This window comes from Gorilla gorilla, chromosome 14, assembly GCF_029281585.2.
Source record: "Gorilla gorilla gorilla isolate KB3781 chromosome 14, NHGRI_mGorGor1-v2.1_pri, whole genome shotgun sequence".
NCBI lineage: Eukaryota > Metazoa > Chordata > Mammalia > Primates > Hominidae > Gorilla > Gorilla gorilla.
Window position 1 is genome coordinate 36,336,052 of NC_073238.2, and position 288,358 is coordinate 36,624,409.

Genomic DNA, 288,358 nt, shown 5'->3' on the forward strand with positions numbered 1-288,358 from the left:
TATTTTAAGGCACGTTTCTTAATTTCCAAACAAATGCACTATACCTAGTTATCTTTTCTGTTACTGATTTTTACCCTAATTTCATTGTGGTCAGAGAAAATGGTCTGGATAATACCAACCCTCTGAAAGTTATTGAGATTTGCTTTTTGGCCCAGTGTGTGGTCAGAATTGGAAAGAACCCATGAGTGCCTGAGAAGAGAATGTATTCTCTTCTTGTTGGATCATGCTTGTTAATTGTGATGCCCAAGTCTATATACACTTACTGGTGGTTTTGTTTTTGTTTTTTGATTGCTTGATCTATTACTTTCTGGAGAGAAATGTGTTAAAATTTCTGTATATGATGGTAGATTTGTTTTATTCTTTTTATATTGGTTAATTTTATGCTTAGTATATTTTGATGTTGTTTTAAGATTCATGCAAGGTTGATGCTATTATATATTTCTGATGACTTATTTTTCATTGTATGTGACTCTTTATCTCTAGTAATGCTTTTACCTTAAAGTCTGATAGAGCTGAAGTTTGAAAAAAAAAATCCCATCTGGTAATCTTTATCTTTTTTTTTTTTGAAATGGAGTCTCGCTGTGTCACCCAGGCTGGAGTGCAGTGGTGTGATCTCAGCTCACTGCAACCCCTGCCTCCCAGGTTCAAGCAATTCTCTTGTCTCAGCCTCCTGAGTAGCTGGGATTACAGGCGCCTGCCACCACACCCAGCTAATTTTTGTATTTTTAGTAGAGACTGGGTTTCACCATGTTGGTTAGGCTGGTCTCGAATCCCTGAGTTCGTGATCCACACCCCTTAGCCTCCCAAAGTGCTGGGATTACAGGCGTGAGCCACCGTGCCCGGCCATCTTTATCTTTTAACTGAGTAGTTCTTCTATTTGTATTTTGTAACTACCGATATGTTGGGGTTTAAATTACCATCTTATGTTTTTTATTAGTCTTGACTTTTGCACTTAATTTTCCTTTTATCGTTGTCTTCTTTGGATGGATTGGGCATTTTGTTCCATTTCATTTCTCCCTTTACTCAACAAGAAACTATATCTTCAATTTGTATTGCATAATATCTTAAAGAGTTAATGTTACTCAGTAGTTTTGTCCTCCTCATGAATAGTAAAAGAATCATAGAAAATAACCTCAAACACCCTCTGAGATTATATGCTTTGAGGCTAAGAAAGGCCAAAGAAGGGAAGAAAGGAAGGAAAGAAGAAAGAAAGAGGAAAGAAAGAAGGAAAGAGGAAAGAAAGAAAAATAATCTTTTTTTAAAGCACAAAGCTTTTAAGCTTTACTTACCACTTTCTTTGCTCAACACTTTTTTTTTTCCATCTGGGATTACTTTTATTCTGCCCTTAAAATTTCCTTCAGTGAGTACCCATTGATAGCAAACTCTCACATTTTGTTTTTCTGAAAATACTTTGCCCCATTCTTAAAAGATATTTTTACTGAGTATGCAGTTCTATGTTGACAATCATATTCTTTTTTTTTTTTTTTTTTCAGAGATGGAGTTTCACTCTTATGCCCAGGCTGGAGTGAGTGGTGCGATCTCGGCTCACTGCAACCTCTCCGGCTCACTGCAACCTCTGTCCCCCAGGTTCAAGCGATTCTCCTGCTTCAGCCTCCCAAGTAATTGGGATTACAGGTGGCCGCCACCACGCCTGGCTAATTTTTGTATTTTTACTAGAGACAGAGTTTTGCCATGTTGGCCAGGCTGGTGTCGAACTCCTGACCTGAAGTCGTCCACCCACCTCGGCCTCCCAAAGTGCTAGGATTACAGGCATGAGCCACTGTGCCTGGCCGACAAATTCTTTGAGCACTTTTGATACGTAAGGAAAGTGCTGTGAGGGAAAGAGCCTGGTCCCTTTAAATGATATGGGGTGGGGGGAAGGGAAGTGCTGGGTAGAGTAGGGCGTGGTCCCTAGCTAGGGCTCTACCCCCACGGACCTAGGTGAGGACAGGCAATTCAGGCATTTCCTGCATTTCCCAAGACCGCCCTGGCTTGCCACGCCCCTATAATGTGCCTTTAAAAGCCCAAGACCGTCGCTAGGCACAGACGGAAGTGACTGGATGTAGAGAGGAGTGTATCCGCGAAGGAACGCACGAGTGGCCTGACCTGCAGAAGAACGCTAGCTACGCACTAGGCATGCTGGCAGGTCAGCTGAGAGCTGACCCCAGTGCAACGTGGAGGAGTTTGGTTGGGGCAGTCGGAGGAGCTCCTGGGCCGCCAAGCGGCCAGACTTCGGGGGAAAGCCATCTCTCTTCTGGCGCCTTTATCGGCTGAGAACTACTTGTACTCAAAACCTTGCACTCATTCTCTAAGCCCACGTGGGTAAGATTCACCCACACTGCGGAGGGCGTCGGAGCTCCACAGCCTGCCCGTCTGTATGCTCCCGTAGAGGTTTGAGCAGCGGGGCACTGGAGAAGCAAGTCACACCCCCATTGCACGCCATGGGAGTAGGACAAGGTAACTTTTCCTGTTTCACTTTGACAATACGATTCACACCCCTTTTTCCTCTTCTTTCTATAGTTACTGCTGAAAGGTCAAGATAGGGTTGTTCTATTGTAAATGATCTCTCTCTTTTTTCTGACTGCTTTTAGAAATGTTCATTTAATCATTGATATTTGGTGGTTTTCCTGTGTGTTTAGCCATTTATTTTCTAGGATTCTTGGGCTCCTTGATCATAAGAATTAGGGTCCTTTAATAGTTTTGGTTGGAAAATTCTCAGCTATTGTTTTTTCATATTTGCTTTCTCTTATTTTCGCCTTATGAATTCCAAATAGATAGATGTTGGAACCTCTCATACCGTCTGTCATGTGTCTTAAACTCTTTTTACCATATTTATGTTTTGGTATCTGTGCTTATGTTAAAATGTATCCACAGGATTTTAATGTGTAGAGGTGACAGAGTGAGGACATGGAGCAGTCAGTGCCACTGGGAAGAAAAGTTTATTACTCAGTTTCCTAGAAGTGAGAGGCATTGCTTGCTATGCAGAAACACATGGGGCAGCCCCAGAGCTGGTCAGGAGGCAGGGTAGGAGTGAAAGAGAAGCACAGGCCATAGCCTTTTTTTGGAGTTTCTGTGGGAAAGTCAAGGCAGGGCAGAGTAAACTTGGCTAGTTTGAGTAATTCTGGCAGGATTTAGGGCATAGCGGCTGTCTGTAATTGTCTGGTCATTGGCCACATTGATTTTGGGCAGGGAAAATATTGGCTTGGATTGTGAGAGTTAAAGGAGAAAGCTGGGGGTATGAAGTTGGGATTGGTTGGTTTGTAGATAAAAGATATGTTCACAGGTGACTTGTTTATTATCTCTAGTAATTAGCCCTGGAAGCTGCAGTCTCTCCCAAGCTGGCAGGCTCCCACTCTAAGATGCCAAAACATCATAAAATAAAAAAAACGAAATACTGTGCTCTCTTCTAGAAATTGTTTCATCTCTATTTTCTAGTTCACTAATTTTGTCTTCAGTGGAATCAAAGCCTCTATTAAATCCATTTATTGAGTTTCTAATTTTAATTAGATTATTTCCACAAGTTCTTTTTGTCTAATGAAAATTTTTTGCTTTTTGCTCATTTTTCCATTTCTTATTTTATTGAGAATCTTAAATATGACTTATATTTGTTTGTGTGTGGTAATTCTAATGATTAAAGCCACTGTGGATCTGATTCTGCTATCTGTTATTTCTGTTGGCACTTGCTCATACTTCCCTTGTTTTTCTTAAGTATTTTGTGATGTTTCACTGAGTTCATATTACTTGAAATTTAACTGGAAATTACTTGAAAATGAGATGACTGTATATTTTTCCAAAGAAAATTTGCATTTACTTTTGCTAGGTTTGTGGACACTACTGACCTAGAATTACCATCTACATTTTTAAATTTGAGGTCTTTTAACTCATTCAGTTAGGGCAACAAACTTGCATTATACTTAGCTTGTGATTACAAATTGTCAGGGAAAATACTTTTTTCTCTCCATTCGGTGCCATTTTGCTACAGATATTTTTTAGTATTCCTTAAGAGGGGTGCTGGGGGTGTGTGCAACATTTATGGTTGATTTATAATCTGGGAATTTAACTGTTTAGAGTTCTGTTTTTATATAGGTGGTCTTGGATTAGATTCCACCTCTGTTGTGCCCTTGTAATTTTTCTTCTGGCCCCTAAACCCATAATGAAATTGTGTTTTGTAGTTGCATTAAGTTTAATTCAGCTGTCGGGACTCATACTTCTCTGTATCTCTTCTATTGCTTCAAATTTTTTGGGCTTTCTTAAGCAGGCTTACATTTTTCCATCTCCAAATCAATTAAACGTTATATACTTTAAAATTATTTTATGCAGCATTTTTCTTTATGTTCAGTGGGAGATCCTATCAAAAATGGAAATTTCTCATTTTTCTATATTTACTTTTCCAATATGTGTTTTGGAATGTCATTTAATCTTATTTTTTCAGTTAACTAAGTCATTTCTGCTGTGTCTAATCTACTGTATCAGACTTTCTTTGAATTTTTAATTTTAATGATTATATATTTAATTTTTAGAAGTTACTTTTGATTAATTTTCAAACCTCTGAGATTTATTTTATTGTATTTTAATCTTTATGTTTAAATTTTTTCTTTAATATTTAAAAATATACTCTTCTTTCAGCCTCTATCTGAATCTTCTGGTATCTGAAGTTTTGGGAGTCTAATCACATTCTTAGATGTCTGCTGATTACAGCAAATTATTTTTATACACCTTTGCTATTTCTGATTTCGAACTTATGTACAGAGGGAATGTGCCTGGATGCCTTCTGAAAGATTTTTTTTTTTCCATTTGCTTCTGCCAAATCATTCAAGAATGTCACTGAATCACAATTTATGTTAATTTCTTGGTCTGGAATTTCTTACTATGCAACTGTTATAAATTCCAACCTCAAAGTCAAATGAAGTGTGAGCCCATCATACAAATTCTCAAAGGCCACTGTTTTTTTCCTGTACCAAGAGATGAGCATTCTTGTTTTCTTTTTCTGATCATGCATGCATTTTTCTAGTCTGTCTTTTTGTTCCCTCCCTGAGAATTCTCCTTTATGAAGCATTTTCAGTTTCAATGTCTTGCCTCCCTTAGGTTCAAGAACTCTTCTGTACCCATGTGGGCATTAAATCTTCAGCCCCAACCTCCTTTATTAGCAAGAATGATAGCCCAACCATATCTGCTGCTGTGTCTATCAGCTCACGTGTCTATCTGTTTCTAGTGTGTACTTATTATTTGTTGCCTAAACATTTATCATGTTTTGTGATCTCACTATATATTTTAAAAGAATGTTGATTTTATCTAGCATTTCTGGGTGTTTTATAATGAAGACGTTTTGGGTTAGCTATCCATGTTACAAGCTATGGAAAGGCTTTGCTTACTATTTTAGTATAGAGTGCTTTCTGATTTTTGTGCCATCATTTGGTGGGGACCATACTAATCTTTATCCTTTCAGTTTTTGTGTTAATGCTAAGGAACTGGATTGTCCTTGTGAAATCTTGAATATTTCATAGAAATGCCTTTCTGTTATGGAAAACAACTGAGTAACAGTCTCTGAAAGTCCTTTGCTCACGACTGGCTGGTGTTGCTTTGTATTGTAGTTGGAATTTTTCAGAGACAGAATGAGGAGCTTCAGGAGTATAATAATGACCAAATGGAACTTCTGTGTAATATTGTGTTGATTTGAAACATGTATATTTCCATGTTTGGTGATTCTTAAGAAAACATGCCTTGGTTGTAAGGATATAATGGATAGGGATATTTCTGAATTTGATTTTATATCATTCAATATTTTCTGGTTTTAAATCCTATTTTTCAGATATGGTCAAAACCCATTCATTCATTACTCAGAATGAGTTTGCCCACTATAGAGATAATACAGGTTCTAGGAAACAGGCTTTTTCTACCCATGTAATGTAATATAATGTTCTTTGCTTCAACACTTATGAAAGTACCAAAAATTACTGTGAATGTTTTTTGTTTTTCTGTTTTTCTTTTTTTTTCTTTTGGGGGGACAGGATGGGGTTGGTGGGTGCTTGTGGAGTGAATTCTTGTCTTATCTCACTGACTCTCCTGACTGACTCTATCCTGAAGCTCTGCTTTCTTACCAAATCCTTGACATTGCAATGGCCATGTGACCTTTGGTGTCGACAGTATGATAAAGCATCAAGATTCTCTTGAGACACTTTGGAGGATGTCATGCTACATTGTACAGATAAGGTAGGAGAAGGAAGCAGAAAAAGAAATGACAGCGTTACTGGGAACAAGGGGAAAGAAGAGAGTCAGTTATCTGGTGTGTTTCTAAATAGGCGTGTGCCTCTTATATATATATATATTATCAGCTTAACTTCAAGTACTAGACTTACTTATTGAATGACTGATTATTGGAGGAATCAGTGAAGATCAAGAATGATAATTCCATCAAAAGCAGGAGCTTGAGTGAAATGGCTGCAATAGAGACTTTGGAGGGAGGACACAGACCAGTAGGACTCCAGTAGAAGATTAGAATATGTAGAATAAGGTGAGATCATGGAGCCCTTGAATACCAGGCAGGTGAATGTAAACTTTATTCAGGAACCAATGGGGACCAATGAGTGGAGGAAGATGGGCTGAAATTAGAGGTTTACATGACATAGGTAAGAGATCCTGATTCTGGGAAACTTGATAGGGAGATAAATGTGTGGGGTGATTTAGAATGAACAAGGGGACATCAGTAAAAAGGAGAAAAAAACAGGTATTTGCATTTTTAAGGGAGAATAAAAATACTAACAGTATGGTTAAGAAAAAGAATGAGCACAGTTACTCACAATTTGGAATTGGATGTAAGGGGATTAACTCTTGGGAAAAAAAAAAAACACCACTGGCCTTAGATGTTCGAAAACAAATTCTCAAATTAGCTTGCTCTTGTTCAAGGCATGATGATACTTGGGGAGTCACCCTGCTTCTTGCTTTGTGGAGGTCAGTCAAGAGCTAAGCAGAAAGCCCTCCTGATTATTTAAAAAAAATCAGTAGGCAGAGGCAGAGAAGCCAGGGAGGCCAGGATGTGGCAGAGGAGCCCAAGGCAGGTGTCATGGTGGGGAGCTTGGAAGCAGCCAGGGGTCCTGGTAGGAGCTGGCAGAGGTTTGTGTCCTAGTAATTTTGTTACAAAAAGGTGAAACTCAGCTTTGGTAACCAGCTTGTGATAAAGGAATTGCGTTTCATGTTACTGTAAGTCTTTTAATAGTACAAATGACCCTTGAGCAATGTGTGTTTAAACTTTGCAGGTCACTTACTTACACATGTATTTTCATCTACCTCTGCCACCCCTGAGAGAGCAAGGCCTACCCCTCCTCCTCCTCCCTGTCAGCCCACTCAACACAAAGATCACAAGGATGAAGATCTTCAGGATGATCCATTTCCACTCAATGAATAGAAAATATATTTTCTCTTCCTCATGATTTTCTTAACATTTTCTTTGCTCTAGCTTACTTTATTGTAAGAATACAACATATAATACATAAAACATGGAAAATATGTCTCCATCCACGGTTTATGTTGCTAGTAAGGCTTCCGTTCAACAGTAGGCTGTGAGTAATTACATTTTTGGAATCAAAAGTTATACGTGGATATTCAACTGTGTTGTGGGGTTGGTGCCTCTGTCTCCCAGGATGTTGAAGGACTGACGGTATACTAAAACATTAAGATAAAACAGCTCTCCCTTCTTCTCTCCTCACTCACACCTGCACTGGTGTTGCTGCCGCTTCTATGTGTGCTTTCTTCGCACTGTCTCTGATCTCCAAGCCAAGCCCCAGTCATCTGACCAGCCTCTCCAAGCCCCAGGCCTACTCAGCTTCAGTCTGCTTCTGCATCCTCCTCCCTCCCACTGTATTCGTTGTTACTGATTCCTCTGCACAGCTCTTCTGTCTCTATTTTCTTCTCCCACACCCAAAATAAAGGGCTACCAAAGACCTGCCTCATACATTTCATGCCCGTCCCTGAACTTTCTTCTTTAGGGTTTTCCTTCTCCCCTTGGCTTCAGATGTATGACCATGAAGGCTAATCTCAAATTTGGGTGTATATGTATTCTTGACCTCTTAGTGAAGTTCCAGCGCCACCTCATTACAACTAGAAGGTGTTCCAGTTTGGCCATCTTAGCTGTTTTAGATTCATACTCGGCACATCGTATTTTCAGTCTATGCCTTCCAGAGAAACAGAACCAATACTATCAACGTATCTATCTATGAGAGAGAGAGAGAGAGAGAGAGAGAGAGAGAGAGAGAGAGAGACAGGGACAGAGAGAAGGGGAGAGGATATTTATTTTAAAGAACTGGCTCATGTGATCACGGGGGGCTGCAAGTCTGAAATCCATAGGGCAGTTCAGCAGGCTGGAAGCTCCAATAAGAGCTGATGATGCAATCTTGAACCTGAAATCTGCGGGGTTACAGGCAGGCTCTCCACTCAGGCATGATTTCTAGGTTGTAATTTTGTGGAAGAACTCTTTCTTGCCCTGGAAACCTCAGTCTTTACTCTTAAGATCTTCAATTGAGTAGATGAAGCCCACTCACATTATGAAGGGTCATCTGCTTTTCTCAAAGTTGACTTTAAGTACATTTATGGTATTTTTGTTTGTTTTTAAGAGGGTCTTGCTCTGTCACCCAGGCTGGAGTTCAGTGGCCTGATGACAGCTCACTGCAGCCTTGACCTCCTGAGCTCAAGTGATCCTCCCACCTCTTTCTCCTCAGTAGCTGGGATTACAGGAGTGAGTCACTGCTCCTGGCAATAGTATTTTGTAAATGTTAATCACATCTAAGAAATACCTTCACAGCAATATCTAACCTAGTGCTTGACCGAACAGTTGGGCAGTGTAGCCTAGCCAGGTTGACACACAAAATTAGCCATCACATTCTGTGTTCAGACTTGCTTTTAATGGTATCAACCGCAAATTCCAGAGATATTGTTGAGTTCTTCTACTCCCTGTCTTTGAAGTCAGCTAAGCCTGGGGATTGAGTCTCAGTTCCGCCATCACTATCTATTTGATCTTAGGTGACTTGTCTGATCTTGTCAAGATTTAGTTTTCTGCCACGCATGGTGGTTCGTGCCTGTAATCCCAGTACTTTGGGAGGCCAAGGCGGGTGGATCACTTGAGCCCAGGAGTTCGAGACCATCCTGGACAACACGCAAAACCCTGTCTCTACAAAAAATACAAAAATTAGCTGGGTATGGTGGTGCCTGCATGTAGTTACAGCTGTTCAGGAAGCTGAGGTGAGAGGATTACTTAAGTCCAGGAATTCAAGGCTACAGTGAGCTGTGATTGTGCCATTGCACTCCAGCCTGGGTGACAGAGTGAGATCCTGTCTCAAAAAAAAAAGACTGAGTTTTCTTATAGGTAGGATGAGAAAAAGAGCAGTACCTGTGCATCTCACAGACTTGAAATGGGGGGAGGCATACACATTCGTGAGCTCTAGAAGCTTGGCTCATGGCATGTTCTCCCTTGAGAATGGCGGCCGGGTCACCTTACTTAGCCATCACACCTGCATTACAGCATGGCCTCACCATGTCCATTTGGCAGATGAGGAATTGAAAGGTTAGAGTTTGCCAGTAGTAATAGAGATTGCAAACACCAGAGCTGGAATTTGAGGTGAAAGTGTTCTGAAACCAAAGCCAGACATCCTTTTCACTGCACCAAACTGGGGGTGCTCCCAAGTGCTGGAGAAGCTGAGTAGGGTGCACCTGAGGTGTGGATGCACCTGTCTGCTCTCATCCACGCACCATCCCCACCAAGCCTGGAGCACATGGTGTATGTTTCCCTGGGTTGGGGGCCACTTAAAATCTAGCTCACCAAACTTCTCACCTCACTCAAATTGCCCCTCCCTTAATGCTTAGAAGAAACAGACAAATCACACAAAACATGATGGATAACATAAGTTTCTTTTATTAACAATTGAGGTAGACAGCCTTCCCAAACATCTGCCTTTGTTTTACTGTAAAATACAATTTTATTTGTACTGTATGAGTCTCAAGCAGCCCATGAAGACTCGCTTGCATTATGTTTGTTTTACTTTAGGAAAAATTAAGTCAGGAGAGAAATCCAGTATATAGTTTTAAAACTTGAATCCAATAAAGATGGAAAGAATGCCTTTCCTGGAAAACCGAGCTTTACTCTCATGTCTCCTACACTGTAAACTTCTCATATCCAGAGAGGAGTCCCACGTTGTCTGTTTGTCTTTAGTGCTGCACTTCTCTGTGGTTTTGCGATTTTTCTCTGGAAGTGTCTTGTTTTCCTCACTGCAGTGTGACCTTCCTGAAGGCAAAGGCTGGGACCCTTTCACCTTTGAAATTTCCATACTTAGGCAGGTGGTAGACACTCAGAAAATATTGAAAGAATATAAGGAAAAAGCAAGGCCAAGAAGGAGGGCATAAGGAAAAAAGACTGCCACAGGGGGCAGAAAATGGAAGCAAACCAACCCACTTACCCGGTTCCTAAGCATTAATGCTAATTGAGTTTTACTACATTTTCTTCAACCCTGTTGTGCCCATCAAATGGAGACACTCAATCACTAAGTCATATTCTTCCTGAAGGGTCACTTCTCTTTCCAGTAAGATATGAGCATGGCATGTTTAGGAGAGAGAGTGCCTTGACTTGCTTATTAATTGCAGCTTCTCTCCGGCTCATGGAGCTGGTTTGTGGCCTGTCAAGCATGAAGAAATGGAGCTTGAAAGTTTGCCAGCAGACAACTTAGCTTTCTAAATAAAAGCTGAGGCCCTCAGAGCACTGAGGCCCATGAGTCTATTCACAGTGTGGAGAGGGAAAGCTCTGCTATTTCCATATGCGTAATATGAAAACAAGCTATATGACATTATTAACCTTTGCTTGCTTAGTAGTAAAAAGTACCTTGACTACAAGGATCCACCCTCCTCATCTATTGATCTAATCTAGAAGCATTGGCTATAGTGATAGCTATATCCATGGATGGGTATCATGTTAATTGCTTTACTTCATTGAATCATTGGGAGAGTCCTGCAATATAGGTGGTATTGTCATCTCCTTTTTAGTCATGAGGAGTCTTGAGACCGAGAGCACTTTCCTAACTTGCCCAGGACCTTACCTCATGGGGGAAGATCCAGAACTAGTATCCTTGGTGGTCTGGCTCCGAAGAACATGTCTGACCACCGAGCCACATACCCTATTTCTTTGTAAGGAGGAAGTATTTCAAACAAGAACACGCGGATTTCCCTAGAGACAGGAAAAAAGTCATGAAAATGATCTTCGGAGCTGGAGGTCATTATGCTTAGCAAACTAATGCAGGAACAGAAAACCGAATACCGCATATGCTCACTTAAAGTGGGAGCCAAATGATGAGAACACATAGATGTATAGAGGCGAACAGCAGACACTGGGGTCTACCTGGGGGTGGAGGCTGGGAGGAGGGAGAGGAGCAGAAAAAATAACTATTGGATAGTAGGCTTAGTTAGTACCTAGGTGACAAAATCTGTACAACAAACCCCTGTGGCACAGTTGACCTATATAACAAATGTGCACATGTACCCTTGAACCTAAAATAAAAGCTTAAAATAAAAATGAAATGATCTTTGTGTATTTAGAGGACAATATGCATTTATTTGAGGAGAGCTTTTATATATATTTTTGTTAGCTTTTAAAAACTGAGCATGAACTTGGTATCACCATCAGCCACTGAGATAGACCGAGGCCTACTTACAGCGAGGGCATGGGTCTGAAGCGGTTGCCCTCTGAACTGTGGCTCTCCTGCTGGTGTTCTGGTGAGAGCTTCTTCTGGGTTCTCTCGAGGGAGGTTCCTCGTGTAGGTTATCCCTTGTGGTGACCGTTCCTAGAGTGTATCACTTGTTCTTCCACTTGTTGGGCCAGGTTTTAACTAACTGCTTTCACCTCTTTGTCAAAAGCTTCTGTCGCACACTCCAGAATCACAGATCTCAGGACGATGTGTCTGGTGCTTTCCTTCCCTGAAATTCAATAAAGAAATAAAGATTTCAAGAAACAATGTTTTTAGATATCTCAACCATTTCTCAGTGGGTGTGACTAATTCAGTTCAACTAGCATTTGTCGAGTGTCCATTCTATCAATAATCACAGCGTCTGTATTTTTGTTCAAGCTTTCCTCATTTTAAAGCACTTTTGTAAACAGTATAGGCAAGGCTGTGTGTTGTGAAGATCAGGGATGAGAGGATGTGGCATGAAAGGGCCACCACAGGAAAGGGCTGGTTACCTCTTCTGGCTTGGAGGCTTTGTCAGGGGTGTCCTCAGAGCCTGCGGTCATTTGATGGGCTGCTTGAGGAAGATGTACTCTGCATTGGCTCAAAGGAGTAGAAGCACCAGATTTTGCAACATTGAGAAGATCTTTCTTACAACTGTTGTGTCCAGCAACAGAACGGGCTGCATATGACACTGGCAGCGCCCCAGCTAAGAAGCTGGCTAGGCTGAGTAACCAGTGTGACCGGGGAGAGGATACCAGCAGGATTCACTGTCCTCTCATTTAGCTAGGATCATGTGATCCGGGGCCAGATGACCTGAATTATCTTGGCTGCACCACTGGCTCGTAGTGTGAACTTGGGAACTCATAGTCTCTCCCTCATTTGGCTGCTGAAAGGACTAAGTGGGTTAAGGCGAAGTGCTTAGAACAGTTTTTAGTAAGTCAACAATAAATGTTAGTAGTTATTTTTGTTTCGTTTTTGTTTTTTTGTTTTGTTTTTGAGACGTAGTCTCACCTGCAGCTGGGCTGGAATGCAGTGGCACGATCTCGGCTCACTGCAACCTCCACCTCCCGGGTTCAAGCAATACTCCTGCCTCAGCCTCCTGAGTAGTTGGGACTATAGGCAAGTGCCACCACGCCCAGCTAGTTTTTGTATGTTTAGTAGAGGCTTGGTTTCACCATGTTGGCCAGGATGGTCTCGATCTCTTGATCTCGTGGTCCACCCGCCTCGACCTCCCAAAGTGCTGGGATTACAGGCGTGAGCCACCACACCCGGCTCAAATGTTAGTAGTTATAAAGGACATCTTCCAACTCCATTTGTGTTTGATTATAATGTAATATGCTACAGTGGCTAGTCGTGAATAATCATTACAGAACATTGAAGAAATATCAGTTATTAATGAAAACTTTTAAATTATCATATATTAGAGGTAATACGGTGGGAAGAGTAGGAGATGCAAACAAGCAGAGGACACACTTCCTGGGTTCTGGGGTTCCCAGTCCTGCTGGGAAAACATGATGCATAAGATGATAACTTATAATTGCAAACAGTGCATGATAGAATGCTTCATGAGTGGTCTGGCAGTCAGTTGAGAGAGGAGATCACCAAAGCAGGCCTTGAGTTAAACACCCAGGTTTCTGTCAAATAGTGGTATGTAACATACAACCCAATGTCTCATTGGCTGAAAACAACAAGCATTGATTGCTCACAGTTGGGCCTGTGGGTCAGTGACAACTCAGCTGGGCAAGGCTGCACTCGCTGCAGGCTCCTGCTGTTGGTTCAGGGCTTCTCTGCGTGGGTCTTGTCTTGAAACTCGGGCTGAGGAAGCAGCCCTTAGACGAGGTGAGTTCTCATGGTAGGGGTGGGTGTGGGGTAGGATCATTGGCAACAGGGGATCCTCCTATGGCTCTTGCTTGGAACTGGCCCAGCCATCACTTTCCATTGTCCAAAAACGGCCACATGGCCAAGTTCAACATCAGCAGAGCAGGGATGCCTATTCTGGGGTGAAAGTGAAGCATGGCAGAGGTGAGAGAGAAGGGAAAATTGTGAGGAAATAGTGTACAGCCTACCACAGATAGCTTTCAAACGTGCACATTAACATTCAGTAGATGCCTTGAAGGAAAGAATCACAGTGTTATTCCGCACACGATGGGTATGCATTAGTCAGGCATGGTGGCTCACCCTTGTAATCTCAGCTCTTTAGGAGGCTGAGGCTGGAGGCTCACTTGAGGCCAGGAATTTGAGACCAGCCTGGGCAACATAGCAAGACGCCATTTCTACAAAATTTGAAAAATTATCTGGGTATGGTGGCACGTGCCTGTAGTCCTAGCTACTTGGAAGACTGAGGCAGGAGGATCGCTTGAACCCAGCAGTTCAAAGCTGCAGCGAGCTATGATTGCATCACTGCCCTTCAGCTTGGGCGGCAGAATGAGGTGTCTCTAAAGATAGCTAGCTAGCTAGCTAGCTAGATAGGTTCGGGTGATTTTCATATGATATTCTAAGTGAAAACCCAAATCATAGGCAATTCAGCCACAGCAAAATACCCAACAAGTTTGTAACCACAGGCCACCTGGCCCACCTGGAGATGGACTAAGATGCTGAGGAGGACGGCCCCTCCCGCCAGGGTGCTCACACTCTGATGAGGAGACAAACAGAAGGGCTGTAATTAGGTCAGAGCTGAGGTCTCTACCTCTCTTTCAATACATTGGAAATAGGCTGTTGCCAAATGTGGCTCTGAAGGCCTGTGGTAAATTGGGAAATCCTGAATGCACTGTAATTTTCCAGGGGCTCTCTGTGTTGACCTTATGATAACACCCCCAGGAGAGGTCGGATAATACTTTGCCTTGTAGCAAACGGATTTTCTTACTGAAGTCTCTCTCTGCACTTTGGTCGCTGGAGGACATTCTCCTCATACCCATACCTCTGAAATGAAAGGTGCTGGGAACACATCCTTGTCTTCCAATTGATGGGTCTATGGCACATCCACATGCAACAGGCCGCAGAAGCTGGTGCCAGAGCCGTGGTTGGGAGAATTGCCTCGCCGGCTTCATCTCCAGTCTGGAAAGAGGAGGATGGGTGCCTTTGGGGGTGCACTAAAGTGTATAAACATCACAGTATCTATAGAGTATCTGTCATTTGACAAGTGTTCTGTTTGTGCCTTTGCATGCATCATATATGGATGCCCACCATGTCCTCTGGGTGAGGAACTACTCCCCTGTACGAGGTCTAGTGAAACTGGCTATCTAGGTCAGTCTACGACCAGAGGTTGGGCTTCTTCTACTTTTTCTTCCTTTTATTTAAATCAGACTGACCTTTTTAAGAGTCTGAGAGAGTAGAATGACAGATCCCAGGAACTGGGAAGGGTAGTGGGAGGGGGAGGGGGGTGGTTAATGGGTACAAAAATACAGTTAGGTAGAATAAAGAAGATCTAGTGTTTGGTAGCACAGCAGGGTACCAGCAGTCAGCAATAATTTATCATACATTTATAACTAACTAAAAGAGTATAATTGGATCGTTTGTAACACAAAGAAAGGATAAATGCTTGAGGTGATGATAACTCATTTACCCTGATGTGGTTATTATGCATTGCATGCCTGTATCAAAATATTCCGTGTACCCCGTAAATAAAGACCCTGCTATGTACCCATAAAATTTTTAAAAAGGAAACTGAGGTAAACTTTTGACCCCCTCTCCTGAACAATGTGTAAATGGACAAACACACACAAATTGCAGACAATGTCAAAGAGTTCACTGATCTTTTAAAAACAAGATGTAGATAGAGTTGTGTTCTGACTTAAGAGCTGAAGGGTGGAATTAACTTAAAACCCCTCCAACAGCTTTTTGGAAGAAAAGGTGAGGTGCTGTGAGAACAGAGTCACCTCTTTCTTTGAAAACAGTTGTGTGACTGACATAATTCACACACGCACACACACATATGCATAGACACATGCACATGCGTGCACACAGGCATAAACACACATACACAGACATACACATGCACACACATGTATGAGCACCATGCACACTCCAAACCCACATTTATTGGACTGGCTGATTCTTAGAGTGGTTCTCACTGATCATGAGATGCCCAGCCCAGCATAACCTTCTTTTTATTGGAAGCGACAGACCACAAAGGCAGGGTTGTAGAAATTCTTATGAGGACATCTTATTTGAGAAGGTCCCAGTTCTTTCTCACTGATGCTAAGTCAGACGTGTGAAGAAAACCCTCTTCAGGCATTTTGGCCAGATTCAAATAGGTCAGAGGCCCAGAAAGAGTAATTAACTTGCAGAAACTTTTTCTCAACTGAGGGGACCACATAACCTATTATTCCTTAATAAGGCCGTTTCCTCAGTGAATCATGGGAGCTTGGACAGGCTGAGGAAAAACCAAAAGGACATTTTCACTAAAGCGTCATATGATCTTTCCTAATGTCTCTACTACCCCAGAAATTGTGTCATCCTCTTAAAAGGGACCAAGTTAAGGCTCGATGTGCCTTTTATGCACAGTGAATATTGTTTGGCTTCAATCTTGATGAACTAGCTGTGCAAAATATATTTTGTTTCCTTGTTTTGAGTCATGTTTGATGTGGTTCCCTATCATAATTTGTATGATGATGAACAAATCACTGTGATAAAGATGGAAAATACTCCCACCTGGTAAAAATTCAGTAGAGACAAATGAGGTGAATCAAACATCCTCAAAGACTCCCCCAGGTGCTCTGGAAAGAGACTTTTGACATTTGTGTCATTGGTCATTCATGTCAAAGGGGGAATAGAAGCATTATGAAAGAGGAGAACCAGGAAGAATGTCAGGAATGCTGCGCTGTGCTTGGAAGGGAGACAGAGGAATCAGTGGATCGATCCCTTCATCCAACAGTCTGCTCATGTTCACAGAGTCCCTGCTCTAGCCAGTTGCTAGGCTGGTTCTAGGGACAGAGGGGCAGATAATAGTGATGTGGAGCTTTCTGTCCTGCATGGGGTCACGTTAAACATATGGCGAATGGGTCTTCCTTTGCTTTCCCAAAGTGCGTTCACAGTATGCCCCTGCACATGGACCAAGTTGGGTTGAATACATATTACTTCCTCAGGAAATAGCTCCCTGAGGAGGTTATTTGTATTCATGATCTGGAGAAAGAATTGAAATTGCTCAGGCAAAAACAGGGTGGTGGACAAGAGGGTGGAAGGATTTCTAGGCAAAGGAAACAGCATCTATGCATCTACAATGGCCCTGAGACTGGACAAAAAAAAAAAAGAAAAAAAACATGGCAGAGGTGGCAAGAGGCCAATAGGTTGGATCACAGTGATTGAAGAGAAGATGAGCAGTAGGGCTGGGGCCAGAGAGGCACAGACCCTTGTGGCCCTGGAAAGGATTTTGAAGCTGGATTGGACACAGAAGGGTTTTAGCATGGGAATTCCATAATAAGATGGTCGTATTAAAAAGATCATGGAAAAATTATTGTGGACAGGATGAGAGAGTTTGCAGGAAGACAAACCAGAGCCCCAAATGCTCATGTTTTAGCCAGAGATGCCATTGCCTTAGATGACTGTGTTGACCATGGGGGTGGAGAGAAATGGGCGCATGCAAGGGATATTTAAGAAGCAGAATTGATAGGACTTGGCCATTGATTGGATGCAGGGATGAGAGCTTTTGTTGGATGGCAGAAGTCTGTGTCTTTGGGGAGACAAAGGGGAGATGAAAGGCCAACCGTGTTGTAGTAGTAGCCACAACGGACATCTATTATTTTCTATGTCTTCCGTATAGTGTTTAGTTGTTTATGTGCAATAATTTATAAAACCATTCTGTAGTTCATTACTTCTAAGAAAACCTCCTAGTCTAGGTCAGTGTCATTTATGTCTGTTCTACTTCTAAAGAAGAGGAAGAAGTGACTTTTTCAAGGCCGATGTGTAAGTGTCCACTGCATAGAAGCCCTGGACTGCTGCCATGGATACAAACCCAGGACAGATAGGGCTGCACCATTGCTTTTAGGAAGTCTGTCCTTCAGTAGGAAAGATAGAACCCACAGACCTGCACACAGTGAGGGACCACTTAAATGCAACACAATGCCAGTGAGAATAAGCTTTGCAGACTTAGTGCCTACGTGCAAGGAGGAGGCATAGGCTTCCCTGTGAGAAGTGAAGAGTGAGAAAGACTTTCTGGAGGGGTGGGATATGAGCTTGTCCCCCATCAGATAAACTTTTAATTTCACAATAGTTTTAGGCTTACAGAAAGGTTGTAAAGATAGTGCAGAGTTCCCATATGCCACAGAAGTCCCTTACAGTTAACCATTTGCATTACTGGGGTACATTTGTCACCAAGTCATTTTTATCAACTCAAGTCCCTTCTTTATTGGACTGCATTAGTTTTGCCATAATGTCCTTTTTCCATTCCAGAATCCCATCCAGGAGACCACGTTAACATTTAGTCATCACGTCGCTTTAGGCTCCTCTGGGCTGTGATAGTTTCTCAAACTCTCCCTGCTTTTTTTTTTTTTTTTTTCCGGCATAGTCTTGCTCTGTCGCCCAGGCTGGAGTGCAGTGGCATGATCTTGGCTCACTGCAAGCTCCGCCTCCTGGATTCACACCATTCTCCTGTCTCAGCCTCCCAAGTAGCTGGGACTACAGGTGCCCGCCACCACACCTGGCTAATTTTTTGTATTTTTTAGTAGAGACGGTGTTTCCCTGTGTTAGCCAGGATGGTCTCGATCTCCTGACCTTGTGATCCGCCCACCTCAGCCTCCCAAAGTGCTAGGATTACAGGCACTCCCCCTGCTTTTGATGGCCTTGACAGTTTCGAAGAGTGCTGGTTATGTGCATTGCAGAATGTCTCTCAGTTTGGATTTGTCTGAGGTTTTTCTCGTGATAGAACTGGTATGATGGGGTTTTGGAAGACCACAGAGTTGAAATGCCCCTCTCAGCACATATCAAGGGTCCGTACTATCAACATGTTTTATCATTGTTGATACTGACCTTGATCACCTGGTTGAGGTAGTTTGTCAGGTTTCTCCACTGTTAAGTAACTCTAATTTCCCCGTTTTCTTTTCTGTATTCTTTAGAAGGAGTCACTCTGCCCAGCTCATACTTAAGGGATCGGGTGTGATGCTCCACCTCCCTGAGGACAGACTGTTTACATAAATTATTTGGAATTTTTCTGCACGGAAGATTCTGCTTTTCTCTCATTTATTTATTTGTTAATTCGGTCATTTATTTATATCAGTATGGGCTCGTGGATATATATGCTATACTTTTAGTTATGTTTCAATGCTACATTATTTATTTGGTTGCTCAAATTTTTCCAGCTTTGGACCTGGGAGCCCACTCAGTGGACTCCTGCTCCCTGTGACATACGCACTCATCACTGTGTGTGTTTCTGGGCACTTCCTTACTTACAGGTACTAAGAGATGCTCCAGGCCCTTCTTGCATATTTCCTGTTCCAGCCTTAGAATCAGCCATATTTCCAAGGAGCTGCAGTTTCTTTTATTAGAGAATGGTGTGAGGAACCAAGATCTGGGCATTGAATGTGTAAGCTGGGTTTTAAAGGACAGTGGACAATAGAAAGGAACCAGGAATGGCATTTGGAGTAGAAAGCTTGGCATAAGCAAGTATCCTGAGAATGAAGAAAATGAATTCTATGTGGGGAAGAGCATATAACTAGATGGAAGCATTTACACTGGTGAAATAAATCTTTCAGGCTTTAGGTCCAGACTGAAGTGTAATATTATCCCATCCCCCAACCCATTTATTCATCACCTTTCTTCACAATAGCTTCACCTTTTACCCATTAGCTAATGCAAAAGTCCTGGGAGCTATTCTTTACTTCACTCTCCCTTTCCACTCATATGCAATCAGTGAAAAATATTTCTTGATTCTGCCTCCCAATAATTTTTAAACCTGTCTTTCACTGTCCAGAGCCACATCTCCTGGCCAGGTACCTTCAATGGTGGGTAAACCAGTTCCAACATCCCTGGCAGCGTCTCCTCCCTGCAGCAGCCTTGCCACATCTGGTGGTATTCTCTACCATGATCAAGGCCATTGGGCTTCGCATTGAGTTTAAGGTGAAGCCTTCTGAGGCCGATGGGCTGGGTGTGATCTTTTCCTCACCAACCTGTCTACCTGACTCTCTGTCTTTGTAACCTGAGATCCCACAGCAAGATCTTCCATCACTCCTCAATCAAGCATTGCAGTGGGGCCGTAGGAGGATGTGGTCTTTGTCCAGATGCTTTTGCCTTATCTGGCCTGGCTACCTGGTATGATTAACTTCTTTCCATTTTTGTTTTGCTGTCACTGCCTTGGGAAGACTTGTTTGCTCCATGGTCAAGTATGATCCTCGATACAGATTCTCATACCATACTAGGAGAAAATGGGCCCATATTTTCAATTTGTTCATTCTATTTAAAATTTATTCAGTAAATACTTGCTCAGCATTTAACTGTATACTAAGAGGGTGTTCAAGGCGCTAGGCATAGAGCAGTGAAATGACAGAGTAAGAATCTCCTCCTCTTGGAGCTTATAGTCCGATGAGGAAGGCAGAAAACGGGTTGAGCATTCATCTGAAAATCCAAAATCTCAAAGGCTCCAAAATCAAGCTTTTTGAGTGCCAGTGTCGCAGGTGGAAAACTCCGCACGGAATTACTTAACACAAACTTTGTTTTACACACAAAATATTAAACATATTTTAATATGAAGATATATATGAAACAAATGAACTTTGTGTTTAGACTTAAGTTCCTTTCCCAAAATGTCTCATTTATGTGTATGCAAATATTCCTAAATCTGAAATTGCAAGCACTTCTGGTCCGAGGCAGTTTGGATAAGGGATACGCAACATGTAGCAAATACATAAATATGATATTTAGTATATCTGGAGCTGATAAGTACTGTGGAGGAAAAAGGCAGGGGAGGCCAACAGGTGTGAATGGAGTTGGGGGAGTCTTCCATTTTCGTGGGTTGATCAGAGAAAGCTTCATTCAGAAGGTCGATGCATAGGCAGAGACTTGAAGGAGGGGAAGGAAGAACCCATGCAGGTAGGAGGGGAAGAGCATTCCAGGCAGAGGCCTGAGGGAGAGGTCATGCCTGATGAGCTCCAGAACAGCCAAGAAATTTGAGTTTGATATGCCTGTGAAACGCAGAGGTGTAGATATCCAGTAGGCAATTTATGCATGACCTTGAGTTTAGGGTTGGAAACTTCAGGCTGGAAATTGGGAGTTGTCACCTACAGATGGCATCTGAAGAAAGGAGACTAGAGGAAGTCTCAGGAGGCTAAATGTTCAGTGGCTGAGCTCTGGGACACCTGAGTTCTTTAGACTCGGGAGATGATAGTGGACCAGCAAAGGGACTGAAGAATAACTCGGAGGAAAACCAGGTAGGTCTGGTGTCCTGGAAACCACAGGAAGAATGAGGAAGTGACCCACTACTATTAATTAGTACCATCATGTACATAGTATTTACAATGTGCCCATCACTCTTCTGAGTCTTGTATGTATATTAACTCGTTACATCCTCATAATCCCTATGAGGTATTTTGTTTTATTATCTCTGCTTTGCAAATGGGAAGTCAGGCCCAGAGGTAAATAAACTTGTCCATTCACATAGCTCACAAGCACTGGAGCTGGGGTTTGAATCTGAACCATCTAGTCTCAGGGTTATTGGTCTTCAGCACCACATCATGCGTGCCCAGACACTGCAGGTGCAGGTGGAAAAGCTCAGCGCTGAGACGAAGCACTGTGGATATCTTCGGTGAGCTTAAAAGAGAAGCTTGGAGTGAGTCCTGGAGGAGATAGAATGATTAGGGGCAGTCAATGAGGCACGGGAGGAGAGATGGTGAAGATAGCAGCCAGAGACAACTCTCATGAATAGCTTGGCTGTGAAGGGGAGTGAGAAACATTAGGAAGACTACAGGGAGATGTGCAATCAAAGAGGAATTTTAGGAAGAATGTTAGAAATTATGGTATGTTTGTAGATGGGTGGGACTGAAAGGGTAAAAAGGAAAAGAATAATGACCTAGGAGGAGAGAATGTGAACCCTGCATTTGTAACTGAAAAATTATTTGCTGAGCTGCTTCATGTCAGTGATCTCTGCCAAAGTATAAACTGCTAGGGTTGGGGGATTTTAGATTTCCAGGTGCTGCTGTGGCTCCATGTGCCCCATGTCCTTGCCTGGTGAATGGGGGAAGGAATCATGCCACTGATGGAGGTCAAAGCAGGGCTCCTGGTGCCCTGAACCTCCATACCTTCCTGCCCCACCGCTGCCTGCAGACCCAGCTTTCTGCTCGCAGCCTGGGCATGCCTTCTGCCTGTATCCTCCCATGAAGGCCAACTCCAAACCCACCAGGCATTGCTGAGGAGTAAGTGGGAGGGAGAAGTCACATGGCACACGATGCCGTGAAACTGCCCCAGAGCCCTTGGAAGTCTCCCCGGACAGCCACTTCACGCCTTTCCCTGCTTCCCAAACCTCAGTCCTGCCAGCTGCCCGGGCTCCACCTCTATGCCACTGCTCCACAGGTTCCTTGGCTCTATTCTCACTGCCCTTTGTTTCCCAGCCTTGGGTCAGGGACAGACCTCCATCCATGTCATGGGAAGACTCCCTAAGGCCCAGAACTTCTCCATCTCAGAGGGATGAATGGTGGTCAGCAGAGATGCTTTCAGGAGTGAGGGATCAGAGGCTCTGGGAAATGCCTCACCATTTCACAGAAGCCCTTTTCCTTCTGCCAACCCCCCTGGGGCATTTATAAAATTCCAGAGTGAGATTGAGAAGCTGAACTAACTCACCTGCAGGGCTGGGTCTCCCCCACCAGGCAGCCACAATAGCCTGCAAGGCATCTGCTGAGTGTGGGAGAAATGCTGCTTTTCAACGTAGGTGTGAGGGCAGAACTCATGCGTGTTTGTCAAAAAGGCCTCCCACAGTTTTTGAGGCATCACACATACTCACACTCCCCCATGGAGGCATGCTCTCCTCTCTCACACACGCACATGCACGCAGGGACTCACACATATCACTCATCATGCCTCTCTCCCCTCCCCACACCGAGCTACCCTGCCGGCAGCACAGAGTGAACAGTGCCGTGCACCCGTCTGGGCCTGACCTGCCTACATTGTTAGCCTAAAATACTTGTGAGTATATATACAGCATGGTAAGGAACTAATTTTTGAAGCCAGTGTGGGGGCTCCAGGGCACTCCGCCATTTCCTCTTGTCCCTAAAGCTGTTAAACTAAATTATAGGGCTGGGAGAATGAGAGGCCAGCTGTGCTTCAGCTGCAGGCCCCAGTTGTTGTGACAAAGTGAAAAGTGTGGGTACCAACAGATCATTAACTGTGCAGCCAAAAATAGGCTGATGATTGGATCTCACGCTCTGCTCTGTGGAGATTGTGGACCCAACTCTGGCAGGTGCTGGTTCTAGCCCAGGATGGCACTGACTCTCACAGCCAAAGGGGCATTGACAATTGCACCTAACACACCACCTCACGTTCTTCTTAGTTCATTACATAAGGGCAAGTTTTATTTTTTTATAAACTGTTCTTAAAATTGACAGGGGTTTTTGTCTCTGTTTTGGTTTTGTTTTTAAAATTTCCCCACAATTTCCTGTTGCCTTGCCTCTTTGGCTGAGTTCGACTTTCCTGTTGACTATAATTACTGCGAGTCTGGTGAAGAGTTGAAAAATCTAAGTTGACATTAAAGGTGCATTACACTTGAATAAACCCAGAGACAGAATATCACACGTTGGTTTGGAGTTGCCCCTGTGTTTTGTCTAGATTAACAAATTTAGACGGCTTTTGATTTGCATAGCATTAATAACTGCTGGGGCAATCTCTGGAACTTGTAAACACTGCTTATAAATAGTCGCTAAAGTGTGAGGTTGAATAAACATTACCTCGATGGTTTGTGAAGAACTGGCCAGCATGAAACCAAATTGTGCTTTGAAATAAGACCTTTCTCATTGGGAAGGAGTGGAGAGAAAACAGGACTGGGACACTAAACAGTAGCTACTTCAGTTTCTTGACTGCTTAGCAATCCACAAGTGACCACAAACGGTTGACATCATCTGTGGTGCCTCAGTTTCTCTCTCATTATTTCTAAAGTGGCAATCATAGTCTAGAAGACTGATGTTTTATGCAGTCACTTATTCGTTCCATGTTGGAAGAAGAACTGAGAATATTTTTTTGGCTGCAGCCTTGTCACATGAACGTACAAATTTTGACGTTGAAGAATCCATAGACACCTTCCAGTTCTGCGTCATTTTACACAGGGGGCATCCCAGGCCCAGGGAGCTGCATGGAGCTGGTTAGGCTCTGCTGCAGACCAAGCAGAGGCATCATTTCTCAAGGCTTCTGTCATCTGTGGCTATCAGCTTTGCTGTCATGACTCACATTTGCAACCTGGCCTATTTTCCGGGCAAATGTGGACTGGCCTGGACTTGGCAGAGGCTCCTAGAGGAGATGTTTGCAAATGAAGATGCATAAAAAGTTTAAAGCTTAATGGAAATTCAAAATTTAAACTTACTTAGGAGAAAGGGTTTTAATCATACAACTTAGAATATTCTTCTTTCCACACTTTCTGAGATGTTGCTAAGTAAAGGAAAGCTAATAGCCAGAGAAGATGTAGGGAAGTGTTCCTGACCAGGCACTGGGGGCCCTGTCTTGTTCCTAACTAACTGTACTGGTCATGATAATGTTTGCTGAGCATTTACTATGTGCCAGGATTTTAGGTAATGTGGTAAACCATACAGTATCTCATTTAGACCTCACAAGGAATCTTTGAGGTAAGTGCTGTTATTGTCACTATTTTATATTTTTAAAAAGTTCAAAGGAGGCTAACATTCGCCCAAGGCCACATGACTGGTAGTGCAACCAGGATTTTAACCCTGAGATTCTGGCAACCCATGCTGCCTGTGCTTATCTCTGTTTTGATTCTGTCACTGAGATGCCGGGGCTTTCAAGGTACCGTGCAGATGCTTGGGCTGCCCAGCACTGGTGATTTCTTGTTGGGGAACACTCCGATGATTAACTGAATGTCTTCGCTTCTTGTTCGTGTGAAGCACACATGTGTTTGGGCACCGCGTGTGGAGGCTGTGGAAGCCTCCCAGATGAGGGCATGTGGCACTCAGGGTTTGCCCACTTACCATTTGAGCCATCGGCAGGCACGAAGGTGGGAAGTTGGGCCTCAGTGAAACGCCCTGGCTGGAAATGCCTGGTCTGCTAAGCGGGGAATACTCTGGGTTGAAGCACGTGTTTTGATGACGTGTTTCACTGGTTGCATTATCATTTAAATAATGACCAGCCTCAGGGCTTATTTCTCAACAGAATTCTAGTTTTCAGTTCTGTAACGATGGGCAGATTTTCCATGACACGACTAAAGTCCAGCGCCAGTGCCACTTCTCCCATGATGCTTCCCGTTCTCTCTTGTGTCCACCGAGGCCCCGTGGCTTTTCCTTGAAACTTCCCCGTGGCCGTCATCGCGTGCCTCATCTTGTGTCACAGTTATCTGCGCAGCAGAGAAAAAGGAGCACAGACTTCACAGACAGACAGATTGGGCTCAACATGCACCTGGGCCTTGAGGAGGTTAGTGTGTCTCCTGGAGCTAACTTACTATTTTGTTATTTTCATTTCATAGATAATGGAAGTGAAATATTCCTTGGAAGGTTGGTATGAAGAATTAACTATAAAGTAGATTAGGCCATAGTGTGACGTCCAACGTGGAGGAGGATTCCACTAGTGGTAGCTAGTATTATTGTACTTATTAATGAGTATATTCAGGCATATCAATTAGATTTACTTGACAGGTTGCATACTTGAGAGTAGAGACCACTTGTCTAACATTATGTTATCTTCATCAGTCCTACATATTTTAGGAACTTGAAAAATGTCTCTAAAATTAAAAAATGAATACACCTATATGGGTATACATATGGGTGTATACATATATTTTTAAAAGTTCGTATATGTGTATACATACAAATATCCATGTGTGTAAATTTAAAAATGTGTGTATATGTCTGTATATATATATATGTGTGTCTATATATATAAAATATGCACTAGTGCTAGAACCAAATACATATGCGTGTGTATAGATTTGATACATTGCTCTGTGGAATTTAAATTTCACCTGCTCTTTTTATCATTTCCTAATCTCCCACCAGTTAATTATTTGAGGACTAATATTACTTTAGGTTTTGTGGTTTTGTTGGGGGTGGCAGATGATCTTTATGTAAATTAAGAGAAAACCAGGGCTGTGGTTGGAGTCCGGCACACTCCCGTGGTGCCAGCGTTGTAGCCCGAGTGTAAGCATGCCTCCACTCACACCAATGTACCTCGACATCGGTTATTTATGACTCACTCCCCAGCCACTTATTTGTTCCTATGTCACAGAATCTGCCTGTGCAGGGAGGCTCGCATGCTGACCACGAGCAGACGGAACAATCCTCGTTTGTTCATGGAGAAACAAGGTGGGCAATTGACCTGACCACGTGCCCCCTGGGGAAGGAGCCAGGGTGAGGGTGGGGGTGGAAGGCCTGGACCAGGAAATGTCTGACACCTTCCCACTTCAGGACACTTGGGCATGCACCTAATTTTTTTTGTTGTGCCTTTTGTTCTGGCGAGGCTTTAGCTGTAGGGGAGATTATATAGACAGCGCTAGTACCAAACATTTATTTAAAGTGAAATAGCACCAGCTGCCATTTCTATGTCAGTGAAATAGATTCTTTGGAGGCCCTTCCCCTCCTGGTCTGACAAGGCAGACAAAGATAACAGCCTGCCAGGACTCCATCCCCTGTGCAAGGCGTCACTATTAAATCCCAGGAATGTGCTTCCAACTCCTCCTCTCTCTGCTGCTTGCCTTTGTTTTTTGAAATGAGCAGGATCTTGGGTGGGCAAGGGAACTTACTGGGGGATCGCTTAGCACTCCCTTTCTCAAAGCCCTGGGATATTTTAATTCTTAGCCTTGGTGCCCAGCACTTAAAGCACATGAAAAGTAAAGCTTTAGATTGAAGTTGAAAGAAAATACCAGAAATGGCATTTGGAAGCCATGAAATATGGCACTCGACAGATGAGACAGGCAATACTACAGTATTAGCTGTAGATTTCATGAGCAAATTTCAGGGTTGCATGGGCCATTAAAAGCAAAACAAAAACCATAATTGCTCCTAATCTCTATTCATTCTGCATGTGCAAATCCTGTTCAAAGGGAGATTTTGAGGAGGAAGATCAAGAGAAAAATAAGCATGAATCTTTGGACAGTGTCAGATGTGATCCTCCTTTGAAGACTTGTGAAGAATAGGGCTGGGTCCTGAGGTGTGAGCGCTCCTGAGCGGCTCATGCGAGGTGACAGTGCTTTAAAAGATCTGGCTTCCTGGCATTGCCCTTGTCAGCCTCATCTACATCCACAATCCCCTTTTGTGTAGGTGAAATACTTTTGCTGGGTTTTGGCTCAGAAGCTGAGCAAGATGATCTTGCCTACAGATGTGCTTTCACTTAACTTTCCTTAAAAAAAACAACCAACTCTGCTTAAATTACAGCAAAATTAGTTGTGCACCTAAGGGGTTACAGGTTGGGAGTGGAAACAAGAGGGAAGAGAATGGCCAATTTAATCTGGTTGTAGACCCAGGAAAAGTATCCTCCTAATAATTTATAATTCTTGTCCTCTCTTCCCCTGAGAATAAAGGTTCTTACCAGTTCTCAGTTGCCTTACTCATGCTAATACTATTTTTAAAATAGTAGACAATTGTATGCAGTAATCTTGATCTTTAATCAAGCTAGATAATAAAAAGCAGTAGTTAAGTGGCAATATATTGAGGCTAAAAAAAAAACAGTAGCTGTAGTGTAGACTAGAATGTGAAGTATTCCTACTATTGATATACTCAGACTTTGTGATCCCATTTAAGAATATTTTGAATAATCTATGGCGATTGAACCTTTTTTTAGTATTACATATGCCTTGAACAAGGTCTGGTATGTTATAATTTGCACCAGCATTAGTTTAGGCAAACACTATGCAACAAAATGATAATAATTCATTAAAACCGTATTTGTTTCCACATTCACAGAAAATTAACTTGAGTTACTGTATTGATGGGGTGAGTGGGATGCTTGAGAAAGTCCTCCTCACCTCCATTTTTTCTTTCTCCTTCTCTGCCTCCACGTACCATACATTTTTTTCCAAACAAAGCTCATTCATTTTCAGTGACTTAATTTTTCTTAATTTATATTACTGAAAGAGGAACAAGTGCACAGTTTCGTTACACGGATATATATCGCGTAGTTGTGAAGTCTGGGTTTTTAGTGTAGCCATCACCCTAATAGTGTACATTGTACCCATTAAGTAATTTTTCTTTCCTCACCCGCTCCCACTCTTCCAAGTTTCCAATGTCTATTATTCCACCCTCTACTTTCATGGGTACACATTGTTTAGCTCCCACGTATAGGTGCGAACATGTGGTATTTGACTTTCTGAGTTGTTTCACTGAAGATAATGGCGTCCAGTTCGATCCATGTTGTAGTAAAAGACACGATTTCATTCCTTTTCATGACCAAATAGTATTCAATTGTGTATATGTGTAACATTTTCTTTATTCAGTCTTCCATTGATGGATACTTAGGTTGATTCCATATCTTTGCTATTGTGAATAGCGCTGTGATAAACATATGAGAGCGAGTATTTTCTTCTTCTTCTTTTTTTTTTTTTCAGAGACAGAGTCTTGCTCTGTTGCCCAGACTGGAGTGCAGTGTCACAATCATAGCTCACTCATAGTAACCTCAAACTACTGGACTCAAGTGATCTTCCTGCCTCAGCTTCCCGAGTAGCTAGAATTACAGGAGCGTGCCACCAAGCCCAACTAATTTTTATTTTTATTTTTGTAGAGACGAGGTCTTGCTTGAGTTCCTTTCTTTCAGTAGGTTTAAATCAATTGTTTTGATTTAAAACAACAACAGATTGGACCTTAATGTTTGGTCTCAAAGTAAATGAAAGGTTTGAATGAAGAATATTTCCATGTGTCTTTCTGTCCTTAAAATCAAAAGTTGTGAACAGGCTGGGTGAGGTGGCTCATGTCTGTAGTCCCACCTCTTTGGAAGGCCAAGGCAGGCAGATCACTTGAGCCCAGGAGTTCGAGACCAGCCTGGGCAACAAAACAAAACTGCATCTCTACAACAACGAAAAAATTAACCAGGCATGGTGGCATGTGCCTGTAGTCCCAGTTACTTGTGAGGCTGAGACTGGAGGATCGTTGAGCCCAAGAGGCAGAGGTTGCAGTGAACTGTGATTGTGCCACCGTACAACAGTGCCAGCCTGGGCAACAGAGTGAGACCCTGTCTTTAAAAAAAAACAAAAACAAAAACAAAAAAACAAATAAAAAGTTATAAACAAAGAGGAGGAACCTTTTCTGGTCTGATTGCTGTTGAAAGGAAACAGCTTTCTTTTAATTTGACTGAGGATCAGGTAGGCATGAGCCTGTTTGCATGGGTGCTCAGATTCAGTGTGAAGCCTTAGTGAGTGTCTTTCTCTTTCTGATGGGTAAGTTCGAGGCAGACACTTCACTCCTGGCTTCTATCCTAACCTCCAGCTCCAAACCCTTTGCATCTTACCCTCTGTAATGGATAGGCCAGCCAGGGATTCTGACTTCTGTACATTCTGCCACTTTGATCAGCTAAACTTTGAAGGGTGATTTCTTCAAAAGATGTTGAAAGCTGCCTTAAGTTGAGTGACTTCATAGCAAAGACTAAGCTGCTATTTCTTACCAAATTTTGTCTTCAAGGAGCATATGCAACTCTTCAAAACTTTTCCTTATTCAAATTGTCACACCAAACCAGAAGATCACCCCATTACAAAAACAGAGCCCATTGCAATTACCATCTCCTTTATAAAATGAAAAATTATGCTCAGACTATTTCTCCATGAGAAATTACAATTCCTGTGCAACAGATTGTGACTTAAGCCATTACATTGGTTCTTTATGAAGTCTGGGCAGAAAGGAATTGGAACCCCTTAGAAACCCCATCAAGAGTAGCTCAGGTCTTCCATATCCTTTTTTTTAGCTCTGGAATAACCTGGCTTTTTCTTGGTGATTTTGTGATAAGTAATGGGAATATTTGCAAAATATGTTGTGATAAACAACAAAAGCTTGACTTTGCTGTAAATAATTGCTTAAAGAAATACGAGTTTAGGTAGAACTAATTTAAGATAAAATAAGTAATAAGAAAACATAGGCAAATATTTATGTAATCCCTTTATGGGAAAAGACTTTCTAAAATAATAAGCAAAGAAAGGAGCCACAAAGGAGAAAACTAGCAGATTTGCTTGCATAATAAGACTTTAAAAATCTTTATATATCTTTATGCATTTAAAACTACATCGATAAAGTCAAAACAATAAAAAAAGGAAAAGGATTTTCACCAAACCTAATGGTGTGGGGTTACTCTCAATGAAAGATGAAGAATTCGTGCAAATCAGTAATTGAGTGCACAGTCAGTAAGACTATACAAATAATGAGAGGAAATTGAAATGTCTGATAAACAACAACAACAAAAATTCAGCTGTGTTGTTAGTAATCCCAAAAGTTTAAAACTTTAAAAAACTCACCTAATATCAAAGAATTGTATGAAATGCTAATTACTGGCAAGAATTTAGTAATTGGGCATTTCTATATATTGCTAGTAGAATAAACCGATATGCCCTATTAGAAAAATAATTTAGCAGGCCAGGTGCGGTGGCTCACGCCTGTAATCCCAGCACTTTGGGAGGCCAGGGTGGGTGGATCATGAGATCAAGAGATCCGGGCCATCTTGGCCAACATGGTGAAACCCCATCTCTACTAAAAATACAAAAATTAGCTCGGTGTGGTGGCACATGCCTGTAGTCCCAGCTACTCAGGAGGCTGAGGCAGGAGAATCACTTGAACCCAGGAGGCGGAGACTGTAGTGCGCCCAGATTGTGCCACTGCACTCCAGCCTGGAGACAGAGACTCTGTCTTGAAAAAAAAAAAACAAACAAATAATTTAGCATTATGCATTAGAACCTTACCAAACAGTTTCAAGCATTAAGTCATTCATTGCAATGTTTTTTTTTTTTGCCTGCAGAAAACTAGAAATAATCAATTGATCAAGAAAATTTATAATTATGTAGTTATCAAAGGATACTCACTGACAATTTTAGCAATAAAAGAAAATACTCATGTTAATTTTAAAAAGAATACAAAATTATATATCCAGTATGCCTAGATGTGTAAAATTCTATTTTATTACAAAATTGCACAGAGATATACCAAAATATGATGACTATTTCTGGATTTTATTCTTTATACTTCTTACAATTCCACTATTGTGAAGTACTTAAAGTACTATTTCTAGTAGTTTCCATTAGCGTTCCCAAGCTATTTTTACATGTCAGTCTCAATTGTCTCATTTTCATCATGGGAATTAGTGTGTGGTATATAAAATTAGTCTATATATTATTACTACATATAGTTTATAAACTATAATGCACCTATACTATGTAATATAAACATTTTATTTTAAAGTGTTAATATATTTGTACTTGTTAACTTGCATTTTGTTAGTATATGCATAAGTTGATATAAGCTGCATAATAGCAGCAAATACATACTACATAATTTCAGCATATATCAATATGTATTTCAGTTATATAAAATTTATTTCTGCCTACAAAAAAGGATTAATTATATTTGAACTTAATTCAGGGTGGTCTTAATGGCTGCTGCATTCTCCTCCATTCATAGTGACACACCACAGCAAGTACAAGTCCTTAAACTAATGTCAAACTCACGGATTTCCGAGCCCCACTTGAGGGCTCTCATACTTCAGACAGCATGTGCCACCACAAATCTCCACTGCAGTGGGGCCTTTGGACAGGGAGGGCCCTGGCGTCCTGTGTAATGGAGTATGACTTTTATAAGGTGTTAAGAGTTGCTGTGTGAATGGACATTGTCACCCATAACTTCAGTGCTCAGATTAGCAAAATATGTTGCCTTTGAAAAAAAGAATTAAGTTGATCTCCAAGAAAGGACAAACACATGGGAGAATCAAAGGGCTCTTTCAGATTTGTAAACCTAATATCAAAGAATTCAGAAGTCTAACCCAGCCTTACAGGTGTCCTTTGCTTTGATCATTAATTAAAATGTGACTTCTATCCAGTGTCACTGTGGGAGGACTTGACAAAACAAAGAATGTCAGGTACCTGACAATTTCTTATAATGCCCTGAAAGACAGGTGTTCATTCCTGCAAAAGCTTTGAAGCTAAAAATAAAATAAAACAAAATTTAAATTAAAGGATATTCCCAAGCACATAGTAATCATCTTAATACGTACATTTCAGGGTCTCTTTTTCTCCCTGACGATGGTAGTGGTGGTGGTGGGGGCAGGGGTGTTAAAGACAGGCAAAACCTCTGGCTGGAAAGGAATGCAGAAAATGGGGTAAAGTAAAGCCTTGTAAGTCATTTGAGATCAATCGTCAGAGAATGTGTCTCAACGGTGTCATTATCAGATTAATATTTGAGTTCCAATTTAAGCTAGAATTATTTGGATAACAAAAATCAAAAGAAAAGTTTTTACAATTTTGCCTCAGAGCAAAAGAAACGTATCGGAGGTGGGATTTTTGTGATTTTTTACCACACCTCTCAAATTCCTGTAAGCTTGTGTTGCTCTGTAGAGTCATGGATGTTGTTACCTTCACAGCCCTGTTTTGTTTTACCTTGAGTCAAAACTGGGGAAAAAAATTCTCCTAATTTATTTTGAGTTTTAGGGGTACTGTAGACTAATCATTGCAAAACGTGATTTATTTGATAAGTCACTCTGCTTTGGAAAAAAGAGATGCCTCCTTGGGGATAAAAACAAACTTTTGATTAATCAGTTGCTTCTTTTTATTTTCTCATCGGCATTTCCTGGGGCCAGGTCCTCTATTGTGAGTGTACTAATACAATGTTTCTGAACTTTGAAGAAACTTACAGGGTAGAATAATTGACAGTCTAAACTTAGAGCAGTCAGCAAATAAAAACATTCAGCAAAATACATAGACTAGAAAACTGTGTACAGGGGTTACAAGAAAAGTGGGGCACATTCATTATACGTAGAGTTAAATAAGTGGCATAGAGCTCCAAGAAAACACTGGGGAAGGGTACAGGCAGGGATCACATGTCTTTTAGTTAAGAAGGGATTCAAGGGCTGTGGGACTCCAGAAGTCCACAGAGAGAGAAGTTTCATGTAACAGAGTAGGCGGATGTCGCAGGTGCAGGAAGGTCTCTGTAGCAAGGTGGATTGCTACCCGTGGGACTCACCTGGAACATGCTGTGGAGGGAAAAGCCATGCAGGGGCCCTGGAGGGGCTGGGGAGCGCTAGGAAGATTTAAGCAGAAGGTAAGGGCTTAGCTGAAGGAGTGCTATCATGAGATTAACATGGTCAGTAATTTTGGTGAGAAAAATTACCTTGGTCCCAGCACAGGACACCTTAGTGAAAGAACTTCCGTCAAAAGTAGAAAGTCAGAGATACAGTGGTTTGTTCAGACTTCAGCTAGGTCAGTAAAATCAGGTTGAAGACGAATATTGGCAAGGAAAAATGTTCACAATAAGCATATACAATATTCCCATTTTTATTAAAAAATACGTTTGTGAAGAAAAAAGGGGCCATAACAGAAAGCATATTGACAAGGAAAGATGTTCACAGTATACAGATGTAATATTCCCATTTGTTAAAACCTGCATTTGCAAAGGAAAAAAAAAATTCAAGCTGGAGATTGCAGCAGTGACTACTCCTTTCTTTATTCTCTGAGCGTTGAAACTTTCTCAGCTTCTGTTTCATGATTGCTTACAGAAATTGGCTCTTTTGAACGTTATTTTAGAGTTAAAGCGGTGAAATCTCCCATTTATGTGGGGGCATTTTTAAAGAAATGTCGTCTCTTCTGCACCCTCCCGGGACTTCCTGCACCATCACATCCCCTTTGGTTCTACTTCCTTCCGTGGCTTAGTTATCGTAGGGGACTTGGGCTTGGCAGAAGCTCTAGGGCCCACACAACACCATCCCAGACCCCCAGGCCTCCTTCCACTGGCTCACACTGACATGTTGCTGCCTCTTGACCCCAGGAGTCCACAGTCCTCACCGCTTCAGAAAGCTTTGAATCAGATATTGCTGCTGAGCAGCTGTTGGTCTTGTCTGCGCTGTTCTGTCAAGCCCAGCGGCGTGCAGCAAGGGCAGCCCCAGGGACAGTGGCTAGAGAGGACAGGTCTGCATTCTGCTTATCTCACTCTCAGCATGAAGGTTTCCAGTGGGTTTTCCCATAGTTTTTCATCTTTTTCTTTGGAAAATACTAAGTCTACTTGATCGAAGAGTGAGCAACTGTCTTCTTCATAGAAACTTACAGAAGTCCTCAGAGTGTTTCTATTGGCCGACAATATCTTGACTTCATGCAGGGTCACAGCTCCATTCTTTGTCTGGAACCAGATGCAACCTAGCTGCCTTCTGTTGATCTTTCATTATAAAAACAACCATTCTGGATAACAGCATTGCTTATGGCAATGATGATAGTACTTCTTGATATTGTTTAACACTTAATATGCATCTGTATGCACACTATACTATACTAAAGTATGCATACTTAATATGCATACTATACCAGGAATCGTATCAGTATTCCCCACTTATCTGTGGGGATACAGTCTTAAGACCCCCCAGTGATGCTTAAAACCTCAGATAGTAATAAACCATATATACACTATGTTTTTTCCTACACATACATATCTATAAAATTTATTTTATAAATTAAACTCAGTAAGAGATTAATAATAACTAATAATAGAACAATCATAACAATATGCCAGCATCACTACTCTTACACTTTGGAATCATGAGTAAGTCAAATAAAGCTTAAACCTCAGCCCTGTGATACTGCGAAAGTAGATCTGATGACCAACTGGGCACAAGTGACTGATGGGTGGGTGGGTGGTGCATGCAGTGTGGATCCCTGGGACAAAGGGATTATTCACGCCCTGGATGGGGAGCAGTGGGACAGGGCAAGATTTCATCCTGCTACTCAGAATGGGGCACAAGTTAAAATGTATGACTTGTTTATTTACAGAATTTTCCATTTAATATTTTCAGACCACGGGTGACTCTGGGTAACTGAGACCTCAGGAAGTGAAACCTCAGATAAAGGTGGGTAGGGGAACTACTGAAGCATTTACGTCACTTTGATTTTCTAGCAATCCTGCGAAACAGGTATTTAGTGGCCATTTTACTAATTAGAAAACTAAGCATCAGTATTAAAGTTTACACGACTAGAAAGTGATAGATGTGAGGTCACGTTGCTCTGTCTTCAATTTGGTTTATAGAGAAGCACACATCTTATGAAATGCACTTTCCTTATTTCAGTAATTTTAACAGGTACAAGGTAGTGACACATAATAAGCTTTCAATAGTATATATTGAGTGGATAATAGAAGTTTCAGAAATTTCCACCTTAATTTTACAGCAAAGTCCAAAGACTGGTCTTGCCCCTCCCATGGGGGGCTGGCATGTCCTCTAGTAGAGGTGAGTGTGGAAACTTTCTATCCTTCTGAGATTGAGATTTGTGAAAATGAGGTAGGGAAGATGGGATGGCCCATTTACTTTCCATTCCTCATTATATTTTGACTTTTTCTTCTAGAGTTGGTTTTACTAAGTGGATACCATTTGAGCACCATATTAGCCAATATCCTGGGATGATTAAAAAGATACCGTAATTGAGAAAAAAGAAGGAATTTTTTGTATTAATTTTCTCTCATTCCTATCCTTACTATAGTTTAAATGTGGTCATCAAAGAGACACCAAAGTGAAGTTCAAGAATGTACAGGAAGGCAGTGGTGTAAAATTAGTTGGAAAATAACTGTCACTAAAATGTCAGAAGTGAGTCTTAAAGTACCACTCATCCCACTGAGTCCACCAATGGGTCAAATTGGAAGAGAAACCCATCTGAGGGTGGTGGCTTTAGGAGCCCATCTTCTGGGAATGAGGCTGTGTCGCAACAGTTTAGAATTATGTGATCTTGGTAATGAATTATGAAGAATTGCCTTTGCAGGATTCTGCAGGTGAAGAAACTGAGTCCCACAGAGGTGGGATGACCTGGGCAAAAGGTGCACAATCATGTCAGTCTGCCTTTCCATGCACTTTATTGTGCACTAGTATTTTCTCTTTTTTCTTCTTATTTTTATATTTTTTCTCTACTTTTTTGTTTTGTTTCTTGAAGAAAAGTCAACACAGCCCAAAGGGAAAGTTTTACCTGGCAGATCCCAGACCAGGCTGAGATTCCCCACATAGCAGGGATGCACTGCCATCCCCACAAACACTGAGAATTCTGCATTTTTATTGGGTCGTGAGGTGGCAGTGATAGCATGTAATGAATTGGTAAAATGTTTGAATGGCCTTATTTTCTTATAGCTGATGAACTCTGGGCAGGTACGTAGTTTAAGCATAGGGAAGGATTTTACATCATGACTTCCAGAGCTTTTACTGAATACAGAAAAATATTAGCATTCTTAGTTGTGTCACTGGTTTCTCCAGATATTGTAAAATTTCCACATGTAGACAGAAACTATTGGCTTGCTTGTCTTCCTTGCAGACCAGCTACAGTGTGTATTCAACAAGTTAAAACCTGGTGGGCTTCTTAACTAGGGAAAGTGTGTACATTTATCCAAGGTGAAATAAGGTTGCCATTAATTTTCTGATTTACAGGGTGATTAAATGAAAAAAAAATGGATAGAAACAATTGCAAACAGATTGGGAAAATGTTCTTTATCCTTTCCAGAATATTTCTGATTTTTATTATCATTAACATCTGAGCATTTCAATATAGGTCATATGTTTTAACAAACAGCTTAAATTGAATACATTTTTTAAAACTCTCACTTGTGAGTATTGACTAAGTAAATTTTACTCATTGTGGTAATGGTGAGAAAGCAACCTGGTTATGATCAAGTTGTCAGCATTTCATTCATTTAAAAACCCCAATACGGCCAGGAGACGTTTCCCTCCTCCCCACTCCCTGCTGCCCATCCTCACTGGATTGGATTATTCTCCCTATAGAGGGAGACTCCTCAGGCATAAGCTCACATTTAGATGCTGAAAGACAATATTCTATCTAGACTATTTCTCATCTTTACATCCAGATTTATTTTCTTCAACATTCTATATTAGTTTGAATGCCTCTGGATATATCAGCAGAACAGAATCCTATAATAAATTTTGTTTTGGGAATAAAAATATCCAACAATGCCCTTATCTTTTAAAGCTTCCCAGATTCAAATTTGATTTTTTTTTTTTCTAAGTTTGGGTTTAGTTAAAACAAAACGAAACAAACCACACAGGCTTAAAAGAATCCCAGATAACTTTGGCTGATAGAACTTGTCATGCTAGAGCTGACTGTTTTGTTTTTGGCAGATAATCTTCAAGAAAAAAGCAGAGGATAGGGGCACAGTGTGAGTTTACTCCTGGATGGAGTTATTTATTATTGGGGCATTTTGTTTGAAAACACAACTGTTTTTTAAGGGACAAAGGTGCATAGCTCCTTACATAATTATCTATTTTTATATCATGTTATAAATTGGAAGTATGTACCCCTTTTATTCATTTATTTCAAGAAATGTATATGAAATACTACTTGTTGGAAATTGTGTGATGTTCAGGAACAGTGAGGATGACTGGGACTTAGTCCGTACCCTGAAATAAAGAGATTGAAAGATAAGCGAGCTTGGTAATCAGTCAGCCAATACTCATTGAGCATGGTCTGTGCTGCCCACTCGACTAAGTTTGGGGAACATAGCAGCGAGCCAGCTGGGCATGGTCTCTGCTGTCATGAAGCTTGGGACAGAGAAGCCACCATTAAACACAGAAACAGGCGTGCTGAGTCCCAAGCAGGACAGGAACATGGCTCTGTAGGTTGGATATAGGGACATTTGTTGAGGAAGCCAGAGAAGGGATTACTAAGGAAGAATTATTGACTCTGATTTCTGAAGTAAGAGTTATAGTCAGGCTAAGATCAGGAGTTAGGGGGTGGTGAGTATTTCAGGCAGAGAGAATGGCTTGCACCAGGGAAGTGAGGTGGGAAAGAGTGGATTTATCTAGGAAGCATGGAAAGTTGGGTGTGCCCAGAGGAGTAAGAGTGAGTGAGAGAGAGAGATGGGGGCCTCTTTAGAGCTGAGTTCCCTCCTGGAGGGACCTGCGTCTGCAGATTGCAAATGAGCATTGCAGTCAGCTGCTGCATTCGCTACCTAAGCAAACAAACCAACAGACCACAACATCAAGGCTCAGGATAGCTCAGTCTAAGTTCATCACCTCAAGGGATTTGGTATTATACCTCAAAGCTTTTTAGTTCATTTTACAAGCATGTACCAAAATAAAGCCCGTGCTAATGAAATACCAGCCTCTGATATCTGGCTCAGGGTTCCGCTGTTTTCAGATTTTTTTAGGTGGTCTACACTTTAGTCACATTTTGGCCCCTCTTTAGTTCTTTCAGCAAGCCAGGTGTTTTGAGATTGCTCAAGCTTTTATAGACAGGGGTTGGAAAAAGTCCAGAAATGACGCACATCTCCTTGCAGGAGGTGGAAAAAGTGATAAACAAAAGTGATTATCAGTGTGTATGAGTGAATTTGTGTGTGTGTGGGGGGGAACCTCAAAAACCAAACCCTCAGAGACGTAGGTCATTTTGGAAGTCTTTCCCAGGTTGAGCAATAGAATCTGTATCAGAGCTCAGTGTAGTAATTAGGTTTGGGTTTATTTACAGAGGGAGATAACAATTTTGGGAAGAATCAGTGTGACTTAAGATTTTTCAGATGAAAACAGCACACCCATATATCCACATCATCTGCAGCTATCATCTTATTTTACTCCACTCCCATTCCCCAAAGAAAAAATAAATAAAGCACATTCTCTGGATCTTTTGGATTACATGGTAGGTATAATTAATATGTCTGTTGAGTTTCCCACGTGGGTGGCGCTGTATAACAGTTCAGGAAAAAATGTTTCTTTCAACACTTTGAACATCATCAGTCATTTGATTCAACTTTTTTTGCACGTCATTTTATTTTGAGTTTTGATAAAATGTTTTAAGCACTACTGAACGTATTTGGGGGGTGACGTTGTTCACAGGTATCTCTCTTAATTTTTCTGAACCACACATATTAGTGAGATTTGCAATGCTTAAATGTCTATAGAGTGTAATGCTCTGTCTCCTAAGCTGCAACTCTCCAAAGTAAATACATATGCATTCTCTTGTGAAGTTTGTGCTTTCATTTGTTTGACTCATTTCATTCTTTGACTCACCCCAGAATAAGTACCCTTTACATAGTTTGGGAATTGATAGTTTCATTCATTATATTTACCTTTGCTGAGTATTTACTGGTCAGAAGTCATTGATTCTCAGGCAGTCTAGGCTATAAGATAATGCTGTTGCCACAAATTGGAAAAAAAAGGTGATGACAAACCAAATAGGCTAAAAATACAGTTCACTTGGACAGGTAAAACAAACAACCTGGAGGGTTAATGGAAAGCACACATGCTGTGGGGCTTCAGATCCTGGCTTACTCCTTATTATCTTTTTGCCCTTAAGTGAGTCATTAACCTGTGCTGAGTGTTGTTTTTTTTTTCAACTATAAATGGATATAATACATACTGTAAAGATTGTTGAGAGGACTGGCAATATCCATATACATGACAAGGCACCTAATAAATGGCAGTTATTCTTGTCCTTAATAGTAGTGATAACATACATCATGCATGGCCAAATCTCCTCCTCCTCAGAGCTCTCACCTTCAGAGAGTGAACTAATAAGAGCATGGTAGCAAAGTATTGCGCTGAGGCCCAGCTGGACTTCAAATTAAACAAGAATTGGAGTTGGAAAGCTATTAAAATAAAAGCAAGCAAAATCTGGGAGCAGTAGGTGAGATGCACAGGAAGATACATTTAGTTGCATGTGTGGATGGCTTTTCTAATGAATGGGAACATTCTAGAAAGAATGTGGCTGCCTCATGAGGCCTGTGTTCCTGGTCTAAATGATTCCCAGCAGAAGCTGATTGACATTTGGCTCACACTGATGCCAGGGACATTTTCCCTTTGGGTGGAAATGTGGATGAATAATTTAAAATGATTTCTCTGACTCTAAGATTCTGTGAGTCTATGGCAGGATGAATTTGCGGTGGTGGTATGGAAGGACAGGAAGACCTTTGAATCCAGCATCAGGAAGAATTACTCCCAGTGACATTTATTCTGTTCTGAAACACTCTGTTCTCATGGATTTGGAAGAAAGTAGTAGTCGAGATTCATTTATTCTGTAGTTCAGAGTCACACGTTCTGTAGAGTTGGCAAGGCCCACAAAAGTCATCAGTTCCAACCTTGTTCTCACTTTCAGAATCTCCTGATCCATCATGAAAGGTAGCATTGAGTTGGCTCAATTGCTTCCAGGGACAGAAAACTTAGCAAGCTTGGCCTCAGAGCTCCTGAAACCAGTGCCCTGCAGATGCCAAGCACAACCGTACTCGATATTCCAGTCTTGTGTGTGTCATTTTGCATTTTTTGAAAATTTATATTTCCTAAAACCTTTCTGGTCTTCGTTTGTGGCTCTCACTTGCCTCTTACTTTGACCGTGTCTCTTGAACCTTTCAGGAAATGGCTGGCCTCGTGTCTCTTGAACCTTTCAGGAAATGGCTGGCCTCATCAGGAGGGTTGACTAAACCTGTTAAGTGGCCTCTTGCCATTTCTTCACAAACTTCCTTACCCTTTCTCTCTCTTCTAATGGTTTTAGAATCAACAGTCCTAGCTTGGCCCCATGGACGTCCCCAAAAGCATATCTTCATCTTGGGACTTTCATGTATCTCTTTAAGAACTTTAGAAGAGAGAATGGAAATTCCTCTCTCCCTTTCTGTCTTGTCTTCCCTCTAACTTTCAATAGTTTTGCATTATATGGAAGTATACTATTGAATTACATAGTTTTGACTGTGATGAATGAATGCATGGATGAATAAGTATTTTTTCAATGGGTGATACCATTTTTATTCCTCCAGGCAAATTAAAAAGAGGAGAAAAACCCCTCAATGTACATGTGTAAAAAGACTTCGAGATTATTTCTCAAAAGTTGTTGAAACCTTTTTTAGGTTTGGATTTGCTAAACAACAGGGTGTGAATTCAAACACAGGCAGGAACATTTCCCTGACTTCTTTAAAAAAAATGCTTTGAGATGTTATGTGATATGCACCAGCACTTCAGAAAAATCCTGCCAAGGAAGCCCTGATTGACTGCAGTGGTGTTAGGCCGCTCTCTGCTTGTCGGGTTGCCTGATTGAGAACTGGCCCTAGTAGACTGCTGTGCACCAAAATAGTCTGTTCTAACGGAAGACCTCTGTTTGCCACTGGCACATAAACAGGAGAGAGGGTGAGATGCCACCTTCGATTGTCAAATGTAGTGGAGCCTGTGGAAAGAATTAACTTCCTTGGAGTTCACGTTTTGCAAGATTGAGCCATCCAGCGTAGGAGGGAATCAAGAAGAGCCACGTGGGAGTGCAAAGGCTCCAATTGCCAGCCATATCGCTTCTAAATGTGAACGCTCTGGTTGAGTAGGACTAGGCGGCAAGTTGAGTGAGTCTGAACATTTAGGAGAGACAGCCTGATGTGGAGGGAGAAACGGGACACCAAGGCCAAGCCAATTACCCACCCAGGCTGAGGGAAGGTGACTCGAGACCCCTGCCTGCCTTTTGGGGGGTGTTATGGGGATCTAATGAGATTATGACTACAGAATCATTTTGGGATCTTTCTTTGAATTTTAAACTAATGAAATCATATTCTTCCCTTTAGGGAGGGGATAAAATCAATAAATGAATAGTTTTCATTTTCCTAGAATGGTTCAAAATTCGGCTTGAGATTCTACCATGTTCTTTCAGTTCTCACACCTTAACTGATCTCTCACATAACTGCCCATCAAATGTATCATGCTGATCCATCCATCCTATGCCTGGATTAAGGTCCATCAAACCCTTTAATTTGAATTCCCATTAACTTTAAAAAGATAAATTCTATAAATGTTTGTAATATCTAAAAATTTCAAGGTGCTTAGGTTACTAGAGATCACTTTGGAAAATCATATTTCCCTATCTCCTCCCAAAATACCCAAAAGATGATCTTTTCAGCTGCTGATACATCTGGCCATGGCAGTGCATTTTGAGGATGCTAGAGCATCTCACAGACATCTCAATGATTTTAAGATCATAGGTACTGTTTTCAAATAGGGTAGCTGGTTTTCTCTACTCCATGATTAGAGGCCATACCTTTAAACCCCCAACCAGGCAGCTGCCTAATTTTTAAGTGAATGCCTCTGCAAAGATCAGGCCATGAGAAAGAACATGAGAACACAGTCATTCACTGAGCAGATGTATTGAGCCACTCTTAGGTGCCAGGCAGTCTGTTAGGTCCCTCCCCTCGCTTGGCTTAGAGACTAGAGGTAGAGACAGGCATTCCATAAGTAACTACTAGTGTGATGAATGTCATAAGGAGAAAATGCATGGCTCAGTATACGTCCATCAACTGTGTTTGAAAAAGAAGTCATCAATATCTGCATTCTTTTCATGTGTATTTATTAATAGTTATAATATGTTTACATATTAATAATCCATGCATATGCATTATTATATTGGTTATTCATAATACATGATTTTACTTCTGTCTTCTTATAGCCCTGAGACTATTACTGTAAAGAGCAAGAATTTTGTGCTGCTCGGGGAAAGAGAGTAATCAGACACCATTTAACTCATTGGTAATTGTTGCTTATCAGTCCTCCTTTAAAAGAAAAAAAAAAGAAAAAAAAAACGACCCTGCTGTAGCTGGGTGCTATTTTATTTTAGTCATCTTCATCCACGGTAGACTGTGTTGAAACAATGCCAGACTGAACATTGATACCAGGTGCCTGTCCTAGCAGAATCTAATATCACACCTGCAGATAGAGTGTAAGATTACGTCATGTGTCGTGCCCGAGCACCACAAATGACTCTATACTTCATCTCAAATAACATTATAATTTACACTTGGAGCCTTCAGACTATGTAGCCTTGGCCAAATGAAAGTTTTTGCAGCCAAACACATCAAACTCAATATATTTCACTGCGCCAGTGGGATTGTTTTTTTGAGAAAGTTGAACATAATTAAATCTATCAATGGCATTTCAAATAAAAAGTACCTGTCTTGGATAGGTAGGCTTATAAACATTTGGCTGTCAGTTAGGAAGATGTCACAGAGTTTTGTGCTGGAAACCAAAGAAAAATGAAAGAACTCTAGTGTGTTATGTGAATTGAATAAGAGTTCACCAATGAAAGGAGGAACAATGAGATCTTTTGTTTTACAGAAATGTCATAGTTATAAAGGTATACATTTAAACTTGGAGAATCACTTCAGGCAAAAATGAAAACCCTCCCAACTCAAACATTTTCCCAGCTCCAGGACATAATCTACAGTAATCTCTGAACTTTTGGAAATATTGTGTGGATATTTCAACACCTACTCACCTTGTCCATTCTAATTGTCACCTTTGCACTTTGGTGCCTGACAGGCTTCTCTTAGAGAGCAGGCATCGTCACCTGCTCACACTTTGATCCACTGGCTGGAAAGCAGCTGCTCTTCTTTGTTCGGAAAACCATTGCTAATGTTTATATGAATAGAGGAAGGGAAGAATGTCCTCATTCCTGTTCTTCCCCCACCACCTTCTTCAAAGGACCAGAGGAGCTTTCCACCTGGCTATTGGGTGCCTCTGACTTTTGGGTTCATTTTATCGTTCTCATATCTATGGAATTGCCCCAGCATCTTGAATCTTTCAGACAGGCTTATTTATGTTTAAGACAGGCCAATAATCTCTGTGGTCTTGAGTCTGATTGTAGGGGAGCCAGAGATCTTTGCCACTCCAATAAAAGTAACTCCCTCTTAACTCTGCCTTTGTTTTCTAGTATTGCCATGGTAGTTGAGGACTGTCTTAGAATCCTGCATTTCCTGTGCCTTGTCGCATGGGTGCAGGATGTAGAACACAGGAAGTGAGGATGTTGATTGTAGTCTATATAGGATTGTGTAACAAGGGTTCCAGGACACTTTGAAGGGCCTGGATTATTTGGAGGAAGATTGTCCTGGGAGGAGGTTGGAAAACAACTATAGGAGAAATGTGAAAGCACAGAATAGAAACTTGATTTTTATCACTCTTCTGTGTGCTATGACCACAAGCTACTGGGGAAACTGTTTTATCGTACAGCAATGAATACATCAGATAATATGGAGACATGTATGTAGAGGAAGCAGCATGCATCTTCTCACCAGGTCTTTGTCATCAATTTTTAATTGAACAATGCTTTTCTATGAAATTATTTTCATTGATCTCATATCAGGGAACAAAATGTACTGGGCAGCTTCTCCGTGGTAACAAACAATCCCCAACTCTCTGTGGTTTCCAAGAGTGTTCATTTCTTGCCATTTCATGTTGGTGAGTACAGTTGATGGTAGGAGCCACAGTTCCGCTTGGGTCTGTCAGCTCTGCACTAAGCATCTTCTCATCCTTGCCTAGGCTAAAGACACTGTTTACTGGGGAAAAGCCATGCTGGTAGAAAAAGACAAATGTAAGAAATCTGGGAGAAACATGCAGTACCTCGGCATACAATCTCCCTTTACTCCCACTCTCTCAGTCCGATAAAGCCACACGGCCAGGCTGTACAATGGCATGGGGAGTTGTATTTTACCGACAGGGAGGCACTGCCAGCTACACGCCAGCAGGCAGGATGTGTGACATCTTATGGGAGGGAAATGAATAGAGGGATCAATAATTCAGGTTGTCATAGCATGTCTGTTCTCCTGTGGCTTCTTGCCCAGCTTTAAAGAAATCCCAAGTAAATTCAGCTTTAGACATGTTCAGAGTATTAGTGCATGGAAAGCCACACAGCCTCGTACAGTTCTTGAATATGTATCCATACCTCTTTCTAGTCTACACACTGAGTGCCAATTAACATTTCCCAGGGTGCTATTTGTCATTGGTACTTTTATTTTTATTTTTTCTTATTTTTGAGACCAAGTCTCACTCTGTCACCCAGGCTGGAGTGCAGTGGCGTGATCTCGGCTCACTGCAAGCTCCGCCTCCCGGGTTCATGCCATTCTCCTGCCTCAGCCTCCCGAGTAGCTGGGACTACAGGCACCCACCACCACGCCCGGCTAATGTTTTGTATTTTTAGTAGAGATGGGGTTTCACTGTGTTAGTCAGGATGGTCTCGATCTCCTGGCCTCGTGATCCACCCACCTTAGCCTCCCAAAGTGCTGGAATTACAGGCGTGAGCCACTACGCCGGGCTACTTTTATTTTTTTTTAACTGTCAGGTGAAATTCAACTAAGAGCTAAACTGAACTGAAGGAAATGTGTTTTCCTACATTTATTTTCTTTTGAGTTTAAATTTTACTTAACTGTTAAATTTATGATGATGTGTTCATATTTTCTTCAAAGTGGACTCTATATAAACAGTTAAGAAATTAACTATCAAAATTATTCACACAGTTATTCGCAAGTAGTGACAGTAATTTATGTGTAGCTTTTATCCCAAAGGATGTTCTAAGGTTGCTTAGCTCCTCTGTTAATCAGTTCCCTAACACCCTAAGCCATTAGGTCATTAAAGAGCTCTTGGCACTTTACCTAAAGGCTTCAGGGTGTTAATCCTGGTTTCCTGGTCAGATTCCAAGTAGGGTAATGACTTTGTGACTTTTTAAATTACTCCTGCAATTTTGGTCAAACAGGATGTTCTTCTTGCTCTCTGTCCCATGTGGTTTCACTAAGTGGCTCGCTTGTTAGAGAGATGTGCCTCTTCCATTGCAAATGAAATGAGGCTGATTTAAAAGCATTTATAACAGCTGCTGAGCTGCAGTGATGTGCTGAACTCTGTCATGAACCTAGATGTGGTTTCTCCCCTAATGGAGACCCTAAATGCCACCAAACACAGGTGTTCACCTTCTTTTCTATGATTCACTTGGATGCATTTTCCCTGGGTGAGCTCAGCTCACAGAAGATGACCGGGAGAAGGCACTTTCCGATCCTGCCTCTGAATGACGAGCACAGAGGCTCTGAGCAGCCTACCCGGGGGGTCTCCTCTCCAGCTGATCAGAGAGATTTCCTACAGTCTCTCCCGGAAAGATTGGTGAAACTAAAGCTTATGGAGAAACAATTTTGGATGCTCACCAAATAGTAAACATTTTCTTGTTTTTTGAATATTTAAGGGCACATTTTATTATTTATAAGTTACAATATATCTCACTAATAATAGAGCCTATTTAGAAAAATGTGTATTATCTGCACACATTTTTAACAGCACAAATAACTTGAATTCTATTTTTCTCATTAATAGGCTATTTTGACTTGTACAGAAATTTAAATAAAAAACAACTGAATGGATGCTTAGTGTGTATGTATTTGATTTCATAAGAATCACGAGTTTCCAGCATTTTCACCAATAAAGTTCACTTTTGTTAGTTTTTGCTCTATTTATTCTAGATCAGAAGGATTTTTGCCTCCCAAATGGAGTGTATTAAGTAACAGTTAATTTGCTTGTTTAGTTTTCCCTTTTTAACATCAAAGGCATAAATAGCTAGTATCAGTTATTGAGTATTTCGGCTCACTGTTAGACTGCTGGCTCCTTGAGGGCAGAAATAATGTCTTATTTTTATCCTTAGTGCTGAGCACAGCAGCTAATACATTATATAGATGCTCTCTGAGCATCATGGAGGGATGCGGGGAAGGACAGAGGAAGGAAAAAAAGACAGAAGGAAAGGAAGGGAAGGAAGGCAAAAAAGAAAAGGAAGAAGAGAAGGAAGGACAGAAAGAAAAGAAGGACAAAGAAGTACAGCAAGGAAGGAGAGAAAGAGGAAACAGTGAATTATTGTCTTGATTAGATACAATCCCAGCCCCAAACAGAGCAACTAGGTGTCTGACTTACCACTGGAGACTTCTGGGGGTGTGTGTGCGAGTGCGTTTCACCTGTTATAGATTGGCGGTGTCCTTAGCTGTGTTTAGTGAAGCTTTACTAGTTTTATTCATTTACTGCTGCGGTCGGAATACTGCCTTTGCTCTGTGTCTGTGTGCTTCTCCCTTCCAGCCAGATCAACTTGTTTGTGTCCATGTGAACGTCAGGAAATGGCTTTGAAAGGCTCTAGAGAGTAGCTGAAGTGCATTGTTATTAAATGTTAATAACCATAATGAACAATACTGTTAACTAATTAATTACTAACTCTCAAAAAGGGCTACAAATCAACCATTAAACAAGTAAAGTCATTATTTTTGTCAGAAGGCCTCAACATTCCACTGAGTTAGGGTCAGTGACTCCATATAGCAAATTAAGTCAGTTTCATAGGCAATCAGTTTATTCATTATCATTTTATTTATGATCAGTTTCTTTTGTAGTAGAGAACAGCATTAAATATGCTGTTGTCACTTGACTGAGATTTTCTTTGTAAGCTAAGGAGAGCACCTTATTTAGTTTTTCAGACTAAAACTATTGGAGCCACCTTCTGTGGAGGAGAGCCTGGGTAGGTGGGTGGGCAGGGGAGGTTGAGTGCTCCTTTTACCAGGCCCTGAAATGTGCTCTAACTGCACATGGAGAAGAATTGTGGTCCCACTTCCTGAACTCTCTACTAGAGATACAGCTCCACAGCAGAAGAGGCTGGCATACAGCTCAGATGGGTGTCTTTGCCAGGCTCCTCAATGGACAGAAAGGCGGCAATCACAGCTGCCACCTTAAGATGTTGCTTTCACTTGAGAGCAGTTTCATCCTGTTATGACCAACAACATGAGATCCATGTGATCCAGAAGCGTATCAGTGAACAAAACCCAAATGTCCTGATCAAGACATACATATCTAGAGTTTGGTTGAGACAAATGATGAGCCTGGAGGAGGGCATAGAATATCCTTTCATTCTCCTGAGGATATTTACACTAGGCTAGATCTTCTAAACCACTTTTTCCCAAATTGCATTATGGGATATTTATAAAAAGTGGAGCCCACTGTTTTCCAAATATTTGACCAAAGAACTCTTATTTTGGGGGTGGTGGTGGTGGTAGAAGAGCTGCATTACTTTGTCTCCTGCCAAGTTGATTGTATGGAATTCTGCTTTGGAGTGGAGCCCTTGGCACATGCTCAGAGCAGCTTAGGAGAAAGACTGATGAAACTTTTTGGTGTTTGTTGCACAAATACTAAGAATCTGGTTCATTTCTCAATTCATGTCTTTTTTATGGGGTTGATAGGAGGATTTCGCCCTTCCTCAGTGCTGGAAATAGTTGTTTTAACTTAGAAACCGTTTTAATGTTACGATCTCTCACAACTGTGCAGCTGATTGTCTCCCTATGTGAATGGGCTGATGTGAGGCTATAGACAGAAAGTCCTTTCCCCTTGAGTGAAGCTGAGGGGGTCAGTGAAATTGCAAAGGTATAAAAAAGTGCAAGAATCTAGAATGCTGTCTGGATTGTCCAAGTGGATTTGGAGAGGGAGGTCATGACCCAAGTGGAATATCTTCAATGGAACAACTGCGGGGATGGAGATGGGGCAGCAGGAAGAAGGCCGAGAAGGGGGAACAGCTGGACAAAGTGTCTCAAAGGAAGGGTTTTTATGTGAGGCTAAAAAAGGTTGAGGAATAATTTTCTGAAACTGGTTACAAAGACTAGAGGCGTCTTTCACTTCCTGTGAATCCTGTGAACTTGGAGCAGGGTGGGGCCCCCTGCTGCCGCTAATGGAAGAATGTAGCAGGATCCACCTCTCCTCTTCCGCTGACAGCCTCCCTCCCTGCTCAGTGCCTCAAGCTGGTGAACTCCCCTCCGTCCTGTGCACCTCCCGCTTTTGCTCCTCACACATCCCACCGGTCCTGTATATGTGGGGTCTCCAGCCTCCTCTTTCTGTGTGATTAGCACCTCCACCTTGGTTCAAGGCTTTATCCATCATCTCTTCACTGGATTATTGCAACAACTGCAAGAACCTCCAACCTAATCTCACCGTAGCTTCTCCCTGAATCCACCAGCCTCATACTGTTGCCATAGTGATCCTTCTGAAACATGGACTTCGCTTTGCTGGTGCCCCACGCTGAGCCTGTACTGCCCAGAAGAAAATGTTTCAGCTCCTGAGTGGGCATAGAAGGCCTCCTTGGGCCCATACCTAGTGGCTGGGATCTCACTCCCTTCTCTTGCCACTCCTCCCCCAGCCTCTACCTCAGGCACACGTCATCTCACTGTTCCTCCACTCTTGGCCTCCTGACCCAGGCCCACCCTTTCTTCCACTAATAGGAAAGCTCCTCTCTCCTTCTTCATGAAGCCTGCTCTTTCTTCCCTTTCACCTCACTCCATTCATGCTGTGAGTTTAGCCCTTGCTGTCTTCTTCCTGGGGCTGTCCCTTTCACTAAAGCAAACTCCCCCAGGGCAGGGAATGAATATGATTCATGTTCTTACTTCCTAGCCTAATCTGATATATAGCACTTTTGGTGATAAACATATAAACACTTGAAAGGAGGCATGTCCCTAGTTAATCAAGTTACTTTACATTTAAAGAAGAAATCAGTGATTGAGATAGGACCTTAAAGGCTCACTCTTAAACTCACCCTAAGAACTCAGACACTTCTGAATGGGACACCCATTGTATACCTGGTTCCACAGCAGACAGCACAGAGGCCCTGGAAAGGAGAATGGAAGATATTTTATGCATCAGTTTCTGTGTGGTGGTGTAGCAAAAGCAGTTAATTGACTTCCAGTATCTGGCCTCCTTTTCAACTCTAGTACTAGAAGTTCTAGACCCCAGTTAAAAAGGATGTTTTCTAGCCTTTTTTATACTGAGCTGTGGCCACTGTTCTGGCCCATGGAGTGTGAGTAGATGTGACATGGGCAAATTCCCAATAAAAGGAGCATGGTTTCTCCTCCTCATCTTCCTCTTTCTGTGGGCTTCAGTGGGGTAGGTAGAGCCCATGTTTGACCAGAATAGAAGCCTGGGAATATGCAGAGAGATACGACTGAAGTAGGCTGAGTGTTCCTGTGTGGCCTACTGCAATAATCCATTGACAGATGGTGGGTAAAGACTTGGACTCAGGCAAGAGTGATGATGTTAAGGACCTAGACTCTTCCTACTGTTTCCTGACAACCAGGGCACTCTCTCCCTTGCAGTGCTGACATCTGGGTTTTTGCTGTCTTGCTTAAACCACTCTGTAATATTTTGGGGTATCTTTGTTACAGTAGCTCACCATATATTCTTAATCAGTACCAATGGGCTCAGGTATTATTAAGGTTAGTCAGTAGGCATTTTTAACAAATACAGGTTGCTGTATAAAAAGATGCCAACTTACTTAATTGGCATAAGAAAAGACTCACTGTGTAGTCTACAACTCATAATTTCAATCATTTTCTTCTGTGACCTACCTTCCCCACAGGGGGCCACGAACATTAGCCATTATTCTGGCCTCCCCTTTACTATGTTAGTGTAGGCATAGACAGTTTTCTAATATGCAGCTCAAACCAGGTTTTAACAGTTAACAAGGTTTTGCTAAATATTCAGGATAATAGAAAGAGTAATTTGTATAATGAATAATATACAACTTGCCATTAGGTATGATTCTTCTCAAACCCTCAAGCAAAAACCCATCTCATAGGGTTCCCTGCAAGGAATTTTATGATGAGCTCTGAGCTCCTTATGGCAGAGGCCATCTCATCTCTCCTACCCCCTACCCAGAAGTACTCCAGAACACATCTAGATTGGGAGAAGTTGAGGCCCAAGAGGGAGTTTGAGATCAATTTCCAACCTAAAACCACCCTGGAAGAGTCAGCTTCTGCTTTCAGCTTCTTCTCTTCCCGGGAGATGACTGGCCTTCGCTGTCACGGAGGAACAGCCCTGTGTTTACAGGCCCAGAAGATAGAGCAACACCATATGTGGTCATCAGAGCAGGGTCTTCCCACTGCTAGTGGATTTAATTCTCCCACTTTCACAGATGAGTAAATGAGGATCAGAAAGTTAAAACAACTTATCCTGTGTTACATGGCTTCTAAGCTTCAGGGTCAGGATTTGAACCCAGTGTGTATGGGAGGGCTTTTCAAATGCCCACCCAGTGGCTCGCACCAAGCTGGCTGCCCAGACCCTTGAGGGAGCTTGTTAAAATAGTGATCGGTTCCTGATCCTACCTTTGAAAATATCTTTTAAGTGGTTTTGGGATGAGTTTTAAGGCTTTTTATTAATAAACTACTCTGGCGATTCCAATACACTGCAATACTTAGAGACAGTTCCTTTTTACCAAACAGGGCATGTTAGCCTCAGACATTTTTTCAGTCTTTTTCCTTTTGCCAACTCATCCTGTTTCTCCCATGTAAAACAAATGATTCAAGATGAGAGCAATATGTCTCAAAATGGAACAATTCAATATTAGTTGAGACAATGCTTTGGCGGTTATTTGTATGAGTATATTACTATTATAGCTATAATCTCCCCCAAAGTTTGATGGGTGTATTTCCACCCATCCATTACTACTTATTGAGTGAAGCTTTGCAGCCCAGCCTGATGGGGAATGTCATAGATGCATAAGTCTCTCTTCAGATTGCCCGAGCTGTCTACAAGGGAGACAAAAGTACACCCATGAAACAATTCAAAAGTAATAAAAAACGTGGGTGGGGTGCTGTGGTTTATGCCTACAATCCCAGCACTCTGGGAGGCTGAGGCAGGAAGATTGCTTGAGCCCAGGAGTTTGAGACCAGCCTGAGCAATCTGGCGAAACTCCATCTCTACAAAAACCAGCTAGGCATGGTGGACCACACCTGTAGTCCCAGCTATTTGAGAGGCTGAGGTGGGAAGATTGCTTGAGCCCGGGAGGCAGGAGTTGCAGTGAGCCATGACCTCACCCCTGCACTCCAGCCTCGGGGACAGTGAGACCCTGTCTCAAAAAACAAAACAAAAACAAATATCCAAGTAGAAAATACATATTGAGTTGTGGCAACAGGTACTAGGTGGAGTAGAAACAGAAGTGAAGAATTACACCAAGTGAGCAGGAGAAGAACAGGTGGCTTCATAAAAAAGAAAATGCTTAAATTAAATCTGGAAGCATGAGTTAGGTTAGGAAAGTCAGACGCAGGATGGAAATTCATGTAGTAGGCATGGGCTAAGCAAAGGTACACTCTGTCATAAGCAACCCAAGGTACTAAGGATACTGTTCTCTACAATAGGTGCAATTTTTCTGAGCTGTGAAAAATATAACTGGGAAGATAAACAGAAACTCCAAGAATATCTCATCTGCGTTGATCCACCAGTGTGTGTCTGTGACGGAGGCCTGAATTGTATGCTGCCATGTGGGTGGCCAGAGAGAAGGTGAGCCTAGGGTGGAGAGCAGTCCTGTGGTAGGATGACAGGGAGGATGGAAGCAGCACTAGAGACCTGGGAGAACTGGGATGCCTGTTTGGAGAGAGGGTGTGGCGTTGGGCAGGTAGAGGGAAGGTCTCTGTTCAGCAGCATAGCACAGCACAGGGGACACGACCCAGAACTAGGGCCGTGTGCTCGAACTGATGGGCAGCTCTAATTACTTTTCTAAATTTTGGGCCCAGTGACATTTTCTTTCCTGCCTCATGGGTCAAGTTGGTTTTAGAAGTGAGACATTTATTTTATTCTCCTTCAAAAACAAACTTTACATCATTGATCTGCCGCTAAAAAATGTTTGTGTAAAATTCCTGCCTCGAAGCCAGTGCCTGTGACTCAGATGGTGTGCATTTCAAAAGTCTCTCAACATAATTTCACATAAAAAAGAAACATCTTACGTTGGGCCAACTCTGCTGAAACCAACTGCCTTGTATCACTAATATGTAGCTGGATTGATTCATGATGTACATCTTCAAAGACCTGGATAATCATCTTTGTTTGCAAATTCCTTATTAACGTGGAGATAAATGCTATCATAAATTTGAACTTTTATATTATGAGCTGAATTTTTTGGTCTTTAAAATTTATTTCCAGAATATTCGATAGCATGACTCTAAGGCTAGATGGCTCTTTCCCAACTGGACACAGTTTGAGATTTTTTTGTCTCTTTTTTCTTTATGCGAGATGATAAACACTTAATAAGAAGATGGAACTTATGGAAAGTAGCCAGAAGAAAATAGCATTCTACCGATGGAATTCCACTTCAGATGCTGTGCTGGAAAGAAATCCTCATTCTGGGCTCCTTTTGCCTTTTGATGATGGCTTTAAAAACTGTGAAAACAGCGAAAGCCAAGTGTGTGGTCTTCAGCAATTTCGTAATAGTCTGTGCAGGAGACAGAGGGGGTGGTGGTTTGCTGGAAAAAATGATTAACTTTTTCTTTACGATGACAGAAAACAGTTGCAATTCAAAAATGCTGAGGTTTCTGCAGCCCTCCCTTTTGGCAAATTGTTAGGTAATCACTTCTTCCAGGTGGCACTTTCAATAAAGACCTTGGAAAGTCACGCCCCTTCCAGAGATGTCCTCGGGGCAGAGCCATTGTCAACTGGGAGAAACTTGTAGAATGAGTGAGGGCAGGGTTAGAGGAAAGCCTCTAAATTTTTCTTGTTGGGGGTAGCGGGGTAGATTTGCTGTTGATTTCCCAGAGTGGGTTCCCATGCCTCAGTCTTGGTCTAATGCGCGTTACAGTCTGCCTCTCAGCTTCTCCAGCAGAGCCAAGGGAACCCTCCTCACATCCTATGATTATATTTGTTATTATTTACTTTAAGTTATCCCAGGAAGCAGCAGGCCCACGCTAATTGAGAGGTCTGTCCACATACAAGTCAGCTTAGTAAAACAGGTTCTAATTAACTAATTACCTTGATTGAAATATACCAACCATTTTTACTTTTTAATAAACCATTTCCCAAGACTGGATTTTATCCTGTTATTTTGGTAGAAATTTGTTCAACCTGGTGTGGAACTGGAACCCAGAGCTAACACTGTCCACCTGTGGATATGTGTGGTTTCCCTTATTTGTAACATGGAGTGGAAACATAGCAGATGCTCTGCAAGGTGCAGGAAAAGCCAGGTGCATCTATCAGGTCAATTCAAAGTTCCTTTTTGAGTACAGTGCTGAACTTAGGTCATGTAGAGGCATAAAAGCCAATTTAACTGTGCACAGTCCAGTAAGGGACAGACATTTGCAAAAGTATATCAATACATGATGCAAATGTTAAGCTAGAGTTACGCACAGGTGCTCTAGATAATTGTGACATTTGAAGGCATGTATTTTGACTACATTGGTCATTCCTGTGGTAAACTGACAAGGATTGAGCCCTGCTGAGGCACATAGTCCTTGCAGACACTTGAGTCCTGGATAGTATGCAAGTAGATAAAAGAGAATCCCCGTGACTCTACCCCAGTGACTCTACCCCAAGTCGTCAAGATGTGGGCATCACCTGACTCCATCTGGTCAGCCTCCTAGCAGAGGAGGCCCTTTTCTGTTGCTGAATTTACAACTGCTTCGTGCCCATTGGCTCCTTGGAAATTCAATCCCAATTCATCTAAAACTCCTCAGGGTCAAAATAGTTCCTGAAAATGAATTTTGCTGAAGCTTGCTTTTGGGTGCCTGTGACTTCAAATCCTTATCCTCTGCACTTCAAGATTCTGGTCTGGTTACTTAGGCAAATTTCTCAGTAGCTCTGGAAAATTCGCAACGATTTAAACCATTTTTTTTTCTTTAGCCTCTCTGGGACCTATGACTCTTTGCATGTTGAGGTTTTGAATTCCTTTGCATGACAAATTCTCTGGTAGTTACAACAGAGAAGAAGGAAGAGAGGTGATCAGGGTCTCATGAGAAAAACCACACCTAGATAGTTTGCTCAAAGAGAGTGCTGTTAATTCAAAGAGGCTGGTCTTCCTGAGAGATTCCTTAACCCAAGGCAATTCAAAAGTTGGTGTTTGAGTGTAGGAGAGAGGCCCCATGTTATGAAGGCATGTCAGAAAAATGATTATGGCTGGGTATTAACTTGAGACCTAGGCTGTGAAAGAACAGTAGGTTCTTTTTTTTTTTTTTCTTTGAGATGGAGTCTTGCTCTGTTGCCTTGGTGTGATCTGGGCTCACTGCCACCTTCACCTCCCAGGTTCAAGCAGTTCTCCTTGCCTCAGCCTCCTGAGTAGCTGGGATTACAGGCCCGCCCACCACAATGCCTGGCTAATTTTTGTATTTTTTAGTAGAGACAGGGTTTTGCCATGTTGGCCAGGCTGACCTTGAACTCCTGACCTCAGGTGATCTGCCCATCTTGGCCTCCCAAAATGTTCAGATTACAGGCCTGGCCAAGAACAGTAGATTTGTGACTTGCCTTTCATACATGGGAGGGTGACTAAGGGGAGGAGGCATGGGGTTGGAGAGAGGATGGTGCTGGAGGGAAGGTGGGCAGGTGGATAGAGTCATTTAAGACATGCAAGGAGCCCCTTGGCACTTAAGAGAAAAGGTGCCACACATCCTGAAAGCCCGGAGCAGGGGCACACTGTCTTTGGAATGTATTTTCATTGACTAGATTAATCTGCTTTCAATTAGAGTATTTATAGACTAGTTCCCCCACAAAGGCCTCCATGATTGATCCCAGCAACAGTATACTTTTGGCCTTTGAAACTTTTTTGAAGTTTTCTTGCTATACCTACCATACTGTAGCTAGTTTTATAGTAATGCACATAGTCTTTGAGCTACAGCCTCAGCTCGTTGGTGGGGCCCATGTCAGTTTTCTCCTAGGGTCTCCCATAATTCCTCAATATAGTCCTTGTAAGAAGTGCCCCATACATGTTTTTTGACTTGAGCCCTTGCCCATTCCTGGGAGTCCAGGATCCAGGCCAGACAGAGGGATTAAAGGACTGAAACAAATCACGCTACCTCCCCCTGCACAATATTTTCATGGGATAAAAATGCCCTTAAGATGAACATCAAAGGCAACTCTAAAAGTGAAAAGTAATAACAAGGCTATTTCTTATTACTAAATTGCTTGTTTGGAATAAAGAAGGGGTGCCCATTCTGCGTGTGCTAGTGAGAGTGCTGGTTTATAGGTCAACTCTTAGGCACAGACTTTTCAGCACTTAAAAAATCGCCAGCTGAGCATCCCCTTCCACCTCTTCTGCCCTTTGAATGTCATTGACCCACCAACACCACCACAGGGCTCTGAAGACTGCTCTTGTGATACCACAGATAATCAAACACACAACACGAGCAGTGGGGACACTCCTGACCGAGAGACAGAGTGCAGAGGACGGACACCCGGACCTGTGCCCAGTATGAAAAGCACTAACAGAGCAGCGCTTCCCATGTTCACTGGACATGCAGTGTTCATATTAGGACTAGCTCTAGTTTGACATCTTGCTGTTTCCACATTTGTTTTAGTGGCTCTTCATCGTGTTTACATTTGTCTTATTTTTGGGCTATTTCTATAACCAAGTGACTATTTGATTAAGATTTATCCATTCCATAAATATGCCCATTTCATTCAACATGCTACCAACAAGTTTTTGGCAAGTCCTACTATGTGGCCAGTGGTCACACAGATTAAAGTCAAATTCATGCAGAATCCTGGCTTGCAGACAAAGTGTTTATCTTTTCTCTGCAATGACTCATCCTCACTTTCCAGAGGTACCTGGTGCAGCCATGGGTCTGCTCTCCCCATCTCCCATCAATATTTGCTCCTAGGGCAATCTCAATCATACTTTCGAAGTTATATGTTGCTCAAACTGTTTGTTTAAAAACATTTAAAACATTCAGTTAAGAGGCAAGTCTAAAACAGTGTCTCTGAGCATTCATTACATTAGAATAATGGAGGTGATTTGAAACAGTAGAGGTGGGGGTAAGGAATATGTCTGGCCCCTCCAGTCTGTGGATTTCTGTCTTTGCAGATGTGTAAGTGCAGATCTGCCCAGGACTGTCCAATGTTGTGGCTTCTTTCAAGAGCAAGGTTCTAGCATCATCAGGAGATGGAAGAAAGTTATATTGATATACACTGTTACACAAAAGGTAGTATTTTGGATGCCAAGTATAAGATATTGCAGCAAATTCTGTGTCCTCTGTCTTCGGAGCCACCTACTATTTTACCACTTGTGATCAAAGGCTTTTTTCCCTTTTTATTCTTGTGGTACTTTTTGGTGTCCATTCACCCTAGCCAGGATGAGCAGGTCTACCCAATAGCATTTTTTATTATAGACAGTTCTTCATACATTATTGCACTTAACAGATTTACAGAGAGCACGTTTTTTGTTTTCAAGACTGAGATTATTGTTCAATCTTTTATACTTGTGTTGACTTACACTCTGTTGTAAAATTTGAAGGAGGGTAAATGCATAATCAGTTTTAATGACCTACGTTATGCAAGTTACAATCTGATTGGCAGTGAAGATAAGTTTAAATGCAAACAAATGGCAGATGTTAATCTCTGCCTCCTTAGCTTTCAGGTGGTAGGTGTAGGACACTTCTGGCTTGCAGTTCCCAGGTGATGCTTGCTTGACTTTGTTGTCAGCACCTGCATTAGTCCGTGCTTGCATTGGTGTAAAGAAATACCTGAGACTGGGTAATTTATATAGGAAAGAGGTTAATTGGCTCACAGTTCTGCAGGCTGTACAGGGGGCATAATGCTGGAATCTACTTGGCTTCTGGAGAGGCCACAGGAAACTTACAATGGTGGCAGAAAGTGAAGGGGAAGCAGGTACATCTTACAAGATGGGAGCAGCTGCAAGGGGTGGTGGGAGGTGCTACGCACTTTTAAACAAGCAGATCTCACAAGACCTCACTATCACGAGAACAGCACCAAGAGGATGGTGCGAAACTATTTATGAAGGATCCACCCCCATGATCCAATCACCTCCCAGCAGGCCCCACCTCCAACAATGGAGATTACAATTGAACATGAGATGTGGTTGGGGACACAGATCCAAACCATATCAGCGCCCCTCAGTGTGTGTGGTGGAATCTGGCTCTAGAGTGGCCCATTTCGGCAAACGAACTGGAGATATTACAGATGGAACTTACTCTGATTTCCTGCACTAAACCCAGCTCTTCATATTTTCTTCATGGGTCACTTGGACATTTTTTTCCCAACATACATTTAATTGTAGTGTGATTCCTTCTGGGCAGCAGAAACTTCAGATATCCATAGATAATTTATTCCGTCAAATCCATAGCTATGGGTTCTTGAGGCTTCTCCCTACATCAAATTATGAGGCAGTATGAGCCATCCACACAGAGCACTCAGAGCCCACTCCTGGGCAAGTCTGTGGAGTGTATTGCTTGGTGGAGAGTGCTTTGGACAGGAAAAGGGGAGCATGCCTTCTCTTCTGATTGGTGGCCCAACCCCAGTGTCCTTTCCCATCCTGCCATGTTTTTTTATAGCATGCCCCACCTGGTCTCAGTTGTCGTCTCTGGCTTCAGGCTTCATGAAGGCCCTTTATGCTCAAGATTAATGTGAACTGCTGCTCTGGACACTATAACAGGGAACTAACCTACAGAAACTAGGAGGGGAACAACCTGAGTTTAGCTGCTAGACACATTTAGGACACATTTTAAAATTACATGTGCAAAATTATGTATTCCAGTTTCCTAAAAACTTAGCAAAAGCAATGCCTTTGGGCTATGAGTTTAAAACATGACAACCATTTTAATTTTCCTTCTGCATAGAATGAGGAGATGTGGGACCATCACTCGTGATTTGGGAGGTGGGGCAGTGTAAAGACCGCAAACAGCGGAGTTTCTACATCGGTGGCTCATATGCAGTTTGTGTCTACTTGCTTTTCATCATCGTTCTCATATAGGAGACCAGCTCTCTATCCTCGGCCAAACTGTGCTTTCAGTATAGGAAAAGTAGATGTTCTTTATTTGCATATTTAAATGTGTAATGCAAATAACATCTTTTCATCTTTGACTAAACAACTCTGCTTCTGAATTTGGGCACATCACCTAACACGTTCATGCTTTGTGAAAGAAACTCTAAAGCAGCAGTTTTCAAACATGCTTGATTTTGATTAAAAGTTAGAATTACATTTAACATCGTAATCCAATACCCATGCCTATGTGACACGTGCACTACTGAGTATTATTCTATTTTCTGTTTCATTCTATTCTACTCTACTTCATTGAAGAAATGTTGTCTATGAGGCACTAACTTGATTTCATAACCTGTTAATAGGCTACGGTGTACAATTCCAATCCCCTGAAAACTGTTCTCTCTGTGACTATATACTGCTTATCGATGGTGTAGGGGAAACTCTGGGTTGAAGCAGTCAGCTCTAGAAACTCTGGGGGGCTGTGACCGGCAGAGACGCATGCACACCGGCTGTTTTGACTACTTCTCTGTGGGTTCCCAGTTGTGCACTGTGACAGGAAGGAAAAGCCAGGAAGGATTTGCTGCCCCTTTACAGTTGCGAAAGTGTCTCTGTGCAACCTTTGAAAATGGACAAGGGATAGCTGCCCTCTGGTTAAGGCAACACACACCATGTGCACCTGAGATACACTTGCCTTGATTTTGCTGCATCCCTGAACGGGAAACATAATCTGCCTACCTCCGACAGTCATGACCACTTACCTAGTCTCTTCCATGGTAGCAGACCCATTCCTGCCCTAGACACTGTCTTCACACTAATGTGGAGCCTCAGACACACTGTGCTCCACACTGTGCTGCCACCTTCCTCTGAAAATCCAAATTTTGGTTCATTTGCCTGCAGTTTCCTTTGCTCTCTACCCCTTACTCTGTGCCTTAGCTAGCTGGATTGACCACTGAAACAGTGGCCCTCTGGTTCTTGCTCTGGTTACCAGCACCTGACCGCAGGGAGTGTCATGCTTCATGTGCATGCTTGTCCTGAGGGATGAGCGGGCATTGCTTTTCGCTATGATCTGGGAGGCACTGAGTGTGAATACGGGCCACGGAGGAAACCAGATAGGCCGACCCTGTGGACAGCAAGCCCGGGACCATCCACAGGAGCTTTTGCATTGAAGATGGCAGGAACATTATTCATGGCAGCATGTCTGTGGAGAGTGCAGGGACATGCTGCACTTTGAGCTGCACTTGGAGCTGGGAGCACCTCCAGCTCCAAGAGTTACCCTCTAGATTACAAGGGAAATCCAGACATGTTTCAGAGGCCAGTCCAGCTGCCTAAGGCACAGGATAGGGGGTAGAGAGCAAAGGAAACTGCTGGAAATTGAACCACACTTTGGGTTTTCAGATGAAGGTAGCTGCACAGGGTGGAGAGCAGGGCCTGTCTGAGGCTCCACATTAGTGTGAGGATAATATCGGGGGCAGACCTTGTCTGCCAACATCATTGAACTTTTGTCATTGTGCCAACATTGATTTCTTACACCTTTTTGTCCCATATTGGGATGAAATATTCTCACCTGATAGTAGTACATGACATTGTACAGGGAGCACTTCCAGCTCCAAGAGTTCTTCTCTAGATTACAAGGAAGTTGATGGAAATAACTAGATTTGTTAGAGCATGGTCTCCTGCCCATGGGAGGGAGGAGAGTAGAGTGGGGAAGCATGCTGGCCTGCCCTCTGTCACGCATTGCAATCCACCAGTTCCTTGGGGATGAAAATACAGGCCAATCCTCTTCTCTGCACTCCCAACAGACATGCTACCATACATAATGTTCCTGCCATCTTCAATGCAAAAGCTTTTGTGGATGGTCCCAGGCTTGCTGTCCATAGGGTTGGTCTCCATGGTTTCCTCTGTGGCCTGTATTCACATTCAGTGCCTCCCAGATTATAGCAGCCACTGGCCCCGAGTGCCAGTATTTCACAGAATGCATGAGGAGGTCATCAGAAGCCTGTTTGAATTTGAAACCAACAAGACAAATCCCGTTTGCTTGAAACACTCAATGATCTCCCCAATAAGGCCTCACTGGACCCTGCTGAGCTTGAAGGCAATGAAGGTGTGCTGACTGTTGGCCATGGTCCCACTAGCTGCTTTGGCATTACCTTTGACTGCCACTACCAGCACTGAAAATGCCCCTGGCCCTACATGCTTTCAGGCAGTGGCCATCTAGCATCCATGGTGATCCCCACTCACAGCTCCCAAAGAATGAGCAGGCATTGCCACCAACATTGGGAAATCATATAGTCAATACTCATTTGTCCTATATTTCTGCCAAGAAGATAACCATGAGCAATCAGTAATACTGTATAGGCCTATCTTAGGATTTCTGTAAGAGCTGTTTCTAGCTTCATTTAAAAAAGTGTTTTCTCATAGCCAAGTATGTTTTTATATGTTTCTAATGAAGTGTGAGGTGCTCTGATAGCTGTCAACAATGGCAAGGCAGTGTACTTGTTCTTAGGGAACATTGTTTAAATTGCTGTACAGAGGAATATGTATAGCTTTGAATGTAATTAGGAGGCAATGGAACAATAAAGGGGAAAATATTGGGTTAACACACTTAATTTAGAACAAAGACCATCATCATTATTGTCATTATCACAAATATCATCTGCTATGCTTTGAATGTCCCCTCCAAAACTCAATGTTGAAGTTTAGTTGCCCGTGTTATGGTATTGGGAGGTGAGGCTTTCAAGAGGTGATTAGAGCCCTCATGAGTGGGTTAATAATGTTATTGTGGAAGTGGGTTATTGGAAAAGTGGGTCCCTGCAAAAAGGATGAGTTTGGCCCAGTTTTCTCTCTCTGCCTCATGCTTGTGCTTCCCCCTTTTGCTTTCCACCGTAGGATGACTCTTGCCAGATGCTGGCACCGTGCTCTTGGACTTTCCAGCCTCCAGAACCATGGTCCAAATAAAGTTCTGTTTTCTATAAAATTATCCAGTCTGTGATGTTCTCTTATAGCAGCAGAACATGGACCAAGACAGAACATTGGTGCTGAGAGGTGGGCTTATTGCTGTAGCAAATACCTAAAAATGTGCAAGTGGCCTTGGCAATGGTTAATGAATAGAGGCTAGAAGAATTTGGAGGTGCAGGCTAGACAAGCCTAAATTGCTGTAAATGGAGCATTAAGGGTAATTCTGGTGAGGGCTCAGGAGAAGAGGAGACCTGTAGGGAAAGTATAAGTCTTAGAGATTACTTAAGTGGTTGTGACTAGAATGTTGGTAGAAATATAAACAGTAAAGGCCATTCTGATGAGGTCTCATGGAAATGAGGAACAAAGTATTAGAAACTGGAATAAAGGCCATCCTTGTTATAAGGTGACAAATAACTTGGATGAATTCTGTCCATGCCTGTGGGTTTTATGGAAGGCAGAATGTGGGAGCAATAAAGTAGGCTATCTGGTGGAAGACATTTCTAAGCAAAACATTAAAGAAGCTGAGTGGCTATATTCAACCCATACAGTAAGATGCAAAAGGCAAGAAATGACTTAAAGAAGCAATTTATAACTTAAAAAGAAGCAGAACAGGAATATTTTGAAAATGTTCATCCTGTCATGTAAAGAATGAAAAAGCATGTTCAGAAGAGCAAACCAAGGATATGGCCAAGTGACCCTTTGCTAAGGAGATTAGTATAGATAGAAAGGATCTCAAGACAATGGGAGAGTGTTCCCAGACTTCCCAGACACATTTCAGAGAGCTTTGGGACTGCACCCCCATCACGGGCCCAGAGCTCTATAGGGGCAGAATGGTTTTGGGGAACAAGCTGGTTTTGGCATGAGGTTGTTTCCCAGAGCCCCCTAGGGTCTCTGCTCCCTGCATTCTGTCACAGTTCTCCTTGACCATCCCAGTTATGGCTCAAGTGGGTCCAGGTGCTGCTTGACCCACCAATCTGTAAGGTGTAAGCCATAAACCTTGGCAGTATCTATGTTGCTGACTCTGGAGATGGGCAGAATGCAAGGGCTATGGGACCAAGGCAGCCTCCAGCTAAATTTCAGAAGATGTGGTCAACAGCTTGGAGACCCAGTCAGAGACACCACAGGGTTGGAGCCACAGCAGCGAGCTCCTGCCCCTACTTTGTCAATCCTGAGTAGTAGTTGGGGTTGGAACTACCACAGAGTTACTATTAGGGCTACCACAGAGTTACTAGTGGGGCTGTGGAAGTGGGGCTGCCCTGAAACCCCCAGAACTACAGAGCTACTAGCATGCAGCTTCAGCCTGGAAGAGCTGCCTGGCGTAAAACTAACCGTGAGAGCTACTGGGTGGACTGAGTCCAGCAAAGCCTTAGGAGAGGGACTGCCTAAGGTCTTGGGCCCAACTCCCACCCCAGTGTGCCAAGGATGTGGGAAATAAGGTCAAAAGAGCTTATTTTGGAGCTTTAAGTCTTGGGGTTGTTTTCCATGTTGGGTTTTACACTTAATTGGAACCAGTTACCCCTTTCTTTTTGCCCTTTTCTCCCATTTGGAATGAGAATGTCTATTCTATACCCATCTCACCTTTATATTTTGGAAATAGATAACTCGTTTTGATTTTATAGGCTCATACCTAGAGAGGAGTTTGCCTCGGGATGAACCATGCCTTGAGTCTCACCCATTCCTGATTTAGATGAGGCTCTAGACTTTAGACTTTTAAAATAATGCTGGAAAAAGATAAGAACTTTGAGGTTATTGGGATGGAATGAAGGTATTTTGTATATGAGAGGAACATAAGTTTTGGGGGAGCTGGGGAGGAATGCTCTGGTTTGAATGTCTTCTTGAAAACTGATGTTAAAACATAATTGTCAGTGCAACAGTGTTGGGAGGTGGGGCCTTTAAGAGCTGATTAGGTCATGAGGGCTCTGTTCTCACGAATGGATTAATGCCAATTTTTTGAGAGTGGGCATCTAATAAAAGGATGAGTTTGGCTGTCTTTTTCTCTCTGTCTTGAGGATGTTTCCGTCTTCTGTCTTCCACTGTGGAGTGACCCTCGCCAGATGTCAGCAACATGCTGTAGAATTTTTCAGCTTCCAGAAATGTGAGCCAAGCAAACTTATAAATTAGTCAGTCTGTGCTATTTTTTTATAGCAGCAGAAAAAGGACTAAGACATCATCATCTTCAAGAACTTATATTGATCATCTCTCTGTTATAGAAATTTGGCCCATTCTAAGATGATGATTTTGAATGCCTGTGATTGTTGCCAAGAAGTCTGTCCATAAATAAAACTCACAAATTTACACTGGCTCATTTTAAGTTTTCAAGATATCCAACTCATCACCAGTTTCTCTCTCTCTCTCCCTTCCTTCCTTCCTTCCTTCCTTTCTCACTCTTTCTTTCTCTTTCTTCTTTCTGTCTCTTCCTTTCCTTTCCTTTCCTTGCAAATGCCAAACTCAAGCACAATTTTTTTATTAATTAAAAAAATAATTCACATGTTGGTTTTATGTCAAACTTGTGGCATTTTCTTCCCTGATGTATATTCATAGTGCACCAGGATCCCCTTACGGTCAATGGGGTGATGAGCAAGGTGCCTAGGAGCACTGCCTCATTCTGCTTCTGCTCCCTTTGGGCAGCCTTCTCTTCTGGAAAACTTTGCTAACATAATGTTTGCCCAGGAGCACAGCTGCTGATGCTGCCTACACATGTAGCAAAGATAGTAGCTCAGATCTAGCCCAGGGTAAAAGGTGAAATATTTGTCAACCAGGACAGCATCAATCTCCAACCAGTAGGTAAAAAGACACAAGTCAAAGTGCTGGGGCAAGCCTCATGAGGGCCCCCTGCTGGGGCCCTGGGATTCCCAGAAGAGTGGCTTGGCAGCAAGGGTGATAGGCAGGCACTCTGTGATTTAGGGTCAGTGGTTACTTCCCAGCCAGCACGGAAGTGCTGCAATATCTTAACACCTGGTACAGCCATCCCAGTGCCTACTGGCTGAATGGATGATACTGGATGAGCGCATTGCAATCACTGCTTCACTTCTGACGTCAATTCAGGCAGGGTTATTTTTCATCCCTAGGAATGCTAAATGCTAAACACCACTGCTGCGAGGTATGCTGACTTGGGTATTAGTTTTTAGGTTTCCTCCCAAATGACGTGGACTGATAGGGCTGTTATTTTTCTGAGGTTCACCCAGACTTAAGTGGGAAGAATGGACAACCAAAGAAAACATCTGAATCTCTGAAATACCATCTGACAATTGTCTCACTAATGTAATATTGATTCTAGGTAACAACAAATCCAAGTTATCCTCTGTTTTTTAAAGTCTTGGTTATCTCATTATTGCAATGAGGTTATAACTGATCCTTCTGTCCAGAATGTTTTTGGTGAACTGCCATCTTATTTTACCAAAATGACTAATTCCTTTTGAAGGAGATGTACCAAAAGATAGAGATGATTCTTTTGAGTGGGCCCTGTGTATGACTCGGTACTTAGTTGTGGAGGCTGTAGGGAGTGGCCTGGTAGTGCAGGCCTGGTGCAAGCTCAACCATGGGTGAGAATAGCCCTGCTAGCTCTGCTAACTTTTCCTCGTTAGCCTTCCTGCAGCTACAACACCAACAGGGCTCTCCGGCAGCAGCTGTGGAGACTTTCTGGCCTGACTTCTGTCTCCTGGCCGCTTGGCTTGGAGAGTAGCCATCATGGATTCTGCGTTTACTTACAACATGCACTACAAGTTTGCGCAGCTAAACGTCTGAAGAAAATCCCCAGATAGAGCCTTTAGTGCTAGCAACTGAATTGGATCTCCAATATCAAGATAGGAGCATTTTGAGTCTAATGTGAGAGCTACTTAGAGGATGTCTATGCCTTTGGTTGTTTTGTTGTTGTTTTGTTTTTCTGTGTTTTTTTTTTTTTTTTGACCGAGTGTCACTCTGTCACCCAGGCTGAAGTGCAGTGGCACGATCTTGGTGGTTGTCTATGCCTTTGTTGTTTGTTTGTTTGTTTGTTTGAGATGGAGTCTTGCTCTGTCACCCAGGCTGGAGTGCAGTGGCTTGATCTTGGCTCACTGCAACTTCTGCCTCCTGGGTTCAAGCAATTCTCCTGCCTCAGCCTCCCAAGTAGCTGGGATTACAGGTGTCTGCCACCACGCCTGGCTAATTTCTTTTTTGTATTTTTAGTAGAGATGGGGTTTCACCATGTTGGCCAGGTTGGTCTTGAACTTCCTGACCTCAGGTGATCCGTCTGCCTCGGCCTCCCAAAGTGTGAGGATTACATGCATGAGCCACCACGGCCAGCCATCTTTGGTTTTTTAAAACAGGTTCTTATTTCTTTGCTGAATAATTTCACTTTTAACTTCTCATGATGAAGAATTTCCAAGTGTTACAAAATGAGAGAGAATAGACTAATGGACCTCCTGTGTACCGACACCCAGCTTTATCAATAATGTACACATGGCCCATCTCCTTGCACATAATGCCTACTCAGACAAATACCTCTAATACTGACTTTTTTTTGGAAGAGCCGATTGTGTTTAACAGTGATTTGGTAGAGTGAATCCATGGTAGTGCTAATATCAAGGTGCTTCTGCCATTGAGCGTAGTTGTTGTACAAGGGAGGCAGAGAAGGTGTGTGTCAGAGAAGCACAGAAAGGATGAATGACAGATACATCTAGATGGGAGCTGTTTTTTTTTTTTTTTTTTTTTTTTTTGGGACTGAGTCTCGTGCTGTCACCCAGGCTGGAGAGCTGTGGTGCGATCTCAGCTCACTGCAAGCAATGGGAACTGTTTTAGAACAAGAACTTCCAAATAGTGTCATTGAGTTGAGTAAGAACTTGAGGGAAAAAAGATGGAGGAATGCAGCTGGCTCTGGGGAAAATAAAATACTACCTGGGACAGAAAAAGAGAAAACGCGGGGAATAGCACGAACTGGAAGAGGACAGAATTACAAAGGCACACACAGTCATGAAAGTGTGCACATGTCTAAATGTAAATCCGGACAGCCCACTGCAAACCAGCAGGTAGAAATACGTTTTCTGAGAGCAATGAATGTAAGTCCCAGGGGCTAAAATCTGTAAAGGCCAAGCGTGCATTTGTGTTTCCTGGAGGCCATTCCCTGTGTGAACAGGGATTAACTGTTTCCCCCAGCTACTGGTCTCTTTTCTATGTAACATCCTATCAGGTATTCTACTTGAATCTTCTATTTCAGATTTTGTTGGCGTGTAATTGTCTTTCAATTTAGTTTGAGTGATGTTAATATTCTCAGAAAATCATCTATCTATATATATCTTAACATAGTCTGCTGCATTCTCTTGGGCAATTTTACTGTATCTTCAGGATGTGTCTTTTTTTTTTTCCCAAGACAGCACATCCATAATTAATTAAATGAACACTAAAGTCTCATTCATGCCTGTATTCATTCAATAAGTGGCCACTTAATGTCTATTAAGTGCAAGATACTGGTGGAGGGAAAGATGCCTGTGAGCCATGGTCATCTGAAGAGCATAGAGGCTGCTCAGGGCATAGGCGGCCGCAGGCAGGGCCATGTGGGAATGGTGGAGCCTCCATTAGTGCTCAGCATGTGCCCCTGGCAGCAGGCGGGTGTGTTCAGGGGATCGAGGATGCACACCAAGGGTGCATCAGAGAAGCAGCGGGTAGCATGATCTTGCCTTCCAGGGTGCACTGAATTCACATTCCAGCTGTGGCTTATTGCTCCTGGAAATCTGGGATGAGTTAACTTCTTTCTACCTTACCTCCTTCATCTAGGATGCTCATAGTTGTATTTACCTCCTACAATTTGTGAGTTGTGCGTGAAAAAGTGAAGTGCTGTAAGGAAATGAGTGTGAAGTGTTGTAAGGAAATGAGTGCCATGATCATTATTCTGCCTTGGCAAAGCGGGACCAGCTTCCTATATGGCCAGGAGGAGGACTGGGGCTAGGCCCTGGTAGGGGAGCGCAGGGTGCCTGGGGAGCTCAGGGAAAGGAAAGGTGGGCCCCCCTTATGACACCCTGTTCAGGGTTTGGGGAGTGGCTGGACCGCCTTTTATATAGAGCACCCTTGACAGAAGTAACTCCATTTTAGGAAAAGACTCCTTACAGCTCAAAAGGCAGTCATGCCAACAGGACTGATACTCACCTAATCAGTAGAGTTGACACCCAACCAAAGGAGGGTGTAACCAGAACCTCTCTTTCCTGTCAGCTCTCACCAGAGGACTCCAGGGCTATCAGAAGAGCAGGAGCATCATGAGTTTGACGCGGCCATCCTAATTCTGTTTTGCAGTCACTCGTGGTCAGCACCTGCATTTGCCCCTGAAGTCTCTGCCCAAATCAAAAACTCTTCCTTGCAAAATGTTGGTGACCGTCTGGATCAGCTAGGACACTCAGCCTAGGAGAGTGTCACATCGCTTTCCTTGGACTAGTTCATTAACTCCTTTCCCTACCCTGTTTTCCTCTTAATGTTAAATTTTACTCTTTTTGATGTGAAAGCTTTAACCTATAACATTTCTATATTAAGTATACTACTACGTATGGCTTGCAGTATTAACTGACTTGTGGAGTGGCTGGAGCCTGTGTGCCACCAGGTCTGACTGCCTTGTGAATGCTTTGTGAATGGCGCTAAGGAGAATCGCCTCCTTGGGAACGCCATGTATCTCCTGGCTTTTATGATTGAAATAGCATCCATAAAAGTCTGACCTTGTGGAAAGACACAAACGTGTGTGGACCTGGTTATGTTTGACCTTGCGCCACTCATGACACATCCGGAAAAGAGAGCTAAGTCAGCTGAGTGGGGAAAGGCAATTTAAGGAGAACACAGGTTGGAATGCATCTGGCAAGAGATGATGAGTGGGTCAGCCAGTGGATGGAGCCCCAAAGGAGGCAGCGGGACGTGGCCCTGGCCTGCAGGGTTCAGGCATCTGTTGCTTTGGGAACAGCGATGCTTTGATCCACTGCCTTTGAATCCTGGAGTTTTAGGAGAAGTCCTTGAAAGTCACCAGCTTTCCCTTTAACAGCTTGAAAGTTGGAAAGGTGAGGTGCTGAGCCCAGGTCCACACAGCTGGTTCTGAGGAGCAGGCCAGTACTTGAGCTCAGTTTCGTGCGTTCCTAGTCCCTTTGCCTTTCTTGCTTTTGCTGCCCGCCTTGTCAGGAGAATGAAAGAATCAATATGCGTGGAGTGCCCACCCTGTGCAAAGCAACAGCCTGTTCCCTTTAGACGAAGAAGGCAAGAATCCAGGCCAAGGGGTAAGCTGCTTCAGTGCTGTCATTCTACACGGTGACCAAGGTTGTTATTTTATATTCAACCTTCTTGTAAGGTCAGGGAATGACAACACATTATTCATCCTTTGATGTTTGCTAAGCAAATATAAAGTTTGTAAGTTGGCGTGAACCCAGTGTTGGTTTGAGAACTCTCAAATTGCAGCTTGCAGAGTTGTGGGTGAGGGTAAGAGATACAGAGATGTGATAAGGAAGGAGCATAGCAGATCTATGCAAAACTAACCATTTGTAAATTGCATGGAAAATTGTGTTTTTGCACTGATGTGTTTTCCCTAATGCCTTTCATTGCATTTGTAAATGGGGTGCAAACTTAAGCCCCCAGTATTGTGGCAGTCTTTAAAGATACTCTGTTTTTGGTTTCGAAGAACTTCAGAACTGTGCTTCTTAACTTTATTAGGAAGACTATGCACATTTATGCTTTGAAGAAAATGAACGCGGATTAAAGATTAAGGAATTTGTGAAAATGGGAAGTCAGGGAATTTGCTCAGTTAGGACTGATGGAGAGGCTGAGTGACCTTAACATCAAAAGGAATGTCTCTATGTGATACTGTTTCCTGTCTGTTTCTGGGAGAGCATTTCAGTCACATTTTATCAAAGGCCTAATCTGCTGATTTTTGGTGAGTTTGTATGTTTTTTTCTTTCTTTTTTCCTTTTACTTCATAATAAAATTTTGAATTGACCTAAATCTGATAATTTATTCAAAATAAAGCCAAGGAGCTATTTTGCCTGAGGACACAGAGCTTGAAGGGGACAAGTGAACAGAGTGAGGAGAAAGGGCTTCTTTTCTTAGATTTGCTGTGACTCAGCCGAGATCCTGAGTGAATGACTCAATTTCTCTTTACTTTAGTTTCTCCATTTGTAAAACAATTTTAATAATACTCGGGATTGCTGCCTGTGAGATAACTTTATCCCCTCGGAAGAAATGAGCTATCAAAATACAATATGTGATTAGGCAATCTGTAGCTTTTGATTGTGTACTAAGGGGCCAAGTTTAGCAATATTTTTTTGGCCAGTGTTCTGAAGGAAATAGTTTGATTTTCACAATCAGTTGGGCTTACCAGCAAATAATGATCACAAAAGCCATGTGTCCGAGTAAAATACAAGTTATTTTCTAGCATGCTGGCTCCCACTGTTCCAGGCAGCTAAATATGTAGATGGTTGTTCAGCTTCACTGTTATTTTTTTGGTCTTGTCTCATCAGATACACATTCCAAGAAATTAAGATTTGTTTCACCATTAAACTGACATTCTCAACTGCACTCCAATCAACTGGATAAAAGCAGAGAACCCATCAGAAGCTGTTTCTGGTTGACTATCACCTTTCAAAGAATATGTATTGGGAGAGAGCCTTCATCCTTCTCAATTAGTGATTGTTAGAAATCACTAATGATATATTGTAAGATGCTTTTCATGCCAAAGTGTTCCAAAACCCTTTGCAAGTGCACGTGTAAACAGGCATTACTTCACCGCCATTGAAATGCAGCCACCTCTTGGACAAAATGTGGCCGCTGTTTAATAATGCATAGCAACATTCCAAAACAATGGAGGCCTGGAAGTAAGGGGCAAACTTGCATCCAACTCAAATCACCTGGGAAGTTTTCTGGGCTGAGTTAGTTGTGCTGTAAGGGAGCTTTTGTAACTGCAGGAGGCCAGGACATTAGTTTGACGTCTGTTTAGGAAAGTCGGCTCCATTCTGCTCAGCACCCCTGGATCACGCTCACCTGTTAAATCATCCATGTCCCAGACTGTATGTAACTTGATGGACGGTCCTCTGAAATGGGGCCAGTTTTTGATACCAGCTGACAGAGGGGCTGGGCAGTATGGAGAGGTGGCCTTTCATGAGACACAGGGTGGGCAGACCCATGCAACAAGATTTGGAACTGGGAATGGTCCTGGGTGATAGAAAGCAGAGATTCATCCAATTCTTTCTGGTTACTGTAAAGTGTGTTCTCCAACTTTGGAAATCTTTCCCACAAATTCATTAACCTCTGGTCTATGCCATCCTTCATACTGATCTACTCTGATGGGCCACAGATCTTGAAAAAGAGCCAGAAAAAATGTCTCTTTTTGGACCAAAATTTGATTAGCAAAAATAGCTTATCCTTTAGGCAAAAGAATAACTCAATTTACAGGTAGAGTAACCTGTTTTGAATAGGAAAATCAAAGCTCAATGACCACTTGTATTGCTTTACACCTTCTGTGGTCCCCAGGGTAGTGTGATTATTTTTATGGATAAAGAGGGAAGTCAACACAGCATACTAAAACTTACGGGATGCATTAGAAGAAGTGCTCACAGGGAAATTGATCGCTGTGCATGCATACATTAAAGAAAAATGAAAACCTCAATTTAATAACCTAGTCATACACCTTAAGGAACTAGGAAAAGAGGAGCAAATTAAACCTAAAACCAGCACAGGGAAGAAAATAAAGATTAGAGTGTAGAGAAGTAAAATAGAGAATAAAAAATTATAGAGAAAATCAAAACCACGAGTTGATTTTTTGGAAAGATCAAAGGGTTGACAAGCCTTTAGCTAGACTAAGAGGAGGAGAGTCCATCGTGGCAGGGTCTTTTTCTTTCATTCTGGGGGCTTGATGGCGCTGGGCTGGTCTCTTTTCTCACTCACAGAAAGATCTGGGAGTCTTTGCAGTGTTGTCTTGGATGACGGAGTGTAGTGGAGCGTCCAAGACCCTTCCTGGGAGGCTGTGTGTCACAGGTCAAAGAAAACTGTGTGTCCTCCACACCCTAAATATTCTTATATGAACAAAAAAGGAAACACAAACATCCAAGGCCATCCTACAGTGGAAAAGAGCAGCCTGGAGCTGGGGCGGGGGCTGGCAGGCAGAGCCCGGGCTGAGTCAGATTAGGAGGAACATGCGGTGGTGGGGATGATGTTTGCAGAGTGATTGTGTAGCCAAGGTCTTGGCTAGAGCCATTGGCTGGTAGGGCCACTGCGGTCCCTACCCTGAATCACCTTGGAGCCCAGCAGCTCTGTCTTCTCAACATGCAGGAGCCAGGGCTGTGGTTCTAATTCACCGTATCCTGGTGACAGTTCTGATTCTCCATGGAAAATTCCGTATTTCCCAGCTAGGTCCAAATTAAATATTGACTTTACTAATTTTAAATTGTTTCACCCAGAGACGTGTACTTTTATAAGGACATTCTGAAGAAATATTTTGAGTGATTGCTAAGGCACTTCTGCTAGACAAGGCTTCATGGAGGTGCGGTTGTGGGGAGCAGCAGAGACGTGCCTGCACCAAGCAGGCTGGCCTGGGAGGGGCAGCAAGAGCCTGGAACCCTGAAACACTGCCCCTGACCAGGCATGGGGCACAGCTGCTGGGCTCCTGTGGGGTGTTCACCGTGCATGTCTTGCGGAAGCTGTCCCCTCTGCCCTGCAGGACATCTCAGCGTCCTCTGAGTCCTGGTGATTTGTAGGCTCTTCTTCTGCCTGGCTGTGGATACACAGTGTTTCACGCCTGGGCTAGCCTTAGGGACTACCAAGGGTTCCCCTTCTCTGGGTGTCTTTCTTACCTAATCCACATTTCACTTCATCTCTACGGTGTGTCCAAAAGCAAAATTTCAACAAATGGAGTTGACAGATTGAATTGACTGTTATTAGTCATAGCCCATCTAAAGATTTAGACAGGTGCTCCACTGGGCATGACAGAACAGTTGGTTTCTATAAGGCTGCTTGAGCAGGAGCAAGGAAGTGGCATAATACAAAAAGCAGGTGGGCTAACATCTGGTGATTTCAGGTTGCTTTTCTCCAAAGGGTTAAAGCAGAGGGGATTTCCTTATCATGCTGGCTGAAAGTGGCTTCCTTAGAAATTTGGCTGTTATCTCTCCTGATTTCTCAGAAGGCCAGATAAACACTTTCATTTCTGTTTGGTGGCATGAAGCTTTAGCCTGAGTGACTCCATTTTGGTGTGATCTGTTGAGGCGCAGTTTTGGAGCTCACTCCAAATCAATGGCCTCCCATAAGTCATATTTAGCAAGTACCAGCAACTTATGTCTCCAGCACAACTGGTGGAACCAAGTTAGTTCCGTTTGATGATCGTTAGGATGTTCTCCAGTCACCTTCCCTGCCCCCTCACTTGATGTCAGGTCAATGTGTTATCTCACCCAGGAGAGCATTGTTCTTGAAGCCATCCTCTATTCATAAAAAGCAGTGATTCTCCAGGGCATGTAAGGGAATTTGGTGTTTTTTCTGAATAGGAGGGAGAGACATCAACAGATGTATTGGAATGGATTGGGAGTTGGAGGTGATGAGACTGGAGTTTGGGATCCGTCCAGGAGCCTAATAAGATGATCCTATAGAGAGACGTTGGGGTCTTATCAAAAGCGTTGGCCAGAGGAAACTGTTACCGGGAGCTACCACTCTTCCCTTCAAAAATGAAACTGACATTGACAGGATGAGGGCATTTCTCCATAACAAATTCCAGGATCCTTTGTGGAATGCATGTGGCAGTGTAGGCACTGGGCTAGGAGTGGTATGCACAAGGAGGAGTGTGTCCTGGTTCTGCCCTCGGGGACCTCTCAGAAACTTGACGAAGACTTTCATGCTAACGCTGGTATAGCAAGCTCACCTGCATCGTAATTATGCGTTTCACACAGGCTTAATGAAATAGTAGACACAAAACGCAGGATAATTACTTAAAATTGAGGCAAGACATTTTCTTGTATCCTGTAAGTATTAATGTTTAGTGACCCAGACAAGCATCTTTTAAAACTTTTTTCTTTGAGCCATTTATAATATACCAAACTTTGTCTAGGAGGAAAAAAGTCACACTAGTTAGTCCTCGTACTATCTTCTGTTCAATCAATCTACCTTAATTGTCTCTTCTAGAAATTATTATTTCCACACTTAGTGCAAGCACAGTAAACAGTTATTTAGTATTTTTATTCTTTAACCTTTTTAAAAATTCTATGAATATATAATAGTCATTGTATTTTAAATATTAAAAATTATACTTATTCATTAATAAGCAAAGCAAAAGAAAACAAAACCCAGCGAAATGTTAGGCATCTTATTCTCTAGGATTTATTCATGTTGTAAAAAAATGGCTTGGCTTGTTGCTTAGATAGGAGCACTTGACCTGTGTTTGTGAATTTTGTAGGATTTCCTACGTCTTATTCTGCAGGCAGCATTGACAATCGCCGTGCATGCACCTTAGCATCTCTCTGTAGTGGATCAGCCAGGAATTGCTGACAAGGACCCCGCATGGATAAGGATGTATGTGTGGCCACAAGGAAATCTTTCCTGGCTGAGGCTGAGTTGGAGACCCTCTGTGTGCTTCCCTGTCACCTGGGCTCACGTGTCCTGACACTCCTGATTTGACCTGCTGCCTGAATGAGCCGCAGCTGATGGAGTGAGTAACAAAACGGAAAGCTTCCCTCTCTGTGCCCTCTCACAGGAGGGGATAAAAGCTGTTGGTTTTCCAAGAATAGGCATTCTTAGACATGACTGGGATGACAACAATAACAGTTAATTATCGACAGAGAGGAAACTAAAAGAACTCAATGTCCTGACTTAAAGGAACGCGGGCAAAGGATAGTGGATCAAACCCGCATTCGTAAGGGTTAGACTTTTCTATGTAAGTATTGAGTTGTGGAAGTCAGAATGTAATAATTATTAGTGATAGGGCCAGTAGGGTGTTGACTTACCTCATGGATTATATAAAACCCCTGGTCTTCGGCACCTTCCTAACATTGGACGTAGGTCACCCCTGCACAAGCAGCGAAGGAGCAAGCGCTAAGATCTAACCTCCAAGTGCATGTCCAAGCTTAGCTTCTGTGACTTTTCTCCCAAAGCCTGACTCATCTACTCCCAGTCCCCGATGCATCTTACCTTTTGAGCGTGCTATGTAAGAATTTGCCCCTCTCTGCCTGGCAGTAAATGTTGTCAGTGAAGTGGTTCCATCAACAGGAATTCACGTAGAGCAGTGGGTTGTTGAAATACAAAACTTATTCTGATTCCTCTTTACTCAGAATTACTTCTGTTGTTCTAAGTTAGTCATGTGTAGAGACTACTGACAATGCTAAAATCATTCATTGGGCAGATTGAAATGCATTTTGTGGATGTTTTCTCTCTTAGAAAAATAATTGTTATCATTTGAATTTTTTTCTGGGTCTTAGAAATATTTTTCTCCTTGTGTTCCTGTATGATTGGTTTGGTGCACATCTTCACTTAACTCTCCACAATTCTCTCAGGTTCTGATGATATGAGAGACTGACTCCAATACCTCTGTGTCCCTAGGAGATTGTAATTGAAATGCGAGCTCTTAGCATTTTCTCTGTTTTGAGCTTAAAACTGAAGAACTAAAAAAAAAGGAATTACTAGAGACATCATTTTAAACATTCTTTCTCAATGGGTTTTCATAGATAGAGATGCTTTACTAAATGTTGAATTATTTTGGTAAGTGATTATACATCTTTACATTCAGGACAGGAGCCTTTCAATTTGTGTTTTTGTGTTGCTGAGGTCACTGTTTTTTTTTTTTGTTTGTTTTTTCCGTTTGTGAGTGGGTATTTGGAGGTAAGAAAGGTGGTGAACTCAAGAGTAGAAGTCACAGAAGTTACATGACACTTTAAGTTTGAGAAAGGACTGAATGAGCCACGTTTAACAAAGTCAGACTTGTTACAGAAAAAGAAACAGAAAACCTTTAGAAAATGGCATATAGCTCATGCTTGTAATCCCAGCACTTTGGGTGGCTGAGGCAGGAAGACTGCTTGAGGCCAGGAGTTCAAAACCAGCCTGGGCAACATAGCGAGATTCTGTATCTACAAAAAATAAAAATAAAAAATAAAAATAAAAAAAATTAGCTGGGCATGGTGGCAAACATTTATAGTCCCAGCTCCCTGTGGGGCTGAGGTGGGATTGTTTGAACCTGGGTAGTTGAGGCTACAGTGAGCCATGATCATGCTACTGTACTCTAGACTGGGTGACACAGTGAGGCCCTATATCAAAAAAAAAAAAAAAAGAAAATCGCAGAGTACAAAAACTAAGAGATGCATTCTGGAAAAATAACAAAACATGCCGCCAGTCCTAACACCTCTATGTTTTGTATTTTAACCCCCTCCTTGGTTAAGTGAAGGGGAAGTGAAGACCACAGTGACTCGTTTCCTTTAGAAACACTGCTTATTGGCCTGACATCATGGAAAGAAATTTCCCCAGCTATTTTGGTAGTGGTGGTAATTCAACCCTGAATGTAAGAACTGAAACCTTCTCCCACATCTGAGGTCACCATAAACCATTGTGCAAGTCACTAACTCTTTGGCCATTTCAAGTCATTGTTTGTCTTTCTAACAACAGTCTCCATAAATCAGTCACTTGTGTGTTCTCAGGCATTGGAATGAAGTGTGAGTTTTCTCATCCTTGGAAATTAATTGAAATCAACCAGGAGGATCAGATGGCAAGGTGATGAAATCAGAGTCAAAGGAGGGATGGACTAAGAAGCGGAGCCTCGGCCTGCATGCTCCTCGAGGCCTCCGGTTCCCCTTTGCTGATGTGCTCTCCCCAGTGCAATTGAGTTTGTTTTCACTTCCTGTTATTCCAATAGGTCATCACTCTTGGTGTGTGAGTGTTTGACCTCTCCCTGTTTCATTACCCAAACCACCGCCCCACCAAAACACCAGCAACAACTGCAGCTTTAGGAGAAGGATGCCAAGTTTGATTTGTTTTTTAGGTAAAAAGTCATCTGATTTTAGCAAGATGGTAACCTGGTGAATGTAAAAGTGAAAAGTTCAGCTCAACAAGGGCTATGTTTTTCTTGTAGATGTCAGAGGATATTTTTCAGATGGTTCTAAAGTGGTTTCTTTTCCTCAGGTGAATAGTAATATTTTGGACTATTTTCTTTGGGATTATGGAGATAACCTGAAATTGCTCTTCCTTTATCTGAGTATGGTTTCCATGATTGTACATAAAAGATGTGCTGTGATTACCGAAACACATAGAGGAAAATACCTATTTTCACTTGTATCCATTGCATGTGATTTTTTGGCTCTAGTTCATGAAATTGATCTGTCAGTGAAAAACATATTTCACTGGAGAAACGCCTAAGAAAGTGTTGTTATAACTAACATCCTATTCCTTCTGTTTCTACATCATGGAAAGGTATGATGTTTTCAGTCTATGTTAAACATTTTCCCGGAGGTGTTTTGTACTAAGACGTTTATTCATTTGGAAAATGTTAGCGTAAAATCCAAGGACTTTAGAATCAGATCCATTCCTCTGTGTATTAACTGGGCAGATTGGCTAATCTTTCTGATCATCAGATTCCAACATTCATAAAGTAGGAAAAACAATGTCTACTGTTCAAGGTCCTTACTGGGTTTAAAGGCAGTGCAGCTAAGGACACTGCCTGGCATGTTCCGGACATTCATTCAGCCAGTGGAGGTTTTCTAGCCATGTTCTGACTTTTTATTTTTTTGGAGACTGAGTCTCGCTCTGTCTCCCAGGCTGGAGTAAAGTGATGCGATCTCAGCTTACTGCAACTTCCGCCTCCCAGGTCCAAACAATTCTCCTGCCTCAGCCTCCCAAGTAGCTGGGATTACAGGTGCACACTGCCATGCCTAGCTAATTTTTGTATTTTAGTAGAGGTGGTGTTTCACCATGTTGGCCAAGGCTGGTCTCGAACTTCTGACCTCTGGTGATCCACCTGCCTCAGCCTCCCAAAGTGCTGGGGTTACAGGGGTGAGCCACGGCACCCGGCCATTCTGACTGTACACAGTGTTCCATTGAGTTTCTTACCACAGTTGTAATGCTGCTGGTGGTATGGTTACTAATTTGCTTGTCCTTTGCCAAAATTCATTTGGCTATTTTTATCAAGGAACAAAAGGGAGATACGGAGCCCCTCTGCTTTTGATGTGTAAACTCAGAGCCCTGTGATTTTTAACATAGTTGAGGTGTTTGATATATAGAGTACTTAATGTGAAGATTCTTTTACAATTTAGGTCATGGTCTATTGCTTGACTATAAGACTGGGTGTTGAAATATCCTTATTCCAATGAATTTAAAAGCCATTTCTCCTGTGATAGAGGTAAATCATTTGAAACTGCACTTATATTGTCTCCGAAGGAATATTGCATTATTCCTGAAAAAAAATCAGGTTATATTTCTTAGGATTTGGTAAACAATGAAGGTTACCATAGAATTTTAATGATGACAGCCTTGCAACACCCTTATCATTTTTTGTGTCTGACATTTTCTTTTTGGTGGCTTGCCCTGGTGATCTTTGTATCAGTAGTATCTGTTATCTGTGCCTTGTAGAATAAGCTTTCTGGGGTAGATGTTAATATTGAGCTCAGTACAAATTGATCCCATCAAAAAAAACTTTCAAAGTCAGTTTCTTTGTTTTGATTTTCATAGTATAGTAATAAAAATGGCTTAAATCAGGGGATCTAAGGCTGGGCTTGAGCAGATAAATTAACACACTTGTGGGAATTGGCTCTTGTCTTTAGGCGCCTCAGCTGGGAGTCATTTGTTTGGAATAGGCGACATTTGGCCTCTATCTAATAGTGGGAAATGGACGAGGATTTGAGTGGGCACAGGACCCAATGGGAGCAGACGCAGATGCCCACCAGGCTTGGAGGGCTCCAGAAAGACAGGGATGGGGGTGGGAGAAAAGATTGTAATGAGCTCACTCCAAAAGAAACGGGACAGGCAGTTCCTGAAAGTGAATCACCAACTGATTGGAGGGCAGTGCAGCTTATTTTAGAAATTGAACACAACTGGGCTCTTTGACAGAAAAGCGTGGCTGGGTAGGGGTGTGGAATTAAAAACTATCTTACCATTGTCCAGTAGGATGGGGAAGACTTGAGGGCAGACATTAGAGAGAAGGATATTTAATTATTTAACATCCACTGGTATCATAGAGATCAACATGTCCCTTCTCTGTGGAATATAAGCCATGAAGCAGCATTGAGAAGGGATCATGCAGGTCAGACAGAGCTTCAATAAGTACCGTATAAAAGAACAGAGAGCCAAACAAACTGATGCCTCCCTGGATGCTTTTCAAGGGCGTATGGGTCCCAGGTATAAAGGTCTCTATGGCCAATGAGTTGTGGGGGATAAAGGCTTTGGATGCCATCCTGAAAATCTTATCCCTGCTGAACCATGGGACCTCAGTGTTGACAGATAGGATGGCTTCTCTGTGGCAGGTCTGAAATACATTTGAGGGTATGGGGTGGGAGTGTGCTGCTGAGTTGGACTCTTAATGGACAGATGAACATCTCACCGAAATTTCCCAGTATTTGGAAGTAATTGGTGACTTGTTTCCATCCTAATTGACAGCCTCAAAACCAAGATCATGTGCATATAGTGATTGAATTAGCCCTTCCTCCCCCAGCCCTACCCCTGCCCCACCCCCAGCATCCCAGATGTTTACTGTAGCTCAGGTGGACTCCAGGGCACTAATTGATGTAAAAGGATAGAAACTCTTGTGTGCCTGATAGGCTGTGAACATCTATGCTTTGTAATATATGTGACTATAACCTTCTTAAAGGATTTATTTTCCTTATACAAGAACAAGAGGAAAAAGAAAGCCACTCCCTGATCCCTACTCCTATCAGAATAGTGAATTGGAAAAGGATCTGAGACAGCCCTCGATCTGAACCTCAGTTTTGGGAAGCAGTGACATACCTCTGGGACTCAAAGCAAGTCACTTGGCCCTGCTAGACTTTGGGATGGCCCCGGCACTGTGCCAGCTCTTTCAAAAACATTACCTCATTTAGTGCTGAAGCCACCCATGTCTTGCTTTCTTTTGCATAAAACTCGTTGGATGAAAAAGGACCTGGTTAAGGTTTAAAATACGATTTGTAATAATAATAGAATAATAGGCTCTGTGTTTTGAGCACATTCCACGTGCCAGGCATGTGATACTTACAATGTATGTTTCCAAACACCGTCTCATTTAATTTTGAGAGTAACCCTATAAGGCAGGTACTGATTGACATTGGTAAATCTCAGGTCATAAAGATAGTATGCCATGTTGTGAAGATAGGAGTAGAAATCTAAATCCCAAATTATTTTATTTAAAATCCAGAGCATCTTTTGGCAAATCTGTATTTTAGCTTCCTAGAACTATACTGAATTTTTTTCTGGAGTAATGAAGTAGTAATGAATAATGAAAACATTAGCAATTCTAGTCATTCTTCACCACCATAACAAAGAATTCAAGATTTCTTTTTATGTGGATCTCAGAAATCTGATGACATACCTGGAGTGTTCTTCTGGAGGGAATATTTACACTTTACCTTTAGGATATCACACAACTCTCTTGTCCATTTCCAGCCAAGTCCCACAGAAGCCCTGCGGGTCACTGAGCACTGACCCCAGAAGTTCGCATTTTCTTTGTTCTCATCTTGAAAGCTACAAGCAGATGAAAATCTTAGATCCACGCATATGTGTGCTGTAGGGCTATGGCTTTCTTTACTAAATGAAGGCATCTTCAAACTTTGAGAAAACACTTTGCTTATGTAGCTGAAATCACATTAAATGTTTGCTTTCCTTTTCTTGTTTTTGCTGCTGATGCTATTTTTCAGGCAAACACTGAGCTTGAGACAGAGAAATCTTCAAGAGTATGTTTCATAGAGGTGTTTCAGCTTCTCTGGCAGAAAAGAACCCACAAGTTCAAAAATGAACATGGACCTCTTGAAACAGACTGTATTCTAGCCCCGATCTCAGGCAGGCTCCTGACCCACAGAAAGAACATGTTCTCCAGTATATCTGTTATCACAGAAGGAGAAAAAAGATGGAATCTGACATGGCTACAGCTTTAGGCAGACAATATTATGTATAAGCATTTTTTTTTATAATTGACAAAGGTAGTAAAACTAAGAAAGTGATACGCTTCATTCTCTTAGTCATAAAAATGGACTTTTCTTTGGTTACTTTCACTGACTGCTTAAGTAGCTTTCCAAACTCCAAATCCTATTGAGACCTGACACAGAATTGTCTTAAGTTCTTTCTTCCCCTCTCCCTCTGGCATATCAAGGGTCAGCCTAGATGTTCCATCTCAGCGTTCTCCACATCCCTTTGCAGATGGCGGAGGAATGGGGAGGCAGGATCTTCAGTGGTAAAAGGATGTGTTAGTAGAGGAGAGCCAAGGAGAGCACACCCTTATCTGTGCTTGAAGGTGAGAGGGAAGGGGTGGTCAGTGGGTCAGCTCTGGTCCTGCTGAGGATGGCCCCGGTCTCCAGGCAGTGAGGGCTGAAGGGAGGACAGTCAAAGAGAATGGACTCAAGGCCGTCAGAGCAGGGCTGGAACCCATGACTCGCCATGAGTTTACCCGGGCATGTAGGTCCCATTTGGGACAAGGGACAGAACCTTTGAAACCAGCAGATGTCACCAGTGCATACCCAGTGACCCATGCAAGGTCAGAGGGTCCCCATTCCCAATGGGAGGATATGTGGGTTGTCTTCTACCCTTTACACCTGGATGCCGTCTTAGGGAGCTGAGTAGGAGAGACCCACTGGTAGAGACAAGGCGTTTCTATCTGGGAGAGACTGAAGACTGCATAAAAGAGAAGGTTCCAATGATCTGATAGAAAGGCCAGGCTACTAACAATGCATATCACTTTTCAGCACATTTGAATTAAATGCTTTAAGTAGGCAAATGTTGCAGCTTCATCGTAGCTGCTAAACCCAAACAGTGAATCTCCAGCTGATAGATCCGCAGAGAGGAGACAATCTGAGTCCGTTTTTGATCTGTCTAAATTACACAGCAGGACCGGCTTCTTTGCCCACTGTACTTATGTAACCTGTGACCCTGTGACCTGTTTAATCTTTGATTGACCTTAAAGCATCATATGCTAAATGAATCAGCATCTCTAGTATATACTGGATAAACCAGAGGTCTAACATGGAGACCTTTCTGAGTAAACAGTAAATACCTTTTGGTACACTAAATGTTTTTCTGCAAATCTTCCAGTCCTTTGCCACGGCTGTATTTAGCTCCTTCCTTTGTTTCGCTCTCACTTGGTCCCCACTAGTAATCATCTCAGACTTTATATGGAATGCCCCTGCTTTTCCAGTGTGAAATTCTTTTTGGAGGATCTGAAACAAGGAGAATGAGTCACTGACACGAACACATCTCAAATGCTAGTATTATGGCTTTAACCACCTTCCTACAAGCTGCCAGCCCTATGCCTCCAGAAAGCTGTGCGGCTGTTCCCCTGACCTCACACACAGGTCAGCTGCTTGGAGGTCGAGGTCAGGCCAGGATGCGCAAATGAAATTGTGAGGCTCATCTTGCCCTCACGCAGCCCAGAGTAGTTGAGGGAAGAGCTGCAGGTTTGGCCTTGAACTTGGGAAGCTCTGAGTGATCAGCTGGGAAACATGGCCTGGGCACAGCCCTCTGCCTAGCTGTATTACTTAAGGTCCCCTGTGAGCTCCCGGCATCACAAAGTGTGGCAATAAACCATCACCATACGTGCCATGGTACCTCTTAATGCACATTCTGGGAAATGTCTTTCAAGGAACGCTGTTGTACAATGGAATTAATTTTCACAGGTAACTTGTAGGACCAAAAGTTTTATTTTAAAAAAAAATGCTCTAAAATTTCCATGACTTCAGCACCTGGAAAAGCTGTAGAGCCTAACGGGGCATCCCATTAGACAGGCCTGAAAAAGAGCAGATGGAAATTCTGAGGGTGAAGTGAAAACAGATGGGAGCTCTGCAGGTGAAACATGAACTTGAGTATTTCAAAGTTCATATTGCTGAACGTAAAATCCCATTAAGTGCGTTCCGATAAAGAGTTAAACTGACAAGCTGCCTGGTGATCTCCCTCCTTGTGAATTTCCAACGCATTTTGCCACGGACAGTTTCTGTGGCTGGGGTTAAAAAGTACTTCCTCCGAGGCTGCCCGCTCATTTGCAGATGGCAGGTCTTCAAGCTGCACTTTCTCCTGCCTGGGACTCCAAGGTGGCGGCCTTGTAAACAGGGAGACATGGTTCAGCCTCTTTCTTTTTCTTTTTTAGCCGGTTGCTTGTCTGTCCCCTGTAATTTCCCCGTCTCCATTTAGACAGCTGTGCACCCACGGAAAGCTGTGCTGGCCAGGCAGGCCGGCTGGTGCTCTGGCCAGTCTGAAGCCTTCTGGTGTTTTGAAAAGATGTCACTTCATCCCACAAATGTCCCCTTCTGTGAAAGAGGCCGAACTGTGTGATACAGCTATCCTCCGCGCAAGAAGGGCCTGGCACTCAGCGTAGTGTTTACTAGCAGTGGGTAGTCCACCACCTGCTATTTCTTAAATGGCATAGAACTCTGCAAGTTGCAGGAGATAAATAGATTCTAAATTTACTTGAGTCTGTGTAAGTGACCTGAACAGCCCAAAGGGAAGATTCTCTCTGATGAAGGGGCTGGCTCTTCACTTTGGTGCTTGCTTTGTGCATGTGTGTGTGTGTGTGTGTGTGTGTGTGTGTGTGTGTGTGTGTGTGTGTGTGTGTGTGTGTGTTTTAAGAGACAGGGTCTTATGCTGTTACCCAGGCCAAGTGCGGTGGTACCATCATAGAGCTCACTGCAGCCTCAACCTCCTGTGCTCAAGCAATCCTCCTGCCTTGCCCTCCCAAGTAGCTGGGACTACAGGTGAGCACTACCACACCTGGCTAATGTTTATTTATTTTTTATAGAGACAGAGTCTCACTATGTTGCCCAGGCTGGTCTCAAACTCCTGGCCACAAGTGATCTTCCTATCTTGACCTCCTGAGTAGCTAGGAGTACAGGAGCCACTGTGTCTGGCTTGGTGCTTGCTTTATGATGTCAGACTGCAAGGGAGAACTGGAAGGGGAGTTGGGGGTTGTGTCGATCTTTTCTGTCCATTGTCCCAGCTGCTAGCTGCATGGAATCCAACACCAGGCTTTCCCAGGAGGAGGAGGATGATATGCATTTATCTAACATCATCTCTCTGGGTTGACTTTCCTGTATTCATAGAGGAAAAGTTTATAGGTATAGGGAGTTCTTAGTCAAGTGGTCAGGGGTGGGGAGGTTTGGAGGTGCAACCTTTCTGGTATTTTTCCCAAGAGTCCGAATTACCCTTCTTAAATCAAAAAGCACATGTGAATCCCAAAGGAGCTCAAATTGTAGATGTGGGTGTAGTTTGCTTAATTCACAGGGGCTGAAATGTAGGAGCTCTGAAAGAGTCCCATAAAGGAGTAAAACTCGTGCATTTTTCTGAGATTTTAAATATGTGAGATGTTACACATCTAGATGCTTCCAGAAGCTATGACAATAAACGTATTTAACAATCATGCCAGCAAACAAATGATGCTGGTTTTGCACAGCTGGTCCAATGACACCAGGGACACCTGTGGGAGTATCAGCCTTGCTTCAATGTGCCCATAAGGCTGCAGACTGCCTAAGTACTGTATCTGAAGCTCAGTGGTTTCGATGGTATCTTTAGAGCCAAAATTGATTGAATACTCACTCTCAATAAAATAGGAATAAAAATTTGCCTTGTAAATTTGTTGTAAAAATAATGCCTGATGTGAAGTGCTTATTAAGTAGCACTTGCTATTATTATTCAGCATTCTTCAGACTAGAACATAGTAAAAATTTTTTTTTATTATACTTTAAGTTCCAGGGTACATGTTCACAATGTGCAGGTTTGTTACGTATGTATACATGTGCTGCACCAGTTAACTCGTCACTTGTTGGTGTGCTGTTGGTGTGCTGCATCTATTAACTCGTCATTTACATTAGGTATTTCTCCTAATGCTTTCCCTCCCCCCGCCACCAACCCCACGACAGGCCCCAGTATGTGACATTCCCCACCCTGTGTCCAAGTGTTCTCATTGTTCAGTTCCCTCCTATGAGTGAGAACACGCGGTATTTGGTTTTCTGTCCTTGCGATAGTTTGCTCAGAATGATGGTTTCCAGCTTCATCCATGTCCCTACAAAGGACATGAACTCATCCTTTTTTATGGCTGCATAGTATTCCATGGTGTATATGTGCCACATTTTCTTAATCCAGTCTATCATTGATGGACATTTGGGTTGGTTCCAAGTCTTTGCTATTGTGAATGGTGCCGCAATGAATGTACATGTGCATGTGTCTTTATAGTAGCATGATTTATAATCCTTTGGGTATATGCCCAGTAATGGGATCACTGGAAATTTTTATTTTTTATTAGTTTTTATATGTTGATGTTGACAAGATCTCTGTTTGAGATGCACCTAGCTTTGTTTGTTTTAAACCACTTTATTGAAGTATGATTAATATACTAAAAGCTGTACATATTAAATGTGTACAACTCGATGAGTTCAGGGATAAGTGTGCACCTGTGGAACTATCATGGCCATCAAGGCCGTAAACATATTCATCACCTCCATCACTGAAACTTTGTACCCTCTAACCAACACCCTGTCCTCACACCAAGCTTGTTCTGAGTATTGAATGTATCATAAACAATCTAACATGTCGAATCATTTGATGGCATTTTCATTTGTTAAGCCTGGCAACCCTAGCCAGATTAGAAGAAGCAATGGCTAGTTGTGGAGTGACCATCATGTATCTTAGGAAGGCACGTCACTCAATATGTAGAAGATTTGGCACCCAAAGTCTGGGTAAACCAGTGAAGGGGGCATGCGTGACTACTGGCCTGCAAGCTGAATCCCAGCAGTTTACAATTCTCTGTGCTCTAGAGACTCTCTGTGCTGTTTTGCTTCAAGCAATCTTGTTTAATTTGTACCTTAACAATCTAGAACCTTGCAGGAGGCCATAAATATCTGGCCTCTGTGAAGTCGAGATGAAACAAACAGGCTCTTTAATGAAACTAGGTCAGGTGACAGAGTTAGAGTTAAAATTCGGCCATTTTTATTCTGGAATTCTTGCTTAAAATATCCAGGGGTAGACATCTCAGAAACCTAAAATTCAGCAGCCACATGAGATGTGGAACATGAGGCCAGTTCATGAGATGCTACTTGGTGAATGGAGAACTTACAAGTCTAGTGATGTATCTGATTATGTGGCTGTGTAAAAATTGCTTGTGACTTTAAAAAAACCTTTTAGGTTTTTTCCTAGTGGCTGTGTGAAAATTGCTTGTGACTTTAAAAAAACCTTCTAGGTTTTTTCCTACTTCTAGGTAACAATGGGAAGCCAGGGAGACATTGTTGTAATACCAAAAATGTGTGAGAAATGTTTACTAAAAGCTTTTGTTGAAAGACATCTGTAACAATGAGATTTTCCCCAAGGGGGTGATGATTCAAGTAGTGGTTGTTGTTTATGTGTGGGTACAAAAATCACTGTCACTTAGCTAAAGTTTAACACATTAGTTCAAATAACAAATAGGTCTCTGAAAAAAAAAAATAGCCTGGTTTCTTAAATGGCTTATTTGGGTAGCTGCTGTAGTCTGGTAAGACAATCATAGTGACTTCAGTCACCTGGGTTGTTGCAACAAATTACCGTAGGCTGGGTGGCTTGAACAACACACTTGTTTGTCACAGTTCTGGGGGTTGAGTGGTCCAAGATCAACTTGCCAGCAGATCCGTTGTTTGCTGAGAGCCTGCACGCAGGGCTGCTTTCTGGTGGTCATCTTCTCACTGTGTCCTCATGTGGCGGAGAGCAGTCATGTCTCTTCTTTTTTTTACCTTTTATTTTTTGAGACAGGGTCTCACTCTGTTGCCCAGGCTGGCATGCAGTGGCATGATCATAGCTCACTGCAGTCTCAAACTCCTGGGCTGAAGCAATCCTTCCACTTCAGCCTCCCAAGGTTCTGGGATTACAGGGGTGTGAGCCACCACATTCAGCCATGTCTCTTATAAGGCCACTAATCCCATTCATGAGGGTTCTATCCTCGTGAGCTAATTTCCTCCCAAAAGCTCCATCTCCGAATACCATCACATTGGGATTTAGACTTCAGCATATGAATTTTGGGAGGATAAAAACATTCAGTCCATTGCTGTGGTTAAAAACTTTTATGTGGCCAGAGGACAATAGGGTATCCAAACATAGGAGGCAAAGGCATGGAAAAACAGAAGAAAACAGGACCTACTCAAATGGGATCTGGAACACCATCATTTGGGTCTTACAAATGGCCTCATAGGCAGGTGAAAGGAAAAACATAGAATAAAAAATCTTTTACCAAAATTGAGGGAAGAAGGCTGACTTAAATAGTGATTTTATCTCCATGTTTTAAATATTCCATATGACAGCGCTAATATAATTGGCATTTTCACTTTATAGTTGCTGGTAAAAGGAACATGCTTTCCTCGATACGTCTAGAAATCCTTGGCATAATGGGCCAGATGCTCTGTTTTTGAGGCAGAAGATGTCACATCTCCTGCAGGTCACTTTGCTGCTCTTCACTGTGGGGTGGATTCTCATCAGCCATGCCTGGAAAAATGCAAGGGGGCTGAGACTTCTGTCCCATTCCCTGAAGCCAACCTGGCTCTGATAACTGCCCAGGCCAGAGTGGCTTTTCAAGGTGTGACAAAGAATGAGACCCTTCAATTCTTCCCTGGACGCCAGTGATCAAACTCACCATTCAAACACAACTAATATATCCCACAGATAGTACCTACTGTGTAGTATGCCCAGTGAAACAAGCGGGCATGTAACCTGCCTCCATGGAGTTTAATGTTTAGAGCGGGAGACAGAGAATTAGCGGGATACAGAGAATTATTGGTAAATAACAAAGAGTAAAACACTGAAGTCTGAGGTATTACAGATACACGGCAATGAAGGAAAACAGTAGGGCATACCTTTGAGGATGAGGAAAGGGGAATCTAAGGTGGTCGGGGAAGAAGATTTTCTGATAAACTCAAATGATTTAAGATATTTCTGGACTGCCTTGTTAACAGTTCAACATTAACAATTTTTTGCCTTTTTAGTCAGATCTCACACTTTAACTCATAATGAAAAGCAGGTAAAATGTGTGGTATCTGATGAGGTTGAAAGTTCACACAAATGGAAACTGTCAATTTGAAGCATATAGCTTACCATACCTTCGTTTATATATAGTGAAATTGATTGTGGTGATCAGTATTAAAATCTCACAAAGTAGTTTTCATCTTCAATGCAGTTTCAGCATTCCAACGAGGTATGTAATATTGTCTGTAATTTCTAGGAAGGAGAGGAGTAATTTCAAGTCAGAGACAGATTCTAAGTTAACACCCACTTCTGTGGTATGGTTAGCCTGATAGACCACATTTTCTCTCTCTGTCTCTCTCTCAACTTCCCCTTATTACTCTAATTCTGGTAAGCACTCCCCCAACTTCACCATCTTCCTTCCTCTGAATAATTTGTCAGTATTTTTAATGATCACAGCTGCTCCAGGTCCAGGACCCTAAAATTCTGGGAACCAGGATGGGCTCAATTGCAGGAAAACCATGGGTCTTCCCAGATGGGAGAAATGGAGGCCCTCATTGCTCAAGTCAGTAACTCCTCAGGCAGGCAGCAGAATCTGGCTTTCAGAAAGGGCCAGCACATTTCTTTCTCCATCCCAGAAAGCCTTCGAGGAACCTGCTCGAAAGTGGCAGGTATCCAGGGGTCCCTTCAATCCCTGAGGATGTGTGATTCTTGTGAGTAATGGTTCCTACGGTGCCTGCAGCCACTTAAGATTTTATTCTGGAAGCCAAACCAAAGAATGTTTCCCATTTCTTAGGTGTTTTTCTAATGGGAGGAGGTAATGAGAGCCTGAGAATTCTGGTGATGGTCCACATACCTAAACAATGTGGACAGTCTTCAGCTGCTGCTGCTTCTGCAAGCCAAGAAAATAAAAACCCTTACAAGCACCACACACATATAGCATACATACACATGCACCACAGACCACACATACACTACACACCTGTGCACACACGCATACACACACACAGAGCATACACATCCCATACACACCATACATGCCACACACATTACTCATACACACACCACACCCCTAACACCCCACACATGCCACACACGAGTGCATATACAACACACGTGTGCACACAGACTACACATATACACCAAACACATACACATCATACCCACCACACACATACTGCACGTGGTACACATGCCACTCACACACACCACAGTCCCCACATATGTCACACACACACCGCACACACTAAACATGCACATGCACCACACATCACACACATACACATGTGCACACACATGTACATGCACCACACACATAACCTGATATATCAAAAATCCCAGGGCTCACAAGCAAAGAGAGATTGCAGGTCATGGGCTTATTTTAAAACACAGATGACCACAATTCATAGTTCATTGCACACAGTGAACAAAAGTTTGTTTTCCTTTTTAATCTTAAAAATACCTGTCTTGCAACAAACTCTGAATGATTCATTTTGTCTCATATCACTGTTAGGTCAGCAGAGCAAATGTTATTTTTGTTTCACAGTTGGGGAAACTTGCCAAGATAGGTGGTGGCTTCTCCTCATTTTGTGTCTGGCGACGAACTCAAGACGTGTATTTCTATTCTGGTGGAATAGAATCCATGAGCATCTGCTGCTCTCTTAGAGTTAACTTATACCCAGGATTTGAGGAGACTTTCAAGTGCCCAGTTCTACAAATTTTTTTAAATCTAGGCCAGAAACCTTACCAGGCAATTTGTTGTATAGAAAATTTATAAAATAATAATGACCTATATAAACCAAACAAACAAATGACCTATCCAGTTGTAAGCTTTTCTCATGAAATTTAACTGTTTCAAAGTTAGTACATGATCAATTTGAGGCTTGGGTGTAATTCCTTAGAGTCTCATCATTGAGATCTCCCAAAAATTGAGAAGAAATGTTTGAAAGGGGAAGGAATTAAAGTGATTTGTGGATTTCTATATTGGACGATTTTTATGCTTTTCCACCCTGCTAGGTTTTTGCCTCAGCATAAAATGGATTCAATGGAACGACTGTGTTTTGCCGATGAACAGCTGGTTTTCTCTTTTTTCCCCTCTGAATTAGTGATTCATGATTTATTTTGGTCTTGTGAAGACACATTCTCAGATTGTGATGACATACACAAACCATTTGACTGAATTCAGTAAAAATACAGTAAAGTAAACCCAAAAGGATAAACAGGACAGTTGCATTCCAGCAAACATTTGTTTTTACTGAGACGATCACAGATAACCAGTTTGATTGCGTCTCCCTCTTTTAGACGGTCATCCCAAGTCCTGAAGGACAATGATTAAACAATGGAAGTGGACCTCTCTGTGTTCCAGTCTCCTCTCCCGACAAAATGTGTTTGTCATGAAAGGGAGCTTAATTTTTAACATGGATGAATTACTAAACACTTGAATTAAACATTCTCATGAGGGCTTATCTCCTAAAGAAGGCATTCTGTTTCCTTAACACTGGAATGGGCGTTTCATGAAGTATCATAAACAGTTTACGATTTAAGAAGAAAATGTAGTAACCTCCCCTGGCTTAGGAAGGGTTCTGTGGCTGTAGCTTGTTACTGGCTGGAGACTGCTGAGATCGAAGGCCATCACCCTTGGAGATGCTGGCAGGGGAAGCTTCGCCTCTTTTCCTGATCTGTAGTGAGATGAGGTAGGACTGCAGGAAGGGCTGGAAGGTGGCCTGCAGTTCACAAGACGTCTCTCTGCCCACTGAGCTGTTTCCCTCACGTTTCACTAATGATTTCACAAGTGTGCATTTTATTTTAACGCGAGGATAATATTTACTCTTGGTGCGCACGAGGCAGGCATAGCTAGTGTGACAGACATTTGGAGAATGTTTAAAGGCTGTGAGTGCATTGAGTATCTGAAAATTAGGGAGAGAGGACCCATGAAGCCTGTTCCATTTATTACATCTGTATAAAAAATTACTCCAAGATGAAGTGGCTTAAAACAATGGCAACATTTTATTTTGCTAATGGATTTATAATTTGGGCAGGGCTCGGGAGCAACAGCCTATTTCCGCCTTGCTGGGCCTCAGCTTGGGAGGTTCAAAGGCTGGAGCTAAAATCGTCTGAAGCCTCATTCACTCATGTGACTGTTGATGCTGACTGACTGATGTTGGCCAGAACACTTACACATGGCTCTTCATATACCTTGGGCTTCCTCACAACATGGCAGCTGGGTTGTGAGGGCAACAACCCTGCGAGAGAGAGAAAGATGACTAGGGGAAGCATATCACCTTTCTGACCCAAGCTTTGGAAGCCAGGAAGCATTACAGTGCTTCCTGTGGGGTCTGTTCTGAAGTGCTTGCAAAATCTGGCCTGGGTTTAAGGGGAGCAGAAATTGATTTCACATCTTGATAGGGACTGGTAAGTTTCTGGAGGAGGAGATGGAACTAGAAATATTGCTGCACCCCTGTTTTGGGAAAATCCTCCAGAGGGTCCATGAAAGGAGCATCTAGTAGGTCTGTAGGAAGATGGAAACACACACAGCTCTTACTTTGCCCATACCCTGGTGCCCCTGGAGCAGAAGGCCTGATGTGGTGATATCATTTCTATGCCTTCGAATAGAAATGAAATTCAGAGACACATTTTGAATTACTGTGAATCTGATAATAAACTTTCATAGCATTGTCTAACTTAAGTGACCCAACAACTGCCTTGTGAAGTGGGAAAGGCAGGCATAAGCCTCTCCATTTTGAGGAGGAGGAAGCTGAGAACTGAAAAAGTTTAAATGACTTTTCGAATGCCATAGATTGCATAAATGTCAATATTGGGACTCAAATTCACATCTTCAGATTTCAAATCTGGTGTGTCTTTTGTTCTAACCACGTTGAACCTGAAGAAGAAAAGACTAAAGCAAATACATAATCAAATGGGTTATATTATGAGATTACAGTAAGAAGGGACAAGAGATTAAAGTGAAATTGACAAAGTTAAAAATATTCAGAGGGTATTTTTGCTGTCTAATGTGTTTTTTTTTTTTGCTGAGTAATGATATATTTAAAACCTTAATGCTCATTTATTAAAAAAAAAACCTTTATTAGGAGCCTACTGCCTGCCCAAAATGATGGTGGTATAAGTATAAATGGCAAGATTACTGATTTCAAGGCTCTATTAGGCTCACTGGGAGAAACAGACATATAAAAGTCAATGGTATATGTCCTTTTTAAAATGATAACAATGAAATGGTATTGTATTATGCTCCCACTCCACATCAAAATTTCCATGAACACTAGAAAAAAACCTTTGAAATGATATAATTAGAGCACTGGAGAACTTAATAGGTACCATGATTATGAGTAATCTAGAAATTTTGAGGAATTTCAGAAAGAAGGATAGCAGCTGGAAATGGATAGAAAAAGTAGAAACAGAGAAGATATACCCCCAAATGTAACCAGAAGCAATCTTTTTTTTTTAAGATCAGTTCCAGAGGTGATTTAAGCCCGTAGTGAGTAAATCATGAACCCGGAAGGATTTTTATGGGGCGATTGTCAGACAATGGATTAATTTTCTGTGTCCGTAGCAGATGTGCCAGACGAGCTCTACTTGGCCTTCCTTCCAGTGCTGAGCATCTAGCAGCAGCAGTGTTCACACCCAGGGTAAAACCTAAAAATTAAATAACCCCACAAATGGAAAAGAGAACGAGATCCCAGTTTGTGGGAACTTTGGGCTCACCAGTACCTACATGAAAAAATGCAAACAAGGAAGAAGAAAATTTAATCGCTGACTCAAATATTTGTCCACAGCTAAAATTGAGAATGTTCTCCAAAATGGACATTGAGATATGAGAAGTTACTGCAGTGGACCAGGCCCAGAGAAGCAGATAAGATGCAGGAGGAACAGGTCAGCTGTTTAGGTCTGTTCTCTCCATCACCCAGGGCATCTATCAATATGTGGATGGAGATTCTCATTTGGGCTAGAGTCAGCTGAAACCCTCAGCTACAAGTAAAAGCAGACACCCAAACCACCAGTATTTGATTGGTGGTAAAATAAAAAATAACAAAACACCGCCACACGTATACACATAAAAGAGAATCACCATGGGGACAGAACTGGTAGTGCCAATAGACGAAAACTTGAAATATAACCTTAGGGAGATTTGAGGAGCTTTGATGGAAAGGCTGTATCAAAAATATGTCTCGGAAATTCAAAATATGTCCATCAAAATGAAAAAAATTAGATATGTTGAACGCAGAATAAATACAGCTAAAGATTGAATTATCCAACTGGGCAGTTGAGTCTGAGTTATGCAATTCAAAAGGTAAGAAACAGGCCAAGTATGGGGGAAGAAAAGCTAACGGATATGGAAGATGGATCTAGAGATTAAATATCCAGCTGTGGATCCCAGAAGGAGAGAACAAACAGAATGAAGAGTCAGGAATTCCCAAAAGCTGAAGAAGCTCATGACTCCTGAGACTAAGGGAGACTTAGAACCGATAAGGTTTGCCAAGCAAGATACACGCCTGCACATGGGCTAGCGAGGTTATAATCACCAAACAAAAAAAGAATCATAAAACTTTACACAAAGAAAAATCAGTTAACTACAAATTAAAGAGGATCAGCTCAACATCAGACTTCTCATCATTGATAGAAAACAATGTAGATAACAATGGAGAGTGTCTTTAAAGTCATTTGATAAAAAACAACTTGGAATATAGAATTGTTTCATACTGAGTTATTTTTTCATTCAAGTGTGAAGGTGAAATAAAAATACTTGCAAGTAATGAAAGCCTTATAAAAATTACCCACAACAGGCATTTTATAAAATAATCACTCAAGGAGGTATCCAAACATGATTAAGGAAAAATATAAAAAAGATGATGATATGAGCTATAAGAAAGGGTGGCACACAAGGAAATCAGTGTAGTGCCTAGCTGAATTTCCGTAATTGTCAATGTATGATTTGAAAGAACACAAGCCCCTCCTCCCTTGGTAAAAATTCAGAAATGTAAACTCCATATAATTTCAACATGGGAAACAGTGAAAAATAAGAAAAGAAAGCTTGTGAAACATTGCCAAGGTCCTTAGTCTGTTTGCGGCGAGGCGGTGTATAGAGTAATTCTAGATAGCAACAAAAAAATCCACATATAAATACATGCTAACATTTTAAAGACAACCCTTCCAAATATGATTAAAATGCATATCCTAACTGAATAAGAAAATTTAGGTGGGAAATTGATCAATTTAACAAAAAAGACTCTCAAAAATAGTGATCAGAAACCAGATGATGGAAAACAGAAAACAATAGCCACCTCTTTCACTCCTCCTAAATATGGCAGGAAAATATGGATAGCCTGTTAGTAATTATCTAAATGTGAACATGTTTGTCAAAAAGAACAGGGTGTCCTGTACCATGTATCCTTTTCAACTCGTTTCTTCCATTTAATATCATGTTTTTTGTGTATATCTTTGTTTTTTGATATAATACAATTTAGGTTAGTGCGCTGTCTCTCTCTCTCTATATATATATTTTTTATTTTATTTTTTATTTTTTTTTGAGATGGAGTCTCGCTCTGTTACCCAGGCTGGAGTGCAGTGGCGCGATCTCAGCTCACTGCAAGCTCCGCCTCCTGAGTTCATGCCATTCTCCTGCCTCAGCCTCCAGAGTAGCTGGGACTACAGGCGCCCGCCACCACGCCCGGCTAATTTTTTGTATTTTTAGTGGAGATGGGGTTTCACGTGTTAGCCAGGATGGTTTCGATCTCCTGACCTCGTGATCCACCTGCCTCAGCCTCCCAAAGTGCTGGGATTATGGGCATGAGCCACCGCGCCTGGCCAGGTTAGCAATATTAATTGCTCTAAGGTGTACCTTGTATGAATAAATCGCGTTTCATTCACTTATTATCCTCATTCAAAGCCAGTTATGTTTTTTCTATTTTTTTCACTATTAGAATAATTCAATATACACTTTGCGTATTTTCATATGCACAGGAGAGCTAATTCTGGGTGAGTGTTGGGTGGTAGAATTGTAGGGTTTCAGGTGATCGGCATGTCCGATTTTAGGAGATATGGCTTAATTGCACTCCAAAGTGATACATAATTGTTTAATTCATTTAAATGGGCTCATGCAAATGAAAAAGTACTGAGGATGCATGAAGTCAGGCTGACACACTTCAGAACAGTTCTTATCTATGAGGAAGGCAGGAGGGAGAAGGTGGGAAACTTTGGACTGGATCCATAATATTTTATTTCTTTAAAGGGATTGAAAACTAAACTAACATGAAAAGCTGTTCTCTGTTAAATCTGGATAGGGAATACAAGAGCATGTGTTATGCTATTTCCTCATCTTTATTTGAAACATTTCATAATGACATGTATTAGAGATGAAAATTCCATATGTATTGGTGTAAAGAAGGGAGGGTACAAAAGGAAACTTTCACAGTTTAACTGTTGGGGAACAAATAATTCATTATCTGGTGACAGATGATCAATAGCAAGGAGTTAGAAAAGAGCAGGACACTTTTGGTGGAAAGCTGCACTGGTGAGAGATGGACAGGAATTTAGACTCAAGGACCAGGTTTGGGCCAGATTATTAGAGGTCCTGAGATTCTGGGCAGAGTTTCTGAATTTCCCAGAAGCCATCTGAAGGGTGAGTTGAGGTGGAGAAATATTCGAAGCAGGAAGGCACATTAGAACATGCAATAATGTGGTTATGAAGGATGAAGAAGTTAAATAAACCGTGGCAGGATGGACAGGCATGACAGCAAACTGAATATGAAGAATGATCACCACAGGAAAGTCGCAAAGCAATCCTCCTAAATTTGGGGATGGAGAATGGTGCCATTAAGACAATAAATACAGAAGACAGATGAAGCTGGGAAGAAAGATACTTAGTTGGATTTGGGACACTATGGATGTGAAATGCACATGCAATTTGCAGATGTTCAGTAAGTAACAGGAAAGACTTTTTGTTCTCAAATGCTCATAACGGATGCTTTATATGCATTATTTATTTATCCTTACAATAACCCACATCATGTCTGATGTAACTGACGCTGAGCTACACATGTTAGCTGAACTCAAAACCAGGATTGTCTCACTTCACAAGGAAAGAGAACACAGCTAGCAGTACTGAGTGCCTTCTAGGACATAACCATTCATTTAATTCCCCAAATAACTTAGAGTCTGCTATCAACTCCATTTTACAGATGAAACAGTTCAGGCCTGGGATGCGTGAAGGCACCTGCGTGCCTGAGGCTGCCTTCCTGGTTAGAGCGGGGCTGTGGTTGGCTGCAGACCTCATGGTGTGTGTGGCCTCACTTCACTCCTCTAGCCTCAGTTCGTTACTGCACCCGCTGTCGCCATTCCGAGTAGTAATGGGGTAAGCTGCACACAGCATGCAGAAGAATGCCTAACATGCAGGACAGTGCTCAAGGCCAGCCAGTTATTTTTCATTATGGAACAAAGTTGTGCATCGGATATTACTTTTATTCTCTAAATAATGGCAATGATTCACCCACATCCACCCACCAGGGAGTGGTGGAGCATATGTGGAATCCAGGTTCCCCTTCCTTCAATCCTACAAGTTTCTCACGGTGGCTCCACCTTTCTTTTTTTAATACTCACTTCCGGGAAGCCTGAAATGCCTTCCCTCAAGAATACATTTACCTCAACATGCATGTAGTGAAAGCGTGTTGGTGTCTGAAAGAAGAGACCTCTTCATTTATCTGGAAAGTCTACCTGCAAGCTCTTTTCTCACTGACACTGTGTATAATTACATTACTTTTTCCGGATGTACTTAAGCCCCATCACCGTGCTCTCTGCTACTCTGCGCAGGATCTGCGGTGCAGCTGCTGAGGGGTGCCTTTCGGGACTGGCCTCTGTGGAGGCTGCTCTGGGCACCCAATATTGAATCCACCTCTTGAAAGCCGTGAAGCTGTGCAGTCCTAAGAGAACACTTTATTTTTACTGGAGAGAAGAAGATCACTTTCGACACATTGCTGTGCAATTCGTAAAAGAAAAATTATGAGAAAGGCTTATAATTTTTTCATGACATGGAATGACAGCAGGAAGTTACACTGGAAAAGGAGTAATGCACGCTGACATAGCTTTGAGGACAATCTCTCCAAGACATACCGGGACCACACATGGGAGGTGATTACACTCCAGTTAAATTCCTTTCACTCACTTCTGTACAAAAGCTCTGCTGTTTCTCTTTGATCCTCCAGAGGATATCTTCTCTCTGTGGTGTGGACTGTGGCCACTGGCTACTCCTGTCTCTCATGATAACCTTGTCGATTTTGGACTGCTCCTTCTCTGCTGCTATTATGAGAGCTGGCTTTATTCTCAGTTCAGAGGCAGCAGTGCTCAGCTTTTGCTGAGAAAATGCTAAACGTTAAATGTTATCACACATTTTGCTTTTCAATGATAAAAGGACCAAGAGGAACCACCTCTTCCCGACTAAATAACTCTGGGATACTGCAAAGAAAGCATTTCTGTCTCTCTGGTGTTTACAACTCAAGGCTTAGATCAGTAGTAAAGATAAACTCAGGTGAAATTCCTTTGTCCTGGATTGAGTGGTGAAGAAATTACTTACCTAAAATCTAAACAAATATGACTGTTTAGTTTCAGAATGTTCTAAGGTGTGTTTTTGTTTTTTTAGTTCAGTTTCAAATTACACAAAGTATAATTCAGAGAACATAATTCAGTGCTCACACACCCTAGAAATGATTTAAGAATTAAATTCACTGCTTTTCTGAGCCCTGACATTACTCTGATTTTAGTTCTGGGCACCTCAGCTTCCTTCTCCTATCTCTGTCAACATTTCTACCTTCTTTTGACTTCTAGCTATTCTCATCCACTGTCCTCTGGTTTCCCTGGGGCCTCTCAAGCTGTCTTGTATGGCTGATTTGAATTGATGGCCACAATGATAATTCATAATGATTGGGCTTTACAGCACACATAAAAATCCAAGGATTCTGTGAGATCCATATTTGCAGCTAGCAATTTTCAAGGACTTGAATTTTAAGACCAATGGCGAATATGATAATAAATATCTTCAAAACAATGCAAATTGCCAGGGGCAACAATTTGGATATTTCCTGTTAGCCATGTCAGACAATTTTAGGTTCTGTATTCAACAAATTCTGCAACGATTGTTTCATTATGAACTTGGCCCCAGGAGTGTGCTGGGGGCACAGTGGACATTGTCATTTTTTCCTGCATGGAGCTTATAGTCTGAGGAGGAGGCAGATGACAACCAAATAGCTGCTCACACAGCAGTCACAGCAAGGTGCCCTTGGAGCATGTGGGCCCCTTTAGAGGCCTGGCAGAGTCTAAGTGGGCCTCCAGAGGGTTTCCCATGAAAAAGTGACCACGGAGCTGAGATCTGAAGGGCGTCTGAGATTCACAGATGAGGGGAGCATGTTTTAGCTCAGGGAAGAGTGGAGGCAAGGACTGGGGGCAGAAGGGAACATGGCCTATTCCAGGACCCGAAGGACAGGCTGTGTGGATTGAGCTTGCAGAGGGAAGGGAGAAGCTGGGAGGCTCAGAGCCCTGGGGCCACGGTGAGGATTTTGAACCTCATCCTAAGAGTAAAAAGAGGTATGTCGCAGACTCTTCCTAGCCCTCAGCTTTGGGGCCTCGGCTTACTAGATAAAGGAATGCCTGGCTATGTGTTCTTCCTGGAAAACACCCTGCTGCTGGCAGAACCCTGAGGGAAGGGGGTACAGCACCCCTTTCAGGACCCTTCACAGACAGAGGAGGGGTGTGGGCCGGGAAGTTCATTGTCGTAAGGCCTTAAATCATACCACACATTCAACACTCAAATCCCCTACCCACAAGTGCAGTTCTGGCTCCTGAAATTTGGGTGAATAAGTAAACAGCTGATGCTGCTGGGTCTTTCCTGGGTCCAAGACTCCCCTGCTCTGGGTCTTCCTCTTGGTGACAGCGGACTTGGGCTCCTGGGCTTGAAGATTCCCAAGAGGTCAGTTTAGTTCTGGAGTGAGTTTTTTTAAAAAATAATTTATTTTGTATCTAGAGTGTGCAACATGATGTTTTAATATACATACTGAAATGGTTACTATAGTAAAGCAAATTAACATATCTATTAGATCAGATGGTTACCCTTTTTTTGTGGTAAGAGCATCTAACATCTGCTCTCTTAGCACATTTCCTGTATACAAGATTATCACTCTAGTCTTGAAAACAGCAAACATTTGTCTTATCCTCCCTCCTTAAGCTCCCCTAACTACTTCATTCTACCTTTCATTTCTCTTTATGTCCTGAACCCAAATAACCCTTATAAGCCTTTTAAATGAATACAGTTTTGTTGAATATTAAACATATGTTTAGCTTTGTAAAGATGTGGGGGTTCAATAAATATAATCGACCTAGATGTAGGAACTAAAACTATAAAATTTCTCAAACAAAATACAGAAGAAAATGGTTGTGACTATCAGTGAGGCAGAGGTTCCTTGAACTGGGCAGCAACAGCACAAAATAAAACACCTATAAATGGCACTTCATAAACAACAACAAAACTTTTGCTTTTCAGAGGCACTGTTAAACAAATAAAAAGTCAAGCCAGACACTGGGAGAAAATATTACAAATCGCATGTCTGACAAAGGGCTTGTTTTGAAACATGTAAGGAACTGTTACAAGTCAGTAAGAATGTGAACAACCTAGGAAAAATTGGGCAAGAGATGTGAACAAACACTTTACCAAGAAGTGGTAGTTTGCATCCCTAGTCATTAAAAAACTGCAAATGAAATGCACAATGAGACACAATTACACACCCACTAGAATGGCTAAAATTTAAAAGACTAATCATAGCAATTGTTGGCAAGAATGTGGAGCAACCAGATGCTCATAAACTGCTGTTAGGAATATAAAATTTCTTTGGAAAACAATTTGACAGTTTCTCAAAAAGTTAAACATATACCTACCATATGACCCAGCCATCCCACTCTGGGTAATTCTCCAAGAGAAAGGAAAGGAAATACTCACACAAAGACTTGCACATGAATGAATGTTCATAGCCCTGTTTGTAGCAGTCAAATCTGCAAACAACCCACGTAGCCTATCACTCAGCAATAAAAGCTATTGGTCTTTGCTACAACACGAGTGGGGCTTTAAAAGCCATGCAAACAAAAAGTACATAACAGTCCATTCATCTAAAATTCCAGAAAATGTGGACCAATCTGGATATAGGAGGATAGACTGGAGATGAGTAATTTCCTGAGGACAGAAGTGGAGACAGGGTGGGTTACAGAGGGGCATGAGGGAACTAGTGAAGCTGAAGGGAAGATTAGCTTGATTGCGGTGATGGTTTTTTGTATGTAAAATTCATCAGATTGTACACTTTATGTACAATTTATATTAGTTCTACCTAAGTAAAGCTGGAAAATGCTAGGAGCTGTCCTTGTCTTCTAGAGCCGTACATTCAGGTGGATCTAATCAGACCTAGTCTTGCTGAGCTGATTTAGAGGAGTTCAGGTCTTTAGAATTGTTTTAACCTCTTGGGGGTCGGGGATCTCCAATCTAGAATGCCCTGAGGTGGCTCTGCTGCTCCTGGGACCATTCTGAGCTACAAAATAATAAGTAGAGACGCATAAGCTCATGCTCTGGCATTTTGGGAGGAGAAAAGCCTCAGAGAACTGTAGGGGGAATGAGTTCAGAGCTATCTCAGCAAAACAACTGAGACCTACTGAATCGATCTACTTGCTAAATACTGTACTGGGTTAAATACCGCAGGCATTTAATCTTCACGATACCCTTGTGATCCATATCCTCCTTTTATAAAAAGGAAACTGAGTCAGAGAAGATAAGTCACTTGCTCTTGAAATCTCATTCAGATGTTCAGGGTTTACGGGATTTCTTGTTTGAGACTCGTAATGGTTTCTGATAGCACTTGAGCTATTTATTTTTATGTTACAATGAGGTTCATATGTTATAGATTTTTCAAGCAGTGTTGGCCTTGGTATAGGCAATGGCTAGCTTATCATGGGTGTCTTGGACAAAAGAAATTGTCATATAATTTCATCCCCCAGTAACAGAAACCACCCCATGACTATGAGCTCACTGCTGTTTACTCATAATTTCTTTTAAAGTTGATATATAGCAAAATCCACTCTTTTTAGTGTACAGTTCTATTAATTTTGACAAATGCATTGAGTTGTGTGAATAACCACCAGTCAAGATATAAAATAGTTTCCTCGCCCCCTTCCCTAAATTTCCATTGTTCCCCTTTCAGTCAGACATTCCTCCCATCCCAAACCCCTATCAATCACAGATCTATTCTCCATTCCTCTAATTTTATATTTTCTAGGATGTCAGATGAATGGAGTTATACAGGATGCAGCCTTTGAGTCTGGCTTCTTTGCCTTAGATGAATGCATTTGAAATTGATCAGTGCGGGTGCCTTTGGTGGCCATTTGTTCTTTTTTGTTGCTGGGTGCACTCTTTTGTGTGGATGTAACACAACCTGCCTAGCCACTCCCTCATTAGGGCACAAAAGGATTGTTCCTGGCTTTTGATGATTATGAATATGGCTACTATAAACATTAGCATACAGGATTTTGTACAAATGTAGATTTTCATTTCATTTGGAGAAAATATTTAGGAGGTGTTCTACTGGATCCCTCATGCTCTGTTCATTATTTGTTTTCTAGCTTTTTTCTCTGTGTTTTATTTCTGTTAGTCTATCTTCAAGTTTTTTCCCTTATCTCCATTCTGCAATTGAGCTCATCCAATGATTTTTTAAATTTAAAGTATTTCATTTTTTAGTTTAGAATTGTCCATTTTTTGCATCGTTTCTATTTCCCTCTGAGATCTTCTTTTTTTTTTTTTTTTTGTTCATTTGAAGATTGCTCACTTTTACCTCATGGAGATGATTTAAAAAAAAAAAAAACTGCTCTAACATCTTAGATGATTCCAACATCTGGGCATCTGTGGCTTGTCTTTTTCCCTGAGAATTTTTCAGATTTTCCTGGTTCTTTGGATGTTGAATAATTTTGAATTGTTTCCTGAGCATTTGAATGTTGTGTTGGGAGACTTTAAAATCCTCTGAAGAGTATTGATTTCTTTGTCTTAGTAGACCTTTGGCCTGTTTCAGTGCAGACCACAGTTCTATCTCACCTGCTGTGGGTGTTGGTGCAAACGTCAGTACAGTCTGCAAAGACTTCTGTGATATTAGGGTTGCCACAGGCTCCCCTCAGTGTGGGTTTGGGATCTGGGTGGTGGTTAGTGCCGTATTTGGTTTTTCAAACTCCTGCTATGCATCGGGGTGTCTGGTCCATGCACCTGAAGCTTGGTGGAGCCTGGGACATCTTTTGGATACACAGAGTTTGGAGATACTCCTCTCCAGCTCTCTGCTATCTGGGGATTTTCTATATGCTTGAGCTCCCAGAGGACCATTTTCCCAGATCTTACTGCCAAAAAGTTAGTTTCCTTTCAGAGATTTTCCCCTTGGCCCAGTTTTGGTTGTCTCAGGCTGTCCTCAGGGCAATGTGGAGAGAGAAAAGAGAAAGGAAAAAAAAGATAGAGAGAAAATTTCCCCTAAGCTCCTTTGAGCTACGGAGGCTGTTTTTCCTTTTTCCTCTGTCCAGAGACATGGCTTTTCTCAGATTCAGATGACTGCTCCTGTACAGCTCCTGGAGTGGTACAACTCCGAGCACAACCCTCTCAGGGTGGGACCTGAAAAGGAGAGGAAGCAAGACAAAAACCTCAACTGCCACCAACTCAAGCCCACACCTTGATGCAGGAATGCCAAGAAGGTTTGCATAGGTGCTAATTTTTTGCAATGAATCTTAGAGTTGGAGTACAAAGGATCTTGTCAAGGATCTTGTACTCCTGCTGGATTTTAAAAGCAGGGAGATAGAGTATTTTCTAAGTGTGAACACAAATTAAAATGGCACAATGAAGATATATGAACAGCACCTGTGAAGTGCACTGGTTGGGACTTTAACTTTTGTAAAGAAAGAGTCTTTTATAAAATGTTTTTGAGGAAGAATTTGTGAGATATTATTTTCCTGCAATTCAAATCCCCCGTGTCCCATCTCCATTGTCAGAAACAAAAGATTTTTTTGTTGTTGTCCACATTGACGGACTCAGATGAGAATGAAAGTCATGCAGATGGAAATCTTGAACCTGCTGCTGTTCAACAGGGCTGTTGGGAGAAGCCCCTGGAGCCCCAGACTCTTTCTTCATCTCTGAAGTGTGTGTAGCATCGAGCAGGCTTCACTGCAGGAAGGAGAAGAAGGAAGAGCTGGAAATGGAGTCCTGAGGGACAAGGGGACGCTGAGAGCCACTCTTTCAACCAGGAAGAAAAGCCACAGTGCCAGAAGAAAAGGTCAAAAATAAAATATTTAAATTTCCTTACTGGTACTTTTCAGATCCAACACTCTCTGTGAATAGTCAAATGGAGAGTTGACTCACAAATGATGTGTTGAAATGTATTTGGATGCTTCACAGTGCAGAATTATAAGCCTCAATTAACCAGATAGTTTCCTCAGTTCTCCTCTGCCCCCACCCCTTTTTTTTTTTTTTTTTGGAGAAAGATTGTTTACAAAGCTCAATCTGTGTTCATACGGCTGTCATCATCTTTAACAATATTGAGCAATATTTATTAAGTCAGTAAAAATAAATTTGACACTTTCCTTCTCTGTAGAGGTTTGGAACCAAAACTTGTTGCACAAGATGTGGTTAAGTGAGAGAAACACACACAGTTGTGTAGTAAACACCAAATTAATAGTGTGCATAGATTATATATTTAAATTGTTCTCAGGTCAAGGGTAAGTAAGTTCAGAAGATTTTTAGAGTACGTTAAATTGCAGGAGTTTTATGTTTAGGTAAGGTAAGGTTAAAATAATTGGTGTCTTCTAAAAAGCCTGGGGAGTGGACAGCCAGAGGAAATAGGCTTTAATGAACTGGTGCACTGGGGAAATTTGGATTTGCAGTGGGTAAGCCTTCAAATGCAGGGGCCCTCACTATGTTTGCTTTGAGAGCAGCACAGAGGCTGTGTGGCATGGGCTCTCTGGGAGTTCCTCACTATTTCTGGGGTGGTGGCTCTTTTATAGAAATTGATGTGAACTACCTTTTCTAAACACACACTTACACACAATCGTATTTCTGGTTTGGAGGGTTCATCAGTAGGCTGTGAGTTGAGAAGGCAGGTGCTCTATTGGTTTCACACATTGTATCTTTTAAACAATATTCAATGGATGAAGTGATGAATTCAGTAAGCAATTAGGCATCAAATGCCTCCTATGTGTCGGGGACAGCTCTTGGTGCTGGGGACATAACACTGAGCCAAACATAGAAGCATTCTTGTTGTCATGAAGCCTGGGGGAAGACAGACCATCAACACAATGAATGAGTCAAGGCTATGATATATGAGGTGGTGGTGAACACCGGGAGGAATGTCAAGCAGGGAAGGTGGGTAGAAAGTTTGCACGGAAACTGTAATTTTAGGTGGCATAGCCAGAGAAAGTCCCACTGAGAAGTTGGCATTCAAGGAAAGACCTGAAGGAAGTGAGGACATAGATTGCACCTCTCCGTGGGTCATCCATCCACCACAACAGCTGGGTCAGTTTTATGTCGCTTATTCATTTATTTTCTGTTAATTAATATTTGGAGGTTTGGTGAGATAATATTTGTCAGAGAGATGGGCTGAATGTCAATTTAGAGGGGAAGGAAGCTTTATAACCCTACTGGTCTACTCAGAAGGAAGAAAAAAATTATATATAAGAATGACTATCACAATAAATAATCAGAAATTAAAATTTTGGGTTGTATGTAAGTTCTAATCCGGTTGTTCATGTCCCCTCTTCAAAGTGTCTTCTATACACAGGGCTTGTTTCCTAATATAAGACAGTGTCCTAACATGTAAACCAGGAATACTTTCCTACTTCAAGTAAGAAAAAAACCTAAATAGAGTGACTTAAATAAATAGGAGCTTTTCCCACAAAACAAGCAACCCAGAGGTAACTTGCTGCTGACATTTGTTCAGCAGTTTAGCAGTATCAGAGACAATAATGATTTAATTTTTCTGGCCTTTTCCTCATGGTTACAAGATGGCTGTTGCATACTCAGCCATCATGTCCACATTCCATCAGATGGGCTAAAATTGAGTGAGGGGAAGAGCAAAGGACTGAATCAACAAAGCAAAACCTTCCTCAGGGATACAGAGAAGACATGGCTTATGTCTCATCAGCCAGAACTTTTTAACAGGGCCAATCCCAGCTGGAATGTGGCTTTGGAGGCAGGAGGTTATAAATGGAGGCTGGGCATGACGGGCAGCCTCTCTGAGATGGCCCCCATTATCCTACATCCTGGTATTTATGCCTACATCTTTCCTTTTCATGTGTACTTGACCTAGTGACTCACTTCTGTGCATGCACTATGGCAAGTGATGACATGTCACTTTAGAGATTAGGTTTCAAAGAGGCTGTGTCATATCTTCTGTCTTGGGCATGCTCTCTCCTGCTCCCCCTTGATTGCTTGGCTTGGGGTGACCAGCTGCCACACTGTGTGGCAGTCCTAAGAAGAGGCCCATGTAAGTGAGCTTAGGAATAGATCTTCTGAGGTCTGTTCACAACCGTGTGTGTGAGCCTGGGAGAGGATCCTTCAGCCACAGTTGAGATTTCAGATGAGTGTATCCCTGGCCAACAGCTTGAGTGCAACCTCATGACAGAACTTGAGCTGGACACACCCAAGTAAACTGCATCCAATTCCTGGTCCACAGGAACTGTGAGATAATAAGTTTTTGTTTTAAGTTGCTAATTTTGGGCTAATCTGTTACACAGCAATAGATAAGTGATACATTGGGTCAATGAATTAACCATGTCTTTTACATCTATATGTGATAATATTCAACAACAAAAAACTTCTTGATGAGAAACTTATTAAAGGTTTCTCGCAAGTTTAAGTAAATTAAGTGTACTAATTCTCCCTGCTCTCAAAGTTATTTATCTCTTCAAGGAATACTAGATTAATGAGCATCATATAAATTTTTATGGAAATTTTGTTGTTACCTAATAGGGACACTCGTGTAAATGTTTCATGGGTGTATTCTCTATGTCTAATACCAACCAACTCTCCATGTCCAGATTATGATTTATTTATTTGCAAGTCTCTGAGTTATCAGGAATATTTCTCATGGGCAGAAATTACCCTGGCCATATCTCAGTCTTGTGATCTTTGTAATACTAAATAAAACATTTCTTTTCAGTACAAGCTAATCATCTAACATCCTACTAACATTTGTTTTGGCCTCAGAATTTTGTGTATCTCAACGTTTTTCAGAGTTCTCTGTGATGTGGGCCAATCTTAAATATCCAAAAATTGGTTTATTTTTCTCCAATATACTTAGAGCAGGCTGATTTTCTCCTTTTTTCTAAATATGCTCTCTCATTGTTGCCTAATTAGGCCTTTGACTGTTTTATATCACCATGTAAATTTTCCTTGCATACCACCCCTTCTCCCCAACCAATCTCATCCAAATCTTTCAAACTCACCTCCAAGGCTCCAGTGATCGTATCAGTCCATGCTGGTCTGTTCTCTAACACCCATTTGGCCCTCCGCCACCTGATTGCCTAGAGTAGGCATACTAGGAAAATATTTCTGGAATTAAGTTTGAAAAATTTCAAGGTGTTTTGAAACATTCTCTTTTTTTAATAATATCAGCCTTTCTACTTCCTAATAGGGAGTGAGGGTGAGAAGTATTAGTAATTACTATGTACCAGGCATTCCTTATACCTTATAAAATACAAGCTATGACATAGGCATTACTATCTCCACTTTGCAAATAAAGACAGTGAGGCATAGAAAAGCTCAAGTCCTAGGCTGGGCGCGGTGGTGCATGCCTGTAATCCCAGCACTTTGGGAGGCCAAGGCGGGTGGATCACCTGAGGTCAGGAGATCGCGACCAGCCTGGCTAACATGGTGAAACCCCATCACTACTAAATACCAAAAAATTAGCGGTGCATGGTGGCGCATGCCTATAATCTGAGCTACTTTGCAGATTGAGGTAGGAGAATTGCTTGTACCTGGGAGGCAGAGGTTGCAGTGAGCCGAGATTGTGCCATTGCACTCCAGCCTGGGCAACAAGAGTGAAACTCTTTCTCAGAAAAAAAAAAAAAAAAAGCCAAAATAGTTAGTCCTTAATATCACAGTGATTGAGCAAGGATTGGACCTCAGGTGGTCTGAATCCCAAGCACTTTCTCTTCCCTTGAAACCACACATTCCTTTTTAGATTTGAGAATTATGTTAATATATTCCTCAAAGTAAACCAAAATTGGAAATTAATTATCTCTTTTTCCTTTAATTCTTAAGCAAATCCTTTGCACTTAGGATCAAAAGTAGTTGCATCGATTCTCCTGTTGAACATCTAGCTTTGTTATCTTAAAAACCTGAATTATTGGCTTCAGAGTCCCTTGTAAGGTATTCCTTGAAACTTTCTCTGACATACCTAATTTCTAGTTTGAATTTGGCATTTTGGACCTTGTGGGTTTTATTGTTTATACTTGGGTGGTTTATTTTTCATTTAAAAACCCATCTGACTTTTTCGTAATTGAAATCTTTTTGCTTAATTGAAATTAGCATTTCTTTGGTATGTTTTGGAAAACTAGTGATATTAAATATGTATTTTAAACAATTTTATTAATGCTCAGAAAAGTATATGCAAAAACTGTACAAGGATCAGGTCTGAGCTGTGTCAGTCTGAAGTTGGTTGACAACTTTTGCTGAGCTTTCTTACTGCACAGCAAGTCACTGAATTGTACATGAGATGACCAGTTTTGTTCAGATATGTGTCCTTGTGTTGATGCATATTTCTAATCCAGTCATATAAATGCTCCTAAATGTGCCCCATTCGGTGAGATGGGAGAAAGTTCAAGGAATACCATATTTTCAGGAAGGTCAGTCAGTATTATAGGAGTTGATAGAAGAGAAAGAACATAGGAAAAATTTCAACTCTCCATAATTGGAGTAAGTGAATATTAAGAAAATTGATTATTGATTAACCAAAACACCCAATAGCATTAGTGTCCTGAATTTTCACCCTAGGATGCTTTGCAAACAGAGGCTTAGAAAAGTAAAAGGGAGAGGGATCTGGCAAAGTTCTAATCTCCCCAAGTGGACACTGTGAAGCATAAAGCACTGTGCATTAGGAAAGTTTTATTGCTATTTTTATTTATACAAGAATGTAGTTTTCTGAAGTTAATTAAAAATTATCCCAAAGAAGGAATGGAGTTTGAGGTTGTGAAAATTGGTGATTCCTGAAGTCTTACTGTAATGTACTTTATCAAGATGAAGTCCAGGGCCCTGGTGAAGTGGGAGAGGCTGGGCAGCCTGGGTCCAATTCAGCTGCAACCTGAGTAGGCCATGACTGTGTGTGTGTGTCTCAGCCTCACTGCATCAGAATTTTCTCATCTGTACAAGGGGATAATCATAGTACTTATTAATCAGACTCCCAGGATCAAATCAGTCAATAAATGTAAGGCTTTAAAAGGACTTTGTGGCACATAGTGAATATCTGATAAATGTTAGCTATTATTTATGACCATAACGTCATTTAATCCTTCCTCAAACATTGTTATGTAGGTATTTTACACAGAATTTATAGAAGAAGAACTCAAAATGCAGAAACACAAAATAACTTCTCCAGGGCCATACACAAGCTATTAATTGATAGTTTGGAGATTTGAGCAGAGATTTATCTGATGCCAAAGCTCATATGTTTATTTAAATAAAGTCTGTAAAAACAATGATTTGACACTTACAAATACAATCTCAATTTTCTAAATAAAAAATTATTTTTATTTGACTAAGTGATGGATTAAGGAGTGAGTTTTCCTAAATATCTCAAAAGAAATGATTAAGTCAAGGATTCAACCAAAGACTGCTGAAATGGAAACTGAAATTATTATGAATTAGCACAGTGCTTGGTCTCATAAAATTCAGGTGTGCGAGTCAGTGGCAGAGAAGTTCTCTGAGTGTGTGTGCTGAGAAATGAGGTGAGAATGACAAAACTATATAAAGTGACAGCGATACATTACAGGTGCTAATTAAAACAAAATGGTCTCTGTCTTGTTTCCAGGAACCCCCATCTCCTCATTCTTATTTTTAGTAGGCTTTGTTTTTAGGATGACATGAGTCAGTTTGGTGGATAATACACTTAGGGCAGAGTCACAATCTCATAGTTCTTGATTACCTGAAGTTGTTGGTTGGATATATTAAATTAAAAAGTTGCTTCAGTTTGGAGTGGACAATATGGTTTAAGAGCATAATTGGAAGTAGGAGTTCTCAGCAAACACCAGGTCAGCATGGAGTTATTGTAAATCTGAGTAGGAAACAAATTGGGCGATATAATTTGGGCTGCTTGCTTTCTGTCTCTAAATTTCGTTTTCATAAAGTGATCCAGAAGAGATTTTGTATAGTGTGAATCTAAGCTTGATGGAAAATCAATCAGGTACTGAAATATTCAGTCATTTAGGATAAACTGTAGTGACAAAGAAATGATAGACACTTGGGATTAGAAGAGATCTCAAATGTTCTATGGTCCAACTCCACCTATGCTTATACCTAGTTTTTTTGTTTTTTTTCCAATCTCATCTTGACCATCTGTAGTGATATAAAACTTATTACTGCACATGTAAAAGTTACAGTCTCAGATGGCCTAATGGCTAGAAAAATGTGTTCTTAGATAGAGCAAAATCCTTTTTCAGTAACTTCCATCCATTTCTCTGATTTCAACCCTCTGAAGCCACATTTAATTTCTAATATCATTTTCATATAATATGTTCTTGGAAACTTTTCTTCAGGTTGACGATCCTTATCCGCTTAAAGCTTTCTCCTTTTGAGACCCTTAAAAGAAATGGTCAGTAGACTCTTGCCAGCTTGTTGACATTTCTTTTAAAGACGTTTTTTCAGAACTGAGGACAGTTCTCCAGTGTGGTCTCCACTGATGAGGCCAGAGTGCTGCATGTTCTGATCCCTCCAGAACAGGCTGCTTAAGGTTGTATAAGCCTTCCTGGCCACTTACTGAACTGTTGACTCTTGTTGAGGCCAATGGTAATCATAATCTCTTGAGTCTTTTTTTTTTTTTTTTTTACAATTAGTTATGTCTCCACAGTACTGCATTTCTATCCGTCCCCTCCCCTCCTCTCACCTCCCCTCCCTTTTTCTCTCCCATCCCCTCCCCTTCCCCTCTCCTCCCCTCTCCTCTCCTTTTCTGTCCTTTCTCTTTTTCTTTTTTGTTGAAGCTTGAAATGGACAGTGTTTATGCCTATTATAGTTTATTGAGCTAGATTTGACCCATCTTACCGCACTGCTAAGATTATTCAGGACTTTGTCTCTGATATCCCATTTGACATTCCTATCTGTAATTTGCTAGTTGGATCTGTGTGTGTCTTACATGAGAGCCAGTAATCACAGGCTGTTGACTCACATCTGGAACCCAACCCTGGATCCAGTGTGGTGAGGGTGGGCGTGATGGCTCTGGCAGGTAATGTTGGGAACTTGACAACTGAGCCCTGGTGTGTGGGGGATAAAAAGCAGCCCAAAGCAGAAGAAGGACAGGGCCCATGGATGCAAGATAGGTTAGGAGGCACATTTTAAATATATCTAGGTAGGCATTGCCCACCTGTCAACATTGCAAAGTAGAAAACCAGGAGCTGGAGGCACAATGGTAAGGGAGGGATGATGCCCTGGTGGGGAAGGGGCACCATCCTGCCCAGGTGGGTGCTGACTTCATGCATGCATTCCTCCCAGCACCCAACACGAATCAGTGTTGGGATTTAGGCTGAAGCCTCAGAGGCTTTCCTTTCTGAGGAATTCCTTCTGCCTCAAAGTCATCAGAAGTGCACAAACAGCAGCCCAGGTCGCCTTCCTCTAGGTACACGTTACCTTCAGAGGCACAGAAGGCCCTCAGGAAATACATGCTCACAGGGGATGATAGGGAGATATCTTAGAATTAAAACCCCTATAAGACACAAGTGACACATAGAACAAACAATGGTAATTAAGCAGAACTTAAGAAATCAGACAGAAAACAAGCATAAAAAGTAAGTATAAGAAATACTTTAAAAGAGATAAGAGAACCTATGTGGAACACGGAGCAAGAATTTTTAAAAATCATAAATAAGAATCATTAAGAACTATCTAATATGAAGACGTAATAGCTAAAACAAAGAACACGGCAGATGAACCAAAAAGAACAATTAATAAGTCTTAAGAATGAATTAATCAGCTGGAATATTTTGCCAAGGAATTCTTCTGGTAAGCATCAGGAAGGGATAAAGAGGGAAAATGTAAAGGACTTGTTAAAAAATATGATGTCTGGATATAGAAATGTTAAAATATAATAGAAGTCAAAGAAACTGAGAAAAATTGAAATTACAGCAACATTATTTCTACCATAAGATGATAGAGGACCTCAGATTATAAAGACTGCCATAGTGCCATATACTAATGAAAAACCCGCATACAGATACACTGTAATTAACTGTGGGAAAATGAAAGACAACAAAACAATTCTAAAAACTTGGAGATAAAAATTCTTATACAAAGAAACAGGGATCAGACTGGTATCAGCCATTTTGTAAGAGACACAACAGAGTAGCATTTTCAAGTATTAAAAGAAACAAAACCCCTGAATGCCTAATTACAATTTCATATTAACTAAACTATTTATTTATTTATTTATTTATTTAGAGACTGAGTCTTGCTCTGTCGCCCAGGCTGGAGTGCCGTGGTGTGATCTTGGCTCACTGCAGCCTCTGCCTCACGGGTTCAAGTGATTCTCCTGCCTCAGCCTCCCAAGTAGCTGGGATTACAGGCACATGCCACCACGCCTGGCTAATTTTTTTTGTATTTTTAGTAGAGATGGGGTTTCACAATGTTGGCCAGGCTGGTCTCGAACTCCTGACCTCAGGTGATCCACCCGCCTCGGCTTCCCAGAGTGTTGGGATTACAGGCGTGAGCCACTGCGCCTGGCCTAAACTGTCAATTTAAATGCGAGGATAAATAAGACAATCTTAGGCAAGCAAAGCATCAGAAATTTCACCAACTACCTTCTTTGAAAATCTCCATTGAGGTAATACTCCAAAAAAACTGTTAAGTCCAGGAGGGCACTGTTAACTTGGAAATGAAGTCAAGATTACTGTTGTCAAAATAATACTTAAAAAAATATGCTCAATGCTCATAATAATGTTTTAGATGATATCAGCAGAGCTGGGGGTGAGTGGAAAGACTGAATTGAGTGTATGGTGGGTTGTGTGGTGGAAATTATTGAAGAGCTGAGGAAAAATGGAGCTATTAATTATTAATAACTGTCCTGTGGAGGAACTGGATCAGGGAAAGGGGGCAGATTTTAGGCACTGAGAAGCGTAAGAAATTGATAGGGGAAAATGAAAAAAGTACAACATACATGAAACAAAACCTAGAATGACCAGGGATTGAACTAAATAATCTAGAATGACCAGGGATTTAACTATCTGATGAAGATATTCAGATGGGATGAAAACCAAAATGTAATAGAAACAATTTCAATAAAATTAAAGGGATATAAAATGATTTACTAGAGAAATATTAACTAAAAGAATGTTATATATTAGTAAAAAATGATAGTTTTCAAGAAAGTCTAATAAACATGAATATGTATACTTTTTAAGATTTCCTTCAAAAAGTAAACAATTGAAAAAACTATGGGAAGAAATAGATAAATCAATGATTAGGCTTTGATATATTGATCAGAAAAAATAAACGGGTTGAATATCTAGTAGATATAAATTACTTTCAACAAATAGAGAGCATACTTTCTGTTTGAACACACATAGAACACAAAAATTGACCACATACTACATTACCAAGAAAGTAAACCTTAACAACTTTTAGATAACCAGGGTCATACATGGTATATACTTTGACCATACATGTAGTGAAATTAAAAAAAAAATTGAAAACCCAAAGAAATGACATATGTTTGGAAACTGAAAGAAAAATCTGAATACTTGACGAAGAAATCATAGAAGAAATCATAAAAGAAATGTTAAAAGAAGACAACTGACACGTCTGAGACACAGCTAAAGCAGTTGTGGGAGGAAAATGTATAGCTTTAAATGTATTATTTTGCAGAACAAAAGAAAGCATAAAAACAAGTTTGATGAGCTTGCAGGCATGTTTTCATTGAAGTCGTTGGTAATGCTGTTGAAGTGGACTGTGCATACGGCTGAGAGTCCTGTGACTTCAAAGACTTTCCTCTGTTAAATTGATCCATCACAATATCACAATGGTGAAGTGGATATTCAGTCAATCATGATTCTGTCTAAATGCATTAAAACTCAAGCAATAATTTGTTATACCACCAGAAAGGTATCACGAATATTTTTGTCTATTGACCATTAAATACAGATGTGTATTTAATGGTGCATTTTTTTTTAAATCTTCCAGGCAAGAAGAACGTTCATGATACGATTATTGTGAATCTTTCCTGACTCCTAATGATTGTCTCTTTACTTCAAAATTAAATTCTTCACACATTATTTGCTTACCAATTTGTTCAAAACATTTTCTTGGCTGAACACCAAACCTGCCAGCCTGTACAGTTTGTATTATGAACGTTCTTTTCCTTTCTGAACATTACAACATTTATTCATCTTCAGTCCTCCTTTTACTTATTAGTTCCATAATTATTTAAAAGTTCACTGAAAATCAATTGCATTAGACCCTAGGATGATGCCTTTGAATGATTAGTTATAATCAAGACAGAAATCTAGGAACCAAATTTTTTTTTTTTTTTTTTTTGCTGCTGTACACTCAATGGTCAGGAAAGCCAATAGGCAAGATTGGGGAAGATGTTGAAAATGAAAATATTTAACATGTTTAAGCAGAAAAAAAGTCCATTTTTGTATAAGAAAATGTTCTTATTATGCACACATGATTATCTACCTCTATATCATCACTGTTCTTCCTGTCCCAATCAAGAGAGGTATTTTTCATTCACTTATTGGAAGAAACATGGCATTGCCAAAATTTAGATATTTTAACTTGCAAAATGGCAATTTCAAATGGCTCAACTTTGTACCATGTGCAAGGCATTGGGTATATGGTAGGGAACAAAAGCGATAGAGGCTCCGTCTCTTAGGACCCCTCCCTCTCCTAGAGGGACAATGTCCTAAGCCTAGAGAAAAGTCACAGATATTAATGGAGATGGTACAACCTGTGACCTTATCTTGAAAACAACTATGATTCTTTGTCATGTAGCTTGGACCACTGGTCACCAGTCCTGAGCAGTATTTTTCTGTTGGTATGTATTTGATAAGTAACTGGTTTTTAAAAGATGCCAACAGACCCACAGGATTGAAATCATTCCATTACACTAGTTTCCAATTGTTCCTCCATCAGCCTCACATCATTTATCCAGGGCACTTGCTGTGTACTGCAAACTCTGTGGCGCTAATGATGTAGAAAGAATTTAAACTTTCAGCAGTATATATCTGCTAGATAACAGCAGCTGGATGGATGGAGACCATCTCTGGTGCCATGAGTATCCTCCCTTCTGCCAAACATTTTTATCTGTGGAGCACAACACAGAACTCACTTCACATCCCTGCAACTTTCCCTGGCCAAGTAGATTTGGTCTCAGTGCTCTTATCGCTCATGTGACAAATGTGTTTCTCATATGAATGTGTGTTTATATATATATATATATATATATATGAAAGGTTGGCAAGAAATTGATATGAACTTATATAGATTGGATACCTCTGCTAGCGATAATATTTATTCATCCATCTTGACTCACTCCAGATTGCTGAGACTCTGTGTGTAAAGACAGTTTCTATCTCAAATTATAAACAATCTCTTAGCACTTACTGTGGTGTGATGGAGCTAATAGTACCTCAATAAATGCTCATAGAAGATTATAACTTTCCAATGTCTGTTTTGTGGCAATCAACATATAACCAACTGAAGTAATTTTATCACATTGAAAATTAAGTGCTAAGAAAAAGGAAAGAATTGGGGTGTGTATTTTATGATATAATTTCATGTGGCAATGTAGATGTCAATGTAACTTTTTCCTTTTCTAAATGCCCAAGTCATTTCACAAGGCCACAAAACTCTTCTTTCTTTTCAAGTGAAAATGATTTCTTTTCAAATAGACGAAAAAGAAATTCATTGGCTTCAGGTTATATGAGGTGAGAAAATCGGGAGACTATCCTGTTTTAAAGGATAAGAATTTGAGCAATGAAAATAGCTAGAGAGCCCAGATTCTCATTAGCACCATTTTTATCTGGTGTGTGATAGCAGGAGATAGAGTTGATTAAAATCGCTTTTCAGAGGATTGAAAAAGTACATTCTTGTCACTCTCCTCAGATCATTGGGGCATTCTGTTTATTTTCTGCCTCTTTCCACTGATACTTATTTCTAGTTTCCATGGATCCTTTTTCTCTTTTTCCCACAGGGTGGTAGTCACTATATAAGGAATTCCTTAAGTCTGGCAAGTGCAGTAATTTTTCAAATTACAATTTTCATAAAAATTTTAATACCAATTTAAGGATATTCCTGTTCATACACTTTGAACATTACAATAGATACTCCCTTAATTATTAAACTTGTGACTTTGGATCCCTTTCCCTAATAAATGTTAGGTCAGTTGAATCAAAGGAGGAGAAGTCTACCTGGAGATTTCAGTGACTATTGGGGAAATTAAAACAAAACAAAACAAAAAAAGACCCATAACGATAGAAAAACATCCAGTGTCTTGCATTGATATTTCAATGTAGTGTAAGATAAATTCCAGTTGCTAAAATCTAGTTTCACCTCCAGGGCTGGTCAATACCTCCTGTGCCTATGAGGTTGGAGGAGGAGTTTGCCTCAGCGGGAAGGTTCGTAATGTTAGGTAACTACTCTAACATGGCAATACTTGAGTGATTATTTATTTTCTAAACACACATTTCTCTGGTCCTTGTTTATTTATGGCATGGGAATAAACATTTGAGACTTTGTATAGTTTTGTCTATTAATAATAATTAATCCAGTATCTGAAAACATTTCTAACTAGTGTTTTCCATGAGGCCCTTTAAAAGAGAGAAATTCAATTGCCTTTTGAGATGTGAATGTTGAATTCATTTAGATCTCCTGCAGAAATAAATCCATCATAGGCAAAGTTAACATCTCACTAGTGTTAGAAAAACCTGCTGAAGTTCGAAATGTTTCTCAAGGTAGTATGTTCATTTGGTATTATATTTAAGTAAGAAAGCTAATTTTATAGGGGTTGGGGCTTTTGAACTTTCCTATCTCAGACATTCCTTGGAACTGGAGAAACTCATATCTGAGATCAACATTTGGCAGCATTCAAAATACTTTCTTCATTACAATAATATAATTTCCCATGTAATTTGGCTTCTTGGAGTGGAGGCGGCACTAACTTCACCACTTTAAATGGAAGAATAAGATTTGGCACCCTGTCATATGACTTGTCATTTGAAGTCACCTGCTTTTAAGCAATCCCAGAGAGGCTGGGGTTTAGAGTCCCAAAGGATGGCATATGACTCTTCTCCATGCTCCTCAGGCTAAACTCATTGAAATAGAAGCTGCACTTGTTATTTTTGTGACGAGCATGACTTAGTATTGCAACCCCAGAGCTGGGCGAAACATTGGTGTTGTGCAGAATCAATCAAATCAAGGTATGGCCTTGCCAGACAGCAAATATATGAAAAGAATACAACTTTCTTCCAGCAGTGAAAGATTGGTTGAAGGAATTCCCTGTAACCAAGAAGGGGCTAGAAACTAAAATCAAATGATTTGTTTGTAAGTGTATAGGAATAATCTGCTTTCCTTCTTGTGAAGGAAGCTCGGTCTGTGCATCTGGGGTCCTGGTAAAATCATTTTGGGTGGCTCTGTGGCTTCTGGTCCCGAGTTTTGGAACTCACCTGTAGAAGGTACCCATGTTGCTTGCAAAGGTAAATCTCTTCCCCTGAAAGGTGAGTAGATGTCCTATTCTTGGAGGTTTTAATTAAAAAGAAAAAAGTAAATAAATCAACCTATGGAAATTCACACTTTTAAGCATAGGGACAATTTTTTATCATTGAGATAATCTGCATACTTTTGGTACTTAAAGTATATGTAATATTGGCCGGGCACGGTGGCTCACACCTGTAATCCCAGCACTTTGGGAGGCTGAGATGGGCGGATCACCTGAGGTCAGGAGTTCATGACCAGCCTAGCCAACATGGTGAAACCCCATCTCTATTAAAAACACAAAAATTAGCCAGGCATTGTGGCAAGTGCCTGTAATCCCAGCTACTTCGGAGGCTGAAGCAGAAGAATCGCTTGAACCTGGAAGGTGGAGGTTGCAGTGAGCTGAGACTGTGCTCCAGACTGGGAGACAGAGTGAGACTCCGTCTCAAAAAAAAAAAAAAAAAAAGTATATGTAATATTTATGTAAGATAATTCAATCAATTATCTTATGTTTAAAATTTTAAAAAGATGATTCAGCAATTGATTTTAGACTTCAGATATAGAAATGTGTAGAAGAATTTCACGATGTTTTAAAGTCATGGTTGTAATTAGCATATAACATTTATAATTAGAACTTCAAATTTATGGAAAATTGGGTTTTTGCATATGCAATTTAATAATATGAATTAGTTAAAAACATCTGGTGACTTCAGATTATGGTCTCTGTGCACAAAAAGCCCCCATTTAACATCAAAATACTCATAGTAACACTTTTTACAGATGCAGAAACTGAAATCCTATCTAGAAAATGCTGCATGCTCCCTTCCTTCTCCTGGTCCTGGCCTGTCACCTCCTGGCCCTGGCCTGTCACCTTCTCTGGAAGCCATCCCTGACACACCTGTACCAGGTAGAGCCACCTTTTCCCCTAGGTCATCATTCATCTTTAGCTTGCTTCTATGGATTTGCTTTCTGTCCTATGTAACAATCCTTCACATTACCCAGAATTTTCTTAAGGATTTACTCCTATTTCAATCCCTATTACCTACCAAAATTTATATTTTGTTCTTGGCATTGTTCTAGGCTTGCTAAGGTGTTAAGGAGACTCCCTAAAATGTTATACTACATTGTTGTAGGCCTCAAGGAACTTTACATTTTAATGACAACTAGTACATATAGTGTGATAAATGACGCAGTACTACATGGCTCCCGGATGTTCTGATTTAGTAGTTGAGGTTGGGCCTCAGGAATCAGGATGTTCAGGAAATCTCCAGAGAAATCCAGTGTGCAGCCAGGTTTGGGGACTGCTGGATTAGAGGAAGGAGATTAGAATCTGCAAAGCCAGTTTGAAGGCACGAGGGTTTTTAAATGAATATTCAAAAGTCTGGCTCAGGATACAGTCATGGGTAGAGCAAGAAACTGATGGTGGCCTTGCATGCAGATCCTTCCACTCTATACCCAGACATCATGTAGGTGCCTCTCCTGGTGGTTGCAGGCCCTTATGGGGATCAGGGCACAGGTAAAGTCTTAATTCCTGGGAGTCTTGGTAGAGAATGATTGCAGGGTTTTTCCCAGTGGGGTGGTCAAATGTATGGAAAAGAGCAACAGGGAGCCTGGGGTGAGGCCAGAAAACAGCAGAACCTGAGCAGAGTTAGGCTCGTAGAAATAGGAGGATCTTTGTGCCAACCCCAGCTCCATGAGCTTGTGGCACGTCCCCTTGGCCTCCAAGAGACCAACGAAGAGCTAAACAGGTAGGGGTCTTTCACCATCCTGAGGCTGACAAGGACCTCAACAGGGACTGGCAGGCTTTCTGCTTCCACACACAATTCTAAAAGGGAGACACCACTTTCCCTTCCATCACATGCAAGGGTGCTGTGCTGTCCCCTGGACTCTATAGAACCACATTCCTGTCCAAATACAAGTCCCTTTTAATATCCAGAGAAGGAAGAGTGGTCAGAAGAAACACAACATAAACCTAAACAGAACAAAAGGCAGAAACAAAATACTACATTTTAAAAAGTACTTAACTTTCTAAAGTTGAAAATATGATGTATTAGTACATTTTACATTGCTATAAAGAAAAACGTGAGACTGGGTCATTTATAAAGAAAAGAGATTTATTTGGTTCATGGTTCTGTAGGCTGTACAGGAAGCATGCCACCAGTATCTGCTTCTGGTGAGGCCTCAGGAAGCTTCTAATCATGGTGGAAAGCAGAAGGGGAGCAGGCATGTCACATGGAAAGAGCCAGGAGCAAGAGGGAGGGGAGAAGGTGCTAGGCCGCTTGAAGCAACCAGCTCTCCTGTGAGCTAGTAGAGTGAGAACTCATTCATTACTGAAAGGACAGCACCAAGCCATTCATGTGGGATCTGATCCTATGACCCTAATATCGCCCACCAGGCCCACTTCCAACAGTGGGGTTCAAATTTTAACATGAGATTCACAAGGGACAAAACTGCCAAGCTATATCACATGATTTTCCAAACAAATAGTTGACTGATGAATTAAAGATGAGATAGTTATAGTTGAGACTAAAGTTTGAGAACTAGAAGTTCAAGTGGACAAAATATTTCAAACAACATAATTATAAAGAGATGGATATAATGAGGAAAAAAGCATTTTGGTGGGGAAAACCCATCTTTAATAGTGAAACAATACATCTAGGTGGGGAAATACTTGGTCAGTTGCTTTTAAAAGATAGTAGGAGATGCATATCTAATTATGAGAGGTAACTATTAATGAAATGGAAAAGTATGGTAGAATTTGTAAATTAATAAGAGGAAAAAATAGAATTATTAGAGAATGGATCAAAGTAACAAAACTAAGAAGCAATTTGAAATATTTAGCAACCATAAGGTAAGATAAAAAATATATAATCAAGGCATCTTAGCCATTATGGTATATGCAAGTGGGCTGAATGCTTTCATTAAAGATGATTGTTATTTTTGTATTATAACACAAAACCCAGTTATATGCTATATGATAACACTTAAATAAATACAGAAAGCTAGAACATAAGGTTGTGAAGATAATTAAACACAAGGCAATATTAAACAAAATAAAACTAACAAAACACTTATTTAAAAACCCTAAAAAGTAGAAAGTGGGAAAGGCAATATACTAATACCACAATATCATTAATATGATAATATATTAAAATACTCTTGCATTTAAGGTTAAGCAGGGGTATTGAGTAATGATAAAAAGAAATTATAACATTCCTAAATTTCTACGAATAAAAAATATATCAGAAAAATATACGAGGCAATAACTATGCAAAATGCAGTATGTAATAGGAACATGTTTGTAACAGGAAACTTTAATATACTGTTTTGGAAAATGGACAGATCTAGCAGGCAAAATAAATTAGTCTTGCAGTAATGAATGCACAATCAACAAACAATAACCATAAATGTAAGCTTGCGTTTTTCAAAGGAGGCCATACATATTTGGTATGACTTTCACACAAAAAAGTGCTCATTAAATTACCTATGAAGACAAAACAAATAGAGATTTTTAGGCCACAAAGACTACTGAGTGGTCACAAAAATCATTTTCCTACTTGAATACTAAGAAACACACTTGGATAAAATTTTTGGATCAAAGACAAAATAAGAGGGAAATCACAACCTATCTAGAAAGCAATAAGGAGAAAACTTCACACTAAGTGTGATGGGGTAGAGCTGAACTCAGAGGGACATTTTTTATTTTAAATTACTTTGTTACTAAGGAATAAATACTAAAAATAAAGGAACTAAGGAAAAATGAAGACAGAAATCTATCATAAGGAATTAGAAAAGGAAAAACAAAAACTGAAGAAACTGGGAAGAGAGAATTAATAAAGGCCACAGCCAATCTTAATGAAATAAAAAAATGCAACAAGTAAAAATTTCAGAAAGGATACTTTAATCCAACATTTAGTTTTTTAATAGATCAGAAAAATAAAACGTTAAATGTTCCTGGTTCATGAAAAAGGAGAAATAAAAAGCAAAAATGGACACACTTACACACTTTGAGATACTATTTATTATAGTCAGTTTTTAAAAAGAAATTATTAAGAGTGAAGGAAAATGGAGTATACCTCCTGACCTGACAGTGTCAGTAGACACTGACAAAGGGAGATTATTTAAAATAAGGGGGTCAGGAATTTTGCTACTGATGAACATATCTCTCAAAGCCTTTTCTAGCTTTTAATATCTTGGGATGATTAATTGACTAATGCTAAACTTTAAAGTATGTTTAAATTTGAAAAATGGAGGAGTCAATCAATGTGTTTATAATAGTGACACTCAGTATAATAGTTATTGGTGCGCTACACACTTAAGTCTCTTGAATGTAGCCTTGGAAATCTGTAATGCAAGATTATTAATGTTACCCACAATCCACATTTAGTTTCTTTTAGTGTGTGTTTATATTTGAAAATATTACACATTTGGGAGAGAAGACTGATATCCGTCAAGATAGCTATATAAAGCAGACACCTGCAAAATATTTAGCAATATGCTAAAGTATTCACACATGGAATTTCTCTAATTTTGAACAGTAGTAATAACATTAACTTGGAACTGGATAAACATATGCATTATGTCACAGATTAAAGCAGCAGTGGTTGCTGTTAATATTTATAATCTTTATTCTATATGTGATACTTCTTCATCTAAAATAAAACTTGCCCTTTGAAGAGGTTCATATGAAAAATAAGAATGACTTTTTGTAACTGTAAGATGAAATTTAAGAAAGGAGCTTAAAAGTTGTGATTCAGTTTTGTTCCAGGCCTTTATACCTCTCTTTTATGACACTTCATAAAATTGCCCTTTAAAAGGAAACAAAACAAACACCAATGTGGAAACACTGTATTGTACATGATAAATACATTCAATTTTATCTTTTAACTAAAAATACAGTAATAAATTTGAAAAACAATGCAAAAAATGAAAAGAAACAGAGATGTAAACAGTAGTAGTTCGCCAACATAGCATTTTAGTGTCTCTCATTTCATTTGATTTTCCAAAATACTTTAAAAGCATAGAGGGTATAAGTTTCCTTATTGCATACGTGAAGGATCTAAGATTCAAGAACAATGACTTGATGAGATCGCACGTCCAGTGAATGGGCATGGAAGACTCCTAGGCCAGCAGTTTCATTCTACTACGCTATTGTGCCTATTCAAGGGAATAAAGTGAAGGCTGATTTCGTTTCATTTCATTCATTAGTCTATTAATTTATTAGCATTTTATGCTCTTTTTTAGCATTTTATGTACAAGTAAATCTTAGCCGTCTTAGGAGCAGGTAGAACCACGTTAAGAGTGATGATTAGAGATGGGGGCAGAGAGAGAGATGGAGAAAAGAGAAAGAGAGAGGTCTGTGTGTGTGTGTGTGTGTGTGTGTGTGTGTGTGTGTGTTTAGGGGTCTTTTTAAATAGCATACCTCAGAGAAATCCAACCCAAGCAAAGTGAAAGTTGAAAGTAAGGACATGGGATATGTTTCCATAGTTTTCTGGGCTGTAGCCTCATTTTCCACAGAATGACGTGGAGCCCTTCTCATCTGAGTCATTCGAAACTGTCCTAGACAAAACACTTGCAGTCCCAGCTTAGGGAATAATCTTGCATTGGCAAGAGCCTGGACTAACAAACTTATTTTTTCTGATTTTTACTTTGACATTACAGTGAATACAATATCTTTAGTTTAAACACACATACACACACACCTGTTAGGTGTTACATTATTTTTCTACATGGGTAGGAAGTTGGTATGTAGCACTGTGGACTAGATTTAATTGACGAGATCAATTAAATAGGTGTTGGTGACTTCTCTGTTCCTCAGAGCACTCTCTAACTTGTGCTTTCTGCTCATGTGTTTTGAGGATGAGAGATACAGCTTTTTCCCAGCATTTTAGAGGAAGGGCAATGTCATTTTAGGAAGAAGAAACCTCTATTGTAAATATTACCTGTTCTTTTTGTTTGTACACACACACACACACACACACACACACACACACACACACACACACACACACACACACTCTATCTCCTGTTGGTTCTTGGTTTTGTTTCTATGAAGAACCCTAACTAATACATCATATAATGCAAATAATAGAATATGTGACCTTTTGTGCCTGACTTCTTTAACTTAACATCATTTTTCTCAGATTCATGCAAGTATATCAGTACTTTGTTTCTTTTTATGGTTGAATAATATTCCATGACATGTACATGCCACAATTTCTTTATCCATTCATCCAGTGACGAACATTTGAGTTGTTTTAAACTTTCAAATATTATGAATAATACTACTGTAAGTGTTTTGTGTATCATTTTTTGTATGAACATACATTTTCACTTTCTCTTGAATATACACCTAGGAGTAGAATTGCCGGATCATAGATCGTATGTTGATTCTATGTGTAATTGTTTGAGGAATCATCAAACTTTTTTCCACAGTAGTTGCACAATTTTATATTCCCAGTAGCAATGTGTGATAATTCCTATTTCTCCATATCCTTGCCAAACTTATTTTTCATTTTCTTGGTTTAAGATATCCTAGTCGGCATGAAAAGGTATCTCTCATTGTGGTTTCGATTTGCGTTTCTTTAGTGACCAAGGATATTCAGCACCTTTGCTGTGGTTTAGAACCTGCAGTATAATTATGCATAGCAGAAGTGAAAGCAGCAATCCTTTTCTTGTTCTGATTTTGAGGGCAAAATTTTAGGCTTTCACAATTAAGTATGATGTTAGTTGTGGTTTTCTCGTAAAAGACCTTTATTTTGTTGCAAAAGTTCTCTGCTAGTCCCAGTTTTCAGAGTGTTTTTGGTATGAAAGGATGTTGAATGCTGTTAGTGGATTTTCTGCATCTATTGAATTCTATTAATGAGGTAAATTACATTAATTTTCTTATGTCGAACTGCCCTTGCTGCCCTGTGATAAATACCATTTGATCTTGGTGTGTAATCCTGTTAATATGCTGTTAAGGCTAGGCATGGTGGCTCACACCTATAATCACAGCATTTTGTGAAGCCGAGGCAGGAGGATCTCTAGAGGCTAGGAGTTTGAGACCAGCTTGGAAAATATAGTGAGATCCTGTCTCTAAAAAAATTTAAGTAGCCAGGCATGGTGGTATGCACCTGTAATCCCAGCCACTCAGATGCTGAGGCAGGAGGACTGCTTGAGCCCAGGAGTTCAAGTTCAAGGCAGCAGTGAACTGTCATTGCACCACTGCTGTTTAACCTGGGCAACAGAATTAGACCCTGTCTCAAAAAAAAGTGCTGTTAATATTAATTTGCTAGTAATTTGTTGAGCTGTGGTGTGTGTGTGTACGTGTGTATGTGTATGTGTGTGTATGTCTGCATTCCTAAGAGATGTTTGTCTGTAGTTTGCTTGTAGTATCTTTGTCTGACTTTGGTACTAGAATAATCCTGGCTTTATAGATGTGTTAGGAAGTGTTCCCTCCTCTTCTAATTTTTGGAAAAATATTTGAGTATAATTGGTGTTAATTCTTCTTTACATGTTTAGTAGAATTCACCAGTAAAGGCATCTTGTCCTGGAATTGTCTTGTTGAGAGGTTTTGATTATGGATTTATCCTCTTGTAGGTCCTTTGAGGTTTTCTACTTCTTCTTGAGTCAGCATTTTCAGTTTGTGTGTTCTAGGAATCTGTCCATGTCATCTAGATTGCATAATTGTTAGGGCATCTAATCTCTATAGTTTCTGTAAGGTTGACAGTAATGTCCTTACTTTCATTTTTGATTTTAGTTACTTGTGTTTTATCTGTTTTTTCTCACAGTCTAACTAATGATTTATCCATTATATTCTATCCTTTCAAAGAACAAACTTATGGTTTTGTTAATTTTACTGTTTTTATATCCTCTGCTTTTCTTATCTCTGCCCTAATCCTTATTATTTCCTTTTTCCTACTGGCTTTGGGTTTAGTTTGCTCTTCTTTATGTAGTTCCTTAAAGTTTAAAGTAAGGTTGTTGATTTGAGATCTTTCTTCTTTTCTAATGTAGACATTTACAGCCATAAATTTCCCTCTGAGTACTGCTTTCATTGTTTCTTATAAGTTTTGGTATATTGAGTTTTTGTTTTCTTTTGTTTCAAAGTATTTTCTAATTTCCCTATTGATTTCCTTTATTGGGCTGTTTAAGTGGGCGTTGTTTAATTTTTATGTATTTGCAAAATTTTCCATTTTTCTTCTGTTACTGATTTCTAGCTTCACTCTATTGTGGTTGAAGAAGATATTTTGCATGATTTCAATCTTTTAAAATTTACTGAGAGCTGTTTTATGGCCTTACATATGTTCTATCTATGAAATGTTTCATGTAAAATTGAGAAAGTGTATATTCTTTTGTTTGGTGAAGCATTCTGTATATACGTTTAGTCTAATTGGTTGGTAGTATTGTCCAAGTCTTTTGTTTCTTTATTAATCTTCTGCCTAGACATTCTATTATTATGGAAAGTGATTTGGTAAGTCTCCAACTATTATTGTAGAAGTGCTTATTTCTCCCTTCAATTCTGTCAATATTTGCTTCATGTATCTTAGGTCTCTGTTTGTTACATCTGTGTTTATAATTGTTATAACTTCATAGTGCACTAACTGTTTTATCAATATAAAATGCCCATCTGTCTCCTGTCACAATTTTTGACTTAAAATTTATTTTTTCTGATATTAGTATAGCCACCCAGTTCTTTGTTGGTTACTATTTGCATGAAATTTTTTTATCTTTTCACTTTCAACTTATTTTTGTCTTTGGTTCTAAAATAAGTCTCTTGTAAGCAGAACATTGTCAGATCATGTTTATGTTATCCATTCTTCCATTTTCTGTCTTTGAATTGGTGAGTTTAACCATTTACTGATTATTAACCATTTAAACGGATTACTGATAATGAGGAATTTACTTCTGCCATTGTGCTATATGTTTTCTATATGTCTTATATCTTTTTGTTATTGTTCTTGAATTCCTCCAGTACAGGCTTTCTTTGTGTTTGATTGACTTTTGTCTAATATACCATTTTGATTCCTTTTTTATTTTATTTTCTGTATATTTTAAAGTTGTTTTTTTTAGTGGTTGCCAGGGGTATATTAAGTGTATAACTAGTTTGAAGTGATATCAACTTAGCTTCAATAATATACTTTAACTCTACTCTTATGCAACTCCATCTTTCTTTATCTTGCTGTTGTTACCTATTACATCTTTATATGTTGTATGCCCATTAACATAGATTTATAATTACTGTTTTATGTAATTGTCTTTTAAATCATATAGAAAACAAAAAGAGTGTTTATAAACCAAAAGTACAATAATATTGAGTTTTATATTTACGTATGTAGTTAACTTTATGAGTGATCTTTATTTCTTCATAGGGCTTTGAGTTACCATCTAGTGTCCTTTAGTTTCAGTTTTAAAAACTCCCTTTAGCATTTATTGTAGTGCAGGTTTACTAGTGACAGATCCCTTTAGCTTTTGTCTGTTGGGGAAGGTCTTAATTTAGCCTTCATTTTTGAAGCCATGGAAATCTTGGCTTAACAGCTTTTAAAAATTCAGTACTTTAAATATATCTCACTGCCTTTTGGCCTCCATAGTTTCTGATGAAAAATCAGTTATTAACCTTATTGAGGATCCTTTGTATGTGACAAATTGCTTCTCTTTTACTGTTTTCAAATTTTTCTGTTAACTAGGACTTTCTACAGCTTGATTATAATATGTCTCTGTGGATCTCTGAGTTTACTCTGCTTAAAGTTGAGTATTTTGTGTGTAGCTTCACATCTGTCATCAAAGTTAGAAGGTTTTTGGCCATTATTTCTTTACAAGTGTTTCTGTTCTTTTCTCTCTATGACTTTTATAATATGTGTGTTAGTATAGTTCATAGTGTGCCATAGGACCCTTAGGCTCTTAATTTTTCTTCATATTTTTCTTTCTGCTTGTCAGACTAATTTTAATTACATTCTCTTTAAGTTCACTGATGCTTTCTTCTGTCTGCTTGAATGTGCAATTTAACTCCTTTAGTAAATATTTTATTTCAGTTGTTTTACTTTAAGCTCCAGAATTTCTATTTGGTTCTTTTTAAAAATAATTTCTGTTTCTTTATTGATATTCTCTATTTTTTCATATATTGTTTTCTTGATTTCTTTTAGTTCTTTATCCATGGTTTCTTTCAATTTTTGAATAAGACCATTAATTTAAAGTCTTTGTCTAGTAAGTCCAATATCTCAGTTGGTCTTACTTAATTTCTCTTTTTTCCTATAAATCTATAATTTCCTGTTTATTTGTATGTATTGTAATTTTTGTTGAAAAGTGAACATTTTGAATATTGTAATGTGGTAATTCTGAAAATAAGATTCTACCTTTTCTCCAGAAATTGCTTTTGTTGTTTGATGAAGGCTGCAGTTGTCTCTTTTATGGAAGGCATGTATTTCTTGTCATGTGTGTTCTCTAAAGTGCCCATTGTGTTATCTCTACAGTCAGCCAATGACTTGACAGGTATTTTCTTAAATGCCTGGATCCAATAAGAAAAGAAAAGAAAGGTACCTGTCTTTGAAAACTTCTAATGATTTAGGTGGTGGGAGTAGTGACTCCAGCGAGTGGGGGTTGATATAATATCTAACCTCTGTGCTGGCCTCTCAATGATGAAAAGCAGTGATCAAACTGAATCATTTCTATTTTGAGGGACCACAGTCTCTATTTCCCAATCTGGTTCTAGCTAGCCACAGCAGCATCATGGGTGCCATCTCCATATCTGCCTGTCACAGGGTTTGGGGATGGGATGATAGTGGCTAAGCAAAACACCAGAATTCAATGAAATTTACCAGTCTGTTTCTTCATCAAGCGCCTCCCACGATGTTGAGAATGTTCCCCTAGATTCCAGAGCTCCAAAATTGTTGCCTTACAGTTCTTGCCAGCCAGCTTAATAGAACTGTGTGTGTGTGCGTGTGTGTGTGTGTGTGTGTGTGTGTGTGTGTGTGTGTGTGTGTAAGGACAGATTCCTGGAGCTTCCAATTCCACTATCTTTTGTGATGTAACTTCTCCTATATTATGTTTGTTCTTCTATTTATTAAGAAGAATCCAAAACAATGTTTAGACTCTTAGCTCTGGTAGAAATGGTACATTCACTAATTTTCCGATTTTGCTGCTATGGCCTATAGACTAACAAGTGGGAATCTAGAAAATGTATCAGAATTTTAGATCATCCAAGGTGGATAAACTACTCCTTTGCACTCCAGAACCTCCTGGGGACAGTAGAGAAATAAGGTGATTTTGAAGACTATTGTGAGAATGTGGAGGGTGTGTTTTAGTTAGTTAATTAAATTATAGATGGAAACTCCATTATTTAAGAGCATTAACTAATGTCAATAAAAGAGAACAAAGTTAAAACAATTTCATATCTAGAATGTTTAAGAAAAATTTACAATATGAACAATATGATATAAAACATCTCTTAGAACAGCTCAAACAAGGCATCATGAAAACTTGGGAAAGTGTAGGTGATGACTTATCATGGGGCTTTTCCATTCCAAAGAAATACTGTTCTCTCCTGCGCACATCTTCAAGTCAGCAAGTTTCTTGACAGAAGGCGGTAATATCACACAAATGAAATTATAAGGGTCTGTATTAAAATACATGCACTTTTTGCTACTTACACTCTGAAAATAACAAAATGCATTCACTTGTGATTTTATAATTTTTTCTTCAGTTTTTAGTAAAAAAAAAAAATGTTAACATATATACTTTTACTATATAATACTCTTAAATCTCCATGAGGTAAACTACTGTTTTTATTTTCTGGTTACTAACGGGGTTTAGGGAGTCAATTCCTGATCTAAATTTATCTCTAAATTCTAATAGAAAATGAATTTAAAAATCATATGCAAGAGGGAAATTTTAGAGATAATAAAACTCTCTATTTTGTAGGGAGACCGCAGAATGCTTATTGAACAAGAATCCAGTTTTATGTTTTGTTAAGTAAGGACAATTAGTGTCTTAGGTCCTTTTGAATTTAATGATAAAGTATATTGTATATTTTAATGTATAAAAATTGTAAGTATTTTGCATAAAATTTCTATGAATCTGAAATGACACCCCAATTGAGTTGTTTCTTCCCAGTGAATTTTATGATTAGATCTTAAAAACGTGGGCACATTCACAATAAATGCAGTAGATTATAATTTGAAAGGAGTGATAGTAATAAGCATAAAAGAAAACAAAAATAATGGCAGATTTGGGTTTTACTGGCACATGAGAGGTCAGTTTTTGAGATATTTGAAATAACATAGAGTCTCACTGTATATAAACAACCTGATAATTTTTTTAAAGTTTCATAACCAAGTCAGCATTTCAGAGGGAAGAAATTTTGATGAAAGCCATGCTGTATAAAAATTAGCTCCTGTATTCATTAACTCTGTTGGGAAGCAAATGTTTCACCTAAGGAGGAATGTTTCTCAGGAAGCTAGTGTATGATATGTGTGTATTGATTAATTTTATGTCTTAAAATATTTAATGCAACTTGATAAAAATCAAATTGACTACAGAGAATTAAAAATATCATAATATAAAATTTCATTTTAGGTATGTGTAAGTCGTTTTCCACTGAATTCTGTGTCACGTGAAATCCTTACAAAATTTTATTAAGATAATGTATAGATATGTGTCTGTATATGTATGTATACACATGTACATGCATGATTTACATTTGTTTTTCACAGAATGGAGGCAATATTAGCTTTCCTTAAAGAAAACCATGACTCTTGACAGCTCTTTAAATATTTTGCAGGTTACTGTGACTGATTCAGTTCAAACATTATGTGGCATGAACATTTGCTCATGTGTCATATTGATGTTGATGATGTTAGCTGAGAGAGAGGAAGTACTTAACTGGAATACTATGCTTCTCAGTTTAGACACTAATTTTCTAGCTATTGCAAAACACATTTCATTCTCGCTTTAGACACACAGGGTAAAAGGCAGACTCTGCATTCACAGACCTGGAGAGCTCATGGAAATTCATTGCAGTTCTTAGCAATTCCACCTTTGATTTTTCTCTTCAGAGATGAATATGATTCTAAGAACTACTCCAGGAGCTTTCAAACTTTTGTTTGGGATGCCACCATCTTTGAAGCCTTTTTTTCTTGTTGGCTGGAAATTTTGTAAAATGTCTCTGTGAATTTCCCCTATGGCATGTCGACATCCAAGATGGTAGCCGTGGGAGGCCCCAGCCCCCTTAGTGGCGACTCCACTCAGGAATGTGCACAGCTGCAGGAACCTGGGCTGCTGCGCGGAGGGGATTGTGCAGTTGCTCAGCTGTGTGATCCAGTGAACACAAAATATTTCACTCGGAAACTAATACTTCTTTAAGGAAAACTTACGGGGGGAGGAAAAACAGGTGAGACCAGATGATCTAATCCAATTAAAACCATGGGATCTTTCCTTCTTATCTTTAAATAGTTTGCTTCCAAACATACCGTGGTGTGATTGTTTGCCTTGTTCTAATGTGACATAAGGGTGTATTTTCAATTTAAATGCACTGTGAGGTGCCAAAAGATCACTAAGGGAGTTTGTGGAATATGTTTTCCTTAGAGCTCCAGGGCTCAATATAGAGCAATTTTGCTTGAGGAGAAATGGAGATCTTAAATGAGCTCTAGAGGTCTCTTTATATCACATTTATAAAATGACAAATGGATTGAAGTAGGTTCAAACCACAATGCAAACTCCGGGAAAGTTCCAGGGTATGAGGTCAAATCTGCCTCTCTCTCTGCTGTTCGTTTTTCTCTTCCTGCCTTGGCTCTGTCTTTCCTTTGTTTCACTCTCTTTCTCTTGGTTCATCTTTTTCCCTTTTGTGTCTCTTTCCTCCTCTTACAATTTTGGAGAGCGTAGCCTGTTTGTTCTTCGTCTTTTCCTTATCTATGGGCCTCATGACCCTTTTCTTTAAAGCATTTGTTCATGTCCTTATTGCTTTTAGAAACCAACAGAAGTTTCTGACATCATATATTGAATATGACTGAGGAAGAAGCCAAAGTTGTACTTAAAGAAAAGAGATGCTTTCTAAGAGAATCTGGTAGTGTTTACAAACTATGTTAGTGTAACACAAAATATTTATGAAGTGATTTCACAAAGGTAAGTCAAGCCCAGAGCCAGGATCTAAACTAAGGAACAGAGTAGGTGTTTGAGGAATGAATGCTGTCTTCTCCCCTCTGTCCTCCAGTAAGGAAGCACACCACTGTGACAACTGACGGGTTCAGAAGAGGGTGATTTCACAGCAGGTCATGAAAGGTAGAGGGCTGGTTAGAATTGGGCAGAGATGATGACATAACAGCTTTGGAATGATGCTACTGTGAGGTGAGGGGCTTGAAGCAAATCTTCATGAGCAAGCTGTTAGTCTTGATAAATAAGCTATTTTACTTGGTTCCTGTCTTATCTTCGTGGAGTAAGTAGCTTAGTTATTTTTGCTTCTTCTCAGTGTCATTTATCACAGGGACAGGAAAGTATTTTGGATTCATTTTTCAGCCTGCATCAACTTGTCGTGTGTACATCTCATTATGGTGCATCACAGTTAATTACTTACATGTGCTTTTCCCTCAAGACTGTGAACAATTGATAGCATTTAATTTTGTATCATGATAAACATGTTGCCTGGTGGCAATTTCAGCCACATTTTAAAGTGAAATGGATAATCTAATGTCAAAACAAAAACTAACTCAACCTCTCCTACTGCATTCACCCCCTCCCCCACCCCATAATGAAGCACTGTGATCATAGTAATAGAGATGACCAGAGAACCTTGGCACTCGGGCTGACTCCTGGCAGCTGGACTGGCAGGATTTAATAGTAAGAATACAATTTTGTGATAGAGGTGAGTGGACCACATTGCTCATTCCTGAAAGGATGCATTTTGCCTGAGGTTGCTGTTTCTCGTTGTTGCAGGCAAGCTGTGGAAGACTTAGCTGGCTTCTGCTGGTCTCAGAGGTCAACAGGTATATTCACACGAGTTTTCTTGAAATCTACATGCCATTGCACAAACTCTTTTAGATTTTGTAAACTCAGTAAAACCATTTCATTTATTAGGAGTAAATATAGAAAGATCTGTAAGTTAACGAATGATATTTATCAAATGCTTATTTTTTGGGACACCATACCAAGCCTTTCAAGGTTCATTATAACTATGGACAATTTGTGATGCATGAATGCCAGGTGTGCCAGATTTCGTATTCTAAGGCAAAGAAAATATATATAAGCAAAATAGGTTAGTAGCTCAGCTTCTTTGTTGAGATTTATTTTCAAAAGCAAATGTGACTTATTTTTTCTTGGCAAACTAGGGCCTGTCCTGAGAAGCATAACCAGGTTGGTGAGAGGATCTAGAATCTTGTAATATGAAGAGCAGGTGAGGGAATTAGGGATTTTAGCCTGGGGAAGAGAAAACATAATGGGAACAAGATAGCTGTCTTTAAATGTTTGAAAAGCTGTCAGGTGGGAAAAGGATTAGACAGATTCTGTGAAACTCCAGAGGGCATAAATATGGGTGGAAGTTTTGAGGAAGCGGGTTTGGGTTGAAAGAAATTTCTAACAATTTGAGCTATAGATAAAACAAATGATGTGTTCTAAAACATCGTAGGGTGTGTTCAAGAAAGGAATTTCTGCACCAATTAACCCATGGACGTTTGGATTAGATATCCTCTAAGGGAACTTTCAGCTCTAAGGCTCTGTGTTTCTTGGGGATGAAAATCACACTTTACACAAAGAGGTAGTTCGGTTTGCCATAACCAGTCACAACAGCCAACTTACAGATGTCCTGAGAAGCAAACTCAAACACTGCTTATGCGGACCTCTGAGCCCAACCCCTGCCCGCGTCTCCATTTTCATCCAAGAATCCTCTCTTCCCCAGTGTCCAACTTGCAGCTTTCTTGGTGGTTCTAGATTTTTCTTTTTTTGGTGAGAGCCATCATATAGGCCAATTCCTCTGCCTAGAATTTCTTCTTTTCACTTTTTCCTTAGCTGACTCTATGCCTCTCAACGTAAATGTCTCTCTTTCCAAAGAAGACATTCTTTTTCTTTTTCCTTTTTAATGTTTACAGGATCTGCGATGCTTTGTTGCATGTATGCACTACATAATGATCAAATCAAGGTGATTAGCATATTCATCACCTCAAATATTTATCAATTAGTTGTGGTGAGAATATTCAAATTCCTCTCTTTTAGCTTCTTTGAAATGTACAGTACATTACTGTTAACTATAATGACCCTCTTGTGCATTAGAACACCACAACTTATTCCTCGTGTCTAACTGTAATCTTGGACCCATTGTCCAAACTCACCCCATTTCCCCTCCCCTTTACCCTTCCCAGCCTCTGATAACTTCCATTCTACTCTGTACTTCTATGAGCTTGCCTTTTAAAAATTCCACGTATGAGTGAGATCATAGTATCTGTCTTTCTCTGCCTGGCTTATTTCATTTAACATCATGTCCTCCAGCTTCATTTGTGTTGTTGCAAATGGCAGGATTTCATTCTTTCTGACAGCTGAATAATATTCCATTGTGTATTTGTACCACGTTTTCTTTATCCACTTACCAGTTGATAGGCACTTTGGTTGATTTCATATCTTGGCTATTGTGAATAGTGCTGCAGTGAGCATGGAGGTGCAGAGATCTCTCTGACATGCTGGTTTTATTTCTTTTAGATATATACCTAGCAATGGGGTTACTGGATCATATGGTAGTTGTGTTTTTTTATTTTTTGAGAAATTGCTATACTGTGTTCCATAATGGCTGTCCTAATTTACATTCCCACCAATATTTGTTATTGTTTGACCTTTTGATAATAGACATTCTAACTGGAATATGGTGATATCTCATTATGATTTGGATTTGCATCTCCCTGATGATTAGTCATATTGAGCCTTTTTTTAATATATGTCTATTGGCAAGTTGGATGTCTTCTTTTGAGAGCTGTCTATTCAGGTCATGGGAAGCCATGCTTGATTCAGTGGTTAACTTCCTCTGTGAAGACCCTGCATGGCGTGGCACATTGCCTTTTTATAATACTCTTTACTCTGTTTGAGAATTATTCGTTCCCTGTCTGTTTTTCCTATAGGACTGGAGCCTGTTTGAGGGCAGGAACATGTCCCTTGTTCTTGGCTGCCTCACCACTTTTAGACATGTACTGTATACTCATGTATCGACATTGAATTTACTTTTCAATTTTCATGAACTCATATATTGTGTGTGGTAGCAGTGTGTTGCTATGAGGGATGATGAGCTGTGAAGATTTAGAAACTGGGAAGCTTTAAAAAATTTAAAGCTTTTAGTATCTTTACAAGGTAGAAGGATTTCTTTCTCATGATAACGCCTTTGGAGTTCTTAGAATAGCTGTCCACACGTAGCACCGTAATTCCTCACCTAACAGGAACAAAAATGCATGGTCAGAATTACCTGATTTTTGCACAGGGTGAGCCTAGCAGGGAATAAAATGCTAATAGTGAGACCAGATGAAAAGGTGACAAATAAGTCAATAAATGACTTTGCACATAATTATACTTGGTTTACTTCTTCTCAGCTGCAGTTGATCTCAGTTACCACCTTGAGAGTAATACCCATTCTTCTCCACTCTAAACTCTAATGACCTAGTCAGCTGACCAAACAGGAAAATGTTTGACTGTAACCTCCAGGAGAGAAATTTATAATACTTTATTGCAACCCAGTAATATTTACTTGTTTTATTGTCTGAAAAACTATTCTTTATTATTCCTGCTGTTTTTGCCTAGGAAAAGTTAGTTTTCTTTCTCCAAGAGACTTGCCATCTGTTGACAGGCATTCACACCAGTTGGCATGAAAGATCACGGAACAGCTTTCCTGGTGGAGTTTGGATCCATGTTTATCATTTACAGTTAATTAGAGGTGATTTCCCTGAACTTCTTGGGTAGTTTTGAGACCAGATTGAGAGGAAGAGATTTTCGTTTCTTTGTGTTTGTGTAACCACATGAAAGTTTGTCTCCTCCTGCCCATCCATCCCCTTTTTGCTGTAAGAAAATAACTCCAGTCTTGTGCTACTAACTCTCCTGATAAAAATTACTGGCCTTTTGTTAGGCAAAACAAACTAAACCCATGGCCCAGATTCATGGATAATATTTTTGGGGTTAACTGCTTACAGAGATCTTTAAAAGTTATTATTATCCAGAGAAGAGATAGCAATAATAGTTAGGGACCATTTTGTAGCAGTTACCACTGTCCTAGAAATATCAGCACAGAATTGTTGATTTTCTAATGAAAAGAAGAGTAAGGCATACAAGTAGTTGTAATGTGTGTAGCGCAGAGAATAAGGTTGATCCATTTTCAGTAGGGAATGGGACTTCAGTTATTTTTCCAGGACTGATGATGAGTCTTTGATGAGTCACCCTTACTCTCAGCTGGTTACAGTCAAGTCAACAAATATTTCCTGAGAAATACAGAGGAGCACTGAGACAAGTATGGATTTTACACCAAGGATTTCTTTGGGAATGAAGGTACGAGCTTTCTGGGCCCGTGGATCTCATTGCATTGTTTGGGAACATATGGATTGGATTTGTGATGTTAGTCATATTAGCAAGATACTCAGGTCAACAGAGTCAAGAAGTGTGTGTGTGTCTAAGTCACATAATAGAACAATAAATTCTTTTGGTTGTCTTTTATTTTAAACATAGTGAGACCTTTTGTCTAACAAAAGCCAGGTGTGCCCATGTATGCTGGTGGTCCTAGCTACTCTCAAGGCTGAGGTGGGAGGATTGCTTGAGCTCAGGAGGTCGAGGCTGTAGTGAGCTGTGATCACTCCACTGTACTTCAGCCTGGGCAACAGAACAAGACTCTGTCTCAAAAAAGTAAAATAAAATAAAATAAAGCAGCAATTAGAGCATCCAAAGAGTGCCTCCAGATAGTCATGGTGAGAATAGGTCAGTCAGTTGGGAATTGATAACAACTGTGATGAAGGTGGCAACTGAGGTCAACTGCAGCAGTTTAAGCACTTTGGTAAACAATGCTTTAGATCCTATAGTTTGAGAACATTGCAGTAAAGTCAGTTAAGGGAAATAAATGAAATTGACCAGTGAGAAGATTGTTAAAATAATTGCCCTTGAGAGACAAAGAAGTCTGTCTTCTGGAGGAGCAAGCTCTCTCCACAGAGTCAAATGTCTCCACTGAGACAGTTCCCTGGTATGACTTCGGTTACCTGGAGGTGCTGCCTGTGGGTGCTCTAATCTTGGGGTGGCTCTTTCCAAACTCCTGCCTGTGCACTCATGCATTCTTGCAGAAACCCACAGTGGCAGGGATTCCTGTCCTGTGCCACACGTGCCTGTGGAATTCTTGTCTCTGGGATTGTCAGGCTGTCACATTTGATAAATCCTAGATTTGAAAAGGAAAAAAAGAAACAAAACATTTACATCAAACCAATATGCAACGGCCAGAGCTGAGAAGAAAAATGGTCCACCCCACTGGCCTTCTCTCTCTCTGCCCTCCTTCTCCTCCTCCTTCTCTTCTCTCTTTCAGCAAAACCTGGCAAATTCTTACGAATTCAAAGCTGGAACAAGACTGCTTTCTCCCCAGCGCCTGCTCCTTAAGCCCTTGGATGTTCGTGGCCCTACTGCACTGCTGAGCCTGGCAAAGGGAGAGGAGGTCACGCAGGACAAATTGAAGCAGTGAAGGGATATTTGGCACCAAATTTAGCAAGAAATCCTGCAATCCTGTGGGCCAGCTGAGTCCATTACTGTGTAGGATACATCCACGTGGAGCCTTTCTATGGCCCTCAAGGACAACTGATGGAGCAGTGGCAGAATGCCATGTGGTCTTAGAAAAGGCTTTTAAATCTCTTGTTCTTATTTTCTAAAGCTCATGCACTTTTTATTTTATTTTCTTAATGCTGGAAAATTTTGCTATTGGTCTTCCATTACCTAATTAAAATGAGAACAGTGTGTGAGGAAACTAGTGTGTAAGAAAAAAGCTCCTCCACTCTTGAGCAAGTTGCACTTCCAAGCCCTGTAAGATGCTTCCCCTGGAGGGCGACTCACACCCGAGGAGTACCCCTCCCGACTTTGGTGATTTCAAGCACTTCAGAAGGAGCAACATTTGGTATGTCAAAGAAGGGACGTGCGAGAAGGGGAGAATTTTCCACAAAAGCACAGCTCGCTGCCAGAGAGCACACATGAGGCCTGAGCATTTGAGCAGAAACCACTCTCATATTTGAAAGAGCTGCAGCGAGGCAGAGAGAACTGGAGGAGAAGGCTGAAGAAGCCAATGTATTTTTCAGAATGTGGCAAAAGTTCTCTGTGGTAATCCTACCTGAGGCAAAAATATAAAAGCAGATTTAGACCTCCTTATTATGTTAAGCCAAATATGACCTTCACCTTCCAAGAAAGAAATTGAAAAAAAGTGAAAAAAAATTGGGCAGGAAACTGAAATCCCAATTTTTCATATGATCCAGTGTAGAGAACCTAAATCCTTTGTACTTTATATTCTCACTGTTTAAATGTAAATCGCATCATATATGGTCTGTGGGCTCTGTGACGGTTAAGAACGTCAAGTCACAGTTCTGCCCTCCTTCCTCCACTCTGGAGGGTGAATGCGTTTTCTCCGGGGGCAGCCTCCAGGGGGTGCTCCACACCAGGAGGAGGGCTGAAGTATCTTGTTGTCTACTGAGGGCTTTCAGACTTAGGCACCTAGGCCACGTGGTTAGGGGACAGGACCAGAATGGGAATGAGCCCTTTCCTTTTTGTCTTTCTGTTGATAGTTCCATACTATTAAGAGAGATACTATTAGGGTTGTCTCTTTTCAGCTCCCCATCCGCATATTTGCCTACCTTTTTTGAATTCCTGCAGTGCTGCCTTTCTCCAAGTCCATATCTTGGATCTTGTTGCATTTCCCTCAACCCTCCACCCAGTGGTGATGCTTCCCAGGCTGAGGTGTTGCTCGCCTTCACCTGTAGCTTGCATTGACTCCAGAGCCAGCCTGCCAGCCTGAAGGTCTTGAAGGTACCTCAAAGTCAGTATTTCCAAAATCAGGATTATTCATGCATTTGCTTATCAACAACATGCTGTGTAGCAGATCCAACCACTTAACACACTCAGTGATAAAGCAGCTTTAGCATCGTTTTAGGAGCACGGACTTTGGAGAAGGGAAGGCTGGGGCACATTTAAGCTGTATGAACTTAGGCGAGTTACGGAACTTCTCAAAACCTCATTTTTCCACCACAAAGGTTGGATAATAACACTGTTGTCTTGAAGTGTCATTGCAAGAATAAAATGGGATGATGTTGTAAAGTATATAAACAATGCATGCTATATAATTGAGATCAATAATATTAGTTGTTGTGAAAGAGATGTGTAAAATAAATACGGGAACACCTAACTATGTGTTAGTGCATCAGGGACAGCGTCATAGAGACAGAGCTGTTGAGGTCCTCCCTCAGAGACAAGAGGCAGCCAGCCAGGTAGGAAAGAAGGAAGGGTTTTCTATTCTTCTATTTGTGAAGGTATGAGGAGGCAGCATGAAATAGCATAGGCATTTGGTAAACATTAAGTAGTGTAATACTGAGAGTGAGACTTTGTGTGGATAAGTGAGGAGATAGGGAGGTAGAATGTACACAGGCATCACATCATCATGTACCTTTGTGTTAAGCTAAATAGTTTCAATTTTATCCTGGAAGCTATGGGGAGCAATTACAGGGCTTTAAGCATGGGAATGGCATGATCAGATTTATATTTTAGAAATAACACATTGGCAACTGTGTGGAGTAGGCATTGGAGTCATGCCAGGCTGGAGGTGGTGAGACTAGTTAGGAGGCAGTTGCAGTAATCCAGGCAAGACTTGTTGAGGGCCTGGATTAAGGCAGTGACTTCGCAGATAGAGAGAATGGTGTGGATATGAGTGGATATTAAAGAGGCAGAATCTGTAGGACTTGGTAACTTTAGATGAGGGCTAAATGAGGAAAGAGAATTGGGATGCCTGCCAAATTTCTGCTCTGGGCAAGTGGATGGATGAGTCCACGGTAGCTTCACTCAGTGAGATATGGAATACTGAAAGATGAAAACATCTTGACAATGGGCCCAGTTTGGGACCCAAGGAATTTTCTCTCAGATTAATTGAGGAGAGATGGCTAATAAGGTCTGGTCATTTCTTTTCTTTCAGAGGTAGGGAACCAACATCCAGGAGATGGTAAATGGAGTAGTGTGTTCAGATGAAGAGTTGTGTGTTGAGTGAGAAGAGCCAAGGCCAAGATCTGGGAAACATGGGCACTCAAAAGAAGGAGGATGTTGAACTAGTCGGTGACATAGCCTACACCAGCAAGCCATGGAACCCCAGAGAATCAGGAAAGATCGTTCAGTGTCACAGAAGGCAAAGGAGAGGCTGAGTCATGTAGTCAAAAGACACAGATCACATCAAGTTAGAGAAGAGAAAACTGACCACTGGGTTGGAAACATGGAGGCCATTAGTGACCTTGGCGAGAGCAATTTTATGGGCACTGTGGGAGGAATGCCCGAACGTAGTGCGTTGAAAGAATGTGGGAAGTGAGAAAGGGTGGGTATCCAATATATTCTACTGCTTCAAGAAGCTTTGCAGTGAAAAAGGGAGAGGCGTAGAGAATGGAATTTAGAAAGGAATTTGAATTTGAAGAAATTCAAATTTGCTTTCTTTTTACTTTCAATTTATTTATTTTTGGAGTAGAAATGTGGGAGAACACTGTGTGTGTGTGTGTGTGTGTGTGTGTGTTGTAGGGAAAATCCAGTAGAAGTAGAAATACTGAAATAAGCGATGGGATGCAGCCCTTGAGGATGTGAGAAGGGGAGGGTCACAGAGCATGAGTGATGGCAGGGCCCAGCTAGAAAGGTCACCTCCTTGAGACAAAAGAGAGTGAGGAAAGACCAGTGCAGGCATAAATATGTTTTGTTTTAATGATGGGAGAAAAGAGTTCTTTCTTGATACATTATATTTGTTTCTGTTAGGCAGGAGCAAGTTGATTTGTTGAGAATATGTAGCAAGGAGGCTTGAGGATGGAAATAACATTTAAAGTAGAGGAAAGAGCTAACATGCATTGTGTGCTTACTGTGTTCCGATCGGAATTTACTTGAAAGGTATTGACTTTTTTAATCCTCAAAATCACCCTATAAGTCAGATAAAATTAGCACCCTCATTTTACAGATGAGGAAACTGAGGCACAGATATTAAACTGTCTTGACAGAGGAGAGCTGGAACCCAAAGTTTTGCCTCCATGACCCATTCTTTTATGCGTTTATACATCCGTGGAGCACCAAATTCGGAAGTACTACAACTGATTGAAATAATAGACCATGAAGTCCAATCTTTAAAGGAAACAAAATAAAAACTCAAAAAGGTAACAATGGCTTCAGATATTCCTTCACGTTGTGAAGGAGTCTGGGATGGGCATCTTCAGAGAGTATCTGTGACCTGGAATGTGGCTGTGGCAAGACTTAAGAGTAATGAACCAGATCAGAAACAAACAAACCCTGGAGGGGTTGCTGAAGGGAAGTGGAGTCAGACAAGTGAAACTACTCTAAGGTTAAGGTGTTGGCTGGATTGACCACTTACATTTTAGCTTTACTGAGATATAATTGGTGTACAATAAACAGCATGTATTAAAGTGTAAAATTTGATAGCTTTCAACGTAGTATATTTCATGATGCAATCACTACAATCAGGATAATGAACCTAACCATCACCCTCAAAAGTTTCCTCACACCTCTTTGCAATCCCCCCTCACTCTTTCCCATTTCACTGTGCCCACCCCATGCCCAAGGAAACACTGTTTTAGTTCATTCTGGTTGCTATAACAAACTACCATAAAGAAGTTTGTTTATAAACAACAGAAATTTATTTCTCTCAGTTCTGGGGGCTGGGAAGTCCAAGACCAAGGGGCAGGCAGATTAAGTGTTTGGTGAGGATCTGCTTCCTGGCTCATAGATGGCAGTCTTCTCTTTGTAGCCTCACAGGGTGGAGAGAGGAGGCAAACTTTCTCAGGAATCTTATTAAGGACACTGATCCCATTCCTGAGGGCTCAATCTTCATGACCTTTGCTAACTCTAATTACTTCTTAAAGACTTTACCTCCCCACACCCTCACCTTGGGAGTACAGATTTCAACACATGAGCTTTTTGAAGGGAAACACACTTTCAGACCATAGCACTGATCTGCTTTCTGTCACTATAGGTTAATTTGCATTTTCTAGAATTTTACAAAAGTTAAATCATACCACGTTTTTTTTTTTTTTTGGTTGTCATTGATTTTTTCACTTGCCATAATTATTTTGAGTTATTCACATTGTTGCAAGTATCAATAGTTAATTCGTTTTTACTACTGAGTAATATCCATTGTTTGGTTATGCCACAATTTTGTAATCTATTCATCTGTTAATAAACCTGAGGGTTGTTTCCAGTTTTGGATTATTACAAATAGAGCTTCTATGAATATGTACATATGAGTCCTTGTGTAAACAAATGCCTTCATTTCTCTTGGATAAATACCTAGGAGTTGATTGGCTAAGTCACATGGTAGCTATACACTTCACTTAGTAAGAAATGACTAGATTGACTTCCAAGGTCAAAGTGTATTGTATCATTTTACCTTCCCAACAGAATTGTATAAGAGTTCTAGTTGCTCTATATCCTCTCTGAAACATGATACAGCCAATCTTTTTAATTTTATTAATTATAGTTAGTGTGTAATAACATCTCATTGTAATTTAGTTAGCATTTCCCTAGTGACTAGTGCTGTTCAGCATGCTTTAATATGGTTTTTGGTATCTGTATTTTTTTGGTAAAGTATCTAAACATTTTTTTGTTATTGTTGACTTATCTCCTTTTTTATTAAGTATCAGTTCTTCATAAATCTTTTGTACAAAGTCCTTTGCCAGATATATGATTTGCAAATATTTTCACCCATTCTGTGGCATTTTTTTTCATATTCTTATGCAGTTAATGTTTTTGGAAGAATAAAAGTATTTAATTTGGATGAAGTTCAATTTATGGATTTTTATTTTATACCTTGTGATTTTTGGTCCTATTTAGAACATATTTGCCAAACCCAAGGACATTAACGTTTTTCTCTTAAGATTCATTTGTATATTTTGTAAGGTTACATTTTTTTCTTTGCATATGGCTATTCACCTTACAGCACAATTTTGTTGAAAAGATTATCCTTCCCTCATTGAAATGCTTTAAGGCCTTTGTTGTAAGTTAGTTGATCATATGTGTAGGAGTCTATTTCGGGACCCTCTATACATTGCCATTGATGTATTTGTCCACCTTTATGCCAGAACCACATTGTCATGATTATTGTAGTTTTATAATAAGCCTTCAAACCACATAAGTGCTGTAACTTTGTTCTTTTTCAAAGTAGTTTTGACTATTCTAGGTCACTCACATTTTTATATAAATTTTAGAATCAGCTTACCAATTTCTGTAAAATCCTGCTGGAATTTCAATTGGAAAAGCCTTGAATCTATGGCTCCATTTGGGGGTGATTGGGTCTTAAGACTTGGGTCTTAACCTTGAAATGTGTATTTCTCTATTTATTTAGGTCTTGAATTTCTCTCATCAATGTTTTGCAGTTTTTAATGAGCATATCTTGCACATCTTTTGTCAAATTTATTACTGAACACTGTATTTTTGGCCCTATAATCAATTATTTTTAATAACATTTTATTTTAGAACACTTTTAGTTTTGCAGAAATTTGAGCAGATAGTTCAGATATCAAATAATCACCTTTCATACACACTTTATCCTGTTACTAATATCTTACATTAATGTGGTGCATTGAAGAACCAGTATTGCTCCGTAATTATTAACTGAAGTCTATAGTTTATTTAGAGTTCTTCAGGTTTTTCCTGATGTCCTTTTTTCTGTTTTAGGTCCCTTCCAGAATACCACAATACATTTAGTTATCATGTTTCCTTAAACTCTGCTTGGCTATAACATTGCTCAGACTTTTCTTACTTTGAGGATCTTGACGGTTTTGAGTCGTAATGATCAGGTATATTGTGGGATGCCCTCTATTGGAATTTGTATTATGTTTTTCTCATGTTTAGACTAGGGCTATGTGTTTGAGGAAGAAGGTCACAGGAACAAAGAGCCATTTTCATTATATTAAGAGTACATGCTATCAACATGATTTATGAATGATGATGTTGATCTTGATACCTGGTTGAAGTAGCGTTTGTCAGTTTTCTCCACTGTAAAGTTAGTGTTTTATTCCCCCTTTTCATATTGTACTCTTTGGTAAAAAGTCACTATGCACAGCATACCATTACAGAGTGGGAAAGTTATGTTCCATGTTAGAGGGACAGAACTAATAGGATATGTGTGTGTGTGTGTGTGTGTGTGTGTATACATGCATATACACCCTGTATATAGACACACACAAACATATACACCCTATATATACATCTCATATATACATCATATATATGTATGTATGTATGTAAATGGGAGTTTATTAAGGAGCCTTACACGATCACAAGGTCCCACAATAGGCTGTCTGCAGCCTGAGGAACAAGGAAGCCAGTCCGCGTCCCAAAGCTAAAGAACTTGGAGTCTGATGTTCGAGGGCTGGAAGCATCCAGCTCGGGAGAAAGATGTAGACTGGGAGGCTAGGCCAGTCTAATCTCTCCACGTTCTTCTGCCTGCTTTTATTCTGGCTATGTTGGCAGCTAATTAGGTTGTGCCGCCCAGATTGAGGGTGGGTCTGCCTTTCCCAGTCCACTGATTCAAATATGAATCTCTTTTGGCAACACCCTCACAGACACACCCAGGAACAATACTTTGCATCCTTCAGTCCAATCACGTTGACCCTCAGTATTAACCATCACATGTTCCTTCTCTTTTAGGGTGAAGAATACATATGGTTTATTTAAAATTCTTCTGCAGGGGAGATTTGTCTCTTCTCCATTTATGGATATGTTCATTTATTTATTTATACCAGTAAAGGCTCAAGGGTATTAATTTTAGTCTTTGGATTACAATCCAATACTAATTAATTTATTTCATTGGTCAAATTATTCCAACTTTCATCATCAGGAACCCTTACAGTTGGCTTCTATGCCTCCTTTGACATACCCCTATCAATCAACGTGTGGTGTGTGCAGTTTTTTTAGTACTTTCTTACTTTCTGATATTATAAGATGCCTCCGGCTCACCCAGTGTATTTTCTGCTGCAGTCCTAGATTCATCCATTTTCTCCAAGGGGTCCTGGTCCCTTGGAATTAGAAACCAAGATTTTGGCACAAGATACATTTGTTGCTACTGGATTTCATTTCTTTTAGGCCATCTCAACTGACAGAGCAAAGAAATATGTGTATATATGCTAATCCATGTATAGACATGTCTGCAGATATTCCTACATATAACTGTATCAACATCAAGCTAGACATGAGTTCATACTGATATCCCCAAATCTAATCCATTACCACACCCTTCTCCCCATGCTCATCTGTAAATTCTCGCTACAACAGAGAGATACCTGACTCCTACTATCCACCATCTATTTACTTAATTTATCAATTACAGTATACATGAGTAGCATTATCAGAATCATTAACCCCTCGCCCCACGGGGAGCAACTCTGTCAACTACAATACAATTGCTTATATGCAGCACCTTTTGCCTTTAGTACTACAGATTCCATTCATTTCCAGAGGTATTGGGTCAGCCCCTTGCCCCCACTCCCTTCATTTAGATTGTCTCACACATTTGTAATACAGTTAGACTCTCTAGTCAGTCTGCGTTCTTTCCTTGGATGCCCTAACTCCCTAAATTATTTTTTTAATTCGCTTACATTAAGGTGCACTCTTTTAAAACTTTTATTATTTTATTTTATTTTTCTGTAAGTTATTGGGGTACAGGTGGTATTTGGTTACATGAGGAAGTTGTTTAGTCGTGATTTGTGAGATTTTGATGTGTCCATCACCCAAGCGGTACACACTGCACCATACTTGTAGTCTTTTATCCCTTGCCCCCTTCCAACTCTTCCCCCCAAGTCTCCAAAGTTCATTGTATCATTCTTAGGCCTTTGCATCCTCATATCAATGAGAACATATGATGTTTGGTTTTCCATTCTTGAGTTACTTCACTTAGAATAATAGTCTCCAATCTCATCCAACACTGCAAATATTGTTAACTTATTCCTTTTTATGGCTGAGTATATCATGTATATATCACAGTTTCTTTGTCCGCTCATTGATTGATGAGCATTGGGTTGGTACCACGATTTTGCAGTTGTGAATTGTACTGCTATAAACATGCATGTGCAAGCATCTTTTTCAAATAATGACTTCTTTTCCTATGGGTGGATATCTAGTAGTGGGGTTGTTGGCTCTTGTGTTGTAAAGTTCTATGGATTTTAACAAATGCCTAATGTCATATATGCACAACTGTAGTATCATAGAGAATAGTTTCACTGCCCTAAAAATACCTTGTATTTCACCTATGCTTTCTCTCCACGCTCCCTGATGACCACTGATGGTTTTACTCTTTCTATGGTCTTGTCTTCCAGAATTGGATAATTGGAATCATGCAGAATGTAGCCTTTTTGGAGTGGCTTCTTTCACCTACCAATATGCAGTTAAGTTTCTTCTGTGTCTTTTTATGGCTTGACAGCTCATTTCTTCTTATCATTGAATAATATTCTATTGTATAAATATACTAATTTGTTTACCCACTCACTCACTGAAGGACATCTTGGTTGTTTCCAGTTTTGGGTAATTACGAATAAACCTGCCATAAATATTTCTGTATAGGATTTCTGTGTGAGGGGAGTACCTAAGTTTTCCACTCAGTTGGGTAAATACATAAGTACATGATTGCTTTGTTGTGTGGTAAGACTATTTTAGCATTGTAAGAAATTCGAACTGCACTATTTTGCATTCCTACCAGCCGTGAAAGAGAGTTCCTATTGCCTTGCATCCTCTTCAGCATTTGGAATCATCATTTTTTTCCTTTTTTTTTTTTTTTTTGGATTTTAACCATTCTAATAGGTGTGTGGTGATATCTTATTAATAATTTAATTTGCAATTTCACAATGACGAATGATGTTGATCATCTTTTAATATGCTTATTTGACATTTGTGTATCTTTTCTAGTGAGGTCATTGTTTAAATCTTTTGCCCGTTTTTAACTGGATTGTTTATTTTCTTATTGTCAAGTTTTAAGAGATCTCTGTGTATTTTGGATACAGGTACATTATCTGTTTCTTTTGTTTGTTTGTTTGTTTTTTCCTTTGTTCTTTTTTTTAAATTATTATACTTTAAGTTTTAGGGTACATGTGCACAATGTGCAGGTTAGTTACATATGTATATATGTGACATGCTGGTGCGCTGCACCCACTAACTCGTCATCTAGCATTAGGTATATCTCCCAATGCTATCCCTCCCCCCTCCCCCCACACCACAACAGTCCCCAGAGTGTGATGTTCCCCTTCCTGTGTCCATGTGTTCTCATTGTTCAATTCCCACCCATGAGTGAGAATATGTGGTGTTTGGTTTATTGTTCTTGCGATAGTTTACTGAGAATGATGATTTCCAATTTCATCCACGTCCCTACAAAGGACATGAACTCATCATTTTTTATGGCTGCGTAGTATTCCATGGTGTATATGTGCCACATTTTCTTAATCCAGTCTATCATTGTTGGACATTTGGGTTGGTTCCAAGTCTTTGCTATTGTGAATAGTGCCGCAGTAAACATACGTGTGCATGTGTCTTTATAGCAGCATGATTTATAATCCTCTGGGTATATACCCAGTAATGGGATAGCTGGGTCAAATGGTATTTCTAGTTCTAGATCCCTGAGGAATCGCCACACTGACTTTCACAAGGGTTGAACTAGTTTACAGTCCCAACAACAGTGTAAAAGTGTTCCTATTTCTCCATATCCTCTCCAGCACCTGTTGTTTCCTGACTTTTTAATGATTGCCATTCTAACTGGTGTGAGATGGTATCTCATTGTGGTTTTGATTTGCATTTCTCTGATGGCCAGTGATGGTGAGCATTTTTTCATGTGTTTTTTGGCTGCATAAATGTCTTCTTTTGAGAAGTGTCTGTTCATATCTTTCGCCCACTTTTTGATGGGTTTGTTTGTTTTTTTCTTGTAAATTTGTTTGAGTTCATTGTAGATTCTGGATATTAACCGTTTGTCAGATGAGTAGGTTGCAAAAATGTTCTCCCATTTTGTAGGTTGCCTGTTCACTCTGATGATAGTTTCTTTTGCTGTGCAGAAGCTCTTTAGTTTACTTAGATCCCATTTGTCAATTTTGGCTTTTGTTGCCATTGCTTTTGGTGTTTTAGACATGAAGTCCTTGCCCATGCCTATGTCCTGAATGGTAATGCCTAGGTTTTCTTCTAGGGTTTTTGTGGTTTTAGGTCTAACGTTTAAGTCCTTAATCCATCTTGAATTAATTTTTGTATAAGGTATAAGGAAGGGATCCAGTTTCAGCTTTCTACCTATGGCTAGCCAGTTTTCCCAGCACCATTTATTAAATAGGGAATCCTTTCTCCATTGCTTGTTTTTCTCAGGTTTGTCAAAGATCAGATAGTTGCAGATATGCGGCATTATTTCTGAGGGCTCTGTTCTGTTCCATTGATCTGTATCTCTGTTTTGGTACCAGTATTATGCTGTTTTGGTTACTGTAGCCTTGTAGTATAGTTTGAAGTCAGGTAGCATGATGCGTCCAGCTTTGTTCTTTTGGCTTAGGATTGACTTGGCAATGCGGGCTCTTTTTTGGTTCCATATGAACTTTAAAGTAGTTTTTTCCAATTCTGTGAAGAAAGTCATTGGTAGCTTGATGGGGATGGCATTGAATCTGTAAATTACCTTGGGCAGTATGGCCATTTTCATGATATTGATTCTTCCTACCCATGAGCATGGAATGTTCTTCCATTTGTTTGTATCCTCTTTTATTTCATTGAGCAGTGGTTTGTAGTTCTCCTTGAAGAGGTCCTTCACATCCCTTGTAAGTTGGATTCCTAGGTATTTTGTTCTCTTTGAAGCAATTGTGAATGGGAGTTCACTCATGATTTGGCTTTCTGTTTGTCTGTTATTATGGTACTTATTATGATATATTGTTTTGATGTATTTTAAGTTTCACCACTGTAAGCATTCGAGAGCAGAATCATTTGTTATTTCTCTCTCTTTATAATTGTAGTCCCCAAGGTGTTGCTATTTAATGATAGTCAGCTATTCTCATTATTCTTTCCAGAGCTAATGCTTAGTTCTCTGCTTGACACATGTATGTATTCATAATTGTTTGATGAAAGCAACAAAAATTAATTCCAGACACAGCATGTTTTGAAGCCAACCAGCAGAATGCTGAAATATTTTAGTGATATAAAGCTAGTGCTGATGGTGACACATAGAAAGGAATCCCCATTTATTTGTGGTGTTATTTTAAATTAATAAGCTGGTAGGCTTTATTAGTAATGCAGCTACAGATTTCTGATCTCTGGACCCCTCAGGACGAGGAAGGGCAGAGAAGGTAGATTTGGAACTTTATCACTTGTCTGGGCCACCAGAAATATGGAGTAGATGTGTGTATTGCTCCATAAACATGCTGACGTAGTGCAAGACTTTTGGGTTGCTTCAACAACCCTGTCTTGGCTCTGAGCTCAGATTCTCCTATCCCATTTCCAGCCTGTCCTTTCCTATCTCAGGGAGGAGGAGTAAAACAGGAAAATGTGTTTTGTGTAATTGTTGGAGGTTCGAGAGGTCTAAAATGAGTAGCACCATCTTGAGTCTGTAAAATCAATCAGAGCAGGAATAATGAGCAAAAAAAATCTTTTCAACAAAGTTCCAATTGAAATCATAACAAGAAAGAAGTGACCATTTAGGCCTCCTTCATTCTTCTTTATATTATGAGTCAGAAATTTAGGAGGACTTCCGAATGTTCCTACTCTTAAAAAATGAAGACGCCTGTTGTAAAACACTTAACCCAATCAAGGATCACAGCCATGTTTCTAGGGCATTCCTGATTGTCTTTGTGACCCTTTGAAATCTTGTTATTGAGAATGTTTTACAGCCATGAATGAATCATGGAAAAAGCCTCTCAAAGTCAAGCTTGAGCACTCCTGAGCTATCATGAACATTTATCAGCTTTTTTGGTGGGAACTTTCTCTCCAGTGTAGTAGAACAGTCCTGAGAACCCGGTCTGCTAATTGCATTGAATTGCTTGAACAGGCTTTTTCTTTCTTAAGAAATCACTACCCTTGGTGGAATGAACCAGGCTGTTTCTTCCTGAAAAGTTTACTGTTGTCTTCTTACCCTGGTTCTCTCCTGCCCTCTTTGGGTAAACCTACATTCTAACCTTATTTATTGGTATTCTCTCTTTGAAACTTCAGATGTGCATAATTACTTTCAAAGACAATAGTATCGAATTTTTTTGCAAGTACTTTTACTTTTGATTACTTCAACATTCCCATGAGATAAAGGTCAAAAAATTTAAGCATCACAAGATGATAGCTAAGGTCACACATTTGTAGAGGTGGAACCTAGGCTCCTGTCTCCTAAACCAGGATCACTCCACTGGACTACACGGTATTGAGCAGTTGCTACGGACTTTGCATATATTAACTCATAATTTTGAAACGTTATTTAATGCCAGTTTTACATATGAGGGGACTGAGGCTTAGAGAGATAAAGCCATGCTCTCCAAATGATACAGTAATAAATCCCAAAGCTGGTTAATATTTGGATGTGATTGAGTCCAACCTTTGAGCCATGCTCTAACACCTCTGTGGCTTGGCCAGAGCTATTTTTCCAAGATCAAGGTCACTTCATTGGTTGCTTAGGAAATGCCCTGCATAAAGGTGCCTAGCTTTGGATATTGGCGAGGCTGAAATCAGCCCAAGGTTTACTGGCTGGATTCATCAGGCCTTGGGCGTGTCAGAGTCATCAGGAAGGAATAACTTAAACTGGAATGTCCAGTGGGGACACTGTCCTAGGCTTTTCGGAGGGGTGCCTTTTCAGCACATGCAAAGATGCCATATGTGCTGGCTGTGAGCCTGGCTGGGTTTTTCACGTGTATTCCTACCTTGGGATCATAGTCCTTGCTGTCTTATCCAGCTCTCCTATAAAATCAGCCTGGGGTATGATCAGGGCTTAAGAAGGAGGAGTTTAGAAATCCCAAAGTTAGTTTATAACTTTTCAGCTAAGTCATGAGGGAAAAATGCGCTTTTCATTGGAAATTGCCTCTGTCCCATTCAGGTAGAACTCAATATCTAGGCTTGAGATTATGTACTTTTATAAAGAAACTTCAGAGTTCATTGAAAATGTTATCAGCTACCTACTTGCTACTGATAAAAAAAAAAAAAGACTATAATATTTACCAAGCAGGTAAAGTATCAGGCTACAAACTGTAAGCTTTCCTATTGCTGATATTTGATGTTTCTGGTGAAACTCAATTCAGTTCCTGAGATGATACCTGGAAAGTCTGTAAAACTTCAAGGATCTATAAACGAGTCAACTTAACTACCCCAAATATCCCAGTGTGCCATTTGTACTTCAGCTTTCCCACATGTTTACTGAGAAAGAAAACTCAAACCACACACAGGGGTTTGAAGCAAAGTGGGTCTATTAGTTGGGGAATTCTGAGCTTCTAAAAGAGATGTAGAGTGATTGAGTTCCGGATTACATAGGAGAGGTGGTTAGCCTTGTGAGAGTGTCCTTTGTTCAGGTCCAGGTAATAGGAACTAGAATGCTCCTTAGGATAGGAAGGGATTTTTTTTTTTTTTTTTTTTTTGAGACGGAGTCTCGCTCTGTCGCCCAGGCTGGAGTGCAGTGGCGCGATCTCGGCTCACTGCAAGCTCCGCCTCCTGGGTTCACGCCATTCTCCTGCCTCAGCCTCCCGAGTAGCTGGGACTACAGGCGCCCGCCACCACGCCCGGCTAATTTTTAGTATTTTTAGTAGAGACGGGGTTTCACCGTGTTAGCCAGGATGGTCTCGATCTCCTGACCTCGTGATCCACCCGCCTCGGCCTCCCAAAGTGCTGGGATTACAGGCGTGAGCCAGGGATGGGAAGGGATTTAACAAGTGTTATTTACACAGTGAATACAATGATGGGCCCAACTGGTTTGCAAGTCAAGGAAAGTCAGGGAACTGGGCAGCTCGCTGGGCTATGCTATATCTGCATCACACTACTGAACATATCACCTATTGCAGGAGTGGAAAATGCTATGGACACATGAGTTACCATTGCTGTGAAAACCATAGCTTTGCATTTATTGACTTCGTTGTGTTTAAAGTTTTAGTGTTGTGTCAGCATGTTTGAGGAAGGTGTGCAGGGTAGAATATATGTCTCACTTTCAGATGAAGGTCAATCTAACTTAACACATTCTTTCCCCCTTAACTGAAAGTTACAGAAAACCGTCAGACTTCAACTCTGGTTCAATAGCTCCAGTTCCATTGGCCCGACTTAGAAAATATCAGTCTGGGTCCAACTCACAAAATTTAGACCCAGAAGGAAAAATAAATTCCTTGTGAGGTCATCCCTCCAGTCTGAACACTATCTGGTAGACTCCTTGAGCCACTAAAATGGCAAAGATCTTGGCCGTCTGCCCAGATATTGGAGAGGATGGAAGAGTTAAGCAAAGGAGCCAGGAGTTGTGGCGCAGGAGAGCACTGAGCCTGAGCAGGGAAACAGAGCGACTCAAGGCTCTGCGGACTGAGTGGCTGCTTGTGGTGGCGCAGAGAAGAGCAGACTCCATGTGTGTGCTTGGGGTGGGGAATTGGGGATGCCTGAAAACCAGAGAAAAAGAAGATGCTTACTCATTACTTTACAAGTGTGGAGTCACAAAGAGTTTCAGAAAACGCAAGAACATCACTGTCTGCCTTTTCTTATTTTCAAAAGTCCAACAGAAATTTAAAGGTATAGAAAAAGTAGGGGCAGAGCTTTGATGTTTGTGAGCTCTATTTGGTAAGTAGATTGGGTGTGAGTGTGCATCTGTGCTTCTGGCCTTGCTCCTCAGTACTCAACACCTCCTCGGTCTGCATTCACAGCCAGCAGCCTGTTACTGACCTTTATAAAAATCAGCCTGAGATGGTGCATTTCAGCAGTGCAGCTCATAAGCGGCAAGCTGAGGAGATCCTTCTTTCTGTAGGGTTGTGTTTTCAAGCCAACTGGTTATCTGAATGAAGTTGAGAGGACCAGCAACCCCTGAGTCCTAATACTGTGTGTCTCAGATTTGTTTTCCAACAGGTTTTTTTTTTTTTTTCAGGCATTTGGGAATATTGAGAAAATATCATAATATTTATTTTATTTTATTTTAAAAATGTTTCTAAAAAGCAATGTGGTACCTTTGTATTTCTCTCTGGATAAAATCATGTGAAATTATTTTTTATTGCTGGACAGACTGCATTGTTAACCCTTATCGTATGCAGTGTGTGTCAGTAATGCATTACAGACAGCACACACTTATTGGACTCTGTAGCCTCTTAAAATACGGGTAAAAGCTGCTCTAAGCATCAAAATATCTCTGTTCTCCCAAGAGCAGTAGATATTGAGTTACTGATTGTTAGTTTGATGGATATGGTTTAAACACTTACTTTAAATAAAAGTACACATAAAACAGACCCCATTTTTGAAACACCTTTGATCTATAAGAGGTATGAAACAAGAATAGATTTTACTGAGGACTAACATATTCTCTATCAACTTGGTTGGCTTTTTACATATTTTTATAAAAGATAAATATTTTGCACATCCCTTGAGATGGAGAGAAAGTTCTAGAAAGGTGTTACAGTGCAGGTTTTCTTTTTTAAAAGCTGTTTTTGGTTTGCCAGAATCTTCTACTTCTGCAGAATTTCCCTCCAGCCTATTTCAGCTGAAGACCTGATGGCAGCTGATGTCCATGGGAGAACATTCACAAGCCCATGCATTCAGGTCCTCTGGGCACTTTCCTTATGAGGATAACATCTTTGTTGGTTTAAGTTACTTTTGCATGCTACAGGAGCCTGATATATAGAAGGTTGCCTGACTTTATATTTCAAATTTTTCTTTGCTGAGAATACACATAAAAATCCATATCTTTGAAGATGGGAAAAAGAATTATCCGCACATCTGCATAATGTCCTGGATGTATTCCTGACAGTAAAAACATTTCTCTGCCCATAGTTGGTGGGGAGAATTAGGCTGATAGTGTTTTATTTATTCAGCATTCATAATTTACAAGCATATTTAAAAATTATATGAACCTAAAAGTTTTACATATACCAAGCTAAAGTCATATGTATAATGCTAAAACCATTTAGATATTCATATTCATATCTGTATGAATCCAAAAAAGATGGTCTTTTGTTACGACAAATGCCTTGATTGGTCATTTGGGAGACAAGTCAGGCTCCAGGGCTGTCCCCAAAGAGAGAGAGAGGATGTGGCAGCCTCCTAGAGAGCTGAAGCAAGAGTTTGAAGAAGTAAGCACATTTCTAGGAATAATGGATCTAATATGCAAATATGTGAGTAGTTTACATTGTCCATTGTCCTGATGTAAATTTTTTTTATATCTTCAAACCTTTAATAACTTTGGCTTTTTAAATGATAGGAATCATATAAAAGGGGCCCAGCTCATGCAGACTTCTAACCCAAGGTGTGAGGAAAATATATTTTTTAATCAAACCAGTAGACAAGCGTCATCTTGTGGATCGTGATTTTGTTTAGTCACTTTAATGTATATAGACAGGTTTCCATGTGCAGGAGAAAAAGGACTGCCTTCCATGAAAATTCATTTTTCTACAAGAGTTCTTAAATTCATGAATGTAGTCACATTGACCTTTCTCTGGGGGTACGTATAACATGGTTAGGCATCTGTGTTAAATTAGATTTGAAAATTTTCTGCTACTATAACAGGTTTTAAAATATAGGACACTAGCATTTTTTTATTTCAAGCTGATTTCATATATCAGTTCAGGCTTTTTATTACTATGATATTTCACTCAGTTGGTTTTTTTAAATCCCTTCTGTGCAGTTAGATTTAATTGTTTTCATTAAATGTGCTAAAATAATATTTTAAATAGCTTTATAAAATTGGCCATAAAATGAGTTCTTGTTGGGGGAAAATATGCCATATACACATATAAATAGAGGAAAAAATTAGACTTGCAACATACTGGGTCTATGAAGTCTGCGTAAATGTAATGGTGTGACATTTGCTTATTTTCAATAAATTATGTTAGATTTACTGATTTCTGCAGTATTATGGGAAGGTCGCATTGCAGATATTAAATCATGGTTCTATACAGAAGTCCTAATGAATGAGTTTTTAGATGGATGCTAGATTAATGAGATTTCTAATCTGTGTTACTGGGCAAGTTTTTCAAAAACAGATACAAAATCAGTTACGTAAATTGAACTACTGAATTAAATTGATCGCTTGGATGATTGTTCAAGCAAATACAAACAAAAGAAAATGTTTGAATCATTAAATAATGGAATTTACATACGGCTCATGGTGAATAATTCAGACATTGTGCCCAGATTTGCAACTGTATTTTGAGTGGTGCTCATTAGGTACAGAATCGTATTTTGTTGATCTAATTGCCTATCTCTTCCATTGATCACGGTCCTTTGCAGCTTCTTTATGCGGCTGCACATTGTAATGGCTGGGGGAGTACACACGACTGGAGATCCTGACTTCCCTGCTCCGAGGGAGTACTTGGTCAGTGGATTTTCCTTAAAGCTCCCCAGGAGAGGCCGGGCGCAGTGGCTCACGCCTGTAATCCCAGCACTTTGGGAGGCCAAGGCAGGCGGATCACGAGGTCAGGAGATCGAGACCATCCTGGCTAACACGGTGAAACCCCGTCTCTACTAAAAATACAGAAAGTTAGCCGGGCGTGGTGGCGGGCGCCTGTAGTCCCAGCTACTCGGGAGGCTGAGGCAGGAGAATGGTGTGAACCTGGGAGGCAGAGCTTGCAGTGAGCCGAGATCGCGCCACGGCACTCCAGCCTGGGCAACAGAGTGAGACTCTGCCTCAAAAAAAAAAAAAAAAGCTCCCCAGGAGAGTCTAATACACAGCCTTGGGTTGAAAACCACTACTCTACTGCATTTGTTGGCTTTTTACATTTTTATTAAAACAAGAAAAAAAGCAAAGCGTGTTTCTCCAATTCAGCACTCAACTGGGGACAGTACCTAATACAGAGTGTGGCCCACCACAAGCCTCAGGAAGTGTTGCCTAAACGAGCTACTGTGTTGTCTTTTAAGATGACTACACTGCCCTCTAAGCAACACCGCTTCTAACAAGACAGTCCAGAAATTAAGCTGAGCTGCTGACAAGTAGAATCAGCCTTAACTCAACAAAATATGAGGACAGGAAATTTTCTCAATGGTCCTAACTAGTGTGATCTCAGGAGGAGGTGAAGAAAGGGGCTCTAAGCTCAGCACTTGAAGGCATGAGGTACAGAAGATTCTAGAATGGCATCATCATCCTGACAACCAGGCATCAGGAAGGACCCAGAGAGGACCAGGGAGGTATATGTTTTCTAATGGTGTGTTGTTCAGAGGAGGAAATGGCCACCCAAGCCCCATGGAACTGTATCCAGGCTTAAAGGAACCGAGGCCGCACCACCCAAAGACATAAAATGACTGCCCAAGAACACCTCAGACAGATAAGAAACTTATCTCTCTGTGTTTGTTTCGCTTCTAACCCAAACAAGTTTAGGTGAGAACATTACCAAAGTTTAGGTGTCCCATAAACCAAGTTAGGTGAGTCAAAATTTATCTAAGATTACAAACTTTGTAATAGGTAGTAGTTTTGTCTTTGATACTCCCGTGCTTTTGAGTCTGACAGAATATTTGATTTGAGATAGTCCAGTATTGTCACTACTAAACCAGGGCATTGGTAGAAGATTTGTTTCCTCTAGGCTTTGATCAGCATCAGGAATGATGATAAGGTGGCAAGCATTTAGTGTGAATTTGCTTAGGCACAGGTACTATACTAAGTGTTATCCAGGCTTATGTTATATAATTTTCCCAATAGACTTGAACCAGGATTCTGTGTTGCAAGTGACAGAAAACCAATCCATACTGGCTTAAACAAAAACAGAAAATATGCTGGCTCCTATAACAGAATCTAGGTCCAGTGGCAGTTCCAGCTTCAGCTGCAGTGCAGATGAAATTGCTGTGACCTGGCTTCTCTCCTGCTCTCGGCCTTGCTTCTCCTGCAGTGGCTCTGTTCCCTTGAGGCAGCTTTTCCAGGGCAAAACCTGACTCACCCCAAGCTTCGTGTCCAGTGAGGAAGAGAAAACATCTTTGTTGTCAGCAGCAACAGAATGCATGAGATTCAACTTGGTCATTTGCTCACTCCTGAGCCTATTGCTTTGAGCAAGGGACCACAGTGAATGGATTGACTTCGACTTGGGGAACTGCAGCTACAGGTAGAAATAAGCATGAACAAGAGGAAAATGTGCAAATAAAAATCAAAGGCAGCTGTCAAAAGAAGGAGCCATCTGGAGGCTTGGAGAGTGGAAATCGTTCGCCTGAGCTAAGACAGTTGGCACGTGGCCTTGTTGGCATTTGGAGGAGGAGTGGATGACAGAGCACAAGTCAAGTGGCTGCTCTACAGGGTCATATTTTCTTCCCAATCACGTAGCGGGGACAACAGAGCCTGGGGGAGGACCAGATCCCAGGAGGATGAGCAGCCTTCCTTCCACAGGGTCCCTTTCCTGGTCTCTCCAATTGCAAACCCCTGTTTTCAAAAGAAATTCTGTGAGGCACACAGCTGTGAGCATGTGTTTATAATAAGTTGTTTCTTTTACTAATAACTGTATTAAAATATTGGTCCCATGACCGTTTTCCCCCCACCTATTAAGAGGCATTTTCCACACAAGTTCTTACAATTGGCAGTAGATTAGTCTTTTTAAAATCCTCAACCTTTAACAAATATTTTCATACTATGTAAGCCAAAGATAAGGAGGAAGGGCAATTTTTTGACAAAGAAAATTAAAATAAACTTTGGCCATGCTTGCTTTGTGCAAATCAAGCCTGTCAATACAGGCTTGTGGGATTTGCTCTGCGATGTCAGGTATGTTGCATATTTTGATGCATTTAGATGTCTTCTGTTTCTCCTTCTAGTTGGCCTTCAACTGTCAAATTATCTTTACACTATCCAGTATATTATATGCTTAGTTTTTCCATTGCCTCTGGGATAGTTATCTATTTTATATAACTCTTTTATGCTTTTTGCATTTTTGTTTAAAACTCTTGCTAGTCACAAATTCAGTTTTCAGTCACAGACTGGTTTGTCATTGACAGTTCCTCATCTTGTATATTACCTACTCTTATTCGTTGGCTGCCAATTAAAAGACTCAGCCCTAATTCTGCACAGTCAGGTTCTGACACTTGAGGTATTGCTTTTTTGTTTCCACATCATCTTGTCTGTGAAAACTTTCTCGTCCTGATTTGCAATTTTACTTACTTTATATACTACCATTTTTAGTTCATCTTCTTTAGTGTTAATTACTTGATCAAGAATGATGGATTATTAACAATATAGAGTGTAAACGTCCTGAATCAAATGCTTATAAAGATGAAAATGTAAGTGTAATATTTTGGTTGTATTTGGCAAGAGAATCCTGAAATACTGAACATTCCCCTTGATAATTTACCTCATCAAACCAGGTCCCTGTACAGAGAAAAAAGCAAAATAATATAACTTTTCTTACTAACAGTGCCTTTAGCCCCTAGGTTACAAACTCTAGTAAACTAGGTGAAATTCCATGGAGAATGATCTTCAGCAGTCCTTCCGAATGAACACTAACAGTGCACAGGTGCTAGTCTGCCTACAGTCACCCATGAGCTGGCCTTGTCCCCATCTTTCCAGCCCACTGCCCAGAAAAATGAGAGTAGATCTGCCCATGAGAAAGCCAGAGGAGATCAGTGAGCAAGACGGTTTGATCCAAATCAGAAAAAGGAAATGGCTGCAATTTATCAAGACTCTTCTTGGTTGGTGGCTGGACACGGTAGCTCATGGCCACTCAGGTCAATCACGCCATTGCACTCCAGCCTGGGTTACAAAGTGAGACCCTGTCACTAAAATAAATAAATAAATGAATGAATGAATAAATAAATACATGCATATGTACCTACAAAGACTCTTCTCGGTAGGGGGAAGGATTTGGGAAAACAGGGTGTTGCTTCCTAGGTCCACCTGACTTAGCCATATCAGAGAAGAGAACACTGTAAAAGGCAAAAGAGGTGGCTAGGTATCTCCAAAGAGGAGATCCACCACCAGGCCTAAAGTCTCCAGGTTTCTTGGATGAACAGATTCAAGCAAAAGAGAAAAAAATATGAGGACTCATCAGTCTTGCTTCCTTGGAGGAATTGCCCAGGCCAGACTTTGTACTTCTTCATCCAAACATATGTACACGTGTGCATACACACCAAGAGAAACAAAAAAGAGACACTGAGACAGGGACAGAAAAAGAGAACCAAGTAAAAAGAGATGGCTAGACCTTCTTTCAAGGGAAGTAGAATCTACTTACTTCTCTTGATATCTAAGAAAATAATTCTCAAACCTTCACCCTTTCAACCAGTTTGAAAGCTTTACCTTGGGGTAAAATGAGGGGCTTATGCTAGAGGCTTACTAAGAGGAAGCATATGTGAAGGAGACAGGAGTCTCTGACATTTTCCCCATAAAGATCAGTGAATTCCATTATATACTACCTTCAATACAGAGCAGATGAGAAGAGAGCAAAATAGGTGTCTGCTCACTTTGTTCCACCATTTTTTTTAATACTGTGGACTCCTTTGCCAATCTGGTGATGCCCATGGACCCCCTTCATGGGAAAATGTTTTTAAATACATAATATAAATGACAAAGAATTATAAAAGAGACTTATGCTGAGATAGACTTCTACCAGTAGATGGCTCAGGGGAGGGAATTCAGGGAGCCCAGGTTAGGAATCATTGTTACACAGGGCTGAGCACCAAGCAAGGTCCCTGCAGGAAACAGGTGGCATACTCAGGCTAGGATAATTTGAGGATGATTTCATAAAAAGATATTTACAAAGCATGGGCAGGTATGGGGAAACCATGAAGTGCAATGCAGTGCATGTTTCCAGAAAAGGCAGGCCTATGATCAACCCCAGATCCAAAGGAAAGAGGGGCAGCATTTACTGGAAGGAGGGTAATTTCAGAAGAGAAGTTACTCATCTTGAGATTGGGCCAACCACAGGTGACCCTTACAGAGAGGGAGTCAGGAGCATATATGCTCTCTCCTTACCCCTCGCCTGATCTGCTGGGATCCCCAGAGGTGCCATACATTAAGCAGACTTTAAAAAAATGTAAATCAAATTAGGTTGCAAGAATCCTCATGTCCCAGAGCCAGAGCCAGCCCAAGCCCATCAATCCCCATACGGGCCGACCTCCTGCCAGTGGATATACAGCATTATGAAAAGGTGGAGCAGGGAAGGAGACGAATCACCAAGCGCAGATGATATTAGTAAAAAGTGCCTTCGCTATAACTCGGTCTTTATTTTTGTTGGCAAATATTTAGAAATACTTGAAACCATATGTGGAATTAAGAGTAATTGACCCCCCTCCCTTTTGCTAGAGTAATTTTTCTTTTGTGATTTATTTAAAAAGCAACTGATAGATTTCCCAGGAAATCTTTTTATTTGCAGGTTAGCTGGCCCGAGATGTCAACTGTGCTGAAGGAGAAATCCTTTACAAGTTTCATCTTGAGAAATGGTTAAAATCACCAGATTCTTTGGGCGCAGCTATTTGGTCTTTGAAAATATAGGTGGAGTACTTGAAAACTATTTGGAAAGTCATTTGTTCCAATGGGTTGTATTGTCATTCTGCAAATTACCCAAAACTATTTTAAAAATGAAAAAAAACAAAAATGATTATTATCTACCCACGGAGATTCATTGACAATGTATACACAATGTTCTGTGATGGTTTTGCCTCTTATAATAATAGAGGGTTAACAAAGATCTGACCCCACCTGTCTGTGTTCCCCAGACGAGAGGCATGTGGTCAGTTACCTTGGTGCGAAGATAGTGCCGATACAGAAATGAAAATCATTTACTCTGGGAACTCAGCCTGCCAGGACGCCTGTGAAATGATTTGCATACGGTTGTACCAGGAGTTCCCAGAACTCGTTCCTGGGTGTTCCCTCCTCTATTTCCACTGCTGGCTGGCTGATTCTGTTTGGGTGTATGTCTCCATGTGTCATGATGTTCTCTTTTAAAATACAGCAAAGTTCAAGAAGTTTTGCTTCCTTAAAAGCACACTTGGTGCTCAAATATGAAATACTGAGCTTTTTTTCCACAGGGCATTTTTGTTTGTTTTTGAACTGCAAAGCAGTTTTCTGAAACTGATCTTCCAGAGTGAATGATGGGAGTGTATTTTCTTCTAACGCTGGCTTTCCTAAATACTAAACTGCCACCGTAGGTGTCCTGCTGGTTTATCTTCCTTTCCTGGAGATCCTAATGTTGTAGGGGACTTGATGACTAGAGAGGGCATTTGCAAAGATGAGGATGTCTGCAAAACATTCCCTTTTCTTTTTCTTTTTCTTTTTTTTTCAGGCAGTGATTCTATGCAGAAGCATTTTTCTTTTTAAATGAATTCTCAGAGGGCAAACAGAGATGAAAAGTGAGGAAAAGCTGAATATTTCTGCTAGTGTTTTGACCAGAACAGCCCTAAAATGTTCTGTTTATTAACAAGAGGAGAACGGTTTGTGTAAGGTTAACGTTGGCATTACTTTGCCGGGTCACTCCTGTAGAGCGTCTGCATGAATTAGGAAAGGCTGCCAGGTTTCCATCTGTCAGCAAGGCAAGCCCGGCCACAAACACAACTGTCGTGACAACCACACCGAGTTAGTCTTTCAAATAAAACTTGTTAAAAGCTACTGCCTCCAGCCTCCACCCACTGCAGCTAACTGCATTAAATCACCCTCTAACTAGTATTTATTTTCTTAGGCATTCCTTACTTGTGCAGCTGTGGGCATGCTGGCCTTTGATTTAAAATAACCCCCCCAGGATGAGGGTTTACAGTCCTGAAGGTTGAGATGTGTTGAGGAGGATGTCTGAAAGCAATGTCCCACCTGAACCTTTCTCAGGCTGCAGTGCCTGTATCCGGGCCCTCTGCATCTTCCCTGTGGGACGTGGTCTGTAACTCTGGGAACTGCTGGATCAGCTGATTTCTTTCAGATGATGGCAAACCACAAAGATCCCCTTAGAGTGAGGCCATACTCTTGGTGGTGGAAGGCCCGCCCTCAGGCCGGTTCCTCTCCCCAGCCCCCCTCCGCCGCCCCGGTTTTCCCATTATGATGAACTTGGGTGGCAAAGGCAAGTTTGGATTAACTTTAGCTCACCTGTGAAATCCGAGTTGACAAGGGAATCAAAGCTATCACGGAGTCCACTGGCACTGCGTCTCCTGGGGTGTGCGTTTTCTTTTAACTCACATGCTTGAAATCTGTGAGATCAAATGGCCTAGTGACCCCCTGGTAGGACTCTGTTATGTAAAAGCAATTTAATATTCTCAATATGCTCTTTTAGGTGCTAGGTCCTTTTAGAAGATTTCTGCACAGTAGAGAGGTATCTTCCCTACTGGTCAGTGTGGGCTGTAAAAATGGGCACTTGGTTAAAAAAATGCTGAGGGTAGAAAAAGTGAAGTGATGGTGAAACAGATTGTGTATTTCTGTACTGTGTACATTTTTGAAAAAAAAAGGGACAGCCCTTTCTGATTGTTAGAGGAATACTCAGCGGCTATGCCTGTATCTGAACAATGTGGTTAGTACCAAACCTTTAAAGAAACATTTATGCCTAAAATATTATGAGATAAATAGAGGCTTTTAAATGTCAAATTCCAACTTCTGCACAGCTTCTGAAGTGTTGTAGGAATTGAAGGAGCTTATGGTGTCTAGTATTTGGTGGTTACTCAACAATATCTGTTAAGTGAATGATGAATAAATAAAAATGATGATGGTGATGATGGTGTTAAAGGATAAACTTTAAAAGAGGATAAGATCATGATTCTCAGGCAAATATAAAATCAGCACAAGTCAAAAACTGCATTTAATGTGTAAATTAATGAAGAAACCAATATGATAATATTACAGTTGGTTCATAAGACAACTCAAAGAACTATATTCCTTATAGTCAGACAGGGATTGCTGAAATGAATTTACAAATGGATGTAACCTGGCAAAATTGGTCCACATCCACAGGGTGACACAGAATTGACTACCAGGAGATGAGACACAGTATGTATGTCTACAGGCAGGAATTGTTTGTATAACTAAGAGTTTTCTACAAATCAACTTGCGTTTAACAGAGTTGTAAAGTAGCCTAGTCAAAGAAAAGCAACCAAGCAAATGTGCACACCCTATAGAATCGAATAATCCTTGTAATAGTAGCATTCCATGGAGGGCTATCCAAAAATCCTTTAGGCCTATTTCAAAATCTTCCACAATCTTCCCCACAGTAGTTAACATATCCATAGTACATATTCAGTGCCAGACACTGTTCTGGATGATATGCTTTACACAATAATTTATTGAATCTTCCCCAGCAACTGGCCCAGGTTTACAAAGCAAGTCAATAAGGGGTCAGAATTTGAGTCCAGCCTGTCCAACTCCACCACCTCAGGCTCTTGCTGACCATGCAAAACTCCCTGAGAATGGATGTGGTCAATGGGTGCCTGCTAGCACAGCTGAGAGGCTACTGCTACCTATGCTGGTCTTCAATTAGCATAAGATATCATGGGAGGAAAAGGGGTGATGGAGGTTCTACTAGATTATCCCAGGTCTTTGGCAGTAGACATAGGTGCATTGTGTTTTCTGGTTTTCCTTTGTTTACTCATCAAATCTGCACCTGGCTTAGCGTGTTTCATCTCACTGTGATTGGCACATTCACAGACTGATGCCACAAGCCACTGTGTGATGAAAGGAGTTCATTGGACGTTGAGTATAATGGAATAATCAAGTTAGATTTAAAAAATATATATATATATAAGCCCAAGTAAAACAGGAGGATTATGGCAAAATACGAGTCAAAAATGGTTGCTTTGGGACCCACCCTGTGTTTGCCCAGAAAGGTCTTACAAGAGGTTGTAGGCCTGCTTGTTCCTACACGCAGGAGGCCTGGCATGGCCCAGGCACTGCCTTCAATCTTTAGCCACAGGGGACCAGGCCTAGTTTTGTAAAGTGGAGAGTGGCAAATACAGAAAGCTGCAAATTCCCAAATTGGCAAAAAGTTCGTCCTATTCATTTTCTCCCCCAGTTTTACTGCTTTGTATTAAAAAAGAAAGTCCAGGAAATATTTAGTACAGTTGTAGAGCTATACCCTGGGAATTCTCAAATTTACTATCCTTGGCCTTTTACTCTCTGTCATCCCCACACACCGTAACAATGGGAAGATTATGCTGGAAGGCCTATGCATTGTGTTATGTATCTGCAAAGGCTCAAGAAAAGGAAAGCACCTGCAAAGCTCACATTCTCTCTTGGCCTCTGCCTCCACTGAGTGGGGACAGCTTATTCCACAGTTCAGTGGTCCCCCAAGAGGAAGAAACCATGGTGGATTCTCCCTCATTCTGTGCGGGATCCCCTTTGCTTTGGGTAAGACCAAAGCAAAGAGAGTAAGTCATTTATAGTTTTGGAGAAGTGCAATTTTTTTTTTGGCTGGGTTTTTGTTTTTAAATAAGCTTTAGTCCCTTGTATGTAAGTAAAGTTTGGGCAGGAGCCCATGTTTTATTTTGCTTTGGGAAGAAAAAAAAAACAATGTCATGATGATAATATGAATAGTTTAAAGTCTATATCACTTCTTTTATGTTCACCACATCTCTGAAAACCTACTTATAAGAAATTGGTGAAGGAGAGGTATTGGATCATATTTCACCTTCAGGGGGTAATGTCAGAAAGGGAGGTCTGTGAGGGTGGATGGGATTGAGGGTGGTTTATTTATTGTTTCATAAATAAGCCATCTGGGAGCTGGGCTGGAGCCAGAACTGATGGTGCACATTCTCTTCCTAATTCTGCATCTCACAGGTCGTTGGAAATTGCCTGTGGTGGAAGAATTTACACCACAGTAACTGGCAAATGCTACAAATCAGGGCTTCCTCATTGCCTCCTCTCAGAGTGTCATTTGGTTGTTCAACACTTACTAGCACTCCACTTAGGATACCCCAGGTACCAGAACAGTGCTTGGCATATAGTTAGTGCCCCAAAAATACTTGGAAATGAAAGAATGAATGTTTCTAGGAAGCCTGAAGTAAATTTCACTCTGGTGAAATAATATCTTTAAGTTATGTAAGTTCAGAATTTTATCTTCAATTTCCCTGACAGCATAATTTAACTTACTGTTTGGTCTGCAGGTTGCCCGTTGCTTTTTCATGCTTTGCTTCTTCTAGTTTCTATACAATCTCAGGAAAAGTGAGAATTATTCTCATTTTACAGAGAGGAAAAGGAGGCTCAGAGTAGCAAAGTGTCACTGCTGTATTAAGAGGCAGAGTGTGTGTTCACTTCCAAGTTCTGGTTGATTTTCAGGCTGCTGCTTGGCTATGAGACAACACTGCCTGGCCTTACTGTGAAGGGAACCTGTGTCCTGTCATGGAAGGCAGAGAGTGTCAGGCTCATTAACTGCAGGAGCCATCCCGAGAGCTCCACTGCCCTTCTTCAGGCCTGATGTTTCTTGAAGAGCAGAATCAGTGAATTTCCAGCTCCATGTATGCCTCCCTTGTCCCCTGCTGGGAGATCTTAAAGCAGATATAATACTTATTATTAGATCATGACAGCAGTTAATACATTTTAAACTCAGAGCAGTGAAATTTGGCTTGCTGGTTTGACTTGGGAGTGTCTTGAACAATGAGCGATGAGTACATTGGCTGAGCAGAAAAGAATGATATAAGATAGCTGCAATGTCTGGTGTGACTGTCCTCCCAGGCACCCGGTGTGAAGATGGCTGTCTTTGAATATAAGTACAATATTTCACTTTCTACAAGGACATCAGCACCCACCCCAGTCTGCCTCTGTGGCTTCAGGTTTTGGGATGCTTTCTGTGTCCTGTCATCAGTAGAGGAGGCACAGGCGAGGGGATGGGAGCAGCTGGGCTCAGCTCTTTGAAGGCCTTCGGAGAAAAGGCTGAGATGATAAAGGAATTTCAATGCAACGCCTAGCAGCCCACCCACCTGTACCTGAGCCTACTCTGCCATCAGGGATGAAAGGGCAGCTGCTCGCCCATCCATTCTCTCTTCATTAATTTTCTTCAAAAATTGGGTCCCTTTACCTGCCCACTTGCTGCGACCAAATTTCAGTGTGGACATGGAAAGAGAAATAATGGGGAAGCATGTGATATGCAGAACAATAGCTAGTTCCACCAGGCCCACATTCTTCACGAGGTAGAGAAATAACGGCAATCAAGAACCATATTGTTATAGTCTGCTTTGAATAAAATTCACAGAAGTTCAATTAAGAAACCCTGTAGTGCTGCTTGCCTGAAATTTCAGTGCCTTCATCACAAAGAATGTCTGCTATTCCCTGTCTCTAAAAGGTGGTTGTTTCTGAAATGTAGTTTATCAGGCTGCTGGCTTTGAGGGTCGTTCTGCAGCTTCTCTCCTTTTCTCCAAGGCACGGTCCATCCCGGGTGGATTCACCAGGTGAGGCAGGCCAGGTGCTTCCATTTGCTGAGGAGGCCGCAACATCAGAAGTAACTGCTGACGTATTATTTGCCATCTTCCGCAAGAGCATAGAGAATATGGCGATTTCAGTCCTAAAAGCCCAAATCCGGGGAAATATTTGCAAAATCTGTAACAGAAAATTAATACTGTTGCTACATAAAGAGCTCTTTAAAATCGATACAATATAACTAGAGTTGTGAGAGTAAAATAAAGTTCCCATGTTTTGGGCCCAAATTGCCGGCATCCATGGGAAGAGTCGGGGGTGAGCTGGGGCTATTGGTGTGGCACCCTGTAGGGGTGAGTCCAGGCATTTTGACTTCACTCCTGGTGTAGAGAGCAGATTGTGAAGGGAGGGTGTTGGGGATGGATGGAAGAGAAGGTGACATTGCAGCTGCAGTTCAAACATTTCTTTCTTGGGGAGAGAGCAGGATGAGGGGGCTGGAATAATAGCCTGTGCTAGAGAAGCCGGGAGTTCCAGGAGAAAGACCCCTGTGGCATTGAAAGAAACTGAATGGTAGGAGGAAAAACTGACTTAGTCATAGTTTGGAGGTGAGACTGAGGGAGAAGAAGGTTCTAAGGCTGACTCCTGGCTTTCTGTCCGAATAACAAAAACACTGCAGATGGCACCACCTCAGACAACGGATAAGCTTGGGAGGGGACCCGGGTTGTTGCTGGAGAATGGAGGAGGAATCAGGGGTTCGGTCTGTGAGGTTACTGTGTGGTTCCCTGATGAATGACAGAGGAAGGGCTGAACTGCAGGTCTCAATTTGATACTTATCTCAGCATAGATAGAATTTTGGGCCCAGATATAGAGTTAACCTTTGAGGAACTTCAGAATTAAATGTCCAGGTGGAAGATGATGACTTTGCAAATGACTCAGAGAAGGAAAGGCCGGGGAGAATGGGGAAACCGGAAAATAAGGAGAGAAAGCATTGGACGTGAAGCACATTGGATGCTGCTGGGAATGGACTGACAAGTCTCCTGGGTTCAGCGATGGGGAGCTTATTTGTAACCTCTGCAAGAGTTGTGAAGTTATGCAATGAAGGCAGGGACCAAGCTGGAGCAGGCTGAGAAGTGAGAGGGAGCTAAGAAACAAAAATGGCAGCTCCCAAGATCTTTAAAGAAGCTTGGTTATGAAAGAGCAGGGAGGAACCAGGAGCCATTTGATAGCCATGGGGTGAGCACTGAAGACACAGAAGAGTCAATGAATAGAAAAAGTTCCAAACTCCAAGGCACAGGCCTTGGAAAGGGGGACAGATTAAATGGAATTGTCAGCATGGTGTCTGGAGACAGTGGGAATTCCCATTTGATGACTCCAAGTTTTTTATGTAAATTAGGACTCAGGTGACTATCCCTGGAGGAGAGGCGAGAAGAACTGAACCATCCAATCAGAGTGGTCAGTGGGCTTACTGACTAGACAGGTGTCATGGCAGAACATCTGCTGAAGACAGCGGCTGTTCTCATCTCTGCTCCAGAATCTTGTCTGCATGGTTAAAAATTGTTGCTTTGCAACTGTAGCTAGGATGGGAAACAGCATGAGGTAGTGTCTTAGTTTGCTGGAGCTGCCTAACAAAGTACCACCGATTGGAAGGCTGAAGCAAAAAAATATGTATTTCTCTAGGTTCTGGAGGCTGGAAGTCTGAGATCAAGGTGTCTGTAGGGCTGGTTTCTTCTGTGTCCTCTCTCCTTGGCTTATAGATGGCCATCTTCTCCCCGTGTCCTCGCATGGTCATCCTATATGTGTTTGTGCCCTAATCTCTTATAAGGACAGCAGTCATATTAGATTAGGGCCCATCCTAATGACCACATTTAACCTTAATCGCCTCTTTAAAGGCCCTGTCTCCTGACACAGGTCTATTCTGATATACTGGGTGTTAAGGCTTCAGAAACATTTGAATTTTGAGGGACACGATTTAGTTCCCTCATCTAACAAGAAGATAAATGTTTCTTGTTAGAAAATGGCAATGTCTTACTCGCTATCTTTAAAGTTTTATTTAAATGTTCCAAGTGAGTGCTTGCCTTTAAAAACAAAAAACAACAACAAAAAACTTTTATTACTTCTTGTATCCCTGAAGTCTGAATGTACACTTTGCACTGCATTTACAGCTTGTTTTCTTTCTCATTCACTGAAGTATCAAATACTTCATAGAAATTTTCCGTACTTTGTCTTAGTCCAAAAATTTGTTTTGAGAAGAAAGGGCAAGTAAAAGTCACCCAATTCTCTTTCAAGTAGATCCAGAGAAATGATACTGTTTTTCCTGTTTCTTTGAGAATTCTCTGGAGCAGCTTTGCTCTAAAATGCTTTTAATAGGAGCTGAATTAAAGTTTTTTTTTTTTTACAACTAGTCTTGTAGTAAAGATAGTTTTAAAAAAGTGGATATTGATTTTTTTTGCACCAAAAGTGAGATCGTTTTAGTATTATTTTTCTGAGAAAATGTTCAATTTCATCTTAGAAGAGTCTGACAAAGTAAATGAAATGCATTGTTTAAAGGTTTAATAGGTATTTTTCCCCTCATTTAAACGTATAGATGTTATGATCACATTCTTCATGAATACATAACCTATTTTACTCCTTCACACTCTGTATTAGGGTAAAAATACTGATGGCTTATTAGGATATCAGATGTATCACTTCACATTAGATTTATCTGTGAGTTACAGAGGCCTGAAAAACAGTAGGTTAAACAGGATAGGAAAACGTTTATTCCTCAGGTAAGTCTGCTCAGAGCAGAGGAGTCCAGGACTTGGAAGTGGCTCTGTAGCCATGTGGAATGCAGACTGATGCCTTGGTAAAAAACCTCGTCCTCATAGTCCAAAGTGGCTGCAAGAAGTCCAGCCATCTCATTTGAGTTCTGATCAAAAGTGTGAATAAAGTAGTGAAAAATGTCATACCTTCTCCTTTCAAGGAACATTTCCGCAAGTTGCATCCATTTGCAGTTAAATCTCACAGGCCAGAATTTACACCTAGATTCCTGGGATCCTGAAGAGTATGATCTTTTAGTGGGGTGAAATACTGTCCAGAATAAATTCTGTTGAATGCTGTGCAATGCTCCTAAGGAAGAGAGGGAGAAGAGATGTTTGTGGCCACGAGGACTGCTGGTTCCTTTGTGTACCATATGTGTAACGTGGCTGGTCACTCTGGCTCTGGGCATAGAGAGGCCTGGGCTGCACAAGAATAATAATAGTAGCAAGAAATTAAGAAAACACATGAGCAGTGTTTTCCAGAGCTGGCACTTTCAGAGCCATTATCTCAATCAGTCCTTATAATGATGTTCTGAGGTAAACAACAGTATCCCAGTGCTGTGGACACTCATGGTATAATGTAAATTTTCTAAAATAATTCAATCCATAAGGGATGAGTCCTTCATTCTGGGATCTGAGTAAAAAATCTGCCTGCTGTCTGCTGGGCCAGGCTGCCTTGGCATCCCTTGTGGTAGTGAACGCTCTGCCAGCTGGTACTGCAGAAAGGTGGGGTCATCCCTGCCCCTTCACCTGACCTCGCAAATCCCATTATTTGTCTTTGCTCCATATCCCTTACATCTGTTCATTCCCTATCTCTACCACCACTACTGTCTCTCCCCTGGATGGTTGCAGTGGCCTTGCGAGTTACACGTGTGTATGGCATTCTCGTTCCCTTCCAAATGATCAAAAATGTAAAGCCAGGCACATCCCTTACCTCCATCAAACCCTTCTGTGGCTCTTCTTGCCTTCAGGATAAAGCCAGCTTCTGGGTTAAACCCCACCCTCCACGATCTGGTCCTGACAGCCTTCTCTCTTACTGGCGCTTTTTCCCACAAGCTTGGGCTTTCCAGCAATTTTGAGCTTCTTTCATTTTCTGAATTGTTCCCCTCCTCCTCTGTCTCTGTTTTTTGTGCTTCTTCTGTCTAGATGTCCTGTTTGCCTGACTGACTCCTGTCCACCCCTCAGGGCTGGAGAGAAGCTTCCACAGAGAAGCCCATCCCTCCGGAGGCTGGCCAGGGGCCCCGGCTGTGTGTTTAGCTGTGTTGCATGGTCATCTCTTGCTCATCTCCCCAGGTAAACAGCTAAACCTCAACGGCAATGCATTAACTGTGTCTTTTTATTCTGATGGTTTGACATCTGGGTCCTGTGGATCCTGAGAGGCTGCCCCTGCCAGGGTGAGCCAGTGTCTGTAGTGTTAAAACACTTGCCTGCAAACACACCCTCTTTTGCAAACCAACCAATCCAGAGCCCACACCCCACATCTCCTCCGTCAGGCTCCCATCCTCTGGGCCACTATTCCCCTGATCACCCCAAGGTTAGGGACCAGACAACTAGGAACAGCCCTATGCCAGGGCCTGCTGAAATTATTCAAACCAGCCAGTCCTAAGCCTGCCCACCCTGCTCTGCCTGTTCCTTCCGGGGGAAACCACAGTAATGCCTCCTCCCCACCAAGTCCTCTTGCTCCTGACGCCGGTGGTTCCCATGTGGCCCTGTGTGGTTTGGAGTGCCCCCTCCTCTTGGGAACTGAGTAACACACTCTCCAATGGTGTTGTCTCCTGAGCAGTTGGCCTCATCATACCTGAATAAGAATGCAACCCCCATTGTCAAACAGGCAAGGGCTTTGTCTTCTTCCCATGGCACCAGGTGTCCTCACAGTGCTTGACACACAGTAGGTGCTTAGTATGCACTTATTCAGTGATTGGCTGGAGGAAAGAAGGGGGGGTTTGAAAGAATCCAGGAAGACTTCCTAAAGGGTGTCATTCAAATGGTGCATCAAGGTGAAGCAGGGCTCTCCATGCGGGGATGCCTGGGAAGGACGTCCTAGGAGGCTGCGCAGCCATCGTCTCTGCCTGGGATACTGTTGGCTTGCCTGCCTTTCTTAGCTGTCCACACCTCTCTGATACCTTAGCTGTTTGTTGTGTTCCCAAGAAGGTCCCTGCCCAGTCAAACTGAGTAAAAGCACTCAATTATGTGGATTTTCACAGCACTTTGTCACTCTGCTTTTGGTACCAGGAACAATTTGTAATTTTATACTTGCTTGTGTAATATGATGGCTGGTCATGTCCCTTCCTCTAGGTCATTAGCTCTCGGAGGGCAAAGACTTGGCTCGCGCCTGTAATCCCAGCACTTTGGGAGGCCGGTGTGGGCAGATCACGAGGTCAGGAGTTCGAGACCAGCCTGGCCAACATGGTGAAACCCTCTCTCTACTAAAGATACACACACACACACACACACACACACACACACACACACACACAAAATTAGCTGGGCATGGTGGCGCATGCCTGTAATCCCAGCTACTCTGGAGGCTGAGGCAGGAGAATCGCTTGAATCTGGGAGGTGGTGGTTGCAGTGAGCTGAGATCATGCCATTGCACTCCAGCCTGGGCAACAGGGCGAGACTCTGTCTCAAAAGAAAAAAAAAAAATTCTGTAATATTTGTTGGATAGATGAACGCATACATTTACGACACAGAGGGTGTTTTAGAGTCACTGAACAATATGGTCCCCACCGGGGCATGCAAGGAAATGCCCTGGAAAGGTAGGCTGGGGCTGGGTGAGGTAACCGTTCTCAGGTTTCAGTCCTGCAGCCGCCATTTTGGAAACAACCATCTTATAAAGAGAAGGTGAGACCATTGGTGAGGGTGGAAATAGGGGGAATGAGGAAGAGATGGCAGGGCATTGGAGAGAGGGAAGGGTGTTCTGAAGTGTGTTTCTGCAACTCTATGGAAGGAGTCGAGGTTGAACCCCTTACAAATATCTGTCACCATTTTCTGGCCTCAACTCCACAAACAGTGTGAAAGCACTCCCGGTTATAGTGATGGGAAATGTAGTTTCAGGGTTCATTCATCTGCCCCTTGTCAGCAATTTTTCACAGGCCCTCTTTTTTTTTTTTTTTTTTTGTAAGTCAGAAAAGATACACATAAGAAAATGCAGCACATTCAGGAAAAACACATACAAGCTAAACGCAGATCCGTTGTTTACTGAGCTGGTGAACCCATGGCTCCCTTGCAATGCTGCATTGTGAGTCTTCTAGGAGAATTGATCCTATGCTTGTGTGTTGCTATATGAAGCGCTCCCGTGATTAGGTTTTAAACAAGGACAGTGTGAAAAGGAGAAAATCTGATCCCAATTTTTCTATTTGTAATAAAAAATAATGACAAAGAAAACTTAAAGGGCAAAATCTTGAATTCTTAAGTCTCTAATCACACACACATAGACACAAGGTACACATTAATCCATCTCCCTTTGTGTGAGGAAAGACCACTATGTCACAATTTCCCTTTGCTAACAATTCCATGTTATCTCTTAACTGGAATGGATTTAATAACTGGGAGACTGAGAGCCATTGAGCTTTGATGACCCTTTAGTGGCCTCAAGTTATAGGACAAAAACTACTGAGGAAGTATCTTCTAAGGACTTTGGTGATTTCCGTAAATGACTCCACTTTAAATTGCTGGGATTGTGTAGCCTCCTACAATTACTGGTGTTCTAATTTCCTGGGACTAATTTTAGAGGGTGGAAGATTTTAATCATGGAAAGGAATTGTTTCCATTGTTCAGACTAACTTCAGAAGCAGAGTTGAAAGCCAGGGCCAGAGAGAGCCCCCAGAACATTCCACAGGGGCTGGGCGGGCCGGCCCAGGGCCTGCCTATGGCCTGAAAGAGAAAACCTGCCACGGAGCCCGGGCTTCTCTGATCCTCCCGCCAAACTTTGTCTCTCATTTAGCTTTCTTTGTGTCTGAGGATTTAGCAAAGGCCTCAGGGTGAGTTTCTGCATATCCTTTTTCCTCGGAACCCCAGTGGTTGACGGGGCTCCTGGTAATGTGGCCTTAGGATGCTGGCCTTCTGAGTTCCTGTGGAGGGAGCAGGCATGGGGGAGGGTTGAAGTGTGGGGCTCTGTCTCTCTTTGGCATCCCCCAACATAGAGCTTTGTGCACCTTTCTTTCTCTCTGCTCACACCCCCATGCCCTGCAGATGGGAGCAGACACCAGCAGGGCTTCCCATTCTAGCCCCAAGGAGTACCCATGTGCCTGAAAGGGCACCTCAGCGTCCAGCCTGCCCAGCCTGTGAGGCCGTGTGACCTCTTCAGAGCTAACTCGCCTTTCTTTCCTGTCCGTGTGGATCCGCACCCCCAACCTGCACCATCTTCAGATTAAGATTTTGGATTTATGGAAAAATAGCTAATTCATTCACTGTCACCTACTAAAGGTGTGTCACAAGTACCAGGTCATGGGCAAAATCATACTGCTGGTGTCTGCGGCTCCCTTCCCTGCTTGGTCTCCTATGCAAGACCTTCTGGTGGGAGGAAGCCTTTCTCACTAATTTGTATTTGGAATTTCCGCATGCTGCCTTCCTGCCCGTGGAGTACTCTGCTTTGAAATGTCCTAGGAATACTTGCATTGGAAGAAAATACTCAACACAATGCATTTCAGTAGATACAAATTCAAAAGGAAACTCCTGGGTGGTGGGGTGGTCAGAAGACTGTATTAATAAAATTTACAGTAAATGAAAAATGAAGAGAAAAAAATACATATACACTTCATGTCTCCTGCTAACTGTGTTCATTCCTAATACATTTAATAGTGTTTCATTTTCTTTTCTATGTCTCCAGTTTTTCTGTGAGGAACACACTTATAGACCATGGAAAGGACACATGCTGAAATGTGTCATTGCACACCAGCCTGGGGACGCTGCTCTGAGTCACACTTCAGGTCCTGGGATCTGGGCTCTTGAGCAAATGTTAGAAGTTTTCCAGTCCAGGCTCCTGCCTCATTTAAGGTGGTATTTTCCTGAATGCCCTTCCACGATGCTGTCCACCCGTGCTTGAACAGTCCCAGTTAGAGGGAGGTCACCACCTTCCAGGCCACAGAGTCCCTTCATGGGCAGCTTTATTGTTAGAAACAAAAAGAATGAAAAACAGTGGGGTTAGGTAAAGATGAGAAGGATGGAGAAGGAATAGAAAACATTGCTAATACGTTGAATTTCATAGATGTTTGGCCGGGTTTCCCATTTGAGCCACACAGAACCAGGCGATCTTTCACAGACTTGGCACCCTCTCCTCTTTGAGAGCCAAATCATGCTTCCTCTTCATTTCCACATTCTCAATACCCCAAGTTCCTTCAATCCCTCATTAAACAGGCTTGCTTTTAGCTCCTCACTACTCGAGTTACCTCCTTCTAAACTAATCATAGTCAAATTGTCCTTGAAAAGTGTATTTCCCGGACCCCAGCATGGCGCCCTGCAGTGGGCATGGGCATGGGCGGTGCACTGCATGGGACTTTTCCTTCTCTCCATCCGGGTGCCATACACGAGGGTTTTCAGCTTAGGGCAGCATTCGCGTTTTCAGTGGTTACATCGCACTGTCAGCTTACATTAACTTTGTGGTCATCTCTGCTCCAATATCTCAGACTCATTGAGTGAGTCAGAAGCAGGGTCAGGGGAGACGTTTCCATTGTGTCTGTGTGGAGGTGTCAGGGGACATTAAGGCAGTCACCATGTGGGACCCTAGGAGAGGAGCCAGCAGGGAGGAGCGGCTCTCTGACAGCAGGGCCTGCGGGATGACGGAGCCGCACCTGCTGTGAGAGTCGTTTCAGAGCCAGTGCCCCTTTAGGTGAGTGCACACTATAGGGATGACAGAGTTGTGCAAAAACTAAAAGCTTCAGCTGGGTGCAGTGCCTCATGCCTATAATCCCAGCACTTTGGGAGACCGAGGAGGGTAGATCACCTGAGGTCAGGAGTTTGAGACCAGCCTGGGCGACATGGCAAAACCCTGTCTCTACTAAAAATACAAAAATTAGTGAGGCATGCTGGCACACGCCTGTAGTCCCAGCTACTCAGGCTGAGGCAGGAGAATCACTTGAACCCAGGAGGCGGAGGCTGCAGTGACCCGAGATCACACCACTTCACTCCAGCCTGGGCGATAGAGCAAGACTCTGTCTCACAAAAAACAAAACTCTAAAAGCTATGCCATGAGGGGCTGAAGTATCCTCGTTGTGGAAAGGCAGGTTACGCAGAGCACAGCGACCGGGGGCCCCAGGCAGTGGTGTGCCAGGCAAGCCAAGTGGAGGGGAGGACAGAAGCAGGTGTCAGGGAGTGGGTAGCGTTGGGGACATGGCTGCTGTCTAAAGAGGCACAGTGGACTTGGAGAGAATTCTGGAGCAGTGAAGAGACACAGAGCAGGCGACAGCCTTGAGTTTAGTGCAGGGACTGAGTGGCCACTCAGTCACATGTAAGTGGGCAGCAGCAGCTGTGTTGTGATTCGAGGGCCACAGTCCGTGTGGCCTGGGACAAGGGCAGTCCTTCCTTGCCTGGCTATTTTCTTAGAGATGATAGTCTAAAAGGAGAGCAGTTCATGCCTCAAACAAAGCCCCACCGAAGTGCAGGATATCAAGGCAGATGAGAAGCTTCTCTGTGACTTCCAGGAGGATGCTGGAGGAATGAGAGGACCTCAGAATGGGGCCAAATGAGGTCCTGCCAAGGGCAGATAAGAGCCATTTGGGCTGTTGATGGGACCTTAGTGGTATCCACAAATAATCTGGCCTGGGGGCTACAAGGCTTTTCTTATCCACAGAAATGTTTTAAACTAACCATGTGAACATTGTTTTAATAGAAGCTTTATGGTGAGAAATCACAGAGTAAAATCGCCATTTAATTCTGTGACTTCCTGAACCGAGCTGGGTCCAGGGCAGACCCGCGTGTTTGGATTGTGTGGACTAGGCCACATCCGGGGCTATTAGCAGTTCTCTTCAGTTCTTCCTCTCAGCGTGTGTGGCTCTCCTGCATGGGAGCCCCAGCCTAGACAATGGAAGACTTCCCCACACACTCTGGAAGACTTGGGGATAAAAACTGTTTGGTGCCCAGGTCAGACCACAGAGATGTTTAAACCTTGATTTTAACTTTAAGGTTTGAAAATCAGACCATTTTAATGTTTCATTTTAGACTTACTCGTGCTGTTTCCCTATTGCCAAATTTCACTTTCATAAGGATTTTACTGTAGAGGGATTCTCAGGTGAGATTCTCTGGTTCACGCTTTGACATTCTAATCCATAAAATTAAGCAACAGATAGGATCACTACAAAAAACCCACTTAATATTGCTATGATGACTTACACGCCCCTTTGTAAACTCACTTGAATCATCAACATGTGTCTTTCTTCATGAGAACGTACACTGAAAAAAGGATTTTGCATGTATCTTGGGTTGGAGATCCGTTATAAGACATGTGATACATTTCGATTTAGAATTTTTCCAGAAAAGATGTTTAATTTACAGTCAATTGACTTGTGTTTTCTTTTTCTCCACTCTTCTACTGCACTGAACTTAAAACCCATTTTAGCTGTTATTTTTGTATTTATTGGATTGCACCCCTCTTAATGAGATTTAAATGAAAAGTCCTGAAGTGCCCAATCTAGACTTCATATTGCGCCCACATGGTTTGCTAAAGCAGGTACCATACCAGCGGGGATCCCTAGTTGTCACAGCTGTAGGAGCCTCCTAATTGCTTGTGACATGGTGCTGCCTTTTGATCTTGACCATGTTCTCCTAATTATTTAATCTTTGACAACATGAAAACATGTTTAACCACATACCATGAATAAAGATCCAGCACGACTTTTCTCCTGAGGCCTAGTTCTGCGTGCATATTCTTTATGTGCATAGCAGCTAAGGAAAAAAAAAAAGTTTATTTCCTGTCATCTGTTGAAGGGGAACTAGGGGATGGGGGTGGTGTGTGTGTATGAACATCCCTCCAGCCTCTCCCACTCTAGACTTCTGCTGATACATTTCTTGTTTGTTCTGAATTACCCCTGAGTTGTTGAATTCTCAGATGCACTGTTTTTAGGCTGGTATTGTCTTACAATTTTTTTCTAGCCTGGGGAAGGCAGGGAGCAGGAACTCATTGTTAGACAAAGAAACAGGGAATTGATTCTGGTGTGTTACACTTGTGCTCTTCTATTTAGGAATATTTATGTTTTGTTTTATTTACTTCATGTGTCTGTTTTTTTCAATGGATTCTAAGCTGCTTGTTGGTAGGGGCCTTACTATGTCATCTGTGAATCATCTGTGCTTAAAAAATAATTGCTGTGTGTGGCCGGGCGCGGTGGCTCACCCCTGTAATCCCAGCACTTTGGGAGGCTGCGGCGGGCTGATCACGAGGTCAGAAGATCAAGATTATCCTGGCTAACATGGTGAAACCCCGTCTCTACTAAAAAAAAAATACAAAAAATTAGCCAGGCGTGGTGGTGGGTGCCTGTAGTCCTAGCTGCCCAGGAGGCTGAGGCAGGAGAATGGCGTGAACCCGGGAGGGGAAGCTTGCAGTGAGCCGAGATTGCGCCACTGCACTCCAGAGCCTGGGCGAGAGAGTGAGACTCCATCTCAAAAAAAAAATAAAAAAAAATAAAATTGCTGTGTGAATGAATGAATGAGCAAATGGGTACATTAGTTTCATGAATCAATGAGTGAATAGTAAATGACGTTTGTCTTTGGGGACTTCGCTAATGCCATATGTGTACCTACTGAGGCATCTCTGTGAAAATCTCAGGAAAATCTGCGTTGTTTCTTATTGGGGCATCTTGCTCTGCTCGCTCTCTGCATCTCTTCTTAATTATGGCAAAAAGAATATACCACATAAAGATTTTTCTCCTGGGTCTGAACAGTACAGCCTAGTGTTCTGTAACTGACAGAGGCACACCAAACTTTTTTGCCTGGGGCACCAATATCCACCACATATGCTAGAAGGATTTATCTCAGCTCCTGACCTATTGCTATTTCCTCGCAGAATTGTTTGCCAGGGTAACAGGCTGCCTATGTATTTTGTTTAATATTTGTTGGGTAGAGGGTTAGGGTGAGGGTGGGAGTGAGGGTTAGAGTTAGGGAATCGAGGCTGTGTTGGAATTCTCACCAGTGGCTTGGAAATGGAATACATCGCAGGTTGCAAACTTTTCTGCAAGGGTCAGGGTAATAACATGTCAGGCTTGCGGCCTTGTGGGTCTCTGTCACAGTGGCTCAACTTTGCGGTTGTAGCGGAAAAACAGACCTAGGCGATGCAAAATGGCCATGGTGTGTTCTAGTAAATCTGAAATTCGAATTTCTTGTAATTTTCCATGTCATGAAATATTATTCAACTTTTGTTTCCCTCCGCTGATCATTTAAAAATGTAAAAACCATTCTTACCTCATGGACTGTAGTTGGCTGCCCCTGCAAGGCGGGGACAACACCTACTTATTGTAATTTGGGGGACCCATGAGAAGACTGCAGTGAGATGGAGCAGGATGAAGACAGCACCCCTACTGAGGAAGCCTTTTGCATGAAAGGACATCATTGTTGTGAAGGACAGTACTGTTGTTCACCATAAACTTCCTTTCCATTGGCTTCCAACAAGTTGTTGGTGGGTTTTTTTGTTTGTTTTTTTGGGGGTTTTTTGAGACAGAGTCTCACTCTGTTGCCCAGGCTGGAGTGCAGTGGTGCGATCTTGGCTCACTGCAACCTTCAGCTCCCAGGTTCAAGCGATTCTCCTCCCTCAGCCACCTGTGTAGTTGGGATTACAGGCATACGCCACCATGCCCTGCTGATTTTTGTATTTTTAGTAGAGAAGGGGTTTCACCATGCTGGCCAGGCTGGTCTCGAACTCCTGACATCGTGATCCGCCCGCCTCGGCCTCCCAAAGTGCTGGGATTACAGGCATGAGCCACCACACCTGGCCCTGTCGGTGGTTCTTGTTTGTTTTTGTTTTTTGAGACAGAGTCTCTCTCTCTGTCGTCCAGGCTGGAGTGCAGTGGCGCAATCTTGGCTCACTGCAACCTCCACCTCTGGGGTTCAAGCTATTCTCCTGCCTCAGCCTCCAGAGTAGCTGGGACTACAGGGGCACACCACGGCTAATTTTTGTATTTTTAGTAGAGATGAGGTTTCACTATATTGGCCAGGCTGGTCTCGAACTCCTGACCTTGTGATCTGCCCGCCTCGGCCTCCCAAAGTGCTGGGATTATAGGCGTGAGCCACCGTGCCTAGCCCTGTTGGTGGTTCTTAAGGCCGTTCTTAACTTTAGTGTTCTACCTTTGGTTGTGTTGCCCTCTGAGACTGTGTGACCTTTAACAGGCTGGGAGCTGGAACTTCAAAGTCCCAGAGTCGTCTCCGCAGAAGGCATATTTCTGCCAGCATCCTGTTTTCTGTATAAGATTATATCATGACTGTTGTCCCTGTCAGTTTGGCTACAGAGAAGAGATGCTTTGGGATTGCAAAAAAGTATGCTTTGGCATCTACGCCACTGGGCAGCTCCATGGGAGTGACTGAGAGGAAAAGGATCAGGCAGTGCCAGCCAAGAGCTTCCTTGGACTTTAATGTCACAGTGTTCGCCTGCACACTTACAGGGGTTACAGGTCTTCTCTAGTCTTTGTGTGGGGTCTAAGCTGTCCTATTTGTACTAATAACGTAAAGGAAAAGGGTAAAAGAGGTTCTTTTTGCCCGTCTCATAGCATTTTTTTTTCGCTCTAAATGAGTTAATCAAGCCATCACATATTCCAATGCCTTTGTCATTACTTAGGTAAAAGTCTGGACTTCATGCCTGCAAGAACTGATAAGAAACCAATCCTTGGGATTTTAGCCTCTAATTCTTTTTTTTCTTTTTATAAAATTACTTTCGAAATGAAAGGAGATACAGGGAAAATACAACATTGAGTCATCTGAGACCGACTTCATCCCATGATGTTTTAATTTCAGGAATATTTTTCCAGAACTCATTCCAGAATTGGAAAAAAAATAGAGTAAGTCTAAGGAAAGATTTACCTGCATTTTTTTTTCCAATTTTTTGCTAAGTCCTCTGTTCCAACTCCCATTTGTCACACACAGCCACATTATCTGATACTTACGCCTGAAAAATGAGAATGATGCATTCACATATAGATGGAAAGTTATTTTCTTAGAAATTCAAGGAGCAAAATCAGCTGTCAATAAGCTTTTAGAAGGAAAGGAAAGGATTGCTAGGAATGTGAGTGTGATGGAGCATTTCTAGTAATATTTGAGACACTATTTGCAACACCTGTTCCAAACTAAATAAAACATTGTATAGAGCGCGTGGAGCAACTTCTGCTCACATCTCATGTTCGCTGCAGGAATACAGAACGCACACACACTCATGTCATGGACACGTGTCAAATTGATCATACTCCAAAATCTGCATGATCAAACAGTTCTCAAGTAATTTTAGTCCTTGACATAATCCACTTCTCAGTTTCAGGACCTTTTAGAGCTGTTTCCATGAATACTGATTTAAAGTCACCCATGTGTGCAGAATGAAGAATGGAATGAGAAACATCACACAGCAGCAGAATGCAGAGGGATCTCTCATTTCAAAACAAAACCAGTATTTGGGTTTGCCATGACTGCACAACTGTACTTCTGCACAAGTGTCTTCATTGCAGGCACATCTTTCTTTTATTTAAAGGTTTAGAGCGGGGGTCAGGGTCTGTGCTGATTTTATGGATCAATTTTTTAAAACTTGTATGATATAAGGAAGAAATGATTCCAATTTCTTTAAACAATTTCCATACAATGCTATTTATTCTCATCACTTTAGAAAAATGTGCTTCATAGTAATCATTTGTTCTAGGTGGGCGTCACATAGAACTGGGTAAGTGGGTCCAGTCTCACCCAATCCATGCACCCATCATCTGAATAAAACACAGCAACATATAGAGAGACATAGTATGGCTCACCCTGCTGGGATAGAGTTGTGTTTGTCTCTGTTTTAGTGAATTTTCATTCACATTTCTCCATTGATCATCCTTCTCAATATAGAGTGTATGGGAAATAAAAGCCTAGCAACGTCTCAAAGAAGTGAGTTTTAAGGAAAGTTATAAAACAACTACAAAGATTGACAGAATAAACGTTTTCTGGGAATCACGACACAGGAGGATTTACCAAGTTTTGAAGGTATACTCATGTGAATCTGCAGATACATTTGTCGTAAGGTTTGGGCAGACAGTGGGACAAAGTGACTGAGACAAAAAGGAGTCCTAACCTTCAAGGCTTTCAGGACCTGGGCAGATAAACTGACCATGGGAAGTAGCCAGACTTAATACAGAGGTGGCGGTGAGTCTTGGCAATCCAGAGAACATTTGTCATGGCTCCAGGGATTTGGATCCAATTTTTAAATAATAAATGTGCAGGCCAGACAAAAATGCACCTGTAGGCTATGATTTGTAACCCATGAACGAAGTGTTCGTTGGGTGCAGGGTGTGTCCCCACAGTCGAACCACCCAAATGCACAGACAGAATGTTTAAACTCTGTGTAGGGAACAAAGGGCTATAAATAGAGCTGAGTTCTGGAGTCACTGCTGAATCTTGGCAAAGAGATCTCAAGATCACAATCAGAGAGGGAAGGCATCCAACGAGCAAGAGGAGGAGAAGGAAAATAACAGCTCAAATGCTTCAGGAAGGTGGACAATTGCTCATTTATCCACTCATTTATTCTTTCTTTTTTAAATTGTTGCTGGTTTTGAGTAATATATTGCCTGCTTTCATTATTCATATTCCTAAAAACCAGGTAGTCATCTCTCTGGGATGATGTCAAAACAGAATAAAAATGGCAAATGTGATCTCGGCATTGTAATCTGTCCTTTGCCCTGCTGGGGTCATTCCTTGCTTTCCTGAATGCATTTAAGAAGAAAATTATTTTCTTGCTGCAGAGACTTTGTGTCTGTTGGGTGGTGGGACTCTGGGGACACAGTGTTGATGTGGCTGCCTCAGAAGAAGGAAAATCTTCTTATTCTGCACTTTCTAAAGAGAAGGACAACTTCAGTGAGTGGCTGAAGCTGTGAGGGCTTTTCAGACATCAGATGGTTGACTTCTATGAACCCTACAGAAGATAATGTTGCATCATACTGGCACTTTACATTCTAAAGAGCATAGCAGACACAGAGAAATACATTTCCTTTTACAGTAAAAAAAATAAAAACTTATGTGCAGGTCCTCTTGATATCAAACCTGAATTGTGTGTCTGATCAGTGTTCCCTAGATGATGAACGTCAGGGAAGGATGACAATTGTAGGATGACAACTGGGAAATGAGGTGCAGGATGGAATCTTGGAGAACCACAGACCTTAAAGAGAAAATGTCATTTCCAATGGGAAGATGAGGATGAAAATGGCTTTCAAGCCACAGGACCCACAGGGTTGGGTGATGACATCATTCCAGCGCCACTGTCTTTCCCCTTGCCTTCTTGTCTTTCTCCTCGTTCCTCTCTTTTGTTCCCTGGTTTTCTTTCCACTTCCTGCTGCTTCCTAGGAGACTCAGGAGACTGGACCCAGAGCCTCCGCAAGTGAGTCTTTCCCACCCTGTTCTACTCATTTTTCTCAACCCAGGTCTGAAGACCACCTTGAGGGATGACAGGGTAATTCAATTTCCAATCCCATTTCATTCTCGGTCTCTCGGTAGAGACTACCAACAAGGCACCAATTAGGGGAAACAAGAGGCCAAAGGAAAACAGAAGTTTGCTACTGTATTGCCTGTGTGTGTTTTGACATTTAGTTTGAACTTCAACCTGGCCTGTGCTCCTTTGGGAGCTTTTAAAAAGAAATAAACTTCATCTCATTACCATCAGATACAATGATGGGGGAAATGGGCTGGAAAAACCCTGAATCTTTTCTGAGCCCTATTTTGTGCTTACAAAGAGAAGGGCAAATTCTTCACTGCTGTGCCATTCAGCTATTATGTTTAACAATCTAATTAGAAAGGCCGGGTAGCCTATTCCCATTGTAAAAGCTAAGACAGTACACACAAGCAAATCCAATTAGACAGCTGTCCTTTACAGATCGGAGCTGCCCTCCGGCCAGGTTCTAATGAACGACCCGCCACCCCAGCCCCTCCCTGCAGCCCCCAAGAGATGGATTTTGTCCATAAACTGGGCCAGATGACAGTGGCGGCACATTGAGTGCTGCCCACCCTGCGACAGGCATCTGCAGTTACCTGCTCATTGGCACACAGCAGGAAGTCTTCGCTGGGGCTCCTGCCCAGCGGACTTTACTGCACCCTCACTGGCCTTGGCTCCTGCCCAGACCTGAGCCCTGTTCTCCTTCTGGACTATAATGCCTGCCCCATTCAAGCAGGTCAGAGTCATGCTAACAGGTGGTAATAAATCAGAGCCATTGCTTTCGCTTTTATGGATGTTACTTTCTGCACACCAGGGACTTACTTAACTTGAAACAGACCAAAAGCTATATACACTGAGCTGCATGTTTGCCGTGCCTTCGTTTTTCACCACCTATGGTTTAAATTAAGGCACCCTGTGTTCAGCAGATTGCCCACTGCAACTTAGTCATCTGTTTAGTGTTTGGCATGTCCCACAAGGCAGTTGTGGTTATTCACAAGTCTATTAATTAAAAGGAGAACTGGTAGGGGACTACTAAGTGGGCTGGGGGATCGTGCAGCCACTTCAAATAAAAAGATGTATGAAAAGGTGTGCCTTCAGAACCTCTTGCGCTCCCTCTCTGGGTTCATCTGGCATCAGCAGTAATTGTTGGGACCCAGCTTGTGAAGAAACACTCTTGTCACCACTGCAGCCAAAGAAGTTTTATGTCAAAAATTAGAGCAATGTCATCTGAGTTGACAAAATTGAGATTGTGTGAAGGTTTCCATTTTTCACCCTCGAGTTTCAACAGGTAATGACTCACTGAAAAACATCCAAATTATGTTGAAACTGGGCCGTATCAGAACAGAAAATACAAAGGATTTTTAAATTCTAGGAAGTGGAACAGAACATACTGTCTATTAGCAAGGTGTAGGTACTAACGGAACCTACCTGCATTTTCCTCAGCATCTCAGGAACCAAGTACTTTTCACATCATCTATTTTTTCTCTAAGCCATGATGCGAGAACCATGGAACACATTTGTTTTATAGGTGAGGAACTGAGTGATTAATATTGCAAGCTTATCCAAAATAGTTTTACCACCAACGGTCATGGCAGAAGTGACAATTATTGAAATAATTGTTTGCTTTTGAATTCCCAATCTTCTGACATCTTCCTACGAAAAAGAACTAGATTTTGAAACTATCCTGGAAAGCAAGTGTTGCAAAGTTTAGATTTGGTCAACATTTTGTGAAAATAACAGCTTGCTTTTCCAAGGATGTCCTATGGTAGATTGTTCCTGGAAAGACTAGGTAGAGTGATTGCATATTAGCTGATGGGTACATGGTACATAAGACAAATATCCTGGCAGATGAGACTGACATTCCTGGCTGGTACCCAAGCACTGTTTCCATGTTTTGTGGGATCTGGGAGTTCAGGGTAAAGTTGAAAACAGTATTCTTACAGAAATGCAGGCACGAGAGGCAAAGTCATCGGATTAAAGTAAGGGCCAGTGTCGTTAGCAAATGATGATATCTCAATGGCAAATCGGTTAGCAGTGTATACTTGGTTCTGTAAAATTGTATTGATTACCTACTCTGTGAAACCAGAGAATGCATACAGACTTTTCTGTGGCTCCAGCAAGTGTATAATCTGATTGGGGAACCAGACACTTGACCCCTAAAACATAACCAATAATTTATAATGGCCAACTTTATATTCATTGGAAATGGAGAAGATGCTGTATACTGTTTGATATAGCAGTGAGCAATGTATTTTCGAAGGTTTTAAAACAATTTGTAGAATAAATAAAGCTGTGAGCAGTAGAATTCTCAGATCTGCAGATGGCATGAAGTTTCAGGTATAGTTTTATGCTGGATCCATGAATAAGAACCTAAGAAGAGTATGACAAGTTGGAATGCTGATTCTCACAGAGCAAAATAAAACAAAAATAAGAACCAGACTTAGATCTTAAAATATAAATGCTTAATTGCCTAATGGGGTGAATATTTTTCAGCAGACTACTTAGCAAAGCCTGTTAGGGCTGGATGCGGTGGCTCACGCCTGTAATCCCAGCACTTTGGGAGGCCAAGGTGGGTGGATCACCTGTGGTTAGGAGTTTGAGACCAGTCTGGCCAACATGGGTGAAACCCCATCTCTACTAGAAATACAAAAATTAGCCAGGTGTGGTGGCAGGTGCCTTTAATCCCAGCTACTTAGGAGGATGAGGCAGGAGAATTGCTCAAACCCGGGAGGCAGAGGTTGCAGTGAACTGAGATCATGCCATTGCACTCCAGCCTGAGCAACAGAGCAAGACTCCGTCTCAAAAACAAAACAAAACAAAACAAAACCTGTTGGGTAAATGAGTCAAGAGTGAAAGAGGAGAAGGGGAGAGGGTGAACCTGAATTAAGCAGCTACTGTCAAGGCCCAGCAGCTGAGCTGGGCGCTCTACTCATGTTTCCTTGTGTCTGCCCACAGCAACACTGTCCCATCGCTGAGCACCATGCACAGCATGAGCATTTTCTCCTGTTCACTGTGTAGGCCCACCTTGCAGGGTGGATGCCATCTTCATTTTACAGATGAGGTAACTGAGGCTCAGGGAAGTCCGGTCCCTTGGCCAAGGTACTACAGACAGCAAATGAGAGGCAATGTGATGTTTCTTAAAGTCTCTGCCTTGTGTTTTAAACCAAGCCATTCTGTCTTTCCAAGATGTGATGTAGTCTCACGGATAGGCATGCACTACCCAGAGTAGGGGAGGTAGCAGTCCTGTTCTATGGGGAGAAGGCGGATTTCAGTAATAAGTGCATGATCATGGCACCAGATGGCCTGGGTTCTCTTAAAGCAAGTTTAGCCTAAAGCTACCTCCTTACATATTTAAAGTTCAGTCTAAAGATTTCTCTGTATATAGTGAATTATAACCTAAATGGAGGTTTAAACAAACTGTAACCTACGCTTGTGCCAATCACTGAATTCTGGCCAATCAGAGGCATCCAGTTGTTCAAACCGTTTTCCAATAAGGCAAACGCTGAGCTGTAACCAATCCAGCTGTTTGTGTGCTTCCCTTCTGTTTTCTGCACATCACTTCCCTTTTTCTGTCCGTAAATCTCCTTCCACCACGCAGCTGTGCTGGAGTCTCTCTGAGCCTGTTCTGGTTCAAGAGGCTGCCCAATTCGTGAATCGTTCTTTGCTCAATTAAACTCTGTTAAATTTAATTTGGCTAAGGTTTTTCTTTTAACAGTCCTATTGCAGCTCTGCCACTTAGGAGCTGTGTGGCCTCGGCCAAAAGAATGAAAAACAACAAACAACCCGCTGTGCCTCAGTTCTTACTTCTCTAAAGTGAGAGCACGAGTAGATAATGGCAGTACCCACCCCCCTGTAGGTTGCTCAGATGATTCATTGAGAGATTTTGTATAAAGCGTTTTCAAGTGGGCCTGGCACCGTCTAAGGGCAGATGTTACTGCTCTGCTCAGACCAGATCCCACCTGGAATACCAGGCCACACACTGCAAGAGACACCTTGGCAAGTAATTTTTCTCAGAAAATGACAGAGCCAGAAACAACTTCCCTGCAGAATCATAGAAGGATCTGAAGGCATTTAGTCCTATGTGATGAGAGCCGCTTAAAAATATTTGAACTAACTTTGCTCTAAGCCCCAAAAAAGAGCAATAGAAGAAAATTAAGATTGCTTTGTTTCATAATCTCCCCCTAAATAATGACATCAGATGTTTCCAGAAGGCTTAAAGCACTGCCTGGCACTTGAGAGGTGCTTCTGGGCTGCCTCTGTAGGATCTTCTGCATGCGGGGCTGTGTCTGAGCATCACAGGCATCCCCATGGTCAGTGTCCTCCAGGCACGATGCCAAGACACTGCTCAGATTCCTCTGGACAGTGACCAGGCTCTGAGATGCAGGGAGGCAAATCACTTGTCTACCTTCATATTAATTTATTCAGAAAATATTTATCGAGTGTCTCTAATGTTCTAGGCATTGTTCTAGGCACATGAAAAAAACAGACACAACTGTTGTCCTGGTGATGCTGACATTCCAGCCAGGGGCAATGGAATCAGGAACCTATCAGCTTGACCTTGACCTCACACATGGGCAATAAATGAACCAAACAAAACCAAAGTGTAAAAACTGAACCTTCTAAGTATCTGACACCTCTCTTTTACTTAATATGCTTTCAATTGACCAACATCCAGCTAACCTATTGGCTACCAAGCATTTGTATATGCTGTCTGTTATTTAACTCTCGGAGTGAACCTTTTGGATAAGTATTAGTCCATTTCACAGGTAAAGAAGCAGGCTTAGGAACTTCCGGTGACTAAAGCGACACCTGGGGATTCAGGCCCAACATGATTTTCATTACAAAGTGCTGCCCTCCAAATAGAAATCAAGTAGGCAGAGTATGTGGCATCCTCTGTGGCAGTTTCTCTATGAAAATTAGTACCTGGGATCCCTTGACATACGGACTAGTCAAGATTTGGCTGTCATCTCTAGACCTTCTGGCATATAAGCATCTGATGGCCATAAGCTGCCCTAGTGGCTCTGAGTGTCTGCACATTCTAGTTTGGGGTACTGATTCAATCCAGTGTCTCTAGGAGTGGGGTCTGGGAGTTGGTTTTAAAGCTCACCATGAGCTTTAAAGCTTCTGAGGGATGTAGTGCAGGATTCAGGTAGCACGCATGTGGGTGTGGCAGGCACAGGAATGGATGTGGATCTGATTTGAGCTCTGCAAGCTGTGCCAATTCTTGGCCTGGTATGGTGAGTCTGTAAGCCCCGTGGCTTCCACTTCCTTATGGGTCACTAGAGAAGGATTATGCATTGGGTGCTTCTCGCTGGACCTTTGCTTCTTTTGCAGTTCCAGGTGGGAGAAGCAGTTGCAAAAATGCATGGATTTCGGGTGAATAGGGTCCTCCTGTGTTCTTGGTACAGTTACCTTGAGAAAACTGGTCAGAGGCAGCTAATGCGGCAGTGAAGTCTGCATTGCTTGTGGTACCTTCAGTCCTTACCAAGCAGTGGCTGTGTTCTCAGCTCAAGAACCACCGAGGAGGCTGTCTGATGATCAGAACCATGTTTCTGCTGTCTGTCACAGAGCCCATCACAGGCAGCTCCCCAGGCAAGGTGCTGAGGTAGGGAGCACTCATTTCCCCACAGACGGATGGGACAACAGGGCTCTCTAGGATGAAGGTACTCAGAGGTATAGGGAATCATCCTCTCATGGGGCCTCTTTGGTGGCTGCACATCCTGGGAAATATCCTTCAAGGCTGGAGCCTGCTGGGTTAGTGCCAGCACTCACACACAGACCCACTGCAGCTCTGAGCTGCATAGATGCGGGAAGCTGAGCAGCATTTGGGCCATGTTACAGCACACTGGGGTAGAGGCATGGCAGCACGTGATTCTCTCCCATGTCCAGGAGCCTCACATTAGGCAGAAAGTGGAAATTCAGGGCAACACACATCTTACTGGGACATCAAGTCCTTTGCTTGAGACATATGAGTTCAGGTTTTCTAAGACTTTCCCTTTACAATCCTATGAGTATACTTCCTTGGGATAATTTTCTTTAGCTTAGAGCAATCTCTAGGAAACGTTCTTCTGGAGCTGAAGGTTTGTCTTTGCTTTTAAAGTTTTAATCTCATTCTTTTCTCCGAGTCACAGCCTCCTGGCGCCATGAGAAACAACAGTCCCCTTTTTCCTCAGTGGCACTCACATCCTCTAAAGACTTGCAGGCAGAGAGCCAGCAGCCATTTCTCCCTTGGTTCACTCGTTTGTCTGCTTCCAAACTCATCTTTCTCCAACTTAGATACAGTTATTTTACTTTCTTAAATAGCCAGTTCCTTTTAATTAATCTTGGGACTCATCTCCACTCCGGCTGCCTTATGTTGGTAATAGTATATAGCACTTTAAAATAGACTAATTTGCACATGTAGACATAGCTATAAAATTCACCCATTATAATGAGGATATATATATACTTCCACATTTATATGCAACACCTTCTGGAAAATTCTACTTCCAGTCTCCATCCCAACCTTGTCCACTCACATCATAGAATGACAGAGGGGCAAACATCTTGAGTTCATACATTCTCGGTCTATGCCAGGAGACAACTGCACAGACACAGTGTTTAAATGTTGGCTCTTGTTATGCAAATTGTTTACATGAAAATGATCACAAAAATCACTTTATTTGATATAGGAAAGAAAAAAATTTAGTTTGGAAACTCTTAGTAGACTAGAAATGAATTCCTAGTTCTCATAGTCCGAAGAGGAGCCTTCCCTTTTCCATGCTGTTATAGAAATGGTTTCAGGATGTACAAATTGGTACAACCAACCAAGCGGGATTATTTGATAAATATGTAATTTCTACAGTGTCATTTGGAAATGATTGCAAATATGCCTATTCAGATAGGAGGAAAATCCTACTCTGAAGACTGTGGTCCATGCAGTCTGCATTGTAACTTATGCGACATAAAGAGAAAGCCATGTGCTCTGAAAGGCTGCCCTTGAATCCCTGTCCCGGTGGGAATGAGCCGAATTCAGCACCTACCTCATAAAATCTGAATGTGTGTCTCACTAGGGCTGGGGTTTCTGGAGAACCACCCCCATTCACATGGAATGAAATTACATCGAAGTACTGAAGGGAGAAGAGGCATCTAACATAATGTCCTAATAAAAAGGCCAAGAGGACTGGCCCTTATCTCAGGTATGCACACACATTAGCTCCTGCTATGGGCAACTGAGTGTTTGGGCACTGGGATTAAGGATAAAAAGAAATCATTCTTAATAATGAGAGAAAGTGCCAGGAATTTTTCTTGCCTCGTGAAATAAGGTAATTCCCTGAACTAAGAAATAATGAACAAGACAAACTGGCAGGCCGACCAGGGGGCTCAGACAGGTGCCTACTTTCAAGGAGTCTGTAGGGCAAAGAGGCATCTGCTCCCGACGGAGGACTTTAAATAGCCATTTGTTACACCAACATTTTTATGAATAGACTGAAGTAGGGATGTGATTAGGCTGGGGTGGGGAATGCGTGTGGATAAATAGCAGTGGAGGAGATGTGCTTTAAATATTCTTTGTGCGTAGGACCTGAGAGTAGCACTGAGGATGACGTTAACCCTTTAAGGAGCCACCTTTTAAACAGATAGCAGTAGACAGCAAGGGCATTTCCCCAGCGGTGGATCAGGCTCCGCTTTGAAAACCAGTCACCCCGATGACTCCTTGACCTTGCTGGGAGAAACAGCCTATTGTACCTGGCCCAGTCTTTCCTGAGAGGATTCCAACTTGGAGGGAAACTCTGTGTAGCAGGAGGTGGCTCTGGGGACCCTGTTTTCATGTTGGGGATGTCCAGCCTTGTATCAGGGATGGTGCTGGCACAACAGCACCTGAAACATGGCCTCCCATAGGGTAGCTGCTTGATTAATATCAAGTGAATGAGTGAATGATTTAATCAATGATGTTCAGGTTCATCAGACTCCTTTTGACCTGAGCCTCTGTCCAGAAACCTAAAAATATATCTCATTGGACACTTCAGTAGGCTTGCTTCAACTGTCCCTTGTTCCTCTTTTTTTCTTCAACTTCTTAACTGTATGTGGGTTTGTGGAAGATACAGGAAGAAGGCACACTTCATTGCTCAGCCTGAGAAGATTTTGCAAACCTTTGAGAGCCACCTCTCATTCTACTTTCTCTCCAGTCTGAGCCCTGGAGTATGCTGGCAACCCAGGGAGCATCTCTCTGCCCTGTGAAAACTGGGACTAGCAAAGGAGTGGGTGAGGAAGCTGCCGTAAGCACTCCATAACTTCTGCTGGTTCTCGGCTCCAGGGATGACAGGTGGAGTCATGTCTCTGGGATTTGCCAGGTGGCTCCCAAATCCTGAGTCCTATTTGTCTACTTTAGAGCAGTGAGGCTCAAATTTCAACACCCCCACATACCCCTGAGTATCTTGTGAGAATATGGACCCTGTTCCAGGAGTCCTGAGGTGGAGCCCTGACTTTGCGTTTCTGGCAATTCTGCAGGTGACACTGATGCTGCTGGACCTCCGGCCAGCCTGACACTGAAGCAGATTGAAGCATGAAGAAGACACAGCCTCTGTCTGAGTTCTTTTTCTTTTTCTTTTTTTTTTTTTGGTTTTAATAGAGATGAGGTATCCCTCTGTTGCCCAGGCTGAAGTGCGGTGGTGCAATCATAGCTCATTGCAGCCTTGAACTCCTGGACTCAAGCAATCCTCCTGCCTCTGCCTCCCGAGTAGTGAGGACTACAGGTGCATGCCACCGTGCCTGGCTAATTTTTTTAAAAAATGTTTTCGCTGTGTTGCGCAGGCTGGTCTTAAACTCCTGGCCTCAATTAATCCCCCAGCCTCGGCCTCTGAAAGTGTTGGGATTACAGGCATGAACCACTGCGCTCATCCTCTCGTTTGAGCTCCTATATCAGAGCAAAACCTCAACACTTGTAAGGATTTACTGAGCAACTTGGTGATGCAAGCTAAGGACTTTGGTACTGACACTCATGGTAACTGCCTGCAGTGTGGCCTTTTGAGGGTGCTGATTTCTCAGTGGAACTTAAACTAATGGATGATGTACCTTCTGATTGTCTCCTGGATGTGCTGCCATTACTCTTTTGGCAGTGTGGACACACAGAAACACACACATATGTGCCCCAGGTCAACTGTTACAAAGCTCCATGGCTATTGGTTGAGCTCAGTGATTATGCATAGAATACGCACATGTGCAGGTGCGACCCACAGTCCTAGGACAGGGCCGGCTTCTGGAAGAATAGTATCTGTGCTTGAAGAGCCTAGCAACTTAAAAGGCTGTTGAGCACTTCCAATACAACACATGACTATCCAGTCTATTAGAAAAAAATACATATGATACCTTTGATTAATTAAATGCTTGATTGATTAAATAACTTTTGGTTTAATTATTCCTACAGGGACTTCTAGCAGAAAAAAAGCCAACCAAGCAAACAAACAAAAACACAAGAATTCCATTCCTTGCCAAAATATTGGCAGTCAGTATTTTCAGGCAGGTGTGCACTGTATGCTTTGCGGGACAGGCTTCCTGTGAACTGATGTTGGGGGATGCTGTCCCCAGATGTGGGAGATTCCATCTCTGTCAGGTCACATGATGATGGACAGCAAGAGTGTTAATAAGAAGCCTAAGACAGAATTCCTAGACAAAGGCAGCCCTCTGCACAAACCCGTTCCTACTTGTCTAGAATCCCTTGTCCCCTTGGGACCACACTGCCCAGGTGTGGCTTTCGATCCCAGGCCTTTGATTACCCACAGGTCTCCCCATTGCTCCTCCCCCAGCACTGAAATCATTTCAGCAACATTCTAAAGTGGATTTCAAGACATTTCCTAAGCTGTCAGGTGCATAAAAATCAGTAAATAATGTGTATGGAGCACTCACCATCTCTGGACGTGATAACAGGTAGAATTGACCTTCTGATGTTAATGAAGTAAACTGCAATTTCTGATGTTAATGAAGTAAACTGCTATTGGGGTTGGACAGAGGGTTTCTACTGAGAATCCACGTGCTAGCATTCTAAACCACGCACCACCCCGAGAGGAATTCCCGGTAAGCAGTGGGGCTGACTGGAACCCACAATGTTGTCTTTCTAAAGTACAGGCTCCCACACAGACCTGCTTTGCTTTAAAATGTCATTGCAATGAACCATCACTTGAAAACCTCCGTGATCTTGACAAAATTGGAACAGTGATATAAAAATAAAAGGTCAGAAAAACCATGTATGATAGAGCTGAGCTGGCCTGGTATAGATTTCTTCAAAGACCTCCTTTGCTCACTACTAAAGCCAAGATGATGTGTCAAAGTTGTTTAAGAGAGGAATCATTTTTAATGAATGTGACCTCAGCTTTCCAAGGTGCTTAGGTCTGGGAACACTTAAAGTACATCTGTTATTATTTTGGTTGTGCTGAATTTCTTATTTTATATGGTTTCATTTCAAGAGGGGCTATTTGAGGGAATATGGAGGTAAGCTCTTGTCACCATATTCTGGTTGAGTTTTTAAGGATTATTTATGTCTCTAGTTCTTATTGATATTTCTTGCTTCCATAAACTTGCCTTCTGGTAGTAATTTTACATTGAAATTTTACTTTAGAATCTACATCTCTGCCCTTTGTGATAAAACCTAGTGCCAAATTGTCTCTCAGTGACTTAATTGGTATTAGATGTATCATCCCATCAATCCCCAAATTTAAAACAAATATGTTCCCTACATGTGGTTTTGTATTAGTTCCTTTATGGAGACAATGCATAGAGACCTGGCCCTGCCACCTGTGAGTTTATAGTTTGAAAGTGATGTGAAGGAAACAGAATAAATCACAGACACATTAAACATGTGAACATGGGCTAAATAAAAACTGGAAAATAAGTCAACGGTTGAAATGCAGACAAAAATGATGCTTATCTCCCCTGTCCATCTTCTCTCCCATTCTGTCATCTAATTCTACTACATCTCTGCCCTTTGTGATAAAACCTAGTGCCAAATTGTCTCTCAGTGACTTAATTGGTATTAGATGTATCATCCCATCAATCCCCAAATTTAAAACAAATCTGTTCCCTACATGTGGTTTTGTATGAGTTCCTAATTCTACTATTCATCTAACTGCCCTTCTCTCTATCCCTTCACCCAGCCATGCATCCATCTATATGTTCATTCATCCATCCATCCACCCACTCATTCATCCATCCATCCACCCACTCAGTCATCCATCCATCCACTCACTCACCCATCCAGTCACCCACCCATCAACCCATCCATCCATCCATCCACCCACCCACCCACCCACCCACCCATTCATCCACTTACCCATTCATCCACTTATCCATCCATCCATCCATCCGTCCATCCATCCATCTGTATGAAGAAGTTCATAGAATAGAAAAGAGTTGGGTTTTGTGTAGCCTCAGGTGTTGCTGATCTGGTTTTGCCAGACCTTGAGTGACATAGTATCAATATCTATCTACAACAAAAGGCGGACGGGTCTTTTAACTAGGTACTATATGATCTGTCCAGATAAACGAAGGATAAGCCAAGAAAACACCATAGCAATAACTATACTGGTAACCTAGGTATAGTTAGGGATAAACAAATACTGATTTGTTTAGTCTCACCAAACAAATTGTGAAAACCTTTAGCCACGTTTGGTTAAGAGATAGATTTCCTTTTGATTTGGTCAAGGCTATGCTTTGTGGGTGACCTAATTTCTGCTCAAATTGTTTTTCTCCCACTGGGATGGTTACTTTCTAGTTTCAAAGCCCTCATCATGCTTTGTGGATGGTCTTTTATTTCTCTGAGTTCACTTGAATTTCAAATCTTGATGATATGCACATTTGGAAATGGCTTTTCCCTGTAGCATGTGCTGGTCAACACCTGAGGCTGTGTATGTTCCTCCCTGTAGTGGGGTCTCAGCCGGCTGCCCTTTCAGTGTTTTGTGTCTGGTGTATGCAAGCTTGGCCCAACAGCATTTTGCTTTTGATGTCTTTGCCATTCTGAGAAGCATGAGAAGGATTGTATTTTTCCCTTTTCCCATCTGCTTTCTGATCAGATGGGTCCGTTCCTGAATAAGGTCTAAATTGAAGAGGGACCCTCTGTTGGATGCAAACATTGATACTAGGGCACCTCCTGTGCAACATTGTCAAATAGCCTTAACGATAATGAGAGTTGGAATGGTCATTGTTTCTGACTCTCTTCTCTTACTCAGTGTAACAGCAAATTAGTTCACTTAAGAGCTATCTTGCAAAGCTCTCTTAGTCCTGCTAAACGTGCAACCTCCCAAGTACTAGCGACCTGTTTTTGGCCTAGGTCCTTCACTTTGCTGCAGGAAGCGTGCTTCATCTAGCTCAGCTGGTTTCTGGGCTCAGGCCAGCCTGTGCCTATTGCCATCCTTCCATAGTTACTGATCCACACTACTTGCCTCCCAGCTGAAAATTATTTTCAGTTGTCTCTCTATTGTCTAGACATTTTCCCCTGTGGACCCAAATCTTCTCAGTTTTAAGAGATGTGGCAGTAGCTCACGCCTGTAATCCCAGCACTTTGGGAGGCAGAGGTGGGTGGATCACTTGAGACCAGGAATTTGAGACCAGCCTGGACAACATAATGAAACTCCATCTCTATGAAAAATACAAAAATTAGCTGGGTGTGGTGGTGCAGACCTGTGGTCCCAGCTACTCGGGAGGCTGAGGTGTGGGGATTGCTTGAGCCCAGGAAGCAGAGGTTGCAGTAAGCCAAGATCACGCCACTGCATTTCAACTCAGCCTGGGTGACAGAGTGAGACTCCTCTCTCTGTCTTTCTCTCCCTCTCTCATGGTATGAATTAAACTCTCATGTAGTCTTTAATGGAGGGGTACATGTTCACCTTAGCTACCTATAATGAGACCTGGACCCTAATTCCAGGTGTTTTACATATGATAGTTTCATTTTGGTTTGAGATAGTTTTCAAAATGCTCTCTTACTGAACTATATGAGGAAGTAAAAAATATATAATAATACTTGAGTGCATCAAATGGCCTCATTTCCTTCCATTTGAAAATTGATAGCTGAAAAGGCAGCAGAAGTTAAAAACAAAACAGGAAACAACTTTGGACTCAAAGTTACGCTAACCACGTAACTCAGGGCAAATTTCTGAAATCTGCCAGACCTGTGTTATTCATTTGGTAAATGAAGATGACACCACTTTCTACTTTTTAATAAGGTGCTCTTGGACTGAAAAACACTTTGATCCTCTTCAACAATGTGAATCCACTCTTAATTTTATTATTTGTTAAAGCACGTAATTAAATTTTTGTCTAGAATTAGCCATAACCTGCATGCTAACTTTTAAAAGTAGTTGTCTATTTTACTAAGTGTGTTTTCTAGGTTAATACTTTATTTTAAAACCTATACTTGCTATTTTATTTTGCATGAGTTTAAATTTTTTTTGCAACTAAAAGATCAATTATAAAATACTATCCGAGTCTCTAAATTTGCTCTTCCTAAAATTTTCTGAAAAAGTCTGACCTTATTCAGGTTCAAACATACAGAAAAAGCAACAGTGAATCATTAAACCTCCTTGATACCAGCTGCCACTTTCTTCCATACACTTCTGATGCCTGCACATTATGTAAATATCAATATTAAAAAATTTAGTCTTTAAAATAACTGTAAGATAAGCCCCCAAATATTTGGCCTGCCAAAAGATTTTCTGTTCCAAAAAAATATATTTTTCTTAATCCCCTATTCAATTAATCTTAAAAATGCAGCTTGAATAGCAGAACAATTTAAAAATATATTTACCAACCCAAATTCCTTATAAACACAAAACCCTGACATGTGTACAATGCTTAATTTACAATGTCCTTTCACTTGGTCTTCACAACTGCCCCAAGAAGAAGGCAGATGTGTTTTTTGTACCTACTTTATAGATGAAGACAGTGAGGTTTGTATAAAATTTTTCAAGGTCACACAGCTAAGTGGAGGGAAGCCAGGACTAGAACTCAAATACCTACATTCAGTTCTAACAGTCCTTTTATTATAGCCACAAAGAGAAACAGCTTATGAAATTTTTCTGTAGCCCGTTACATAGAATTCTTCAGGTTCGGTCTGATTTCTAGGCACATGTTATTCTAAATTATACAGAGACCAACCTATAATATTATTATAGCTTAATCTTTTTAAGGTCTGTATCAGATTCTGGAATACTGCTGTCTGACCGCCTCTATTAAGGCTTGAATTTTGGCCACTCTTTATAGAAGTCTAAGACACCGAATTACGTATTTTAGTGTTACAGGAAAAGGTTTGTTCCGGAGGATCTGTTCATTTTAACAACTAAGGATTAGAGCGTGGTAATTTATGCTTTGGTGCTTAGAAAGTTTATTTTCTGTTCTGGTGTACTCCCTTTTACAGCTAGCCACCTGAGTGTTTGGGAGAGCTGCGTGGATGCTTTTGAAGGTTTGGTTTGGCACCTACTACTGTACAGACATTGCCATTGACTGGAGCGAGTACATCATTCACATCAGAGTTAATACAGTTATTTTCTGGTCATAAAGAGCAAAAGGCTTTTGAATATCTAATTATTCTATTAGATAACTTTAGAATCCTTACCAGGTATCATTATGGCTCAGATAAATATATCCTCTTGTTAAATTCTTATTCACACAAACTTGAAAAAGGCTGTTCATCAGTGATATGATTTCCACTGGGACATTTCTAAGTCTTCAGTGCTTAAGTTTTCCCACAGCTGTAAAACAGCCCAAAATAACTATTTATTTTCTATGTGTATGGCCATTGTGGAAAGAGGATGTGCTGACACTAGAATATAATTATTCCTCTCCGGGGCTGCCTAAAATGTGGTCAGGCAGCCTTCTTTAGATTTCCAGTGCCTATTCCACAGGCTGTGGTGTTTTATTTCTGAATGGACCAGCGTTTGTTTTTGTTGAATTATGCAATTTATTTTTCGTTACACATTCAAATATGTTTCTTGTTTTCAGCTGACTGTCTTCATTCATGACACTTTTTTTTTTCATTCTCCCAAATTCATTTCTTCTCTCTTGTTTGAATATTTCCATGTGAAATAGATGAAATTTTACATGGGCAAACAGAAGAGCAATCAGTCAGAAGCCAACAAACCTACTTACAGTTGATGATGCTTTAAAACAGACGGATTGAGACTGGGGGGTGTGGAGGAGGGCTTTCCAATTACTGTTTCTCATCAACCTGACCACCCTAAGCCATTAAGCCACTGTAATAGTTTTGCTAATTTGATTTCCTGCACATAAACAACCTTTGCTGTTCTTTGAAGTTCTTAGGAAAGGTATGAGGAGTTTCAAATTGCAATAATTCAACTCCAAGCATAAGGCTAATTCATCTTTTTTTAAAAAATAAATCAGTAAAACAGAAGTTAATTAAAGTGTAAACAATGGGCAGCATTGTGGCTGAGAGTCTCAGAAAAGGAACCTTTGAAATTCTTTGTGTAATGGATATTACCTGATTGCACCAGAGCAGGGTGGGGTTTAGGAAAGGATCACATTACTGAGCTCTTTCTCCTCTTCCCCTTACTTTAAAAAAAAGAAAGAAAGAAAGAAAACCACCAACAACAGATGCTTTCATTTTTTTTACTGAATTGGGTGATAGCTTCCTAAACCCAAGCTTCTCCAAAGGCTGGGGGCTTCCTTTCCCCAGGGAGGCCCTGACACTCTAGGCCCTTGTAAGGGCTGACTCTGTGGGGCTGAGAGTGGGTGGCTGGGAAGCAGTTTGCAGGGAGTTCTGTAGGCAGGATGTCACTGCAGTGTGATTCACACCAGGCCAGGTTATGCAGAGGACATGGGGTTCCTCATCACTGATGCCATCGAGCTCCTCATGGGTAGACAGGACCCTGCCAGTGACACAGGGATGAACAGCTCTCACCCCCTTCCCTCGTCTCAAACCACAGGCCTGGCTGAGAGAGGTGCAGAAGAGGGAAAATGGGCCAAAATAGCTAAAACACCAAAGTGTTTTCAGTAAGGATTCTCTTGTTTTGATCTTGAGAGAATACAAAGAAGATATGTGGTAGGAGGCCAGGCAAAAATTCCAGCACCCCTGGGGAAGGGGATTCAGCTAAGCCTCTCTGTCTGCAGGAGTAGAGCCTCTCCTACACAGAGCCAGGAAACTGAACTCATGCTTTCTTTTGAAGGTCAGTTTGTGTAAGGAGATGAAATATTTTGCTTCAGAAGCAAAATCCAAAGAAGAGCAGAGTGATACTGTGCATCGTCTCTCACCACATAATAGGTAATAGGTAAACCCTTTTGCTGGGGGTACCTGCTGACCATATGACACCACAGATGGCGTGTGTGTGTATGCATGTGTGCAGGTGATTCTCTATGTATGCTCTTAGTGAGAGGTGGGGGGCGAAAGTGGGGAGCCCAGAGGAGATGCAGTGCCAAAACCATGGACAGCAGAGGAGTAGGTGGTCCCCCATGTGGAGGGTGTTAAGAGGTCCAACATGTCTCCTTGCAAAACAATCCATTCCAGATTGTGCAAAAATTCTTAATTTCACTTTTTGCTGCCAGAATTTCTATCATTAATGATATAATTTTACAGATAACAAGGTTCTCTTTAAACAGGCAGGCATTGCTTTTAAATGGCTAGAAGCCACAGGTATCTTAGAATCAATTAGCCTAATGAAAAACTTTATAACATCAAGCTAAAAATGTCAGCTTAATGGAAAAAAAAATAAGTATAATTTTGAAAGCAGAGAGGTGCGAGCCTGGTGTAAGATTCTGAGCAAAAAGGGGCTACAAGCTGCAGTAAATGATGTAAGAGTTAAATAAATAGAGAGATCTGGAAGAAATATGCCACTTACTTACTGGCTTCATCAAGGGCTGGCCTTGGATATTAGGGAGCAGAGCCCAGGAAGAATTTCCGGGCTGATGGCTGGCGCGTGAGGTCCCTGTCCACCACTCAGGTGGGGAAGTATGCTTTCCCTGGGGCCCTCAAATACCCTTAGCCAAGTGTAATGGAACTGATGCATTCTCTCCAGAGTTGCTGAAGCAGCTCGGGCTCCCTCCAGTAGTGTACCCCTGGCCTGCACACAGGACCCTGTCCCTGGAAGGGTCTCTCAGACAGCCAGCATGCCCCAGGCCTTGAGGGCACCAGGCAGCTCTCCAAACAGAAGTCACCCATGTGTACAAATGCAGGACTCCTGTCTTCTCCAGGAGTAAGATTCATGGACATTTAGATTTAAAGTAACTTGTAGAATATTCTAAAGTTTAAAACTTATTTATGGATCGAAAAGTGTATCTACTAGCAAGTGGGGTTTTTTTGCAGAGATTTATCCTTAGCTACAAAATTTACTGTGGCTGGAAGAAGGTAGACCCACATTTACCAAAATCCTATTCTTGGGTGTCCCAAGAATGTCACAAGCAGTATTTTACTTAATTTAATCATCCCAACAACACTGTCAAGTCAGTATCCTCAGTCCCGTGATACAGACGATGGGAATGAATTTCAGAGCTGGCAAGTGCTAAAGCCAGGATTCAAATACAGGCTTGCAGGTTTCCCAGGCTGGTGTGCCTCTTGCCATACTGGGCCACCAGGCTGAGAATTAACGCCTAAAATATTATGTGTATATTTTTCATCTACATGTTGGCTACCCTTTAGAAAAGCATGGGCTTTTCTAGGTAATATCTGGAAGAGCAGTAAGTACATTGTTCCACTCTCTTTTCCTCAATCCACAAACTCAGAGCTGAGATCAATTTAGCACCATATGAAATCACGGCAACCTAACTGGGTAGCAAGTCACCCTGTTTATTGCCTGGTTACGTCGATAAACGGAGCTATGTCTACAATTCAGGAAGCTAAGTCAAACTTGCAGCATCTCACTTACTCCTCTCAGATGCAAACCAAATCTATGGAACCTTCCCTCATGAAGTGTATTTGTCAGTCTTCATACACCTGTGGAGATAGATTATCTTTTGGTCTTATCTTTTAGTCTGGCTTTTGTTTTTTCTCAGAAAAATTAGATCCCTTTAAAAAGTAGAAAAGTTTATCTTCCACAAGTAGGTGCTCTGTACAGGCAGGGAAATGAGGTAGTTGACCTAGGCTTCATGGCAGCTGCTCAGGGACAGGGCATGCCCCTCAGCTGTACTTGATCAATGCACAGGACAGGATCCTGAACAAGCCTTCCTGGGCGCTGTCTTCATGGAGTTTACATTCCAGGAGGAAAGAAAGGCAACTAACAAGCAACTGAAGGAGTAAACAATGTCTAGCCATCATGGTGCTGGGAAAAAGGACAACTGTGTGTATTTAATGTGTGTATGTGTGTATGAGTATGCATGTGTGTGTCAGTGTGTGTGAGACTGTGTATATGAGTGTGTTAGTGTGTGAGCATGTGTATGACTGTGTGAGTGTGTGAGTGCGTGTGTGAAAATGAGTTTCTGTGTGTCAGCGTGTGTGTGTGTGAGAGAGACTGTGAGTGTGAGAGTGTGTGAGTGTGTGTGAGTGTGTGATTGGGGGTCGGTCATAGTGCTACTGTGGAGACTGCTTTCTGGAGTAAACCCGCCTCCCTTCACCTGGTGGCATAGTATGGCATTCATCTGAATGCTGCCACTTACTTGCTGTGTGATCTTGAGTAAGTTCCTTAATGTCTTTGTGCCTCAGTTTCCTCATCTACGAAATGGGGATAACAACAGTAACTGATTCACAGAGTCATTTTCTGAATTAAATGAGCTAATATGTAAAGTCCTTGGCCTAACACAGTGAGTGCCACCACAAGTTAGCTAAGGAGGCCTAAAGTCTCATGATGGTGGAGGGAAGGGGTTGCAGGTGGTCAGAGTGAGGACGCAGGGGCTGGGATGGAAAAGAGCCCTGTTGGAGAAGATTTTCCACGTAAGAGTTTTCATTTTTTAACCATTTAGATAAAACTGTAAATTTAAATATTAAAACTTTTATCATATTGAAATATAGCTATAATTTTTAAAAAACAAAATTTCCTATTAAATGTATGTGGGTCATTTTAAGCTATTTCTGAACTACTCGTTATTAAAATCGATTGCACTATGACGCAGTCAGCTTCAGAGGACTCTTGTTCCCTAAACTAAATGGCCCCAGGATTTGGCTTTATGCGCCAGTTTTTTACTTTCATCTTTTTCCCTCTGTTCACATGGTCAAACTCTGTATCTTTTTATGTCTGCATGTCTTATTATGCCTGACTGTAGCAACCTAGAGTCCTTCTAATGTTCTGTTTCCATCTGTGAGATATGAGAACACATGTAACTGCATTGGCATTTGGAGGTAATATGAAGGATATGCACTTGGAAAGAGGGCTGGAGAGACTGCACATCACTACGGACTTGGTTCTGCTGTCTCTGTTTCTTTTATTAAGAAACACCATCCACTTATATTTGGGTTTCTTTTAGGTTCTAGTCTATCTACAGCAGTGGCTTTCCTGTAATGGTAACATGACTGTGTGAATGCAGTGCTTCATGGGGCTCACAGGACTGTAGTGGGATTGGTGGCCATCCCTCACTGCATAAGCGGAGCCTTGAATTAGGAAAGTTGTGTTGCCCTCTTGAGAAGCATAGAACTTTAGAGTCAAATGAGCCAATTTTATCTAATTCCATCCCCATTATTCTCATAATGAAATGGGAAAAGTTCCCTTGTCCCCCAAGATCAGGGGGTCTTGACCAGCCCAGTTAGGGTGGAGTTTTTAGAACTCCGTGAAGGGAAATAGAGCCTCTTACCTGCAGGAAAGAGAAGTGGCAGGGTTTTGGAAGAGAGGCAGGCCCGACAGTTTCGCATTCGTTCACATTCACCTCCCGGGATCACGGACAAGGTCCCCGTGTAACAGGACCTTGTAACAGGAAAAGTTCCCTTGTCCCCCTAGCAGTGTGTGCAACAGGGGAGTGGCTCACTTCTTCAGCACCCTGCTGCTCAAACCCTAGGGGAGCATACAGAAGGGCAGGCTGTGGGGCTCCGACCCCATGGCAGTGTCTAGAGGTGAACTAGGGGTGAACGTTTACAGCTCCTGAACCCCAGTGGGTGTGTGTTACAGGGTGCTCTTGTAGTTTAGCTGTCCGTAGGCAGCTTGTGTTAACCAGCTCAGTTAGACCCTCTACCTTGTCACAAGGATAGAGGGCTTTCTGTATCCTGGGTTCTTGCCTTGGTGAACCAGAAGAACCAGATTCCACCTGGGCTTGGAGGATGAGTGCAAGGCTTTATTGAGTGGAGGTAGCTCGGGGGAAGTCAGAAGTGGGTAGAGTGGGAAGGTTTTCCCCTGGAGTCGGGCCACTCAGCTGCCTGGCCTCTCTTCTGACTGCCCCAGCCAAACGCTGCTAGTTCTGCTTCGGTCAGTGGGCTGCCGGGGTGCTGCTGTCTGTCAGTCAGTGTGTTCCTCTTGATGTCCAGCCGCCTGTGTGTTCCTCTGCTGATGTGCTCTTCTAGACATCCAGCCACCTGTGTGTCTGCCTGCCAGGGTCTTGGGGGGTTTTATAGGCTGGATGGGGGTGTGGCAGCCCAGGGTGGTCTTGGGAAATGCAGCATTTGAGCAGGAAATGCCTGTCCTCACCTAGGTCCATGGGGTTGGAGCCCTAGCCAGGGACCATGCCCTCCTCTACCCAGTACTCCCCTTCCTCACTTCTGAGTCATTTAAAGGGACCACTCTTCCCTTCCCAGCACTTCTGTATCAATAAGAGAAATCCAAGCTTAATAATGGGGCAGGTGAGTTATTCGAAGCCATGTAGCATCAAAATGCCAATAGCACGATGGCCTTCCGTTTCTGGGCTTCCCTGTCTCGCTGGAGGTGCTGGAGCAGTCATCTCACCTAACAGTTGAACCTAAAAATTTTTCACACCCCACCCCCCGCGGCAAAATGAGCCCTGGCACTTGCCCAGTCGGCCCTCTGAGCTCCCAGGGCTGCCCCCACAGCCCCTGGGCTACCTCCTCCATCCCACCTTCCTGGTTTCTGAAACAGAAGATAAAACAAAAGAAGGAAAACAGTCTGTGGGTTTGGAGTTTAAATAAACAGGGAGGTTAACCAAAAGGCTGGTTTCAATAGATCAGAGGCAAAAGGGATTCCTACAGCTGGAGGCAATTAAATGAAACTAAAAAAAGGATTCTCACACTAACTACTAGACAAGTTCTAGAGACTGAAGGAAGCTTTTGTTGAAGTGGACAAATGCTCACTTTAGCTCAAGACTAAAACAAGCAGCCTTTTTCAGCATCCGTTTAGGGATGAGAGTTTTTCTTTCTTTTTTTTTTTTCCTAGTTGCCCCTCAGTCACTACAATTATGATAGTTCTTGGAAGAGATACTAACTCTCTTCATAGATCAAATGCTGCCCAATCCCAGCAGTATAGAATTAGAAGCGACCTTAGCATCAGTGGAATGCTGTTAAATATTAAACAACTGAATCTCCAAAAAAAATGAAAGAAAGGAAAAAGGCCTGGTGTGTAGCATTTGGAAATTTTTATGGTGTAAATACCCTACGATGGCTGATTTTAAGTAACCAGCATGAAGTCACTAGTCCACTGATTGTGAAGCTGGGAAGAAGGACTAAAGATCAGCTGCAATGCACAGGTACAAGCTCAGGACTCCACTGCTGACCATGTGAGAGTGATAGGAAATGCTCATGTGCCATTGTGGAGAGGGAAAATTTGGATATAAGCCTGTATACGTAGCATGACTTCAACCCATCCTATCTATCTATCTAATTATCTACTCACCGTCTATCCATCATCCATCCATTATTTATGCATGTATCCTCCATCCGTCCATCATCCATCCATTCCATCCATCATCCATCCATTCCATCCATCATTTATTCATTCATCCCCCATCCACCCATCCATCCATCCACCCACCCATCTGCTCATCTACTTACCTACCTACCTCATAGTCCTCAATTATAAAATTGTGTGGAACAGATAATAAGGTACTTTCCATTTTTAACTTTTTGTGATTCTACATATAATATTTCTTTTCACAGAATCACTTGATTCATGGATTAGCCGAGGAAGTTTATTTTTAATTTTGCAAATGCTTTCCTTTATTTATCCTTATGGTACTCATCACATCTCAAAATCTTAGCTATTTACTTCATATTGTGTTTTCCCTAGAAGGTGAGCTCCCTGAAGGCAGGGGCTTTGTTTGTTTTGGTCAATTCTGTATCTAGGATCTCAACGGGACCTGGAGGATGGAGGAGCCCAGTAGGTGTGCATCAAAGGGCATGATCAAAAGTCTTCCTTATACACTTAAGGACATTGAGGCCTTAAGGAATGAAGTGACTTTCCAGAAGTCACAGAGCATATTTGTGGCAGAACCTAATATAGAACCTAAATCTTGCAATTCAGTTTTATTCTCTTTATTCTTTAGCTTACCTCACAAAAGACAGGGCCTACGAAGAAGTACATGTATATTTCTAGATTGCAAGTTGCAATTTGTGGAGATGAAGTAGAATAAAGAGAGTTAGTTGAGCAATCTACCTGCTCTTCTCCACTTACTCTCAGACCCTTTGCCTGAAGCCCTTTTCCCCTCTGCTAATTTTGGTCTCTGCTGGAAAGATGGGCATCACGGGCTTGCTTTACATTGTCATACTAATTTGTGGTCTGCATGTATCTCACTGGAGATGGAATCGGGGAAAATTTTATTGTTTTCCACTAGAGGAACCCTTCTTTTTAGGTCCCATATCATCAGAAGACCTGTTTTCTTTTTGTTGTTTATGTTCTAGCTCCCAGTTCACTTCAGCATATATTGGTAACAGGTACTAATTTAGGCGCTGGAGATACAAACATGAATAATACAAGGCAGCTTATCTCCAGGAATGGACATTCTCTGGGGGGACTGATGAAGAAAAGATATTATCAATGTAATGGTGGTAAGTGCAATGCAGAGGAAAATTCCAAAGCTGTAGGAGTCCAATAGAGAACACAGCACAGATATTGAGGGAGGGCTCTTTAAAAGAGACTGATTTGGGTAATCTCTAATTTATCTGATTAACAGTTTTCTCATTTCTAAAATAAATAGTGTTTGTGAATAATGAAAGCGTCTACCCATTTGTATAAGGTTCTACAAAAGCAATAGAGTTCATGGGCGAGCCAAGTCATCTCCAGCCTCCTTCCAGAGCCTGCAGTCAGATGGTAGACCAGATAGCCATGCATGCCAGGTCCCACCTGATGCTACCTTGTAGTTGTGTCAAAAAATGGATGCCCTAATTTAATCAGCCATTAGTACTTGTGTACTTAATGGAAAAAAACGGCAGTGACATTAAACATCATTAAAACATCTCAGCCTGATTTTTAAAAAATTACTAGATAGAAATTCAACTGACTGAATCATCAACACTATTCAGTTACAATGAAGTTACTTTAGGCATGGGGTTGTTATAAAAAGTTACTGGTTTTCCAAATTATTGAGGGTCCGCAGTTTTAGGGTTTTAAATAAATAAGGGCTCACTGAAAAGAAACCTCCCTGTAGGTCAGTGTAGATTTTAATTAGCTGGTAGAGTCCAGCGTTAAACACCTTGAGAAACTGTCGTGGTGTAGCTTCCTTTCTCTATTGCTTTTGTTCCTTTGAACTGCAGTGCAAACCCATGCACACAAAGTCAAGAAAAATAAGAGCAGTTTCTTGTTTCGGGAGTCATAAGTCATCTCAGGTAATGGTGAGGTAGGAAAACAGTTTTGGTCTCAGCCCACTGATAATGGATGGAAGTTACACCCGGTGTGATGGTTGCTCTATGTTTTAGCTGTTGACAATTGAAAGGGAACACATCAACATTTACTTATCTGACTTAATGAATGTTATCATGTGGAAAAGGTAAATCAATAACAGCCAAGATCAAACATACCAATCTCCTTTTGAACACACAATACCCTCATTTATATAAATCTCAGCTGCTTGACGGGTGCCCATTTGAACACCCCTGGGCCAGCCTGGCTAAGAGGCCTTCCATCTTAGGGCGCTGGTGTCAGAATTTCAGGAACTTTTAAGCGTGGAAACTGATTTAAGAGCCGGCAAAGCTATAATTCCAGTGGTTTCCTAATTAACATGTGAGTGGAGAACTAGAGTGGCCATGGGTTATCTGAAGTTTTTAGTTCCTGCCTTCCTGCCCCGCCTCCCCAGAGCCCCAGACTCATTGAACAGAAAGGTTAGAAGTGGCCTACTGGTGACCCCAGGCAGGAACAGATTGTGATCTGCTTAATTAGGCTGCTGTCTTCATCTTACACCTCCAGTTTTAACACAGCTTTCCCCTGAGGGGATGTTGCTGCTGAGGTTGTGAACAGGTTTAAAGAGGGGATCTGAGAATGGCTGGGTGGGCTTCCAACTCTCAGGGTCCCCAGTAGTTGGTCCCCTCTGAACTCAGCGCTGCTCCATTTACCCTTCCTCCCGTCTTTTTCACCCATTTCCTCTCCCTTGTCAGCCCTTCGTAGGGTGGAAGGGATTCAGCTGGGGGACCGCGGGCCTAGCCAGACCCAGCTGTGAGAAGCCACACAGGGGAGGCCATCTCACCGTTTTCATTCTTGTCTCCAGCTTCTTGTTTCTGTTTCACTTCATCCCTCACCCGCAAATCCCACCCTCCAACCTGAATTTCCAAGCCTTGTGATTCTCACAGAAGCTCCTTTCTGGGTTGAGGTGGTTTTGAGCAGTAGAATACTCTGCTTTTCATTTTACTTGTGTTGAACAAAGTTTATGGGACTGAGCTGCTGGACTGGGATCCAGCAGATCAAACCAAACCAGAATGGAGTTGCGGTGCTAAGTGGCGCTCATCAAAGGGAACTTTGAAATGGGCCAGCTTTCCCCCAAACCAGAAGATTCCAGTCAACCTTTAGCCCTAAGGAGGTTAACTTTGAAATAAATGACCAGTTGCTTTTTGTTCTCTATGTCTGCTCTCCTCAGCTCTTTTCTGCTTATGAAGCTGAACGCCTCTGCTTCGTTCATTGGAACACCCATTCTGTTTTATAGAATGAGGTGTTGCTGGATTCCACAATCACAAATCAAAGCCAATGAGCTCATTAAACTAAATCTGTTGTCATTTTGTCTTTTGACACTTACCTTGGTGTTGCTCTTCACTCTAAGGCCTTAAAATATATCCCAATACCCTTTTCACTGCTTTTCTTAAAGGTGTGTGTGTGTGTTATTGCTTCTGGTTTGATACATCTATCAGTTCAGTTTCCTTATATTAATACTTACATGGTTCTCGATTACCTCCAATTGCAACTGTGAGTGAGGGTTTTAAAATATTTTAAAACAAACAGAAAAAATCGACTGCCTTAGAGTCTGAGGAAATCAGAAAGGCTATCTGTAGACCTTCCTGCCAGTTCACAGTCAAAGCCAGGCCCGTGGCTGCAGTTCTCTGGTGTCCTTGGAGGAGTGGGAGCACGAGGTGTGGTCAGTGGTTGCCTCTGTATTTCAGGCCTCAGGGGACTTGAGCCCATCTCCCAGCCCTTGTCAAAGGCTTTTCAGGCTTAAGAGCAGATTCTCAAAGTTTAGTATTCTTACATTAAAATATGAATGTAGGGACCAAATTCCATAGACATCAATTCAAGACGTACGGAGTGAGGCCCCAAAATCTCTTAGAAGCCAGCACTAAATTCCGAGACCACATTGCTTTGGGAAACTAAAAGAGAAAATCGCTTCACCCTGTAAAAGTTTGGACACACTTAAGATGAGAATTCATTTATGATTTTTGTTACTCGGTATTTCGAATTCTGCCTTTTGAAATATAAACATAGACTCAGGGAACAGTGTACACATACACTGTCTGTCTGTCTGTCTGTCTATCATCTATCATGAACCTCTATCTATGTATCTATCTATATATCTATCTATCTATGTAGGTATCTGTGTATCCGTGTATGTACGTATCTACATAGGTATCTGTGTATGTATGTATCTACGTATGTATGTATGTATGTATCTATCTCCCTCTTTACAAATAGCTGTTGATCAAATAATAACAGCATTGTTAAAAAGTCAGCCTCAGGGCCTCAGGATGCCCTCTTAGAATCTGTAAGTGTATGAGGCAGATCTGTAGGCTCTGTTGCTGCTAGTACATTATATTTCACAGTGTAGTAGTAACTTTGGCAAGACCTACTTATTGGATGAGAGGGAACAATGATTGATGTGGGGACAGCATGTGAGTGAGGCATTCTCACTTTGTCACTGGACTCTTTTAGTGGTCCCTATCATTGTGAGAGATGCAGGATCCCTGACCCAGTTCAGGCAGAGCAGCCTTCCCTCTCCTCCCACCAGCTCCCTGCTGCCACCCTGCTCTGCACACCCTGGCAGAGCACAGGCAGTGTTGACTGGAGTCTCTGCCATCCCTACCTGTCAATTCTCCAGCAGAGTCCTTAAAGGTAGGTTATATCCCCAGCTCCTAGTGGGGGGCCTAGCAATTAGTACATGTTCAATGAGAATTTGTGAAAGAATGTGTTTATTGAAGGGAGTCTAAATGTACCAGGATTTATATGAGGGAGTCGAAATGTACCAGAATGTACCCCTTCTCTGCTTACAGACCTCAACTCCTAGGTGTCTGAGTCAGCTCATGCTGCCATCAGAAAGGACAATAGACCAAGTGGCTTACACAGCAAACATTTATTTGTCCTAGTCCTGGAGGCTAGAAATCTGAGATCTGGGTGCCAACATGGCTGATCTCCGGTGAGGACTCTCTTCCAGATTGCAGGCTGCCATCTTCACATTCTGTCCCCACGTGGCCAAAAGAGAGCGCGAGAGCTCTCCCGAGCCTGCTTCCTAAGGGCAAGGATCCCATTCATGATGGGATCCGCCTCTTAATGTCATGTATTGGGGGTTAGGATTTCAACACATGAATTTGGGGGGAAAACAAATATTCAATCCATAATACCAGGGATCCGTGTTTCATCTAAAATGCCGTATAATGAAAACTCAACTCACAAGTATTATTCATGGAATTGTTGGTTAAGTAGAAGGCATAGATAACTCTGAGGTATTCCTCAATCAGCCCTCGAGCCAAGATGAGTGGGAGATTTCACCAGTGAAAGCCATATTAAGCTGAATCAATGAGATCTAGAGTCCAAGTCCTGGATGGTACATAACTTATTTTGTAGGGACTAAGGCCATTCGGAATGGCTTCCTGTTCTTGTCTAGGTAGATGAACAAAGTACTCCAGAAATCTTTTCTTAGTTTACTCTTCAATCCCTAGAGTTCACAATGTCATGTTATACTTTCATAAAAGAAGGAGGCATGCTTTACTGCTGGTGTGTGTGGTGTGGGTAGGAAATCATTCTTGCCTTCTAGACAGTCTTGGTTTAGGAGAAAAAGCTGAGTCTTGATCCACTTAGATGGCAAGCACAGTGAATTAGTGAGATTTCTGCATAAAGAGAATATTTCTGAAGTCCTTTTTTCATGGAATAATAATCTCTTATGTGGTATATTACAGCAGGATTCTAGTTTTACTAGAATTCTTACACTGAGATTCTGAGACTATTCTGTGATACTTCCTTCTAGGATCATTAGTGATGGAGAGGGCAATCTTTAAGACTACTTGTTTCTTAAAATTACAGGTGAGGATTACAAATCAGCAAACCTCTCCAAATAATGAAATACTCGTCACCTTTTCTTTATGCCTTATAAGCTCTCGCAGTTTAAATGAGTTAGCAAGGCTCCCATGTACATCCACACAGGTCGTGGTTGCACTAATCCAGGGAGCACCATCATATAGACATCAATTGCAAACAGTACCTCTGGTGGTTGTTCCTTGCACAGTCTGTACTGACATCAATAATAGCACTGTTTTTTGGCATCTGTCACCCTTATGGAGTAGAGACCATAGATTTTGGAACATCTATTTTCTAACAAAGGCACCTAGCCCATGACAGCACTCACAGTTCACCCTTATCTCCCTGCCCCACGCTAATGTCCAAGAATGGCCAATTAACTGATCACCTGTAACCTCTGTGTTGAGTCCTACTTTCAGAGTCACCTTCCCTTTGTCCCTCCTGATTTATTCTTAGGCTTTGTCTTTCATGACCAGGAGGCTGGCCTGTCAGACTGCATCCCCTGTGCTCCTCTGGTGTTTTTGGCTTCTGGCTGGGTTTAGTCAAACAGAAACACTGGCAGGCGAATGGGGAACAGATGAGAGAGTTTGGGGTATTCACTTCTGCTGCACTTTCACCAGGCTGTCGTTTTGGTAGTGATGTGCCTTCTCAAGCTGCCATCACAGTTCCTACAGGGCAGCCCCTTTCCAGGGCTACAGCCCTTGCACGACTTGAAACATTGCCTTCTCCCCTTCCCTGACAGTCCCAGGTGGCAGTGGCTCTCTACTGACATTGTCCCTAGATCCCTCACCATCCCTTGCTGCTTCTTTTACAACTACAAATAGGACATTTCTAAAGCTCCTCAGTCTCCCCTTTGAGAGTGGGGCTGTGTGTTTTGTTCTGGAGTCACGACTGATACAATCTGCTGTTTCCTTTTGCTTCTTCTTACCCCCGACATCCTGGATGTTGATCTCACCAAAATCAGATTTCCTATCCTAATTTCGCTTTGGGTATCCTGGCCATTGTCTATTGCCCTCTGAGCCAGCTTTATGACCAAATTAGTCCTCCTTACTCCACAGTTACTCACACTTTAAAACCTTTAAAACGTTTGAAGTGGGGGTTTTAGAACATTCTCCACTGCTATGATTTCTGCACATTTGCTACCAAGGTCTCCAAAGATTTAGATCAATTCTTGTTAGTACTTCATCAAAGTCTTTTACTAGAGTGTAAACTCCATGAATGGAGAGATTGTAAACGCATCTTCGTGTTCTCCATAGTACTTAGAAGAAAGCTTTTTATGTTAAGATTGCTCACTAGATTTTCATTGGTGTAAGTGGCATTTGGGCACAGTACTGACAAATATGGTGCATCCAACATTAGACGTTATGATATGCATCTTTAAAAAATATTGATTCAAATGGAATTATACTACATACACTTGCTTATCTGCACCCATTTTCATTTAACAATATACGTATGTATCTGAAAGCTGTCCATATCATTATGGAATTATTAGTCTTTTTATTATTTTATTAATCTCTTTGTTTGAAATGTGATATTTTATATATAGTTTTTGAAAATCTATCTTTAATAATAATTTCAGCATACAGAAAGGGCTGAGAATAAGATAAGAAACTTTCATCCAGATTATAAGTATAAACATTTTGACCCTTTTGATTCACATCTCTTTCTTTTTGAATAAAGGAAAAGACATTTGCCATGCTCTTTGTACCCTTCCCCATCCCACTCCTTGCTTCCTTTTCTCCCTTCTTCCTCCCTCTCCAGAAATATTCACTGCAGTAGTTCCCCTTATCCATAGTTTTGCTTTCTGCAGTTTCAGTTACCTGCAGTAAGCCTCAGCCTGAAAATATTAAATAAAAATTCTAGAAATAAATAATTCATAATTATTAATTCACTCACATTTCTGAGTAGTGTGATGTAATCTTGTGCCACCCAGATGTGAATCATTCCTTTGCCCAGCAGACTCACTTAGTAGCTGTCTTGGTCATCATAACAACTGTTTCAGTATCCCAGGGCTTATGTTCAATGGCCCCAAGCTCAAGAGTAGTGATGCTGGCATATCATCATGATTGTTCTATTTTATTATAAGTTATTGTTGATCTCTTACTGTGCCTAATTTATAAATCAAAGTTTAACACAGGTATGTATGCACAGAAAAACAAATAGTGTGTATAGGGTTCGGTAGCGATAGGGACGGAAGGCAGGGAAATTCTGGGCAGAAGAGGGTAGGTCCCCAGCGAGAGCCCCACCCTCAAGCCTGGAACTGTGGCCCAAAGTGAGAACATACATCCTTGTTTTCCTGTTCAAATGTTGCCTTTTCAAGAACCACCCATGGCCCGCCCCACCCCCTTTCCTGTGCCCATAAAAACCCCAGGCTGAACTGGCAGAGAGAGGAGATGCAGCTGGATGTCGGAGGCTATGGTTAGACATTGGAGAAAAATGGCTTAACTTCAGAGGGATGGCTTGACAGCATATCTTGAAAGAGAAGTCTGGCTGCAGATGGCCCGACTTCAGGGAAGATTACTTTCTTGCTCCATCCCCTTTTCAGCTCCCCTTCCCACTGAGAGCCACTTTAATCACAATAAAAACCCCCACATTTACTGTCTTCAAGTTGTTTGTGCAACTTCATTCCTCCTGGATGCACGACAAGAACTCAGGTGCTGGTGCAAAATGCAAAAGGCTGTCACACTGCCCCTCCACTGAGCTGTTAATACATAAACCATCTGCAGATGGCAAAGCTACAAGGGCAGTGTAACACTTTTTCTGGGGCTTCAAGGGTTGTGGGCACCCTCCCCTAGATGCTGTTGCAGGGCTGGCATGGAGTTCACTCTTGCTGGCATCCAAAAGTGCTCGCCCCAGCTCTTGCACTTGTTCACCTGCGCTCTCCCTCCTGTGAGAGGTGAAGCAGCGAGTTAGTGGAGTTTGCCCCTGCCGGTGCCTGTGCACTCCAGATCCTGCCTGTGAAGGGGTCAGGGAAATTTCCTACTTCAGTACTATCCACGATTTTAGGCATCCACTGGGGGTCTTGGAACATATCCCCCACTGATAAGGAAGGGGGGACAACTGCATTCTGAAGTTAGTGGAATCCTTCTCACTCATGAACTTATACTCATCCTACGTACCAATGTGTCCACACACAGTACAACAGTGCTATTTTTGTTTTTAAAATGATCACAAACTCTATTGTCAACTCTCTTTTAACAGTTTTAAACATTTTATTTGTTAATACTTTAAAATTTAAAGAAAAGTTACATGAATAGTATAATTCTCTTATATACTTAATCTAGACTCACTGATTTTTAATATTTTGCCACATGAATTTATCATTTCCTTTTATATACACTCATACACACATATTCATCCCCCCATATGCAATTTTTTGAAGCTTTTGAGAGTAGATTATATACATTATGTCCCTTGACCTTAGTGTTTATTTTGTAATGTACAAGAATAAGTGTCTTATCAAATTTAGAAAATTTAGTATTGATATATTTTTTCTAATCTACTGTTTCTATACCAACATTTGTCCCAACAATGTCTCTTATAACAGCTTTTGCTAAGACTCAGTGTAGCCCAAGATTATGCACCAAATTTAATAATCATATCTCTTTATCTGGAATATTCCTCGGTTATTTGTTGTCTTTTATTATGTTTGCATTTTTTTAAGCATGTAGGTCACTCATTTCATCAGAAGTCTCTAAATTGGAATTCTCTTGAATTTCCTTATGATTATATTCAGCTTTTTGTCTGCAATACCATTTGTTATGATTACTAATAGATCAAGACTTCTGTGTATCTATTTTTATGTACCAAACCTTTTCTTTGATTTTTGTTTTATTGTTTAACATTCTTTATTGAATAATTGGATTTACATCATTCCTCTTTTTATCTGTATTGGTATAGACTTTCCCTTTGTATTCTTTTAGTAGTTACCTTTGAATTTTAAATGTAATGCAACTTAAAGACTTCACATCTTAATATTGCTGTCTAGTATTCTTATTCTTTTAACAAATGCCTTTAACTTAGTCATTTGCAGGGTAAAATACATAATGTGCATTCCTAATGTTTTCTTTGAGGGCAGGAACATAGACTTGTCACAGCTTTGGCCTGTCTTCACCCCTTTATCTGTCCATCCCAGGTGCGGAGGCAACGCTTTCCTCACGGATGAGCTCTGGAGAGGAAGTGAGCACAGAAAGCAGTTTCTTCCCTTCTTCTTTCTCATTGGGAGCTGGCTGCTCCTCCGCGTTTATTTACATGGGAAGCAGTGCTTGCCGCCGTGAATGAGTACAATTCTGTGGTTCAGTATGAAGAAGCCCACTGTTGCCACTATCTTACTTTCTCAAATATCAGCTTGTTAAGCAAGGAAGGCAATATTTGATATTCAATTGCTAATGCTTTTGTCTTATTTGTTAACAAGTTCAATAGTTAGGTGCAAGAGGTGCACATAATTTACTGAGCATCCTCCAACCCCACTTAATAGTCATTATTATTATTATTATCTTTACTAACCATAGTAACTTACTAACTTACTTTGATATATGAACATGTTTTTTTGTTTCTGTTTTTGTTTTTTTTGAGACAGTCTCGCTCTGTCTCCCAGGCTGGAGTGCAGTGGCACAATCGTGGCTCACCGCAAGCTCCACCTCCCGGGTTCATGCCATTCTCCTGCCTCAGCCTCTCCAGTAGCTGGGACTACAGGCACCCGCCACCACGCCCAGCTAATTTTTTGTATTTTCAGTAGAGACGGGGTTTCACCGTGTTAGCCAGGATGGTCTCAATCTCCTGACCTCATCATCTGCCGGCCTTGGCCTCCCAAAGTGCTGGGATTACAGGCGTTAGCCACCACGCCCAGCCTGTTTTCTTTGTTTTATTACTATTATTTTGCTTCTTTTTGCTTTTTAAATCCTAATGATGGCAGCAGCTGCCCATCTAGAGCCATGGCTGCCAAGACACAGGCTGCAGGGGGGATGCATGCCTGGGGCTATAATGCTCCATGGTGCAAGCAGTGGCCCTGCCCCTCTGGGCTGCGCCTCCCGCTCCGGGTGACACAGCAGCCGCCCTGCCATGGCTCCAGACACCGTCATCTCTGTGCTCTTGCGGGGCCAGGAAGACTCCTCCCCGCCACAAAGCCCTGCAGGCTCAGAAGTGCCTGCTGCCGCTGCCTGGCTTTTCCCTGCTGTTGCTGTTGGTGCCTGCTCCAGTCTCAAAGGCGCCCCCAGGGCTGCATGCTCTATAGAGAGCCAGCGACTGCCAGGGTACAAGTGGGAGCCCCGCCCCTTCAGAGTTGGTGGGGCTGGCCCTTCCCTAGTGCAGCTTTAATCATCCTCCCAGGCCCAGGAAGCAGAGGAATAGTTTGTGAAAAAGCAAGAATGTCATAACTAGGTAGCTCAAGGTCGCTGCACCATTGGTGCGTAGGCAAGGGTGGGGAGTGGGGTGAGGAAAGAAACATGGAAAGGCAGAGGTCAGATTATATGGGAATTGATATGGGTTTTTTGTTTGTTTGTCCCACACTGTTGCCCAGGCTGGAGTGCAGTGGCGCCATTTCGGCTCAATGCAAACTCTGCCTCCTGGGTTCAAGTGGTTCTCCTGCCTCAGCCTCCCTGAGTAGCCAGTAGCTGGGATTATGGGCATGCACCACCATGCCCAGCTATTTTTTGTATTTTTCGTAGAGACGGAGTTTCACCTCGTTGGCCAGGCTGGTCTCGAACTCCTGACCTCGAGTGATCACCCACCTCAGCCTCCCAAAGTGTTAGAATTACAGCCATGAGCCACTGCACCTGGCCTAATATGTTATATAAGGATTATGGAGTCTATCCTAAAAAGGGTGAGGAACAACTGGAGTATTTCAGGTAGAGGGTAAAATGATGAGGTTGCAATTTAGGAAATGTAAGCAATCAGAATATCATGGCGGAGGTGAGGCAGCACTTGAAGTAGGGTGTGGGTGGGGAATCCATCATAATACTCCAAGTCTGAGACAACAGGAATGGAAGTGTGAGGAATAAAGAAAACAGCAGAGTGGTATTTTAAAGATTGAGAGACATGACTGTGTAGTCAGTTCACAATAAATGTGGCAAAACGGATCAGTGGGATAATTAGAATTATGAAATCATTCATGCACAACTGATTTTGTGACACCATGTGTATTTCCTTTTGATTCACTGATAGCCTGATTTGGAGCTGAACCTATTTGAGTTTTGTAGCTATAGTACATTGGTTTCTGTCTGTGTAGCTGCTTACATTATTTGGGTAATTTTTTAATCTTAGGATGTTGAAATGGAGGTCAAACTTTATTCTTTGTGGCATATGTCCTATGTGCAGGATTCTAATCTCTATCCCTAATCTTTACAATACCCTCTATAGTATATGCCAAGAAATGTAACCAGAGGTCTTTATGGTCTAGGAATTTCATTTTTTTATTATGTCATATGAGAACCTATAATTACAAAATATCTTTTATATCACTAACTTCTGAATTAAGTACTTAGTAAAAAGTTAAAATATAAGTTCCACTCACATAGAGCAAACATTCTCATGAATGGCACTTAAGATTTTATTTCTTATATTTGTTTCTAGCTTTTGAATTGTATCAATAGCCTTATGCTTGTTTAATAATATGCATACATAGCTGTATAATATAGAACAATTAGAATGGGCTTCAGGTTCTTGAAAGCACTTAGAGACACAGACAGCCACAGAATGAATCCATGGGCTGTTCTACTCTTCATTTTCCATCAAGCTTGTTGACCTTGGTCTTTTGACATAATGTATTGTGGCTAAGGTTTCAGACACTTGAACTTCTCTAATCATAAAATCGTGGAGATGGTTTAGTTCTCATCACTTTTATCTAAACATGATATAATACATGGGAAGGTTTTTTGATCTTTTTATCACTCCGTGTGTAGAAACAGCTAAGTGTTTGCAGACCACTGTCTTTTCTTTCTTAGGGTAGATGTTCAGCCTTCTCCGCTGTGCCAAGGACATGAATAGGTATATAGAGTCCTATGCACAAAGCTGCTTTCTTAACTTTAAATATTTTTCAATATCTATCTTCTTCATATTGCAAAAAAAAAAATCAAATGTGGTAGAAATTCCTGATTTCTCCAAACACTGACAATTTTATTAGACTTTTTACCACATCAGAATTGAAAAATGATACCTAAGAGAAAGGAAACAGCCATTCATTCATTGCTCACATCTTCATTGTGTGTTAACTCTGGACAGTGATGTTCTCAGCTTTGGGGAAATAAGGATAAAGTGTCACTTCTGCCTTTAAGGATTTTGATGTCTACTGGGAGAGAAAAACATTGCTTAACTGGAGCATAGTAAGTACTACAGAAGAGGTAGAAAAAAGGGAAAGTGGGAACAACGGTTAGGACTAAAATTAAAATGATGAGAACAAATTATATCAAGTTATAAGTTATGTGCATGTGATGACAGCGTAAATTATATTAGATAAGGGCTATAGAAACTATTATCATTTGATAATAAATGTAGATGTTGGCTCATTTCAGAAAGCCTTTGGGATATGATATACTGATACGTTAATACCAATAGTAATAAGAATAAAATTATTAATTGTGGGAAGCTATTATGGGCCAGGCACTTTTATGGATGTGTTACATGTGATCCAAGAAATAAAACCACATGTAGAGCATTGTGGCTCATGAAAAGGATGTGGAATCAGATGTCCTAGGTTCAAATCCCAGTTCTATCCAAATTGCCCATTTGGCCATATTCAAGTTACCTTTCTCCAAGGGTTTTTTTTTCCATGGAGAGAATGTCAATAACTTAATTCAAGGGTAATTATGAGAAAATGAGTTAATTGATTTAACACAGTGAATTAACATTAACAAGGTGTGTTATTATTATTATTATTATTATTATCATCATCATCATCATTATTATTACTTGAGACAGAGTCTTGATCTGTCACCCAGGCTGGAGTGCAGTGGTGTGATCTCAGCTCACTGCAACCTCTGCCTTCCGGGTTCAAGCGATTCTCCTGCCTCAGCCTCCCGAGTAGCTGGGATTATAGGCGCCCGCCACCATGCCTGGCTAATTTTTGTATTTTTAGTAGAGACAAGGTTTCACCATGTTGGGTTGGCCAGGCTGGTCTTGAACTCCTGACCTCAAGTAATCCACCCACTTCAGTCTCTCAAAGTGCTAGGATTACAGGCGTGAGCCACAGCGCCTGGCCTATTTTTTATTTTTATTTTTTGTTGTTGTTGTTGAGACCGAGTCTCGCTCTGTCGCCCACTGGCCTATTATTTTTTTTGACACTTGAAACATCTCTGATTTAGAGTTCATGTAACTTTCCAAATACCACAGGCATGGTTAGCCCAAAACAGGTTCAGCACACATTTGCGTTCTCCAAAGCCTGTGTTCTTTTAACCCTGTACTGTGTGTGTGTGTGTCTGTGTATATACTATTTTATATGTATAAAATATATTTATATATGTATATTTATATATATGAAATAGTATCTATATATTTATGATGTGTATCATATATACATCTTAAAAACTTCCAACCTCGACTACCATGATATTTAGAAATACCATGATATTTAGAATAAAATATTTAGAATAAAAGACTTCCTCTTTTTAGATTACAACTTTATTTGTCCGTGCTTCTAATATGACTAAGTTTAGCGTTAATTAAATGACATAATTTTATGTAGTATTAAAAGTTGGCATGTCTAAATTATTCCATTTGATATCAGATTAGAATTTGAAAACTTTATGCTACAATTTAGATGTATAAATATTGATCCACTCAGACATAAAAAAGTTCTCTTTATTACCAGCTGTGTGAGTGATGCTATCTTTAATTTTACTAGTTGTGGAACAGTTTGGAGAATGTGATATTATAGCTGAATAGTGAAACTAATATTTAAGTAATGCTGACACAGCAAAATCAAAACAAAACAAGTCTCTATGTTATTCTCTTTGCTGTCATCATTAAAATCAGTACATTAATAAGGGAGAACTTGGCAGCCGGGGCAGCAGGCAGGTTGGCAGCCACAAGGGGGTGTTCCTCATGCTGCAAAGTTTACAAATTTTTTTTCCAACTACATATGCCTCATTTTTCTTGGAATTCTGTTCTTTTACTTGAATATGCAATCTCATGGTACCAACCCAAAGCATCGAAACGCTAGCAATTTCTGATATACTTTGGGGAAGGGAATCACGTGTCTATTTCATCGCATGCCACCACAATATTCTTCCATGATGGAAGATGTTTTCAGACTTCCTTTTTCAATTTTTTTCTTTGTATTTTAATTTTCAGACATTCTTTTTTTATTTTCATCCGATAGCTCATGCATGGATACTCTGAGAGAGGATGCATGTAATTCAAAGATACACTAAAGTAATAAATACATTTCTGTGTGTCATTTTTCCATGTGGTAGTAGATGGAAACTTCTGTCTATATGGAGAGCTAAAGATCCTAGCTCACATCAAAATGTTATTTAGAAATGCACACCATGGCCTCCTTTTGCTTCTGTTTATCTTTCATATTACAAAGTAGAAGAAAGATGATAATTGGATAGTGCTATTTATGGCCACTGAATCCACATCATTTCTAGGAGCTAGGTCACCTAACATTTCGTCCTGATTTGTTTTCTCTTTTAAATTTCTTTGATTTCTGCTCTTAACTTTATTATTTTTCTCCTTCTGCTTGCCTCAGGTTTCTCTTGTTCTTCTTTTTCTAGGTCCTTGAAGTAGGAGGTTAGATTATGTATTTGAATTTTTCCTCTTTACTATTATAAACATTTAATTTCCTAAGGTTTTCTGTCAGCACTGCTTTAGGTGTGTCTTATAAATTTTGACATGTTGTGTCTTTATTTTTATTCAAGTATGTAAATAAATATATATATATATATTTAATTTTGCTTGAGGCTTCCTTTGTGACCCATGGATTATTAGATATATATATTTCCAAATGTCTGGAGGTTTTTCTGTTATCTTTCCATTATTGATTTCTAGTTTGATTCCACAGGGGCCATAGAACACAATCTGTATGATTTCAGTTCTTTTAAATTTGTTGAGGTTTGTTTAATGGCCCAGAAGATGGTCTCTCATGGGTTAAGGTTCTGTAAGTGTAAAAAATGTTTCTGATTGGAGTATTCTATAAATGTTGGTTAGACTCTGTTGGGTGATGTGTTTTGAGTTCTTATAGATCCTGGCTGCTTTTCTCTCCAGTTGTTTTATCATTATTGAGAGAGGGATGTTGAAGTTTTCAACTTTAATTGTGAGTTCGTCTATTTCTCCTTTTAGTTCTGTTTTTGCCTCACATATTTTGCAGCTGTGTTGTTTCATTTATACACATTTAGAATTCGTATGTTTTGGTGGATTTACCCTTTTATCATTATGTAATATTCTTGTATGTCTCTGGTAATTTTCTTTTCTCCACAGTCTACTTTACTTGATGTTAATATAGCTACTCTTAATTTCTTTAGATTAATGGTTGCATAATATATTTTCCCCATCTTTTTACTTTTAGGCTACTCCTATCATTATATTTGACCTTAGTTTCTTATACACAACGTATAGTTGGGTCATGTTTTCAAATTCACTATGTCAGTCTCTGTTACTGAATTGATGTGTTTGGACCATTTACATTTAATATGATTAATGATATGTTAAGGCTTAAGTCTGATATTTTATTTTTGTTTTCTGTTTGTTCTGTCTTGTTTTGACTTCTCTGTTTTCATACATTCCTGTGGGTCACTTGAACACGTTTTAGAGTAACATTTTGATTTGTCTGTAGTGTTTTTAAGTATCTCGTATAGCGATTTTAGTAGTTTTCCTAGCTATTACATTATATGTACATAATTTATTACAGCCTACTGGTCTTGATATTTTACCAGTTAAAGTGAAGTATAGAATCCTTGCTTCTCTTTACATTTCTTTACCTTCTCCCATTCATAATAAAATTGTTGTAAATATTTTGTCTCCACATATTTAGAACTACATTAGAGAATATTATATTTTTTAAACCCTCAAACATAATTTAGAAACTTAAGAGGAAAAGGAAAACGTATTTGCTTATACTTAAGTTTCCTTTGTTCTCTTCTCTTTTTCAAAGTTCCAAGATTCTTTCTGTTATGATTTCTTTTTAGAGAATTTTTATTAGCAACAATTTTTTTTTTAAGATAGATCTGTTGGCAGCAAATTCTATTACTTTTTCTTCCTCAGAAGATGTCTTGGTTTCTCGTTCATTACTGAAGGATATTTTTCACTGGATATAGATTCTTCACTTGACAGTTCTCTTTCAGCACTTGAAAAGTAGGTTACTTCCTTATGGCCTCCATGATTTCTAATGAAAAATATGCCGTCATGTAAATTATTTTTTTCAATATAGATAATTGCTTATTTCTATCTTGCTTTTTTCAAGACTTTTTCTTTGTCTTCAGTGTTCAGAAATTTGACTATGCTATGTCTTGGGGTGGACTTCTTCAGAGTTTTTCTGTTTGGATTTCTTTTAGATTCTTAAACATGTAGCTTTAGGTCTTTTGCCAAATTTGGGACATTTCAGCCATTATTTCTTTGAGTACTTGTGAGCTTCACTCTATTTCCCCTCTCCTTCCAAGGTCTCAATGGTAAGAATTTTAGGTCTCTTGTTATAGTCCTATAGGTCCCAGAGGCCTTGTTTATTATTTTTTTCCAGTTTGTTTACTCTCCATTCTTAATATTGGGTTATTTATGTTGTTCTGTTTTAGCTCACTAATTCTTCTTTTTGCCCCTTTAATTCTACTGTTGAACTCATACACTAAGTTTTTTAAAAAATTTTGTTTTTGTGTTTTTTCAGTTCTACAATTTCCATTTGGTTTTTTATGTCTTCTCTCTATTTATTTGCTGAGAGATTCTATTTTTCAGTTGTTCCATGTATGTTCAGAATAGCTCACTGAAGTATTTTTATTGTGGCTGCTTTAAAGTATTTATCAGATAATTGCAACATCTTTGTCATCCTTGTGTTAGCCTCCATTGATTGTCTTTTCCTTCGTTTAGATTTTTCTCATTCTTGCTGTGATGAGTGATTTTTTATATTGAAATGAGGACATTTTAGGTATTGTGTTATGAGACTCAGGGTCTTATTTAAACCTGTATCAGTTGGCTTCCTCTGACATCCTCTGACAGAAAAATGGGGAGTGAGTTGCCTCATTATCTCCAGTTAGGGGAAGAAATCCAATCCAGTCCCTTGGCATTCATTGATACCTGAAGTGGAGAGTTTCCTGTTACTGCTGGAAAGTGATGGGAGTTCTGGGTCCTCCAGCCCCTGGGCCCCTGTTTATTCCCCTGGAAAGGAGAGGAAGGAATACATCATGAGTGCTCCCTACATGGTCCCACTGACACCATGGAGAATGATCTTATGATCACTGAGTGATGGCGAAAGACCTAGTGCACTTATCTAGCACTAGGCCACCTGTGACACCAACATATCAAGGAGAAGGAGGGGCATCTCATTACTATTGGGTTGAGGTGGAAGTCCAGGTTTCCCACAAAGTCTCCACTGACCCTGTAGTGAGGCAGCCTCATTACCATGTGGCAAGGATGAACATCCCAGCTCCCTTCTCTGCCTTCTCTAACACCACCCCAATAGGGGCGTTGAGGTGTCTCCTTTCACCTTGGAGTAAGTGGAAGTCTAGGCTTCTCACTCTGTCTTTGCTGGCATGATGATGGGGCCACTGTCTTTTCTTTGGCTGGAGCAGAGACGTTATACTCTGAAAGTTGACTGTCTTGCTAAACTGCTCCTTTCTGGTTCTTTGGTTAAGGATAGCAGGCATTTTTATTGAGGGGTTGCTTTTATCTGCTCCTGTTGACATTTGGTCTTGTCAGCTTCTCCAGCTAAAACCCAAACTAAAACCCCCAGGAACTCACCATGATGTTGTTCCTTGTATCCTACCATCTCTAGCCAGTGAGCTTTCTCATTTGTCTTTTAGAGGCTTTTTATGTTTGTTTTATACACAACGTGCAGGATTTTAAATGGTACTTAGCAGAAGGAATGAGAAAAAGTACTTCTATTTCATCTCTTTGGAAGTGGAAGTCTAATATTAACGTCTTATTCAACCTTGCCAAGACTTAGTGAAATGCTTAAGAAAACTTTGTTCTAATTCTAATATGTATTATATCTTTTGTCATTATCCTGGTCCTATTAAATGTACATTCCATATTCCATCCAGTATACTATTATGATGATAGTAACAGTGATAGTAGTGGCTAACACCTATATGGTGTTATGTATAGAAATGTAGTCATTTAATATTCATGATGATCTAATAATTAGTTATCATTATTTCCTTAATGCAGATGAGGAACTAATGCACAGGGAGACTAAATAATTTCACCAAGTTCTTTCAGCTGAGCTTTGAGCTAAGGCAGATGTGGTCGCTCTCCTGAGTTTCAGAGAATTTAGTGAACATTTGAGAGAACTCTTACTTATTATTTTAATTTGCAATTTCTTCAAGTTCAAACTTGAAGCACAATCTTTACCACTAGCTATATTTCTAAAAGGGCTTTGATTTCTTCAAAATGCCTGCCACCAATGATGATTATCCAAACAGTGGTTTCATGAGGCTCATGGTGCCTGTTGGGAGACATTCCTCACTGGGAGTCTTGTGCTCATTTGTGTCTTATGATGTCCCCAAAATGCAAGTCCCTGACTGATCTTTACCTGGGCTCAGGATTGTGTTTGCAGCGAGAGCAACTTTGAGGCACGAGATACTATCTCCCTGCAGAAAAAAGAAGTCTGTCTTTTGCTAACTCTAAAAGCAGTGAATACCCCAAACTCAGGGTTTATCTTTTGTAAAGCCACCCATGGTCAGTGTAGATGTCTTTTGTCTGTTTAAGCTCCTGTGGGACTCGGGGCTTGGAAAATTGATGCAATTACACAGTCACTGACTACTCCTTTTGCTGGGAGTAATAAAATTTTTTGTCTCTAACCCAGGAGTCTCATACCTTCAGGGGTAACCATGAAATGGTGGCAGGCTAACTTTTTAACTTGCAGGTAGGGTAAAATATCTGATCCTTCACAGTTTTCACAGTGGTACAAGGTCCACTCTTGCTTTCTGAGGACTCCAGGAGCTCAGCCCACACTTAGATAAATGGGATTTATACATTGTTTCTTTAGGCAGGAAGAGTAAGTTAACATTTGAGTCCAGGCAGAAACAAATTTCTTTACCCTTCAGAAGCGTGAACTTTATGATTTTGCCTGTGTAACATTACTGGAAATTTTAGCAGCTTAAAATTTCACCAGTTCATCATTCCATGCCCACAGCAACATCGACTAAATTGACCATTTGGCAATTTGTTATCTTCTAATATTACCTCCTTCTAACCATACTGGGGATAATTCTAGCAGATACAGGCTAATGGTGTGTGTTTTTTTTTTTTTTTGGCCCAGTCAAAAAGTAAAGACAAATTGGAGAAATGGGATGAAAATTAGTATGTGTCCTTCTGGCACCCAGACACAGTAATAATAATTAAAAAAACAGGCCAGGGGTTTAAAGATTTCTAATTAAGGGTTTCCACCTCAGTTTCCTCCTGTTGCAGGACATTTGACATAATAGGCTGGCTCCTGAAGGCAGAGCCTTATGGAGAAAGGTGGGCTTCGTGTTTCAGTGTTTTACTTGCCTCTCCCTTCTGTTCTTTCATTTCCCAGGCCTTCCCATTGTGTAAACACGCTTGTTCATGCTGTTTTTCTTGCTTCCTTTTTTTTCCCCCATAGTTTGCTAAATATGCCTTTCAAGTATTCTCTTAAAAAAAAATCTGTTTTTTTTTTTTTTTTCCCCTCCAGATTTTGCCTTCGTTTGCTTCATTTTCTGGGCAGAAGGCCCAGTCTGGTTTATACTTATTGTGCATCTATATCTTCTTAAAGGGATTCCTTCCTTTATAATTATTATTCTCATTCATTTATTTTCTCATTAGAGAATTGAGTGATGTGGAAAGGTGACCTCCCGGCTGATCTTTCAAGAGAAATACTTCCTCCTGTGTCTTTAAAAATATTCTTCTATGATGTTGGAAGATGAGGCTTAATGCCTTCCTTACATGCTTTGCTGCTGAGTAGAATGACATTTGTTTTGACCAGTGCTCGCTTCATTTTCTTTCCTCTTATTGAATCAGATAGAAATCATGCACTTGTCTCTGTGTGTTTGTATGCCTGAGTGTAGTGGAGTTGCAAAGGCAAATGCTCTGTGTGTGTTTGTGTGTCTGTGGGTTTGTGTGCTGAGTGTGATGCAGCGTAGATGCATAGGCGAATGCTCTGCTGCACTTTGGCATGTTTATTTTGGAATGTCATTTCCAATCAAATCTAACATTTATAACTGGCCTCCCTTCATGGCTTTCTGGGCCACAGTTTAAATGCCCAAGAATAAACATGTCAGCTGTAAATGGAAGATTATGGCAGCAACCAAGACAGATTGCCATCTCATCAGCTGCTTAAAAATTAAAATTTCCTTCTGTGGCTAGACTTTCTTACAGCTATGTCTATGGGCTGTGAAGAAAGCAGATATTTAGTGGAGTGAATGGGGTATAGGATATAAGATGTTAAAATAACACAAAGTGCCTTGTCTTGTCAGTAAAAGACAACCATAGAGAATACCAAGCTGAGCCAGAATGCTTTTTAAGAAATTTCTCCCAAGCAACCAGAATCTAGTGATTCTAGGATCTAACAAGAATAAATTTTCTAGTGGGATATGTATTTTATAGGTATGGAAATGCAGAATTGCATATTCACGTGTAAGCCTGTAAGTTTTAAAGATGCAAAGAGAAGTGTAACAAGTTTTATTTTTCTATTTGAAAGCAGAGTATTTTTCACAGATGACTACACTCAGCTTGCTGACACATTCTCTGGATTTACCAAGTGAAATTGCACAGTGTCAGGAATGATTTGCCAATGTCTTCAGTAGGTATGAACTTAATACATCTTTCACATTTAAGAAGCCACCAGAAGCTGTCAACTGGCCAAATGAAGGGGTATCCCACTGAGCTGGGTTAACATCGTCAAATGAATGTGATGAAATGTTACTTCATTGATGATGGCATATTGTGATTCCATCAGGGCCTTCCCTTAGGAAACACTATGCACTATGGTACTTTTCTTGATTATTACAAAATATATGGATTCCTATCCTTTATTTTAGCAGGTTGGAGGAATCTGAAAAAAGATGTTTTGTGAACAATCCAAATGGATTCTTTACCATAAAACTCTGACTTTTATTGCTGTTATAACTTTGGACTTTCTCAGTAAAATTAAACAATCCTCTGGGTGCAGCAGTTTATTCCTTTAAAAATCAAGCTGTGGGCTGGATGCGGTGGCTCATGCCTATAATCCCAGCACTCTGGGAGGCTGAGGCGGGCGGATCACAAGGTCAGGAGATCGAGACCATCCTGGCTAACACGGTGAAACCCTGTCTCTACTAAAAAAATACAAAAAAAATTAGCCGGGCGTGGTGGTGGGCGCCTGTAGTCCCAGCTACTTGGGAGGCTGAGACAGGAGAATGGTGTGAACCTGGGAGGCAGAGCTTGCAGTGAGCCGAGATGACGCCACCACACTCCAGCCTGGGCAAGAGTACGAGACTCAATCTCCAAAAAAAAAAAAAAATCAACCTCTCGTGTTGTGGGTGGGGATGGTGGAAGGAGTGATGCATGATACGTTCATGGCTATTTCTTCATGCTCCCCTGCTTTCATCAGAGATATCAACAGATGAGCAGCTGTTGACCCAGAAAGGTGGATCAATGCTTACGGCCATACCCTGTATTAGTTTCCTTATCTTTGCAAGTTGGGTCCTACTGGGTTTCAAATCCAGCTGCCTTTAATAGACAGAACGCTTAGGGCCACACACGTGAAGGACTTACTAGGTATTGCTTAACTCTGTTTTTGTTCATGAACAGGCATCAAGGATGGAGATGCGCTAAGACTGATGATGTACACAGTACAAATAGTGCAAATAAGGATGAGAATACAAGCCCTGGTGATTAAAAAAGGTCAATAATGTTTTTCAAGGAGCACTTAGCTTTTTAAATGATTGTTTAAAAAAATGTTGCTTCCATGTATTAAGTCTGAATTGTCCTTAGATGAATGACAGGAAATTATGTCTGTCTTTTCTTTTAATATGTGTATGTTCATCCAAACACAATGAAGTAAAACACCGAAGCTTTATCTGTGTGATTCAAGTCCCCTAACTTATCTTTATCTGAATATTACAAGAGAAAAATCTTGGTAGATATAAATAAGAACTAAATTGTCTACAAAATTGATTTAATTCTCATTTTTTTTTTAATTTTGACATGACCTACAGGACATCACTTGTAACACAATAAAGAAAAAGATATTATTCTTTAATACAGATTACAAAGTTGACAGTGAAAATTGCATCATGATTGGTTGAAAGAGATATTGATAGGATTTAATAGTCCTCTACTTTAATTGCTACTGTTTCCAATTAGGCAGAGTTGGTGTTGCTCAGCCTGAAAATTCTGGACTCTGACTTCTTGAGCCTCTACAACTCTAAAATGTTCGTGTTCACTGCTGTGCTAACTTTACATTTAAGCATTAGTAATGATATTTTTAGATAATTTTAATGTTTTTTATAGTAGGTATGAATACACTAACCTTTTTCATCCCATGCTTACTGTAAAAATAAGATTAGCCAATGATTATCTCTTATATATATATATATATTTGACAATCCCCCGGTTATGGTAAATTTCACACATACTGACATTACTTTGAGAAAACTGATTTGTATCCTTACTCGCATCCCAGGAGAATGTTCTTATTATCTCAGTAACGTCCAGCAGATGATATCAAGATGTGGGTCAGCTGGTGAGCACATGTGGGATTATAAGAAAATCAGCCTGAAACAGCTCAAATTCACCAATAAGCCATCATCCCATGCATGGCATTTTATTTATTGAGAATCTTAATAAACATTTCCATCATAATTCTCTCCCAAGTAGCCTTGGCACAACTTGGATTTCTTCCTTCTTACGGTCTTTATAACTGTGCTTGCACAAACTCTGTTATAGCAATAGATGACTGAGGGAAGTTAGCTGGTTTGGTAGCTCTAAATACCATCCCCAGGACCTGGATTAATAACCAGCAGAACATTTATTGTTGAATAATGAATTCACTCCTTGTATAATGCTTTAATGTAAGAAATTTCTCCCTTGATTGGTTTGAGCCCTTTCTTAAACTCACATGTCATTAGCGAGCTAGGAAGTGTATTGTTGGACTACTGGTAATTCTTAGCAGTGTACAAAGACCACTATGTTCCGTATATTAGTATCTAACATTTATTGAGCACAAGCTTTATGTGCCAAGTGCATTGGCAGGTGCTCTCTATTTAAAGTGGAAAGTACAACGAGTACTTGTTCCTTCCCCTGAATGTAAAAGGAGTAGGTGGAACTCTTAGTATGGAAACTAGCAAATTTGAGTGTATCTGACATGGGGTGGGGGTGGGGGGGTGGTGCAGATCTTGGCTAATAGCAGGAAAAAAGTAGGTAAGTCATATATGCATACCTAAGACCAAGACTCATTCAGGGCATAAGAAATTGTGTGAAATTATTTGAAGTTATTGAGATAAGATTTTGTTTTTAACAAAGGCAGAACTTTTCTACATGCCGGCTTTGCAAACTATATCTTACGTATTTTCAGTCCGTGTGCCAAAACTGTACTAGTCTCTCCTCCATCAGAGACTAACAAAAAACATCATGAAGATCCACTTGCTGTTGTAGTGGCCTGAATGATGCAGGAGAAAGGGGGTTTCCGAGGGGGAGTATCACCAATCATAAAACCTGAACACATGTTATTGATTCTAGAGCCAAGATGTTGACACTGTCTGCACCCAGATCAAAATTAGGTAAAATAACATTAGATTTCTATAATTACAGAAAGTAGCATATAACTTGAGACAAAGTTTATAAAATACTGCATTACAGAACACTTAGTAATTAAATCTTCCATTGCTCCCTAGTTTAAACACAATGACTATTCATTACTGTGCTGTCCTCCCCAAAACTCCAGTGGAGCCTTCTATATAGCTCCTAGTCTTTCAGTCTCCCTAGAAAACCTTTTCTATTTTACATGAAAATTTTAGAGGTGTAGAGGCTACAGGAGTCAGAGTACAGACTTTTCAGGTTGAGTAACACCAACTCTGCCATATTGGTAACAGTATATAAAGTTATATACATAAAATATGAACAGAGATAAAGTTATATACGTAAACTATGAAACAATTCCTTGCCTTCCTTATTATTTGCCTGTCTGCTCAGCAAACCTCTGCTCTTTAGTCTCTGTTTCTGCCCAAGACCAGTCTCTCCTCAGGCCCTTGATCTCAGCTTCTTATGTTCCAACAGTGTATCTTAGATTTATTCCTTCTTTACTAAGTTCTTTTCCTCAACCTATACACATGCTCAAATAGCCTATCCTTACAGAAACTCTCTTGTGACCCTGAAATGCTCTCCTAATTACTATCCATTCTCTTTTCTTTCTCATCCAATGTCATTCATTAATGCAATAAAAGTTTGTTGAGCAGCTATTATGTGCCAGGTACAATGCTAAACTTCTTTAATTCTATAATCAGAACAACAGTTATTATTCTTCAGTCTCAAAAATATATATGTATTAGAAATATAAATTGGGAAAATATAGAAATGTATAAAAAATAAATAAAAATTATAAATAGTCCTACTCACATGCCCAACACTGGTAATATCAATATATAACCAACCACATATGTACTGCTGCCTATTGGTAATGATGTATTCTAGATACAGGTAGAGTAAAAATACAAAATATGCCTTACAATATAAATTATTTTAAGTTTGTAATTGTAATTATTTTAAGTATTTTAATGAGATGTTTCTCACCCTCTTGAATAGTCTTGGAATGCAAAGTTTGTGCTAGTTAATGGTCCTGGATTGCAGACCCAACTTCTCATTGTATCCTTACATGACAGAGAGGCCTGTCCCTTCTGTAAGGACACTCAGCCTATTCCTGAGGGCTCCATGCTTACATTCTAATTATCTCCCAAAGGCCCCCACCTCCTAATGCTATCACATTGGGCATCAGGATTTCACATATGAATTTTATGGGAACACAAGCATTCAGCCCATTGCAATGCTCTTTTTCCCTTCTGTAAAGTTGTTTCTGGGGTGTGGCTGTCCTTCCAGGACACCTTCATCACAGTAGGGCCGTGCGACTAGTGCTCATTAAGAGTGGTGTGTGTAGCTTATGGGCCAAAATAGTGAAGAAGTAGGTATTTTCCAAGCTCTATGACTTCTTTCATCTGTTCACTGGGTCACAATGGCCAAGGTCACCTTGGAAGCCATGTGTTGAGGATTGGCAGAGCCCCTATCAAAGTAGGGTCATGAATGACCCCACAGAGTAGAATACGGTTCCACACCCCCACCCCCTGACTGCCCGCTAGATTTACAGGGTGAGAAACAAAATTTCATGGGATTAAGCTACTGAAATATGGAGTTTCTCTGTTATATTGATTAGTGTTACTTAAATATAGAAACTAGTATCTTAAAGTGAGTGCTAGTATAGTAAATATCCTAAAACATGTGACATTGCTTCTAGATGCCAGGCAGGGAACAGTAAAAAACCTTGTGCTGAAGCATGGGAAGACAGAGGTCCAGGGTATGGGGTAACGAAACATTTGGTTAAACTGTCTCCAAAAATAAGTTTAAAGGTAATCAATTTGCCTGTAGCCGTAAATGCAGAAAGTGAAAATAGAATATTTGTAGGATGTGTTGGTTGAATGCAGGCTATATTAGTTTCTTAGGGCTGCCACAAACTGGGCCCTTGAAACAACAGAAATTCATTCCCTCATAGTTCTGAAGCCTAGAAGTCCAAAATCAAGTGGTTGGCAGGGCCATTCTCCTTGAAACCTCTGGGAAATAATCCCTCTGTGCCTCTTAGCTGCTGGTGGTGGCGGTTGACGCGTCTTCACACTCCTTGGCTTGTAGCTGCGTCATTTTAATTTCTGCCTGTATCTTCACCTATCTTCACATGTCTATTGCAGTGTGTGTGTGTGTGTGTGTGTGCGTGTGTGTGTGTCGAAATCTCTCTCTCCTTACAAAGATACCAATCCTTGGAGGTAGGGCCCACCCTGATCCAGTATGACCTTATCTTAACTTGATTATATCTGCAAAGATCCTAATTCCAAGTAAGGTCACACTCACAGGTATCAAGGATTAGGTCTTCAATACAGCTTTTCCAAATTCAATTCAATTGTGGAATTCAAGTTGAATTCTGCAATTCAACCCACAAAATGGACATTGGAAAATTACATGGCCTCAGGCAAAATTTTTCTGTTTGTAGGCAAAAATTGAGAAGGAATAGAAATAATACACGTTTGGAGTTGGTTGGAAAAGCAGAATGCTGCTGCATTCGGTCTCGTGGGGAGCCAGACTGAGCAGGGAATCTTAACACATTGAACATGGGGCTTCCAAGTCTACTAGGGTGTGGGGAATAGATCCTGTATGTAGGAATGAGGATGCACATGGATACATTTTGACCAGAGAAGAGGACTGTGGCAGAGAAGGCTAGCTATGCACAGAGATCCTGTTCCCCTTCCGTACTAGAAAATGATTGCTGGGAGTAACTGCCTATTTAAGGACTGCATTTTTTACTTCCCCTTGCATCCGGAGGGGATAGAAGGAATGTATTTTACTTCCACCTGGTTAAGAAGTGCATATGCCTTCTCCTTTCTCTCTTCCTCCATCTTCTGACTAGATATATTCAAGATGACTTTGGGCTCTGCATGTTTAATAGGGCGGGACTTGTGTCAGACTGGATCCCTTAACAGCTGGATGGAGAAATAAAGGTATATTTTGTTAAGCCACTGAGAATTTAGGGCTTATCTGCTATGGCAATATAAAGTTTTACCTTTACCAACATATAAAGTGTTCCTTAATTTATTTGAAATGTCTTCTATGGTTAGGCATTTTAGATGTTTTTAGGTTTCTACTGTTACAACAATATTAACCTATGAAGTTTTGGATTCATCCCTGCTTATTTCTTTTCTTTCTTTCTTTCTTTTTTTTTTTTTCTTGAGATGGAGTCTCACTCTGTCACCCAGACTGGAGTACAGTGGCGCGATCTCAGCTCACTGCAACCTCCATCTCCTGGGTTCAAGCAATTCTTCTGCCTCAGCTTCCTGAGTAGTTTGGATTACAAGCATGTGCCACCACGTCTGGCTAATTTTTTATATTTTTAGTAGAGATGGGATTTCACCATGTTGGTCAGGCTGGTCTCGAACTCTTTTTTTTTTTTTTTTTTTTTTGAGATGGAGTCTTGCTCTTTGGCCCAGGCTGGAGTGCAGTGGTGCGATCTTGGCTCACTGCAAGCTCCACCTCTCAGGTTCATGCCATTCTCCTGCCTCAGCCTCCCGAGTAGCTGGGACTACAGGCGCCCACCACCGCGCCCAGCTAATTTTTTGTATTTTTAGTAGAGACGGGGTTTCAGCGTGTTAGCCAGGATGGTCTCGATCGCCTGACCTCGTGATCCGCCCGCCTCGGCCTCCCAAAGTGCTGGGATTACAAGCATGAGCCAAGCCACTGTGCCCGACCTCATCCCTGCTTATTTCTTTGGAATACATTCCTAGTGTGAAATGTGGGGGTTATGAGAGGCTGTCAATATTCATTGCCTTTCAGAAAGATTATTTCAGTTTGTAATTATTTCTACCAGAATTGGATGGTAGTACCGTGTTTTTACACCATTGCCAACATACTTTGCAAAAATTTACCAAATTGACAGGAGAAATAAAAATCTTATCTTGACTAAGCTTGAAGTGTAGCCTGTACAGGTTGCCATCATTTCATCACCTTTTAGTCACTTCTAAACCTATTACGATTTATCTTCCACACCATTAAGCAAATGAAAATGCACTTGTTAATGGTCTCTAATGACTTCTGAATTATCAGATCACATGGACGTATTTAATTCCTTGTCTTATTTTATCTCTTTGTATCAGTTTAACAATGGAACAAAAGTCTTTTCTTTCTTATTTTCTTATTTCTTCACTTCTGCTTTTGTCTTTTCTTTAATATTATTATGATGACAACTCTGTCTTTGTGACCATTCCTTCTAAGTTCCCTTTCTGGATCCTCTTTCTTTGCCTGGTCCTACATATTGGAGCTCCTTAGTGTTCTGTCCTTGTCCTCATATTTTCTGTCTCTGTCCCTGCTCCCAAACCTACCTCTCGTGTGCTAATGGCTTTCTTATCTGTGTGGTTAGCTTGGCCTCTCACAGACCCTGTGTCAAGTGCCTACGGGACATCCTCCACCTGACCATCCCATAGAGACTTCAAACTAAACAGAACTGAATTCATTATCGCCTCCTCCCTCAAACCTATCCTTTCATCTTTACTTCCTACATAGGTTGGTAACTCCGCTCTTTAACTCTTTACTCACTCCCCTAGGCTGTTGGAGTCAATCGGTCTTTTTGAGTGTTCATATTCAGGTTCTCTTGAATGTGCACTGGACCAGGTGACTTGCTTCTAACAAATAGAGTAAATAAAAGTGGTGGGATGTCACCTCTGGGATTAGCGTATAGAAGACTGTGACTTCCATCTTGCTGGTATACTCTTCTTCACTCTACCCCGAGCTTGCTGTAATGGACAGGGCCAGATGGTATGGCGCTAAGCCAGCAAGGGGCTGAAGCCCTCAGTCCAACAGTCTTTGAGGGCCAGGATTCTGCCTGCAACCACCGAGAGAGCTGCGAAGCTGATTCCAGCTCACTTGAGCCCCAAGATGACTATGGTCTTAAATGTCACCTGGATCACAGCCTTGTCAGAAACCCTGAAGCAGAAGACCCAGCTAAGTTGTGCCCAGATTTCTGACCCACAGGAGTATTAAACAATAAATATGTGTTATTTTAGGGCATAAGTTTCGGAGTACTGATTTGTTACACAGCAAATAAACAATACAGGGAATAAGACAATGGCAAAATATTATGCAAAAATTTATGAATTTTTACCTTCGAAATGTGTGAATATTAATGAAGGAAATTCTTAGTGATAATATTTGAATACCTCTTCATATAAAATATATCAAAATAGCATATTTTAACTTTTATCAGCATTTGATGTACCAACAATATTTTTCTTCAATATGTTCATTCATTCTTGGTATGGTGAACTATTTGAAAATTATAAATGCATATTTAAATGGCTAAGAAATTACATAAATTTTGATTAATTATAAAGTAATGAGAATATGTGGCTAAATTAAACCTCAGTTATTTGGCAGGAAGCTATAGCTGATCAAAGCAGTGTCCCTTGAACTTACCTTGATTAGCATTTCCTGTGTAACAAAAATGCCCCAGATTCCTTGAGAATACTCACAGTGTTGGTTCATTCAGTGAAAATTTGTGTTATAATTTTGCATACACAACTACATGGTAAGTGGCTGTAGTTCCCAGTACATTGGCTTAATTGGGTGTATGCGACTTAATTTAAGTAGCTGTCTTGTTTAATTCATTATCTTAATACTTTCACCCTCCCCCTCTATATTTCAAATTACCTCCAGGATGAAATAGAATGCTGTAGTTCTAAGGATAGAAAAACATTACTTCTGAGCAATATTTCAGTCACAGGTCAGTAATCTTGATAGCTGGTGTTACATCTGCCTCATCTAGCAGGGTGGATATAGATGTTCTTATAGCTCAGTGAGAATCACCAAGGTACTAAATACATGCATAGGACAAAGACAGGCATCATTAGCAAGGGCAAGTATTGCAACATATTTTATTGTGTGCTATGGCTGCATGATGAAGTTTGCTGCCCCGACAGCCATAAATCACATTCACAGATTAAACTCATTTTCTGTGGCCTAAAGGAGCTTTTCTAGATTCAGTCATTAAATTTTTAGTTTAACCATTTTCATATGTGGAAAATATGATGTTTTTTACAGAGATGTAATGGTTATCCCTACTCTGGAGAAATTTACTGCATTATATTGCTGAGGCTTAATAGAGATTTAGGTTTCATGTTGGGAATATACTGAAGATAAAATTTAATGGTGCATTCAACCACTAAGGTGGATTGTCGTCATAAGTCATACAAAAAAGCTGTAAGTGATGAGACTTGCTATCTTCCCACTGAAAGAAAAATATGAAAAACCAAATTGAAAATAATGCCTTATACCGTAAATTTTTATTTCCATGTACTTTTGCCTGTCACCAAGTATCACAGATCATTTCATTCTTTGATGTGTTGACTGTAAGTCTACATTGAACACTAAAAATAACATCAAATAGTGTCTTATTAACCTAATTTAAAACAATGATTTTTCCCTCTTTGTATTTTACAACACAAAAAATAAGCAAAATAAGCAGATGGATTTAGATGATTGAGTGGTTTTTTCCCCTGGGATTTCACCCTCAAAATGAATCCCCAGATATTCTGTATGTCCCCATAAAAATGTATATTTTTCTCCTTTTTTTTTTTGAGATGGAGTCTCACGCTGCTGCCCAGGCTGGAGTGCAGTGTCACGATCTCACTCACTGCAACTTCTGCCTCCAGGATTCAAGCTATTCTCTTGCCTCGGCCGCCCAAGTAGCTGGGATTACAGGCGTGTGCCACCATGCCTGGCTAATTTTTGTATAGTTCGTAGAGACGTGGTTTCACCATGTTGGCCAGGCTAGTCTCGAACTCCTGACCTCAGGTTATCAGCCCACCTTGGCCTCCCAAAGTGCTAGGCTTATAGGCGTGAGCCACCACGCCCAGCCTTTTTTCTCCTCAATTTGGGTATCACATGAATTAGCTTTTCTGTAAAGTACCTTTTGCTCTGTCCTTTCTGTGTATTTCCTCCATCAAAAATTTCAGAGCCGTGTTTTATTCCTTCAAGTGTCTTCCAGGCAATTGTTTAGAGCAGCGCTACTTTTAAACAGAACCTTGTTTGATAATGAAAATATTCTATATCTTTGTGTCTACTGCAGTGTACATGCAGTCCTAAGTGCCTGTTAGTCACTTGAAATGTGTCTAGTGCAATGGAGGAACTAATTTTTAAATTTCATCACATTTTAATTAGTTAAAATTTGAATTAGTCACATGTGGCTACTATATTGAACAGTTCAGTCTAGATAACAAAGTGATAATGCATGCTTTATTTTAAATGTATTGTTCTTTTCAGTTAGATTTCACGATGTTCTCTTGGTGTTTAATCTTATGTTGCTTTATTTCATTTTATTGAGTGTTTATTATGTGCCAGGTACAGTGCAATATTCATCAACATGGATGCTTATCTATTTCTATTGTTTTTATTTATTTCTGAACTGCAATTGGCCACTAAGCCTCATAGGAAACTATCTTTGACCCCAGAGTGACCTGAAGATGCAGCGTCTTGGAACTTTCACCTGGAACACCAGGATTCTCTCAGCCACATGCCTTCAGTAGCTAGGCTGTCTTGCTGTGATCTGCCTCTGTCACCATCCAGTGGGGACAGGTCCTAGGTGCAGAGCCAAGAGAACGATACATGTGATTTGATGTAAAATATGTTAATCAAAGGCCTTCTGTCTCCCTTTTTTGTCTTTTTCCAAAATTCTCTCTGAGATTTTCCATTAAAGGAGTAAAAATTTCTTCAGATGGAAAAAGAGCCTCATATTGTAATGTCTATGGGATTTTCATAGACTCTGAAAACCAAACTCCAAATTCCTAAATACCTAGACACTGTTGAAAGCACTTTACTTGAGCGCATTCAGGTATTATAATAACAATTATGTAAATTTTTCAGAACACTTCTGCCTGGTTGGATTAAGATCAAATTTATTAAAATATGTCTGAACCAATTAAGTAAATTGTGATATAATGTAAAGTACAAAACACCCACCAATGATAATAATTTCTATCAACATTTCACATCTGCAGTTAACTTGAAGCAGATGCTCTAAGACACGGCCCATTGTTTTATATTTGCATGTGACAACATGTTTTGATGTTTTCTTTTTAATTGTAACATCATGTCATGCAGCTTTTTAAAAAAGTACATGTGTGGTAAGTGTGAAAGCCTGAGCTAAAATTTCATTTCGAAAACTCTTTGTAGCATTTCCAATGATCCTGTCTTTTTTCCATGTACTCCACAGGATTCAACAGAGTTGGATTGCTGAGAATAAAATTATGGATTTCTCCATAATGGACACACGCACTTTTTGTTTGTGCTGTTTCCTTTAGAATGGACGATGAGTCAAAATTGTTCGTTTATGCTTTTTCACAGAAGGATCTTCTGTGTCTAGGAGGTGGCCTGCAGCAATCTGACATTCAGTGGCCCTCCTGTGATTAATAAGTGAACGGATGAGCTGTTCTGATAAGAACTGGGGAACTTTTGCCATTCAAAAGCAAATAGAAGAACTGGGAGATTCCTCAACTTAGCTTTTCTTTTTTTGGTTCTAAAGTGACTGCGAATGGAGGTAGAAGAGAAGAAAAGCTTTCAAAAACATCTTCCACTAAGAAAAATATGTATCTTCATGAAGACCTATCTGAGTAAAATTACTAAAACATAATGGCTTTCTTGAGATAGAATGGAATGAAAGGCATATTAGGGAGTATGAAAGTATGAAGATTTTATTAACATACTTCTAGAAGTTTATTAAATATCTGCACAGGAACTGTAATTTGAGATCAGTGGTGGAAAGAGAATAAAGGAATCGCGTGGACATCAGCTCTGAGGCCTGTGGCCCCACTTGCTTCTGGGCTTTCTATAGACATTTGCTGGTGACCTGCCCAGGCAGGCTAGAGTACCCTTTCTCATTGCACCCTGTGTTCCCATCCTCCTTTCCTTCCTTCCTTCCTTCCTTTCTTCCTCCATCCCTTATGAAACCCTCGTTGTGCAGTTACTTATTAGGTGCTGTGTGAGCGTCTGAAGTCTCCCCTCACCCACTTTTCCATTTGGGCCACTTGGCCAGTGATTGCATCAGTACCAGGGTTCTAGGAGCCATGCAGGGATCCCCAGTGGGTAGAGCTGGCCGTAGCATTTGGAAGGGAAGAGAGAGAACTGGAGACAATGCCTAGGCACAAAAGCAGAGTCCAGACCCAGGCATCAAGTGCAAATCCAAAGGCTCTGGATGAGTCAGTTCCCAGCAAAGGGACACAAGTAGGCACAGAAGGAAGGACAGCAGAAAACACTGGTCCAGAGAGGGCCTGCAGAGCCAGAAGCGATGACGCATCCAAGGTTGTGTTTGACTTCTGCACTGTCTCTGCAACCTGTAAGCACATCTGAGCCAGTTCAGAAAGTAGGAAAACCAAAGTGTATCAGAAATGGCCTCTTATCATCAAGGAGATTTTGGTCTAGATTGCTTATTGCTCAGGAGAAATCACCACTTTTTAAAAAGATATGCTGAGATAGGGTTTAGTTGGGATAGAAAAGGTTATTAAACTACGGGACACCCTTCCTTTACAGAGTGTAAGCACTACTACCCCTTTTGTTTGTCTGTTTTTCTTATTTTTCTCACAGGTGCAGTTCCTGCATTAGTATTGATAAATGTGTGGCTGCTCCACTTGGAGTGTTTTCAAAGCATAAATCACAGCATTGATGGTGCTGTGGTTTGGCTTTTCCAGCCCTCTTAACAACGGTCTGATGGACTTGGCGAGAGTCTAGCCACATGTTCTGGCCTCTGTCACTCTCACGGCTGAAACGCATGCACACCCACAGATGGGGGCCCCGTGGTAGAGATGTGCCTCTACTTGTCAAATAGACTGATTCCAAATTCGGAAATATGCCTCAGGAATCTAGAAAGATAGAAAAGGAGTCTTCGTCACTGTAGGGTCTCATTCACAATATGGAGGAGAGATGGAGGGGAGTTTTTGGTATAAATTTTGCCTCATAAAAATTCTCCACGTTGTTTTTGTACTGTATGAGGGTAGCGAGAAATTAGTTGACGGTTAACAATCAAGCTGGAGAAGAATATCCTCAATTTTTCACATGGAAAATGAAAAACTACAACTCCTTCCAAGTATATATATGTTTCTTTTCTGAAGATAGACGTGTGTGTGTTTGTGTGTATCATATAACATTTATTTTTTGATTTCTTTGTTATCAACAGTAAAAATACAGAAAATGATGCCAAAGAGAATTCCTGATTTTTCTTTCCTTGTTTTCCATTAAAGTGTATTACAAATAATGTCTTCAAACACAATAGCATGCATGGTGGCTTAAATTGGGTTCTTCCTGGGCCACTCTGTTTAGGATCTAGGTTTTTAACATTGTTCTTCTAAGTGCATCCATGTTTCCTGAGATCCACAAAGCTTGATCTCATCCGTGGAACCACCTGGCCTAGAACCAGCTGCGGCTCTTACTGTGGTCTCCAGACGGGCAGCCTCTGCATCACTGGGAGCTCCTTTGAAAGGCAGGTTCTTGGGCTTCACCCAAGTCCCACTCAATCAGAAACTCCAGGGGCGGGCCTAGGCATCTGTGTTTTAACAGGGTGAGGCCGATGCTGGTGCAGGCTTTACTGCTTCCAATAGTTGTGCAAACTTGAACTAGATGATTAACTTCCTTAAATCTCAGTTTCTTTACTTGTAAAATGAAGCTAGTATTATTTACTCATTGGACTATTAGGAACACCAAGTTTATAATACATTGTCTAACACGCTGTATGTATCACTTAATAAGTGTTTTCTTCCTCTTCCCCATCCAGAGCACTTTCTACCCTCTTCCCCCTCACCTGCCTCTAGACCAATAATATATCAATTCTGTTTTTATAAGGAATTAGTCAACATAAAAACTTCAATGTAGATCTTGCATCATTTTGGTGCAATGCACTTGGAGGCTATTTCTGTTAGTACACCTTTAAAACAAAATGCTGAACAACTGCTGTGTTGTTTTCTAGGTTAAAAACAATCCCCCCCAAAGAAGTAGAGGTCTCAACTTTTACATCTTGATTTTACTGCAAAGAATATAGAAGCTTTAAAAGACAGGGTCTCTCTCTGTCTCTAGGAACTTTTGTGCTTCCCTCATCTCCTAGAAGAACCAGGAGTAACTCCTTCATTGGAGATCGTCTTTCACTTGGAGTTTAAAGCATTTTGCTTATGTGACACCCTTTTTTGAAATGGCCTTTTTGATTTGGAGAGGGAGAGGGTATCTTAATGAATTCTAGACTGCTTTCTGCACAATCCATCTCTGAAAGCTGAGGAAGATGGATCCTGTTTTGTCATCTAGCTTCTTGCTACTCAGTACATGTTCCATAAGGACCAACAACAGTGGTCACACCTGGGAGCTGGTGAGAAATGAGGAATCTCAGACCCCTCCCTAGGCCTACAAAACCAGAATCTGCATTTTAATAAGATCTTCAAATAATTTATACTCATATTACTGATTTGACACTGGATGAGTTCATTGTATCTATTTAGGCAAATAGATATGAAAAATTAAAGGGAACTTTTCTGGCTGTTTGAAAACACCTTTTCAATGAAAATTTTAAACTGCTTCCTGTGGCTCACAATGGACCCCAAATTAGAACTAAATTCTGCCTAAGTGCTTTTCTTTAAACTGTATCACCTAAGGGATATAAAGAGGCAAGAGTTTAGAACTCAATAAATCTAGAAGACATAACTCTAAATAAGAGCGTGACGCAGGAAGTCAGTTGGTTGGTGGTGTCCCTGCATCACTTTCTTGGAGACCGTCTTGCCCATCCTGTAACCACACACTCTTCCTTCTTATGCTTTGCACTTCTCCAATTCCTTAAGCACTGACTGGAGCATTTCCATTAATGGAGTTGCCTTTCCAAGAGATTTTTATTACAGGGTTTTAAAAATGAGGCCTTCAAATTCTTAAGACCGAAAGGAATGAAAGTATAACTGTGATTATAAGATTATAGAAATCATCATGGGTTGAACTTTGGGAGTAAGAACTCCTGTCTTGAACTGTTTAAAACATGCTAGGAAGGTGACTGTTGATTTGTTAGTCTGTCTATATCCCAAGAACTGTATTCGGTGTGAGGGATACTAGGGAACGGTGTCCTCTTCACAACACTTGGAGTCTATACTTTTCTTGGGTATACCATCTTGTAAGATTTTGAACCAGCAGAATACTAGGGTGTACCCAAATTTGTAATGTAGCTGGTGCCCCCTGCTGGAACAGGGTTACTTAAATTTCCATCTTTTGGGCCATCTGTGCCAGCAACCCTGTTAAGACAGCCTTGCCAACGTAGCCTATGGGCATAAGAGTAAGTCATTTAATTAACCTCTGCTTCAGTTCCCTGACATATAAGAGTAGAATAACAATAGCAGCCAATCCCAAGCTTCTTGTTGAAAGGTAGAATTAATTAGGGATGACAGTAAAATACTTCATGAAAACTGGATACTAAATAGTGATAAATGTTTGAACATGCCTCCAGTGTTCCTCTGGCAGGAAATGACAATGTGGTATGTATTATTACTAGACTCGATGTTGCTAATTTTATCTGGTTATTAATTCTCACTTGTCTTAAAGTTGAAATGCACACATACACCTTCATCCACCCCAATCAATATTACATGAGCTGAAGATTTTTGCTGATAGCATTCTCTAGTGAGCAAGATGTGATGAAGAATGTGCTTCAAACAGGACAAAATAGGTCAGTAAGTGTCTTTGTGTATTACAGGTAGAATACTTTGAAAATCACTGATTTGTACTCCTTTATTGATAGGGGGACTTCTCCTGACACAAGAGTGAGTCCCAGAGAATAAGGGTCCCAGAGATTGAATTCCATATGAAGAAGGGAGGGAGTATGAGATTGAGGAAATGCAAGGAGAAATAAGAGTGCCCCATATTCCTGGCCGGGAAGGTGATGGAAGAAATAAAAAAGAAAGTGCTAAGGTAGAAAAGTCAGTGTGCATCCTGATCTCTCTTTTCATGGATAGAACCCCAGTGTGGGGTTGGGAGTGGGGGAGTTTTAGCTAGAGGTAGGGCAAAACCCCAAGGACATTCCAGGAGAAGTGCTATAGCTGGAAGGCTGTTTCTCCCAGGAGAAGCTGGGGTCAGGTGGCATCCAGCATGATGTGTGGTTGGCCGAAAGAGGAGGCAAAACAAACAGGACTGAGGCAGGCTCCTGGTCCCACAGCCTGTGTGTGGTGTGCAGGAGATTTTTAAAATACCTGCAGAAAATGATGAAGGAGTCAAAACTCCTAGGCTTGAGACCAAGGCTGCAGTTTGCAAATTCTTCAGGGATGAGGCAGGTGGCTGAGACCAAGGATTTTGGAAAGAAGTGCCATCACGATGCCTGGATGGCTGTGGAGTTAGGCACACTGCAGTGCTGTGGGCTCGGGGAGGGGCAGCTCACCTAGAGCACAGGGGAGGTTGCAGAATGCTATGCATTTGTAGGGCCCTGCTCTCTGGCACTCATGCCACAGCCAGACTGCAACAGGCTCACCTAAAAGGCCTGGAAGTTACCTTGGAGAAGAGCAAAAGATACAGAACACCCAGAATTTCCTTAAGGAAATATTTGAATTATTGGATCAGACTAAGTTTGACAAACTGAGAAACTGGATCAGCCCCAAGAAACAAGGAAGCTCCACTTGTCTTCACACATCTCACCCTAAAGTATACAGTTGTGAACCTTCTACATGGCTCAGAAATTGTACCAAAATATGCCCAGATTTCCAGAATAATTGGTGGCCCAATTCTTCTAAGTACTGTCAAGTATCAAAACACCTGTGTGATGCTGAAACCTACGTCTTAGAGCTTGTTACGAAGGATCTGGTGTTTGTAGGAATAGAAGGTTAATGGAGTTTATAGAGCCTCAATGAGATGAGGAGGCCATTGTGACATCACATTATCAAGATTATTATGGGATATCATGTTAGCAGAAAAGCGATATGGGAGAAAGACACGGGGGTAGAAAATCTTTAGTTGTTTACTAGAAAAGAAAAAAGCCATATGTGTTCACTGTGATGACACAGAGGCGTTAGGGGGAAAAAATAAAATAAGACAAAAAGCCAAATTCACGAATGTTTAGAAACAAGTGGAAACTGCGCACATCTCTGATCATTCTGTTGACGCCAGCTTTACAAAATGGAGGCCCACTTTAAAAATAAGTGTACTGAAGGGTTAGGTGAAGGAGATGTTTTGGGTTTTTTTCCTGAAATCTGCAGTCACTGAGATTGGTATTAATGACATCACTATTATGAATGCTGCGATTTCATCTAATATCTATTCAGTTAACTGCGAACTTGAGGTCTGAACAAGTCCTCTCTTCCTGCTCCTCCCTGCTAAATACGACTTTGAACTCTGGAAATAACCTAAGAGACAACCAAAGGAGGGTACCAAAAAAAGGAAGAGGAAGGTGGGGACTGATGAGGGATCCATACGGGTGAGGGACAACACAGAGCCAGTGTCCTGTGTCTTATCCAGGCATCTAACCTAACAAGAAAGAGAACCCCAGGCCTGGCAGAAGGCAGCCCAGATAGGCCCATTTCTCCTTGGATCCAGTGGGAATCCTACTGAAAACACCAGGTGGGCTGGAGCACCAGCTGTCAAGGATTGAACAAGAGTTATGCCAAGGGCCGACACCTAGGGCCAGGGCCAGGGCAGTGATCCTGTTTCTGCAGGTGTGAAGGGACTCTCTTCTTCCATCTGGGGACAACTGGGTGCAGTGGGGAGGCCAAGCGCCCTGCCAGGGAGTCCTTTTCACACTGACCACAAAACCAATACCCATTAAAAATGGGCGAGTCCAATATGATTTATAAATAATAATATGAAAACAAATACGATGTTAACATATAGGATTCCATAACATTAAAAAAAAACACCATGATCAATGTGTTTATTTCAGGAATGCAAGCCTTTTTAATATTTATAAGTCTATTCTCATCCACATTAATGAATTTAAGCATAAAAATTATATGCTAATCTCCCCAGATATTACAAAGGAATAAGTAATAGCCAATCTTAATAAAAAGAAAATTTGTTATAAAACAAGTATAGATGAATTCTTCATTGACACGATAAAATATATTTATAATAATGCTAAAGATAGTATTATGACTAGCAAGAAAGAAATGTTAGAAACATTCCCATTAAAATAAGAGATAGTACCAGGGTGTTTGCTGTCTCTGGTCTTTAGCACTTTTCTGGAGCTATAAGCCAATGCAATGTGACAAGAGAATAAAGTTTAAAAACTGAAAATTGAAAAAAGGAAGGGTACAATTTTATTTATTGGCAAATTGTATAGTAGCATATCTTCAAATAGTCTAGACAATTAACTGAAAAACTCTTCCATAAGTTAGAGGCACTCAAAATGAATATGCAGAATATATACAGAATCTATACAGCAAGAGAAGACCCAATTTACAATCCCATACAAATGATAAAGTACCTTGAAATAAATTTAATGAAAAATGTGCTAAAAACAACAAGGTTATATTTATGGGCTTTCTTTTTTTTTTCTTTGAGACAGAGTCTCGTTGTGTTGCCTAGGCTAGAGTGCAGTGGCGCGATCTTGGCTCACTGCAAGCTCCGCCTCCCAGGTTCATGCCATTCTCCTGCCTCAGCCTCCTGAGTAGCTGGGACTACAGGTGCCCACCACCACGCCCGGCTAATTTTTTGTATTTTTAGTAGAGACGGGGTTTCACTGTGTTAGCCAGGATGGTCTTGATCTCCTGACCTCATGATCCACCCGCCTCAGCCTCCCAAAGTGCTGGGATTACAGGCATGAGCCACCATTCCCGGCCTATTTCTGGACTTTCTTACTCTGTTCCATTGATCTCTTTAACAATTCTTATACCACTTTTAATCATTATAGCTTTATAATATGTTTTAATATTTAGTAAATCTAGTTCTGTGTAAATGTCTCTGAATAGGAAGCTTGTTTTATTAATGTCATGTACAAGTCTGCATCCATTACAAATATTGGATGTTCAGATACTCATCTAAAATTATTTCTTCTGTGTTGTTCAGTGAAAACAAGCAAGGTGCAGGACACTTTGAGCAGTTGTGCAAAAGCAGGTATAAAATGTATATACATTTTTAGAATGAATAGACTATCTTTGAGATGGTTTGTAAAAAAAAAAATCATAATATTTATTTCCTCTGGAGAGGAGAACTGGCAACTGGGAGATAAGGACAGGACAGAGAGTGTCATTGTAAAAAGTTTTGTTCTCATTGATTTATGAAACATGTAAATATATTATTGTTTACTCAAAAATAAGTAAATATAAATTTTAAAATATGATCATAGTCTCTACATTTTAATCCTCAGAGATGCCTTTTAAGTTTTTCTGTTAGAAACTTTTAATTCTATTATGCATATATAGGCATTACTTTCTCTTTAATATTTTTTCAGGGGAAATGACATAAAAATTTTAAAAACCCAGGCAATAACTTTCTACATTATCAGGTTTTATTACACTAAATTAAATTTACTAAATGCTATTAATTAAATTTTAGTAAATGCTTTTAGAGTATATGTTCTTTTAATTGGTAAGATGGTACTATTCTCATGATACATTATGTGGAGTCTATAAAGGAAAGTTAATATCACAATGTCTAGAAAAGTTAAAGTTTCTGCCTTATGGGGAAATATGGCTGGTCTTTATTCCAGACTATTTTCAAATAGCCTGCTCAGCCCTCCAAAGCTCTGTTGTCTTCTCTGACCTGTTTCTTAATTTATATGTAACTTTTAAATCTGCAAAAGGAGATTTCAATTTATTTTTATTTTATTATTATTTTTTGAGACAGAGCCTCACTGTGTTGCCCAGGCTGGTCTGGGATCCTCCCGCCTCAGCCTCCTAAGTAGCCAGGATTAGAGGCTTGCACCACCCTGCCCAGCAATTTTAGTAGTTTGGACTTCCTGTGTCATCCTTTCTGTTTCCCTGTGTCCATTATTCATCTCTAGTCACTCATCTTCCATGCACATCCAATTCCTTATGTTCCTTGACTGTCTCACACCTCCATGCAAGCATAGACCCAGGTTGGCAATGTCCTCTTTAAGAAACATAGTATAAACTTAGAAATATATAATTAATACCAAAGCAAATATTTGTTTAGAGAGACAGAAACAACATAACAAGTTATACATTTTAAAAAGCTTACAAAGGCTATAAACATAAAATCCAGAAAAATAAGATTTCTTTATGTCCTACCACAACTTTATAACATTTTTTTTCCTGTTTTTTTAGGGGTTCGGGGAGCTACTTGTATTTTGCCTTGACATATAACAAAAATTTTGTAAAACTGTGTTCTGTAGGGAAAATAGAAAAAAAAAATTCAGCCTTTTTTCCAGCATTGTTGGTTAAAATAATTTGGAAAAGTTACTTTTAGCTTCACAACGCATCTCTGGTTACATGTAGATTATTAGGATTGTTGTCAAATGCGGATAATCCTCTATTGAGTCTCTTTCATAGATGAGTTGTAAGAGTTCAAGTCATTTCAAGCATTCTTGGTCCATGACTAAACTTACATAGTCTTTGAGCTGACAACATCCATTCACTCATGGAAGTGGCGTATTTTGAGTTTTCACTATATTTGTGAAAGTCAGGGAGAAACTTACATCTTTTCCCAATGTGTTCATGCAATTTACTCTCTTTAGTCATTGGTACAGTCCAAAAAGTTATTTATTATTTCTTTTTGCAGTTTGTTTCTTCCTCTAAATGAGTTACAACTTTTGTATGATCTGAATTTTTAGTATTGCCACTGCTACAATTTGCTTCTTGATGTCAGAATAATATGTGTTGATTTCATTGCCACTTTTGTTTGTATTTCATTAATTGAAATTCTCTTCATCCTTTAACTATAAATTTTAAGATGACAAAAAGAGGTAACAGAATGATCTTTAAAAAAGATCACCCACGTTCCCCACCGCTCCCCGGCCCTGGCTCAAGATTCTTTAATGGCTTCCTGTTTTAATCAATATTGAATTGGAACCACATGGCCCTGTACTACCTGGCCTACGTTGACTCTCAGCCCTTACCTCCCACCATAACTTCCTTTTGTTCCTCAGGCTTCACCCCCTCTGAACTTCCTTTCTGTTCTGGGATACACTGAGCTTGCTCTACCTCAAGGCCCTCACACCTGCTGCTCCCTATTCCTGGGATACTTTTTGTTAAGATGTTTGCATTGAGGACTCTGTCTCATCATTTTTTTTTCTTTCCTTGTTTAGAGACAGAGTCTCTCTCACTCCACGTAATGTATCAGCCTGTCAACCAGGCTGAAGTGCAGTGATGTGATCATGGTTCCCCACAACATTGAACTCCTAGGCTCAAGCAGTCTTCCTGTCTCAGCCTCCCAAGTAACTGGGACTACAGGTGTATGCCACCGTGCCCAGATAATTAAAAAAAATTGTATAGGGATGGAATTTAGCTATATGCCACACAAGCTGGTCTGGCACTCCTGGCCTCAAGTGATCCTTCCACCTCAGCCTCTCAGAGTGTTGGGATTACAGGTGTGAGGTGCTGAGACCAGCTTCTTCTCACCTTTATGTACCTGTTGCATGAAACTTCCCTAGTCACTCTTCCCTAATCACTCTTCCACCCCTTCCAATCGTGATTTCACTAATTATTTTATCATAAACTCTTAGCAGCACTGATGAAAGGATTTTTAAACTCCTCTTTGTATTTGATCATTTGATTATGTGTTTGTTGGGCTGTTTATTGTCTGTTTGTCCTGACTGGACAGCCATTTTTTTGATGACAGGGATCCCATTCACTCACTGTTTCTCCTCAGGGCCATGAGCAGTGCCCAGGGCAGGACATGCAGCCCGTGAGAAGTGTTGGCACGGTGTGTATGTTATGAAAGGGTTCTTTGGCCCAAGAAAGCTTAGGCAATGCTTCACACAGCCCCCTTTTGTAGACTTACATTTCATCTGAGTATTTTGAAGCTTCTGAGACTTTTCTGCAATAAATCTGTTTCATTTTGTTTACGCCAGAGTTTGACAAATGTATTTAACCACAGAAGCTTCTTGTTTTATTACCCTATTACCAACTACCATTTTGGAAATAGTCACACAAAGCCTTAAAATAATTTCTAACACCAGAGGAACTCTACACAATTCCCATAAAACTACTTAGGTAAGGATTTAGGGTAAACAGACATTGAAAAATAATTCCTTCATAGCTCTAGTCTGGTCATTCATTCATTCACTCATTCAATAAGCATGTCTTGGACATCTGCCCTGTACTAGACATGACGTCATGTCTCAGAGATAAAGTGATTGGTACAATCCCTGCATCTCTGAGCCTCAGCGATAAAGTGATTGGTACAATCCCTGTATCTCTGAGCCTCAGCATCTATGTTATGGTGTGAGAAACACCACACTCTATGGGAGAGCATGTTGGAGCAGCACTGAGCCCAGTCTTGGGCTCTGGGAAGGCTTCCTGGTGAGGTGTCCTCTAAGCCAGGACCTGAAGGATTCATAGATATTTGCCAAATGAAGAGCCAAGGAAGACCACCACAGACATGGAGAGCAGCCTGCATCCCAAGCTGGCAGCGTGAAGCAGCATGGGCATTGGAGGGACTGGGAGAGCCTGGTGTGGTGGGGCAGACTGCGAGAAACAGGTGCTGAGCTACGAGGACAGAGCAGTAAGCAGTGGCCAGGTCACACAGAAGCGACCTGAAACTGCTAACTTATTTATCTGTCCTACTAACCTGAATGTAGATTCATTTAAGTGGCTTTGTATTGTTGACTGTATTTCTCTGGCTTACCTTGTCACCTGGTGCCGAGTGAACATTTGGTAAAGTTTTATGAAATAGAGGAAGTAAAACAAGTTGAAGACTGGAGGAGTCTTTCAGTAACATTGCCAATGGGGGAAAAAGCTGCTCTTGTGTGTACTGTGATCAACTGCTGCTTCATTTACTACTCATTCGCAAGCAACCTTCTAGGAGTAGCAGGAAAACACACCACAGACATGATAGCAATCACAGGCCTTTCTGATGGAGCAACTGGCCCGAGTAGCTGTCTCAGGAAAAGGGAGCAGCCGTTTCTGACACCGTTGGGAATATCTTTCTAGCTTTTGAGTAATTCTAAGTGTCAGGATCATTTAACTTTTCAGAGTGTGCAGTGTAAAACAAGTGGTAAATTGGGGTGGGGGGAGGAGTCCAAAAGAGAAAAATAGTCGATGTTGCAGACTTGTTTCCACTATTCAGTGGCCAATAAATGATGTCTAGACTCTGTCCCTCATTCCCATCTGGAGAGTTCTGCTGTTCTTACATAATAAACGAATCAAAAGAAAAACAGTCATGGGTGGGAGAAACAGCAGGGTCTTCGCATGTTGTTTCCCTTATGATTTCTTTGCCAACAGGAAGGCAACTATTCTAACTGAGCCAATGAACACTTTATGAAAACTGCTTTAATCCCAGACTTTCTTACCCTCCTGACTAGCCAAGTCATTTTTGGGTAGCTCAACACTTCTTATTTTGGCCCCGGCCCAGGGCTTTCTTATACCCTGAGAATTCATATGAAGACGATTATATACACTTTCTGGGACTACTTCTTTTTGTCAGAGTTTGAAACCAAAGAAATATTTAAACACTTTATTGTCTTTTTATGGTGATTCTGTCTGTATAACTGATCAAACTTTTATAAGGGAAAGAAAAATACAGGTTTTGTTGAGTAAAGGGAGATGGTAAAGAGCTTGTTTCTTGTGAAACTGGTTCTGTGAATAAAGGAAATAAGGATGACAGTTTTGAAAGAATCGTCTGAATTCCTCCCCAGCCTTGGAGAGTTTTTCACCTTCTTTTTTTTTTTTTTTTTTTTTGCTAAAATTTAACTTTTCTTCTTGTTTTTAAAAATTGATACCTAAAACTGTACATATTCATGGGGCGCAGGTGATACTTTGATATGTGCATACAATGTGTACTGATTAAATCGGAGTAATTGAGATTTTGGTTAGACTTCTGTTCATATTTCATAGTTTTCTTTGTTGCTCAATTCTTGCCTTAAACAAGCAGAAGTGTCTTTGCTTCCTGAATTCTTCACAGGAGAAAGGGATTTTCAAATGGTGAAGGCAAGGGTCCGGGGCAGGAACCTGGTTTTCCAGACTGGTCAGGAATGGAGGCTCCTGGAATTTTCCATAGTGTTTTATGATTCCCCCAGTCACCTTCTTCTGCATCTTTGGCCTGTTGAAAAAAGGGAAGCAGTTGGAGGTTTTGAGAATTGTTTTTGAGCAGGCATGACAGGCTGTGGTGTGGAACCATGCACCTATGTTTGACCTCGGACCCTTGAAAATGCAGCTAGAGTGCTGGATCTACAAGCTCAGGCACTGTGTTGAGGACTTAACTCTGTCAAATGACTACCTCTCCTTACACGCCTACAACTCCGGTTATTGGCCTATGTTTTCATCTTGCTGCTGTGTTTCTGGGCATGTGATAGAATTCAATGTGCCATGACAAAGAAAACATAAAGCGCACACTCACTTTTCTCTAAGCCACACAGCTGTTACGCTCACTCTTCCATTACATAAAACCTTGTTTCTCATTCATGCATCTTAAATTGGTTTGTTTCAGGCTGGTGTTTCTCCAGCAAATCTAGAACAAGAAAGCAGATGCTAGATTCACATCATTTTCTAAACACTAGGTTTTTATGTGACACTATTGGTTACCTAACATCTATAAGTTTAGATGCTTGAGGTCAGCATGTAACACTCTTATAGGAATGTTATATGATCCATTCATGTCTAAAATTTTACTGTTTTAATAACATCAAGGACTACAATAATACTAAATTACACTGTGAGCTCAAGATCAATGAGTATCTGTATTAGTCTGTTCTCATGTGGCTAATAAAGACATACCTGAGACTCAGTAATTTATGAAGGAAAGAGGTTTAATGGACTCACAGTTCCACATGGCTGGGGAGGCCTCACAATCATGGTGAAAAGTGAAGGAAGAGCAAAGGCATGTCTTACATAGCGGCAGGCAAGAGAGGTTGTGCAGGGGAACTCTCATGTATAAAACCGTCAGATCTCATGAGACTTATTCACTATCATGAGAACAGTATGGGGGAAACTGCCCCCGTGATTCAGTTATCTCCACCTGGCCCTGCCCTTGGTACATGGGGATTATTTCAATTCAAGGTGAGATTTGGGTGGGGACACAGCCAAATGATATCAGTATCTCGTTCATTACTGAATTCCTAATATTTAGAATGAAACCTTGTATTAGATGAGACTCAATGAAAAGTTGTTGCTGCTGTTTAGTCTGGGACTTAGGTTCCCACAGAATTAGATCCTAAGACAGAGATTTAAATGCTTTTCTGGAGGGTTCAGGGTCATTATAAGAGGAGTGAGGAAGTGATATAAAAGAAGAGAAGGAAGCCAATAGAATGTGCACTATTCAGTCTACTTCCGCGGTAGCGTAATGTGGGAGCGTAATCACACAGAGAAACTCTGGGGCATATTGCAGAACACATGTCTCAGAATTTTCCCACCCAAGAAACAATGGCGCTGCTCTATTTAAACACCAACTTCTGAAAATGAATTAAAGGCTGCTCCCAGGGGTGTTCATTCTATCATTTCCAGCCTGCCTTTCTGTGACCAGAGTGGCCTTTCTTGGCTCAGGAACTGAGTGCCCTCAGGCACAGAGATGCAGAGCCAGGCAGAAAGATGCCCAGCAGCCAGCTGCAATGGCAGTCAAAGGCTGTGCCAGGAATGTGGGCAGAGCACTGACTGTGTCTGCTCAAGGTAATTTTGAAGTGAAAGTAGTTGCCAATTATTCTAATTCCTCTGCATATTGCTTTAAGTGTACCGATGACATTTTTATCACAGTCATTTGAGTAATACAAAATGGCTGTTTAGTTGTCCCAGCACCACTAGTTAAAGAGACTATTTTTCCCCCATTGACTGGTCTTGGCACCCTCATCAAAAATCAATTAGTCATAGAGGTGTGGGTTGATTTCTGGACTTTGAAACTCATCCCTTTGGTCTGTTTGTCTATCCTTTAGCCAATACTATACTCTTGTAACACTGTAGCTTTGTAGCAAGTTTTTAAATTGGAAAGCATGAGTCTTCCAATGTTGTTCTTTCTCAAGATTGTTTTGGCTATTTGAGACTCCTTATAATTCCATGTGAATTTGAAAAACTGATTTACCATTTCTGCAAAAAAAAAAAAAAACAAAAACCTGCTGGGATTTTGATAGGGATTGCATTAAATTTTTACTAGAGTTTGTTTTGGGCAGTATAGGGATTGCTGTCCTAATGATATTAACTCTTCTAATCCATAAACATGGGATTTTTTTTACCATTTATTTAGAGCTCCTTTAATTTTTTTCAGTAATGTTTTATAGTTTTCAATGTACAAATCTTTCACCTACTTGGTTAAATGTATTCCTAGGCATTCTATTTTTTAATGAAAATATAAGTAGAATTGTTTTCATAATTTCGTTTCTGGGTTGTTAATTACCAGTTTATAAAGACAGTGGTGTTTTATGTGGTGATCTCATACCCTGAAGTTTCCTAAATTGTTTATTAGCTTCAGTTTTTGTGTGGAATTTTTGAGATTTTCTATATATAGGATCATGCCATCCATGAATAAAGATAATTTTACATCTTTCCTTCCAATTTGAATACCTTTTTTCTTGCCAAATGGCTCTGGCTAGAACTTCCAGTAAAACGGAATAGCAATGCTGAAAGCAGGGATCTTTTTCTTATTCCTGATTTTAGAGGGGAAGCTGTCAGTCTTCAACATTGAGTATGATATGAGCTGTGCATTTGTCACAAGTGTTTCTTACCATGTTGAGGAAGTTCCCTTCTATTATTGTGTGTCTTTATCATGAAAGAATGCTTGATTTTGTGAAATACTTTTTGCGTGTGTTTCTCCGAATGAGATAATCATGCAATTTCTCCCCTTCATGCTTTTAATATAATTTATTACATTGATTGATTTTCTTATGTTGAAACACCCCTACATTCCAAATTTTTGTACATCAAAGAACGTTCTCAGGAAAGTTAAAAGGTAATTTTCAGAATGGGAGAAACTTGAAAATCATTAATATGAAAAGTATCATGTCCAGAGTAAATAAAGATGTCTTACAACTCAACAACAACAACAAAACCAAAAAAACTAATTAAGAAATGGGAAAAGGACTGCAACAGATATTTCTCCACAGAAGATACACAAATGGCTTCAAAATAAGCACATGAAAAGATGCTCAGCGTTATCTCTTATTAGAGAGATACACATTAAAAACCACAAAGAGAACGCTTTACACCCATGAATATGGCTACAAGTTTAAAAAGAAGTAAAGAAGAAAATAGAAAACAGCAAATGTTGGTTAATATGTGGAGAAACTGGACCCTTGTGCATTGCTGGTGGAAAGGTAAAATGGGTAAGCCACTGTGAAGAAGAGTTTGGTGGTTCCTTCAAAAGGTAAACAAATTTACCATATGAACCACTAATTCCACTCCAAGGTATAATCCCCGGAGAATTGAAAACAGACATTCAGACAAATACTCGTGCATGAATATTAATAGCACTATTGAGAATAGCCGAAAGATAGAAACAGCTCAAACATCCATCAACAGATGAATGAATAAGCAAATTGTGGAATATCCATACAATGGAATATTCTTCAGTCATAAAAAAATGAAGTACTGGCCGGGCAGGGTGGCTCACGCCTGTAATCCCAGGACTTTGGGAGGTCGAGGCGGGTGGATCACGAGGTCAGGAGATCGAGACCATCCTGGTTAACACAGTGAAACTCCATCTCTACCAAAAATACAAAAACAAAATTAGCCTGGTGTGGTGGTGGGTGCCTGTAGTCCCAGCTACTCCGGAGGCTGAGGTGGGAAAATGGCGTGAACCCGGGAGGTGGAGCTTGCAGTGAGTCGAGATCGCGCCACTGCACTCCAGCCTGGGCGACAGAGCGAGACTACATCTCAAAAAAAAAAAAAAAAAAAGAAGTACTGATGCATGCTATAGCATGGATGAAGCTGAAGAAGGTTAATGTAAGTAAAAGAAGCCAGACGAAAAGATTACATATTGTACAATTTTTAATTAAATATCAAAAATAGGTAAATATATAAACACAGAAAACAGATTGGTCATTGCCGGGAGCTTGGAGTTAGGGGAATGGGAAGTAATTGCTTAATGGGTACAGCATTTTATTTTGGAGCAACGAAAACATTTTGAAACTAGATAAAGATATGATTAAACAACATTGTATTGTTAATGTACTAAAAGCCACAGAATCGTCACTGACATCTCATATATTATGCATTTTTATATGGGTTACTGTCATTGGAAACTAACGTCTTAAATGTAGCTGAAGTTCTGGGAAAATTTGAGTTAGCCATTATTTTTTACACATAATTTTTGCATCTATTTTGGTTACTATTATTTTAAGAACAAAATAAATGTGTGTATTGGATGGCTTAACTAGCCAGGAATGCCATATGGAGTCCAGACTAAAGAAAAAGAAAAAATATATTCTAGATTAGTTCTTATGGCAAAGTACTTAGTCACATTTTAGAATAATTTTTTTCCCCCTGTATGACGTTTGGAGAGGTGTTCTGACAGTTTTTTTCTCCAATTAATGGTTGAGGCTGAGTATTTTGCAGGGTAAAGTATGGTCTTAGAAACGAGCCTTTGAGTCCGTCTTTGACTGGAAAATCAGAAGGCTGGGTTGCCATAGTCCTTTGGCCTAATTTGGGGCAAATGATGTTTTCTGAAGCTAAAAGATAGAAAGGAGGTTAAAAAAAAATGAATGGTTTTTCTGAGTATGTCATTTAAATGTGATTTAAGCAATCATTAGGGTTTTACTAACCAGTACTACACTTCATTCAAGCACATTTACTTGCACCTCACCTGTTTTAACATTAGAGTGTTTAGTTGGGAGTAGGGTGTTTAAGCGAATTCAGTTATAAGCAGGCTTGCCTATCCAACTTAGTCTATGTTGTGACTAGCGGACAAAAGAGGGGGACAAATGTCCTCTCCAAGCCCTCCCGGAAAAAGTGATGCTTAACAAAGCCACTCTATTCATGAGGAAGCTGCCAACTTCACTTATTCATCAAAAGGTGACTGTACAATGCATGTTTGCTGTGAAAGTAAAGGAATTTGATCTCCTTGGCTGAAACCTACTAGGGGAACCAAGGAGAAAGATTTAATTACCAAACTAGTTGCAGTATACCACAGTGCTGTGTGCAACACCAAATTCCTGGATCTGTACACATGAGAGACTGCATTCTGTGAAGCCATGATGATTTGAAAGCAATTCCCTGGGCTCATTCTATATAAGGGAGAATTGATGCTTTCTATGAATCATGCTCCAGTTATTGTATTATGTTTATGGCTTTCAACTTGGCAGAAATGCTTTTAATAACTTTTTAATATTTTATCTTGGCATTATCAATTCCTGGCTCCCATTAGTTCATTGTCTCCTGCTTTGTACAGGTTTGGCTGAGGTAGTGATTTTAGGTTGTTATTAATCCCCTTATTTGCTCTCATGGCTTAAGATTGATGGCCAAATAATATTGAATTATTATGACCCATACTCAATTTATATTTGAATTGGAGTTTTTATGTTTACATTTTTGTGTTTATGTATATTACATAAAAACATTAAAGGAGGTGTAGAAAACACATAAATAAATAATGAGTGAAAAATTAGAATCAACCATTATTCAGAGATAACAGCATTAACTTTAAAATTTCCATTCCAGCGTTTTTCTACATATATAATTATGCATTTCGTATCATATATGTTACAAAATTACATTCATGCTGTATGTATAGTTGGTATCTCACTTTTAATTTAAAATATATTGTGACTGTTTTTGCATGCCATTAGTTCCTGTTTTATTAACTTTCTTTTAATTTCTGTCTTTCTATATATATAAAATATATTTTGTTTGCTAGTATCTTCTGTAGTTATGTGCAAAGTCCGTAATGTGCTATTTATAGTAATAGTTATCTTTCCGCATTTCAAAATACTCTTAATTGATGACTGTTGTATCGTCAAAGTCAATAAATCAGAGCATTTTTAGATTTTTAGTTCCTTCTGTAAAAGAAAACTAAATGAACACCCTTTCTCTTTTTTTTGATTGGATTGTTTAATCCATTCACATTTATTTTAATGTTAACACGATTGTATTCATGCTTGCCTTTTGCTTTTTGTTTTCTGTAGATACCATGTCTTTTGTTCCTTTGTTCCTCCATTCTTCCTTTATATTTTTTGCGTTAAGTGAATGTTTGCTCTTTTGCTTTCTTTCTTTCTTTTACTTTTCATGTATTACCCCCTTCTTTTAAACTTACCTTTTAAGTTTGGAGGTAGAAGTGCAGGTTTCCTACATAGGTAAACTTATGTCACAGGGATTTGTGGTACAGATTATTTTGTCACCTAGGTATTAAGCCTAGTACCCATTAGTTATTCTTCCTGATCCTCTCCCTCCTCCCATCCTCCACCCTTCGACCGGCTCCAGCGTGTGTCGTTCCTCTCTATGGATTTTTCTATGCTCTATTTTCTTCAATATTTTCAACATCAGTTAAAATCTATGATTTTAAGTAAAACATACTTTAATGGAATTATTTTATTTGTTATCTTCCTTACAAATAATTAATGGTATATGTTTTGTACCAACATTTATTACATTTTATTTAATGCAATGGTATTCTGATTTCAAATGCTCAGCTACAGCATGAATATTAAAGTGTTGACACTATAGTACTCTAAAATCTGATTCTCTGTCAACTTCAGTGCATTTCTTACTCCTTTTTTGTTCACAGAATTTTTTGTTAATAAACTTTTCAGTTTTTAGATCAGTTTTAGGTTTACAGAAAAATTGAGTGAAAAGTACAGAGTTCCCATATATTCTCTGCCTCCCCTCAACAGCTTTCCCCACTATCAAATTCTCTTAATATCCACCATTAGAATGGTACATTTGTCATTACTGATGAACCTACATTGACACCCAAATTGTATAGTGTACATTAGCATTCACTCTTGGTGCTGGAGTCTATGTGTTTTGACAAATGTCTAATGGCATGTTTATACCATTGCAGCATCATACAGAATAGTTTCGCTGCCCTGAACATCCGCTGTGCCCTGCCTACCCATCTCTCCCTCTACTCGACCTTTGGCAGCCACTAATAATTTTATTTTCTCCATAGATGTACCTTTTCCAGAATATCATAAAGTTGGAATCATAGTGTAGCCTTTTCACATTGGCTTCTTTTACTTAGTAATATGTACTTAAGTTTCTTCTATTTCTCTTCATGACTTGATAAGCTCATTTGTACTAAGTTTATTCATTCATCGGCTATTTTGATTGCTTCCAAACCAATGTGACAATTATGAATAAAGCTGCCATAAACATCCATATGCAGGGTTTTATGTGGACATACATTTTCAATTATGGGTAGGTACCAAGGAGCAGAAATGCCGAGTTATATGGTAAGAGTATATTTACTTTTGTAAGAAACTGCCAAATTGTCTTCAAAAGAGGCGGTACCATTTCACATTCCTACCAGTGATGAATAGAGTTTCTGTTGCTCCTCATCCTCACCAGCATGTGGTGTTGTCAGTGTTCTGGATTTTGGCCATTCTAATAGATGTATAGTGGCATCATGAATGGATTACCGTAATCTCTGGAATCGGTTAGTTATTTTAGGACTTTGGCCCTCATTTATTTTCTTGCTCTCAGTGTGCACTTCATCACCATGTGATGCCTTCTGCCATGTTTTGCAGCAAGAAGCCCTCACCAGATTCAGCCCCTTGATCTTGGACTTCCAAGGCTCCAGAACCATGAGCCAAATAAGGCTCCTTTCTTCATTAATTACCCAGTTTGTGGTATTCTGTTAAAGCAGCAGAAAATAGACTAGGACACATATTTTACAGGTTAGGCGTAGAGAGTTTGCTTCTGAAGTCAAACTCTTTTCTTTTCAGGTTAAATGCCCAAACCTCAGGGATCACATCTTTGACTTTGGTCTCCTGTTATTTGTATTTTAAGTGCCTCTGACTTTTTCTATAAACCATTGATCACAGTTATAATTAAATACTTTCACAACCCATATGGGCTGATGCTGGCCTCTCTTAGACTTAAAGGTTATAATATTCAAAGCAGATTTCTGACTATAGAAGAAGTGAGACCTAACAGATTGTTATCCATAGAGATTGAGAAGGCGGATAACCTGCTCGTTGCTCAGCAAACTCACTAAATAGCATCTTTACACACATTTCTTTTATCCCAAATTCCCTCGGCTTTAAGTTCACTCCTTCATTTCTCTCTCTTCAACCCCCTTTTCAGAAAGTCTCTTTCTTCTCTCAGTCACAGTGGTGTGACGTCTTTCCTTTCTAACCCTTCTCTAGCCCTCTTGGCCACACTGCATTTGTTCTGTGCTTCCTGCTACATGTTTCCCTTATGGTTTTCTGGACAAGCATTGATATCACAGCTTGCATGAAAATCCCCATCAGTTTTCCCATTCTAGGCCAGCACTATAAAAGGGTGGGTGTGACAATGAGGAGAAGGATAATAAGTGTTTATAAATTAATGTATTTTTCTTGTCACACATAATGATGGGATTATTTTCTCTATCTCCTACTGGGCAAGGACTGTGTCATAATGTCTGACTTGGTAGCTGACAAAGTAGAAGAGCAGAAAATATTTGTTGAATGGGTATATAAATGTAGTTTGTTGGAAGACACATAGCTAGGATGTGGAAAGTCTTAATTCAAACCCAGATCTATCTGACTCCAGAGTTCTTCATTCCTGAAACAGTGATGGAAATTTGGTTTTTGAAAGAGTGATGGAAATTTACTTCCATGGTAAGAAAGGGTTGGTTTTTGGAACAAAGTTTACAAGGAAACAGCAGAGATGGGATCCAAATGGTGTGTGTAGGTGGATGGGAGGATAACCATGTAGGCGTGCAGGTACTGAAGGAGGAAACTTAGTGAAGCCTTACCTAGAGGAATCTTGATCTATTAGTGAACCAGAAAAAAATCATCTACCAAGAATAAGAAGAAAAAGTGATGGTGACACAGTAAGTTAAATGTGTAAGTTGAAAATGATTAGTAGAGATAACTGAGTATTGATCCTTAGAGACTGTTGGGCAGTATTGAAGACTGAATTATCAGTAGCACAAATCCCCCAAGCTTTGTAGTTGTTAAAACAGCAGGATTTAGTAGTCCTTGTATAGGAAGAGCTAAATCAGACCTAGTTTTTCTATGCTTTGGGTTTTGCACATAGATTAAATGAAAGGACAGTGATTCTGTGGAAGTGATGATTATAGCAAAGGGATAGTTGTAATGAGGATCAGTGTGACCTAGACTGTTCAAAGACAGAAGGTGCCTCAAAGGGGTATGAGCTTCTGGTAGTCACTGCATGATGGAAATCCCTCTTCTCAGATGGCCAGATAGCACTGTGAACTTAAGAAGTAATAGATCATAGTGAGCCATCCTGGAGGTAACACAGCACTCATAGTTGGCTCAGACACACTGAATCAGATGAGGGAAGCAGAGTTTTAGGACAGTAATTCTCCTCATCCATGGCAACAGGAACATTATGTGCCATACTTCCATATCATTTGTAATTTTCGACCACTCTGAATGTCCAAATTAACTGTAAGGAAATTTTGTGTAGCCTTTTTCTTAGTGTGCATTAAAAGACAGGTGTTTTTCATCTTTTTTTTGACCTCATAGATTCATATTAAAGTCAACGAGTTTTAAGATTAGGGCACCCACAAATTAGAGCAACTCAGTTGTTTAGTTCAAAAAACATTTATTGAGAAACTATTTTTCCTGCCAGACATAAAAGATACTGAAATGGAAAAGTAACATCCTCTGCTCCTGAGGAATTTCTAGACTAACTTTCACATCATGTGAATGTGCTTTCAAAATTGTAATACATTCAATGGTGATAGTGCTTTGATTCCAAAGCTCTGAAAATGTACCTATGAGTTCTCTCTTTCCCATCTCCTCTTTTTGGAAGAAGGTGGTCCAGCATGTGCTTGAGTACATCTGACAAAGGGAAGCCTGCTGTGTCCTGAGAGAGCTTGACAAGGCATGATCAGCCCATGAGAAGTACACGAGTTCCCTCTCGCAGGACCAAGCTAGCACGGGAGAGACATTTTCATGCATCTGAGCTCATTCTAGTAAAGTCCTAAGCAAAGGCAAAGGAGTAGCAACATCAATATTTCTTTCAGACCCTGAGGTCTTTGATTTTCACATTTATTTTTACTTTTATCATCTTTCTCTTTTTTGAGGCCATGTAATCAATGATAAATTGTCCACCAGAAAACAAAACTTAGTAAAATAAAAGTCCTCTTTAAATATATCCTTTTGACTCCAGATTTTCTGTTACTTTCACTACCGTGGTAGAGAGGAGGATATGTGATTTATTTTAAAACTGCTTATCCTAAAAAGTTGGTAAGTACCATACACCCCTACATTAGTTACACTTACATGCATGACATTAGTTATATTTACATGCACGACTACCATTTATTGAACAACACACATTTATTGTCAGAGATTGTATACAGAATTCTTTGAAACAAGGAATGAAAAGAAAAATAAGATGGGCAAGAATAAGGGAGAGAAAAATGGATCTGAAAACTAAGTTTCTTTAAGTCAGGCTGAAGGGACTGTTACTGTTTTATGTTAGACATTTTTTAATTTGAAACACATAAATTCAGGAACAGAAAATTATTTTTAGATGCATTTTGAAATGTGCAATTTTTTTTTTTTTTTTTGAGGCAGAGTCTCGCTCTGTCGCCCAGGCTGGAGTGCAGTGGTGTGATCTTGGCTCACTGCAAGCTCCGCCTCCTGGGTTCACGCCATTCTCCTGCCTCAGCCTCCCAAGTAGCTGGGACTACAGGCACCCACCACCACGCCCGGCTAACTTTTTTTTTTTTCTTTGTATTTTTAGTAGAGACGGGGTTTCACCATTTTAGCCAGGATGGTCTCCATCTCCTGACCTCGTGATCTGCCCGCCTTGGCCTCCTAGAGTGTTGGGATTACAGGCGTGAGCCACCGCGCCCGGCCTGAAATGTGCAATTGTTTTTTAATGGTAAATGAATTTTGGCAAGGAAACATGAAATTCTAATTTGGTTTTTTAAAAATTGTTATTTAAAAAACACTCAAGTAGTTTTCTTGCACAAGTTCGAGGCACTATCTCTTTGATGTAGACATTGGCTGCCATTCCTATCATTTTCCCAGTTGGCTCACTCTATGGCAGCAGGCATACTACTACTTACTCTTTTCATTTTGATTCTTCTTTTCTCTCTTTTTCATCCTGTCTCTTGGCCAGATCCCACTTGTATTCTGGAGCTACTCCTTGCCTAGAGGAAGCACTTCAATTGTTCCCTAGTCTAATGAATAATTCATTGGTGTCTTTGAATTCTGGGTAAACTTGATATATTTCCTCCCTCGTCATTCGTGGTTTTTATACCTATCTTCTCTGGACGGGTTTACTCCAATCAAGAAGCAGTTAAAAAGAATCCTCTAGCACTCCCTGTCTTCATTATGAGAGCTGGCAGAAGCAAAGAGGAGTTCTCTTGCTGGCATCAGAGGGTAGATGGGAGCTTTAGATGTCATTCCATTTTCCAGAGAACTGCTGAGTTCTGCGGAGACTCTCTTTTTTAACAAATCTTTTCTTTCAATTTTTCCCTCTCTGACTAACCTCTGACTTCCTGTTATCAAATGCCAACTTCATCTCCCTCATCTTATTCAACTTTCACTTCAAGGCCCTAGTGACACGTACCCCTCCCCTTTGCCATAATTTTTATTTGATTCTAAATTTTTTCCTGTTTTCAAAAGCACCATAAATATAAAATATTTTATTCAACAAAATGGCCAACTCTAGATATCATGAAATTACCAGAGCATTTTATTTTGTGTATTACGGAGATATTAATGGAGACATGTTAAACCTCTGGGGAAGATGGCTCACTCACTGAGAGAGATCTAGTTATTGGGTAATCTCATTTGCAATTTATTTTAGCAATTGTTTATGGTCAGATAAATGCACATGAGTAAGAGAACACTTATTTAGCTCAATTATATTATACACAAACTGGCTACTTTAATTGGAAATAAAAGCTGGGCATTTTCTGCTTAGCTTTCATCTTGTTCTACTTGAAAAGGAACTTATCTTCAGAGAATACAAGCCACTCTATGTCTATCTCCTAAGTCTTACTTAGGTATAGCCTCGCACCTGTGTGAAAGAACTAGTTCAGTGTAGAATTGCCAGTGAATTAGCGAGTAATTCTGTCTAATCTGGAATTTAGTTAACGTGACACTACTTGGGTCTCATACATAGAAACACATGGCCTAACTTTGCTTCCATTTGACTCTCCTTATTTTCAAATGAAGTCTGAAGAAGAAGGTTGTTTTCGGAGGACCTCTCTTATTAGGTTCTCCAAAGGCTCCTCAACGTTTGGAAACTCTTATATCTGAACTCATCATTTTTATTACACAGATGGGGAAAATTTGGGCCATGTTTAGTTTTTACTCAGCCACCTATGACATTGAGATAAACATACATAATTAATGGGATCATCTTTCCTTCCATAGAGATGGCAGTGAAATGTATTTTTGTTGATTCATTCATTCAACAAATATTTTTGGGGCAATTTCTGTAAACCAGGCACAGATCATAGAACCATGCTATGGATAAAAGCTGTGAAAGAGACAGACACTGGCCCCATTCAATGGTAGGAAATAGAGATGTTAAATTATTTCTGTCATGACAAATGCTACAAAAAAAGGATGTCTAAGTCTACATAAAAGAAAGCAAGGGTCCAGTGAGGAGAATCCAGCACATGCGAATATCTGGGCTGGCCATGCCAAAATGGGAGCTGCTAGCCACACGTGGCTATTAAAGTTTATATCTAAATTAATTCAAATAGAATGAAATTAAACATTCACTTCCTCAGTTTCCCTAGCCACTTTCATGTGCTTAGTAGACACATATGGATAATGGCCATCATATTGAAAAACACAGACATAGAATTTTCCATAATGCTAGAAAGTTCAATTAAATGGCTCTAGATTATATAGGAGTCAAATCCAGTAGCTGAGTTCCATTATCTTATGTCATCTTTTTACCCATCCACCCCAAGTTTTACGAAGTCAGTAGCCAAGTGTTTAGTACTTTTGTTTAATCCTGTGTTTCCAGTAAATATCTACACTATTTAAAACAATAAAAAGCAACTTGATTCAAAAGGGAGTAAAAACAATTATTATCTCATGCCTAACAATCTATATTTACAGACTTTCTAAGTATTGAAATTTGTTATTTTGGTATTAGAAAAATCTATTATGTAACCGTGGTTTGATTCCAAGCACCTAATAACCTTAACCTATTTCAGGTTAAATGGGATATTTTTTCAATTATTCAACAAATAATTATTGAGTTATTCTATAATCCAGGCACTGTTTAGGTGGCGAGGACACAATGATAGGCAAAGTAGTACAAGTTTCTACTTTTGGATAGCTTACATTCTAATAGAGACTATCAATAAACAGAGTTTATATAGCTCTGATGGTGATAAACCCATAAGAAGAAGAATAAAGTAACATAAGAGAATGAAGAATAATAAGGATGGGTGTGTGCCATTTTGTTGTGTTTTTAACTGATGAACTGAACCTTTTTTCATTAAGAAATGTACTGTACTATCTCAGGTATTACACAGAGTGTTGAAATCTTTGTTTTAAGTTAATATATCAATTCCATGTTTTATAAAATTAATGTATATAATTTTCCTTCACTTTTAACCTATGTATTTATATTTAAAGTGTGATTTTTGCAGACAGCATACAGTGAGGTCTTATTTATTTTTTAATCCAGACTCACAATCTTTGCCTTTTGATTGGATCATTTACTTGATTGACATTTAATGTAATTATTTATATATTTTAAGGATATCATCCTACTATTTGTTTTCTGTTTGTCCCATGTGTGTTTTATATATTTCCCTGTTCTTTTTCTCTTTTGAATTGAGTATTTTTAGTATTCTATTTTTATTATGCTCACTGGCTTCTTAGCTATAGTAGTGTCCTCAATTATTTTGGTCGTTTCCCTAGGAATATTCATCTTTGAGTTATAACAGTCTACCTTCAAATACTATTAACCACTTATTATATGAGAATTTTACAACAATACACTTACTTTTTTTTTTTTGAGATGGAGTCTTGCTCTGTCACCCAGGTTGGAGTGCAGTGGCACGATCTCAGCTCACTGCAACCTCAGCCTCCTGAGTAGCTGGGATTACAGGCACCCACCACCACGCCCAGCTAATTTTTGTAGTTTTAGTAGAGACAGGATTTAATCATGTTGTCCAGGCTGGTCTTGAACTCCTGCCCTCAGGTGATCCACCCGCCTTGGCCTCCCAAAGTGCTAGGATTACAGGCATGAGCTACTGCACCCAGCCCAATACCCTTTTTTCCTTCCTTCCTTTGTGTTCCTATTGTTATCCTACTTTTACTCTTACATATGGTATATATCCCTTGCTACAATATTATTATATTTGCTTTGAGCAGTTAATTATATTTTAAAAAGTATTTTTTAAGTGAGGAAAAAAGCTTTTTTATTAATACACATTTATCATTTCTTGCATTCCTTTATTTAGATCTGCATTTTCTATAATATTTAATACAATGCTGATTTGTTGCACCTAAATTATCTCAGATTTGTTTGTCTAAAATGTCTTTATATCACTTATGGTTTTGAAAATATTTTTACTGGATATAGGCTTCTAGGACAAGTTTTTTTTTATTTTAATGTATTGAATATGTACTATTGTCTTCTTGTTTGCATTGTTTCTGATTAGAAGTAAGTAGTTATTCTTGATCCCCTGTATATACTGTGTCTATATTTTAGAAAAAAGCTTTTAAAATTTTCTCTAAGTGATTTTATTATGGTGCTTCTTGATGTAGTTGTTTTTATACATTTTGGGGGCTTGTTGAGATTTTTGGATCTGTTAGTGTATTAGTCAATTCTCATGTTTCTATAAGGACACAATCAAGACTGGGTAATTTATGAAAGAAAGAGGTTTAATTGACTCACAGTTCTGCAGGGCTGGGAAGGCCTCAGGAAACTTACAATCATGGTGGAAGGGGAGGTAAACATGTCCTTTTACACATGGCAGCAGCAAGGAGAAATGCAGAGTGAAGGGAGAAAAAATCCTTCTAAAACCATCAGATCTTATGACAACTCACTCACTATCACAAGAAGAGCGTGGAGGTAACCGCCCTCATGATTCAATTACCTCCCATTGGGTACCCCCCATGACACGTGGGGATTATGGGGACTACAGTTCAAGGTGAGATTTGGGTGGAGACACAGCCAAATCATATCATTTCACCCTTGGCCCCTCCCAAATCTCATGTCCTCACATTTCAAAGCCAATCATGCCCTCCCAACACTCCCCCAAAGTCTTAATTCATTTCAGAATTAACTCAAAAGTTCAAGTCCAAAGTCTCATCTGAGACAAGGCAAGTCCCTTCCACCTATAAGCCTGTCAAATCAAAAGCAAGTTAGTTACTTCCTAGGTACAGTGGGGGTACAGACATTGGGTAAATACACCCAATCCAAATGGGAGACACTGGCCAAAACAAAGGGGCTATAGGCCCCATCCAAGTCCAAATCTGATGGGGCAGTCATTAAACCTTAAAGTTCCAAAATGATCTCCTTTGATTCCATGTCTTACATCCAGATCATGCTGATGCAAGAGATAGGCTCCCACAGCCCTGGGCAGCTCTGCCCATGTGGCTTTGCAGGGTACAGCCCCCTTCTGAGCTGCTTTCATAGGTTGGTGTCAAGTGCCCGCAGCTTTTCCAGGTACACAGTGCAAGCTGTTGATGGACCTACCATTCTGGGATCTGGAGGACAGTGGCCCTCTTCTCACAGGTCCACTAGGCAGTGCCCCAGTGGGGACTCTGTGTGGAGGCTCCAACCTGACATTTTCCTTCTGCAGTGCCCTAGCACAGGTTCTCATGAGGGCTCTGCCCCTGCAGCAGCGTTCTGCCTGGATATCCAGGGGTTTCCATACATCCTCTGAAATCTAGGTGGAGGTTCCCAAACCTCAGTTCTTTACTTCTATGCACCATGTGGAAAGTGCCTAGGCTTGGGGCTTGAATCCTCTGAAACCATGGCCTGAGCTGTACCTTGGCCCCTTTTAGCCATGGCTGGAGGAGCTGGGATGCAGGGCACCAGATCCTGAGGCTGCACACAGTAGGGGGTCCCTGGACCCAGCCCAAGAAACCATTTTTCCCTCCTCGGCCTCTGGGCCTGTGATGGGAAGGGCTGCTCTGAAGGTCTCTGACATGCCCTGGAGACATTTTCCCCCTTTGTCTTGGTGATTAGCTTTTGACTCCTTGTTACTTATGCAAATTTCTGCTGCTGGCTTTAATTTCTCCCCAGAAAATGGGTTTTTCTTTTCTACTGCATCATCAAGCTGCAAATTTTTCAAACTTTTATGCTCTATTTCCTTCGAACACTCTGCCACTTAAAATTTCTTCTGCCAGATACCCTAAATTATCTCTCTCAAGTTCAAAGTTCCACATATATCTAGGTCAGGGGCAAAATGCCACCAGTGTCTTTGCATAGCAAGAGTGACCTTTACTCCAGTTCCCAAGTTCCTCGTCTCCATCTGAGACCACCTTACCCTAAACTTTATTGTCCATATCACTATCAGCATTTTAGTCAAAGCCTTTCAACAAGTCTCTAGGAAGTTCCAAACTTTCCCACATTTTTCTGTCTTCTTCTGAGTCCTCCAAACTATTCCAACCCTTGCCTGTTACCCAGCTCCAAAGTCGCTTCCATGTTTTTGGGTATCTTCACAGCAGCAGCCCACTCTACTGGTACCAGCTTACGGTATCAGTCCATTCTCATGCTGCTATAGGGACATACCCAAGACTGAGTAATTTATAAAGGAAAGAGGTTTAATTGACTCACAGTTCCATAGGGTTGTGGAGGCCTCAGGAAACTTACAATCATGGCAGAAGGGGAAGCAAACACATCCTTTTTCACATGGCAGCAGTAGGGAGAAGGGCAGAGCAAACGGTGGTGGGGAAAGCCCTTTATAAAACCATCAGATCTCATGAGAACTCACTCCCACAAGAACAGCATGGAGGTAACTGCCCCCATGATTCAGTTACCTCCCACCGGGTCCCTCCCATGTCATGTGGGTATTATGGGAACTACAGTTCAAGTTGAGATTTGGGTGGGAACACAGCCATACCATATCAGTTTATATATTTTTAATCACATTTGGAAGTGTTTTGGCAATTGTTTCTTCAAACGTTTTCTTCAGCTGTGTGCAGTGGCTCATGCCTGTAATCCCTGCATTTTGGGAAGCCAAGGCAGGTGAATCACTTGAGTCCAGGACTTTGAGACTGGCCTGGGCAACACGGTGAATCCTCATCTCAACAAAATATTTTTGGAAAAATCTAGCTGATTGTGGTGGCTTGCACCTGTAGTCTCTGCTCCTTGGGAGGCTAGGTGGGAGGATTGCTTAACCCCAAGAGACAGAGGCTGCATTGAGCCATAATTGTACCACTACTCTCCAGCCTGGGTGACAGAGTGTGACCCTGTCACAAAAAAACCTTTTTTTTCACCATCCTAATAGCTTTCTTTTCTCTAAGACTGAAATTACATTTAAGTTAGATTGCCTGATACAGGTCCTTTGTAGGCAGAGCTTCACAGAGCTACAGCAGAGCAGCTGCTGTGTTGTTCCCATTAGAGGTGAGAGATATTAAAAACCAAGATCTGGGAACACTCCTCAGTTTTTGGTTTAAGCTACAATGTGATCTTGACATAAACAGAGATAAAAAGAAAAAGGTTAGATTTTGAGTGAGGGGAGTATATTAGTCATGTTAAATTTGAGACTCCTATTAAAAAACAGCTGGAGATGAAAACATGTATTTGTTCATCCAAGTGTGATTCTTGGGCAAAAGACTGGAGATGGTGGTGTACATTTAAGAGTTAAGATACAGATAGAGTAATAAACTATGACACTGAATGACATCACTTTGGCTTGAATTCTACATAGAAAAGAGAAGAATGCTTAGGATGGAGCTCTACATCACTCCAACATTAAGAGATTACACAAAAGCAACTGTAATTTTTGTGCATTTAAAGGAGACTCTAATTTGGCTTTGTGTTATTTAGTTTTAACCCAAATTTTAAAATAAGAAATGAAAACTGGGATAGAAATCTTGTCATTGTTTATAATCTGATCTAATAGGAAACAAATTTTGTTACAGTAGGATACAACTTAATTTTGTATATTAACCTTGTAGTCTGCAAACTTACTGAAATTGTGTATTAACTTTTACAGGTTGAGCGTGTGTGTGTGTGTGTGTATGTATGTGTATTCCTTAGGAGTTTCTACATATAAGAACTTGTAATCAGAAAATAATTTTACTTCTTCCTTTCAAATCTGGATACTGTTTATTTCTGTTTCTTTCCTGATTCCTTTGACTAGAATTTCCAGTATAATTCTGAAGAGAGGCTGTGAGTTTGAAATGCTAATCTTGTTCCTGTTATTGGGGTAAAGCAGTCAGTCTTTCCTCATTAAGCATGATGTTAGTCATGAGATTTTTATTGATGTCCATTATCTGGTTGAGAAATGTCCTTTCTATCCATAGTTTGTTGGGATTGAAAGTTATTGGATTTTGTCAAATTCTTTTTGTGCATCTATTGAGATGATCATGCAGTTTTCCTACTTCATTTCATTAATTCCATCTACTATATTGATTGATTTTAAATGTTGAGCCATCCTTGCATTCTTGGAATAAATATCACTTTGTTAAGGCATATACTCACTTTGTATATTGCTGTAATCACTTTGCTAGTCTTTCCTAAAAGATTTTTTAATCCCTATTTTCATAAGGGATATTGATCTATGGTTTTATGTATGTGTGAGGTGGGGGAGATGTCTTGGTCTGGTTTGGGTATCAGAGAAACACTGTTCTTCTAGAACAAATTGGGAAGTGTTTCTTCTGTTTTTTGATAAGAATTTATAAGGAATTGGTGTTAGTTGTTTGTATTGGTTTCCTAGTGCTGCCCTAATAAGGTGAGCTCACAAGAGCTGAGCCCACAAAATTGGTGGCTTTAATAACATAAATTTAATACTCTCACAGTTCTGGAGTTTAGATATCTGAAATAAACATGATGGCAGATTCATTCTTCCACCAAAGCCTCTAGAAGAGGTTCTTTCCTTGCCTGTTTAAGCTTCTGATAGTCCCAGGCATTCCTTGACTTGTGGCAGCATAACGCCAATCTCTACCTGTGGCCATCTTCCCTCTATGTCTGTTGTCTCTCCTCCTGTTCTTATGAGGACACCAGTCATATTGGATTAAGGGATACCCTACTCCAGTATGACCTCATCTTAACTAATTACAGCCGAACCACCTCTTTTCCCAAATAAGATCACATTCTGAGGTTCTAAAAAGAAAAATTATTGAGGGGAGGAATGAATGCACCTAGTATATTTTTCCTTAAATATTTGGTAAAAATTCACCAGTGAAGAAATCTCATACTGAGCTTTTCTTTGTGGGATGTTTTCAAATTACTAATTGGATATCTTAGTTACTATATGTGTATTCAAATTATCTATTTTATCTTGAATCAATTTCAGTAGTTTGTGTCTAAGAATTTTTTCATATCATCTGTTTTATCTAACTTGTTGGCATACAGTTGTTAATGGTGTTTATTTTTTATTATACTTTAAGTTCTGGGGTACATGTGCAGAATGTGCAGGTTTGTTACATAGGTATACACATGCCATGGTGGTTTGCTGCACACATCAACCCATCATCTACATTAGGTATTTCTCCCAGTGCTATTCCTCTCCCAGCCCCCCACCCCCTGACAGGCCCCAGTGCGTGATGCCCCCCACCCCCATGTCCATGTGTTCTCATTGTTCAGCTCCCACTTATGAGTGAGAACATGCAGTGTTTGGTTTTCTGTTCTTGTGTTAGTTTGCTGAGAATAATGGTTTCCAGCTTCATCCATGTCCCTGCAAAGGACATGAACTCATCCTTCTTTATGGCTGCATAGTATTCCATGGTATATATGCACCACATTTTCTTTACCCAGTCTCTCAGTGATGGGCATTTGGGTTGGTACCAAGTCTTTGCTATTGTGAACAGTGCCGCAGTAAACATATGTGTGCATGTGTCTTTATAGTAGAATGATTTATAATCCTTTGGGGTATATACCCAATAATGGGATTGCTGGGTCAAATGGTATTTCTAGCTCTAGAACCTTGAGGAATCACCACACCATAATCTACAATGGTTGAACTAATTTACACTTCCACCAAAATTGTAAAACCATTCCTATTTCTCCACATCCTCTCCAGCATCTGTTGTTTCCTGACTTTTTAATGAACGCCATTCTAATTGGCATGAAGTGGTATCTCATTGTGGTTTTGATTTGCATTTCTCTAATGACTAGTTATGATGAGCTCTTTTTCATATGTTTGTTGGCTGCATAAATGTCTTCTTTTGAGAAGTTCATTATACTTTGCCCACTTTTTGATGGGGTTCACATCCTTTGCCCACTTTTTGATGGGGTTTGGTTTTTTCTTGTACATTTGTTTAAGTTCTTTGTAGTCTGCTGTTCCTACTAAGATGCACCCATGTTTCTTGAATACAATTATTTCCAGAGTTTTTAAAAAGTAGATTCTGATAATTTTTGCTAGTGTTCTCTTGATGTCATGAAAGAGGATTTTCAAAATTATTTTTCTGCCATTTCTGTCAATATCACTTTATAATTTGATTTTTAAATGGCCTTTCACAGATTTATCTTAAATGTAATATTTATTAGTTTAACATTTCAATTTAGATTTACATTTTTCTAACATACACCGAGTATATTCTCTTATTTTGAAAGATATATAATTAGTGGTCTTATCCCTTATGATCAATATAATCACACTTAGTAATGTAATCTTGTGGAATTCATTTATATATCAATTGTGGTAAAAACTGTTTTTGGAGAATAATATAAATGGAGTAAGTGAATAATTCATAAATATGACAATGATCTTCATGGTGAAATAAAAGTAAGAAACACCAGAAGTAGATATTTTTTTTCCAAAATGGCATGGTGATAAAAGATAATGAAAATAAAGTTCAAAAGTGTGAAAATAATAAATGAAAACATAATTTTGTCATTTTATTAGTAGACTAAATTTTGAAGGTAGTGTTGTTCTAATGGGATTAAACAATAAATAAATTACTCAAGCAATTTACAGGAGATATGAATAAATAAGTTCAGTCTGAAAGAGTTATAAAAAGAGAGGAGTCATTGAAGAACGAAAGTTAGAATTACACAAGTTTAGAGTTAGAAGGAATTATAGACAACATCTGGTTCAACACATTCTTTTTTTTTTAATGAAATAATGAGATTTAAAGAGGCTAAAACACTTGGCCAGAGTTAAACATTGAGGAATGGACCTAAAATGTTGACTAAAAGATGACTCTGGTTGTGAGCTGGACAATGTCCTGAAAGGCAGCTAAGAGTACTTTAGACTCACGACTAGTGTCATGTCTAGACTTAACCTTGTCTAGACTGAAGTCTAAACCTCCTCCTTCTCTAAAACGCCATGTATAGTTTCTGCAAGTGCCTAACGACGTGACAGTTTTGTACATGGATTGGGATTTGTTTAACATAAAATTCTCAGAAAAACCTAGTTAGAAGTCTAGACATTATATTATCAGCTTTTAGCATTTTCCACTTCTTTTTTAAACAAAAAATCTTCATCCTGTGAGTCAATACATATTTATGGAATACTATAAATTCCAGGCACTTTGCTAGGCAGTGGAGATACAAAGATAAAGAAGTAACAGGCCTGTCCTAAAGCGTATTCAACTGTAATATGCTTGGAAGAGCAGCTATTGTAAATCAAAGGATCACAGTACCACTTGGTGAGTGCTCTTCGTTTAGTATGAACCAAACACTGCAGGACAAACATCTATACCCCTGACATTTCAAGCTTTGGCTTTTATTTTGATCAATAGCACAAAATACTTATACTCCAGTCACCTTTCTGCTTCTTATTCTTTGCTAAAAATCCAGCTAAGAAAATGAACATTCAAAGAGAAAATCATGTGACATGTTAACTCGTCATTCTTTTAAATTCCAAAATCTCTATCATTATATCAATTAGAGTATTAGAAAGTCACTTGGAGTTTATTCCCTTAGACTTCCATGGGGAAACCTTTACAGAACTACAATTCAACTCTTGCCTTTTCTTAAAGGTCGATATAAAAAATAATGATGAACAATTTTTTGTTGGTGTTATTGAAAGCACAGGTGATTCTAAGTCTACATAACAAGTTGCTTCTTATTTATTCAAGACATATTTATTGGGCATTTATGTGCCAAGAAAGGAAAAGTTTTTCTTGTCAAGAACTATTAGGCTATCATTTAATAGATGACTCTAATTATATAGGGTATTCCCTCTTTGCTTTTGCTACCAGGAAGCTTAGAATTATTTTTGGGGCTCAGTGGAAGTGGTATTTTTAAACTTAATGTTTCTGGTGAAATTCTCTCAACTCCACTCTTTTCATACCCCACCTCAACCTCCACTCTCTTCCTTGGCTCTATTTTATCCTAATTAATATAATCTTATTTACTTTTACACATTTGTATTTAGTGACCTAAACATAGGCAAGGTTATACATAATAAATGGTGGTGCTGCCACGTAGTACATTTATTCTTTATCAACAGGAGTCCAAGATAGTATTAGAAGTCTTAACAATTACGATAAAATACACCAAGGTTTAAATGAAATTAATGTTGTATGTAAACTAGAATCCATGGAATATGCAACCTTTGAAATCCTGAACAATGACGCTATTTTTAAAGGGGTTAGCTGCCTTTCGTTGGTTTTGTTGTATCATGGGACCAGATGAAGAAGCTTTGCTAAAATGCCACCTGTGTTTGGAAATAGCATGACAAAGGCCAATTGCTTGTGCCACCATCTACGGTCCAGTAAAAGAAAGTCAGAGATTAGAAACATCTTTGGTTTTGCCAGTTGGATATGATGATAGAATGGGTTACCTAAGTTTCTGTAGCATGTTAAGTTAAAATAAGACGATGCCAATATTAATGTAAGAGCTTTTAATAAAGGCTATTTATATCTACTTTGCTAGTAAAGAAAGTATGATGACAATTTATTAAAATCTTCATGATTTAGAAACAATAGCAATAGGCATACTGAATTGCAGCACATCAGCAAAGAGGGTGACCATTTTAGGAGAAAGAAGAAATATCCTACCTTATAATCATGTAAACCATGTAGTGTATGTGGATCAGTCACACAGTCATTTCATTTGGTTATCATAATGTTATGGGGTGGCTAGGGCAAGAACATTATGAAAGATTCTGAGGCTCAGAGAAGTCAATTTCAATTCTAAAGTCTCTGATGTAGCAATTAAAATAAGTTAGTTTTACTTGCATCATCAAGTATGCAATACTAAAATAATAAAAGCAAATTGCTGTGAATGCAAACATACTTCAGGAATAGTGACTATATTTGGAGAGGGTAGGAGGAGAATGAGATGGAGAGTTGTTTTATCTATAATATCTCATTTTTTAAAAAAGTTAAAAATGTAATAAATATGACAAATGCTGACATTTCTGTAGTCTGGATTGTTGTTACATATGTGTCTATTTTCTTGATGTTTGAAATATTTAATTTCAAATCCTTATATTTTTTATTAAGAATCCTCAGCACTTATAATTGTGTAATTTATCCACGGTCATGTTGCTGTAAAGGTTTTAATAGTTTGAGTGGTGTCCCCCTCCCCTGAAAAAAAAAAAGTCTACCAAGAGCCTCAGAATATGGCCTTATTTGGAATAGATGCTTTGCAAATTTTATTAAGGTAAATATCCTAAGATGAGATCATTCTGGATTAGGGTGGTCCCTAAAATCAATGGTGAATGTCCTTCTAAGAGACAGAAAAGGAGAAGACACAGAGGAGAAAGCCATGTGACGATGGAGGCAGAGATTGGAGTGATGTGTCTACAAGCCAAGCAAGGCCTGGGGCCACCAGAAGCCGGAAGAGACAAGGCAGGATTCTTCCCTAGCCTGCAGAAGGAGCGTGGCCCTGCTGGCACCTGGATTTAGGACTTGGCCTCTAGAACTGTGAGATAATAAAATTCTGTTGTTTTAGGCTGCCAAATTAGTTCTAGTTTGTTACAAAAACCCTAGAAAACAAACACTCGGAAATCTAAGACCCCAGCTTTATTTCGAGACTCTAGTCCATCCCATGTTAAATTCTAGGGAGATCCCAGAAAGCCAAAGGAGCAAGGATTCAGGCCTTGCCAGTCTGTCACATCGCAGGTCAGCTACAGCTACAGGAAACAATGCCTTTCCCAATAGCAATATGGAGAGACAGTCTCCTGGAAGATGGTGAGAAAAAGAAAGTTCTTTTTCATTTAAAAATTTCAAAAAATGTCCAGACTTCTCAGTTACTTTCCTCTGTCATTCGTTGGACTGATACTGAAATTGAACTGAAGTTGCCAGGGGAATCCTACGCTCAAGTGAATTCTGTCGCGGGTGGAGAAGATGAAATATGGGACCCAGGAGGTTTGTTATGGACCCATTATCAGACTGAACACTAAAGTTAGTATGAGGCCAGTGCTTCAGCTCCAGCCAGTATGAGAAACATGAGAAACAGCTGGAGATAAGGCAGGAAAATCTGTAGGTGTCTTGGCTTTGTTGAGCCCTCACCTGGTGGAGACAGTACTGGAGTTGGCAGCCTGAGACTCAGCACATCCCCCTCCACACCTCGCAGCCTGCAGAGCACCGCAGGACAGGAACCATGTGTGTCCCCAGCTGCTTCTGGCTGGGGCTGAGCCTCAGCTGGCACTGGGAGAGGCCTGTCTTATGCTGCTCCACTTTCTTGGCAGGAAGACCAGAGAAAAACATCAGCTTTGGAACAAGCCGTGCACTGGCATAGTGCAGCTCACTGCGGTGTGAACAAATCATTTTTCCATCTGTTTGTGAGGCCTGCATGTGTGTTACAGGTTGGTGGGTGTAACCAATCCACCCTTGCTCTTTGGTCTTGGTTCCATGAGTAATTGATGTTTCTGGGGATGCCTCATGCTGCTCATCAAACCTCTGGTGTTTTATCCAAGTGAGTCAATATTTTTACTTCTTTTTTTCTCTCTCTCTCTTTCTTTTCTTTTCCTTTTCTTCCTCTCTCTGTTTTTCTCTTTCCTTTCTTTCGTGATTCTTCTTTCTCTTTTTTCTCTCTCGTTTTTTTCTCTCTCCCTTTTTCTTTCTCTTGCTCTCCTTCCCTCTCTTCTCCCCTCTCCTCCTCTTCCTCTGTTCTCTTCCTTCCCTTTTTCTTTCCCCTCCTGTTTCCTTGCTTTCCTCCCTCTCTTCTTCCCTCCCTCCTTTCCTGTCTTCCTCATTATTTCTGTTTTCTCCATGTTGTGTTTCTCCTCCTTTTTCCATGAGTCAGTTAGTGATGGCTCTGAAGTGCGCTTGGGGAGAGAGATTGGGAGGACATAGAGTTAAGAGGTTCTTAAACCATCATAGATCAACATTCTTTTTTAAAGAGTTCATTTGCTTTTTTAAATTATACTTTAAGTTCTGGGATACATGTGCAGAATGTGCAGGTTTGTTACATAGGTATACACGTGCCATGGTGGTTTGCTGCACCCATCAGCCCGCCATCTATGTTAGGTATTTCTCCTAATGCTATCCCTCCCCTAGGCCCCCACTGGCAGACAGGCCCTGGTATGTGATGGTCCCCTCCCTGTGTCTAGGTGTTCTCATTGTTCAACTCCCACTTACGAGTGAGAACACGTGGTGTTTGGTTTTCTCTTCCTGTGTTAGTTTTTTGAGATTGATGGTTTCCAGCTTCATCCATGTCCCTGCAAAGGACATGAACTCATCCTTTTTATGGCTGCATAGTATTCCATGGTGTATATGTGCCACATTTTCTTTATCCAGCCTATCATTGATGGGCATTTGGGTTGTTTCTAGGTCTTTGCTACTGTGAATAGAGCTGCAATAAACATACGTGTGCATGTGTCTTTATAGTAGAATGATTTATAATCCTTTGGGTATATACTCAATAATGAGATTGCTGGGTCAAATAGTATTTCTGGTTCTAGATCCTTGAGGAATTGCCACACTGTCTTCCACAATGGTTGAACTAATTTACACTCCCACCAACATTGTAAAAGTGTTCCTATTTCTCCACATCCTCTCCAGCATCTGTTGTTTCCTGACTTTTTAATGATCGCCACTCTAATTGGCATGAGATGGTATCTCATTGTGGTTTTGATTTGCATTTCTCTAATGACCAGTGATGATGAGCTTTTTTTCATATGTTTGTTGGCCGCATAAATGTCTTCTTTTGAGAAGTGTCTGTTCATATCCTTCCCCCACTTTTTGATGGGGTTGTTTTTTTCTTGTAAATTTGTTTAAGTTCCTTATAGGTTCTGGACATTAGACATTTGTCAGATGGATAGATTGCAAAAATTTTCTCCCAGAGGAGTGTTTTACTTCTAATTATGTGATCAATTTTAGAATAAGTGTGATGTGGTGCTGAGAAGAATGCATATTCTGTTGATTTGTGGTGGAGAGTTCTGTAGATGTCTATTAGGTCTGCTTGGTCCAGAGCTGAGTTCAAGTCCTGAATATCCTTGTTAATTTTCAGTCTCGTTGCTCTGTCTAATATTGACAGTGGGATGTTAAAGTCTCCCACTATTATCGTGTGGGAGTCTAAATCTCTTTGTAGGTGTCTAAGAACTTGCTTTATGAATCTGGATGCTCCTGTATTGGGGACATATATATTTAGGATTGTTAGCTCTTGTTGCGTTCATCCCTTTACCATTTTGTAATACCCTTCTTTGTCTTTTTTTATCTTTGTTGGTTTAAAGTCTCTTTTATCAGAGACTAGGATGCAACTGCCGCTTTTTTTTTTTTTTTTTTTGCTTTCCATTTGTTTGGTAAAAATTCCTCCATCCCTTTATTTTGAGCTTATGTGCGTCTTTGCACATGAGATGGGTCTCCTGAATACAGCACACCGATGGGTCTTGACTCTTTATTGAATTTGCCAGTCTATGTCTTTTAATTGGGGCATTTAGCCCATCTGCATTTAACATTAATATGTTATGTACAAATTTGATCCTGTCATTATGATGCCAGCTGGTATTGTGCCTGTTAGTTGATGCAGTTTCTTCATAGTGTCGATGGTCTTTACAATTTATTATGTTTTTGCAGTGGCTGGTACTGGATTTTTCTTTCCATATTTAGTGCTTCCTTCAGGAGCTCTTCTAAGGCAGGCCTGGTGGTCACAAAATCTTTCACCGTTTGTTTGTCCATAAAGCATTTTATATCTCCTTTGCTTATGAAGGATAAGCTTCATAAGCTTATCCTGCTTTGGCTGGATATATAATTCTGGGTTGAAAATTCTTTTCTTTAAGAATGTTAATATTGTCCTCTGCTCTCTTCTGGCTTGTAGGGTTTATGCAGAGAGATCCACTGTTAGTCTGATGGGCTTCCCTTTGTGGGTAACCCGACCTTTCTCTCTGGCTGCCTTTAACATTTTTTTTTCTTCATTTCAACCTTGGTGAATCTGACAATTGTGTGACTTGGGGTTGCTCTTCTCGAGAAGTATCTTTGTGGTGGTCTCTGTATTTCCTGAATTTGAATATTGGCCTGTCTTGTTAGGTTGGCGAACTTCTCCTAGATAATTTCCTGAAGAGTGTTTTCCAACTTGGTTCCATTGTCCCCGTCACTTTCAGGTACACCAATCAAATGTAAGTTTGGTCTTTTCACATAGTCCCATATTTCTTGGAGGTTCTATTCATTCCTTTTCACTCTTTTTTCTCTAATCTTGTCTTCATGCTTTATTTCATTAAGTTGATCTTCAATTTCTGAAATCCTCCTTTTCCGCTTGATCAATTCCCCCACTGATACTTGTGTATGCTTCACCAAGTTTTCATACTGTGTTTTTCAGCTCCATCAGGTCATTTATGTTCTCCTCTAAACTGGCTATTTTAGTTAGCAATTTGTGTAACCTTTTTTCAAGGTTCTTAGCTTCCTTGCTTTGGGTTAGAACATGCTCCTTTAGCTAGAAGTGTTTGTTTTTACCCACCTTCTGAAGCCTACTTCTGTCAATTTGTCAAATTCATTCTCCATCCAGTTTTGTTTCCTTGCTGGTGAGGAGTTGTGATCCTTTGGAGGAGAAGAAGCATTCTGGTTTTTGGAATTTTCAACCTTTTTGCTCTGATTTTTCCTCATCTTCGTGGATTTATCTACCTTTGGTCTTTCATGTTAGTGACCTTCAGATGGGGTTTTTGTGTGGATGTCCTTTTTGTTAATATTGATGCTATTCCTTTCTGTTTGTTAGTTTTCCTTCTAACAGTCAGGCCCTTCTGCTGCAGATCTGCTAGCGTTTGCTGGAGGTCCACCCCAGACCCTGTTTACCTGGGTATCACCAGCAGAGACTGCAGAACAGCAAAGATTGCTGCCTGTTCCTTCCTCTGGAAGCTTCGTCCCAGAGGGGCACCCACCAGATGCCAGCCAGAGCTCTCTGGTGTGACGTGTCTGTTGAGCCCTGCTGGGAGGTGTCTCACAGTCAAGAGGCACAGGTGTCAGGAACTCACTTGACAAGGCAGTCTGTTTCTTAGCAGAGCTTGAGCACTGTGTTGAGAGATCTGCTGCTCTCTTCAGAGCTGGCAGTCAGGAATGTTTAAGCCTGCTGTAGCTGCACCCACAGCCGCCCTTTCCCCCGGTGCTGTGTCCCAGGGAGATGGGAATTCTATCTATAAACCCCTGACTGGGGCTGCTGCCTTTGTTTCAGAGATGCCCTGCCAAGAGAGCAGGAATCTAGAGAGGCAGTCTGGCTACAGCAGCTTTGTCAGAGTTGAGGTGGCTCCATTCAGTTAGAACTTTCCAGCGGCTTTGTTTACACTGTGAGGGGAAAACCACCTACTCAAACCTCAGTAATGGCGGATGTCCCTCCCCCCACTAAGCTCTAGTGTCCCAGGTTGACTTCAGCCTGCTGTGCTGGCAGCGAGAATTTCAAGCCAGTGGATCTTAGCTTGCTGGACTGTGTGCGGGTGGGATCTGCTGAGCTAGGCCACTTGGCTCCCTCGTTTCAGCCCTCTTTCTAGGGGAGTCAATGGTTCTGTTTCGCTGGCATTCCAGGCGCCACTGGGGTATTAAAAAAAACTCCTGCAGCTAGCTCAGTGTCTGCCCAAATGACCGCCCAGTTTTGTGCTTAAAACCCAGGGCAGCAGTGGTGTAGGCACCTGAGGGAATCTGCTAGTCTGAGGGTTGTGAAGACTGTGGGGAAAGCATAGTGTCTCAGCCAGAATGCACTGTTCCTCACACCACAGTCCCTCACAGCTTCCTTTGGCTAGAGGAGGGAGTTCCCTGACCCCTTGCACTTCCTGGGTGAGGCAACGCCCCACCCTGCTTCAGTTTGCTCTCCGTGGGCTGCACCCACTGTCTAACCAGTCCCAGTGAGATAAGCCATATGCCTCAGTTGGAAATGCAGAAATCACTTGCATTCTGCATTGTTCTCGCTGGGAGCTGCAGACTGGAGCTGTTCCTATTTGGCTGTCTGATTAATATTCTTTTAAAAAATATTAAAAGAGATTCTACCTCTCCTGCAGGCAATGGAAACTGTCATGTGTGGAATAAGGCAGTTCAGTTCAAATATGAGGATGTGTCCTGGGGATCTGTACGGTGGACAGCACCATGACAGGCACTCCAGGGGTGAACATCTGTGTCCTCTTCTGAGCATGCAGAATTATTCCTCCTGACACGTGATCTGCAATAAAGAGAAGGTGGCTTTCAAAATACTTACAGTACTGTTGGGGAGACGGGGAGATTTGTCAGAGGAAAAATGATAAAACAATGCATGTGGAAAGAATTTAGGGGAGAGGAGTAAATAGCTTGAGTAAAGGTCTGTTTATGTCACAAAGAGCTCCTGAAACTGAATCTTGCATATGAGTATAATATGGTTAGTTATAAAAGAGAATGAAGAACACACCAGCCCTGGGGAATACAGCAAGCAAGGGATATCATATTTGGAGGAAAATGAGGACTCTGGCTTGGTCATGGCACAGCCTTCATGGTGGACAATGGCAGGAAATAGTTTGGAAAAGTCAGTTTTAAAGAGTGGTGAAGTTTTGTCACTTTTTTGTCTCTGGCTCTATCCTGGGTGGACTAAGAGTCCTGTTCTTTGAGCAAACATGGCTAGAGCTCTGGGATTGCTTGTGACCACCATAGCTCTCTGCAATGTAGATATGCACTCTGTCTTGATTGGAATCCTATTCCAATATCTAGTCACAGCTGGATTGCTCAGTAGTACTTTTATCTATTTCTCCTGAGTTCTTGTGGGCTTTTCCATGGCAAGAAACATATTTTGCTCTCAAGTTCTTCTCGCATTTCAGCACACACCTAGGAAGGAACTCCTTCATTAGCCCACTCCCTGAAAACAGCACCTCCTACCTCTCCTTTTGCCGTGCTCTGGAGAAATACCAATTGTCTTTGCCATACCTAACTTCCATTTTGAAAACCGATCTTGGGTTTTCTAATTTTTTTCAGAAAAAAATATCTTTTCCCCATCACCACTATTAAATCTTCCATTCTCCCTTTCAAATGATTTTTACTATAAGCTTGTCAAGGTTTTCCAAATTGTGAAACAAAACTTGCAAATAAATTCCAAAATCAAACAAAAAATGGCTGTTAGGAAAGGTCATTTTTTGTGCAACATTTCCCCCTAGTATTGTCACATTTTACCTTTTCAATGCACAGCCAACATTTTCAAAGCAATTGGCTCTTATTGACTCCAATTAGTTTACTGTTCTGTTTTTTTTTTTCTTTGATTTTAGCTTCTGCTCTACGGAACAATTGAAATCATCCCCACAAAAGTCACAAAAGGCCTCCTTCTTGAACTGTTGGGCAGGTCCTTTCAGTTCTTCTGTGCTCTCACCACAGCATCCACATGATTAGGCATTCGCTTCTTGATGTACTCCTAGCTCTCTCTCACTTTTCCTCTCTCTGACTCTGACATCAATTATTTGTCTTCATCTCTGAGTCCTCTTTCCTCTCCCACGTTCCAATTAAGATGAGTTCACTACAGGTTTGCATTTGGGCCCTTTGTGTCCACACTTGCATCCTCCTCTCTTTAGCGAGGACCTCTCTAAATGACCTCAGCTCTCTATCACCTGTCTTCCCCCTCTTCTCATATAAACATGCATTCCTCTCTCCCTAGAGTCTGCATCCTGCTTAATGCAGTGGGTCCTAAACTGTCACCTTTATTTCCCCAGACCTGCCAGTGTCTTCTCCTAACTGTTCTGTTTCTGGAAGTATGGAGTGGAAACATCTTTAAATTCATTTTATTCCAAAATTTTATTAGTCATCAACTCATAGTCTGGGAAAGTATTTAGTATTTCTTTTCCCACTGCCCATACCCTGCATCTTTCCATCTCATTTTTTAAACAGCTTTATTGAGATATACTTCACATACCTAACAGTTCACCCATTTAAAGTGTTACAGTGTAATGGTTTTTGGTATATCACATCATTAATTTTCAAAATTGTGGCAAAATACATATAACATAAAATGTGCCATTTTGATCACTTTAAGTGTACAGTTCAGTGGCATTAGCTACATTGATTATGTCATGCAACCATCATAGCATCATAGCCATGTATTTTTAGGTTTTTTACCATCCCAAACAGACACTCTGTGGCTATTAAGCAGTAACTCCCCCATTCCCCACTCTCACCAGACGCTGGTGACCTATAATCTACTTTCTATGGTCTTACGTATTCTAGGTGCCCCATATAAATGGAATCATATAATGTTTGTCCTTGTTGTCTACTTTATTTCATGTAGCATAATGTTTTCAAGGTTCAGTCATATTGTAGAATGTATCAGAATGTTATTCCTTTTTTTGGGTGAGTATTCCATTGTGTGCATATACCACATTTTGTCTATTCCTTTATCTGTTGATGGACAACTTGGATTGTTTCCATCTCTTGGCGATTGTGAATAATGCTCCAATGAACATGGTGTCCAGTATCTGATCAAGTCCCTACTTTCAGTTCCTTTGGATATATACCTAGGAGTGGAATTGCTGGGTAATATAACATTCTTCACTTAGTATTTTTGACAAGCAAAAAAGCAACATAGCATCTGCAACATTTTACATTCCCACCAGCAATGTACAGGGTTCCAACTTCACATCCTTGCAAACGCTTATTATTCTGTTTTCTCAATAGCCATCCTAGTGTCAAGTGGTATCTCTTTTATTATCTGATGCCTGGGCTATTATAATCTCCTAACTACTTATTTCTGCTTTAATATTTCTTTCTTAATGTATCTAGCACAATAATGCTATATTTTCTTACCTTAAAAAACTTACTCACCAGTAACTTTCAATGGCTCTTTATTGTTCCTTGAAAAAAAATCTAAAGTCTACTAGCTTGGAAAACTTTCTATTTTCTTGGCCGCAATCTACCTTAGTATTTCCCTACCTTATTGAGTATTTGGAAAGAATAAATGAGAGAATATAGTCATAGCACAGTTGCCTAACACGTCTTCATTGAATGTTTACTCTTACAAAGTAGTATCACCATATTTGTTGATGAGGAAAATGAAGTTCTTAAGAGGTAAGTAGTTCAATAAGTCTGATTACTCAATCTGAGTCAGTCAGCTTTTGAGTGAGCCAGACTTGGGTCGGACTGAAGTAACCAGCCTTAATTGTTCTGCTACTCCATGAAGAATTATGGAATAAGGATGATTCATACCCCAGTGATACTTTGATAGCCAGATTAGGGAACAATTATATCATGGTTCACCTGTCCCTAGTCAAAGATCCAATTTTTGCATGAGTTCCAGATCTAGAACCCTGGTAGCATAATCCCCGCCTTATCCTGATAACCTGTGTGTCATACTGCCTTTCCAGAGAATTGCAAATACTATGCCTCAATCCAATGGCTATTTTAGTCACAGTAATACAAACATTCTTCTGCTTATATTTGACTCACACTCACAGAGGTCTTCTCCTCACCTGGTTGGCTCTTCCTTTACTTCCCCTTACTAGGCAGCTACAACCATGCTTTGTTGTGATGGGTCTAGCCTCAGGGTCTGTATCTGCCCCAATCCTCAACTCTTCCTTTGTGACTATTTTTCCATTTTGCTCTGACATTACTTTTCTCCTTGAAAGCCTCCAAACTAGCCTTCTTCTATCTTTCTAATTGCTTTATTCTAGCAGCTTTCTTCAGCAAGTAGACTAGCTATGACAGCTTACTTCCCAGTCTGAGGGCACCTGGTCATGAGGATGAGAAGAAAACTTGAAGGAAATATGCAATCAGAATAGGCAATAATCTTTGATTTACATGATTTCTTTCCTTTTCCTTGGTTATTTTAAAGTTTTGTTTCATTTAGGTGATAAGCCCAAGGGATTTGAAGCTGCTTTGCGTTTGAAGTTCGAGCAGCTCCAAGTGTGCTGTCAGCATTTAATTGTTAACGCATGATAACAATAAAAACAATACCAGCAACAACAAGCAGATACTACCATCTGCTATTGCTTCAGGGCTAAAAGGGGGACATTTTCAAGGCCAGCTGTTGTGGAGGTACTTTGCCTTTTCTTGCACCATTTGCTTTCCATTTGAGGGCACAGGAGCCTGAAAACATTTTTTAGAATTTGTTCCTCTACCAATATGCTATTAATTTCCTTATTAACCATCTTATAGCTCTAATATTCTAAGCTCTATGTCATTTTTTAAGATTATACTTGAATATTTTTTAGATTTTCCCATATCCTTTTTATCCAGTGGGGATTAGAACTGCCAAAAGTGTTCCAGATGGCTTCACACCAGGCTGTGTAAAGCAGGGCTTCTGCTTCCTCATTCTCACATGTGAGTGGCCCTTGTCAGAAACGCAAGACTGGCTGTGACTCTCCGGAAGGCAGGCCTTCTCCAGCATGTGAGAACGGAGGAGCAGAGGTCTAGACCAGTGGACTCTAATTCAGTAACATCTGCATGTCTGCTCACTCAAACTCCTTGATGCAGAGCAAAGATGGCTTTTTTTGATGCCTTCATTGAAGATCAGACCAGCTTTGCTTTTCCTCTATGTTATCCAGTGTTTAGTAGATGATCTCCTCAGATTGAAGCTATTCACTGAGGCGTTTTATAACCATAATTGGAAGCCAATTGGTGACAAATTCTCTACCTTCAACTGCTTTAAGAATGATTAAATCAATAATACTTAAAATATCCTTCCAACATGTCTTTTTCTAGAAAGGTGAGTGTTACAGAAAAATGTAATTTGATATGAATTATGTTCCTCATAATGTCATTAAAACTTTCAGAAATAATTGTTTCTTTCCTGTACATGAACATTTTATAGTGCAAGTTATTATGATTCCTTAATATAAGGCTTGAGAGACCTGCCATGTATATTTCATAATTGTTTCATTAAGAAATGTGAAACTCGGCCAGGCACGGTGGCTCACGCCTGTAATCCCAGCACTTTGGGAGGCCAAGGCAGGCGGATCACCTGAGGTCAGGAGTTCAAGACCAGCCTGGCCAACATGGTGAAACCCCATCTCTACTAAAAATACAAACGATTAGCTGGGTGTGGTGGCGAGCACCTGTAATCCCAGCTACTTGGGAGGCTGAGGCAGGAGAATTGCTTGAAACCGGGAGGCGGAGGTTGCAGTGAGCCAAGATCGTGCCATTGCACTCCAACCTAGGCAACAAGAGCGAAACTCTGTCAAAAATAAAATTTTAAAAAAGTGTGAAACTCTTAAAATTCATCACTGAACGTGAGTTTTAGGACAGAGGTGTCCAATCCTTTGGCTTTCCTGGGCCAAACTGGAAGAAAAAAAATTGTCTTGGGCCACACATTAAATACACTAACAGTAATGATAGCCAAAGGGCTAAAAAAAAATCACAAAGAAACTCACAATGTTTTCAGAAAGTTTATGAATTTATGTTGGGCCGCATTCAAAGCCATCCTAAGGTGCAGATTGGACAAATTTTTCCTAGAAGTTGTCCATATTTAGGGGACTTTATTTTGCCTGTGGTACAATTAAAATGAATGAAATGGTAAACTGTTGTTATAGGTTTCCTCCAGAACTGCTGATAAATTTGAGTGGTTCTCAAGGCCATTCCAAGATTGCATTATTCCCCTGAAGTTCCTGTCTATCATATCCACACTTTCCTCAACACACTCTCCAATAATGCTTCATTTTCAGACTTCAACAAAAGGTGAAAACCCTCTAAATTCTCATCCTTTCATTTTACGTTTTATGCATATCTCTATTTATAGTTAACTATTTACTTTCTAATTCTCAAATTGAAGCTGCGGTGCTATTCCTTTCCATTGGAAATCCTTCCACTGTGAAATTGGTAGTGGAAGAGCTTGGTCATGGAGTCATCTAGTCTTGCATGTGGACTCTGGAACCACTACTTGTTGCTTTCTCTTCGATTGGCTCCTTGGTCTCTTTGAGCCTCGTTTGTCCACCTGGGATAGAAATAGAGATTAAACATGATTATTTAATAATAGACACAAAACATAGTGATTCTTCCTTCCCTATCTTCCATGGCCTTCTCTCAAATGTCTCTTGATTTTTTTGGATAAATGTCTTCTCTCTCTCCATCAGCTTCTTCATTGCTTCATTGGTAAATAAACATATTTATATTTCCTATTTCTGAAAAACAATTAAAAATTTAAAGTGGGGTCTTCTTGTTTATGTTTCTCTTTAAGCCATTCCTCCATTGCCCCCTTCCCACTGGCTGCCATATTTCTTGAAATCATATTTTCACGGTGCCACTCTCCACATTTGCTTATCACTGAACCACAACCCTGGTTTCTTTCGCTGCTTATCAGAGGTCTCCAATGGTCTTCTATTAGCTCTCCTACTATCAGATGTGATATCATGCTATAAGTATAACCACACTGAGAAGCCATTCCTCTAAAATTCTAACATGGTTTCTGACACTGAAGCCTCAACTTAATTCTCTCCCCATTCCTCTAGCTCCTTTGTGATTTCCATCCTCAGATTTGTTTCTTCTGATTCTCTCTTAAGTTAAAGTGTCCCCAACATTCTCTCCTGGGACAATTGTTATTTTTGCATGCACCATGAACAATTGCATTTACTGTTATGCCTTTGAATTAATATGGACTGCTCATTCTTAATCTTTATGCCTGAATATACAAATACAGTGAATGTCTCTATTTGTTGCAGCAATGTAAGTAGATGCACATTCAGAAAAATAGATATGTGACTATCTAGTTTCCTCTATATTTTTTAATTCTATTGATTCACTTCAAGTTTTAACTAGATTGGTATAAAGCCAATTGATGCCTTTTTAAAAAATCAGTTTACAGAGCCAGACTCCGTCTCAAAAAAAAAAAAAAATTCAGTTTGTGAACATGTCAACTTTTAGTATGTTGGCCAGAACAAGTGTCACAAATTTTGAGAGATATGATGACATTCCGGCATAAGACATTACCTGTATTGACCTTCCTAAATATAGAATCTCGGAGGGAATCAGATGTCACCTCTGAAAACCTATTTCTGTGAGAATCTTTCCAAGACATACTGATAACACAGATTTCAGTATATTTGTTTTAAAATACATTTTTCAAATACTGACCTACATGAATTTGCTTCACTATATGGTTCATTGTAAGAGCCAAAGTGGTTATGAGAAATATTCAACAATAAGTGCTTAAATTTTAGTTAATTGAACAGCCATTTAAATATTATGGAACTTTAACCACTTAAACAAAATATCTAAATGAGGGTACAGAGCTGTCCAGTTTTAACTCAAGGTTTAATATGAAATATACAGTGCCAAACACACCAGTGATCCATGTTGAAACATCATAGCAGTTAAAATAAAACCTAGATATGTGAAACAACTTACAAGTTTGTTACATAGCAATATTTTGATGTCACTTAAAAATCTTGGAAATATATTACTTCTAAGGATCAAGGCAATTGTTTTATCTATGATTTTTGATTCAATTCCTAGGAAATTGATACATGCACACATTCTGGGATTCAGATGGAGTTGTCCTTTTAAAGAACTAAGGAAAATACAGTTAAAAATACAAAAAACTTGAATTTAAGATAAAAGATTGAGAGCATGTCCTGGAGCATTGTTTAACATGCCTACCCAATAATTAAGTCTCTAGGAGAATGCATCTTTGAATTGCTGTTAGCTACTGGTTAGACCCTAGACTCTGTGAAGTTACATGTTGTTACCTTGTAAATTTCAAAAAAATAAAATAAAATAAAAATAAAGATGTAAGTAATTTCCATCTAGTCAAAAGAAATATAAAGTTAAATGCTATAATCCTGTTGCCCTGTAGTACACTCACCAGTTTTATATCTAATTTTGCAATATTATTCCAGATACACAGATTGTTTCTAATTCTCCATTGAACCAGATTTAGCATTGTGACGATTCCTTTATTAGAGAGTTAAATATTTTTTTGACAAGTACTTACTTTATATTTACATAAGAATCATGTTTTTAACTTTTAAAAGCTATATTGTGGCAATATCATTTACAACCAATGATAGGTATTCATATGCTATCAGCCTGTGATTTGAAATATTTTTAGATTTGTATATAATGAAATGATACTAAAAGTAGTCTGTCCAACTTCTATGTGGTTTTAGATCTGGCAGAGTCATTACTGCAGTATGGAGTATGCCTTTCTCATTTTTACAGATTTAAAAGCAAACAAAACCAAACGCAGTCTCCAGGAGATTTATTTGCATGAGGTCATAAAGTAAATAATAAGCAAATCGAGAATCTTACCTCTATATCTGAGGTTGCACTTTCTCAAATAATTAGCTTTATTTATAATATTAATTTATTTAAATATGTTATTTTATTTTGATTATATTCTCAAGACTATGTATGGCACTAAAAAACATGAAGATGAGTAAGTCTTGACTTTAAGAAATTTTGTCTAGTTTGGGTCTACATAGATTAAAATTTATAGTACATAGTGTGGTTATTATGTTTAAGGAAGTATGACAAGAATATTTTTATCAGTCTAGAGGGTCAAAGAAAACATCTGGAGAAGGTGAGGTTTGAGTTGGACCTTGAAAGAACAGGAGAAGTACAAACCAACAAGAAAAATAAATGTGTTTGTGTATATCTATATCTTTATCTATATCTATATATCAACATCTCTGAAGGAATATATAATGCAAAAAATAGAAATGATCATCTATGTCTATAACCCAAAAGCGTATTGGCAAAAGTTAAGAAGTGTGGATATGAGATATTAAGTAGACAGAGTCATGCAGGGTCCTACCAAAGAGGCAGTCTGTAGTTACTCCATTTTACATTGATTTCTGAAAATCAAATAAAGGTTCACCTAAAGCAATTGATTTTTTAAATGTATAATAAATGTATAGACTTTCAAAACGTCTTTTCCCTTTCAAAACATGTATAAATAAGATAGAGGCAAAATATAACATATGAAAGTAAAATGATTATTAAGATAGAGCCACATTCCATGAAAATGATCTTCATGGGCTGTGTGGTATAGGGGGAGGGAACAATTGAAATGCAAAGTGATGAGTGAGAACTCAGCCATGGCCTGCCTCCTTCCAAAGCCTGAAGCAGTCAGGTAGGCTGTGACGGCTGGGCTGCTGGAGTCAGTAGTGCTCAATGAGAGGCAGAGGAGGGAAGCCAGGCTTACTCCTTTAGGCCAGGGGTTGGGATCAATTTGCCCTCTGGGGCTATCACTTTATATGGAGCTATCGCTGTGGAGACAAATAATGATTTAGCCTTAAGCCAGGAACTGAGACAAACCATCAGCTACTTCCAAGGCTGAACTGGTAATACCTCGTGTCATTATAGATCAAGATAAACATGGTCAGAACTCCTCCTGGAGGGCCAGGTTAAAGCCAAAATAAAACAGCAGAACTGATCAATGGTAGTAGGGGTATAGGGGAGTGGGGGCAGGAGGATGAAGCAAAGCAACTAAATAAAAATAACTTTCTACCTAAATGAGCCTATAAATTCAAATTCCAGAATACGTCAATAGATGTAATGCAAAAACAGTCATACAACAAACTCAACAACTGCAATGGGAATTTGTCAGATGAAATTAATTTTATAGAAGAGTCTGATAAAGACTTTACATTCGACACATTTAGGAATGTTAAAAATGAAGACATGAAGACATGCCAGCAAGATGAACAATAGACCAAAAATATATAGGCAAACATGAAAAACTGGTTAAGAGAAAAAGCTGATCATAAACCTTAGAAATGGAAAATTTAAGATTTAAATAAAAATATTTTTATGTACAGGCTGAGCATCCCTAATTTGAAAATCCAAATTTCAAAGTGCTCCAAAATATGAAACTTTTTGGTGCCAACATATTATTTTGAGTGCCACAAGTAGAAAATTCCACACATGACCTGATGTGATGTGTCACAGTCAAAATGCAGGCACACAACACAAGCTTATTCAGCATCCCTATGAGAAAAAAGACCCTCTCAGTGGGTCAGCTGCAGCATTTTAATGCATTCCCAGGTTTCCCGACACAACCACTTCACAAAGATAATATGATGGCACATTTGTAGGCTGGTAACAGCAATGGCAGGTTCCCCAGGATGCCCCACGTGGGGTCAAGACCTGCATGCATGACTTATTCTTTTTTT

The 288,358-nt window shown here is 40.6% G+C and overlaps 1 long non-coding RNA gene across 1 annotated transcript; it reads left to right on the forward strand.

Annotated features, from left to right (window-relative positions):
• Positions 1-1,949: 1,949 nt before the first annotated feature.
• Positions 1,950-237,876, forward strand: LOC129526330 (uncharacterized). Its single transcript, XR_010130499.1, has 5 exons — positions 1,950-2,457; positions 24,990-25,247; positions 26,058-26,134; positions 34,788-34,841; positions 235,896-237,876. It is a non-coding gene; the product is annotated as an uncharacterized lncRNA (long non-coding RNA).
• Positions 237,877-288,358: the final 50,482 nt, after the last annotated feature.